This window comes from Halictus rubicundus, unplaced genomic scaffold (assembly GCF_050948215.1).
Source record: "Halictus rubicundus isolate RS-2024b unplaced genomic scaffold, iyHalRubi1_principal scaffold0286, whole genome shotgun sequence".
NCBI lineage: Eukaryota > Metazoa > Arthropoda > Insecta > Hymenoptera > Halictidae > Halictus > Halictus rubicundus.
This window is the reverse complement of record NW_027488827.1, coordinates 15,789-304,146: the sequence shown is the minus strand read 5'-3', so window position 1 is coordinate 304,146 and position 288,358 is coordinate 15,789. Positions and strand designations below refer to the sequence as shown.

Here is a 288,358-nt window from a genome sequence, read left to right as displayed (position 1 = left end):
GGTCACTCGCGACTCCTATTTAATCTGTGACTCATTGGTAGGATGATAGAAAACATGATGATGGGAGAGAAATAGTTAACGCATTGGTTACCAGCGGTTGTATTGGCAATAGACTTCATCATATGATATTGTTTAAGATGTCCTTTTTTAAAATGTGGTGTCATATACGGTCGGTAAAATATCGATAGAAAGAGAAATAATTACAGTAGAACCTCGCTTCGTCGACCGTCATTTATTGCTAGAACTCCTCGTCCCTTTCATACTCACAAGGGAACATAATCAGATGCGAAAATCCGATTTTGATGAAACTTGTGGGAGCTTATAGTTCTTTGAAAAATATTTCACACTTGTTTTTTTTTTATCGGCAACCATCCACTTTGAAGGAGTAACCAGAGGTCGAAAAAATTTGAATTTTTTTTTAAATTGTGTGTTTTTCAATAGGAAATGTAGTCGCGCAAGAAAATTTTAACAAAAGTTTGTTGTTTAAACAATATATTAAAAATTTGATTTTTTTGCGGCGCGCCGTAATTATAATTAGCACCGCGTCACGCTGCTACCTGCGCCACCTTCTTTCGCTACTAATAAAATAATAAACGACACATAACCCAGTGGTATTGTTTAAAATACTATACAGGTTTATACTAAATGCTTACATTTCGATAAAACCTGCCAGAATTCCTTCCTACGCACGCCAGGCGCAAGAATATCTTCCATTATGCATAATTATTGTTAAATGGCAAAAAAAAATCCTGAAACATGTACCCCCTATTTTGGATCAAAGATCACACACCCAAGTTTACATTAAAATGAACTAACAATAAATAAGGGAAACTGAAAAAAAATCAAATTTTTAATATATTGTTTAAACAAAAAGCTTTTGTTAAAATTTTCTTGCGCGACTACATTTCCCATTGAAAAACACACAATTTAAAAAAAAATTCAAATTTTTTCGACGTCTGGTTTCCGAGATATCCCAAAAAATATGGTTTTAACGCCCGAGTGGATGGTTGCTGATAAAAAAGCACGTGTCAAATTTCTTTCAAAGAACTATAAGCTCCCATAAGTCTCATCAAAATGGGATTTTCGCATCTGAATATGATCCCTTGTCAGTATCGCCAGATAAGGTGAGGCAGCACAAATTGACGGGAAAAAGTTACCCTCTGTCTGCACACAGCTTTATACACAAGCGAGAGAGAGAGAGAGAGAGAGAGAGAGAGATATCTTGTCGACCTTCCATAAAATAGGATAAAAGTAACAATATAAAAATAAAATAACCAACGCCAGAAATACAATAACTTAACCTACAATAAGTTACATTATGCAACTTATCACAGAAAAAATAATAATACACAGCATACCTGTCTTTTCTCTCTCTCTCACACACTCACACACACCTCCGCCCCCTTCCCTAACCTCATCGATCGACTCTTCCAGTCATATTCTCCCACCATTCGCCCACCTTCCTCAACCATTCCTCCCCTTCCCCCTCGACCCGAGCACTGCCCAAACCATCCCCTGCCATCCTCTTCCGTCATCCCCTCCCATACGTGTTCAATAACATAATTAGTTTATTTTATAATTGTTTGAGGTAATTGTGAAGTTATTTTTCAAAATTATATCTGGTGCCCAGATTGTCGCGTTTGAGTATACTTTATACCGACCCTCTTTTGACATATTTGAAATAAAGAAATATAAATATTGAAATAATATAATACTTGAAATTGCTAATGTATCAAATGAATCAATACTATTTTTATCTGCAAACAGGAATATGGAAATAAAGGTGGGAAATAAATTATTTCGAATAGCTATTTCTTCTTTTAACTAAAATTTTTCAAGGTCTGCCTAAGGGTCAGTATAGTGAGCTCATAGTTTCGGGACGAATAACAGTGAAAAGAAAAATCATTAGCTTATGGCAGATGTGGAAAAATGGAAGTGTCTTGATTCGAGAATTTCTGTTTCCCAAGGGCTTTAGTACAGTGATCCCAAAATTTGGGAATGAGTGATAACCAATGGTAAAATCATTAGCTTACGAAAACTGTGTTATTTTATATTTACGGACACTAGGTTGTTCGAATTGGGCAGGAAACGGCAGTAATCGGACACTTTCGAAAAGACGATAACACTCATTGGGCTTCAATTTTTTCGAGACATTAAATTAGTTTCTTAGCTGATGTAAACAATTTTTTTGAAAAATTTATGTCAACCGCGGAGAAAATTTGTTGTCACATTTTTTAATTTTGCACATCATGGGTGAAGCTGAACCCAAAGAAGGTACTCTGGCCCTCAATGTCAGCCGAAGGGTGGCTTTCCGAGGCACATGTCGGCCTACCAGCTACCGCTCCGACCGCTTTGTCTTCCCGTTTGTCGCGACCAACTCGCGTCGGAATTCGATTCCACGAAGGGGTTAGGGTGACCCGACCAACGAACGAACACTGTTGAAGTTATTATTGGCAAATCGATATTTACTGAGGGCTCTTTCCGCAATAAGGCCGTGTCAGAATTAAACCGCGGTTGTAATTACATAAATATCGGTTGTAAACGCCACAGCCGAGTAATCGAATTCAGGCTCAATTAAAAGCACCGCGCATGGACGACAACACACCAACGTCAACGCGTTTGCATTATGGGATTTTACGCATTTATAACGAAAATGAATCGATCGAATAGATAACTTTTTGAAAATTATTTTCAGCTTCTCATTGTTACGGAGTGTTTTGGATCTTCGTTGGGTTCCGTAACGAGGAACCTTTAACTTACGATCCGAATGATTTGAGAAATAAAATGTGATTTGTGGGAGAGCTAACTGAATTATTATTGTTACCACTGCGATTCTCGGAAAAGAGAGCGAGGGCTCGACGGATTGCCGTGTATATTGACGCGGCTCTCTCCCCTCGCCACGCACCCCAAACTACCCTTGCCACCCGAAGTGTGCGTGGTGAGAGGGAGACGAACCGCGACGACGGCCGAGTCCTCAATACAAACAAAGTTCGGCAGTCGCTAATTTGCTGTGTGTGCGTGCCGACGCACAGCGGCACCGAACAGCTGATTGCTCGAACACTGAGAAAAGAAATAAATTTCAATGTAGCTTCCAAGGCTTGAAAATTTTTATTTTGCATAAAAATCACTGAGCAACAGTTCCTTTAATTTTTCTAAATCGACGATGTCAAAAGATGTGTGCATAAACGTTCGGAAGAATATATGTAATATTAACAATCCCAGAATTATAAAAATTAAAATAAGAAAATTGGATTTACACTGAACGACTTTCGAGCCCTTCACGCGTCGTTCAAATTGTGAATGCGTGCACCTACGTATCTGCAACAGCACTGATAATAATAATTCGATAATTTTCTTCTTCGTTTCTCCTCTTTTTGATGGGAACGAATCGGTGTATTGGTCCGGTGCAGTTAGGTGGACTTTAGGTTAGGTTAGGTGGTCTTTGTTCGCTGAAAATACGTCGACGGAAATTGCCGTATTTCCCGCGTCTTCTTCCCGAAGCGCGTAGTTCGGCGAATATTTATAGTGCTCGGGCGCATCAGGATGGCTGAATTATTTGTTGCAGTCGGGCTTTTTCCTTCCGTTCGACCGTTCTGTTAATTGCGCTGGTGACGCTTGAGCAGCGTCCGGAGAACATTTTTTAATTAAACTTGCTAATGGGGACCAGCACTAATGGCTGAGGAAAACGCATTAACTAAAATCCATTAACGACCCCCAGTACGAGGTAACCGATGCATCAAGCACAATACCTGTCGCGCATCCTTGCAACGAAGCCCTTGACAACCACCATTTTGCGGGTCACTGGTCGAACCAGACTGGAACGCTTTTTGAGGTTTTTTAAGATGGTATTGGCAGAAAATATTGCAGGGTCAACTGCTCGTATGGAAAACTTGAATATATACGAATCTCTCTTTTTGGGATGTTATAAACAAATTTGCAGAGCTCCTTTCGCATCAATCTGCAATTCCAGACTGGTAAAGTTGACTAGACTAACTTCAGCTTCGACAAAATGATGGATTCAGTACAGTTCACAACTGGGTTACGAATTACCGCGAATTAAATTGTAATTAAGAGCCGAGGGTAGTCACGTGACTTTTTCAGAGTCATCAGATCGGTGACTGTTGTATAATTTCTGTTCACAGCCTTCAGGCACTGACTTCAGATCCGTCTTGGTATTGATCCGACGGATCTCAAGTCTGTGACTAAACTGGTCACATTTTTTGCTCTGTATTATCGATATCATGAATTCTGACGGCGGAAACGTGCTTCAAGTTTTTCGCTTTATTTCGCAGAGAATCAGGACAAAATATAGCTCAATTTGTAGCAGGTGATATTATCTAGCGCGCGCTACTCTCGACTTTTTGGCCTACTACTAATGCTTATATTAATATTACCAAATATCTGCATAATCTCGTCAGCTCACGATCAGCGCGCGCTAGACTGAACCTTCCTCTTTCAAAGAAGCGCTTTCCCAGCGAAAAATATTCTCATATAAGGACGAAAAGTTGAGGCACGTAAAACCATTTTTCGCCTATTTTTGTCGGTAATGTGGTCACTGTACCTTATCGCGAATCTGCGGAGTCTTGGCTCTTAAATGCAATGTAGTTTGGCGAGCAAGCAGAGGTAATTGAATTCCCTTAACGAAGGAGAGAGGAAGAAAGAGAGAAAGAGAAAGAGTAATTCGAATAAAACACAAGGAAAGGGAGAAATGTCATTCCACTATTTCAATTACGAGATGGTAAGACCAAATTGGCGTATCTGTTACAATTTATCTTTGATTCATTATACTGGCGACGGTCTGCGCGCACAGAGGAAATCGAAGGTACATTTCCGGGACAAAGGGCATCGGCTATTTCGTTGAAGGGTTCGAGAACGAGGTCGTTGCGTTAAGAACGGAAAAACTGCATAGAACAAAGCGAAATGGCACTCGTCGCAACAACTCAATTTTCACGGGACATTATGCAACACGCGTCAAAGGAAAAGTCGGGTAAGCGGTTGACAAAGGGACGAATAAATCCGCCTTGATCTTGGAGGCGTTTATGCGTGACTTTAGATAGCCGTGTTAGGGAGCATAAGAACGTGGTTAGGATCTTTTCCAGCTGAACGAGCCGCAATCACGCTCTTAGGATCTCTCGTGTCCGAGCACGTGTCCTGTGCGAACTTCTCGCCTCTTCGATGTCGAAAGTTTTCCATTTCCCGAGGGTTCGCGGGGATATAATTTAACTGCGATTGCTTGACAGTGTGGTTACATAGCTGGTTGTGGAAGAGAAAGTTGTTACCTCGGGATAACGAAAATGGCGATATTCCTAGTAGGCAAATAATAAAATAAAATTTATTAAAATTTAGAACCAGCGAGGTTCTCAGGCAGTCGTTATTACATTTTTTGTCCATCGATTTTAAATAGAACACGCGCCATTTTGTTCCAACGCGAACTCCTTTTGGAAGATTTTTACTGCAACAGGAATTTAATCCCGTTAAATTAATGCGAATCGTCAATCCATAGCCTACGGCTTATCTGGAATATCAGTATAACGAGCAACGACGTGAGCGCATATTTCGTTCTAGCTAATTGTATTTGCCAATATACATCGACGGTATATTAATTACATGTTCGTCGTGCATTCGAACGATTTGTTAGCATTTCTCCATATGAAAGTTTGGGATGATCAATAGCAGAGCCCGCTCCAGCGGTTACGAAGCGTCGGGCAAAAAAACAAATTGCAAACTTACAGCCAAAATTGCGCCCCTAAATATTGGCGCCCCGGGCAAGTGCCCGGGTTGTCCCGCCCCCCCCCCCCTAAAGCGGGACCAGGCAGTAGTCATTACGAGGTTACAATCGGTTTGTAGAAATGGAAATTATGAAACGAAATGAAGTGCGTTCAGCATCCCTGGTATGTGGAAAATTCGATCCTCGGAAATTGAAGCGCGTTTCCGGTTGGATTACCGTTCCCAATGCCCCTTTCTCTGTAATCGTGACTGATTAAATAAACTTTATTAAACGTTGATGGCCTGCCGGCTAATTACACTCGCAGTCTATCCGTGCAGAGCCAGACAGAGGGTCTTGCTGATCGATTCGCGGATATTAAAATGCGAGACCATGAACGATGCTTTTCATCCCTCAGCAGCCAGTACTTACAAGCTTGTGTACGAGCGCAATTAAGAGATTGCTGTTCCTTGGGACCGTATTGAATTTACTGTAATTAAATTGTGAACCTTTACACATTTATAGTGTGAGAAGATCTTCGAAAATTTCTAAAATTCAGAGTAAATTGATTGGACCTTGCAACATGAAGTTGGCATCATGACTTTGTCAGCGCTTGCGGCCATTTTGTTGTACGTTTGATGAATTAGTCTGCGCTGACCTGCCGAGCGGTATTGACGCGTCGTTAGCGGAAATGAAATAATTATGTAATTATGTAATTTGTCACAGACTTATCCACTAACGACACGTTAATACCTAACAGGTCATCACAGCAACCACTGACATAGTCATGTTGCCAAATTTAGAAAAGTAATAAGACATTCAAAATATCGGTATGTTCGCGTTAATTCGCACACTGCTGTATTTTAGTCATCTACAAGTCTAGTTGCAAGTCAGCGAAAAAATTGGACAACAAATGACCAGAGTGTTGTAAAATCACGATTTTATATACTTGAATAAAACTAAAATGTCCGTTTATTGACAAGTCGCATCGATAGAATGCAGATAGAATTTTTTTTGTGCAGCGTTCTCGCCGGTCCGCAAACTTACAAATCAATTAATCCGATCTCGGTGGAATCGACTAATTGTCTCATCAGCCTCTGTTGCTTGTATAAAGTGCATAACGAGCGATCATTCAATTTCCCAGTGAACGAGACTCGCCCCTCTCGGTTTCGCAGTTTCATAACTATTGTTTCCCGGGCGGGCTTTGTCAATTTCGCGCGCCGCTGGGTGAACCCATGTCTTTTAACTTTGAATGAACATCATTTTATCTCTGTTCATCTTCCCTTTTCTCTTTCTAGTATTTTGTAATACAAAGTGATTTCTCTATATATGTCGCCAAGGCCTGCATGATACTTGACGCTGGCAAGACCTGTCACATATATCGAGAATTCACTGTATTACGATTTTATCTCTGTCGTTAACTTGGACTAACACGTCGGTCACATGCTAGTGACGTGATATTTCTTTATCGAACTTCAAAATCAATATTTATTACCACCTACAATTTTCTTTCGATGTAAGACGATTGGTCGGGACGTTTGCTTTTACTGTGGTTATTATTGCATTTTATTTTGACGGCGAAAATGTGACCGGGTCCGAATGGCTCTCGAGTGGCTTTCAAGAGAATGCAGTGACGCACGAACGAACACGAAATTGTCATTCCACGCTGGAACATTTCTACAGAGAGAAAATCGTGTTATTCCCGTCAACACCGCGTAGCTGCTGAGTGAGAGAAATCAATTCCGTGTTTTGTCAGCAGGTTCTTCAGCAACTCAATTGCTTTATTTTATATCGTTATTTAAGTACCAAACGCATGAATACCCATTCGAGTGTTTTGTTTTGATAAACGTATCGTAAACATATTGAAATATATTTATTGAACGATCTTCCGTGAATGCGTTTGCGCAGTCTGTCGACGCTCGTGAATTATACAATTTTTAATCTTTAGGCCTCTAGTTCCAGTGTCTATTCACGCGCTTTTTAGACAAATGAAGATTTGAGAACATTGTTTAGACTCGTTTCAACGGGTCCCGCCGTTTTAGTGTTATTTTACGTAATTTTTAAACAGATCGATATTTGGGAACGTTTAAGGGATTAAATTGTCCATTAAAAAATATTCTTCTTGACAATTTTCGTGTAGAACGAATTGCTTCCGCTAACTCTTGAAATGACGTAGCACACGGGAGCCCAGGTTCCAATTTCAAGAATGCAAAAATTTTGCAGGAAGTTAAAATTGCCTGTCGATCCATCTCGATCACGATTTCTGGGTCACAGATTACAATTATTCGATGTGTCCGTTCCCCGTTTCTTCGAAATAGTCAGGATTCCTTAATCCAACCCACCCCCGTTGGTGATCGCGCGAGCAGCGTGTATGTACGTTGCTTCTTTCTTCTCGTCGTGCATACACCCGAGGGCTGTCTTCTATTCATTTTCGCCACTATCTTGTTCGTTCGATTGTTGTTAATTTTGCCCGGCTTGTTTCCGGACGACTACACGGTGCATCAAATTGAGAATTTAATTCGCGTCGGAAGATACAGGGGTGCGGACCCCTTTGTTTGTCCTCTCCCTATTGATCGCATCCATTCAGCCTTCGAGGACACGTGTCGCCCTTCGGTTTTCGACCAGCGCCCGCTGGCACGTTTTTGCCTATCATTTGTCGGCGTACTTCGTGTCTCATCTTTTTAATCCGGCCCTTGATTCAGAGTAGACGTTTATTAACTGGACAAAATCGATTCCTGACCGTTTTGTTGTAAAAAATTATTTCGATAATACCTTATTGTTAGATCGGTATAAGACATTTGCCGGTGTAGTTGCGATTCCCGACGCTACTGGCGCTGCATTTGCCATTCGGGTTCTGCCGGCATCGATCGGCTCTCTCTGTCGATCTCGAGTCACGCGGTCTCCCGACACATAACCGCATTAGGGTCTCTTTATACTTGCCGGAGCCGGCGTTAGTATGAATACTACCGCGTTTTCCTGCTTCATGTTAGCCGGGACCGTCGCTGGCAACCTGAGAAGGCGCTCGAGATGCTCGCAACAAAAGCTAAGACCCGCACACAGCGGGGGTTCGCTACCTAACTCCCGAACAGTTTACTCCCCTCTACACCCCGGGGATGCCTATGCATCCGCTGAGAGCTGGGCAAGCCGTTGGGCATCCGTTTTCGGCCGCCCGACACGGGTCGCCGGCACCGGCGGCCGCCAACTGGCAGAGGCCGCGTGGCATCGGCCGCCGGTGCCACCACAGCATCCGCACACAATCCATGTTCGAAGTAGAGAAAAGAATATTGTTCATCTGAGTTGTAATGTTAAGAAGTAATGGTTCAAACTATAATCTAATTTAACGATGGAACGATGAAAATCAGCTTCACAAATCAATTTTAGCATAGTTAAATTATATCTTATATCTTATAAGTGATTATATAAGTCAAAACTCCGGAGAACAAGTTTAAAATGATTAGAATTCATTGGTTTGCAAGGTGTGTTCGAAAGCTGGTGGAAATAGTGGAAAATTGGAAAAGTGGAAATATACGTATAACATTTGGTTCGCAAGCATCTACGGTTGTAAATCTTAGTACGCTAACGGTGTACAAGGTTCCGCATGTGCTGCATTCGGCTGGCTTAAAAATTACGAAAGTGCTGGGTACAATCGGAAGGATTTTTGATTTATGACGTCCATGGTCGGTAGGTCGTCGACAGGGATTTTCATACCTGGCCTTGGTCGCGTGCTTGTCGCGTCGTACGTAAGGTCTTACGACGCAACCCAAAAAAAACCATTTTAATGTCGCCATTCTTTCAGTGCCACCATTTTTGGGGAGTCTATCGTTAGATCTGCCTATGCTCATCTCCGCCGCGCCCGCAGACCCAGTAGCTTGGCTTCGACGTCACACGCTACATAGTATATATGACCGCTGTAGCCAATATCTCGACTATAGCCGAAAGTACGTGTGAAACGAGGCCTGTCCCTTGCACTCTGATCCAATCGGCCGCGCATTCGTACCTATGCTCTGACCAACGAGACCGAGGCAATGAAGCACCCAGCGTGCGTCCTTTGCTAATTGTCTTGCAAGGGTAACTTCAACTCTGTCGCACTCGAGCGCTTATGTTTACGTCTACTGTCTCGTCTCATTGGACAAGATATAGATACGCCATCGCATTCCTGCCCGGGAACCTTGCATCTAATCATCTTTAAGTCATTATGGACAAGAATTCAGAAGTTTTCCATGTGTACATTTTTTCGTGTCGTAAGACAAAACGATGCAATTTATGTGGAATTAATTCTTCTTATTCTACAAATTATCATGTGATTGAGTCCTGAGGATTTCTTCCACTTTCACTTGGACCACAACATATTTCAATGTCATCAAAATTCGAGACATAGTCCCCCAAAAATGATCGAATTCACAAGGCATGATCCCCTTCCTAACGTGGATACTTCCTTAAAAGAAAACAACTATTCTCGTTTTTACAATATATGTACAATTTAGGTTAATATATAAGGATGTGTGATGCTGTTTCACGAAGAGGCAGGTACGGTTCCTATTTCCATAATGTTGTAGAGGAGGGATACCGATAGTTTACCTAAGGAGCTGTAGAGCCCCGAGAAACCTTTTTTTTTTTGTGCCACGCACAGCAGGGAACTGTCAACGCGGTCTCGAAAGGCCATCTGGTAATGATCAGCCGCTTGCTCGGCCGACGGGCAACGGCGGCCGGTGGGATCGCTCTAACGCCGGGACGGCGGCGCCCGTTTTACGACAGATAATCGGTAACACGGCATTTGGACCTATAGTCCTTACGTAAAACCCTCCGGTCCCGGCAAGTATAAAGAGACCCTTTTATCTAGACACTATTTTTTCATAATAAAACTATTCTAAGTGTGTGCAATAAAAGCTCTGCGTACAGTTAATTTCAACCACGATCCTAACCTCCTTTAACAGGTTATGGGCCCAGAGCAGAAAGAAGGAAATTAACGAAATACGCAACTTGACCTATACGGCTACGCGACGCGCAAAAATTGCGAAAAGTGACGCCAGAGATCGATCGAAGATCTGTTCTCGCGTACAGTTCCGTGAATCGATAAGTGAATGCAAATCGTCGCGAACGCGTATACACGTGCCAACGAAAAACAAAGTGACGCCGTGCCGCCAGTGAACGATCGAATAAGAAAAATGGTATTTTCGAACACCGTGAGGTTAGAAGTGCTAACACGTGAAAACTACGACACTTGGAAAATTCAAGCACGAGCTGTCTTGACGCAAAGTGACCTTTGGGAATATGTGTGTGGCGAAAGCGAGCCCCCCGTCGTAGGTGGAGAAGGCGATGCCCTCCGAGCATCGCAGCAAGCGCACAAAGCATGTTACGTCCTCCGACTCCCTTTGGGATTGATCAGAAGCCGTTAGAGCCGAAAACGGACGAGCGGTAACCCGTTCTCGAGGCGGGGATCGCTTGGTATCGCTTATGGAGAAGGGTTGAAAACCCGTGTCGTAAGGAGAGGGAAGGTGCTGCAGGTTCTAGGTTATTTCGCTAAATAAATTGATTTTGAAACGATTTTGTAGCAGGAGTAACGAAAACAACGTATATATATTCTTTGGAATAATGAAAGTTTTACAAAAATAATAAATATAACGGAGAGTGAGAATATAAACAATAATAGGAAACGAGATATAAATGTAACTGTAGCTATGGATAAATATTAACGCTTGCTAGGGGGCTGGGGGAACAATTTGTTCGCGTAAAAGGTGAAGCGGGGATCTGTCTCGGTGATTTTGAAAAACTCTGGAAAACTCGGATAGCAAGGGGTGAGAGGGATGAGTTTCCAGTGCGGGGAGGGGAGTGGGTTGGGCGATGATCCGGTTTCCAGCTGCTGGGCTCGTCTCTGGATTTTGAAGCGGCGGTTCTCCTGAACCTTCCGTCCTGCCCTCCGAATCTTCTTGGTTCTCGTGGGTGGTCCTGGTGGTCCGGTATCCTTCTTCGCGGAGGTGGTTTTCATTGGTGGGGGTTTAGGCGGAAATGAGGAAACTCGTGCTAAACGTTCTTGCACTGAGTAGGAAGGTGTGGGCAGACAGTGCTAAGCGTTCTTGCACGGTGTCTGGGGTTTCACTTTTAAGCCAAGTACTTGTTGGAGTGAATTCCGATTTTCCTGTTTTTTTCCGGGGGAGGTATATCCGTCAGAGCATACTTTTGACTTCGAGAAAGTCTTCGTCTCAAGTAGCATCTGACGGATATTTCCGGAACTGTTGTACGGGGTGTTTATTGAGGGTGGGTTTTTTGCAGGCTAATTGATGTGCGGGCGCATCGCCTTGGGTTTTCCCTGTGCGTGAGAGAGAGAGGGGGAGCGCTAGGCTTATGCTGGCCGTCCGTGCGAGGGAGAGAGAGCGCGCCGCTGCAGGATCTACCTGTGCGTGCGGCGGAGATAGGGGGAAAGCGTACGATTCTGCAAAGGGATCGGGCACGTGCACATGTGTTAATGCATGGGAACGTGACAAGCATGGCTGAGACAGGATGGAAGAGCTATGTCGGATCTGATACTTTCGATAAATCCATCCGAATTAAAACAGATTCGCGGCTGCAACACATCAAGAGAAGTGTGGGAAAAATTGGAATCCGTCTACGCTTCGAAGGGACCTGCACGTAAAGCGACATTACTCAAAAAATTAACCCTGCACAAAATGCAGGAAGGCGGGGATATTCGAGAACATACGACTGTATTCTTTGACGTAGTCGATAAATTGGAAGCAATGGGCATAAACATCAATGGTGAGTTGCTATCAATGATGCTATTATATAGTTTGCCCGACAGCTTCGACAACTTCCGGTGCGCGATCGAGACGCGCGACGATGTACCAGATGCTGAATCGCTACGGGTAAAAATCATCGAGGAAAGCGACGCACGAAAGCAGAAAACGACCGGAAACGAATCCAACGCCGTGTTTGTCAAGAATTACCGATGCAGAGGAAAACCATCGAAAAATGCAGAGGAAATCCATCGAAAAACCAGCGGAAAACCGAACGAAGGTAAATCATCCCCTGAAGATAGAATATATTCCAACAGAGGACATGGTCGCCGACGTACTTACAATAGCTCTCTCAGGACCAAAGCACCATGAGCAGTGCATGAGCGAACTCGGCGTAATGCCTCTCAAAAATGCAATGTCATGCACTCCCTTCAGGAATCATAACATCGAGGGAGAGTGTTAGCACAGCCGAGGTATAGGAGTAGACCAATCACCCAATGTATTTTTCTGTCTCACGCTCGGGGGGCTCTAGAGCCCCCGTACCATTCGGTGTCACATCCTACCGTATTATCCAGAACTAATATTGTCGAACCGATATTCTACAATGGCCCTGATGCTGATATAATTTTAAATCTCATGTCGAGGATTCATATGATGAATGAAACAAAAGAATGTTGTTTCCTCTTAATTCCATTACGGCTGACACGCGAGTGCATCGAAGGAGACGTAATGTAATAATAATAATAATAACGTAACGTTTCCGGCTGACAATATTTTGGTCCCGGATCGAATCCCGCATGGAATGATTTTTTTTTTTTTTGTTAAACACTTTTTTCTTGTTCTTTCTACTACGTCAGTCTTCTTTCCTGTGCAATTACAACTACAACAGTGTAATAACATAATTATAAGAAACTAAATTAGTTCAATATTAGCCAAAAGTAAGAACGTAGTTTAAATTTAATTTTAAAAAATACGACGTTGATATCACTAATTTCATTTGACTATTTAATAGCTACCTATTCAATCTACTTCTGATATTGCTTTTCATTTGCAGCATATATATTCTAATAAATTTAATTATTTGGGATTGATAAAAGATTGAACAACAATATTTATAATAACTAGTTTTGAACATTTTTTAAGGGTAATTAAATTTAAAAAACAAAAAGAATGATTTAAAAATACAAAATATATTTCAGTGCATACCATTAAATCCGATTCTTTTTAATTTTTTCAGTTTAAATTTCACTTTGATATCTTTTTTAGTTCAAAAGTTATAGCAAAATATGCGCCTCGCCGAACCGGGAATCGATTGCGGCTCAGGCGCTCGAAACTTCGGTAACGTGAATTCGGCGGAACGCGTCGAACAGTCGAGCTGGCATCTCACACGGACAGAATAGAGGTACGCTTGTGTGTAGCGCGTGCGTAGTAGGAGCAACATAAAGCTGCGTACAGACCTGAACATTTCGACGAACATCGCGCCGAACAGCGTCCGAAACGCAAAATCGCGCCGAAATGAATGTCGACTTTGCGTTTCGTTCGCTGTTCGGCGCGCTGTACGGCGCAATGTTCGTCGAAATGTTCAGGTCTGTACGCAGCTTAAGGAGACGTACTGTTGCCTTCGTCGTTTATTTTCTCACTACAAACGTGAAAGAAAATAATGCAACTACGTTCTCAGTCAGTAGTGAAATAGATTGACATCTTGCAAAAAAGATCAACTACATAATTATTGATTTATTAATTCTTAACTCTTTCGAATTTTACAACTAATATTAATTGATATTTTGGATGATTCTTTAAAGCTAAAGTTTATGTTTTTTAAATGAAATATACATGAAAGTATATAGTAAATTTCAATTTGTAGCCATGCGTAAGGATTTAATCAGGATATGCTGGATAAAAGAATTTATTTTTGGGTTAGGAACAGGGGTACAGGAAAGTGAGGTATATGTATAAATTCATTCAATTGCTCGCATTATAAATCACAATCATGCAAACTTTCTCTCATCACACGTATACTCTAGCTAGGTTCCGTGGTATTTTCGCAACCGATCCGAAGATGCTCTGTCCTCTCTCGCTCGACAAGGCGTCCAGGTATTATCGCCGTACTCTCCTTGTCGAGACGAGCGGCCAGGAACACTCTTCCGTTCCCTCTCGGCAGGCGTCCAGGTATTGTCGCCGTACTCTCCTGCCGAGCCCTGGGCGGCCAGGAGTTGACCCGTTCTCTCTCGTTCGACAGGCGTCCAGGTATTATCGCCGTACTCTCCATGTCGAACGAGCGACCAGGAACAGACTCCCGTCCTCTCCCGTTCTCCCGACAGGCGTCCAGGTATTATCGCCGTACTCTCCTGCCGGCGTGCTAATGCTAACCAAGAGCGGCCGTGGTCCTTACCTCGTCCTCTCTCTCGGAATAGCAAATAGGCCGAGTCCCTCCGTGATCCCTCTATTTATATAAATTCGTTGCTATCCGCGGACGTGAAATCAACACCCGGTCGTTAAGCGTGATTCGACTTTTCGAGCGCTCCCCTCGCGTCGCTTCCCCGCGTGATTGCCAACAAACTCCCTTCGCGAAACTTCTAGAAGCTTGTCGTTCCGCGTTTTGTTTTACTTTTCCGTCTCGAATTTTCTATACATGCTACAAATTTAATTTCTTTTTCAAGTTCAGTTACAAAATATATTCAAAATGGTTGCGTATTAATAGTGTTAAAAAATTGTAGAAATGCGAATAATAATTATACGTATGGAGAATTGTTATTTACGTTCAAGGTTTATGAAAATTGTATTTCTATATGTCAGAGAGGTCTATCGAAACCCGTATCGTCCAGCGGTTCTGGGGTAAGTGCTGAGCGGTCTCCCACAGTCCTCTTACCGGAAGGCATGCTTGCCTTCCCCACTCCGTGGCCAGATCCGCCCCGAAATCATCTCGATTGTTTCTTCATCCGACACGTCACCGATGACGTCGCGTCAACGGTAGCGTCGGCAATCGGCAATTAGGGATCGGTGTCTCTGTCACCTATTTCAAAGCGTCGGCCGACTCTCAGAGGTCGCCGCTCAAGGCATCAGCCGACTGTCAGAGGTCGCCGGACAAAGCATCGGCCGACTCTCAGAGGTCGCCGCTCAAAGCATCGGCAGCCGTCCCTGATTGGGCCCGAAACATATTGGCGCTAACATATAATTTGGAAACGTAGTATCTATATTTATTAATATTGTATTGATAAAGATAATTGTAGATATATAACATAATGACATCAAATAAAAAAATATAATTTGAACCTATAGTCAGAACATCAGATATCGAGAATAGAATTACGAATATTTTCATGTAACATGTTAATAAACAGACGACAATGTCGCAGTAATCAACTATTTGAAATACTATTTTACACACTCCTCAACCCTTATAGTGCCGGAGGCCGATATATCGGCCCGGGCCTTATAGCGCTTTACTATTGGCATTGCGGGAGAAATCTAACTCAAAATAAATTTATAATACGTTATAAATGGTCTAATTTCATTACGAGAGAATTAAAAAAAAAATAGTTTTTCGTTTTAACTCTTTGTGGACGACGACTTTTTCCTATCGCTTGGAGCTAACGAAATCTAACATAAACATCGATGGTCGCCGCTCAGGCTACATACGGCATACGGCGTGAATCGCCGTGGTGTTGGGCCCTTGTCGGAATATGTCCACAGCGTTTTATAAACAACTGTTTGAAGACTCTCACGAAATAAGATCGCATTGCCGCAGTGAGACGTAGGATCAGTTAGTTTTTCTTCGATCGTTGGCGTGAGCAGTATATTTCGTTTTGTCCCAGTGACAGTCTGAAAGCGTCATTTTTGTTATCGCCGTTGTTTTCCACTTGTGTCAAACATTTTTGTTTTTGACAAACCAACAATTAGCAAGACAGGATTTCTAAAATTTTGCCACCAACCTATAACAATTACGTATTTCGGAAGAGATAATCCGTCCGGCGCTTACCATGTACCTTCGAGTTATTTTTTATGTTTGTTATGTAATATTCTTTATCTTGTTACAAAATATATCGGAAATGCAAAGTATATACTTTGTAATAAATGGTCTATATAAAATGATGATGAAAAGATGACTTTTTGTATGTGCAAATACGTTTTGTAAGAGAGAACTGGACTTTTACTTTCTTTATGATCTTTTATACCTTTGTTATTTATATAATTTTCAATGAATATAGAAAAACTAGTGTCATTGTTTTGTTCTCTATTTCGTCCTTAATATACTGCTTTTTGAATCATGTAAATATTGTTTCTTGTTTGGTTTTTATGAGCATTTTCCCAAACCCTAGTAAAACCGTGAAATTCGACCGGTTATTCTCGCGTAGGCACCTCTTTTTCGCCCGGCACTAAAAGGGTTAAAATAAGTCTCACTTTTTCAATATGTTCCAAATAAAATACTATTTTTCAATAGTACTTCAAAAACTTCTTCTTATAAATAAAATAATTTATTTGCATGATTATACGCGTGAAAAAGGTCGGCGAATGGAAAGGAGAGAGAAGCAGAGAGCTGAAGTCCCTTCTTCTCTTTGAATTACTATCCTTCTCTGGGTTCAGGATATTACAAAGAATGTAGCAGCTCTGCTAGAACTGTCGGGTTGCAGACCAGACGACAGGCCTGTTACGCAGCCATCGCTGTAGTTTACACAAATTGAAGTCGTTTCCTTATCGATCTCCGGCAACGTTCAGCCCGCGATTCCACTCAGCGGGCTCGGTGTGTAAAGTGCTCTGCGCCGCAACAAGTATCTAGCGATACATGACACGCGACTGGGGTTTCAAGCATTCCAACAAGCTGCAGCACAATCAAGGGAAAGCCGACACGACGCGGCGCACAGTGGTGCCAAATGGCCAAAAAGCGGCAAAAAATCTGTAAAAACGAAACTATCCAACGAATTTGTTTGAAAATTTGTGGAGAGATTGCCACAGGTAGAACGCTTATTAGGCAAAAAAAAAATTTGTGTAAAATGTTATTAACATTAAGTAGTATGGGCTAATCGAAAATCTCCGTTTTCTGCCCATTTTTTATTTATGGAAGCATACAACAAATACTTTAATAGATTTTGGTCTGGAACTAATCGTTTTGGCAAGGTGTAATATTGATCTAACTTTGTGCAAAAAATCATGAGACCCTTTCGTCACAATGTAAGTTTAAATATCAACTTTCAGAATTTCCAAGAGTGAATCGTGCGGAAGTTACGATTATTTGATTTTCCAGGTGAAATTTTTTAGGAATATTTCTAATTAATAAAGAAAAATGTGAAGTGCATATGATTTATTAATTTTTTATGTATAAAAAAATATTTAATAATGTTAGTTATACTGCTAGTGAAAATTGTAGCAGCGTGCAGGGGCAGGTGATTATTGCGTGAAAGAAGTAAATAGACGCGATGGCGTTCTAATGGCTTGAACAGAATATATATTTATAACACGATACAATATACATGCGGACCATACGGTGGTTTCCGAACGACTGTCAAATCTCGACTCGCCGGTAGGGCACACAGTCCAAAACATCTGAACCGCGCCACGTGCGCCGTCACCAGTTCGGTATCGCTCAAAGAGAAGATCTCAAGAAGCCGCGCTTACATTGTTTACGACAAATAACAATTTTTTTTATCTTACATAAATTATTTTTATAGCGTTCATTGGAGCACTACCAAAAAATACCTGTTGCATTTTTACGACAGTGGTCCAGTGAACGAAAACTTTGTTTATTTAACATACCAAATTGTTATTAAATATTTTTTTATATGTATGAATGTCATTTTTTTTTTAATTATCTGATATGTATCCCTTAAAAAATTCACCCGAAACATCAAATAATCGTGACTTCCGCGCGATTCATTCTTGGAAATTCCGAAAGTTGATATTTGAACTTAAATTGCGACGAAAGCATCTCGAAGTATCTCGTGATTTTTTGCACAAAGCTAGATCAATCTTATATCTTGCCAAAACGATTAGTTTCAGGTCGAAGCTTTTCAAAGGATTTTTTGTATTCCTCCATAAATAAAAAATGAGCGTAACGCAAAGGGGCTTCAGGTTAGTCCATATTACTTAATGTTAAACAATTTGTTTTGGAAAATTTTTTTTGCCAGTCAATAGTTGAAGTCATTTGCAATAACCCATATGATTTGTAGACCCCTAAGTATTCAATTATAGGCGGAGTAAGTACATAACTATCGCACTGAAAACTGATGAACTCCCAGGAGCGAGGAAATGGTTATTTACCATGCGTATATCTTCGTAAAAATTTTTTTTTCAAAAATCTGACTTTGGCACATCATGCACGCACTATTAGGCTATACAAAAATAATTTTTTTTTAAATAAAAATCGAAAATTTATAAAATGGATTTTTGTCGCCCTGGCACCACTGTGCGCCGTACGTGTACCTGTACATAATACGCAATCTAAAGAGTTCTTTATAAAATTGTCTTAATAACTTAACATCCAGCAGAGTACCAATGGTGAAACCCAATGACATTTCCTTTTATTATAAAGACTTTTACTCACTGCAAAACGTGACGTAAATTGTTTAAGTAATGAAAATGTGTTTGTTTAAACAATCCTTTAAGTAATAAAAATGTACTGGTTTAAACATTTGTTTCAATAATACAAATGTACTGGTTCAAACATTTGTTTTAATAATAAATATTTATTTGTTTAAACAATTGTCTGTTTAAATATCTCGTTAAGCACCCCCCAAAATAGAAGGACACGGCAGTTAAGATCAAACGTCTCTCGTCGTTCTCATAAGTTCATCGAAGTTGAGATGAGTCACAAGCGATCGAGGGCTGGTTTGTCGATCGCCGGACATTTTCCGAATTACCGAAATTTGGAAGTACAGTGAATTTTCGATATGTGTCAACAACACGGGTCTTGCCAGTGTCATGAATCGTTCAGGAGACATACCCGAGTCGTTTATGTTCACACTCCTTGGCGTCCGAGGCCTCTCCAGGTTCGTGGATAATTCCGCGGTAGTGGGGATAATTCCGCGACGATTATTATCCAGGCCTCGGCGACATATATAGACAAATCACTGTTTTCCCTTCCTGTAAACAATTAACGTCCACAGTGAAACGTCATTCATCGTTATAAATCCATCGATGTCCGAGGCGGGTCACCTGCATCCCCTAGGGAAAATAAACGAAGCTCCAAAGATTGAGGGGTGGCTTCTCGTCTGGTGGACAAGATATTTCAAGATCGTAAAGATCGTCAGAAATGATAATTGAAATTTGTAGGAAGTAGTACCTTCCGAATAAACAACGTAAACAATTAACGTTATCAGTAAAAGGTCACGCATCGTCATAAATCCATCGAGGGCGGAGGCAGGTCACCTGCATGACCTGGTTTCGGCTCGAACGATCCCGGGGAAGTTCCCCGTTCGATGAAGAACATCATGGCGGCCAAAATCTCGAATAGCCCCTCGCCTCGCTCCGAACATTCACCATCGAAGAATCGGGTCACTCGTTGACCCAAATTAAATGAAAATATATTTTCGTTTTTAATCACCTGAAAGTGTCGAACATGACGTAAAAATTCTTCTGATGTCTTTATGGTTTTGTGTTTGACCTATTTTTGACCTACTTTTGCCATAAACGCCTAAAATCCGCAGCCTAATTCTATGAAATTGTCGCCGCTTTTGTACCATTTATTCAGAAATTCTGAAACCTTGGTCCTCGGTTTAAAAAGGAACCATTGAAATTATTATTCTTTTTTTTTTAAGCGAAATACAGTCTGGAATATTAAGGCCGTTGCACACTAGACCGCACCGCCGCCTGACCAGCACCGCACCAAATCTATTGCCAAAACTATTGTAGAATTATTTTAAGGCTCACAATGCTCCCTTTACAATGCTCACTTGTGGTCAAAATTCAAAATGTCATCGAAATTTTCTAAAAATTGATAATCAAAGGTTCTTAATGTCACTGATAATGAACGTGATATTATACGGTCTGGAAACCGCGTTTCTAAACGCTCGAATATCTCGTGTTTTAGATATCTCTCTATTGTATAGGATAGTTCTGTCACGCAAAAACTCCGAGTGACGAAGTCGCGGGGTTGATGAGCGAAGCGAGTAGGGGGCGAAGCGAATTTGTTGACGTATCTAGTAGCTCAGATCGTAGCATCTACGTACATGATGACCGATGGCCCACTTGCATAAAAAGGCGACATTTTTAATGGTTGGCCAACCAATATCGCAATCAATGCCCAACAAAATGACAACTATAAATGCTACTAGGGAATCGTAAAGTCAAGCATATGTAGGGAAGCCGCCTTTTAGCGCCAAAAGTCGATTTTTCCAGATTGAGATATTAAAAAATTTTTTTTGCAACAGACTAAGAACTCTTCCAAGCTACTAAATCCAAATTATTATTCATTTCAGATTATTTTGTCCTAGGATATATCATTCTGAAGACAAAATCGTGAAATTCAGATTAAGCAAAACGCTGAAACAGGATCGCACATCCTTATATGTATTTTATCATATGTAAATTATACATATAAAATACTTCTTAAATAATTCATCATGTTATCGCAAATGTAATTTCTTAATGAAAATATATTGGAAACATCTTTGTTCTGCAAATTCTACCACCGGTTAAAGTGTAAAAATATTTTTAAAAATACGGTCGTATTCTACGATTCTTCCTGTTTGAAATTCAGTTTTTTAATTCGCGGAGCATCAAAAATTGCAAATATTGAGTACTTGAAACTGTTATAAAAATATATTAGATTGGAGGGAAAGTTCTGCCGTATTTCAAAGAAAACATTTGAATCAATTTATAAAAATACATGTTTCATATTATTCAATGATATAATTTCCTTTATTTGTAAGGACTTGTTGCCATCTTTCAGGTGACCTGTGCATTCTTGTTTCCCAATGACTCAATAGATACTATTTTTACTAAGAAATTCCCGTGTGATTAACTCCATGATATAGGACGTAAGCTGTGAGTTATAGGAGTGGGCTACGATATTAAACTGTTACCGCCCACTACTACACGATTGTTGGGGGTGGCAAGACGCCATTTCGTATGGGTTCGAAGTGGTGACATTGTATTGATGCGAAGCTTAGAAGAAGGTTCCCCGGCAGGACTGCGGTGACGTATCTAGATACGAATGCGCGGCCGATTGGTTCAGAGTGGAAGAGGCAGGCCTTGTTTCACACGCATTTTCGACTGAATTCGAAATATTGGTTGCAGCGGTCACACATATTGTGTAACGCGACGACCTTCGGCCTCAAAAATTGGGCCAACAGCCGCGGCAGAGATGGGGATAGGCATACCTACGATAGACTCGGTTTGTTTAGGTACCGTCCCCCGGCGCTGCTCTGTATGGAGCGGTTTATGACAGATCATTACTATTGAGCTGGAAGTCGGCAGAGTCGAACAACATCTGTTTACTGTAAAGTAATTTGTAGACCCCAACCTCTTCGACGAATGTACAAATGCTACACCCGAGAAATTTAAAAAACGGTGACCACGAGTAACTCTGAAATGTTCTAGTCAACAGCTTTTTAAATAAATAATGACGAATTGTTTCACCGCACAGATTTTTATAAAAAATAGGGATCACCTCGATTTTTAAAATATTACTATATATTTCTGACTTCATAATATTATAGTTGGTGTCGAAACAAATAACCTTAATAATCTTGAAATAACGCTAAAATACTTTTGGCTACAAAAAGCGAGTTTCCAGACCATAGTGCGGCGCACTAGATCGACCAAATCTAGTTTTGACTTTTTCGGACATTCTCGCCGAGAATGTCCTTCTGTCGAGGCGATAGAGAGGCGATCCCATGCTGTGCTGTTGCCGGTAGGTGTGCGCACTCCCAAGGAGGCCTATGAAGAAAGTCAAAACGGCGGCGGCGGTGCGGTGCTGGTCAGGCGGCGGTGCGGTCTAGTGTGCAAAGGCCTTAATTCCGCGACGATTATTATCCAGGCCTCGGCGACATATATAGACAAATCACTGTTTTCCCTTCCTGTAAACAATTAACGTTAACAGTGAAACGTCATTCATCGTTATAAATCCATCGATGTCCGAGGCGGGTCACCTGCATCCCCTAGGGAAAATAAACGAAGCTCCAAAGATTGAGGGGTGGCTTCTCGTCTGGTGGACAAGATATTTCAAGATCGTAAAGATCGTCAGAAATGATAATTGAAATTTGTAGGAAGTAGTACCTTCCGAATAAACAACGTAAACAATTAACGTTATCAGTAAAAGGTCACGCATCGTCATAAATCCATCGAGGGCGGAGGCAGGTCACCTGCATGACCTGGTTTCGGCTCGAACGATCCCGGGGAAGTTCCCCGTTCGATGAAGAACATCATGGCGGCCAAAATCTCGAATAGCCCCTCGCCTCGCTCCGAACATTCACCATCGAAGAATCGGGTCACTCGTTGACCCAAATTAAATGAAAATATATTTTCGTTTTTAATCACCTGAAAGTGTCGAACATGACGTAAAAATTCTTCTGATGTCTTTATGGTTTTGTGTTTGACCTATTTTTGACCTACTTTTGCCATAAACGCCTAAAATCCGCAGCCTAATTCTATGAAATTGTCGCCGCTTTTGTACCATTTATTCAGAAATTCTGAAACCTTGGTCCTCGGTTTAAAAAGGAACCATTGAAATTATTATTCTTTTTTTTTTTAAGCGAAATACAGTCTGGAATATTAAATAATATTTGTAACATATATCTCGTCGAATATCGATCAACCCCAGGCGAGATTGAATGGTTCCCAGGCGAACCCGGGACTAGGCGTGGTTATCTTTTTATTGTTTTCAGGGCCGCGCATCGTCATTGGAGAACGCAGCGCTTCGCGGGACGTCTCCACGCCTCACGCCGACGTGGTTCCGGTTGACTGGTCCAACAGTCAGTCGATGTATAACATTGTATTAACTATTGCCGCGTCACGGGCTTCCCTTTTCGCGATCGATGTTGTCGGAACAGAGTTTCAAAATGGCGAAGTCACGACTCACTCCGAGACCAAAATGTCGGACGAAATTGCAAGGGGAAAGCTCCGTTGAGGACATTGTTCGACACCATTGTTGCATTTCGATAAGAAACTTTTGATTCTTGTATCGAAAACCTTTATAGAAAATAAAATTGTTCTAAATAAATAAGTTGATCGTAAAAAATAAAAACTAGATGAAAATGTGCCTGTTCTTACAACAACTTTCATAAATTGAACATAATATTCTCCAATTTTTCTAACACCTTCACAATTTAGATTTCCAGTTTCCATTTTTCTATAAATGCATAAAATCCACAGCGAACAAAAATTAGCACTTAACGATGTTTGTTTATTGCCCGTTGTTCAATTCCATTTTTGACAATCCACTCTCGACAATCGCGTTCGATACGGTGTTCCACGGATTCCACGTCGCAATTAACACGGGCCGGAAGTCACCGCGCATAAATTTGCGTAAGGAGAGTTAGACACTGTCAAATGGCGGAAGACGAACACTGCGGGCTTAATTGTGACCCTTATTGGACCCACCGTGAAATATGGAACAAGAAGCGGATCGCGTGTTATTGTATGCGCCTCGTATTCGGGCGCACACGATCCCGGCCGACGGGATATAATACCCTGCGGGAATAATGATTCCCCTCTGTGACGCAAATTTTTCGAGCGGAGACTGAAATTCGAATTTTTACGGATAATCAAGAAAGCCCGTCACGTACGCGATTTCAACGAGAATATCTACATATGTCGGATATGCAAACAAGAACTTTTTCATCCCATTCTTCCGTTTTTTTCAAACGCCAATGCAACTCGATGAATAAATATGAACTTCCCGGAACATGCGAAAAATCCCTCGGCGAAATAGTCAATCGAAGTGTTCTTGTGAGGTTTAAAGCAAACGCGAAGTATTCGTCAAACAATTTGATTATTTATTAAATTATTTCTTAATCTATTTAATAATCAGAATAATTATTGTTAGAATACGATAGAATTTCGTGGCTTGATTTCGAGAAATATTGTAATCGAATACCGTTGTCTGGCCCTCCGGAATTTTAATTAAAAATTCCGTAAAATTAACAGAGCTATGGCACGCGATCAGTTCATGCTCCTACGATACTCAGCACGACACGTAGAAAATCTCTATTAACAGTTAGAATTTCTAAAAACGATGATACTATTAAAATAAATTGTTTCATGGGATTTTCCGTAAAAATTGCTTTCTGTCGGAACGTTCACGATTCACAAGCTCAATTCACTGTTACAAAGGAAATCATGAAAAATATCAGGTCACTTTGAATTGTCACTTTTAGATAGACACAAGACGTCAGAAATGACGCTTTTATATCGACAGTAACTAGCGTCCTAAGCCAGCGTCCTGCTCAGGGTTTTTAGGTGGTTTTCCCCTGAGACAGAGGACAAATGTCGGGACGTTTACTGTCTGATTGAGGCCACCGGGTTAAAGAAAATTTCTTTTCTTTCACCGACTTTTCAGACAGAGGTTAACATGTCAAGGAGCCGTCTTTCGATTACGAGGCGTGAAGGTTGGGACGTTACCGCAGACGAATTTAGCCGCGGTCGGGACGCCCGTTTTTTCGAGAGGGGCAGCAGTGTTACGATGGAAGCTGTCGATTGCGGCGATCGAGAGAAGTTGGCCGTCGTATCGATATTGTGGTATCCGGCCAACGGGGTTGTTGTTAAGAAGAAGACAGACGACAGAATCTCTCGAGTCGTCGAAGCGAGAGCACGCACCTGTATCGCATCTTTTAACATTGTCCGTTGACAGCCAATAAACAGTTATTTAGTTGTTGGTAGTGTTCGGTCTGTTGTTTGGTTGAGGGATGTGTTTGCCGGCGAGGCGGGGCCGAAGCCTCCGCAACAATATTTTCCTGTCAAAGCAATTTATATTTACGTGTATTTTCGTTACGTCAACGGTATGACGAATCGCCCTAAAAGTTTCAATAGAATCGGACGCACGGTCTCCGGGAAAGCAATTCCGAAAGTTCAGTAAATTTCACAGTGTCCAACAATATCTTCTCCTGTCCCTTGCGGCACTATTTAAATTGATTCATCAAACGCTACGTCTGTATCACCTGTAACAGCTTTTTCACGATATGCCCAAAGGGAGACGGTTCACTCTATGACGTAGGTAGATTTTGCCTGCAACCCTTAATTTTTAACGTTAAAATGATGATTTCACATCACTTTATAGAAATATCGAGAACACGTTCAGTCAGATTTTCAACGATTTCGAGCGTATGTCCGAAGAAACAAAAAAATTAATTTATCCTCCAAAAATCTTCAGAAAATCTAATATTATATTATTCTATTAATTTTATACAAAAATGTTATACAATAAATACGCCATTCAACTCGGGCGAGTCCAAAGAATCGTCGCGTGTGAAAAGAGTTCGCGTATCTTTTGCGGTTAAAGCAGGACAAATGGTTAAAATTATAGATTGTCGTCACTAAATAAAAATCAAAAATACAAGATATAGATCCACAGTCTAGTTATTACATTATTCTCTGTTCATTAGAATTGTTGAAAGAAGGAATACATTTTTAGTTAACTTCTGTTCTCTGCAATTTTCAATGAAAAAAAAAATTGCAGAGAACAAAAGTCGATGTGTAGTCATTGCAGAATATACGTTTTATAATAACCTTTATCATAACAATAAATTTTATATAACTTTTTCATCCGTGAAAATGTTCTGCTCGGCTTCGTTAAGGAGTTATTAACGAAAACGCGGGTCATTGAACAGTACATTGAAAATTTAAAAACATATTTATTTCAATTCTTCCGTAAATGACCATGGGATTTCGCGAGATTGGAAATAAAATAAAAATCACGTTCGCAACAAATGACGCGTTTATTTTATCGCGTTTTGTGTATAATCGCGTGGGTGGTCTATTTGCCCGTTGGCCGGACATGTCCGCGCTTATTAAAATCGAAAATTAAAGGATTACATGTTTACGGAGAGAGAAGAGCCATCGAGTCGTTCGGGCGAAATATTATTCAATATATTGCGAATTTTAATGCGAAATAAATATCGCCTGCGTTCGTTGAAAAATACAGAGACCAAATTTATTTCCCTTTTAAATCGTTTATGCGTTTCTAGATTTTCTAAATGCTTCTATAGTTTTGCGTTTGATCCATCCATTTTTAACACGAATCTATAAAATCCTCGGTCTTGTTAATCATTGTTCGTTTAGCCTGGGATGAATAATCCTTCAAAATATAATTTTTTAAATTCGATGCTCTCAATGGGCTGATACAAAAACCTTTTAAATTCCACGAATTTGAATGTGAAGATATTTAATCTCCCAAATCTAAAATAATGAGATGTAGGAAGGGCGGGGGGAGATGGAAAAAGATGAAGTGGAGGTGGAAGCACAGGGAAATTGAGGAAGTAAGGGAGTACAAGTACCTGGGATACGTGATAGCAAGGAATGGTGGACAGGAAGCGCAAGTGGAGGAAAGAGTGAGGAAAGGAGCAGCAATAATGGGGAAGGTGTGGGGGATAGGAAAAAGGAGGTTCGGCAAAGATTGGGGTAGGAGAGTATGGCTTTTTGACAAATTGGTATGGTCGGTAATAAGTTATGGGGTGGAAATCTGGGGATGGAAAGAGAGGGAAGGCATGGAAAGGCTACAGGAGAGATATTTAAGGTGGGTCCTGGGAGTGGAAAGGACAACGCCGGGATACATGGTGAGGGAGGAAATGCAAAGGGAATTATTGAGGGGAAAGGCAGGACTGAGGGCATGGGGATACGAGAAAAAATTAGCGGAAGGGAAAGGGGGAAAGCTGGCACGATTATGTTGGGAAGAAATAAGAAGAAGGGATAGGGTGGGAGGGGTAAGAGATGGGTGGGAAAAGGAGAGGTGGGAGTTCTTTAAGGAGAGGGGATGGTCGGGAGAGATAATGAATGAAATGATTGAGGAAGGAAGGGAGAAAATGAGCGAGGAAATAATTAAAAAGGAAAAGGAAAGACAAACAAAGGAAAGAAGGGGTAAGATAGAGGAGTCAAAGTCAAACAAGTGGTATGGGATGGTGAAAGGGGAGGGACTGCCGGGGTACCTTAAGAAAGGATGGGGGGAAAGTAGATGGAAAAGAGTGGCGAGATTTAGGTTAGGATGCGAGATGAGAGGAGAGTGGTACTGGATGAATGAAGAGTGGAAAGCGTGTAGAGTGTGCGGATGGGAGAATGAGACGTGGGAGCATGTGTGGGAAGTATGCATGAGGTTGGATGAGGAAAAAGGGTGGCAGGAGAGAATGTGGGAGGTGTTGGAAGATGAGGGAGGAGGTGAGGAATGGATGAGAAGAGTGGAAGAGTGGAGAGAGGGGAGAAAGGAAAAGAGAGGAGTGGGAGATGAGCGAACGGAAGGGGAGGTCCAAAGGGGGAAGGGGGGTAAATATAAGATTAGCAAATAAGGTCTTTTGTATATACAATTTTCTCTCTCTGTCTCTCTACATAGCATTATATAGGTCATAAGCATAGATAAGTTATGTATAAGCTAGGTTAAGATATAAATATAAGGTCTATTGTAAATAAACTCTCTTTTCTAGCTATATAGTATATAAGTTTAGGTTATGCTAAGTATAAGTATAAGTTAGGTTAAGTTAGATTAAGATAGATAAGGATAAGTTAGGATAAGCGAAGATGGAAGGGCGGCGATAGAAGGAGATGGTGTAAAGGAAAAAGAATTGTAACCCTTAGGGGAGGCAAAATAAAAGTATATATATATTTAATCTCCCGATCAAGAGCTTTCGACAGAACGTAACGAATCCGATTTTACCGTTTCCATTCGCGGGATTGGCCAGCAGGGACACGGTAGGAATCAGTGTTAGGTGTGGCCAATAATTTCATTGTTACGTTTTCAGCGCCGTAAGGAAAAAATCGGATTGATACTCCGCGTTTTCCAGCTACACTGAAATTTTATCTTCGACTTTTCCTCGTTTTTCATTCTACATTACCCCCGGTTCTGCTTGGTAGCGTTCACGTTCGTGTCGGCCCCACCGCGTCAGCCCTTCGCCGTTGCGTCAGAGTAATAAGTTTCGGGAGCCACTGCTCGATCGCTGGTCGTTCAATCGGCTGCGAAATATCAGAAATTGTTACATGCTTCTCGTATGCTGATTTATTTTATTTCTGCCCCCATCGATTGGCTGCCTCGATTTTACAATCACTAAATAATATAAATCCGTTTCGAAGAGGATACGTTGAGCAACGGTATCCGCTTCGTATTTTCCGCATTTCGTCACAGGCGAGGAGAGGTGTTCTCACTTTTATTAGGTTCGCTGCTGATATTTTTCCAGCCACGCGGATCAGGGACAAACGATTTCTCGGGAAATAAAACGCCGCCCGTGGAAAGGGGAGAATTCTTTCGCGCGACAGGGGTGCGCACGGTTTTCAAGAGTCTCTTGCACAAAATCCGTGTTGCGGTGTGCACCACCAACCTGCTGTCAGTAAATACCACCCTTCTCTTCAATCGGAACAGGAGAACCCCCGGTGGTAAGAATATCTTCGCCAACCTGTGGTGTACCTTTCCAAAACTCGCTGGAGACCACGTATCGTCCCTTTGACAGCGAAACCGTATGCACGCGACGCCCTTTCTATCCCACCCCCGCGAACGTCAGAGATGAGGAAAGAGACCCGGGAATCAGATGCCGCAATCGAAATCCCACTGTGAAACGTAGACAAAGATCGATCCTGCTCAAATCCGGGAACCGAACCGTTGGTTTTCCCTGTCTGTTAACGCTGTACGTTTGATCGTTCGTGTATTTACACTTTTCTAATTACGATTTATCCCTCGACCGTCGCTCGTCACTCCGATTTAATATCTGACCAACTGCTACGACGATAGAACGCACGACCACGGAGAGAGAAATAATTTCGGCAATAGCCTTTTTCAGCTGTACCATTTTATCGAACGTGAAACGTCCTCGTACGAAATGTGAAAAACAAATGGTGACAAAAACGCGAAGAGTTTCTCTCGCATCGTATGTAATATCGAATGTCTACGCGGGGGATATTAATTTGATTTTTCTTGCACGAATGAAATCGCGATTGCCATACACGCGCGACAATTTCCGCGACCGACTCTGTGAATTCATTTGCGGAAAATCAAATAAGACAAACGAAAAGCAGATAAAACAAGATTATTTGCAGCGTTCGGAACGCGATCGTTGTTACACAGTTCGAATGAAATGGTATTTTGAAGGAGAAGCGACTTTTCGCGAGGAAGAACTTAATGAAATAATAAAAGAATGTCACTGTAGTCGAACGCGTTATTCCCGAAGTGTGCAAACGATTGGAATAAAATGAACAATTTACTGAAATAATATTTTCCTCTGCTTTTAGGGCGGAGCCTGTTATGAGGAATGCTCAGCGGTGCATTATGAAATACAAGGGGGCGTAAACAATTACCCTGAACAGTGAAGAATATTTTTATAATAGTATACTTTGCACGCTATGTAGAAAATGGTGAAAAATGTCAGGAGGAGTATTCGCTCGAGTGCAAACGGATGCTTCCAGGAAGATTCTAGTTAAAGGGACACTTTCTCGTCAGTATATTTATTTTCTTCGTTTCGCGTATGCTTTGGGTCGGAGTTTTCTTGCTAGGATAATGTAAGGGAATTGTGAGGAGTTTCTAACGGGTTCTTTATTGAAAGAAATTGCTTTTCTGTTTTAAGTTGCACCCCTTCTCGGCAGGGTCGTGGCTACTTTCACCGCGGCAGCACCTCCACTTCGATTTTTTTTCGTTATCGCATGTCGACCGGCCACGGTCGATAAATACCTAAGGCTGCCTCGCAACGTGCTGTATAGTATACATCGTCAATCTTGTGCTCATTTTTCCAGCAACATTGTCGAGCGACATTCTTTTTCATTCAGCCGTGACACGAACGGTGGGATGAAATATACTGGGGTTGCAATGCTACTTGGTTATTCCGTTTGCCCCCCCCCCCCCGCCACGCCCTATTTGATTATAGTTTCGTACCAATATTACAGCGTCGTGTAATGTCCATAATTATAGTGTCTGAAGACATACGGTCTGTCACAGTTCTATTCGGACACTTCTAAAATGGCAACTTTATAAAAATTGTACGAAACGACTTTGCCCTCTTCGAAATGTTAGAAGAATGAATATTCTGAAATAAAAGAATCTTTTATAAAAAAATTGCAATTGGTCGGAACCGAATTTTTAAAATTTTGCTATGCAAGTAATTTTCATTTTCTGTGTGTTTTCTCTCGTACAAAAGAACTTTTAGTATTTTCCCCGCAATTCTTTCGAAATTTCTTTTTCCCTTCGCGTAGTAAACTAATTCATCCAGAAAAATCTTACGGTTCGGTATGACGAACTGACTCTTTAGTAATTGAAAGAGCGTCTAAAAGAGTAATTTAATTATAATTTATCAACGCGTAATTCGGTTCGCGATAATATCGGAAATACTCGAAAACTTTCGATAGCCAAAAAGATTATTCCTAATCGTGGGATGTTTTCCCGATATCGGAGCCCGGACTATGCCCCGAAAGAAATTCCGATAGTTATTATTCAATCAAACTTGCCGCAGATTTTTTCATTACAGGACATTGGAATGCCTCTGGCGATGGTGGATTTTTTTTTCCGTCTAACCGTTCAATCTATTTCGGTGCATAGTGTAATGGAATGCCCACTGCGTAGGAATTGCAAAATAAAAATTCGCCGAGATAAATTACAGCGGTTTTGCAACGGCCTGGTAGCTATATTATATTTTACGGGGAACACAGTTTTTAATTGAAGCAATTATATTCATCCTTAGACAGCTACATGTTATATAACTCCTCCATTTTGCAATTTTACGTAAAAACAAAAATATGAGAATAAAGCTAAAATGTTGCTTAATATTCTCTAAAAGAATGTCTTTTGTTTACAGTATCTTTGTACGCGAGAGAAAAATGTTAGATTCACTCGATTTTATGAGGTCTACGAGGTTGCATATACCCTTAAGTTAAAGAGAACTATTTTAGTGAGATTGATGGCAACAGTAATAGAGAACCAACACTTTGCATACACACACCCGCGGTGAATAGGTCAGTGCTGATTACTGGCTGCAACTTTGTTAACCGTTGAGTGACTTAAACGCAGGTGCTCTGTCATCGAATCAACTCAAGTGCAACCTACATTGCCGATGGTCAACTAAAAATCGTTAGAATTGCTGCACAGAATACAAGACTGTTTGTAAATATTATATCAAGGACAAGTTGTAAGTAGTTTGCAGCAAAAGACAAACACCTCGAGGGCCTGTCTCCATCTTTTACAACTGATAATCAGAAGCTACGGCAGCCGCGCGGCCTAGATGCATTTGTTATTCCGTCTTCGCTACACTGTACGGACTTGTTGCTCACCTATAACACGCGCTAATAACCATAATTTAAACTTTACCTACTCATTTTTTCCATAAACGGATAAAACCCGGAGTGTGGTGGTTGCTTTAGAAGTGACATCATTTGAAACATTATTTCAAATAAAATATTAGTTTATTTTATAATTATTTCAGATAATTGCTAACTTAACAATTACCTTACCACGCAAAACCGCACACAGCTTTATACACAAGCGAGAGAGAGAGAGAGAGAGAGAGAGAGAGATATCTTGTCGACTTTCCATAAAATAGGATAAAAGTAACAATATAAAAATAAAATAACCAACGCCAGAAATACAATAACTTAACCTACAATAAGTTACATTATGCAACTTATCACAGAAAAAATAATAATACACAGCAAACCTGTCTTTTCTCTCTCTCTCACACACTCACACACACCTCCGCCCCCTTCCCTAACCTCATCGATCGACTCTTCCAATCATATTCTCCCACCATTCGCCCACCTTCCTCAACCATTCCTCCCCTTCCCCCTCGACCCGAGCACTGCCCAAACCATCCCCTGCCATCCTCTTCCGTCATCCCCTCCCATACACATTTCCCATACGTGTTCAATAACATAATTAGTTTATTTTATAATTGTTTGAGATAATTGTGAAGTTATTTTTCAAAATTATATCTGGTGCCCAGATTGTCGCGTTTGAGTATACTTTATGCCGACCCTCTTTTGACATATTTGAAATAAAGAAATATAAATATTGAAATAATATAATACTTGAAATTGCTAATGTATCAAATGAATCAATACTATTTTTATCTGCAAACAGGAATATGGAAATAAAGGTGGGAAATAAATTATTTCGAATAGCTATTTCTTCTTTTAACTAAAATTTTTCAAGGTCTGCCTAAGGGTCAGTATAGTGAGCTCAAAGTTTCGGGACGAATAACAGTGAAAAGAAAAATCATTAGCTTATGGCAGATGTGGAAAAATGGAAGTGTCTTGATTCGAGAATTTCTGTTTCCCAAGGGCTTTAGTACAGTGATCCCAAAATTTGGGAATGAGTGATAACCAATGGTAAAATCATTAGCTTACGAAAACTGTGTTATTTTATATTTACGGACACTAGGTTGTTCGAATTGGGCAGGAAACGGCAGTAATCGGACACTTTCGAAAAGACGATAACACTCATTGGGCTTCAATTTTTTCGAGACATTAAATTAGTTTCTTAGCTGATGTAAACAATTTTTTTGAAAAATTTATGTCAACCGCGGAGAAAATTTGTTGTCACATTTTTTAATTTTGCACATCATGGGTGAAGCTGAACCCAAAGAGGGTACTCTGGCCCTCAATGTCAGCCGAAGGGTGGCTTTCCGAGGCACATGTCGGCCTACCAGCTACCGCTCCGACCGCTTTGTCTTCCCGTTTGTCGCGACCAACTCGCGTCGGAATTCGATTCCACGAAGGGGTTAGGGTGACCCGACCAACGAACGAACACTGTTGAAGTTATTATTGGCAAATCGATATTTACTGAGGGCTCTTTCCGCAATAAGGCCGTGTCAGAATTAAACCGCGGTTGTAATTACATAAATATCGGTTGTAAACGCCACAGCCGAGTAATCGAATTCAGGCTCAATTAAAAGCACCGCGCATGGACGACACCACACCAACGTCAACGCGTTTGCATTATGGGATTTTACGCATTTATAACGAAAATGAATCGATCGAATAGATAACTTTTTGAAAATTATTTTCAGCTTCTCATTGTTACGGAGTGTTTTGGATCTTCGTTGGGTTCCGTAACGAGGAACCTTTAACTTACGATCCGAATGATTTGAGAAATAGAATGTGATTTGTGGGAGAGCTAACTGATTTATTATTGTTACCACTGCGATTCTCGGAAAAGAGAGCGAGGGCTCGACGGATTGCCGTGTATATTGACGCGGCTCTCTCCCCTCGCCACGCACCCCAAACTACCCTTGCCACCCGAAGTGTGCGTGGTGAGAGGGAGACGAACCGCGACGACGGCCGAGTCCTCAATACAAACAAAGTTCGGCAGTCGCTAATTTGCTGTGTGTGCGTGCCGACGCACAGCGGCACCGAACAGCTGATTGCTCGAACACTGAGAAAAGAAATAAATTTCAATGTAGCTTCCAAGGCTTGAAAATTTTTATTTTGCATAAAAATCACTGAGCAACAGTTCCTTTAATTTTTCTAAATCGACGATGTCAAAAGAAGTGTGCATAAACGTTCGGAAGAATATATGTAATATTAACAATCCCAGAATTATAAAAATTAAAATAAGAAAATTGGATTTACACTGAACGACTTTCGAGCCCTTCACGCGTCGTTCAAATTGTGAATGCGTGCACCTACGTATCTGCAACAGCACTGATAATAATAATTCGATAATTTTCTTCTTCGTTTCTCCTCTTTTTGATGGGAACGAATCGGTGTATTGGTCCGGTGCAGTTAGGTGGACTTTAGGTTAGGTTAGGTGGTCTTTGTTCGCTGAAAATACGTCGACGGAAATTGCCGTATTTCCCGCGTCTTCTTCCCGAAGCGCGTAGTTCGGCGAATATTTATAGTGCTCGGGCGCATCAGGATGGCTGAATTATTTGTTGCAGTCGGGCTTTTTCCTTCCGTTCGACCGTTCTGTTAATTGCGCTGGTGACGCTTGAGCAGCGTCCGGAGAACATTTTTTAATTAAACCTGCTAATGGGGACCAGCACATGGCTGAGGAAGACACGTTATTTAAAATCCATTAACGACCCCCAGTACGAGGTAACCGATGCGTCAAGCACAATACCCGTCGCGCATCCTTGCAACGAAGCCCTTGAGAACCACCATTTTGCGGGTCACTGGTCAAACCAGACTGGAACGCTTTTTGAGGTTTTTGTCACATTTTTTGCTCTGTATTATCGATATCATGAATTCTGACGGCGGAAACGTGCTTCAAGTTTTTCGCTTTATTTCGCAGAGAATCAGGACAAAATATAGCTCAATTTGTAGCAGGTGATATTATCTAGCGCGCGCTACTCTCGACTTTTTGGCCTACTACTAATGCTTATATTAATATTACCAAATATCTGCATAATCTCGTCAGCTCACGATCAGCGCGCGCTAGACTGAACCTTCCTCTTTCAAAGAAGCGCTTTCCCAGCGAAAAATATTCTCATATAAGGACGAAAAGTTGAGGCACGTAAAACCATTTTTCGCCTATTTTTGTCGGTAATGTGGTCACTGTACCTTATCGCGAATCTGCGGAGTCTTGGCTCTTAAATGCAATGTAGTTTGGCGAGCAAGCAGAGGTAATTGAATTCCCTTAACGAAGGAGAGAGGAAGAAAGAGAGAAAGAGAAAGAGTAATTCGAATAAAACACAAGGAAAGGGAGAAATGTCATTCCACTATTTCAATTACGAGATGGTAAGACCAAATTGGCGTATCTGTTACAATTTATCTTTGATTCATTATACTGGCGACGGTCTGCGCGCACAGAGGAAATCGAAGGTACATTTCCGGGACAAAGGGCATCGGCTATTTCGTTGAAGGGTTCGAGAACGAGGTCGTTGCGTTAAGAACGGAAAAACTGCATAGAACAAAGCGAAATGGCACTCGTCGCAACAACTCAATTTTCACGGGACATTATGCAACACGCGTCAAAGGAAAAGTCGGGTAAGCGGTTGACAAAGGGACGAATAAATCCGCCTTGATCTTGGAGGCGTTTATGCGTGACTTTAGATAGCCGTGTTAGGGAGCATAAGAACGTGGTTAGGATCTTTTCCAGCTGAACGAGCCGCAATCACGCTCTTAGGATCTCTCGTGTCCGAGCACGTGTCCTGTGCGAACTTCTCGCCTCTTCGATGTCGAAAGTTTTCCATTTCCCGAGGGTTCGCGGGGATATAATTTAACTGCGATTGCTTGACAGTGTGGTTACATAGCTGGTTGTGGAAGAGAAAGTTGTTACCTCGGGATAACGAAAATGGCGATACTCCTAGTAGGCAAATAATAAAATAAAATTTATTAAAATTTAGAACCAGCGAGGTTCTCAGGCAGTCGTTATTACATTTTTTGTCCATCGATTTTAAATAGAACACGCGCCATTTTGTTCCAACGCGAACTCCTTTTGGAAGATTTTTACTGCAACAGGAATTTAATCCCGTTAAATTATTGAGAATCGTCAATCCATAGCCTACGGCTTATCTGGAATATCAGTATAACGAGCAACGACGTGAGCGCATATTTCGTTCTAGCTAATTGTATTTGCCAATAAACATCGACGGTATATTAATTACATGTTCGTCATGCATTCGAACGATTTGTTAGCATTTCTCCATATGAAAGTTTGGGATGATCAAAAGGAGGGCCCGCTCCAGCGGTTACGAAGCCTCGGGCAAAAAAACAAATTGCAAACTTACAGCCAAAATTGCGCCCCTAAATTTTGGCGCCCCGGGCAAGTGCCCGGGTTGTCCCGCGCACCCCCCACCCCCCCTAAAGCGGGCACAGGCAATAGTCATTACGAGGTTACAATCGGTTTGTAGAAATGGAAATTAAGAAACGGAATGAAGTGCGTTCAGCATCCCTGATATGTGGAAAATTCGATCCGCGGATATTGAAGCGCGTTTCCGGTTCGACTACCGTTCGCAATGCCTCTTTCTCTGTAATCGTGACTGATTAAACAAACTTTATTACACGTTGATGGCCTGCTGGCTAATTTCACTCGCAGTCTATCCGCGCAGAGCCGGACAGAGGGTCTTGCTGATCGATTCGCGGATATTAAAATGCGAGACCATGAACGATGCTTTTCATCCCTCAGCAGCCAGTACTTACAAGCTTGTGTACGAGCGCAATTAAGAGATTGCTGTTCCTTGGGACCGTATTGAATTTACTGTAATTAAATTGTGAACCTTTACACATTTATAGTGTGAGAAGATCTTCGAAAATTTCTAAAATTCAGAGTAAATTGATTGGACCTTGCAACATGAAATTGGCATCATGACTTTGTCAGCGCTTGCGGCCATTTTGTTGTACGTTTGATGAATTAGTCTGCGCTGACCTGCCGAGCGGTATTGACGCGTCGTTAGCGGAAATGAAATAATTATGTAATTATGTAATTTGTCACAGACTTATCCACTAACGACACGTCAATACCTAACAGGTCATCACAGCAACCACTGACATAGTCATGTTGCCAAATTTAGAAAACTAATAAGACATTCAAAATATCGGTATGTTCGCGTTAATTCGCACACTGCTGTATTTTAGTCATCTACAAGTCTAGTTACAAGTCAGCGAAAAAATTGGACAACAAATGACCAGAGTGTTGTAAAATCACGATTTTATATACTTGAATAAAACTAAAATGTCCGTTTATTGACAAGTCGCATCGATAGAATGCAGATAGAATTTTTTTTGTGCAGAGTTCTCGCCGGTCCGCAAACTTACAAATCAATTAATCCGATCTCGGTGGAATCGACTAATTGTCTCATCAGCCTCTGTTGCTTGTATAAAGTGCATAACGAGCGATCATTCAATTTCCCAGTGAACGAGACTCGCCCCTCTCGGTTTCGCAGTTTCATAACTATTGTTTCCCGGGCGGGCTTTGTCAATTTCGCGCGCCGCTGGGTGAACCCATGTCTGTTAACTTTGAATGAACATCATTTTATCTCTGTTCATCTTCCCTTTTCTCTTTCTAGTATTTTGTAATACAAAGTGATTTCTCTATATATGTCGCCAAGGCCTGCATGATACTTGACGCTGGCAAGACCTGTCACATATATCGAGAATTCACTGTATTACGATTTTATCTCTGTCGTTAACTTGGACTAACACGTCGGTCACATGCTAGTGACGTGATATTTCTTTATCGAACTTCAAAATCAATATTTATTACCACCTACAATTTTCTTTCGATGTAAGACGATTGGTCGGGACTTTCGAAATTTTTAGGTGCATCGCCTGAAACGTTTGCTTTTACTGTGGTTATTATTGCATTTTATTTTGACGGCGAAAATGTGACCGGGTCCGAATGGCTCTCGAGTGGCTTTCAAGAGGATGCAGTGACGCACGAACGAACACGAAATTGTCATTCCACGCTGGAACATTTCTACAGAGAGAAAATCGTGTTATTCCCGTCAACACCGCGTAGCTGCTGAGTGAGAGAAATCAATTCCGTGTTTTGACAGCAGGTTCTTCAGCAACTCAATTGCTTTATTTTATATCGTTATTTAAGTACCAGACGCATGAATACCCATTCGAGTGTTTTGTTTTGATAAACGTATCGTAAACATATTGAAATATATTTATTGAACGATCTTCCGTGAATGCGTTTGCGCAGTCTGTCGACGCTCGTGAATTATACAATTTTTAATCTTTAGGCCTCTAGTTCCAGTGTCTATTCACGCGCTTTTTAGACAAATGAAGATTTGAGAACATTGTTTAGACTCGTTTCAACGGGTCCCGCCGTTTTAGTGTTATTTTACGTAATTTTTAAACAGATCGATATTTGGGAACGTTTAAGGGATTAAATTGTCCATTAAAAAATATTCTTCTTGACAATTTTCGTGTAGAACGAATTGCTTCCGCTAACTCTTGAAATGACGTAGCACACGGGAGCCCAGGTTCCAATTTCAAGAATGCAAAAATTTTGCAGGAAGTTAAAATTGCCTGTCGATCCATCTCGATCACGATTTCTGGGTCACAGATTACAATTATTCGATGTGTCCGTTCCCCGTTTCTTCGAAATAGTCAGGATTCCTTAATCCAACCCACCCCCGTTGGTGATCGCGCGAGCAGCGTGTATGTACGTTGCTTCTTTCTTCTCGTCGTTCATACACCCGAGGGCTGTCTTCTATTCATTTTCGCCACTATCTTGTTCGTTCGATTGTTGTTAATTTTGCCCGGCTTGTTTCCGGACGACTGCACGGTGCATCAAATTGAGAATTTAATTCGCGTCGGAAGATACAGGGGTGCGGACCCCTTTGTTTGTCCTCTCCCTATTGATCGCATCCATTCAGCCTTCGAGGACACGTGTCGCCCTTCGGTTTTCGACCAGCGCCCGCTGGCATGTTTTTGCCTATCATTTGTCGGCGTACTTCGTGTCTCATCTTTTTAATCCGGCCCTTGATTCAGAGTAGACGTTTATTAACTGGACAAAATCGATTCCTGACCGTTTTGTTGTAAAAAATTATTTCGATAATATCTTATTAAATATATTAGATTTAGAACATATGAAAGTAGTATCTAGACACTATTTTTTCATAATAAAACTATTCTAAGTGTGTGCAATAAAAGCTCTGCGTACAGTTAATTTCAACCACGATCCTAACCTCCTTTAACAGGTTATGGGCCCAGAGCAGAAAGAAGGAAATTAACGAAATACGCAACTTGACCTATACGGCTACGCGACGCGCAAAAATTGCGAAAAGTGACGCCAGAGATCGATCGAAGATCTGTTCTCGCGTACAGTTCCGTGAATCGATAAGTGAATGCAAATCGTCGCGAACGCGTATACACGTGCCAACGAAAAACAAAGTGACGCCGTGCCGCCAGTGAACGATCGAATAAGAAAAATGGCATTTTCGAACACCGTGAGGTTAGAAGTGCTAACACGTGAAAACTACGACACTTGGAAAATTCAAGCACGAGCTGTCTTGACGCAAAGTGACCTTTGGGAATATGTGTGTGGCGAAAGCGAGCCCCCCGTCGTAGGTGGAGAAGGCGATGCCCTCCGAGCATCGCAGCAAGCGCACAAAGCATGTTACGTCCTCCGACTCCCTTTGGGATTGATCAGAAGCCGTTAGAGCCGAAAACGGACGAGCGGTAACCCGGTCTCGAGGCGGGGATCGCTTGGTATCGCTTATGGAGAAGGGTTGAAAACCCGTGTCGTAAGGAGAGGGAAGGTGCTGCAGGTTCTAGGTTATTTCGCTAAATAAATTGATTTTGAAACGATTTTGTAGCAGGAGTAACGAAAACAACGTATATATATTCTTTGGAATAATGAAAGTTTTACAAAAATAATAAATATAACGGAGAGTGAGAATATAAACAATAATAGGAAACGAGATATAAATGTAACTGTAGCTATGGATAAATATTAACGCTTGCTAGGGGGCTGGGGGAACAATTTGTTCGCGTAAAAGGTGAAGCGGGGATCTGTCTCGGTGATTTTGAAAAACTCTGGAAAACTCGGATAGCAAGGGGTGAGAGGGATGAGTTTCCAGTGCGGGGAGGGGAGTGGGTTGGGCGATGATCCGGTTTCCAGCTGCTGGGCTCGTCTCTGGATTTTGAAGCGGCGGTTCTCCTGAACCTTCCGTCCTGCCCTCCGAATCTTCTTGGTTCTCGTGGGTGGTCCTGGTGGTCCGGTATCCTTCTTCGCGGAGGTGGTTTTCATTGGTGGGGGTTTAGGCGGAAATGAGGAAACTCGTGCTAAACGTTCTTGCACTGAGTAGGAAGGTGTGGGCAGACAGTGCTAAGCGTTCTTGCACGGTGTCTGGGGTTTCACTTTTAAGCCAAGTACTTGTTGGAGTGAATTCCGATTTTCCTGTTTTTTTCCGGGGGAGGTATATCCGTCAGAGCATACTTTTGACTTCGAGAAAGTCTTCGTCTCAAGTAGCATCTGACGGATATTTCCGGAACTGTTGTACGGGGTGTTTATTGAGGGTGGGTTTTTTGCAGGCTAATTGATGTGCGGGCGCATCGCCTTGGGTTTTCCCTGTGCGTGAGAGAGAGAGGGGGAGCGCTAGGCTTATGCTGGCCGTCCGTGCGAGGGAGAGAGAGCGCGCCGCTGCAGGATCTACCTGTGCGTGCGGCGGAGATAGGGGGAAAGCGTACGATTCTGCAAAGGGAGCGGGCACGTGCACATGTGTTAATGCATGGGAACGTGACAAGCATGGCTGAGACAGGATGGAAGAGCTATGTCGGATCTGATACTTTCGATAAATCCATCCGAATTAAAACAGATTCGCGGCTGCAACACATCAAGAGAAGTGTGGGAAAAATTGGAATCCGTCTACGCTTCGAAGGGACCTGCACGTAAAGCGACATTACTCAAAAAATTAACCCTGCACAAAATGCAGGAAGGCGGGGATATTCGAGAACATACGACTGTATTCTTTGACGTAGTCGATAAATTGCAAGCAATGGGCATAAACATCAATGGTGAGTTGCTATCAATGATGCTATTATATAGTTTGCCCGACAGCTTCGACAACTTCCGGTGCGCGATCGAGACGCGCGACGATGTACCAGATGCTGAATCGCTACGGGTAAAAATCATCGAGGAAAGCGACGCACGAAAGCAGAAAACGACCGGAAACGAATCCAACGCCGTGTTTGTCAAGAATTACCGATGCAGAGGAAAACCATCGAAAAATGCAGAGGAAATCCATCGAAAAACCAGCGGAAAACCGAACGAAGGTAAATCATCCCCTGAAGATAGAATATATTCCAACAGAGGACATGGTCGCCGACGTACTTACAATAGCTCTCTCAGGACCAAAGCACCATAAGTGCATGAGCGAACTCGGCGTAATGCCTCTCAAAAATGCAATGTCATGCACTCCCTTCAGGAATCATAACATCGAGGGAGAGTGTTAGCACAGCCGAGGTATAGGAGTAGACCAATCACCCAATGTATTTTTCTGTCTCACGCTCGGGGGGCTCTAGAGCCCCCGTACCATTCGGTGTCACATCCTACCGTATTATCCAGAATTAATATTGTCGAACCGATATTCTACAATGGCCCTGATGCTGATATAATTTTAAATCTCATGTCGAGGATTCATATGATGAATGAAACAAAAGAATGTTGTTTCCTCTTAATTCCATTACGGCTGACACGCGAGTGCATCGAAGGAGACGTAATGTAATAATAATAATAATAACGTAACGTTTCCGGCTGACAATATTTTGGTCCCGGATCGAATCCCGCATGGAATGATTTTTTTTTTTTTTGTTAAACACTTTTTTCTTGTTCTTTCTACTACGTCAGTCTTCTTTCCTGTGCAATTACAACTACAACAGTGTAATAACATAATTATAAGAAACTAAATTAGTTCAATATTAGCCAAAAGTAAGAACGTAGTTTAAATTTAATTTTAAAAAATACGACGTTGATATCACTAATTTCATTTGACTATTTAATAGCTACCTATTCAATCTACTTCTGATATTGCTTTTCATTTGCAGCATATATATTCTAATAAATTTAATTATTTGGGATTGATAAAAGATTGAACAACAATATTTATAATAACTAGTTTTGAACATTTTTTAAGGGTAATTAAATTTAAAAAACAAAAAGAATGATTTAAAAATACAAAATATATTTCAGTGCATACCATTAAATCCGATTCTTTTTAATTTTTTCAGTTTAAATTTCACTTTGATATCTTTTTTAGTTCAAAAGTTATAGCAAAATATGCGCCTCGCCGAACCGGGAATCGATTGCGGCTCAGGCGCTCGAAACTTCGGTAACGTGAATTCGGCGGAACGCGTCGAACAGTCGAGCTGGCATCTCACACGGACAGAATAGAGGTACGCTTGCGTGTAGCGCGTGCGTAGTAGGAGCAACATAAAGCTGCGTACAGATCTGAACATTTCGACGAACATTGCGCCGAACAGCGAACGAAACGCAAAGTCGACATTCATTTCGGCGCGATTTTGCGTTTCGGACGCTGTTCGGCGCGCCGTTTGGCGCGATGTTCGGCGCAATGTTCGTCGAAACGTTCAGGTTTGTACGAGGCCTTTGATGTATGTCGAAAAACCGACAAGCGATGGATCGACCGCGCGCACGAACGCAAACGGGTGAGCCTCGCACAAACCTGAACATTTCAACGAACATCGCGCCGAAATGAATGTCGACTTTGCGTTTCGTTCGCTGTTCGGCGCGCTGTACGGCGCAATGTTCGTCGTAATGTTCAGGTCTGTACGCAGCTTAAGGAGACGTACTGTTGCCTTCGTCGTTTATTTTCTCACTACAAACGTGAAAGAAAATAATGCAACTACGTTCTCAGTCAGTAGTGAAATAGATTGACATCTTGCAAAAAAGATCAACTACATAATTATTGATTTATTAATTCTTAACTCTTTCGAATTTTACAACTAATATTAATTGATATTTTGGATGATTCTTTAAAGCTAAAGTTTATGTTTTTTAAATGAAATATACATGAAAGTATATAGTAAATTTCAATTTGTAGCCATGCGTAAGGATTTAATCAGGATATGCTGGATAAAAGAATTTATTTTTGGGTTAGGAACAGGGGTACAGGAAAGTGAGGTATATGTATAAATTCATTCAATTGCTCGCATTATAAATCACAATCATGCAAACTTTCTCTCATCACACGTATACTCTAGCTAGGTTCCGTGGTATTTTCGCAACCGATCCGAAGATGCTCTGTCCTCTCTCGCTCGACAAGGCGTCCAGGTATTATCGCCGTACTCTCCTTGTCGAGACGAGCGGCCAGGAACACTCTTCCGTTCCCTCTCGGCAGGCGTCCAGGTATTGTCGCCGTACTCTCCTGCCGAGCCCTGGGCGGCCAGGAGTTGACCCGTTCTCTCTCGTTCGACAGGCGTCCAGGTATTATCGCCGTACTCTCCATGTCGAACGAGCGACCAGGAACAGACTCCCGTCCTCTCCCGTTCTCCCGACAGGCGTCCAGGTATTATCGCCGTACTCTCCTGCCGGCGTGCTAATGCTAACCAAGAGCGGCCGTGGTCCTTACCTCGTCCTCTCTCTCGGAATAGCAAATAGGCCGAGTCCCTCCGTGATCCCTCTATTTATATAAATTCGTTGCTATCCGCGGACGTGAAATCAACACCCGGTCGTTAAGCGTGATTCGACTTTTCGAGCGCTCCCCTCGCGTCGCTTCCCCGCGTGATTGCCAACAAACTCCCTTCGCGAAACTTCTAGAAGCTTGTCGTTCCGCGTTTTGTTTTACTTTTCCGTCTCGAATTTTCTATACATGCTACAAATTTAATTTCTTTTTCAAGTTCAGTTACAAAATATATTCAAAATGGTTGCGTATTAATAGTGTTAAAAAATTGTAGAAATGCGAATAATAATTATACGTATGGAGAATTGTTATTTACGTTCAAGGTTTATGAAAATTGTATTTCTATATGTCAGAGAGGTCTATCGAAACCCGTATCGTCCAGCGGTTCTGGGGTAAGTGCTGAGCGGTCTCCCACAGTCCTCTTACCGGAAGGCATGCTTGCCTTCCCCACTCCGTGGCCAGATCCGCCCCGAAATCATCTCGATTGTTTCTTCATCCGACACGTCACCGATGACGTCGCGTCAACGGTAGCGTCGGCAATCGGCAATTAGGGATCGGTGTCTCTGTCACCTATTTCAAAGCGTCGGCCGACTCTCAGAGGTCGCCGCTCAAGGCATCAGCCGACTGTCAGAGGTCGCCGGACAAAGCATCGGCCGACTCTCAGAGGTCGCCGCTCAAAGCATCGGCAGCCGTCCCTGATTGGGCCCGAAACATATTGGCGCTAACATATAATTTGGAAACGTAGTATCTATATTTATTAATATTGTATTGATAAAGATAATTGTAGATATATAACATAATGACATCAAATAAAAAAATATAATTTGAACCTATAGTCAGAACATCAGATATCGAGAATAGAATTACGAATATTTTCATGTAACATGTTAATAAACAGACGACAATGTCGCAGTAATCAACTATTTGAAATACTATTTTACACACTCCTCAACCCTTATAGTGCCGGAGGCCGATATATCGGCCCGGGCCTTATAGCGCTTTACTATTGGCATTGCGGGAGAAATCTAACTCAAAATAAATTTATAATACGTTATAAATGGTCTAATTTCATTACGAGAGAATTAAAAAAAAAATAGTTTTTCGTTTTAACTCTTTGTGGACGACGACTTTTTCCTATCGCTTGGAGCTAACGAAATCTAACATAAACATCGATGGTCGCCGCTCAGGCTACATACGGCATACGGCGTGAATCGCCGTGGTGTTGGGCCCTTGTCGGAATATGTCCACAGCGTTTTATAAACAACTGTTTGAAGACTCTCACGAAATAAGATCGCATTGCCGCAGTGAGACGTAGGATCAGTTAGTTTTTCTTCGATCGTTGGCGTGAGCAGTATATTTCGTTTTGTCCCAGTGACAGTCTGAAAGCGTCATTTTTGTTATCGCCGTTGTTTTCCACTTGTGTCAAACATTTTTGTTTTTGACAAACCAACAATTAGCAAGACAGGATTTCTAAAATTTTGCCACCAACCTATAACAATTACGTATTTCGGAAGAGATAATCCGTCCGGCGCTTACCATGTACCTTCGAGTTATTTTTTATGTTTGTTATGTAATATTCTTTATCTTGTTACAAAATATATCGGAAATGCAAAGTATATACTTTGTAATAAATGGTCTATATAAAATGATGATGAAAAGATGACTTTTTGTATGTGCAAATACGTTTTGTAAGAGAGAACTGGACTTTTACTTTCTTTATGATCTTTTATACCTTTGTTATTTATATAATTTTCAATGAATATAGAAAAACTAGTGTCATTGTTTTGTTCTCTATTTCGTCCTTAATATACTGCTTTTTGAATCATGTAAATATTGTTTCTTGTTTGGTTTTTATGAGCATTTTCCCAAACCCTAGTAAAACCGTGAAATTCGACCGGTTATTCTCGCGTAGGCACCTCTTTTTCGCCCGGCACTAAAAGGGTTAAAATAAGTCTCACTTTTTCAATATGTTCCAAATAAAATACTATTTTTCAATAGTACTTCAAAAACTTCTTCTTATAAATAAAATAATTTATTTGCATGATTATACGCGTGAAAAAGGTCGGCGAATGGAAAGGAGAGAGAAGCAGAGAGCTGAAGTCCCTTCTTCTCTTTGAATTACTATCCTTCTCTGGGTTCAGGATATTACAAAGAATGTAGCAGCTCTGCTAGAACTGTCGGGTTGCAGACCAGACGACAGGCCTGTTACGCAGCCATCGCTGTAGTTTACACAAATTGAAGTCGTTTCCTTATCGATCTCCGGCAACGTTCAGCCCGCGATTCCACTCAGCGGGCTCGGTGTGTAAAGTGCTCTGCGCCGCAACAAGTATCTAGCGATACATGACACGCGACTGGGGTTTCAAGCATTCCAACAAGCTGCAGCACAATCAAGGGAAAGCCGACACGACGCGGCGCACAGTGGTGCCAAATGGCCAAAAAGCGGCAAAAAATCTGTAAAAACGAAACTATCCAACGAATTTGTTTGAAAATTTGTGGAGAGATTGCCACAGGTAGAACGCTTATTAGGCAAAAAAAAAATTTGTGTAAAATGTTATTAACATTAAGTAGTATGGGCTAATCGAAAATCTCCGTTTTCTGCCCATTTTTTATTTATGGAAGCATACAACAAATACTTTAATAGATTTTGGTCTGGAACTAATCGTTTTGGCAAGGTGTAATATTGATCTAACTTTGTGCAAAAAATCATGAGACCCTTTCGTCACAATGTAAGTTTAAATATCAACTTTCAGAATTTCCAAGAGTGAATCGTGCGGAAGTTACGATTATTTGATTTTCCAGGTGAAATTTTTTAGGAATATTTCTAATTAATAAAGAAAAATGTGAAGTGCATATGATTTATTAATTTTTTATGTATAAAAAAATATTTAATAATGTTAGTTATACTGCTAGTGAAAATTGTAGCAGCGTGCAGGGGCAGGTGATTATTGCGTGAAAGAAGTAAATAGACGCGATGGCGTTCTAATGGCTTGAACAGAATATATATTTATAACACGATACAATATACATGCGGACCATACGGTGGTTTCCGAACGACTGTCAAATCTCGACTCGCCGGTAGGGCACACAGTCCAAAACATCTGAACCGCGCCACGTGCGCCGTCACCAGTTCGGTATCGCTCAAAGAGAAGATCTCAAGAAGCCGCGCTTACATTGTTTACGACAAATAACAATTTTTTTTATCTTACATAAATTATTTTTATAGCGTTCATTGGAGCACTACCAAAAAATACCTGTTGCATTTTTACGACAGTGGTCCAGTGAACGAAAACTTTGTTTATTTAACATACCAAATTGTTATTAAATATTTTTTTATATGTATGAATGTCATTTTTTTTTTAATTATCTGATATGTATCCCTTAAAAAATTCACCCGAAACATCAAATAATCGTGACTTCCGCGCGATTCATTCTTGGAAATTCCGAAAGTTGATATTTGAACTTAAATTGCGACGAAAGCATCTCGAAGTATCTCGTGATTTTTTGCACAAAGCTAGATCAATCTTATATCTTGCCAAAACGATTAGTTTCAGGTCGAAGCTTTTCAAAGGATTTTTTGTATTCCTCCATAAATAAAAAATGAGCGTAACGCAAAGGGGCTTCAGGTTAGTCCATATTACTTAATGTTAAACAATTTGTTTTGGAAAATTTTTTTTGCCAGTCAATAGTTGAAGTCATTTGCAATAACCCATATGATTTGTAGACCCCTAAGTATTCAATTATAGGCGGAGTAAGTACATAACTATCGCACTGAAAACTGATGAACTCCCAGGAGCGAGGAAATGGTTATTTACCATGCGTATATCTTCGTAAAAATTTTTTTTTCAAAAATCTGACTTTGGCACATCATGCACGCACTATTAGGCTATACAAAAATAATTTTTTTTTAAATAAAAATCGAAAATTTATAAAATGGATTTTTGTCGCCCTGGCACCACTGTGCGCCGTACGTGTACCTGTACATAATACGCAATCTAAAGAGTTCTTTATAAAATTGTCTTAATAACTTAACATCCAGCAGAGTACCAATGGTGAAACCCAATGACATTTCCTTTTATTATAAAGACTTTTACTCACTGCAAAACGTGACGTAAATTGTTTAAGTAATGAAAATGTGTTTGTTTAAACAATCCTTTAAGTAATAAAAATGTACTGGTTTAAACATTTGTTTCAATAATACAAATGTACTGGTTCAAACATTTGTTTTAATAATAAATATTTATTTGTTTAAACAATTGTCTGTTTAAATATCTCGTTAAGCACCCCCCAAAATAGAAGGACACGGCAGTTAAGATCAAACGTCTCTCGTCGTTCTCATAAGTTCATCGAAGTTGAGATGAGTCACAAGCGATCGAGGGCTGGTTTGTCGATCGCCGGACATTTTCCGAATTACCGAAATTTGGAAGTACAGTGAATTTTCGATATGTGTCAACAACACGGGTCTTGCCAGTGTCATGAATCGTTCAGGAGACATACCCGAGTCGTTTATGTTCACACTCCTTGGCGTCCGAGGCCTCTCCAGGTTCGTGGATAATTCCGCGGTAGTGGGGATAATTCCGCGACGATTATTATCCAGGCCTCGGCGACATATATAGACAAATCACTGTTTTCCCTTCCTGTAAACAATTAACGTCCACAGTGAAACGTCATTCATCGTTATAAATCCATCGATGTCCGAGGCGGGTCACCTGCATCCCCTAGGGAAAATAAACGAAGCTCCAAAGATTGAGGGGTGGCTTCTCGTCTGGTGGACAAGATATTTCAAGATCGTAAAGATCGTCAGAAATGATAATTGAAATTTGTAGGAAGTAGTACCTTCCGAATAAACAACGTAAACAATTAACGTTATCAGTAAAAGGTCACGCATCGTCATAAATCCATCGAGGGCGGAGGCAGGTCACCTGCATGACCTGGTTTCGGCTCGAACGATCCCGGGGAAGTTCCCCGTTCGATGAAGAACATCATGGCGGCCAAAATCTCGAATAGCCCCTCGCCTCGCTCCGAACATTCACCATCGAAGAATCGGGTCACTCGTTGACCCAAATTAAATGAAAATATATTTTCGTTTTTAATCACCTGAAAGTGTCGAACATGACGTAAAAATTCTTCTGATGTCTTTATGGTTTTGTGTTTGACCTATTTTTGACCTACTTTTGCCATAAACGCCTAAAATCCGCAGCCTAATTCTATGAAATTGTCGCCGCTTTTGTACCATTTATTCAGAAATTCTGAAACCTTGGTCCTCGGTTTAAAAAGGAACCATTGAAATTATTATTCTTTTTTTTTTAAGCGAAATACAGTCTGGAATATTAAGGCCGTTGCACACTAGACCGCACCGCCGCCTGACCAGCACCGCACCAAATCTATTGCCAAAACTATTGTAGAATTATTTTAAGGCTCACAATGCTCCCTTTACAATGCTCACTTGTGGTCAAAATTCAAAATGTCATCGAAATTTTCTAAAAATTGATAATCAAAGGTTCTTAATGTCACTGATAATGAACGTGATATTATACGGTCTGGAAACCGCGTTTCTAAACGCTCGAATATCTCGTGTTTTAGATATCTCTCTATTGTATAGGATAGTTCTGTCACGCAAAAACTCCGAGTGACGAAGTCGCGGGGTTGATGAGCGAAGCGAGTAGGGGGCGAAGCGAATTTGTTGACGTATCTAGTAGCTCAGATCGTAGCATCTACGTACATGATGACCGATGGCCCACTTGCATAAAAAGGCGACATTTTTAATGGTTGGCCAACCAATATCGCAATCAATGCCCAACAAAATGACAACTATAAATGCTACTAGGGAATCGTAAAGTCAAGCATATGTAGGGAAGCCGCCTTTTAGCGCCAAAAGTCGATTTTTCCAGATTGAGATATTAAAAAATTTTTTTTGCAACAGACTAAGAACTCTTCCAAGCTACTAAATCCAAATTATTATTCATTTCAGATTATTTTGTCCTAGGATATATCATTCTGAAGACAAAATCGTGAAATTCAGATTAAGCAAAACGCTGAAACAGGATCGCACATCCTTATATGTATTTTATCATATGTAAATTATACATATAAAATACTTCTTAAATAATTCATCATGTTATCGCAAATGTAATTTCTTAATGAAAATATATTGGAAACATCTTTGTTCTGCAAATTCTACCACCGGTTAAAGTGTAAAAATATTTTTAAAAATACGGTCGTATTCTACGATTCTTCCTGTTTGAAATTCAGTTTTTTAATTCGCGGAGCATCAAAAATTGCAAATATTGAGTACTTGAAACTGTTATAAAAATATATTAGATTGGAGGGAAAGTTCTGCCGTATTTCAAAGAAAACATTTGAATCAATTTATAAAAATACATGTTTCATATTATTCAATGATATAATTTCCTTTATTTGTAAGGACTTGTTGCCATCTTTCAGGTGACCTGTGCATTCTTGTTTCCCAATGACTCAATAGATACTATTTTTACTAAGAAATTCCCGTGTGATTAACTCCATGATATAGGACGTAAGCTGTGAGTTATAGGAGTGGGCTACGATATTAAACTGTTACCGCCCACTACTACACGATTGTTGGGGGTGGCAAGACGCCATTTCGTATGGGTTCGAAGTGGTGACATTGTATTGATGCGAAGCTTAGAAGAAGGTTCCCCGGCAGGACTGCGGTGACGTATCTAGATACGAATGCGCGGCCGATTGGTTCAGAGTGGAAGAGGCAGGCCTTGTTTCACACGCATTTTCGACTGAATTCGAAATATTGGTTGCAGCGGTCACACATATTGTGTAACGCGACGACCTTCGGCCTCAAAAATTGGGCCAACAGCCGCGGCAGAGATGGGGATAGGCATACCTACGATAGACTCGGTTTGTTTAGGTACCGTCCCCCGGCGCTGCTCTGTATGGAGCGGTTTATGACAGATCATTACTATTGAGCTGGAAGTCGGCAGAGTCGAACAACATCTGTTTACTGTAAAGTAATTTGTAGACCCCAACCTCTTCGACGAATGTACAAATGCTACACCCGAGAAATTTAAAAAACGGTGACCACGAGTAACTCTGAAATGTTCTAGTCAACAGCTTTTTAAATAAATAATGACGAATTGTTTCACCGCACAGATTTTTATAAAAAATAGGGATCACCTCGATTTTTAAAATATTACTATATATTTCTGACTTCATAATATTATAGTTGGTGTCGAAACAAATAACCTTAATAATCTTGAAATAACGCTAAAATACTTTTGGCTACAAAAAGCGAGTTTCCAGACCATAGTGCGGCGCACTAGATCGACCAAATCTAGTTTTGACTTTTTCGGACATTCTCGCCGAGAATGTCCTTCTGTCGAGGCGATAGAGAGGCGATCCCATGCTGTGCTGTTGCCGGTAGGTGTGCGCACTCCCAAGGAGGCCTATGAAGAAAGTCAAAACGGCGGCGGCGGTGCGGTGCTGGTCAGGCGGCGGTGCGGTCTAGTGTGCAAAGGCCTTAATTCCGCGACGATTATTATCCAGGCCTCGGCGACATATATAGACAAATCACTGTTTTCCCTTCCTGTAAACAATTAACGTTAACAGTGAAACGTCATTCATCGTTATAAATCCATCGATGTCCGAGGCGGGTCACCTGCATCCCCTAGGGAAAATAAACGAAGCTCCAAAGATTGAGGGGTGGCTTCTCGTCTGGTGGACAAGATATTTCAAGATCGTAAAGATCGTCAGAAATGATAATTGAAATTTGTAGGAAGTAGTACCTTCCGAATAAACAACGTAAACAATTAACGTTATCAGTAAAAGGTCACGCATCGTCATAAATCCATCGAGGGCGGAGGCAGGTCACCTGCATGACCTGGTTTCGGCTCGAACGATCCCGGGGAAGTTCCCCGTTCGATGAAGAACATCATGGCGGCCAAAATCTCGAATAGCCCCTCGCCTCGCTCCGAACATTCACCATCGAAGAATCGGGTCACTCGTTGACCCAAATTAAATGAAAATATATTTTCGTTTTTAATCACCTGAAAGTGTCGAACATGACGTAAAAATTCTTCTGATGTCTTTATGGTTTTGTGTTTGACCTATTTTTGACCTACTTTTGCCATAAACGCCTAAAATCCGCAGCCTAATTCTATGAAATTGTCGCCGCTTTTGTACCATTTATTCAGAAATTCTGAAACCTTGGTCCTCGGTTTAAAAAGGAACCATTGAAATTATTATTCTTTTTTTTTTTAAGCGAAATACAGTCTGGAATATTAAATAATATTTGTAACATATATCTCGTCGAATATCGATCAACCCCAGGCGAGATTGAATGGTTCCCAGGCGAACCCGGGACTAGGCGTGGTTATCTTTTTATTGTTTTCAGGGCCGCGCATCGTCATTGGAGAACGCAGCGCTTCGCGGGACGTCTCCACGCCTCACGCCGACGTGGTTCCGGTTGACTGGTCCAACAGTCAGTCGATGTATAACATTGTATTAACTATTGCCGCGTCACGGGCTTCCCTTTTCGCGATCGATGTTGTCGGAACAGAGTTTCAAAATGGCGAAGTCACGACTCACTCCGAGACCAAAATGTCGGACGAAATTGCAAGGGGAAAGCTCCGTTGAGGACATTGTTCGACACCATTGTTGCATTTCGATAAGAAACTTTTGATTCTTGTATCGAAAACCTTTATAGAAAATAAAATTGTTCTAAATAAATAAGTTGATCGTAAAAAATAAAAACTAGATGAAAATGTGCCTGTTCTTACAACAACTTTCATAAATTGAACATAATATTCTCCAATTTTTCTAACACCTTCACAATTTAGATTTCCAGTTTCCATTTTTCTATAAATGCATAAAATCCACAGCGAACAAAAATTAGCACTTAACGATGTTTGTTTATTGCCCGTTGTTCAATTCCATTTTTGACAATCCACTCTCGACAATCGCGTTCGATACGGTGTTCCACGGATTCCACGTCGCAATTAACACGGGCCGGAAGTCACCGCGCATAAATTTGCGTAAGGAGAGTTAGACACTGTCAAATGGCGGAAGACGAACACTGCGGGCTTAATTGTGACCCTTATTGGACCCACCGTGAAATATGGAACAAGAAGCGGATCGCGTGTTATTGTATGCGCCTCGTATTCGGGCGCACACGATCCCGGCCGACGGGATATAATACCCTGCGGGAATAATGATTCCCCTCTGTGACGCAAATTTTTCGAGCGGAGACTGAAATTCGAATTTTTACGGATAATCAAGAAAGCCCGTCACGTACGCGATTTCAACGAGAATATCTACATATGTCGGATATGCAAACAAGAACTTTTTCATCCCATTCTTCCGTTTTTTTCAAACGCCAATGCAACTCGATGAATAAATATGAACTTCCCGGAACATGCGAAAAATCCCTCGGCGAAATAGTCAATCGAAGTGTTCTTGTGAGGTTTAAAGCAAACGCGAAGTATTCGTCAAACAATTTGATTATTTATTAAATTATTTCTTAATCTATTTAATAATCAGAATAATTATTGTTAGAATACGATAGAATTTCGTGGCTTGATTTCGAGAAATATTGTAATCGAATACCGTTGTCTGGCCCTCCGGAATTTTAATTAAAAATTCCGTAAAATTAACAGAGCTATGGCACGCGATCAGTTCATGCTCCTACGATACTCAGCACGACACGTAGAAAATCTCTATTAACAGTTAGAATTTCTAAAAACGATGATACTATTAAAATAAATTGTTTCATGGGATTTTCCGTAAAAATTGCTTTCTGTCGGAACGTTCACGATTCACAAGCTCAATTCACTGTTACAAAGGAAATCATGAAAAATATCAGGTCACTTTGAATTGTCACTTTTAGATAGACACAAGACGTCAGAAATGACGCTTTTATATCGACAGTAACTAGCGTCCTAAGCCAGCGTCCTGCTCAGGGTTTTTAGGTGGTTTTCCCCTGAGACAGAGGACAAATGTCGGGACGTTTACTGTCTGATTGAGGCCACCGGGTTAAAGAAAATTTCTTTTCTTTCACCGACTTTTCAGACAGAGGTTAACATGTCAAGGAGCCGTCTTTCGATTACGAGGCGTGAAGGTTGGGACGTTACCGCAGACGAATTTAGCCGCGGTCGGGACGCCCGTTTTTTCGAGAGGGGCAGCAGTGTTACGATGGAAGCTGTCGATTGCGGCGATCGAGAGAAGTTGGCCGTCGTATCGATATTGTGGTATCCGGCCAACGGGGTTGTTGTTAAGAAGAAGACAGACGACAGAATCTCTCGAGTCGTCGAAGCGAGAGCACGCACCTGTATCGCATCTTTTAACATTGTCCGTTGACAGCCAATAAACAGTTATTTAGTTGTTGGTAGTGTTCGGTCTGTTGTTTGGTTGAGGGATGTGTTTGCCGGCGAGGCGGGGCCGAAGCCTCCGCAACAATATTTTCCTGTCAAAGCAATTTATATTTACGTGTATTTTCGTTACGTCAACGGTATGACGAATCGCCCTAAAAGTTTCAATAGAATCGGACGCACGGTCTCCGGGAAAGCAATTCCGAAAGTTCAGTAAATTTCACAGTGTCCAACAATATCTTCTCCTGTCCCTTGCGGCACTATTTAAATTGATTCATCAAACGCTACGTCTGTATCACCTGTAACAGCTTTTTCACGATATGCCCAAAGGGAGACGGTTCACTCTATGACGTAGGTAGATTTTGCCTGCAACCCTTAATTTTTAACGTTAAAATGATGATTTCACATCACTTTATAGAAATATCGAGAACACGTTCAGTCAGATTTTCAACGATTTCGAGCGTATGTCCGAAGAAACAAAAAAATTAATTTATCCTCCAAAAATCTTCAGAAAATCTAATATTATATTATTCTATTAATTTTATACAAAAATGTTATACAATAAATACGCCATTCAACTCGGGCGAGTCCAAAGAATCGTCGCGTGTGAAAAGAGTTCGCGTATCTTTTGCGGTTAAAGCAGGACAAATGGTTAAAGTTATAGATTGTCGTCACTAAATAAAAATCAAAAATACAAGATATAGGTCCACAGTCTAGTTATTACATTATTCTCTGTTCATTAGAATTGTTGAAAGAAGGAATACATTTTTAGTTAACTTCTGTTCTCTGCAGTTTTCAATGAAAAAAAAAAAATTGCAGAGAACAAAAGTCGATGTGTAGTCATTGCAGAATATACTTTTTATAATAACCTTTATCATTACAATAAATTTTAAGTTTACTTAAGTTTTTAAAAGTTTAAAACAGACTAGGGTTAAGTTTTTGTTTTACTTTTTTAAAAGTTATCTTTTTCCTCCGCGAAAATGTTCTGCTCGGCTTCGTTTAGAAAAGTCCTCTTCACCCAAAATCAAATTTTTGAGCGCGTCATAAATTTTGCTTGAACAATCGGGGTCTGCCGATGAAAATTTCAAGACGTCAGAATTATTTTCGGGAGGGTCTTACAATTAGGAAAAATTGGCTTTATAAAATCTCCCCCAAATGTGAATCTGCATTTCCATTTGACTTCTCGGCGCTAGTTGCAGCTTAATAAGTTACAACCCCCGATTGCTACACATAGTTTCGCTGTTTGTTGCTGCACCGAACGCACCATCCTGGTGGCCTTTAATTATCTAACTTCGAACTCTCTGGATTCGCTCCGCACATTGCAGCCCGCCCTTTGATTCCCCTACACCCACTGCGGCTTGCTCCTGCAACAGTCCGCGGTCTACATTCAGCATAGTTTCGTCTTTTGACAACAATCGCGTAGTTTTCTCTCTGCGGTCCTTTATGTGATTACGCGTTCCCCGGACCGACGCGCGTCTGTCTATCAACAGACTAACAACAGTACTATCAACAGACAATGCTTTCGCGATTGGCGCGTTTCGGATTGTAACTGGAATTCGCTTGTCTGCCTCTGTATCAAAGTTCGGTATTGGTCAAACAATTCGAAACTAATTTAAAATAATTTAAAAATAAACTTGAATTACTAAAGTTTATTCGCAATAACGAAGAATAAATAAAATTTTAGTTGTTTCCCCGTTATTCGTGTCAAATTCGTCATTAATTCGTTTCCCGTTCGTCGAATGCCGTATTCTCTCCGTAACTGTCGAAAAGATCTCTACCGTAATTGTCCAAAATTTATCCGCACCGTGGGAACCTTATAAACATTTAATCATGTGTATGAAATATTCGAAGACAGTTAGATTTTCAGAGTGGAGCTGTTAACGCTTCCGTTGCAACATTTTTTAACGTATTTTTGAAAATTAAGAGAAATTCAGAAAAATAAAATTAGCTTACCCAAGTAATTATTTACTCGAGTGAGTGTACAAGTTTTTGATGTGCAACGAAATAGCAGTGATTCGTTTATCAAAAATTGGTCAAATAAATAATATTGTTTATTTGTCACCGACAAAGATTTTGAGACAGTAGGGATTTTTGAAGGACTTTTAGGGCCACTTCGAATGTATCAACCAGTATCCTGTGACCTGCCAACCTCTCTTGTTTGTTAGATATTGAAGCAAGTAGAACAGAGTACGATTAATCCGGCGTCTGCAAAACAAGTCTTCTGGCTTCTTAAATTAATTTACGCTCGAAACTTGAGACAAACGAAGTCAGAAGGAAGTATCGTTTCCTTTACAACGTTACAGTAGTTGAAGACGAGTACCCCAAGAAGTTGTTATGCGAGAATTTCCTATCTCCCGTAATTTATTTTCGGTTCATTATTAATTCGGGATACGTCCGTCACAAATCATTAAATACATTATATCATTTTCTATGATTACAAACAATATTATTAATACCTTAAAAGAAATTATAAATTTACAGTTATAGATTAGTTGTTTCAACTGTTAGATAATCGCGACAGAGATAAATAAAACTTTTAAAAACATGAAACATTGACTGCAGAATAACTAAGAGTATAACGCGAGCCAAAATGGCGGGCACTTCGCGCCGAAGTTTGCCGATTATTTTTCGAGAATTTTCGGGGTTTCCTCGGCGCTATGTTGCGTAGTACACAATTCCGAGTTCACACGAGCAAAAATACATGGTATGTCAATTTATGTGACGATAATATGTCAATATGTGATAGTGTGTCCTTGGAGCGCTGGGAAACATTTCGTGTCGGTAGAATAATGGCGGTTTCCTGTTGCGCGGTTCGTGCGTTTTCCTTCGCGAATCTGTTCCACGTTTAATCATTTTGAGGGTTTTTCTCTCTCTCTGTTTGGTTACCAGCCACTGTCGTGCTGCACTTTTCGCGGAAATAGATTTTCAAACAATCAACAAGTGGTAGGTACGCCGCGTCTGACGAAACAGGTATTGATTGGAAAGAAATAGGCGAAACGGCGGCGGATGTAGGTCGGAAATATTTTATGGACCTTGTTTCTTTATACACAATTGCGACAATGTTGTAAAAATAATCAACAAGGTGTGTACCAATTAAAATCAATTTTTTAAGAGCTCACAATAAAGGGGAAGGATGAGCCTGTGTAATACGGAAATCAGTTTTTCGGCCATATTTGTATTTATACAATTGCAAGGATTTTTTTAAATGTACAATAAAGTGTACTCTTTGCAATAATACCAGAATTAAATCGATTAATTTATCAGCCATATTTATTTCCGTAGAATATCGAGAATTTTTCTAATCAGTCACCACAAGGTAGTCCGTTTCTACTAGTACAACCCTTAATCTCTTAACTTAAAAGCCCGAGAATACTCGTGTATTATACACACTATTACAAAATAATTGTTAAGTTAATGTTCGAGTACTTAATGTTCGAAACTGAATTATAACTATTCAGAGACTATATCAATATTTTCCCCTATCGTTTGCCTGTAGGAAGTTCCGAAATAAAAGAGAGGAAATGATTGAGAAATTATTTTGTTTAATTAGAAAATTTTAGAGAAACCAGAAGATTCGAGAGACGGGTCTGGCGAGCTCGCGAGTTGTAATTTGAGTTTTCGCTATCGATACAGGTACTTTAAACCGTTCAGAAGGTACAAGCCGCCAGGTAGACTATTCCAAGGGTGCCAAGGTCATATGGGAGAATCTACCAAGGGTTCCCGGCGCGTCGCGTAGATTTCTTCGATTAGTAATAGCCACGGTTCGTATCGGGATACAGCTAAGTGTTTAGAAGGAGGCGCACGCACCGTTTAGGTTAAGGCGCGACGATGCGAGAAGCGGGGACCGAACGACTTTTGGGACGGGAGGACAGTCTCGTCGAAGCCACGACCAAATAAAGACCGTTTTCCTCGATAGGCCATCTGTTATTTGAACTCCTGACACCTTTCTTAAATCTTACACCCTCCGTCTCTCTCCCTCGCTCTCTCTCTCTCCCTCGCTCCCTCTCTCTCTCTCCCTCTCTCCCTCCCCCTCTCTCTCTCTCTCTCTCTCTCTCTCTCTCTCTCTCTCTCCCTCTCTCTCGCTCTCGCCGGAATTTATGGAATCCCCGACCGTAGTCCACCAGAATGTTTGAATTTACCGGAACACGATCGCCGACAGTCGAATGGCTTCCAATTGCTCCAAAGACTCCTCCGTCCGGGATTAATTATCTCGACAAACTGTTGCCCTCCAGCCCCTATTTAGCTGCGGTATTATTCATCGGCGAGCTTGTCTTCTGTTTCGACGTCCGAGCCACTTGTTTAGCCCCCGTGTAGAATGAAGGGTATGAAATCACCTTCCTGGACGGCCATTAATCTAACAAATTCATTCGTTGATGTCCGGTTCTCGGAAAATTAGCCGGATTAACAATTGCGAAGCTTGTTGGGACCGTTTATCATTATATAAATTGAAATATCTGCTAAACTAATCATTTTTCACATGCTCAACACTTTTTTGAAGTATACAAACACGGATAGATTCGAGTGGGTTGGCACGAAAATATCCTGTTGTACAATGGCGATACACGATTTTTCCGTTGCAACAGTTTTGATAAAGTCGATGATCTTCGCAGCTCGTGGAGAGTTATATAACGATCGTTAAAGAGATCGTTAAGGGATGTGGTTTGCACATACGATTTACGAGGTTAAAAATAGTATGTGTATGTATACCGCGGGTTTGTATGCGTTCATAGTATTTATACATTTCAATTCGATGCAAAGATAATCGCAGAAAAGGGTTGTTTCTTGAATATGGCATTCGCTTCCAGCATTGAGTTTCAAGACCGATTAATTTTTGAGTATAGTACCGCGTTGCTTTAAGATTCGTTCCCGGGGTAGCTGTTAAACTGATTGACTGACTTCGTTACGTTTTAGTTCATTTTACATTTTACATTTTACATTTTACATTTTACATTTTACATTTTACATTTTACATTTTACATTTCGAGGAACATCAATAATCGTGCCGCCGAAGCACCCTGTCATTGAGAGTGGCACAATGCTCGAGCAGTTACGAATTTCCATGTAATTCACGTACAGCGTTATACTCGTCGGTACTTTTTACCCACCTGCTCGTTAAGTCGCATAATTGTTTGGTATTGGAATAATTTCATTGTTACGTTTTCAGCGCCGTAAGGAGAAAATCGGCTAAATACTCCGCGTTTTCCAGCTACACTGAAATTTTATCTTCGACTTTTCCTCGTTTTTCATTCTACATTACCCCCGGTTCTGCTTGGTAGCGTTCACGTTCGTGTCGGCCCCACCCCGTCTGCCCTTCGCCGTTGCGTCAGAGTACTAAGTTTCAGGAGCCACTGCTCGATCGCTGGTTGTTCAATCGGCTGCGAAATATCAGAAATTGTTACATGCTTCTCGTATGCTGATTTATTTTATTTCTGCCCCCATCGATTGGCTGCCTCGATTTTACAATCACTAAATAATATAAATCCGTTTCGAAGAGGATACGTTGAGCAACGGTATCCGCTTCGTATTTTCCGCATTTCGTCACAGGCGAGGAGAGGTGTTCTCACTTTTATTAGGTTCGCTGCTGATATTTTTCCAGCCACGCGGATCAGGGACAAACGATTTCTCGGGAAATAAAACGCCGCCCGTGGAAAGGGGAGAATTCTTTCGCGCGACAGGGGTGCGCACGGTTTTCAAGAGTCTCTTGCACAAAATCCGTGTTGCGGTGTGCACCACCAACCTGCTGTCAGCAAATACCACCCTTCTCTTCAATCGGAACAGGAGAACCCCCGGTGGTAACAATATCTTCGCCAACCTGTGGTGTACCTTTCCAAAACTCGCTGGAGACCACGTATCGTCCCTTTGACAGCGAAACCGTATGCACGCGACGCCCTTTCTATCCCACCCCCGCGAACGTCAGAGATGAGGAAAGAGACCCGGGAATCAGATGCCGCAATCGAAATCCCACTGTGAAACGTAGACAAAGATCGATCCTGCTCAAATGACCGAACCGAACCGTTGGTTTACCCTGTCTGTTAACGCTGTACGTTTGATCGTTCGTGTATTTACACTTTTCTGATTACGATTTATCCCTCGACCGTCGCTCGTCACTCCGATTTAATATCTGACCAACTGCTACGACGATAGAACGCACGACCACGGAGAGAGAAATAATTTCGGCAATAGCCTTTTTCAGCTGTACCATTTTATCGAACGTGAAACGTCCTCGTACGAAATGTGAAAAACAAATGGTGACAAAAACGCGAAGAGTTTCTCTCGCATCGTATGTAATATCGAATGTCTACGCGGGGGATATTAATTTGATTTTTCTTGCACGAATGAAATCGCGATTGCCATACACGCGCGACAATTTCCGCGACCGACTCTGTGAATTCATTTGCGGAAAATCAAATAAGACAAACGAAAAGCAGATAAAACAAGATTATTTGCAGCGTTCGGAACGCGATCGTTGTTACACAGTTCGAATGAAATGGTATTTTGAAGGAGAAGCGACTTTTCGCGAGGAAGAACTTAATGAAATAATAAAAGAATGTCACTGTAGTCGAACGCGTTATTCCCGAAGTGTGCAAACGATTTGGAATAAAATGAACCATTTACTGAAATAATATTTTCCTCTGCTTTTAGGGCGGAGCCTGTTATGAGGAATGCTCAGCGGTGCATTATGAAATACAAGGGGGCGTAAACAATTACCCTGAACAGTGAAGAATATTTTTATAATAGTATACTTTGCACGCTATGTAGAAAACGGTGAAAAATGTCAGGAGGAGTATTCGCTCGAGTGCAAACGGATGCTTCCAGGAAGATTCTAGTTAAAGGGACACTTTCTCGTCAGTATATTTATTTTCTTCGTTTCGCGTATGCTTTGGGTCGGAGTTTTCTTGCTAGGATAATGTAAGGGAATTGTGAGGAGTTTCTAACGGGTTCTTTATGGAAAGAAATTGCTTTTCTGTTTTAAGTTGCACCCCTTCTCGGCAGGGTCGTGGCTACTTTCACCGCGGCAGCACCTCCACTTCGATTTTTTTTCGTTATCGGATGTCGACCGGCCACGGTCGATAAATACCTAAGGCTGCCTCGCAACGTGCTGTATAGTATACATCGTCAATCTTGTGCTCATTTTTCCAGCAACATTGTCGAGCGACATTCTTTTTCATTCAGCCGTGACACGAACGGTGGGATGAAATATACTGGGGTTGCAATGCTACTTGGTTATTCCGTTTGCCCCCCCCCCCGCCACGCCCTATTTGATTATAGTTTCGTACCAATATTACAGCGTCGTGTAATGTCCATAATTATAGTGTCTGAAGACATACGGTCTGTCACAGTTCTATTCGGACACTTCTAAAATGGCAACTTTATAAAAATTGTACGAAACGACTTTGCCCTCTTCGAAATGTTAGAAGAATGAATATTCTGAAATAAAAGAATCTTTTATAAAAAAATTGCAATTGGTCGGAACCGAATTTTTAAAATTTTGCTATGCAAGTAATTTTCATTTTCTGTGTGTTTTCTCTCGTACAAAAGAACTTTTAGTATTTTCCCCGCAATTCTTTCGAAATTTCTTTTTCCCTTCGCGTAGTAAACTAATTCATCCAGAAAAATCTTACGGTTCGGTATGACGAACTGACTCTTTAGTAATTGAAAGAGCGTCTAAAAGAGTAATTTAATTATAATTTATCAAAGCGTAAATCGGTTCGCGATAATATCGGAAATACTCAAAAACTTTCGATAGCCAAAAAGATTATTCCTAATCGTGGGATGGTTTCCCGATATCGGAGCCCGGACTATGCCCCGAAAGAAATTCCGATAATTATTATTCAATCAAACTTGCCGCAGATTTTTTCTTTACAGGACATTGGAATGCCTCTGGCGAGGGTGGATTTTTTTTCCGTCTAACCGTTCAATCTATTTCGGTGCATAGTGTAATGGAATGCCCACTGCGTAGGAATTGCAAAATAAAAATTCGCCGAGATAAATTACAGCGGTTTTGCAACGGCCTGGTAGCTATATTATATTTTACGGGGAACACAGTTTTTAATTGAAGCAATTATATTCATCCTTAGACAGCTACATGTTATATAACTCCTCCATTTTGCAATTTTACGTAAAAACAAAAATATGAGAATAAAGCTAAAATGTTGCTTAATATTCTCTAAAAGAATGTCTTTTGTTTACAGTATCTTTGTACGCGAGAGAAAAATGTTAGATTCACTCGATTTTATGAGGTCTACGAGGTTGCATATACCCTTAAGTTAAAGAGAACTATTTTAGTGAGATTGATGGCAACAGTAATAGAGAACCAACACTTTGCATACACACACCCGCGGTGAATAGGTCAGTGCTGATTACTGGCTGCAACTTTGTTAACCGTTGAGTGACTTAAACGCAGGTGCTCTGTCATCGAATCAACTCAAGTGCAACCTACATTGCCGATGGTCAACTAAAAATCGTTAGAATTGCTGCACAGAATACAAGACTGTTTGTAAATATTATATCAAGGACAAGTTGTAAGTAGTTTGCAGCAAAAGACAAACACCTCGAGGGCCTGTCTCCATCTTTTACAACTGATAATCAGAAGCTACGGCAGCCGCGCGGCCTAGATGCATTTGTTATTCCGTCTTCGCTACACTGTACGGACTTGTTGCTCACCTATAACACGCGCTAATAACCATAATTTAAACTTTACCTACTCATTTTTTCCATAAACGGATAAAACCCGGAGTGTGGTGGTTGCTTTAGAAGTGACATCATTTGAAACATTATTTCAAATAAAATATTAGTTTATTTTATAATTATTTCAGATAATTGCTAACTTAACAATTACCTTACCACGCAAAACCGCACACAGCTTTATACACAAGCGAGAGAGAGAGAGAGAGAGAGAGAGAGAGAGAGAGAGAGATATCTTGTCGACTTTCCATAAAATAGGATAAAAGTAACAATATAAAAATAAAATAACCAACGCCAGAAATACAATAACTTAACCTACAATAAGTTACATTATGCAACTTATCACAGAAAAAATAATAATACACAGCATACCTGTCTTTTCTCTCTCTCTCACACACTCACACACACCTCCGCCCCCTTCCCTAACCTCATCGATCGACTCTTCCAATCATATTCTCCCACCATTCGCCCACCTTCCTCAACCATTCCTCCCCTTCCCCCTCGACCCGAGCACTGCCCAAACCATCCCCTGCCATCCTCTTCCGTCATCCCCTCCCATACACATTTCCCATACGTGTTCAATAACATAATTAGTTTATTTTATAATTGTTTGAGATAATTGTGAAGTTATTTTTCAAAATTATATCTGGTGCCGAGATTGTCGCGTTTGAGTATACTTTATACCGACCCTCTTTTGACATATTTGAAATAAAGAAATATAAATATTGAAATAATATAATACTTGAAATTGCTAATGTATCAAATGAATCAATACTATTTTTATCTGCAAACAGGAATATGGAAATAAAGGTGGGAAATAAATTATTTCGAATAGCTATTTCTTCTTTTAACTAAAATTTTTCAAGGTCTGCCTAAGGGTCAGTATAGTGAGCTCAAAGTTTCGGGACGAATAACAGTGAAAAGAAAAATCATTAGCTTATGGCAGATGTGGAAAAATGGAAGTGTCTTGATTCGAGAATTTCTGTTTCCCAAGGGCTTTCGTACAGTGATCCCAAAATTTGGGAATGAGTGATAACCAATGGTAAAATCATTAGCTTACGAAAACTGTGTTATTTTATATTTACGGACACTAGGTTGTTCGAATTGGGCAGGAAACGGCAGTAATCGGACACTTTCGAAAAGACGATAACACTCATTGGGCTTCAATTTTTTCGAGACATTAAATTAGTTTCTTAGCTGATGTAAACAATTTTTTTGAAAAATTTATGTCAACCGCGGAGAAAATTTGTTGTCACATTTTTTAATTTTGCACATCATGGGTGAAGCTGAACCCAAAGAAGGTACTCTGGCCCTCAATGTCAGCCGAAGGGTGGCTTTCCGAGGCACATGTCGGCCTACCAGCTACCGCTCCGACCGCTTTGTCTTCCCGTTTGTCGCGACCAACTCGCGTCGGAATTCGATTCCACGAAGGGGTTAGGGTGACCCGACCAACGAACGAACACTGTTGAAGTTATTATTGGCAAATCGATATTTACTGAGGGCTCTTTCCGCAATAAGGCCGTGTCAGAATTAAACCGCGGTTGTAATTACATAAATATCGGTTGTAAACGCCACAGCCGAGTAATCGAATTCAGGCTCAATTAAAAGCACCGCGCATGGACGACACCACACCAACGTCAACGCGTTTGCATTATGGGATTTTACGCATTTATAACGAAAATGAATCGATCGAATAGATAACTTTTTGAAAATTATTTTCAGCTTCTCATTGTTACGGAGTGTTTTGGATCTTCGTTGGGTTCCGTAACGAGGAACCTTTAACTTACGATCCGAATGATTTGAGAAATAAAATGTGATTTGTGGGAGAGCTAACTGATTTATTATTGTTACCACTGCGATTCTCGGAAAAGAGAGCGAGGGCTCGACGGATTGCCGTGTATATTGACGCGGCTCTCTCCCCTCGCCACGCACCCCAAACTACCCTTGCCACCCGAAGTGTGCGTGGTGAGAGGGAGACGAACCGCGACGACGGCCGAGTCCTCAATACAAACAAAGTTCGGCAGTCGCTAATTTGCTGTGTGTGCGTGCCGACGCACAGCGGCACCGAACAGCTGATTGCTCGAACACTGAGAAAAGAAATAAATTTCAATGTAGCTTCCAAGGCTTGAAAATTTTTATTTTGCATAAAAATCACTGAGCAACAGTTCCTTTAATTTTTCTAAATCGACGATGTCAAAAGATGTGTGCATAAACGTTCGGAAGAATATATGTAATATTAACAATCCCAGAATTATAAAAATTAAAATAAGAAAATTGGATTTACACTGAACGACTTTCGAGCCCTTCACGCGTCGTTCAAATTGTGAATGCATGCACCTACGTATCTGCAACAGCACTGATAATAATAATTCGATAATTTTCTTCTTCGTTTCTCCTCTTTTTGATGGGAACGAATCGGTGTATTGGTCCGGTGCAGTTAGGTGGACTTTAGGTTAGGTTAGGTGGTCTTTGTTCGCTGAAAATACGTCGACGGAAATTGCCGTATTTCCCGCGTCTTCTTCCCGAAGCGCGTAGTTCGGCGAATATTTATAGTGCTCGGGCGCATCAGGATGGCTGAATTATTTGTTGCAGTCGGGCTTTTTCCTTCCGTTCGACCGTTCTGTTAATTGCGTTGGTGACGCTTGAGCGGCGTCCGGAGAACATTTTTTAATTAAACTTGCTAATGGGGACCAGCACTAATGGCTGAGGAAAACGCATTAACTAAAATCCATTAACGACCCCCAGTACGAGGTAACCGATGCATCAAGCACAATACCTGTCGCGCATCCTTGCAACGAAGCCCTTGACAACCACCATTTTGCGGGTCACTGGTCGAACCAGACTGGAACGCTTTTTGAGGTTTTTTAAGATGGTAATGGCAGAAAATATTGCAGGGTCAACTGCTCGTATGGAAAACTTGAATATATACGAATCTCTCTTTTTGGGATGTTATAAACAAATTTGCAGAGCTCCTTTCGCATCAATCTGCAATTCCAGACTGGTAAAGTTGACTAGACTAACTTCAGCTTCGACAAAATGATGGATTCAGTACAGTTCACAACTGGGTTACGAATTACCGCGAATTAAATTGTAATTAAGAGCCGAGGGTAGTCACGTGACTTTTTCAGAGTCAGCAGATCGGTAACTGTTGTATAATTTCTGTTCACAGCCTTCAGGCACTGACTTCAGATCCGTCTTGGTATTGATCCGACGGATCTCAAGTCTGTGACTAAACTGGTCACATTTTTTGCTCTGTATTATCGATATCATGAATTCTGACGGCGGAAACGTGCTTCAAGTTTTTCGCTTTATTTCGCAGAGAATCAGGACAAAATATAGCTCAATTTGTAGCAGGTGATATTATCTAGCGCGCGCTACTCTCGACTTTTTGGCCTACTACTAATGCTTATATTAATATTACCAAATATCTGCATAATCTCGTCAGCTCACGATCAGCGCGCGCTAGACTGAACCTTCCTCTTTCAAAGAAGCGCTTTCCCAGCGAAAAATATTCTCATATAAGGACGAAAAGTTGAGGCACGTAAAACCATTTTTCGCCTATTTTTGTCGGTAATGTGGTCACTGTACCTTATCGCGAATCTGCGGAGTCTTGGCTCTTAAATGCAATGTAGTTTGGCGAGCAAGCAGAGGTAATTGAATTCCCTTAACGAAGGAGAGAGGAAGAAAGAGAGAAAGAGAAAGAGTAATTCGAATAAAACACAAGGAAAGGGAGAAATGTCATTCCACTATTTCAATTACGAGATGGTAAGACCAAATTGGCGTATCTGTTACAATTTATCTTTGATTCATTATACTGGCGACGGTCTGCGCGCACAGAGGAAATCGAAGGTACATTTCCGGGACAAAGGGCATCGGCTATTTCGTTGAAGGGTTCGAGAACGAGGTCGTTGCGTTAAGAACGGAAAAACTGCATAGAACAAAGCGAAATGGCACTCGTCGCAACAACTCAATTTTCACGGGACATTATGCAACACGCGTCAAAGGAAAAGTCGGGTAAGCGGTTGACAAAGGGACAAATAAATCCGCCTTGATCTTGGAGGCGTTTATGCGTGACTTTAGATAGCCGTGTTAGGGAGCATAAGAACGTGGTTAGGATCTTTTCCAGCTGAACGAGCCGCAATCACGCTCTTAGGATCTCTCGTGTCCGAGCACGTGTCCTGTGCGAACTTCTCGCCTCTTCGATGTCGAAAGTTTTCCATTTCCCGAGGGTTCGCGGGGATATAATTTAACTGCGATTGCTTGACAGTGTGGTTACATAGCTGGTTGTGGAAGAGAAAGTTGTTACCTCGGGATAACGAAAATGGCGATATTCCTAGTAGGCAAATAATAAAATAAAATTTATTAAAATTTAGAACCAGCGAGGTTCTCAGGCAGTCGTTATTACATTTTTTGTCCATCGATTTTAAATAGAACACGCGCCATTTTGTTCCAACGCGAACTCCTTTTGGAAGATTTTTACTGCAACAGGAATTTGATCCCGTTAAATTAATGAGAATCGTCAATCCATAGCCTACGGCTTATCTGGAATATCAGTATAACGAGCAACGACGTGAGCGCATATTTCGTTCTAGCTAATTGTATTTGCCAATAAACATCGACGGTATATTAATTACATGTTCGTCATGCATTCGAACGATTTGTTAGCATTTCTCCATATGAAAGTTTGGGATGATCAAAAGCAGGGCCCGCTCCAGCGGTTACGAAGCCTCGGGCAAAAAAACAAATTGCAAACTTACAGCCAAAATTGCGCCCCTAAATTTTGGCGCCCCGGGCAAGTGCCCGGGTTGTCCCGCCCACCCCCCACCCCCCCTAAAGCGGGCACAGGCAATAGTCATTACGAGGTTACAATCGGTTTGTAGAAATGGAAATTAAGAAACGGAATGAAGTGCGTTCAGCATCCCTGATATGTGGAAAATTCGATCCGCGGATATTGAAGCGCGTTTCCGGTTCGACTACCGTTCGCAATGCCTCTTTCTCTGTAATCGTGACTGATTAAACAAACTTTATTACACGTTGATGGCCTGCTGGCTAATTTCACTCGCAGTCTATCCGCGCAGAGCCGGACAGAGGGTCTTGCTGATCGATTCGCGGATATTAAAATGCGAGACCATGAACGATGCTTTTCATCCCTCAGCAGCCAGTACTTACAAGCTTGTGTACGAGCGCAATTAAGAGATTGCTGTTCCTTGGGACCGTATTGAATTTACTGTAATTAAATTGTGAACCTTTACACATTTATAGTGTGAGAAGATCTTCGAAAATTTCTAAAATTCAGAGTAAATTGATTGGACCTTGCAACATGAAATTGGCATCATGACTTTGTCAGCGCTTGCGGCCATTTTGTTGTACGTTTGATGAATTAGTCTGCGCTGACCTGCCGAGCGGTATTGACGCGTCGTTAGCGGAAATGAAATAATTATGTAATTATGTAATTTGTCACAGACTTATCCACTAACGACACGTCAATACCTAACAGGTCATCACAGCAACCACTGACATAGTCATGTTGCCAAATTTAGAAAACTAATAAGACATTCAAAATATCGGTATGTTCGCGTTAATTCGCACACTGCTGTATTTTAGTCATCTACAAGTCTAGTTACAAGTCAGCGAAAAAATTGGACAACAAATGACCAGAGTGTTGTAAAATCACGATTTTATATACTTGAATAAAACTAAAATGTCCGTTTATTGACAAGTCGCATCGATAGAATGCAGATAGAATTTTTTTTGTGCAGAGTTCTCGCCGGTCCGCAAACTTACAAATCAATTAATCCGATCTCGGTGGAATCGACTAATTGTCTCATCAGCCTCTGTTGCTTGTATAAAGTGCATAACGAGCGATCATTCAATTTCCCAGTGAACGAGACTCGCCCCTCTCGGTTTCGCAGTTTCATAACTATTGTTTCCCGGGCGGGCTTTGTCAATTTCGCGCGCCGCTGGGTGAACCCATGTCTGTTAACTTTGAATGAACATCATTTTATCTCTGTTCATCTTCCCTTTTCTCTTTCTAGTATTTTGTAATACAAAGTGATTTCTCTATATATGTCGCCAAGGCCTGCATGATACTTGACGCTGGCAAGACCTGTCACATATATCGAGAATTCACTGTATTACGATTTTATCTCTGTCGTTAACTTGGACTAACACGTCGGTCACATGCTAGTGACGTGATATTTCTTTATCGAACTTCAAAATCAATATTTATTACATACCACCTACAATTTTCTTTCGATGTAAGACGATTGGTCGGGACTTTCGAAATTTTTAGGTGCATCGCCTGAAACGTTTGCTTTTACTGTGGTTATTATTGCATTTTATTTTGACGGCGAAAATGTGACCGGGTCTGAATGGCTCTCGAGTGGCTTTCAAGAGGATGCAGTGACGCACGAACGAACACGAAATTGTCATTCCACGCTGGAACATTTCTACAGAGGGAAAATCGTGTTATTCCCGTCAACACCGCGTAGCTGCTGAGTGAGAGAAATCAATTCCGTGTTTTGACAGCAGGTTCTTCAGCAACTCAATTGCTTTATTTTATATCGTTATTTAAGTACCAGACGCATGAATACCCATTCGAGTGTTTTGTTTTGATAAACGTATCGTAAACATATTGAAATATATTTATTGAACGATCTTCCGTGAATGCGTTTGCGCAGTCTGTCGACGCTCGTGAATTATACAATTTTTAATCTTTAGGCCTCTAGTTCCAGTGTCTATTCACGCGCTTTTTAGACAAATGAAGATTTGAGAACATTGTTTAGACTCGTTTCAACGGGTCCCGCCGTTTTAGTGTTATTTTACGTAATTTTTAAACAGATCGATATTTGGGAACGTTTAAAGGATTAAATTGTCCATTAAAAAATATTCTTCTTGACAATTTTCGTGTAGAACGAATTGCTTCCGCTAACTCTTGAAATGACGTAGCACACGGGAGCCCAGGTTCCAATTTCAAGAATGCAAAAATTTTGCAGGAAGTTAAAATTGCCTGTCGATCCATCTCGATCACGATTTCTGGGTCACAGATTACAATTATTCGATGTGTCCGTTCCCCGTTTCTTCGAAATAGTCAGGATTCCTTAATCCAACCCACCCCCGTTGGTGATCGCGCGAGCAGCGTGTATGTACGTTGCTTCTTTCTTCTCGTCGTTCATACACCCGAGGGCTGTCTTCTATTCATTTTCGCCACTATCTTGTTCGTTCGATTGTTGTTAATTTTGCCCGGCTTGTTTCCGGACGACTACACGGTGCATCAAATTGAGAATTTAATTCGCGTCGGAAGATACAGGGGTGCGGACCCCTTTGTTTGTCCTCTCCCTATTGATCGCATCCATTCAGCCTTCGAGGACACGTGTCGCCCTTCGGTTTTCGACCAGCGCCCGCTGGCATGTTTTTGCCTATCATTTGTCGGCGTACTTCGTGTCTCATCTTTTTAATCCGGCCCTTGATTCAGAGTAGACGTTTATTAACTGGACAAAATCGATTCCTGACCGTTTTGTTGTAAAAAATTATTTCGATAATATCTTATTAAATATATTAGATTTAGAACATATGAAAGTCTGGTTTAGGTAATCTGCATATTTTCTGTTCTTTTTTGAGGATTTTGATTTCTTACAATAGAATGTTCTACCTAAAAATCTGAATTAATTACAGTATATGTATCTAGGTTTTCTAGATACAAATACTAATACTAATAAAAGAAATTAGAAATGAAGAAATTAAGAAATACTAATCTTTTCCGTTTTATGGCTGTTAACCACAGGTTAGTTGGTGGTATGCGACCTGCGACTGTATCGTTTCTGTTACATCCTTCTTTGTTTTCCGATGTGTAATGTATATGTATTGTAATTGATAAGTTTCAGATTGTTGATGTTTGTTGCGATCGCGAGAATTATAATATTAAGGAATTTAAAGATATGTAAGGCTGTTTCGGGCATGGCGAGAGACAAATTGATTATTTCCGTCTATGCTATTTGGTGAGTGCCAACGTTCAATGGTATAGCCCAACGTGCGCAAACAACAACAGGTGTTGTTTGTGGCCGTCAAGCCATACACATGCTAGTGTCGACACAGGGTCGACTTGAGGCCGTTGTAGACCATTCAGGAGATAGGCTCCTGAGATTAATAAGGTCAAAAAACGTGTGCAGGAAGAAAAGGTCTTCCCGGGACGCGTAGGCTACCGGCAATAAACCAGCAGCGTTGGCCTTACAAAGCAAATACGAGGGCCCCTCCCTTTTCGGAGGGGATCGGATCCTGGAGAGGGGAGCGACTAAATTTGGCAAAATACACGATTTCGAGCAGTCTGGTCTGAGCGCCTTTTCCCGAGCAGTCCCGTATAGAACAATTACTAAATAAAGAGTTCCTGCGTTTCTCAGGAGTTTTCTTTCGACCCCTCTCTTGTTTTGATAACTTTACAATGGCATAACTACCCTCCCGGTTAAGATATACGATTAAAATTTTGTACATGGTTTTTCTTGACGCACTATCCAGCGGCCCATTACCTTTTGAATCAGACCTGGGAGAAATTTCAAGAAAAAATATTTAAAATGCTATTTTAAATAGTATAATTTAATGTGGTTCAAATAAAATACTACCTTTAATAGAACGAAAAATTTCGGCAAATAAAATATTTTTTTTTGATAACCAGATACACAGAATAATTTACTGTTGTACTTCAAATATACTTTTATTTTGCCTCCCCTAAGGGTTACAATTCCTTTTCCCTTACACCACCTCCTTCTATCGCCGTCTTTCCATCTTCGCTTACCCTAACTTATACCTTATCTATCTTAATCTAACTTAACCTAACTTATACTTATACTTAGCTTAAACTAGACTTATATACTATATAGCGAGAAAAGAGAGAGTTTATTTACAATAGACCTTATATTTATGACTTAACCTAGCTTATACATAACTTATCTATGCTTATGAACTATGTAGAGCTATGTAGAGAGACAGAGAGAGAATTGTATATACAAAAGACCTTATATTGCTAGTCTTACATTTACCCCCCTACCCTTTGGACCCCCCTTCCGTTCGCTCATCTCCCACTCCTCTCTTTTCCTTTCTCCCCTCTCTCCACTCTTCCGCTCTTCTCATCCATTCCTCACCTCCTCCCACAACTTCCAATACCTCCCACATTCTCTCCTGCCACCCTTTTTCCTCATCCATTCTCATGCATACTTCCCACACATGCTCCCACGTCTCATTCTCCCATCCTTGTACTTCAAATATGTATTCCAAATATTTCCTTACAATGAAAATAAGTTGAGCAAATAGATAATATTATAAATTATAATTTTTAACATAAGATACTATAATAGTTAACATAGTATTTGTTGTAGGTGAATTACGAATATTTTCATGTAACATGTTAATAAACAGACGACAATGTCGCAGTAATCAACTATTTGAAATACTATTTTACACACTCCTTAAAATAAGTCTCACTTTTTCAATATGTTCCAAATAAAATACTATTTTTAAATAGTACTTCAAAAACTTCTTCTTATAAATAAAATAATTTATTTGCATGATTATACGCGTGAAAAAGGTCGGCGAATGAAAAGGAGAGAGAAGCAGAGAGCTGAAGTCCCTTCTTCTCTTTGAATTACTATCCTCTCTGCGTTCGGGATATTACAAAGAATGTAGCAGCTGTGCTAGAACTGTCGGGTTGCAGACCAGACGACAGGCCTTATCGATCTCCGGCAACGTTCAGCCCGCGATTCCACTCAGCGGGCTCTGTATCTAACGATACATGACACGCGACTGGGATTTCAAGCATTCCAACAAGCTGCAGCACAATCAAGGGAAAGCCGACACGACGCGGCGCACAGTGGTGCCAAATTGCCAAAAAGCGGCAAAAAATCTGTAAAAACGAAACTATCCAACGAATTTGTTTGAAAATTTGTGGAGAGATTGCCACAGGTCTAACGCTTAATTGAGAAAATGATTTTTGGAAACAGTTGTTGAACTGATTCTTTAATACAGGCCAATCGGAAATCTTTGTTTTCTGCTCATTTTTTATTTATGGAAGCAAAAAATAAATCCTTTAATAGATTTTGGTCTGGAACTAATCGTTTTGGCAAGGTGTAATATTGATCTAACTTTGTGCAAAAAATCATGAGACCCTTCGAGACCCTTTCGCCACAATTTAAGTTTAAATATCAACTTTCAGAATTTCCAAGAGTGAATTTTCCGGACGTTACGATTATTTGATGTTCCAGGTGAAATTTTTTAGGAATATGTTGGAATTTATTTCATAAACAGAACAAAATGAATCTGTTATTTCTTTAGAAGGAAGGATCGTTTGAATCGGCTTTTGATGTACATTGTATCTGCAGTTAATATACATTGTATGTTGTCCCCGGCATGGGACCCTCGATCCTCTGATGTTCATATTGAACTGTTGCTCCTCTGTTTCGTTTTCTTGTTTCATTCGCGACGTTTCTCTCAAATAATTTTTTTTTATAAAAATCGAAAATTTATAAAATGGACTTTTTGCCGCCTTGGCACCACTGTGCGCCGTTTGTCCCGGGTGGACCACGTTTCGCGCGGCCGAACGTGGCCCGGCTTCGCGGTCTGTAAAAACCCGCCGTTGCCCGGGTTTTTCTCCCGTCGGACGGGCCGAAAATCAGGGCAACGTGACACCGTATAAATTCGTTATTTAATACTAAGATAAAGCTACGAATGACGTGTTTCAGCAAGAGACTCGAAGATGGCCGCTTCTTTTGTTGACGTGCCCATCCTGCTGTGCTCCCTCCTGGGTCTGCTCGTCAATGGGTTCAACCAGCTCGTGATCCTGTACATACATAAAGAGGTAAATATTTAAAAAATAGAAAACTCCCTACAGATAATATATACCTATTACTATAAGGACTGCCTATTACAGTGAAATCTCGTTGTTTGTCAGTCCGCCGTTTTTACTGACAAGTTACGAAATCGGAGGTTCTCGCCGAGCGTCCCATTTGAACTACACAGGGAACGCTGGAAACCGTCGTACCCTCTTCAAGTCATAAGAAACCTATAACTTGAAAACGCTACTGACGTGAAAACGGCGAAAACAGCAAAGGTCAAGAGCCGTCGTCGCCGAGAAGTGTGCCACACATTGTCGGCTATATCGGTGTGAGACCAGAAGACTAATCGAATCCAGTTACAAAACTTCTTTATTTGTCATTATTTTGTTTATGAAACTTTTACCAACATATTTACCAACATGTTTCTGATTAAAACTAAACCAAATATGATATAATTCCGATGATATATACTTGTGTAATGGACGATGAAATATGTAGAACATGTGTCTTGACATGTTCTATGCCTTTAGTATAATTTCGTGGTTAGATCGTGCATAAATCACAGACAATAATCGTCCGTTCACTGCACCAGATATCTGGTGGGACATATCAAACGCCCTGGTTGGAAATTATGGAGGTTGTGTCTGACATGTAATTGCTTCGACAGCACATATACTAAATTTGGAACGATACAGAGAAGATTAGCATGGCCCCTGCGCAAGGATAACACGCAAAATCGTGAAGCGTTCTGTGCTGTTGAGTACTCGCGTGATCCAGGCACACACCCTTTAGACAAAAAGTGGAAAAATTGCCATTTTTCACGATTTTCGTCTTAAAATCGCATTTTTAATCGTTTATAACTCGTAAACGAATAAGTCAATACCGGTGAAATTTCCAGCATGGACATAATTTATTCGAGCGAATCAAATACATTCTTTAAATTTTCAATACAGGCTCAGATAAAAGAGCCTGAAAAAACCAACTTTTACTATTTCTTTTGCGATTCCGACCAATTCAAATTTTTTCAAAAATGTTTTACACCTCGTCTAATAAACTAATCCTTCTAACTTCTCAATAAAATTCAAGTCATTTGATCTAATTTTTAGAAAGGTATGTTGCTTGAAATAGTGTTGACTCAGTTTTGCTTGTTACTGTAAGTAAGAAGTGGCCGCACAATGCACAGATAGATGGATAGATAGATTATAATAGATAGATACGTTATAATAGATAGATACATTATAATAGATAGATAGATTATTACTGTTTTTTTTTCCCCCGCGGGGAACAGAATTGCAGTCAATCACAGTCCCAGCAGACAGAGGCAGTGAACGTCCGGTGGTTCGACCGCCAACGAATAAACCCTCAGATGAAGAATTATTATGAATTATCATGGACAACCGGTGATGTCGCACGAGGAGAAGTAAAAATAGGATTAGGATATATGTTAAAAATTCTACGCAATAAGGTAGCACGAGAAACGACTCCAACTTTTCTTCCTGCAAGACACGCAGATGAAGTTCTCAGTTTACACGCTGAGAACAAACAGGAAAGGTGTCCAATTATGCCAAATTATAAGAAAAGACGCCGACTTCACGGTAAAAAGATCCTGTCGGCATACAGCTGACTAGTCAGGAGACATCAAGAAGATAAAAAGATGCAAGGTAGAGACTCCTGTGCCAGCATCTTTGAAAAACAAAGGATTGTGCATCTTATAAAAAGGGGGACCAACTCCTAAAATTCAGTTATAAACAGTCAGTCAGTCAGTCAGGCAATCGTGAACAATCAGTTATTCAGTCATAGTCAATAGTACAGTAGTCTCTTGTGAAGTTAAAATAGTTCGTTCAGTTGTTTCGCGACAAACCGTTTCAAAGACCAGTGTCAGCAGTCGAAGTATATTGTAACCGAATCCGAACCCGTGATCACGGTAATATTAATATTATTATTATTATTATAATCAAACTATTTGTAAGCACTCCAGTATATGCGCTATATACACCATATTTGTAAAATCAAATTTGTAATCTCTGATTCAGAACCACACTTTGAATAAATCAATAATTTTGTTGTTTTCAAAATAAGGGTACAAAGTTACTTAAACGATCCTCAATTTCCCGAACCATAGCCGGTGTATGCAGGTAGGTTCGAAACTGCGTCCTATCCTCTTAAGATCGTAATTCATACCACTTCGGACGTAACACTATCAAAGCTTGCAAAGGAGTATCTTTGTGTTATGACAACATCTGTTCCTTCCGAAAGAGTATCTCAAAGACTGGCGAAATAATTAGTAAAAAAAAGAAATAGATTAAAAGACAATATAGTGAATAAAATATTGCTTCTTAATATGTACAAAATAAATCCTTTATTATGTCTATTTCGTATATATTCGCTTTATCTACGTTTTTTTCTTGCCGAAATGTTCCAGTATTTCCACTCGCGGCATTTCTATACTCATGTCAGGTCCGAAATCACAGTCAAATTTAAAGCATCGAGATATTTGAAGGAATCATTTGGCAATCGATACATATAGTATAGAAACAGCTTATAGTGATCATGAATAGATTACTTCTGCGAATTTGATTGCAAAGTGGAAGAACATTAACCCCTTCGACACGATAATTTCATAGGGTGGATAATAAAAATGCCCTCGTGGATTTTAACGAAAGAACCCTCCCCTGCCCTAAACAACAAATTCGGTAATTCAAAATAGGCAGAATTTTTCATCAAAATAGACAGTTTTTTGCGAATATCTCGGAAAATAAACAGATCGCCGCACAGTGCGGACAAATGGCCTGTTTTCGTGCACTTCTCGCAATTATTTATATACAGTGAGTGTAAAAAGTATTCGTACACCTCTTATAGATTTAGAAAACCATATATTTCTTTATGTAATTGTACATTCTTTTATAAAACAAAAACACAATTACGATTATTATATGTTTCAACTACAAAATGTGACATAAATAAATTAGCGAAAAGTTAACGTTAATGAGATATATTAAAAACAGTCTGAAGTCTCTAAAAATTAGCATGCAAAAAGTATTCGTACACGTAACAAATTTAGCAATAAACGTGTTATAATTTGCGAAAATAAATTAAATTAATATTTCGTTGGATAGCCTTTCGACTGTATAATTGCGTCCAGTCTTCTTGGCATTGAATCCACTAAATTGGATGGGATTTCGTCTGTAATAATGCACCATTCCTCTTGAACAGAAAGTTTTAATTGTTCTTTACTTGAAATATGCCGGGTTCGGAGTTTTTTTATCACGCAGATCCCATAAATTTTCGATCGGATTAATATCCGGTGATTGTGGAGGTGTTTTCAAATATTGCGGTGTGTTATAAAGCAACCACTTTCTTGTGTTGCGTGCTGTATGTTTGAGGTCATTGCCTTGAGTGAAGATAAAGTTGTCTTTTATACCCATTTTTTCTGCACTACTTACAATATGGGTTTTTAGTATGTTTAGGTATATTTTGTGGTCCATGATTCCCTCGATGAAGTGTAATGACCCCATTCCAGCAGCACTCATACAATCCCAAACCATAAACCGAACCTCCGCCGTGTTTTACTGTGGGACGTAGATTTTCTTTTTGTAGCTCTGTATTTTTCTTCCTCCAGACCGTACACTTGCCATCAGACCTAAAAACATTAAATTTACTTTCATCAGTAAATATGACTCTTCGCCAAAACTCGATAGGCTTATTAATATTATTTTTCGCGAAATCAAGTCTCTTCTTTCTATTTGCGGCATTTACGAAATAATTCTCGCGAGCAACTCGGCCGTGGTATTCATTATTTCGTAAACAATTACGAATAGTGCTGACACATACACTTACTCCAGCGTTGTTTGCAAGCTCAGCAGCGATCTTAGGGGCACTAATTGTAGGATTTGTTTTTATTTCACGCACTATAAAACGTTCATCGCGTAAACTAAGTTTTCGAGGGCGACCAGATTTCGCTTTATTTTTATTGGTTTTTCGTTCGCCATATCGATCTATAATTCCTTGTATAGTGCTGTGTGGCCTATTCATTGTTTTTGCTATTTCTCGCAATGTTTTGCACTGATTATGCAGTTGTATAATAATTTTTCTTTCAGTCTCACTTGTTTCCTTATCTTTATGACCCATTTTACCGAATGTTACAAAAATTGACTGGTTTTGCAGAAGGTTGCCACTAGACTGTTCATCAAAGACCCTGTCTGATTATTTGTCGGGTCTCGCTAAACCATAATATAAACAATCGGACGCCTTTCGAGTACATTCTAGTACCTGTACGAATACTTTTTGCGCGCCAATTTAGAGACACGTCTCATAGTTTCTAATTTTTCTCGTTAACGTTAAACCTTTTCAAGTGTATTTATGTGACAGTATGTAGTTAAAATATATAAAAATTACAATTATGTTTCGTTTTATAAACATGTGTGCAATTACATAGAGAAATACATGGTTTTTTTAAGCCTACAAGAGGTGTACGAATACTTTTTACACTCACTGTATATACAGGGTGATCCACGCAATTGTTTTAAGTCATAACTCCGTTATTATTGCATTTACAAAAAATGATAAAGGAGAAAGATAAATGGTTCGAAGAGCACTACATCTGTGGCCCTTTAAATTTTTTTTAGATGCAGCAGTGCATGTGCAATTAACAATTGCATCATTTCTTTAAATAGAAATGCATATTTTTTTTGCACATATCGATTCTTCCGTTCATTCTACGTAAAAAATGATTAGGGTACCATGGCAAAAAAATTATTAGATCTCGAGATATTTTCAAAAAAGACACGCAGAATTCGAATCAGGCCACACAATCTCCAAAAAACCTCATTAAACTCGATTAATATTCCTTCGAAAGTATTGTTATCGACCGCGTTGATTAAGATTGCGGATAATCAGGGAACATATTGGCCAACGAATCCATAAAATGGCACGTCATCCCACCGCGATCCCCGCATTTCGGCGGACTTTGGGAAGCTGCCGTAAAATCACTAAAGTTTCATTTAACACGAGTAATAGGCGACACCTTGTTATCATACCAAGCGTTATTAACATATATCAATCAAATTGAAGCGATTCTCAACTCATGGCCGTTAACACCTCTGTCCTCCGACCCAAACGATTTATCCGTTTTGACACCAGCACACTTCTTGATTGGTGATACGTTAAATGGCATACCCGATTACGAAATATCAAACATTCCATCCGGTCGATTGTCGTCCTGGCAGCATGTGCAAAAAATGCGACATCATTTCTGGCAACGATGGAGGAAGGAATACCTCCACGAGTTGACCACACGTAAAAAATGGCATAAACATAAACCCGAAAAAATAGAAATAGGCAGTATCGTAAGAGTGCGGGACGACAATTTACCTGCAATGCAATGGACCCTCGCACGGGTAACCAAACTTCATCCCGGACAAGACGACATAGTTAGGGTAGTCACAATAAGAACCGCGAAAGGCGAATACAAACGGTCGGTAAAATGTCTCGCGCCGCTACCGATATAAAGAACAACATTGTAAAATACGGACGCTGTATATAGTTAACAATCAGATCAAGGAACTAGGTAAATAGGCGAATAATATTAAGACCAATGTAAATAGCATGTATACAGGGTGAGTCACCAAACGTTAGCACCTCAAATATCTTTGTTGTTTCTAAAGATACGTAAAATATGGTAAGGACAAAGTTGAATGGTACAATGGGGGTGACACGATGCAAAAAATTTTGTTTTTATGTCATTTTTTTGGAGATATCAAGGTCACCTTGACTTTTTTTAAATGGAACCACCCTTTTTTAAACACCTACAATGATAGTCCCTTTCATTAGTAATTCAGTGACTATAATTAGTCCAAGGTCATTCAAGGTCAAGGACAGAAAAACGTATAAAACTAAAATATGGAAGCAGAATACGTTTATCGGGTTACCCTGAGATCGTCGACAACTCATTTCACCGACACTGTTTTCATCGACACGATTTGACCGACATTAACTTTCGTGGACAGTATGTTTTCATCGACATGGTCAGATAGCCGACAAATATTTTCATCTACACGGTTTGACCGACACTATGTTTTCATTGACACGGTCAAATCGTCAACAAATGTTTTCATTGACTGTCCGTATTTACCAACGGGTTTGAGTTCATTCGTTTCCACGAACTGATAGCTACTTAAGAAATTGTTATTATACTTCCCAATTTGTACCTTTGCTATATCATGTGTACTTTATCGACAGCCACAATTTCAAATCTGACCCAGACCTATTCTTATTATTTTTTCGATTCCATATTCTAGATCTAGATAATGGCCTAAAAAATATACAAAAATATGACCATCCCCTTTTCCATGGCAGACTACCGAGCGTAGACAGTATTTTTCAAGTTGAACCCTTACTTTCCCGGTAGTGAAGGCGCGTCGCCCCCAAGCCCACACCCTGTATGAGGATTATAAGTCAAACATTTTTTGAGCCAAGACTTATGTAATTTGAAATGCAGCGGATTATATCAGAGGAACGAATGAACTTAATTCTGTCGCTAAATATAGACTATCGATGAAAACATTTGTTGACGATTTGACCGTGTCAATGAAAACATAGTGTCGGTCAAACCGTGTAGATGAAAATATTTGTCGGCTATCTGACCATGTCGATGAAAACATACTGTCCACGAAAGTTAATGTCGGTCAAATCGTGTCGATGAAAACAGTGTCGGTGAAATGAGTTGTCGACGATCTCAGGGTAACCCCGTTTATCACGGTTGAGACTTGTAGGAAATAGTAAACATACTATGGTCGTAGTTAAAGTAAACATACATACTAAGGTCCTTCAATGTTATTCAGCATTCTTATTTACTATCAGTATGTTTCCAAACGCGATTCCGCTGTTATATTCGATGACTGAAAAGTGTGATATGATCACGATTTACTGTGAATGTAGAAAAAATGCAGTGCAGGCCCGACGACTTTATGAAGAAAGGTACCCCGAGCGAAACACTCCTTCTAGACATACTTTCACTAATACGTACAGGTTGTTTCGAAGTACTGGAAGTGTACATGCAAGACAGTACAAACGGAAGAATCCCACGACTAATGAAGACAATAAAATTAATATTTTAGCAGCTATAGCTGTCAATCCTCACGTGAGTACGAGAAAAATTGCCCGGGAAGCAGGCATAAGTCAAAGTAGCGTAATACGAATTCTGGCCCGACATAAATTTCATCCGTTCCACATATCGCTCCATCAAGAATTGCACGGGAATGATTTTCAAAATAGAATTAACTTTTGTCAATGGGGATTGCTTCAAAATCATTCATTTTTTTCTAATGTCTTGTTTACGGACGAAGCAACATTTACTAATCATGGCTCAATTAATCTACGGAACGCCCATTATTGGTCTGTGGATAATCCGCACTGGCTGCGAGAAATTGATCATCAAAGACAACGGAGCGTAAACGTGAGGTGTGGTATTTTGAACGACAAAGTAATTGGACCATATTTCGTTAACGGAATGATGACGGGAGAGAAATACGCTCAATTTTTGCAAGATCTGCCAATTTTGTTAGAAGATGTCCCTTTACAAAATCGCTACGATATGTGGTACCAACATGACGCTTGTCCTGCTCATTATGCACGAGTAGCAAGAGAAACGTTGTATTCTCGATATCCAAACCGATGGATTGGACGAGGCGGAACAGTTTCATGGCCAGCACGTTCGCCTGATTTAAATCCACTGGATTTCTTGTTATGGGGTCTGCTAAAAGATACCGTGTACACGGATGCTCCAACAACAGTTGAAGATATGCGTCAGCGTATCATCACAGCATGTACGAATATCACGTCGGATACACTTATCAGAGTTCAACATTCCTTCAGAGCTCGTTTACAACAATGTATCGACGCAGGCGGCCATCATTTCGAACATTTATAAAATACAGGTATTCTGCTTCCATATTTTAGTTTTATACGTTTTTTCTGTCCTTGACCTTGAATGACCTTGGACTAATTATAGTCACTGAATTCCTAATGAAAGGGACTATCATTGTAGGTGTTTAAAAAAGGGTGGTTCCATTTAAAAAAGTCAAGGTGACCTTGATATCTCCAAAAAAATGACATAAAAACAAAATTTTTTTTGTATCGAGTCAGCCCCATTGTACCATTCAACTTGTCCTTACCATATTTTACGTATCTTTAGAAACAACAAAGATATTTGAGGTGCTAACGTTTGGTGACTCACCCTGTATATATATATATACATATAAGAGGCAAGGTAGATTCATTGTAAATTTCATTACCATATAGACGAATTGATATAGACCATCGAAGCAGTTGAACAGAGTCATTCAAGGGGGCCGGCATGTTGCGACGGCAACACCGAAGGTCGTACCGTACCGTTCCTCCAGGCGACAAAGGGACATACCTGAAAGGGATGTCTCATTAAAAACGTGCCAAATAGCTATAAACGACCAAGAAAATTAGTTTACGACCACCGCAATTCGACAATCCCGACCCCGACAGACGAACAGCACATGCGACCAAACTAACGAAACGACGAACGAAAAACAGTAATAAATCACGCCATTGACGAACGAAGACAAAACCAGGAATCCCTGACAGTCTCCCACTCCCATCAACTCAAAACTCCTCCCAATGCACCCACGTCCAATTACAAAACACTATATTTTCCCACCTAAATCCAAAATCATCCAATCACGATAAAACCGAACTGACGACAGACAGGACACGACAAGACAGATCAGAAAACAAATCGAACAGGCAGACGGACGAGACGAACTCTCCGAAATAAACATATATCGCGAACCACCAAGTACCATTTAAGAAATCTCGAACCGAACAGTTATAACGCGTCTTCTATAACTCGCTTCATATATTAATGTATATATATATATATATAAGGCGCTAAAACTCAAGGAACGTAAAGAATATATTTCACAGAAGTCATAAGGAAATACCCATCCCTAAGACCTATATCCCATAAATTCCAAATTCAAGAGAACAAGATCTATTCAAATTAAAACATTGATAAAGAAATAATGAGAAAATACCTGCAAAATTACTTCTTAACCGTTGAAAACGAAACTCGAGGCCCTGGGGTGGCCGAGGAACCAGTCCGTGACGTAAAGAGCGAACCAGCACTGCATCCGTTGGCGAACCTCACCCATTTGAAAACACTGAAAATAAATAATAACATGTATCCAACGGCAGAAGGTGAAGTTTTCAAGCTACTCCACGAGGTAAGGAAAATAAATTGTAGGGACAAATTGAGAATAAATGAAGGGATCGTTTGCGGCGCAATTAAAAATTGTCTGTACCTGAAATACTTGCACTTGTGAAGACTTCATTCAACGTTGATGAACTCAATGGATACATATACAATAGTATATCATGAATAAATTACTTTCGTGAATTTGACTGCAAAGTTAAAGAACATTGACCACTTCGACTCGATGATTTCATACCTCGCTTCATATATTAATGTATATATATAAGGCGCTAAACTCAAGGAACGTAAAGAATATATTTCACAGAAGTCAGAAAGAAATACCAATCATTAAGACCCATATCACATAAATTCCAAATTCAAGAGAACAAGATCTATTCAAATAAAACATTGATAAAGAAATAATGAGAAAATACCTGCAAAATTACTTCTTAACCGTTGAAAACGAAACTCGAGGCCCTGGGGTGGCCGAGGAACCAGTCCGTGACGTAAAGAGCGAACCAGCACTGCATCCGTTGGCGAACCTCACCCATTTGAAAACACTGAAAATAAATAATAACATGTATCCAACGGTAGAAGGTGAAGTCTTCAAGCTACTACACGCGGTAAGGAAAATAAATTTTAGGGACAAATTGAGAATAAATGAAGGGATCGTTTGCGGTGCAATTAAAAATTGTCTGTACCTGAAATACTTGCACTTGTGAAGACTTCATTCAACGTTGATGAACTCAATGGATACATATACAATAGTATATCATGAATAAATTACTTTCGTGAATTTGACTGCAAAGTTAAAGAACATTGACCACTTCGACTCGATGATTTCATACCTCGCTTCATATATTAATGTATATATATAAGGCGCTAAACTCAAGGAACGTAAAGAATATATTTCACAGAAGTCAGAAAGAAATACCAATCATTAAGACCCATATCACATAAATTCCAAATTCAAGAGAACAAGATCTATTCAAATAAAACATTGATAAAGAAATAATGAGAAAATACCTGCAAAATTACTTCTTAACCGTTGAAAACGAAACTCGAGGCCCTGGGGTGGCCGAGGAACCAGTCCGTGACGTAAAGAGCGAACCAGCACTGCATCCGTTGGCGAACCTCACCCATTTGAAAGCACTGAAAATAAATAATAACATGTATCCAATGGTAGAAGGTGAAGTCTTCAAGCTACTACACGCGGTAAGGAAAATAAATTTTAGGGACAAATTGAGAATAAATGAAGGGATCGTTTGCGGTGCAATTAAAAATTGTCTGTACCTAAAATACTTGCACATGTGATGACTTCATTCAACGTTGATGAACCACCGTTGAATTACTTCCGTGAATTTGATTGCAAAGTTCAAGAACATTGACCCCTTCGACTCAATAATTTCATAGGGTGGATAATAAAAATGCCCTTGTAGATTTTAACGAAAGAACTCTCCTCCATCCTAAAGAACAAATTCGGTCATTCAAAATAGGCAGAATTTCACATCAAAATAGACAGTTATTTGCAAATATCTCGGAAAATAAAGAGACTGTCGTACAGTGCGGACAAACGACCTGTCTTTGGGCACTTGTCGTAATTTGATTATTAATGTATATATTAATGTACACTAACGAGCAAAACTGAGTCTACACTATTTGAAGCAACATAACTTTTTAAAAATTAGATCAAATGACTTGAATTTTATTGAGAAGTTAGAAGGATTAGTTTATTAGAGGAGGTGTAGGAAGGAATGGGAAGGGGCGGAAAGGTTGCAGGAGAGGTTTCTGAGGTGGGTCCTAAGAGTAGAGCGGTGCACACCGGGGTAATATGGTGAGGGAAGAGCTGCAGAGGGAGTTGTTGTGAGGGAGGACGGGGTTAAGGGCATGGTTGGTACCAGAAGAAGTTGAGGGCGGGAGAAGGGGGGAGCTAGCTAGGTTGTGCTGGGAGCAGGTATGAGAAGGTTTAGAAGGGGAGGGGAGGTAGTAGGTTGGGAGAAGGTGAGACAGCGTTTTTGGGAAGAGAGGGGCTGGGCAGCGGAGGAGGCGGCTGAGATGATGGAGGAGAGGATAGAGGCAGTGAGTGAGGAGATAGTGAAAAGGGAAAAGAAGAAGCAACAGGGGGAGAGATGGGAAAAGATAGGAAGAGCAAGGTACAACATGTGGTTTGGGAGGGTGAAGGGAGAGGGGATACCAGTGTATCTGAAGAAAGGGTTGGGAGAGAGCAGGTGGCCAGGTACAGGTTGGGAAACGAGATGAGAGGTGGAAAGTATTGGTTGGCGGAGAAGAAAGTATGAAGGGTCTGTGGGTGCGAGGAGGAAACGTGGGAGCATGTGTGGGAAATGTGTATGGGTGATGATGAGGGGGAGGTTGGCATGGGATGGTGGGGGAAGTATTAGGGGATGAAGGAGAAGGAGAGGAATGGATGAGGAAGGTGGATGAATGGAGGAAGAGCAGGAATGGAAGAGGTATGGGAGAGGAAGTAAATGGAGAGAATGCATAGGAATGGAGTGAAGGAGAGAGCAGCGGGAAGAGGAGGTCCAGGAGGCGCGGGAAGGATGGGTGAGGTGCAGGTAGGAGGGAGAGCAGAGAAGCATGTGTGTGTGGGAGAGAGAAAAATAAGAACGCGGCGGATATTAGTGTAAGATCGCTCTCTCTCTCCTCTCCCTCTATGGCGTGTTTTTAGGATAAGTTTAATTAAGTTGGGGTAAGTTAGGATAAGTTTAAGGTTAAGATTAGGGTAAGAGCGAGCGAAAGCTGGAGATGTAATTAACCCTTATAGTGCCGAAGGCCGATATATCAGCTCTTGCTGCACTGGCGAGAAGTGCCAGAGTCGATATATCGGCCCGCGCCTTATAGCGCTTTACTATTCGCATTGCGGGATAACTCTATCTCTAAATAAATTTATAAGACGTTATAAATGGTCTAATTTCATTACGAGAGAATTTTAAAAAATAGTTTTTCGTTTTAACTCTTTGTGGACGACGACTTTTTCCTATTGCTTGGAGCTAACGAAATCTAACATAAATATCGATGGTCGCCGCTAAGGCAAGATCCAACCTACGGCGTGAATCGCCGTGGCGTTGGGCCCTTATCGGAACATGTCGACAGCGTTTTATAAACGACTGTTTAAAGACTCTCACGAAATAAGATCGCATTGCCGCAGCGAGACGTAGGATCAGTTCGTTTTTCTTCGATCGTTGTCGTGAGCAGTATATTTCGTTTTGCCCCAGTGACAGTCTGAAAGCGTCATTTTTGTTATCGCCGTTGTTTTCCGCTTGTGTCAAACATTTTTGTTTTTGACAAACCAACAATTAGCAAGACAGGATTTCTAAAATTTTGCCACCAACCTATAACAATTACGTATTTCGGAAGAGATAATCCGTCCGGCGCTTACCATATACCTTCGAGTTATTTTTTATGTTTGTTATGTAATATTCTTTATCTTGTTACAAAATATATCGGAAATGGAAAGTATATACTTTGTAATAAATGGTCTATATAAAATTATGATGAAAAGATGACTTTTTGTATGTGCAAATACATTTTGTAAGAGAGAACTGGACTTTTACTTTTTTTATGATCTTTTATACCTTTGTTATTTATATAATTTTCAATGAATATGGAAAAACTAGTGTCATTGTTTTGTTCTCTATATCGTCCTTAATATACTGCTTTTTGAATCATGAATATTGAACATTGAATATTGAATATTGAATATTGAATTTTGAATATTGAATATTGAATTTTGAACATTGTTTCTTGTTTGGTTTTTATGAGCATTTTCCCAAACCCTAGTAAAACCGTGAAATTCGGCCGGTTATTCTCGCATAGGCACCTCTTTTTCGCCCGGCACTAAAAGGGTCAAAATTGTAACCCGAGGGGAATCAATAAATGATATATATGTCGGGGCGTGATGGCAGCGATGCACCCCGTCGGCAACAACGCGTAACGCCTATAGGACTTAGTTTAATTGTAAAATAACGATTTACCGTACCCTGATAATTGCCCTGCGAAGGGGCAATAAAACAGTCCCTGCGTACCTGCGCTACCCCTCTTCGCGCGCGGGGCAAAGGGAGATGCGAGACAGGGTACCTGGAATGATGGGCTGGGACCCTGTTGAACGTGACCACGGGCGACAGAATAGTTTCCGGGACGGTAGAGCGAAGACTAGCTTTGAGGAAAGCGACTTCTCGAGAGTAAAAGAACAGAAAGACGTACGCGAACATTCTGTGCGGCCCGTGTGCTCGTTGACGTGTCTCTCGTTGTGCTACGCGATGCGGCATCGCGTGTACGAGTAGAGTCCATACGACGTTCGCGTAAGCGCGAAAGGAGCGAAACGATGGAGAACGACGACGGACAATCTCCGACGGGTCCGAGGACGGAAGAGTCCGCCCAGCCTCCGACATATATATATTAGACGAGGTGTAAAAAATTTTTGAAAAAAATTTGAATTGGTCGGAATCGCAAAAGAAATAGTAAAAGATGATTTTTTCAGCTTTTTTATCTGAGCCTGTATTGAAAATTTAAAGAATGTATTTGATTCGCTCGAATAAATTATATCCATGCTGAAAATTTCACCGATATTGGTTAATTCGTTTACGAGTTATAAACGATTAAAAGAGTGATTTTAAGTCGAAAATCGTGAAAGACGGCAATTTTTCCACTTCTAACCCATTTGCATCCAAGCGCGGAATAATCCGCGACCCTACGACTGTCAGCTGTCACCGAGCGCGGAATAATCCGCGAGCCTGCGACTGTTTTTTTTTCCAATTGCAAAATATTCTTTGGTTGCGACAGACCACGTTTAACCACTTGTGGAAGCGTTTCGTTTTAATTTATTTAATTTTTCATTTTAATTTAAATAGTTTTATTTTATGTATAAAAAAATATTTGTTTTTCCTTTTTTGTAAAAAAAAAATGTAAAATGCGATATTTGCGATATAAAACTGCGTAACAATCGTTTTAAACAGTACATTGTTAATAAACTCCATGAATAATTTGGATGTCCGTTACTGCACATACGATCGACCGCACGCGGTGATACGACTCATTCGTCAGTAAAACGTCGCTGATGTTTCAACGCGGCAGCTTAAGTAGAGCGATGATGCAAATGGGTTAAGCGTTTATAACTCGTAAACGAATTAACCAATATCGGTGAAATTTTCAGCATGGATATAATTTATTCAAGCGAATCAAACACATTTTTTAAATCAAACATTTTGCATCCGTTAAATAATTTACTGAAGGGATCAAAGAGAAGTTCGGAAACTATAGCCTGGTCTAGCGAAAGTGAAAAAGCATTTGCATTAGCTAAGACGACTCTTGCTGATGCAACTTTGTTAGTGCATCCTGCTCCAGGGGCACCGATTAGCATCGTGGTAGATGCATCGGATGTTGCTGTTGGAGCAGTGATTCAGCAGAAGGTTGACAAAATTTGGCAACCATTGGCATTCAGCGCAAAATCCCTTACGGAAGCACAGAAAAAGTACAGTGCATATGATCGAGAATTGCTGGCAGCTTACATAGCGGTAAAAAGATTTAAGCATTTTATAGAAGGCCGAAATTTCGTTTTGTTTACCGATCACAAGCCTCTTACGTTCGCCTTTCAACAGAATTTGGATAAATGTTCACCTCGACAATTTAGATATTTAGACTTTATTGGACAATTCACTACGCGGATATTACATATTAAAGGTATAGACAACAGTGTTGCAGATGCATTGTCGAGGATAGAGGCAATTACAGCAATTCCCGATCATAGTGTTTTAGCAAAAGAGCAAGAGAGCGATCTTGAATTAACAGAAATGCTTAATACAAATTCAACATCCCTTCAGTTGAACAAAATATATTTTCCGGACCAAAATGTTTATTTAGTATGCGACGTTGCTAACGGATGGGTCAGACCGTACGTTCCTAATTGTTTGAGACGCAGCATTTTTGATGCGCTGCACGGGATGTCGCATCCCGGGATTAGGACGACGCAGAAATTAGTTTCGCGACGGTTCGTTTGGCCATCGGTTAACGTCGACTGCAGAAAATGGGCGCGTTGTTGTATCCAGTGCCAACGCGCGAAAGTATCAAGACATGTGTCCGCTCCGGTTGGAAAATTCGACACCACCGGCAGCAGATTCGAACATGTACATATAGATTTAGTTGGTCCATTACCCTATTGTCGCGGTTTTAGGTATATTTTTACTATGATCGATCGTTTTTCGCGGTGGCCGGAAGCCGTACCGATTGCAGAAATCGACGCGAAAACCGTTGCGAGCGTTTTTATTAGCACATGGATTGCACGTTTTGGGGTACCTTTGAGAATTACAACAGATCAGGGACGCCAATTCGAGTCGCACCTGTTTAAAGAGCTCGCACAGATAATAGGAACAGACCACCTTAGAACGACCGCCTACCATCCGCAAGCAAATGGTATGGTGGAAAGGTTTCATTGTCAGCTTAAGACAGCAATAAAATGCCACGCGACCGATGACTGGGTAGAGACCTTACCTGTGGCCCTGCTCGGTGTGCGGTCAAGTGTTAAAGAGGATTTGGGAGCAACCGCCGCAGAAATGGTTTATGGGACAGGTATCAGGTTACCTGGCGAATTTTTCGTTTCGTCCAGGATTGAAGCATCGTCGGTATGGGTTGAAGAGTTTCGGAGACGAATGTCGAAAGTGAGACCTTCCCCAGTGATTCGACACGGCGAGCGCAAAACATTCATTTTTAAAGAATTGGATACTGTCCCATATGTGTTCCTGCGGCACGATGCGTTAAAAAGCTCATTATATCCAACATATGATGGCCCATATAAAGTACTGCAACGTGGCGACAAAACTTTCGTAATAGATATCGGTGGAAAACGAGTAACGGTTTCCATCGACAGGATTAAACCTGCGTTTGTATTGGCTGACGATGACAATAATAGCAATATTGAGCAAAGCCCCCATAGTCAGGTACCTCACAGCGAAATTATTGTTTATACCGAAAATAGAAGTAGAGTCAACAATCGAGATCAAGCGCCAACGGATGCGCGATTTACAACTCGCAGCGGTAGGCGCGTTCGATTTCCGGATAGGTACCAGGCCGCTTTTTAGAAATAAGAGTTTCTGTATATACTCTATTCATTATTCTGTATTTAGGTAGTTACCCAACAGTAGTCGCTAAGTTTGTATTATTGTAGGTTAGGGTTAGTACTTTGATTTATATTCACGGTAGAATACAGCAATAGTGTAGAATATAGGTATATATATTATCTCGTTTATTAGGGTCGTTGGCACTGGTAGGGGGGTGATGTGGCGGACCCCTTGGAGAAGGGTTCATCGGACCCAGGTAGGAGCGTCGTTTGCAGGCTGGGACCTTGGACGCACTTGGTCGCCAGGCCCAAGCTTTTCCCGAGCGCACACTTAGTCGCCGGAAGTCTGTTCCTACCTGGGGTGCACATTTGGCGACCAGGTTCCGGGTTTTTCCTTGGCGTGCACATTTGGCCGCCAACCCTTGACTTTCGCCAGGACACGGATGTTCGGTGCAAGGACACGAACTTTCTCCAAGGGGCACGTACAGGAAGCGACATCCCCACTCCAGAAGTTTCCTTGTTCGAAGGAAATTTCTGGAGGCGCGGGGGACTAGATATAAGCACGGATTCTGACGGATGAAGAAGTCAGTCTGTAAGGTCAGTTAGTTCAAGTCAGTCTGTAAGGTCAGTTAGTTCAAGTCAGTCTGTAAGGTCAGTTAGTTCAAGTCAGTCTGTAAGGTCAGTTAGTTCAAGTCAGTCTGTAAGGTCAGTTAGTTCAAGTCAGTCTGTAAAGTCAGTTTGTCAAGTCAGTCAGTCAGTTCATTCGCCGTCAGTTGTTTCATTGTTATTTCATTTGTTGTTCCTTGTTACGTCGTTAAGTTTTTGTTGTTTATTTAATAAACGGTTATTGTTATATTGGGTGAATCATTTACTGAACACCCAAACCACAACACATACCAAACCGACCAATTCAAACTTTTTTCAAAAATTTGTACACCTCGTCTAATAAAGTAATCCTCCCAACTTCTTAATAAAATTCAAGTCATTTGATCTGATTTTTAAAAAGTTATGTTGCTTCAAATAGTGTAGACTCAGTTTTGCTCGTTAGTGTATGTACATAAGGCGCTAAAACTCAAGGAACGTAAAGAATATATTGCGCAGAAGTTATAAGGGAATAGCAATCCCTAAGACCCATATCCTATAAATTCCAAAATCTATTCAAATTAAAACATTGATAAAGAAATAATGAGAAAATACTTGCGAAATTACTTCCTAACTGTTGAAAACAAAACACGAGGCCCTGGGGTGACTGATGTACCGGTCAGTGAGGTGAACAGCGAATCCACATTGCATCCGATGGCGAGCCTCACACACTTGAAAACACTGAAAATAAATAATAACATGTATTCAAGGGCAGAAGGTAAAGTTTTCAAGCTACTGCACGCGGTAAGGAAAATAAATTTTAGGGACAAATTGAGAATAAATGAAGGGATCGTTTGCGTTGCAATTAGAAATTGTCTGTACCTGAAATACTTGCATTTGTGACGACTTCATTCAACGTTTATGAAATCAATGAATACATATATAGAAACAACTTATAGCGATCATGAATAAATTACTTCTGTGAATCTGATTGCAAGGTGAAAAAACATACCTCGCTTCATATATTAATGTATATATATAAAAGGCGCTAAAACTCAAGGAAAGTAAAGAATATATTTCACAGAAATCATAAGGAAATACCAATCCCTAAGACCCATAACCCATAAATTCCAAATTCAAGAGAATAATATCTATTCAAATAAAAACATTGATAAAGAAATAATGAGAAAATACCTGCAAAATTACTTCTTAACCGTTGAAAACGAAACATGAAGCCCTGGGGTGACCTAGGAACCAGTCCGTGAGGTAAAGAGCAAACCAGCACTGCATCCGTTGGCGAACCACACCCATTAGAAAACACTGAAAATAAATAATAACATGTATCACTCAATGAATACATATATAGAAACAACTTACAGTGATCATGAATAAATAACTTCTGTGAATTTGATTGCAAAGTAAAAAAACATTGACCACTTTGACTCAATAATTTCATACCTTGCTTCATATATTAATGTATATATATATAAGGCGCTAAAACTCAAGGAAGGTAAAGAATATATTTCACAGAAGTCATAAGTAAACACCAATCCCTACGACCCATATCCCATAAATTCCAAATTAAAAAAACAAGATCTATTCAAATTAAAACATTGATAAAGAAATAATGAGAAAATAACTGCGAAATTTCTTCTTAACTGTTGAAAACAAAACAGAAGGTCCTGGGGTGACCGAGGAACCAGTCCGTGAGGTAAAGAGTGAACCAGCACCGCATCAGTTGGCGAACCAGCACCGCATCAGTTGGCGAACCAGCACCGCATCAGTTGGCGAACCAGCACCGCATCAGTTGGCGAACCAGCACGGCATCAGTTGGCGAACCAGCACTGCATCAGTTGGCGAACCAGCACTGCATCAGTTGGCGAACCTCACCCATTAGAAAACACTGAAAATAAATAATAACATGTATCACTCAATGAATACATATATAGAAACAACTTATAGTGATCATGAATAAATAACTTCTGTGAATTTGATTGCAAAATGGGAGAACATCAACTCGATAATTTCATAGGGTGGATAATAAAAATCTCCTTGTACATTTTAACCAAAGAACCCTCCCCCCCCACCTAAAGAACAAATTCGGTCATTCAAAATAGGCAGAATTTGCGAATATCTCGGAAAATAAAAAGACCGCCGTACTGTGCGGACAAATGGCCTGTTTTCGAGAAAACTAATCAAAATGTATACTTCAAACCTAATCGCCATAATACGTACTCACAACACACGGCACTGACACGAATGTCTGCTCTGAGGTTACTACTGGCCGACGCTCGCGAGCGAATGTTCGATGGCATTCCTTCCATTGTCCCATTGTTTCTGTCGCCAGTCGATTGGTTAACAGACGGCGACCGCCCTCGTTACCGATCTCCGCGTGTTTCTCTGCAGCTTCCCGAGGAGGATCGCCGCCGCGTATACAATATGTGTTGGCGGTTAGTCGGCGCGCTCCTTGCTGCTCGATGCCCAGGCCGCCACATGTGCATTCTCAACTGTCTTTATTCGGCGGTTTATTCGACTTCGAATAATTTTCGGAGGCGCGTTCGAATGCTGTAACGAGGACACAGAGTTGGGCAAAATATTTATCTAAATAAAAATTTCGAATTACGAATAAAAGATAAAAAAATTTTTATTCGTTATTCGAAGGTTCGAATAAAAAAATTATCTTTATTCGACGAGTATCGAATAAATAATTTTATTCGACGAGAATTTATCCGACGAATAAAGATAATTTTTTTTATTCGAAGCGGATTTATTCGAACTTCGAATAATTTTTTCATCTTTTATCTTTATTTTCTTTTCGAAGGCTTCTAATAAATCTTCGAATTACTTTTACCGAGCGCCGAGCTTCAAAGACCCAGCGACGACAGACGACATACAATGTAAGCGGATGGAGAATCGCGCACGTATGAAAGTTTAAACTTTTAGATTTTTCAATATATCCTCATGAAATTGTGACGAGCGAATGGAGGGGATTTTCCTGATGAAAATAAGTTCAAATTCGAGTGTAATCGAACAAGTTTCATTGATACGTAATGTTACGATAAAAATTACAATCTCATTAAAGACAGTCCAAATGATGTCGTGTTTGGACTCATTTTCATCGGGATAAGCTCTACAATTCATTCGTATAAACAATATTGTTCTGATTAAAAATGTAAAAGCATAAATTGCCAATAATGCTCGATTCTCCATCTGCTTACATTGTAGGCCGTTGGTCGGTCGCTGGTCTTTGAAGTCCCGAGCTCGAAGAGTCGCGAGATATCGGTGTGAAACAACTACCAAAACTTGCAAAACTTGTTTATTTTTCATTATTTTTTTTATGGGACTTGCGCCAACTAATTCGTGGCATTCTTCTGATTAAAATGACACTAAACGCGGTACAAATTGGACTGTGTTTAATATTTTTAATTGTAGATATATTCGAAAGCTTCGAATAAATCTTCGGCTAACTTTTGCCAGCTCGACGAATAAACCGGTCGGACCGGAGGGCCGACGAGCGCCGAACGTCGAAGACCCAGCGACTGCCAAACAGCCTACAATGTAAGCAGATTGAGAATCGAGCATTATTGGCAATTTATGCTTTTACATTTTTAATCAGAACAATATTGTTTATACGAATGAGTTGTAGAGCTTGTTCCGATCAAAATGAGTGCAAACACGACATCATTTGGACTGTCTTTAATTAGATTGTAATTTTTATTGTAACATTACGTATCAATGAAACTTGTTCGATTACACTCGAATTTGAACTTATTTTCATCAGGAAAATCCCCTCCATTCGCTCGTCACAATTTCATGAGGATATATTGAAAAATCTAAAAGTTTAAACTTTCATATGTGCGCGATTCTCCATCCGCTTACATTGTATGTCGTCTGTCGTCGCTGGGTCTTTGAAGCTCGGCGCTCGGTAAAAGTAATTTGAAGATTTATTAGAAGCCTTCGAATAGAAAATACAGATAAAAGATGAAAAAATTATTCGAAGTTTGAATAAATCCGCTTCGAATAAAAAAATTATCTTTTTTCGTCGAATAAAATTATTCGATACACATCGAATAAAGATATGAAGGAACAGGGTTATATAAGGCGGGTGCCTTAGAATAAGTGTTCAAATCAGGAGTACGTGACTGAGTCGTTTATTTATAAATAGAGTGATGTCGCGAGAGCGTCCGGGGTGGTTCAGCTAAAACCGGCGATTCACTTCGACTCGCGGCTGAACTGTTATTGCGACTTAGCAACGACCGGACTAGACTCTAAGTGACTCGGCGGAGAATCAGCTGTGACTTCTTCGTGACTCTCTCCTCGTCGGTAGTCTCTGCCTTATATTATCGAAAATGCTTGTCGGCTGATTGGTGGAAGTCCTTGCGAGGAACTTCCACCAATCCGTGCATTTTGCATAACACGCCCACGTTCCACGCCTCTCGTGCGTGAGAAAGGTGAGCGTGTCGTGCTGTTAAAAATCTAATTTTGGTGATGCAGCGGGGTGTCTTCCGGGCCCCGTGCTAAGTGCGGTACGTGACTGCTGGCTTACGTGAACGGGCCCAGCTTTCCCGGGTGATAGAAACCAGGCACGCGTCGCTGGGACACTCTAGGCTGGAGACCCTTAGACTACCCAAAATTTATGGCGTCCACTTGCGCTATTGAGTTCGTCGCTAGGAACAACAAGGACACATCTGTCCGCTAAGTGGCCAAAAACGTTAAAGACGTTTTCTCACAAATAGCGTCTTATGCTGTGCAAACCATAAATCTTTCTTGGTGCTGGTGCGCTGAAGATTTCTCTTCCGGCGCCCCGCTAGCCGCTACATCACGCCCTTACCAGTGCTAATGCTAGCTTAACTTAATCCTAATTACCGGATAATCTATACCTATTCTTATTGTAGCTGGCTATTTACAAAATGTACAATATATACAACGTGGCAAGGTTGTCTCACGTTCCGACCTGCAGGTAGTCGGGAAATCTGACGCGTCTACCTGCGCGCGTGTGGACAGGTACCTGCGCGGGGGCCGGCTCGGTCGTCGGTTGCGAGTCTTTGTATCGTACGGTCTCGTCACCGTTTACCGTGTACGCGGGTTTAAGGGCCCGGACTGCCAAAAGTAGAGTGACTACTTTACCGACAAAATATGGTTTTACGGGGATCAAGTTTTCGTCCTTAAAAAGGAATATTTTGTCGCTGGTAAAGGGCTCATTCGAAAGAGGAAGGTTCAATCTAATGCGGGCTGGTCATGAGCTGACGAGATTATGGAGATATTTAGAAATATGAGCGTTAGAAGTAGGCCAAACATTGACGATGCACGTGCCGTGGAATTCAAGCATTTTTATGCCATTAGATGAGTTTTCTGGATGATGTCGAGACCAGCCCGCATTAGAAAATATCTCCAGCTACAAATTGAGCTATAATTTGTCTTGATTCTGTTGCGAAATAAAGGCGAAAACTTGTTTTCCGTTTCGGCATGGCTTTCTAGCGTCAGAATTCATGATATCTATAATATAGAGCAAAAAATGTGACAAGTTTAGTTGAGCTGGAGCTCATCAGGTGGCGCCTAAGTAGAAGGACTGTCGAAGTGGGATTGGAGGAAACTGCAAGCGTAGATTGTGGTTATGTTCGACGCCTATTCGCTCATCGGCAACGTGCGTCTGTTTATGTGTGTATATGTATATAATTTTCCTATACATGCAAATACTCCGCTAGTTTGATGTTTCGGACTCATGCAAGCAATGTGCAGTTGTCCATATACGCATATAGCATAGTCGTAGCTGTAGCTTCATGTATCATATGAAATTGCGATCACATTTGTATACCGATGAGCTTACATAAAGTACCACATTATACAAAAGAGAAAAAGAAATTGTTAACCCTTTGCACTCGAGTGGTGACTCTGAACCACCACTAGAAATTGTTGTGGCATTATTTCAAAGAAATTACAACAAATATTACAATGTATTTGTTACATTATAAAATTTGAATTGAACAGATTACTAAACATTTAAATATTATATGTGGAAATCGGATCAGTTTCGTATGAATAAAATGAAAATATTCTAAGACAGTAGAGAAAAATTTAGTTTTAGAATGAAAATAGCGCCGAGTGCAAAGGGTTACTTTTACAGGTCTTGAAAATAAAGTGTCAACCTTTTTCATTAAATTATAACAATTGAACTACCAAGTCTATGAAAATAATCTTTTAGGTGCATACAGTAGGCACACGAGAGTAGAATAATGATAAAAATAATTTTAATTGAAAAAGGAATATATTGGATTTTAGGAATTTAAAGGAATAACGCAAAGGCAAGATGGAGAATATAACAAAAAAGATTAAACATATCAGTTTTTGTCCTATATATTTAAAATTAATTTATAAATATATAATAATTTTTTTTTCCACTCTTATTGGCGCCTCTGCCATTCATGCCACCGCTGCCTCCTCTGCCACCCTTGCCTCTTCTGCTGCCCCAGCCGCCACTGCCACCCCTGCCGCCACTTCCTCCTCGTCTCATTGACTTTAGTTGTTTTTGTATTTGCTGCAGCTGTAACGTTAAAAACAAACATTATTAAACGGACAATTTTTTAAATGTTCTCATTCATATACAGTAACGAGCAAAACTGAGTCTACACTATTTGAAGCAACATAACTTTTTAAAAATTAGATCAAATGACTCGAATGTTATTGAGAAGTTAGAAGGATTAGTTTATTAGACGAGGTGTAAAAAATTTTTGAAAAAAATTTGAATTGGTCGGAATCGCAAAAGACATAGTAAAAGTTGTTTTTTTCAGCTTTTTTATCTGAGCCTGTATTGAAAATTTAAAGAATGTATTTGATTCGGTCGAATAAATTATATCCATGCTGGAAATTTCACCGATATTGGTCAATTCGTTTACGAGTTATAAACGCAAGTGGAAAAATTGCCATTTTTCACGATTTTCGGCCGCACTTTTAATCGTTTATAACTCGTAAACGAATTAACCAATATAGATGAAATATTCAGCATGGATATAATTTATTCAAGAAAATCAAACACATTTTTTAAATTTTCCATACAGGCTCAGATAAAAAAGCTAAAAAAAACCAACTTTTACTATTTCTTTTGCGATTCCGACCAATTGAAACTTTTTTCAAAAATTTGTTACACCTCGTCTAATAAACTAATCCTTCTAACTTCTCAATAACATTCAAGTCATTTGATCTAATCACAAAACTATTGTACGTACCTTCTTTGCGAACAAAAGACTCTCGTCCGAATATTGGTTTCGAGACGCGTGCGACCGCCATGTCGGCGACCGCGACCGCGATCCGCGCCGCGAGCATCGCGATCGCGACCTGCGTCTCGGAGAACGCGATCGCGACCTGCGTCTCGGAGAACGCGACCTGCGTCTCGGAGAACGCGATCGCGACCTGCGTCTCGAAGAACGCGACTCGTTCCGCGAGCATCGCGATCGCGACCCGCGTCTCGGCGATCGCGACTCGGGCCGCGAGCATCGCGATCGCGACCTGCGTCTCGGAGAACGCGACCTGCGTCTTGGAGAACGCGATCGCGACCTGCGTCTCGGAGAACGCGACTCGTTCCGCGAGCATCGCGATCGCGACCCGCGTCTCGGCGATCGCGACTCGGGCCGCGACCATCGCGATCGCGACCTGCGTCTCGGAGAACGCGACTCGTTCCGCGAGCATCGCGATCGCGAGCTCCAGCGCGAATATGCCGGCGAGCAGCGCGACGTCAGCCTCCTTTCCGTTTGTGTCGCTACGGTTGGCATCTGAAAAAAATTACAAAAATTATTGTAGCAGACTCTACAAAACTCTACATATCTATATCTTGAAATATGTTTGCTAAATGAAATATTTTGATTGAATGAATTTTTATATTTTAAATTGGTTTTTGTAGAGTTTGCCTTGGTTTGACACAACTTTCCTACTTTTCTGTACATCTGTTTGCACACAGTTTATTCTGCGTGCATTGTTCCTGTTTCTGCACAAATATCTTTATTTTTATTCTACTTCTAGTTTTGCGCTTCACTGTATGCTCAGTGAAGGTTACAAAATCAGATACACGTCGGTGTCATTTTACACGGTGGATACGTACCGTATAAAAAGACCGTGCAAAATAAGGAAACAGAATGGAATAAAAATACAAAACTTGTGTAAAAAAGGAACCATGTACGCAGAATATACATACCGCGTGAAAACAGATTTGCAAATAAATAGGAAACTTGTATTAAACCAAAGCAAACTGTACAAAAACCAATTTAAAATATGAAGATGCTTTCGATCAAAATATTTGATTTCATAGAAAAGCCGCGTTAAAATTAGTGACACGAAAAAAAGAATAAGAGATTTCCTGCAAGAGACAGGCGTAGCAAGAGTGAAGGGTACTTACGATGTTTCCAGCTGGACGACAACTCTCTTTCTGACGATCGCACCCTTGCTAGTTCCTATCGCCAAGGCCCAGGGCGCCAGTTGCATTCATTTGTCTTTGAGTGGGGGGTGAGAGTGAGAGAGCGGTGGTGACAGTGAGAGAGAAAGGGAGAGGAAGCGGGGGTGAGAAAGAAAGAGAGAGAAAGCGGGAGTGAGAGCGAGAGAGAAAAAGAGAGAAAGCGGGGGTGAGAGCGAGAGAGAGAAAGAAAGAGAAATACTTCAATCATATGTTTGCACTATCTTTTGCTCTCTCACCGATTTGTAACCGATGTGTGACAAAATTGGTTGACCAGTTCACCGTCGCGCGCTTTACAGTACGAAAGTACGAAGCGATTCGTTATTACAACGCGGTTTGTTAATAATTTTGTAAAGTGTAAAGTGTAATTGCGTGAATATAGTGTAAAGTGTAAAGTGTAAATGTGAATATAGTGTAAAGTGTCATTGTGTGGGTGTTACAATCATGGAAGGAAGAATACAAGGTGATGAAGCGCAAAGCAACGTGGGGCGTAAAAGAAAAAACCATTATACACCATTTGGGACCCGCGCATCTAAAAATAAAAAGTGGCGAGAAAGGTAAGTTACGTTTTATACTATGAATTTGCTGTTAGTAATATTTATTTATGTATGTATGATATATGTCGAATGTAATAGAGAGAAAGACATGGTAACTTGGTAACGTGGTAATATGGTCTCCCAATTATATATATATATATGTCGGAGGCTGGGCGGACTCTTCCGTCCTCGGACCCGTCGGAGATTGTCCGTCGTCGTTCTCCATCGTTTCGCTCCTTTCGCGCTTACGCGAACGTCGTATGGACTCTACACGTACACGCGATGCCGGATCGCGTAGCGCAACGAGAGACACGTCAACGAGCACACGGGCCGCACAGAATGTTCGCGTACGTCTTTTTGTTCTTTTACTCTCGAGAAGTCGCTTTCCTCAAAGCTAGTCTTCTCTCTACCGTCCCGGAAACTATTCTGTCGCCCGTGGTCACGTTCAACAGGGTCCCAGCCCATCATTCCAGGTACCCTGTCTCGCATCTCCCCAGGGACTGTTTTATTGCCCCTTCGCAGGGCAATTATCAGGGTACGGTAAATCGTTATTTTACAATTAAACTAAGTCAAACGCTGCCATCACGCCCCGACACGGCCCTCCTGACTGTCACACGTCCTCGTGTGGAATTGCAACGACTTTATACATCGTCTGGAAAAGAAATACCATCTATGTTTCCCGTTCGTCCATTCTGACAAAATATCGATTGAGCTCTGAATGCCATGTTTGCCATGTACTCTATGTCGAAGCACTATACACGCGTTCGATGTCATGCGGGCAATCTTAACCAATTCTGGATAAAAACATATTCAGATAATTCGGTGCCACGGAATAAACAGTTCGGCCAAGCGGTTCTGACACACCGTGAGCTCAAGACAACAACACGAACTTTTAGTCCACTACTGGACACAGCAGAACAAAGCCACCCATGTGGCACCCGACCAACCACGTGGTCACACCTTTTTCAGTCGACTCATACGACTCCTGACCAATCACGTGGTCACACATTTCGCAGTCATCAACACGACCCAATACATCCATCGTCTGCCGTCACATCGCCCCGCCTCCTTTACCAGCTAAACTGGGTTTGGGAATAATGGCTTACGACTAAAGGTCGCCCCAAACAAGACGGGCAAGATGCCGAAGTTGTTTGGGCGGCCAGATTCAAGAACACGGGCTAGAAATTTGCCGGTCAGGAATTGGTCTTCGTGCTCGAAATCTTTCCGGGGTCGCCCCGACGTCGTTGGGGCCATAACTTTGAACGTCCAGATGGCCTTTCGAGAGCACGTTGACACGTTCCCTGCTGTGCATGGCACAAAAAAAATGTTTTTAGGGGCCTTTAGGCGAAAATGTACGGGGACTATGGGTAATTGTTGACTGCGATTTTTACGTTGTATTTTTCTATGCAAAACTCCTGATTTCAACGAATATGTTTTGGCGGTATCAGGATCCATTTCATTGTTTTCCAATTGGGAAATGATCTTGTTCAGTTCATCATCTCGTAGTTGCTCAGTTTGTAACCAGTTCTCCGATATCTCGGCCAAATTAACCCGTTTCTGTTCAATCCGTTTAAGACTGTCTTTGATCGGTAAAGGGTTTCGCGAGAAGAAATCCGCGTGGCTCATGCGTTTTCCTTCTCGGTATACAATGTCAAAATCGTATGCCTGTAGGAATGCCCACCATCTGTGTACTCGCGGGGTAAGGTCCATTTTTGTACGCGAGGCTTTAAGCGAGTTGCAATCAGTGACGACTAGGAATTGTCTTCCTTGCAAGAAGTGGCGGAAATGTTTTATGGCATTGACTACCGCTAACGTCTCCAACTCGTATGAGTGATATCGCGATTCGGCGTCAGTGGTTCTCTTACTATAATACGCGACCGCGTGAGATTTACTATCTACTTTTTGTATTAGGACAGCACCGTAACCATCCGAGCTGGCGTCAGTATGTAATTCGATTGGGTATGACGGATTGAATAGCATTAGTGTGGGCTCGTTTATTAAATTTGCAATAATGTCTTGTCGGATCTTTTCGTGTTGCTGTTTCCATTCTATCTTTCCTTTTCCCGTAGTCAATTTGTATAGTGGGGAAGTGATCTGAGAAAACTTAGGTATAAACTGTCTGAAATAGGAAGCAAGGCCTATGAATTGCCTAAGCTGATGGAGGAGAAGATTCGGTTAATGCTTTTACTTTCCGTGGGTTTGGCCTGATTTCCCCCGCGGTCACTTCAAAGCCCAAATAATCTACACTTGATTTTAGAAACGCACATTTATTCAAATTGAGTGAGAATCCCGCTGACTTTAATTTTTCTAGTACTATTTGTAGCCTCTCTAAGGACTCTTGTATAGAGTTGGCCGGAATCATAACGTCGTCTAGGTAACAAACTACAAATGTGTTTACGAGTCCAGAAAGGGCTTGGTTTATGGCCCTCTGAAATACCGAAGGTGCATTACGAAGCCCGAACGGCATGGACAAATACTCGTATTGACCAGTCTTTATATATATCTCGTCGGTGACGAGGTATAAGGATAGTATAAGGTATAAGGGGTCACGTAACCCCATTACCATTTTCGTGTCACATCCTGTATTACCAACTGGAACTAAAATCTGCTGACAGCGTCGTTAGTGGTAGGAATTAAAATTAAAAATAGCTATATATATAGTCACTGCAGTCTCGCGAATACAATAGAATATTGTTTTCTGAAACGCTATAACGATTTCAAATACTAATTTCGGTTATGATTAGTTAAACTTTATGTTGGGTATAAATAACAAATGAATGAAACTGTACGTACAATAAAGAATATGTTTAACTGCAAAATTCGAAATGTTGTAAACAGCCAAATATTAATATGTACTTTATAAATGTAACGTATACGCGAATAAATTCATTGTTCAGAACTGTATTGTTATTGTTAGAGGATGATATCATTTTGTTCCTATTATTAATTAACTACATTGCTTTGAACAGTAATTATTATATAAATATTTTTTAAATGGTTTTTATGAAAATTTTCATGAACATTACAAGACAAATGTTTTAATAACTTACTAAAAACTACAAAGCCAAGCTTTGAACGTAACTTGGTTATATATAAATAACCTTTTGTAATTTTGAAATTTGAACACCAATTATTACTATATTTGTTAACAATAAATAAAAGATTCGTCTTAACATCAGCTACAACAATATGTAATAAAAAATACTTAGTTTTATATTTACTTAAAAAATTAAGATGACCATCATTTTTTATCAAAAAAATTTTTGTCTATTGGGATTTATAGATAACTGAGTATCGATTAACTTTTGTTGGAAACATTATTCTGCCAGATTATCCGAAATGTTTAAAACATCCCCAGATGGCTTCTTTTGGGTCACTGAGATCTTGGTTGGTGGCCCGTCGAGAAATTTTCCGAGTGTGGTACTCGCGAAATTATCGTAATTCCTTATGCGTTGCTTCCTGGGTATCTTCTGAAAGATTTCCGATGGATAATAGGATGCTTTCTACCACATCATCACCTTGTATGAGCACTTTGTGGACAGTTACCGATATATAATACCATGGATATAAATTCATTCCCCGATGCTCTGTGTGCAACTCGTGCTATGTACTCCAACTCGTCCGGGGTGTACTGCGTCAACAGGCTTTCTATTTGCCTGCGATTTATCATGTCACTTGCCTCAGAAAACCCTTTTTTTGGTCGTCCACCTTCACTGCGTCCTTCAAATTCAAACAGTGGTAGTTCAAACCAATCGGGACATATTAAAAGAAATCTATCAACATCGCCTTTGTTGTTCTTCCATCTTTTTACTAAATTGATAGAAAATTGTTTAATTATTTTTCTAACAAAATCTTCTGACGTCTATCAAAATTTTCAAAATTACATGTCTGAGCCACATATTCATAAATTGAATTTCGGACACCAACACTACTAGACGCACAGATGTTATTTCTATCTCGAAGAAATTGAAAGACGTCCCTCCCTACAAACAATCAATATTAATGTAGAATACTTTGCACAAGTGTTCATTAGATTTATCTAAGAATTTCGCAGTATTTTGTTCGTAAACAAATTTATTTGAAGAGAGAAGTCAACCTTTTGTCCGAACTGACCGTTCTATGTAAGTGCTTATGAATCAACGGCTATCGCCATTGTATATAGTTTTGAAAGAAGTCAAAGGGCAGTTAGGACCTCGTGTACGAAGAAGTGTGTTCACGGCACCTAATGTCCACATTGAAGCTTCCACATCGGGTAAACTAACGAAAGAATTATTTAGAACGTGGTTGACTGAAGTATTTCTCGCATCTGCTCCAGAAAATTCTATTTTACTTCTTGATTCATGGAATGGATATAACGACGAGATCATACGTAACGCCCTGCCAGAGGGCCGATCTTCCGATCTTGCAATATAATTAAATATTGATATCAATCTATACGCAAGAGATAATATTATTAAACTACACTCATTAATCCACAACCAATTATCAGCTGCGCGTTATAAACGGCTGTTTCAATATGCTTGGTTCCGCAGTGGATATATAGAAGAGCGGCCAGGAGAATTTGAAAATCCCGTAGAGTTCTGCTTTACAAAATTAGATGGTCTAACGTGTTTCCATTGCTCAAATGTAGTTGTACTTAAATGTTCTTGGTGCAAAGAACATTTATGTTTTTCTCATTTTATCCTTGAGTATCATTATTGCCAGAATTATGTAGAATAATCTTTGCGGATAGCTCTTCTTTCAAAATCAGCTCTTTTCAGAGCTACCACAAACGACGAGGGAAACTCTAGCTTCGATTACTTGAAGGATCCACAGTTTAGAAAGGTTGCAGATATATTTTGACCGAAGGCCCAACAACCGCAGAATATCAATATTGCCAGAATTATGTAGAATAATCTTTGCGGACAGCTCTTCTTTCGAAATCAGCTCTTTTCAGAGCTACCATAAACGACGAGGGAAACTCCAGCTTCGAGGATTCACAGTTTAAAAAGGCTGCAGGTATATTTTGACCGAAGGCCCAACGATTGCGGAATTTCACAGGCGAATTGGCTATAAAAGTCGGTACCCTTACCCCGCCGCACAGTGGTCTGAGAGCGGCTAAAACTCCATATTTTCAAGTGTCTTATAAAATGAAATTTGTTATATTTTTTACTAGTAGGTGATTAAATTAAAACGTTTCAAGGATGAATCAAATTCGGCAATTCCATAAAAATGAATTAAATTCGGCCATGCTAAGCATACCTAGGTTTCAGAATGAACTCAAGCGCATGTTTGAAGAAACCGTATGCGCCTGTAAAAATAGAAATACGAAAAATATTTTTTTTTCCTGGCTTACTTCGAGTACTAAGACTCGGAAACAATCGTGGAAACTATTTATTTTTAATTTCTTCGAGTAGTTTTACATGTAATGCCATTAAACGTGGAAAAGAGTGTTAATGAAGTTTAAAAAGTGATATCTCTCTTGCGCCAACGTGTGCCAACGTGCGCATGCTAAAAACACGTTTGTAGATGTCTAAGTAAATAATAAATCCAAAATTATACTGCGGTAACCTGCAGCTTCGCGTTTTATCTCATGAAATGTCGGTGAATGGAAAAACGTTACAAAGGAAAAGACTTATGTGCGGATGCTTGCTGATTACTGCTGGACACTTATTATTGAAAATCGGGATACCAGGAACAAACGTCAAGCAAGGCGGAAACATTTTAAATTTGTTAAATCAGAAATAGGTAAGTTTTTGTATTCAATTTTCTTTATTAAGCATTTCCACAATGAAATGTGAATATAACTCGTATTTTTATAATCTTTTGTAATGATTGGCACCCAAAAAGACAAAAAAAAATGTATTTAATTAAGCATAGTAAGCAAAGACATACTTGAGTGGTACCAGCGTCGACTACGCATAGCGACGGCCCTGGCGAGTCGCGAAAAGGCTGCAACGGCCGTCTGGCGCGAACGCGTCGCGCACACGCTGTCAATTAACATTTTCTGATCCTTCTCGTACATTAAGGGAACCAAATACTTTTCGTGAATGGTTTCTTTACCAGAAATGTCTGTAGAATGCATTCCTGTATAGTAAATTCCTGCTAGATAAAGGATTTTTCACATAAATACAAAAATAGAGCGTACAAAGCACATTTTCAAACTTTAACAACCAGTTACAACTATTAGGAGGTCCATCAAAATATAATTGACTATATGAATATGTAGAGGAGAGTCCCCTCTATCTCTTGACTCAAATTTGAACTTTCTCGCGTGTTTAGTATTTGCGTAACACGTCGTTTCGTATCAAAATCGGGCATTTTTACAAAAACCAAAATTTTTCGAAAACGTTGCGTGATGGAGCAATTCTACTTTCAGATTCGGTTTTAGGATGACAAAGTGTATAAGAATCACCCAACAGGTATTGCAAAACTCGAAAAAAGTTTAATTTTGTTGGACAGTGTAATCTATATGGTTCCGTGATGATTCACCTTCTTACCGACGAGAATTTCCTTAGTAAACTAGCGTTTAACTAGTAAAAATGTACTGGTGCAAACATTTGTTTCAATAAAAATTGATTTGTTTAAACAATTGTTTAAATAATAAAAATTTATTTGTGTAAACTAGCGTTTAACTAGTAAAAATGTACTGGTGTAAACATTTGTTTCAATAACAAAAATTTATTTGTTTAAACAATTGTTTAAATAATAAAATTTATTTGTGTAAACTAGCGTTTAACTAGTAAAAATGTACTGGTGTAAACATTTGTTTCAATAACAAAAATTTATTTGTTTAAACAATTGTTTAAATAATAAAAATTTATTTATGTAAACAAGCGTTTAAAGTTTAAACGATAAAAAGTGTTCGATTATTAATGGCAGTCACTGTACCGTGGTACGTATTCACGTATTATGGCTTGGCAAACGTCGGATAAAAAAGTCGGCCATCCGAACTTCGAATACAATTTCGAATAAAAGATACATTTCATTTTCATCTCTGCCAAATACTCGTCACGAATAAATCCTCAAATAAATCGTCTGGCCAAATCGAGCTTCGAATATCGAATAAAAGTTACGAATTTTCGCCGCGACATCTGCCTTCGAATACATTCTGAAAGGGTCTAGGTGGATAAGACAGGTCTAGCGGCCCCGGCGGGAATTTTATTGGTATTGTGTGGAAAACCATCATTTTAGGTTGAAAAACAATCCCCTATAATTTTAAGTCGCTAACCCTTCATTTAAGGGTGATATGAGGGTAAACACCCTCAACTTTAACATTTTCAATCAATCTTTTATTTCAAAAAGTTTCCTTGGTGCGTACGCTGTTTCATTTAAAATGAGATCGGCTCTGGATTTTGCATTTATTCCGAAGTGATTTCCCAAAACATCCTTTTCAAATGCGTTAATTATTTGATGGAAATATCCTGACACTTGTTGTTCATGTTGCAGACCGAATATATTTTTAATAATTACTTTAGAACTGCCACTTCTAAGTTTAAATAAAAATATAATTAATGCTTGTTTCACAGTCGAGCGCGATGCAGCGGGTGTTTGTGATTTTGGGTTCAAGACCGAGCGAGTGTTGGGGACTTTTAAAATATATGAAAAAAATATATGATATGAAGGAAGTAAGTTCGAATATTTTCGATTTTATTTCATCTCAATATCTTAATTAACAACCGAGAAAAAAAATGTTAAAGTTGAGGGTGTTTACCCTCATATCACCCTTAAATGAAGGGTTAGCGACTTAAAATTTTAGGGGATTGTTTTTCAACCTAAAATGATGGTTTTCCACACAATACCAATAAAATTCCCGCCGGGGCCGCTAGACCTGTCTTATCCACCTAGACCCTTTATTTTTATTCGACGCCTAAAATCGTTCGGATAGTCGGCGACGCCGAGTATCTACAAGTAAATCCGTCGAATAAATGGTGGCGTTGTATCCGACCATCCGAATAAATCCTGAAGATAGCCAGAAAATCATCCGGAGGCACGTCGAATACAAATCTCGAAACCAGACGCTCGACGAATAAAGATACAAATAACTTCTCGCGATTCATCAGACTTCAAATAGAAACAAAAGAACAAAGAATTTGTATCCGAAAGCCGTTCAAATAATTATTTCATCGGATACTGCCCAACTCTGCCCTGCTCTGTCAATACACGATTCGTCTAATATTCGCTACGCATTCCATGAGAAAATGGAATGTATAAAATTGCTGGATAGTTTGGACGTCCTGGGCGAAGCTGGTATTTGCGTGGGAACCGAGCATTCCCAGTTGTTGCGTAATTCTCTAACGATACTGCAGAAAGAGAATCATTTCCGAAGATGTTATTACTGGGGAAAAATCTACGGGACTCGAAACGATTATCACATCGCTTACGGCTTCGAGAGGGATTGCATGGACGGGCAAGTTTATTATTACAGGTGAGAAAATGTCGCAGCGGTTTTCAGTCCGCTTCCATCTTGTAACAACGAGTTCCATTCGTAACGACGAATACCTCTTCAGCCATCTTAACTCATACCTCACAAGTCAGGCCGGCGGACAAAATATTACAATCCTGATTTTGTGTCTAGCGGACAAGCCGTCCGCTCCTAAATGCTAGATACAAAACCAGGTTTGTAATACTTTGTCCGGCGGCCTGGCCTGTGAGGTATGCATCGACCCTAATTCAGCACCGATTGTTTCGACTGGTTCCTTCTGCCGAACGCGGACAAATGCGCCCAATTTTTAACGCCGCTCGCGATCAATACATTCGAGGGCGATCCGTCGGTAGTTACGAACGTTTACAACACGAACCCTCCGTTCCCGCCGAACGAGGATCCCAAGAAGTATTACGAGGTAAGATGGCACCACAGAGTAAATAAACGTGTTTTCAAACTCGAAGAAAAAGGGGGTACGGTAATGTCTCTTGTAAAGTGGCATTTCGTTCCGGTGACGTTACCGTATCGCCGAGAAAGTCAAACGTAGTTTGATGAGCGTATACCAGGGCCCTATACCGAGGGAATTAAAAGAAGAAGACAGGCTCGCCGCTACGGTGTATTTCATTCGAGAAGACGCCGCGCTGATCCCGCGTGGTGCATGGTTCAAATGTCCGAGCGGCGACGTAATTGAAAATCCCGGTTTCGAAGGACTCGGTACCGCGGACTGCGTCCTCTTCAAGTCCTTTATGCACGCGCGTCCTCCGCAACAAAAATGGAACACCAATTTGTTGACCAGGCCTGATTACAATTACGCCACCGATTTTCTAGACACGATCGATCTGGACGTGCCGCAAGGTATTGTACAACCTATATAAGATCAATTAGTTTATAAACAATCGCTGTTCGCTATCGCACATTTGCGCAGGTGGTTGGAGCCTGCAAGTACTGCACGAAAAGAACTTGGTATTGTTGCACAGCTTGTATTGGCCTGGTATGACTTTCTATCATAAAATGAACAGCCCGCATCACGGCTACCTGTATTTCGGCCACGGGAAAAAGAACTTGGACGTCGTGTTCATGGTTTGAGAGGAGGAAGGATCAGGCTTTTCAAGATAACATCGATCCTGCTCCGTGTCAATTGTATCATGTTCGATTAAACGACTTGAGAGTGTTAGAAAGTGTTTTCCTATCGTAGGTCGAAGGACTGGCGTTTCAGCGACCGTGACGTCGGACTGTTTATTGTTTATTCCCCGGTACAGTCGTTGACTGTGACGAAGAAAGTATCCTGCGTGCATGCATTAGACTGGTATGCGTCTGTTTTGAATCGACCCGATAAGTGCGTCGAGTGTTTGAAAAAGAATAATCATTGTCGCCTGTATTTTCGACAACCGTTTCCTGACTACTGTTTTCCGAAATAATCGCGGTTTCTATTAGATTTTTAAGGTTAATATTGAATCTACCATCGTCGAGTTTTTATTTGACTACGCTGGAATTAAAGGTTGCATTCATGGGGGATGATTGCAACAATCCTTTGTGACCCACGCCGATATTTTATTACAGTTTCTTTTTTTCCATTTAAAACGGTGGCTCGGGACCGGCTTTCGTTGTATTCCGGATGAAAAAGAAGGGATGGGGTAGCGGTTTTCTTGTTTTTCTTGTTGCGCTTCGGTATTTTCCCAAAATTGTCCTACCCTGGATTTTACCGATCGGTGCTACTCGCCCACACCACCCCCCGCCGCCAGTAAATCCACCATTGGCTAACAAGGCCACATTCGTTTGACCTTTTCGCTAGGTTTATCATTATTCGCGCTGGTTCTCCCCGGATCTCTGAAGTGACGTTATTTTTCGATTTTCAATTGGCCTGCGTAGGATGTAGGAGGCCCTTGGCAAAAATTGCGTCATTGGACACCGACTAGGAGGCGTGATCGGTTGCCGCGCAATCGCACGAGATAGCGGCATCGTTGAGTCGTAGGACGACCACTTTGAACGCAGACGCTCAGTGACAGCGGCACAGTGAACTGGTGACTGAGAGGACGTGGTATATCCTGATATCGCCAACCATCCAAACCAACCAACCAAAACCATATCGCTAACGGTCAGTAAAACCCATTGTTTCTACCGTTTTTCACTCGCCGGGAGAGCGGTTTTACGCGGTCAATTCGATAGTTTCGTAACATGCATTTCTCTATGTGCAAACGCGATTATTTTTTCGGCGTTTTTTCCGTGAAAAACTAAGTTATGAATATCGTAAAAATATATTATGTAATATTAAACATCTCTAAGTTCAGAGAAACATCGTCCAGACTTTAAAAATTGCGTAATACAAAAAACAACAATTATACTACGCAGGATATTTTTTTTTTTCTTTAATCAGATGTTTTTTCGATTTCTAACCGTATGATTGTTGTTACGCTGTTGTGAAAACTTTTTTTAACTATGTTTAAACTATTTTTTAATAATTTTCCGGAAAAATATTTTTGGAGTACTTTCGGCCTTTAGTCATCTACGGGCTGTATTACTTATCTACTTAACATTTTTTTGGCCCCCAAAACCGGCTATAGCCTCTAGTAGCGGACATAAATTTAAGACGATGATACGCGATTTCGATAAGCGAGGTTCAATTTGTTGAACACGTCGCTTTGTGAATGATAATTGTATTTTCGCAACAATTTGACGTGCAACTAATCTATTTTTTGTAGCTTCATAGAAAATAATATTCTTCACCAATTCGGCGTCTTACATATTGTAACCCATCAGAAGCAACACGATTAAATTTTGATTCGTCTGAAAATAGTATTTTTTGCCAATCTTGACTCGTCCAATGTTCGTGAGCTTTAGCAAACGCAAATCGCATTTTCCGATTTTTGGAACTGAGCATTGGTTTCTTCCGGGGTCTTCGTCCTCTTAAATCGAAGTTTTCCAAACGTCTTCTAACAGTTCTAGCACTAATGTTTGTGTCACTGTTCGCGTTTATTTCAACTGCAATATCACTTGCAGAACGAAAGCGGTCCTTTTCGCATAAGCGGTGAATCCGACGATCCCGTTTCGCAGTTGATATCCTAGGTCTTCCGCTTCTTGATCGATCAGAATATTGACCAGTCTTTAAAAATGTGTACCACCCTTGCTTACAAGCCGTTTCTGATTTATTTACAAGACTTGCTATTTTGGAAAATATCATTTTTTCTTTTCGTAGTCTTACAATTTGCTCTCTTTCGTTTGGTAGCAAACTCCGAGTTTTACCCATACTTTTCTCCCCTGTATATAAACTTCAACCAACAAAAGATATGCCAGACTCCGATTTCAAAATTTATATAGCAAATTATAGAAAGAACGTAATAGATGTTGCTTGTTAGACAGATCGTCTTAAACTAATGTCCGCTGCGCACAAACGTTCAGAGGAAACAAACGACTGAAACTTCTACATTGTGTACATTTGACGATCACAACATTGAGATGAAGGAGGTGAAACATATACCTGTCTTACTTTGAAATATCAAACAGAATAGAAAGACAGTACTTGTGTATTACGCGTATAATCGAAAACGCGTTTCGCGACACGATCGATCTGGACGTGCCGCAAGGTATTGTACAACCTATATAAGATCAATTAGTTTATAAACAATCGCTGTTCGCTATCGCACATTTGCGCAAGTACTGCACGAAAAGAACTTGGTATTGTTGCACAGCTTGTATTGGCCTGGTATGACTTTCTATCATAAAATGAACAGCCCGCATCACGGCTACCTGTATTTCGGCCACGGGAAAAAGAACTTGGACGTCGTGTTCATGGTTTGAGAGGAGGAAGGATCAGGCTTTTCAAGATAACATTGATCCTGCTCCGTGTCAATTGTATCATGTTCGATTAAACGACTTGAGAGTGTTAGAAAGTGTTTTCCTATCGTAGGTCGAAGGACTGGCGTTTCAGCGACTGTGACGTCGGACTGTTTATTGTTTATTCCCCGGTACAGTCGTTGACTGTGGCGAAGAAAGTATCCTGCGTGCATGCATTAGACTGGTATGCGTCTGTTTTGAATCGACCCGATAAGTGCGTCGAGTGTTTGAAAAAGAATAATCATTGTCGCCTGTATTTTCGACAACCGTTTCCTGACTACTGTTTTCCGAAATAATCGCGGTTTCTATTAGATTTTTAAGGTTAATATTGAATCTACCATCGTCGAGTTTTTATTTGACTACGCTGGAATTAAAGGTTGCATTCATGGGGGATGATTGCAACAATCCTTTGTGACCCACGCCGATATTTTATTACAGTTTCTTTTTTTCCATTTAAAACGGTGGCTCGAGACCGGCTTTCGTTGTATTCCGGATGAAAAAGAAGGGATGGGGTAGCGGTTTTCTTGTTTTTCTTGTTGCGCTTCGGTATTTTCCCAAAATTGTCCTACCCTGGATTTTACCGATCGGTGCTACTCGCCCACACCACCCCCCGCCGCCAGTAAATCCACCATTGGCTAACAAGGCCACATTCGTTTGACCTTTTCGCTAGGTTTATCATTATTCGCGCTGGTTCTCCCCGGATCTCTGAAGTGACGTTATTTTTCGATTTTCAATTGGCCTGCGCAGAGTGTACGAGGCCCTGGACAATAGTTGCGTCATTGGACACCGACTAGGAGGCGTGATCGGTTGCCGCGCAATCGCACGACATAGCGGCATCGTTGAGTCGTAGGACGGCCAATTTGAACGCAGACGCTCAGTGACAGCGGAACAGTGAACTGGTGCCTTCGAGAGTGCGTGGTATATCGTGATATCGCCAACCATCCAAACCAACCAACCAAAACAATATCGCTGACGGTCAGTGAAACCCATTATTTCTACCGTTTTTCACTCGCCGGGAGAGCGGTTTTACGCGGTCAATTCGATAGTTTCGTAACATGCATTTCTCTATGTGCAAACGCGATTATTTTTTCGGCGTTTTTTCCGTGAAAAACTAAGTTATGAATATCGTAAAAATATATTATGTAATATTAAACATCTCTAAGTTCAGAGAAACATCGTCCAGACTTTAAAAATTGCGTAATACAAAAAACAACAATTATACTACGCAGGATATTTTTTTTTTTCTTTAATCAGATGTTTTTTCGATTTCTAACCGTATGATTGTTGTTACGCTGTTGTGAAAACTTTTTTTAACTATGTTTAAACTATTTTTTAATAATTTTCCGGAAAAATATTTTTGGAGTACTTTCGGCCTTTAGTCATCTACGGGCTGTATTACTTATCTACTTAACATTTTTTTGGCCCCCAAAACCGGCTATAGCCTCTATTGAGTAATTGCACGTATTGGGTTGTCCGGAAAATTCGTGCCGATTTTTAAGGGAAACTCAAACGCAGTACATTTAAAGGGCCTAGCAGGATAAGACTGGTCCAGCGGCCCCAGTACGATTTTTATCGGTATTGTAAACAATGGTATTGGACAACAATGGTTTTAGGTTGAAAGATAATCCCCCAAAATTTTAAGACGCTAACCCTTCATTTAAGGATAATATGAGGGTAAATACCCTTAACTGTATCATTTTTTTTCTCGGTTGTTAATTAAGATATTCGGATGGAACAAAAACGAAAATATTCGAACTTACCTCCTTCATATCATATATTTTTTTCACAATTGTGATCAAATTATTAAGGGTAGAAAAAAATTATTTAATTTTTTAGGGGTGCGGTTTGCAAGCAAGCCTTCGAGTGACCACTTCCAAAAAATTCAAGAACAATCTTCTGTTACCTATTTAATATATACAAAAGTTTCAAGATCCTTAGATTGGTGGAACATAGTTAAATATTGAAAAACAAATGAAATTACGGTATTATAATGTAGGGATAATACTATTGGTAGTAGATTTGATTAATGATAATATGTATTTATTATTAATTCTAAGATAGTGTGGCTACGATTCTCAGTGTGGCGCTCTTAGACTCGTTCGGTTTCTCTGCGACTCGCTCTTAAGACTTGCACTTAAAAGTCCCCAACACTCGCTCGGTCTTGAACCCAAAATCACAAACACCCGCTGCATCGCGCTCGACTGTGAAACAAGCATTAATTATATTTTTATTTAAACTTAGAAGTGGCAGTTCTAAAGTAATGATTAAAAATATATTCGGTCTGCAACATGAACAACAAGTGTCAGGATATTTCCATCAAATAATTAACGCATTTGAAAAGGATATTTTGGGAAATCACTTCGGAATAAATGCAAAATCCAGAGCCGATCTCATTTTAAATGAAACAGCGTACGCACCAAGAAAACTTTTTGAAATAAAAGATTTTGAATTAGTAGTCATTTTTGATGAAACATATGTTAGACACGAGAAAAGTAAAAATAATGTATAGTAGCGGACATAAATTTAAGACGATGATACGCGATTTCGATAAGCGAGGTTCAATTTGTTGAACACGTCGCTTTGTGAATGATAATTGTATTTTCGCAACAATTTGACGTGCAACTAATCTATTTTTTGTAGCTTCATAGAAAATAATATTCTTCACCAATTCGGCGTCTTACATATTGTAACCCATCAGAAGCAACACGATTAAATTTTGATTCGTCTGAAAATAGTATTTTTTGCCAATCTTGACTCGTCCAATGTTCGTGAGCTTTAGCAAACGCAAATCGCATTTTCCGATTTTTGGAACTGAGCATTGGTTTCTTCCGGGGTCTTCGTCCTCTTAAATCGAAGTTTTCCAAACGTCTTCTAACAGTTCTAGCACTAATGTTTGTGTCACTGTTCGCGTTTATTTCAACTGCAATATCACTTGCAGAACGAAAGCGGTCCTTTTCGCATAAGCGGTGAATCCGACGATCCCGTTTCGCAGTTGATATCCTAGGTCTTCCGCTTCTTGATCGATCAGAATATTGACCAGTCTTTAAAAATGTGTACCACCCTTGCTTACAAGCCGTTTCTGATTTATTTACAAGACTTGCTATTTTGGAAAATATCATTTTTTCTTTTCGTAGTCTTACAATTTGCTCTCTTTCGTTTGGTAGCAAACTCCGAGTTTTACCCATACTTTTCTCCCCTGTATATAAACTTCAACCAACGAAAGATATGCCAGACTCCGATTTCAAAATTTATATAGCAAATTATAGAAAGAACGTAATAGATGTTGCTTGTTAGACAGATCGTCTTAAACTAATGTCCGCTGCGCACAAACGTTCAGAGGAAACAAACGACTGAAACTTCTACATTGTGTACATTTGACGATCACAACATTGAGATGAAGGAGGTGAAACATATACCTGTCTTACTTTGAAATATCAAACAGAATAGAAAGACAGTACTTGTGTATTACGCGTATAATCGAAAACGCGAAACGCGAAACGCGAAACGCGTTTTCGATTATACGCGTAATACACAAGTACTGTCTTTCTATTCTGTTTGATATTTCAAAGTAAGACAGGTATATGTTTCACCTCCTTCATCTCAATGTTGTGATCGTCAAATGTACACAATGTAGAAGTTTCAGTCGTTTGTTTCCTCTGAACGTTTGTGCGCAGCGGACATTAGTTTAAGACGATCTGTCTAACAAGCAACATCTATTACGTTCTTTCTATAATTTGCTATATAAATTTTGAAATCGGAGTCTGGCATATCTTTCGTTGGTTGAAGTTTATATACAGGGGAGAAAAGTATGGGTAAAACTCGGAGTTTGCTACCAAACGAAAGAGAGCAAATTGTAAGACTACGAAAAGAAAAAATGATATTTTCCAAAATAGCAAGTCTTGTAAATAAATCAGAAACGGCTTGTAAGCAAGGGTGGTACACATTTTTAAAGACTGGTCAATATTCTGATCGATCAAGAAGCGGAAGACCTAGGATATCAACTGCGAAACGGGATCGTCGGATTCACCGCTTATGCGAAAAGGACCGCTTTCGTTCTGCAAGTGATATTGCAGTTGAAATAAACGCGAACAGTGACACAAACATTAGTGCTAGAACTGTTAGAAGACGTTTGGAAAACTTCGATTTAAGAGGACGAAGACCCCGGAAGAAACCAATGCTCAGTTCCAAAAATCGGAAAATGCGATTTGCGTTTGCTAAAGCTCACGAACATTGGACGAGTCAAGATTGGCAAAAAATACTATTTTCAGACGAATCAAAATTTAATCGTGTTGCTTCTGATGGGTTACAATATGTAAGACGCCGAATTGGTGAAGAATATTATTTTCTATGAAGCTACAAAAAATAGATTAGTTGCACGTCAAATTGTTGCGAAAATACAATTATCATTCACAAAGCGACGTGTTCAACAAATTGAACCTCGCTTATCGAAATCGCGTATCATCGTCTTAAATTTATGTCCGCTACTATACATTATTTTTACTTTTCTCGTGTCTAACATATGTTTCATCAAAAATGACTACTAATTCAAAATCTTTTATTTCAAAAAGTTTTCTTGGTGCGTACGCTGTTTCATTTAAAATGAGATCGGCTCTGGATTTTGCATTTATTCCGAAGTGATTTCCCAAAATATCCTTTTCAAATGCGTTAATTATTTGATGGAAATATCCTGACACTTGTTGTTCATGTTGCAGACCGAATATATTTTTAATCATTACTTTAGAACTGCCACTTCTAAGTTTAAATAAAAATATAATTAATGCTTGTTTCACAGTCGAGCGCGATGCAGCGGGTGTTTGTGATTTTGGGTTCAAGACCGAGCGAGTGTTGGGGACTTTTAAGTGCAAGTCTTAAGAGCGAGTCGCAGAGAAACCGAACGAGTCTAAGAGCGCCACACTGAGAATCGTAGCCACACTATCTTAGAATTAATAATAAATACATATTATCATTAATCAAATCTACTACCAATAGTATTATCCCTACATTATAATACCGTAATTTCATTTGTTTTTCAATATTTAACTATGTTCCACCAATCTAAGGATCTTGAAACTTTTGTATATATTAAATAGGTAACAGAAGATTGTTCTTGAATTTTTTGGAAGTGGTCACTCGAAGGCTTGCTTGCAAACCGCACCCCTAAAAAATTAAATAATTTTTTTCTACCCTTAATAATTTGATCACAATTGTGAAAAAAATATATGATATGAAGGAGGTAAGTTCGAATATTTTCGTTTTTGTTCCATCCGAATATCTTAATTAACAACCGAGAAAAAAAATGATACAGTTAAGGGTATTTACCCTCATATTATCCTTAAATGAAGGGTTAGCGTCTTAAAATTTTGGGGGATTATCTTTCAACCTAAAACCATTGTTGTCCAATACCATTGTTTACAATACCGATAAAAATCGTACTGGGGCCGCTGGACCAGTCTTATCCTGCTAGGCCCTTTCGATATACATTTATTGAATGGTTATAAGTGCCATTTTGTTCCATAATCTCTCTCCGTCTTTCACGCAACTTGCCTTTTTCGGCGAAAAACTTTTAAATATGATTTTTTTTATGTCGACCAAACAGTTAAAGATTTTGTCATCATGAGAATTTTGTATTGACCTAAAGAGATGAAAATCTGAGGGTGAATGGGATAGCACATCCCAACCAAGCTCCAACAGCTTTTAAATGCCTATAATTCACTCTGTTTCCTTCCATATTTAAGAGCGTACAAAACTAACAAAAATTAATGTATCCTAATCAAACTTTTTTCTAAAAATGCCTGAAAGATCACATTTTTGGACTATGTACATTTGTTTTCAATCATTCTGACATATTCAGACCTATTCTAGTGCCACCTAGAGAAAAACAGAACTTTCCGGACAACCCCGGACAATCTCAATAACCGTAAATTAAAAATATTAGAACCCGTGAACCTGGTGTTAGTAAAACATTTTAACACTGAAGGCAAGCAGCGAGATAAACAATTTGTTCGTTCGGGGGACCACGTACCCGGTGCTCGCCGGGTATTCTTGCCGTACCATTTTCGAGGCGTCCCTGTGGTTTTGAAAGCGCCCGCGCCGGTGCCCGTTTTCTTTCCTTTCCTCCTCGATACACGCCGAGATTTATTTCCAGTGCGACGAAGAAATCAATGACGGGGGCACCGATAACTTTCTTTCTCTCTCTCTCTCTCTCTCTCTCTCTCTCTCTCTCTCTCGCTCATTCTCTCAGTCGCTCTCGGCGAGCGCGCGGATAGAAAAGCCTCCGGCTCTCTTTTATCTGATTCATATGCACGGGCGTACATGTGCAATCGTGTAGTCAATTCCGAGCACGGACCGTGAGTTCCGGTTCCTATTCAAGCGGTGTATCCTCTCTCTCTCTCTCGCTCTCTTTCTGTGTCCCTCTGTTCCACGTCGCGTCTACCGTCTTTCTCCTATTCGTCTTCATCGGCGATCACTCGAACCACCGTCCCAAGATATACATACTTACCGTTCCGTGGCCCGATAGCTTCCTAGGAGGCCATTTGGCCGGCCTATTCCTCGAAAGGACCGTTTCCGCCGAGCATTAACAGGTTTCCATCCACGGGACAGTCATCTCGTCGACAAATCGCCGCGAGATGTCTCGAATGCCAAAATCGCGTGATCTGGCCGACCCACAGTGTATTATAAAATAGGCTAGTCAATTTTCAGTTTGAGAAAATAATTTCGGAATATGCAGAAGAGGGTGTGAAGCAACTGATAATAATTTGATAACAATTTCCAATTTTTTTATCACTAACTTTTGTTCGAAGTACCTTCGTTTTGGAATTTTACGTCGTTATCTATTTAAAATTGATTTCCCATCGAAAGATCTTCGGAACGTTACTGATTGTACTGAATTTACTAATTGTTTTGAATTTATTAATTGTATTGAATTTACTAATTGCGGTAAAATAGAAAACCTAATTAATGCCGAATTGTTGCTTAGCGCTTTGGAAGAACAAGATTGCATTTATCTGGATGTTTCGCTATTTCTCTTACGATATATGCTTGCATCAATTTATTCGATTATTTCCTATGGAACGAGTCTCCATAATTCCAACAATGTTTAAAGAAAAAGTCGGAGACCGGTGACCTGACCGGCGCACAGTGGTCTGAGAACGCGATTTTACTGGCCAAAAATCAAAATGTCATTGGAACTTTCTAAAAGTTGGTAATCACGTGTTTTTGAGGTCACTGATAACGAATCTGATATCAAAAATTCAAAATTCAAAATGGCGGATTCAATACTGCGCACATGTAGTCTGGAAATTCGCCTTTCGCGGTCTCAAAATTAAAGACACACACACATATCTACATTTTTTAACATTTTTTTCAATATATTTCAGTTATTGAGTGTAACTAATATAACTAACATGTATAATATAATTATATGATTTATTTTATAATTATATTTATGTAATCATAAATAAATATTAATGGGATATGGGTATATATATAATGAAAGCACACTCTTTTGCAGCACACGGAATAGAGATTCTATTTCAATAAATTCTCTAATAGCACGTCGTCAGACACGTCTTTACGGTTTGAGAGAAACGTCGCGAAAAGAAAACGAAACAGAGGAGCAACAGTTCAATATGAACATCAGAGGATCGAGGGTTCCATGCCGGGGACAACATACAATTAATAAACACAATAATTACACTTACACAATAAAACACAATAATACAATTACAAAAAATAATTAATAATAAAGAAGTTACATTTTTCATTTAAAGGCCTGCGCTCACGCGAGCTTTGATCTTTTCCGAACGCTTCGACTCGTCGCGTCTCTTTCTTCCTCATACGCTGTCCTTCTCTGTGTTCGAAACTTTTAATGCTTGTTACACAAGTAAATATCATCGGAATTATATCATATTTGGTGTCATTTTAATCGGAAAAATGCCACGAATATGTTGGTAAAAGTTTCATAAAAAAATAATGAAAAATAAAGAAGTTTTGTAATTGGATTAGTAGTGGTCTTCTAGCCTCACACCGATATACGCGACAATGTGTGGCCGCGTCGCGCCGGTTCTCGAGTGGTGTGAGGTGTCCGGGTGACAATAGCTGGGAACGTCGGGAGTGACAAAACTCGAATCTTCACTGTACTTTTATAACGTCCAGTTCGTTCAGTAGTGCCCGAATTCTTAATTTCCAAATGCTGTATCGGTCACCATCAAAAGGTTTGATGTTCCTTTTCATTCTCAAGTTTTCCATTTTTCAAATGCACTCAACACAATATGTATTTACACGAAGAATTTTAAATTGTTAATTAAACGTCACTAAGTTAAATGTCACTGATTAAATATCACTTAGTTAAACGTCGCTAGTCCTATATATGCTTATACGTATTAATAAAAAAAAAATAACTTAGGTGTAATTTATAAACACAGTTCACTAAATTAAAATATTTAAATGTTAACTGGGCCCATAACCTATTGGGATATGGGTGTTTATAATGAAATCACACTCTTTATCTGTATACGAAATAATTCTTATATTTCAATCAATTCTCTAAAAGCACGTCGTCAGACACGTCTTCACAGTTTGAGAGAAACGTCGCGAATGAAACAAGGAAATGAAACAGAGGAGCAACAGTCTAATATGAACAACTGAGGACGGAGGGTCCCATGCCCGGGACAACATACAATGTATATTAACTGCAGATACAATGCATATCAAAAGCCGATTTAAACGATCCTTGCTTCTAAAGAAATAACAGATTCATTTTGTTCTATTTATGAAGTAAAATCCAAAAGAAATTGAAATTGAAATTGAAGTTGAAGTTGAAGTTGAAATTGATATTGATATTGATATTGATATTGATATTGATATTGAAATTGAAATTGAAATTGAAATTGAAATTGAAATTGAAATTGAAATTGAAATTGAAATTGAAATTGAAATTGAAATTGAAATTGAAGTTGAAGTTGCAGTTGAAGTTGAAGTGGAAGTGGAAGTGGAAGTGGAAGTGGAAGTGGAAGTGGAAGTTGAAATTGAAATTGACATTGAAATTGATATTGAAATTGATATTGAAATTGATATTGAAATTGATATTGAAATTGATATTGAAATTGAAATTGAAATTGAAATTGAAATGGAAATTGAAATTAGAATGGCAATTGAAACTAAAATTAAAATTGCAATTAAAATTAAAATCAAAATCAGAATGAAAATTACAGTTACAACTAATATTAAAATTAAACTTAAAATAGCTTCTTAGTAACGTTTATGCGGTCGGACGCGGTCAGAAACGACACGCTGCGTGATCCTCCTGCGTTATTGATTTGTGTTGTCTCCTTCAGTGCTCGCACCTCTGCTATTACTTTTGTGAGCAGAACTCTCGTCAAATGGTTCTGCTCTATTAGTGTTTTTAACATTCCATCTCTTTTTTGGCACCCCTTGCTGCATTTATTTTCCGTTTGCAAGTTTTTCAAAATCTTGAACTTCGAAAATTGATTTTTCGCCAGTAAAATCGCGTTCTCAGTCCACTGTGCGGCGTTGGCATGTCCAGCGTTACACCGATCAATGAACGAGCGTTAACGAGAGCTACATTTTCGATATCGCGTGCAGTATGAATTTTAAAAGGCCTGCACAGTTAACCCTTTTAGTGCCGGGCGAAATGGAGGTGCCTATGCGAGAAAAACCGGCCGAATTTCACAGTTTTACAAGGGTTCGGGAAAATGCTTATAAAAACCAAACGAGAAACGATATTTACATGATTCAAAAAGCTGCGTATTATAGATGAAATACAGAACGAAACAATGACACTAGTTTTTTTGTACTCATTTGAGAATTATAGAAAAAACAAAGGTATATATGTTTATAAATGAAGTTAAAGTTGAGTTCTCTCGTACAAAACGTGTTTGCGCATACAAACAGCCATCTTTTCACCACAATTTTATATGGGTCAATTATAATGAAGCATATACTTTGTATTTCCAATATATTTTGTAACAAGATAAACAATATTACATAACAAAAATAAAACATAACTTGAAGGTACACGGTAGGCGCCAGGCGGATTATCTCTTTCGAAATATGTAATTGTTATCGGTAATATAACATTGCTGAAACAAAATTATGTTGTCATAAATATTTATATATATATTGCAAATCTGTAAAATTTTGTTATTGCAACTCACACAAATAATTTATTTAGCATTCGTGGCTACTAATGCACACTCCATGCAATCCTTTGTTGCACTTATTTATTGTCTGCGGCAATGCGATGTTATTTTGTGTTATATAAAACACTGTCGACAAGTACCGATAAGGGTCCAAATCCACAGCGATTTACGCCGCAGATCGAATATCGCCTGAGTGGCGACCATCGGTGTTTATGTTAGACTTCGGTACCTCCAAGCGATAGGAAAAGGTCGTCGTCCACAAAGAGTTAAAACGAAAAACTATTTTTTTTAATTCTCTCATAGTGAAATTAGATCATTTATAACGTATTACAAATTTATTTTGAGATAGAGTTCTCCCGCAATGCGAATAGTAAAGCGCTACGAGGCGCGGGCCGATATATCGTCTCTGGCACTTCTCGCGAGTGTAGCAGGAGCCGATATATCGGCTCCCGGCACTCAAAGGGTTAAAGACGTCGTTGGAAATATTTGCACCGTATACGTGCACGGAATGCGTGTTCCGAGTGCGGGAACGCGAAGTTAACAAGACTTCTCTGTTACATTCGGAAGTTGATTCAGCTCTGTGTAAAACGAGTCTTTACAATGTAACCAATATTGAATGGAAAGTCCGAGACCGGTGATTCGAGTGGTGCTGGTAAGCAATGTCGCCAAATGAGGGGAGGGAGCACGAATCGAGGGGAAAGAGGTTTCCATCTCTCTACTGGTACTGTAGATTAACCCTTAACGGTCCGGAAGTATTTCAAGTTTACTTCCTACCAGGTCGAAGGTATTTTTACTGAACATTTTTATATCAAGTATAGAAAGGAAAATATTTATATTATAAATTTACATATTTATATTATTAATTAATTTGATTTTTGCCGGCATATACGCGGCATTGGTCCGTTAAGGGTTAACTGCGAGAAGTACCTTCAAAACTATGTTTCAAAAAATTGACGAATGAAGCGTTGAGTGGTTCTAAACGTCCTCAAATTTTTATTATTTATATGATAAAAACTTATACGATGAAACAATTTTTTATCAGGGTGTACCACACGACTGGCACAGGCTTCACCTCCTAAACGGTTGGGAATAAATGTTATAACACTACACCTACCATCCCCGGGTCAAAATGACCGGTTCCAGATTTTTTGTTTGACAATTATCTAAATAAACAAAATCGTTTCATAAGAAATGATTGTATAGATATCTTTAGTGGAGCATGTATCACAGTAGGAGCCGCACAAAGTCTAAATAAAAAATCAATCTTGTCATTTTTACACGGAAACGTGTACGTTTAAGGCTCGGCAGGTTTAGTGATAAGTAAAAGTTGAATGGTGTCAGACGGTGCATAATGCGCAACTAATTTTCTGCATTTTTGTGCATCGTTGCATCAGAAAAATGCAACGGCACTTTTTTTTTTAATGAAAAAAATTCTTCATAAAAGTACTAACATAACTTATGCCCTAGACTTATGCGTTAGGAATTTATCGAAGCTGAAACTTACACCTGTAACGTTGGTACTTCGGGACACTTGCCGAGAGACCGAAATAATTCAGAAAACTTTTAGTTTCGATAACTTCCTAACGAATAAGTTTAGGGCATAAGTATGTCAGTACTTTTATCTAGAGCACAAGAAACTGCATCGATTGGTGCATTCAAAGACATAGGTTTCCATTACAAAAAAGAAGGCGCAGTTGCATTTTTCTGATAGAACGATATGCACAAAAGGGCACAAAATTAGTTGCATATTATGCACCATTCAAATTTTACCGATAACATCTTCCATTCCCAACTATTTAAAAGACACAACCTGTTGCGTGGGACACCCTGTATAAAAGTGGTACTCCGGACGAGCGTGAAAACAATTTCCTCAGGAAGCTAACAGTTATTTGTCGTTGATTTTTGAAAGATCATTGAGTGATTGTATTGTGAATTTTCTCGAGTTCCTCGAGGATCGACAGTGGCGTGCAACGATCGAGAGTAATTTTTCGCTGGCGCGCGGCCGGGAAATTCGCTCTAAGCCGATCGCGAGCAAGCAATTAGGAACCAGATACGTGTCAAACACGGCCTCTCGAATGACTCATTAACGCTCGAATCGGGCCGAGTGCGCCGCCTTCCTTCCTTCGGGCCGTTACGATCGCATTATCGATCACTCGACCCGATCCTATCGCCACTCAGCAATTCTCAACCAGCGTTACGCGTACTTTTCTTCCGCCTAAATGCGAGCCTCGATTCCGCGAAATTCCTTCTCCATTATCCCGAAAATTTTGAAACAGCTCTGGCTAGATCTTACTTTACATGGAGTGGCCGGAATTCGTAACTCTTTACGGTATAATAATAGTGGATCCAAAATTTGAGCATAAAAATTCTCATTCGAGAAATTGGCGATACTTAATTTGTTGCGATTTCGTGAAAAAGGATCGTACAGCAATAAGTTTCGACTCGTTTTTAAGCTTAACGATTCTACCTTTTTTTTTTTTAAGAAATTATAACGATTGTGATCGAGAATTTTCCAAAAGTTGCAAATTTAGTGTCCCCACGCTTCCACTTGTTATATAATGCAAAACATTTTGTGTGGACTAATTAGTGAGAGTTTGTGGATGTAGAGGCCCCAAGCTTTAAAATAAGCCTAAGTTTATTACCGCATGATGTTTTTCACGAAATCAGAACAGTTCGAATGTCATAGACAAGTTTCTAAAAATTGGAAAAATTTCGTGTATTCATTTCCCCGACCTGTTACAACGTGCATACATTTTTTATGAACTAATTATTGATAGTTTATGGAAGTAGGGGCTCCAAGCTATAAAATAAGCCTAAGTTTATCACCGCACGATTTTTTTTACGAAATCACTACAGTTCTAACGTCATAGACAATTTTCTAAAAAGTGCAAATATTTAGTGTATTCCTTTCCCCAGCTGTTACAATGTGCATATATTTTTTATGGACAAATTATTGATACTTTATGGAAGTAGGGGCCCTAAGCTTAAAAATAAGCCTGAATTTATCACTACATGTTTTTTTTTTTACGAAATCACAACAGTTCAAATGTCATAGACAATTTTCTAAAAATTGTAAAAATTTAGTGTCTTCATTTCCCCACCTGTTACAACGTGCATACATTTTTTACGGGACAAATTATTGATAGTTTATGGATGTAGAGGCCTCAAGCTTTAAAATAACCCTAAATTTATCACCACATGGTTTTTTTCACGAAATCACAACAGTTCAAATGTCATAGACAATTTTCTAAAAATTGCAAAAATTTAGTGTCTTCATTTCCCCACCTGTGCAACAATTCCCCAACTTCATTTCCCCAACGTGCATAATTCTTTCATGTGGCAAATTAGTGATGGTGTGCAAAAGTATCGGCTTGAAGCTTTAAAGTAAACCTAAGTTTATATTCCTACGATTTTTTCCACCATATGACTGTTCAAACATCATCAAACATCTTCCTTAGGAAATTTAATATTCCAATATTTTTCGGATCTGCTGTATATAAAATCGTGTAAAAAAGAGGATTGGATGTATACTTCGTTATCCAAGTACATACCGTAGCGGACAAAAGTTTAAGACGAAAAGAAAAGAAGGAAGTAATAATTCAATTGACATGAAAAACATAAATACAGTGGTTTTGTTTTGGTGGTAACAGATGAATAGTTTGTTCACATATTGACAACAAAAATTTTTATTATGTTTCTGAGCATAATAGTAATAATATGCAAAAGAAAAACAAATCTATATTATATTTTCATGGTCAAAAGTTTAAGACTATGTATAAAAGAAACATTTTATTCGAAAAATGTGTGAAATATTTGTTTTATTTTAACAATTTGTCCAAAATCCATTATTTTTTATCACCTCGGTACATCTTTTCGGCATCGAATCTACTAATTTTTGACATTTTTCAACAGGAATGTTATTCCAAGCCGTTTGTATTATAGAGTAAAGTTCATTAAGATTTTTTGGTTTATAATTTGCCACACTTTTCTTTACTATACCCCATAAGTTTTCTATTGGATTTAAGTCTGGTGACTGCGAAGGCCACGGGGTAGTACGTTAATATTTTCTTCACGAAAAAAATTTTTCACAGCTCGGGCTGTGTGTTTTGGATCATTATCCTGTTGGAATGTGAAACTATGAGTCATATAATATTGTGTGCATATGGTAACATGGTATTCTTCAACACGTCTATATACTGGAAACGGTCCATAATTCCATCTATACGACGTATTGGTCCAGGCCCGTTGCGAGAGAAACACGCCCACACAATAACGCTACCACCCCCGTGTTTAATTGTGGGTAAAACGCATTGTGGTTTCAAATCTTCACCAATTCGGCGTCTTACATATTGTAACCCATCAGAAGCAACACGATTAAATTTTGATTCGTCTGAAAATAGTATTTTTTGCCAATCTTGACTCGTCCAATGTTCGTGAGCTTTAGCAAACGCAAGTCGCATTTTCCGATTTTTGGAACTGAGCATTGGTTTCTTCCGGGGTCTTCGTCCTCTTAAATCGAAGTTTTCCAAACGTCTTCTAACAGTTCTAGCACTAATGTTTGTGTCACTGTTCGCATTTATTTCAACTGCAATATCACTTGCAGAACGAAAGCGGTCCTTTTCGCATAAGCGGTGAATCCGACGATCCAGTTTCGCAGTTGATATCCTAGGTCTTCCGCTTCTTGATCGATCAGAATATTGACCAGTCTTTAAAAATGTGTACCACCCTTGCTTACAAGCCGTTTCTGATTTATTTACAAGACTTGCTATTTTGGAAAATATCATTTTTTCTTTTCGTAGTCTTACAATTTGCTCTCTTTCGTTTGGTAGCAAACTCCGAGTTTTACCCATACTTTTCTCCCCTGTATATAAACTTCAACCAACGAAAGATATGCCAGACTCCGATTTCAAAATTTATATAGCAAATTATAGAAAGAACGTAATATATGTTGCTTGTTAGACAGATCGTCTTAAACTAATGTCCGCTGCGCACAAACGTTCAGAGGAAACAAACGACTGAAACTTCTACATTGTGTACATTTGACGATCACAACATTGAGATGAAGGAGGTGAAACATATACCTGTCTTACTTTGAAATATCAAACAGAATAGAAAGACAGTACTTGTGTATTACGCGTATAATCGAAATCGCGTATCATCGTCTTAAATTTATGTCCGCTACTGTACATACACAATCTCAGTGTCGATAGGCCTCTCCTACGGCGAAGGAGGTCGAACACCGCGCGAATTATCCGCGCGGTTGCGTCGGCGGTTTTTCCGCGTAGTAATCGCGTCGGGTATTCTAATTTGCCGGAAAACTGTCTGATCCGCGGGAAAAGTTCGAGCGGATAGTCGTCAGTGGTTCTCCGAGGGGCATGGTCGGTGGCTTCTACCGGCAATTAGGTCGCCCGGAGAGGATGACGAAGGGCCGGTACGCGTGAGAACCGTCCGTTTAAGGCGCGAGAACTGGTTCTGGGCTGATCGCGGGCATCTTCTTCCCAAGGCCCGCTCCTCTCGACGATGTTAAACACGGCAGAGATGTTACGAGCTCCTTTCGACTGGCTGAAATTAAACGTCGGGGACAAGGAGCCGAGGAGACCGCCCTTTCTCGGCCCTTCCTTCGGTCCTTCCTTCGAAACGTGCCCTTCCTCCCCTCCTCTCCCTCGGCGCTGCTCGCTCTCTCGGCCACCCTCGATTCTTTTCCTCGATTTGCTTTGTTTCTTCTCCGTCTTCTTCCTCTTCTCGTTCCACGGTTGCCTACCTGGTCCCCCGAACGTTACGAAACGTTTGCCCCGATCGTTTTAGATCCGAGCTGGAATTTCATCGACGAAACAGAGAGAGAGAGAGAGAGAGAGAGAGAGAGAGAGAGAGAGAGAGAGAGAGAGAGAGAGAGAGAGAGAGTGAGTGGAAGTGGAGGGGCAACAAAATCGGAAATTCGAAAAAGAAGAACAGGAGGCAAGCCCGCCGAAACAATCGATCGATGTTGCCGACCCGATCCGATTCGCTCCTCTTTTTCTTTCGTCCCGGTTTCACGGTCGCCGGCTCGCGAGAATTTTCATAGAAATTAGAATGCGACCACGGCCTCTCTCTCTCTCTCTCTCTCTCTCTCTCTCTCTCTCTCTCTCTCTAGCTTCAGCTCAATCTCTCTTCGAGCACAATCTCGGAAACTAATATAGGAAATAGTTTACCGAGCGATATTAGTCCGTTTTCCACCGTCTGCTGTACGGGGGTGGAAACAACCCCGTGGGAAGCGTATTTTTTAAAAATATCTCCGGGACTGGGGGCGTAGGTCAAGCTGGATTATCGACACGCCGAGAGAATCCAAAAAAGGAATTTAATGATTTAACTGCGGAGTTTAATTTAAAAAATCCCCCACAGGCGCGGAATTAAAATCAAGCAGTGAGTATACACGTCGAACGCGGGCCAAATGTCGCTATTATAAATTTTACGAAAAAAGTGAAGCAAAGTGAGAAAGAATTACATTTTTATTCGATCAGAAATGAAGAATTCATTAACCCATTTGCATCGTTGCCGTATATAAACGCTCGATTTTCCGGATTACTTTTTCCTGCTCACAATTTTGTTGGCTGTTGTTGGGGATGAAAGTAGTAATTCTGATTTTTTCTTATAATGCTGAACTATGAAGTTCTTTTACTTCTAGTCATTTTTGTACTTCAATATAATAAATGAAAAGTTTGGTGATAAAGGCTGATGCAAAGGATGATGCAAATGGGTTAACTTCAACCGTACCGCAATTGAGTTTCGAATTGACGAACGCAGTTAACTGGTTAAATACTAAATGAATTTTAAAGGAATATTAACCCTTAGCACTCGAATGGCGACTGCAAGGCGCCATTAAAAATTGCTGTATTCAAAATATTTTTTACACTATTAAATTTGTTTGTATTCAATAAATTACTAAACACTTCAGTATTGTACGAGTAAATTGCACCATTTTCGTATGTGTAACAATGGAAAAAATATATGGTAGGGAAATATTCTAGGTCGGAAGAAATGTATCGTTTCGGAGTTAACACTAAACCTACCACGGTAAAATAACCGGTTTTATATTTTACAATTATTGAAATTATAGAAATTCATTTATGGAAAATAATGGAATAACTTTCCTTGTCCAAGCATTTATTACATGGGAAATTACGGACAATCTCAATCAATTTATTGTTGCCATTTTAATAAGGCAAGATTTACCAGATACTCTTAATGCTTAATAGGTTTAGTTTTTAAAATAGCTTCGACCGCAAAAGGTTAAAGGAGTCTGAATCATTTCTCCGATTTGAATAAAAATTTCGTAAAAATTCATGTCCCCAGCTCGAGGAACAGGTGGTGTCCCAAGCTGGTTGTTAAGGTCGATGCGGGGAAATTTCTTTGAAAGATTGCGGAGGAGTCACAGCCGCAACATCTCACGGGAAAAAGTGCAGTAAAACGGCGAATTTTTCATTTTGGTTGGCGCCGTTTTTAATTCGACGCGGGGCGAGCATGAGCGCGCTTGTTCTCGAGCATTTCCTACGAGCCTGGAACGAGTATCGGTCGGACGGGCATCACGTGCAACGCGAGTGATTCTCCCCCATGCCGTGGCTCCGTTGTCAAGTGGACAATATCTTCTCGTGTTACAACAATGTTACCTTTCCCGAACAAAACGACCCGCTCCGATGTTTACGTGTACTGCCCCTCGACGGTATGTCGCGTTTCAGTTTATTCTGGCTGGTTACCGTCGAAAATTCGATCCTCGGCTATGCACGCCCCTAAACGGCAACATCTCTCGCGCATTTCTTCGCCGGAAGCTTCCATGTCGATACCAATTTTCTAACACAGCATCTATTAGGTTTACAACCTAATTCGCAACCCCTTCTTCGTTTACTTGCAAATAGAATACATCTTCATCTTAGTCCATGCGTTTGCTACATCTTACAAGTAACTGATACAGTAGTCGAACGATTCGAATTCAAAAGAAAATTAATTAAGCTTCCATGTCGCTGCCAATTTTCTGACACCGCATCTATTAGGTTTACAACCTAATTCGCAACCCCTTCTTCGTTTACTTGCAAATAGAATACATCTTCATCTTAGTCCATGCGTTTGCTACATCTTACAAGTAACTGATACAGTAGTCGAACGATTCGAATTCAAAAGAAAATTAATTAAGCTTCCATGTCGCTGCCAATTTTCTGACACCGCATCTATTAGGTTTACAACCTAATTCGCAACCCCTTCTTCGTTTACTTGCAAATAGAATACATCTTCATCTTAGTCCATGCGTTTGCTACATCTTACAAGTAACTGATACAGTAGTCGAACGATTCGAATTCAAAAGAAAATTAATTAAGCTTCCATGTCGCTGCCAATTTTCTGACACCGCATCTATTAGGTTTACAACCTAATTCGCAACCCCTTCTTCGTTTACTTGCAAATAGAATACATCTTCATCTTAGTCCATGCGTTTGCTATATCTTACAAGAAACTGATACAGTAGTCGAACGATTCGAATTCAAAATGAAATTAATTAAGCTTCCATGTCGCTGCCAATTTTCTGACACCGCATCTATTAGGTTTACAACCTAATTCGCAGCCCCTTCTTCGTTTACTTGTAAACAAAATACATGTCCTTCGTAGTCCATGCGTTTACTACATCTTACAAGTAACTGGTACAGTAGTGGAACGATTCGAATTCAAAATAAAATTATAATTGGCCATTTCTGAGAATCACTAATTAATTTGTATATCTTGTGATAATTAGATGACCAACTTACAACATACATCACATTTTTCCTAGTGCAACAACTATTAAATTCAAGACCATTTTCGGCGAGTAGGGGGAGTTCCCCTAGTACCGGACACTTAAGGTTTTTCTTAAATAAATGAAAGAATAAAATATTTCATGTCTTCTATACCATTTTATTTATAACTTAACAGCATTGTCAATCAGTAGAAACCAAGAAAAGAAATAATTTTCTTCTAACAATTAATTAAAACTTTGATTGAAGTTTGGTATAGAATTTGCACAGTTCGTAAAGTGTCCCCTAGTACCGGACATTACATACATTGAGAGTGTAGCTTAAAAATAGTTTCAAAATAATGTACAGCGATCACAAACATAGTTATCTGCACATTCCGGGATATCGGCACAAGCTTCATGTGCCCATTTTCTGCAGCTGAAACACAGAATCCAATCTTCTTCATTGTTTTCTAAACAAACCACGCAACTGGTTTTCAAGTTTGACTCTCGTAGTTTTAATGTTCTGGTTGTCTTACGCTTATTTCCCGAATTTTTGATTTGTTCTGTCATCCTCTTTTTGTTTTCTTTCTCCTCGGTCATTTATTTATTTTTTATTTAATTATTTAAAAAAAAATTGTTAAGTGATTTTTAACCACTGAAAACAAAATAATAATAATTACTTCCCGAATAATAATTAGTAATACGTATATGAATAAGTAAAATTCAGATTTGTATTGTCCGGTGATAGGGGACAATGATCTGTCCGGAACCAGGGGACACCGAAGCCATAAAAAAAAATTATTTTTTGTATCAACCGGTGCACTGTATATACAAAATACAGAGGTAATTAAAAAAACCACTTACCAAAAGTCATAATAATGCCACTCATAAGTTTTTCTACTAACCAAAATTGATAGATGTAACACTTTATAATTTGTATGATATACTAGCTTGTACTTAAACGCAACAATGGACTGATATTCCCAGCTATGCACATGCGACTGGAACGTGTCGAAACCTGATTGTGCTTGCATCTATCCCCACTACTGCTCGCGTGAAATGACGATCGCATTGCATTTCAAATCTTAAAGATATCGCTACTGTCCGGTTCTAGGTGCCGTCCGGTTTTAGGGGAACTCCCCCTACTACGGGGAACTCCGGGGTCCGGGTCCCCTTTGACCCAGTATTTCACCGAAACTGCTCGAGGAACACTGAGAAGACGGCCTCTGGTGTTTTATGCACCTTTCTTCAGACTCTAAACCAATCCCGTTTAGTAAGGCTTGCGGTAAGCAAGAGTGCCCGCCGATGCCCGCGGGCATAGTCGAGGGCAATTTAACGTCAGCGGGGAAAATATTGTCATAGGCTTAAGCATCGAAAGGAGCCATGGTTCCTTACCCTCAAAAGTAGCTTATGCTCAAGGAACCAAATTCTCTGTCCGTACGGGACTGGTCTAGAAACAGTCCCGTTCAGCAAGTTTTACGATGCCCGCGGGTATAACTGAGGGCAGTGTTACTTCAGTGGGAAAAACATTGTAATAGGCTAAAGCATCGAAAGGAGTCGTTGCCCGTCAAATCTCTTATGTCCGGGGAGCCAAATTCTCTGCCCGCACGGGCAATAACTGAACGGCACTGCTCTAAACCAATCCCGTTCAGCAAGCTAACGTCAGCGGGAAAAATATTGTCATAGGCTTAAGCATCGAAAGGAGCCATGGTTCCTTGCCCGCCAATTCTCTCGTGCCAAATTGTCTGCCCGCACGGGCGACAGCTGAACGGGAGAGCACCAACCGGAGCTAAAACTCGACGTAGTCGTTGAAACCGACTGTTTCTTCGGGATCGATGGACTACCACGAACTGGGTATATTTAATTTGGTCCCGGGCCGCGACAAGCGCTCGTTCGCGGATCGTATCGTTTGATCGAGCGAGGTCGTTCAGCGGGGAACGTCTAGTCGATCGGATCGCAGGCGGTCGCCTTAATGGAAAAGAGGGTTGAAGAGAAGCGAGTGCATTGATTTACCGTTACGGAACCGGTGTGCGTTCTCTCTCTCTCTCTCTCTCTCTCTCTCTCTCTCTCTCTCTCTCGTTCCCACTCTTCGGGCTCTGTCTTTCTCCAGTAACACGCGCCCTCGTCTCCGTTCTGTCGCCACTCGGTATCTCGACGAGGAGACACGCAGGAGACCGGATCGCGTCGATTACCCGGCGTTGATTGCTTTTTCATAGATCGCCGAGCACATCAGTGGAACGGCCCACGAATTTTCCACGGTTTTATGACGCCCATTGTCGACCCTGACGACACCAAGTCGCGTCTCGTGACACAGTCTTTCTACGGGACGTTTACTAACGATCCCGCACAATTCTCCCGAATAGGACGGTTTTATTCAACGCTAAACCTGCCGAGTCGAAAAAAAGTAACAGGCACGCGTTGCGCCTCGCAAAAATTACGAGATTGAAGTTACTCGGATTTTCTACTTTTCTTCTGAAAGCATCTGTATAATTTTCACACGGTAACTGCCTCGTCAGTCACGTATGACTGACAGTGATTTTCGACTAGGTTTTGAAACTCATTTTTATTGTGACAACCGAGTTTTATTAGGATCTTTAGAATTCAGAAGGGTTAAGACAGCATCCCCCTGCCCAGATAGCACACAGACGTCTTAAAGACGCCTTGAATATCCTACGAACGGCTTCCGAACGTCTGTGGAACGTTTCTGGAACCTCTCTGGAACGTCTTTGTTACAAAACTGTACGTCTTTAAGACGTCTCGAAACAGACGCCTTTAAGACGTCTTTAAGACGTTCATAAATGTTAATTAAAATGCAAACAAATATAGATATGACATAAGTCATGCAAAAAGGAATTGGGAGGGAAAAAAACAAATTTCGTGAAGAACGAGTTCAAAATAATGATTTTATTCATTATAATGAATAGTTTTATATATAAAACTTGAACTTAGAATTAAAATTAAAATTAAACAAACAATCTTAAACTTGAAATTAGACCTAAACTTAAAATTAAAAGTAAAATTAAACTTGAAATTAAACCTAAACCTAAACCTAAACTTAAAATTGAAGTTGACATTGACATTGACATTGACATTGACATTGACATTGACATTGACATTGACATTGACATTGACATTGACATTGACATTGACATTGACATTGACATTGACATTGACATTGAAATTGAAATTGAAATTGAAATTGAAATTGAAATTGAAATTGAAATTGAAATTGAAATTGAAATTGAAATTGAAATTGAAATTGATATTGAAATTGATATTGAAATTGATATTGAAATTGATATTGAAATTGATATTGAAATTGATATTGAAATTGATATTGAAATTGATATTGAAATTGATATTGAAATTGATAGTGAAATTGATATTGAAATTGATATTGAAATTGAAATTGAAATTGAAATTGAAATTGAAATTGAAATTAGAATGGCAATTGAAACTAAAATTAAAATTACAATTAAAATTAAAATCAAAATCAGAATGAAAATTACAGTTACAACTAATATTAAAATTAAACTTAAAATAGCTTCTTAGTAACGTTTATGCGGTCGGACGCCCTCTTCAGCCATAATTGTATGGACGTTTCTGAATCTCTTTTACTGCCGTGGATATTGGCCCTTTCTGCAGCACCTTGAATAAGAATTTCTTTTTTTAGTGATTTGCATACGAATCATCGTTATTATGGTAACACCAAATTAAGGGTAACAATTACACATTACGAGCTCCGCGATCTTGGAGCAGTGGAAGGGTTTCTTCCCTTACCTCCTCATCGAACTGTACTGCAGAGCAACATCATTGGTTAGGAGGGTCGTCAGTACTCTCTTCACGAAGGAATACATTTTGTCTCCTCCTATTTTAGACATTTCCGTAACCTAAAATAAAATTTTACAGAAAATAGTGGGGATGCAAGGGAATGGTATTAAAACAGTATGCTAGAAAAACATAAACAGAAGCCGCCGGGAACATTTTCGCAAAGGAAAAAGTTGCCGCAAGGGAGCCCAATAACAATAATCGCACCTCGGTAGAACCTCATTGCTTACGACATCGCCACTGCGCAAAGCTTGTCCCAAGGGACCCCACTAGCAATAATAATCGCACCTAGATAGAACCTCATTGCTTACGACATAGCCACTGCGCAAAGCTTGCCGTAAGGGACCCCAGGAATCATCCTTTTCAAGGAAGTTCAACATTTTTGGGACACCCTGTAGAATAAACTGTTAAAGATCGGTTTCAGCGAGGAGCATGAACCGCCCGAAGTTTCTGATCTTTCACACCTGGTTTTCGCGTTTCTTTTGTTCTCGCCTCGCGACTGCACTGTGTAGCTTAAAAATAGTTTCAAAATAATGTACAGCGATCACAAACATAGTTATCTGCACATTCCGGGATATCGGCACAAGCTTCATGTGCCCATTTTTTGCAGCTGAAACACAGAATCCAATCTTCTTCATTGTTTTCTAAACAAACCACGCAACTGGTTTTCAAGTTTGACTCACGTAGTTTTAATGTTCTGGTTGTCTTACGCTTATTTCCCGAATTTTTGATTTGTTCTGTCATTCTCTTTTTGTTTTCTTTCTCCTCGGTCATTTATTTATTTTTTTTTTTAATTATTTAAAAAAAAAATTTTTAAGTGATTTTTAACCACTGAAAACAAAATAATAATAATTACTTCCCGAATAATTATTATTAATACGTATATGAATAAGTAAAATTCAGATTTGTATTGTCCGGTGATAGGGGACAATGATCTGTCCGGAACCAGGGGACACCGAAGCCATAAAAAAAAATTATTTTTCGTATCAACCAGTGCACTGTATATACAAAATACAGAGGTAATTAAAAAAACTGCTTCCCAAAAGACATAATAATGCCACTCATAAGTTTTTCTACTAAACAAAATTGATAGATGTAACACTTTATAATTTGTATGATACACTAGCTTGTACTTAAACGCAACAATGGACTGATATTCCCAGCTATGCACATGCGACTGGAACGTGTCGAAACCTGATTGTGCTTGCATCTATCCCCACTACTGCTCGCGTGAAATGACGATCGCATTGCATTTCAAATCTTGAAGATATCGCTACTGTCCGGTTCTAGGTGCCGTCCGGTTTTAGGGGAACCCCCCCTACACTTACCGTCACCAAAAACACATACTTCTTTCTATAAACAATTTCGTCGACTGTGTTACACGCGAGTCCGCTGTAGTCAATAAAAGAGCTCTTCAGTATATTCTTCGAGTTGCCATAACTCCGCTACAAAGAATCGTACGACGATCGTTCTGGGCTCGTTTCGAAGCGTGAAGCTTCTACTTTCGCACCCCGTTGTTACGGTTTTTTCTCCAAGCGTACTCGCACCGCTTGGACTGACGGGAAAGAGGACTGCTTTCGAGGATCTTTGGCAGCGGCGGTTGTGAGCTCTGGAATACCTTTCGAAACGGAATCGATTTCGATTCGGATGAATGGTGTCTCGCGGTGGAGCCACGGTGAGCTATTTTGTCTGTGTGACCGGAACGTCTGGAGCACGAGAAAAAGGGGAGAAAGATTGGAAGACGCAACCCCGTCGAAAGCCCGGGAATATCCGTCTGGAAAGCGTCCTAGGGAGGAGAAAGAGGCAGAGAGGAAGAGAGGGAGAGGAAAATAGAGAGAGAGAGAGGCTGCGGAGAACATCGAGGAGCACAGAAGCCACGAACTTTTGAACGATCAGCATCGAGAGGAGGAAGGGCGAGGCTAAGCCGAGCTAAGAATGCGGGGGAGAGAGCGTACAGCAAGCAGCGTGGAGAGTAGGGCACGGATGGTGAACAGCTGCCAGTGCCTATGGTGGCCGTTTTGTGTGAACGTGCCCCCATAACCCCCATACTCCCCCTTACGGCCGTTCCCTCTCGTTCCCGTTCGCTCCCGCAGCAGTGGCGACCGGTAAGCCCTCGTGTATACAGTCATCCATCTATCCCCGGCTGTGAGCTCTCCTCGGCTGCAAAGAATAAAGGCGCGCTCGCGACCCGCCCCTGCGACTCTACCAGCTTGTTCTCTCCCTTGCTAATCTGCGTGTCCGATCGAGCCGAAAATTCTCTCCCCGAGGAGTACGTTTCCTCCTCCGGGAACACGTTTTCCTCCGAGCGCGTACCACGCTCGGCCATCGGCATTGTACTCGAGAACGTCTAAAATACATCACGAGAACAACGCCGGGAACAAATACTCGGTACAACAGTTTTCACGGTTTTAAACAGGGAATGTTATTGTTCATTTCGTCAGGCGTCCTTAAGTTTATTTGACGTGGGTAGGTTGCACTCTTTAGAAATACCGATCTCTTGTCGCCGCCGATTGTCTCCGGTCAAGGTGCGGGTGGCGACTGTTACCGGAAAAATGTCGTCGAGACGTTTATCGTCTCGGGGATCCGTGTCCATTCAGGCGACGCAGAGCGATTCACGTAGTCGGGATACAGGGGTGGTCACGTTTATTACGCAACCTGAACACGTGGTCGGAATATAGCCGAAGAGAGCTGTGCTCGTATTTGCCCGAGCGAACATAAATCTTGCCCGAGGTCCTCGAGCCTTGACGAGGCGGACTCGCGACAGGACTCTTTCCTGGGTCGTGTCCCGAGGATTCCGATGATCGACCGACCCGCCTCTCGCTCGCCTAGGCATCGAAATTCCTGCTCGAATACCTCGAATTTCCCTTCTACCTCCCACCCTCCCTGCCCCTCTCTCTCGCAAATTCATCCATGGAAAAGACAATCTCCCTTACCCCTAGCGCACTGTGTTGAACAGCCTCTGATTTGTATATTAGTGGAGTACTGTCTTGGAAATCCGGTGGATTATTAATAGAAATTATCATTAGTGCAAGAAAATGTGCAGTTATGATATGAAATCTCAAAATTATATGCGACAGGAGGCTCGGGAAGAGGCAGGGATTGCCGTTTAGTCGGTGATTAAAATGATCTATTCCTCGATCTATGAAATTATCGAACAATTTCTTCGTGAAACCTTCAGCATCGTGTCCGTGACGCTTTCCCGATTGAAACGACACCAAACACGACATACTTCGGATTCGTATTTACTCGTTTAATGCACGATTGCGTAGAACCTTGACGGTAGGCGTGGCCCGGGCCGAGTAGGCGTGGCCTCGTGGCCCTTCGCCGAGCCAGATCGGTTTTCCGGAGCAGTTCGAGAAAAATTGTCTTCTCGGTTCTTCTCGGAATTTATTAGGCCAGTCGTAACGAGCGACGACACACGCTGACACGAGAGACGGGGAATGCGACGCGGTGTAGTCGTGCGATCGCATTAGCCGGGACCAATTACTGTAATTAACTGTAATTAATTAGAAGCGGTTGGACACTGGTCACTCGATTCAAAGGTCTACCGCTTGTGGAAGGGTCTCCGCGTCTCCTTACTTCGAAGCCGAAAAACGACACCGAGTAACACCCGGTTTTATGGTTTTCATATTTTATTATAATTGGACTGCGGATTTCGATGGAAAATCAAACTTTTCCATATCGATTAGAAGAAATTGGCACAGACATTGGAGAATTTCAGTGAGTTACAAATAATATAAGATCTTCCAATCTCTTAAGTTTTGTATTTTTCTCATAAATAAAATCCACAGTCCAGTAATAATAGTGCAGAAAATAGCGGGGATGCAAGGGAATGGTATTAAAACAGTATGCTAGAAAAACATAAACAGAAGCCACGGGGGAACATTTTCGCAAAGGAAAAAGTTGCCGCAAGGGAGCCCAATAACAATAATCGCACCTCGGTAGAACCTCATTGCTTACGACATGGCCACTGCGCAAAGCTTGTCCCAAGGGACCCCACTAGCAATAATAATCGCACCTCGATAGAACCTCATTGCTTACGACATAGCCACTGCGCAAAGCTTGCCGTAAGGGACCCCAGGAATCATCCTTTTCAAGGAAGTACAACATTTTTGGGACACCCTGTAGAATAAACTGTTAAAGATCGGTTTCAGCGAGGAGCATGAACCGCCCGAAGTTTCTGATCTTTCACACCTGGTTTTTTATCTGTATTATTTTTTTAGGAATGGAGGTGACCTTCAATTTTTTAAATAGATGTGCAGTTTTTTTTATATCATATCAAACCGAGTGCCAAATGAATTTTTAGATAATACCGTGGTTGAATAATGTAACTAGGTGACATTTTTGCAGACAAATTTTTTTAGTGGGGATTTTTTATTGGCGACATATAAAGAGAAATCACTGTATTAGGTTTCCACTGCAGTCAAATGAATTTGGGTAATACCGTGGTTGAATAATGCAACTGGGTGACATTTTAGCAGACAAGTTTTTTGTCAAGTTCTTTTAGTGGGGATAATCCCACGACGCTTACCGTCCATGCCGTGGCGACATATAAAGAGAAATCACTGTATTAGGTTTCCACTGCAGTCAAATGAAATTGGATAATACCGTGGTTGAATAATGCAACTGGGTGACATTTTAGCAGACAAGTTTTTTGTCAAGTTCTTTTAGCGGGGATAATCCCGCGACGTTTATGATCCATGCCGTGGCGACATATAAAGAGAAATCACTGTATTAGGTTTCCACTGCAGTCAAATGAAATTGGATAATACCGTGGTTGAATAATGTAACTGGGTGACATTTTAGCAGACAAGTTTTTTGTCAAGTTCTTTTAGTGGGGATAATCCCGCGACGCTTACCGTCCAGGCCGTGGCGACATATAAAGAGAAATCACTGTATTAGGTTTCCGCTGCAGTCAAATGAATTTGGGTAATACCGTGGTTGAATAATGCAACTGGGTGACATTTTAGCAGACAAGTTTTTTGTCAAGTTCTTTTAGTGGGGATAATCCCGCGACGCTTACCGTCCAGGCCGTGGCGACATATAAAGAGAAATCACTGTATTAGGTTTCCACTGCAGTCAAATGAAATTGGATATTACCGTGGTTGAATAATGCAACTGGGTGACATTTTTGCAAACAAGTTTTTTGTCAAGTTTTTTTAGTGGGGATTTTTTATTGGCGACATATAAAGAGAAATCACTGTATTAGGTTTCCACTGCAGTCAAATGAAATTGGATATTACCGTGGTTGAATAATGCAACTGGGTGACATTTTTGCAAACAAGTTTTTTGTCAAGTTTTTTTAGTGGGGATTTTTTATTGGCGACATATAAAGAGAAATCACTGTATTAGGTTTCCACTGCAGTCAAATGAAATTGGATAATACCGTGGTTGAATAATGCAACTAGGTGACATTTTGGCGGACAAGTTTTTTCTTGAGAACATGATAGTTTTCGCGGAATCGTAGTGCATAGTGAAATTGCTACTTTCGACCCGAGCGGCGACCGTGGGACGGCTCGTTGGCTCGTTTCCTTCTATCTTCCTTTTCCCTCAATTTCCAACGTTCTCGCGAATGAATAAATGACTGGTGGACAGCGACGATTCAACTCGAGCACAATGCCGCGATTACGGTGCGATGCGGTCGCGCCTTTGTGGCCGTTTTAACTGGATCAACTCGACGAGGCGAGCCGAGGCGAGCCGAGGCGAAACGTGTGTGTTAAGATTAGACATTAGACCCTCGACCACGTCTGCCTCGGCTACGGCCGTGAACGTCTTTTCAGGGTGATCCACGTCACCCTAAAATAGTTGTCGCGCACGCAGCCCGTGCTCTCAAGGTGAAGGTTGGAGTTCTGGAGGGTGACGCGCCGACAGATTGAAGTCCCCGTCGAAGGGGTGACTCGCGTCGAAAAATCGATCCCGCACTCTGCCACCGTGAACCCGATACACACACGCATACACAAGATCCTTCGATATCAATTCTTGAGTCAGAAATCCCCACCAGTTGCAATTTTCACAAAATTTCTTTTCCATCTCACTCGATAAATTAATTGACATCAGAGAAATCAGAGTCCTTTAGTCCAATATTGATAAAGTTATCGTCTTTTTAAGGGGGGAACCTTGTGTCAATGGCCTGTTCTTTAAGAATTTTTTTTTTTTTTTTGAGAAATGTGATGCGTAGATTGATTTAAAATTTGAGGTATCATTTATTAACACTTTAAGGGGGCCGGCAGGCATTTGGCCTTGACTGTCACGCCAATCCTCGAACGGTCCTCGAACGGTCAGTAGGGAAAACTGATTGTGGAATGATTAAAATTTTTTTTGTGGAACTACATCGCGTCTACGACATATCGGTAAAAAAGAATATATGAAATGCCGACTTGAGAAGTAGTGGAAAAGAGAAACGAAAATTGAGAGAGAAAGCTAGCGACTAGACATGGTTGCCACATATTATCTTCGCCTCACTGTTGCCATGTCATCAAACCCGTAAATTTACAAGCGTTTCGTGAAACTGATTTCTGCACGAGCCCGATTCAGCCGACCAACACATGCTAACACGTACATTGCCACGGGCGCATAGATATACACAGGACTCGTTGTCACATTACCTTTGCAGTTTTTTGCTACTATCTCTGAAATCAAACTCACGTGTATGCAAAAGCTAAGGAAATCATTTGATTTATATTAAATTGAATCAGTTTATTCTTAACATTATAATAATTTTATACATATATTAACAGGACTTCTTTTAAAAAGAAAATGAGTCGGAATTTACTTCCTGTCAGAAAGAAAATTATATTCAAAATGAAATTAAAGCAGCTTTTTTTATGCCACAAAGCGCATAAAAAATTAAACAAAATTTGTCATATTTTTTTACTTTAGATGTCAAATCTGAAGTTAAGAAACAAACAAATACAAATTTACAACTAAAGACTAAACGTAAAATAAACTTGAATAATATCATATATATATAAAAGTTTATAGCATTATCCAAAGTTTTATATATGTTTACAATATATAAAACCGAGAAGTTAGCCGCGTTGCCTTAGTGACGACGATACAACGAAGACCATTCGGCGCGATGTCTCGATATCGTAACATATCGATACTCGTAACACTATATTTGACAAAGTGACGAAGTTTCTGTCAAAATCAAAGAACTTTCGATAGAAATGAGATAGAGCTATGATTTTTTTTTAGAAGTTAAAATATTGCAAAAGAAGGGAAAAATAGAGAGACTATGGTACAAACATGTTTTAACTTTGAAAATAAACTTGGAATATTTAAACAAAATTGTGATTTATCCAATGCCATGCACGGTTAGATTTTTCTTGACATTCTGTACATCTGTTCTCGTAGATTTTATCACGCTGACATCAAATCCGATCACAAAATTTGTCTGTCACCTCAGGATTTTGGAAAAAATCGATTTCTGCGAAAAGAAACTAATGAAATCACAATTTTTCCGTTGAAATGATTTGATAACCCTCTGGTTATTCTGGTTCAGAGGCCAAAATGTGAATTTCGCGAGGCGTTCGAAACAAGCGTGGCGTCACGAGATGCTAAGGCGAAGCCACGACCTTCGGCCTGCTATATTTTATCAAAATTAAATCGGTACTTTGAAGTGAAATTGATATTATATATATACAATGATAAAACATAATGAAATTAAAAAAAATACGTTAGTAGACAGGATTTGAACACTGGTCGTCCGGTTGAAAACTTGGTACGCTGCAGTCACGCCAAACCGAATCTTGTTGTACCGTAGAAAAAAATACGGCATTACACAGGAAATAATGAAACTTTAATCGTTAATATCGCGAAAATTATTGAGTATCTGCCCCTATAATGGTGTATATTTGTGAACAGGACAACGAGATCTATAAGTATGCAAAGTTTCAACAGAATCGATGACCCGAAGGTCGTGGCCTCTTTCGAAACGTGCAAGGGTCAGAAAATTTTCAAATTGCCGCTTCAATATTGCAATGAGCAGTTTCTAAATGGTCAATTGTCTTTCCTAAAGGTTCAATCTAGGTCTGTCCAGAGGCCAAAATGCGAATTTCTGCCTCATCGTCGATTAATTAGCAATATTCGGCAACATACCGCCAGTCGCGAGGCGTTCGAGGCAAGCGTGACGTCACGAGATGCGTAGCGAAACGTGCAAGGGTCGAAATCTTGACAAATTGCCGCTTCAATATTGCAATGAGCAGTTTCTAAATGGTCAATTGTCTTTCCTAAAGGTTCAATCTAGGTCTGTCCAGAGCCCAAACTGCGAATTTATACCTCATCGTCGAGTAATTTGCAATATTCGGCAGCATACATATCGTACATATGTAAACCTGTAATATCGACCTGCATTATCGACCGTATTCTATCGCAAGGTACAGTGTTTGCCGCGGGGAGACCGGGGCGCTAGTAAGCGGAACCGCGAAATGGTGCGTTTTTTTGTAGACATTTTACGCCTTAAATAAGTAAGTAATCAATTAAAAATGCATACCACCGTGTTCGTACATGTCTTTGCTATGTCTGTCCAGAGCGTTTTTTTCGATACGAACACTAAATCTCTCGAAATTAAGAGAATCTCTCTGCGGCAGCCATCTTGTGACGTCATCCTTGCTTCAGAAAGCGAGATTTCTGCCGAATATTACAAATTACTCCACGATGAGGTAGAAATTCGCAATTTGGGCTCTGGACAGACCTAGATTGGACTTTTAGGAAACCCAAGTGACCACTTTTAAACTGCTCATTGCGATATTGAAGCGTCAATTTGTCAACATTTTGACCCTTGCAAGTTCATATACGTATATGGATTTCATGTATGTGTGTGGTTACACAGAGTCGACCTGCCGGCCCGACGTGTGTGATTAATAGTTATCACACAAAGGAAAAATATTAAATTTGTTGTTAAATTGTCGATGTTTTGTGTGTATGTTCGCACATGTTGAATTATTTCGTGAATGTAATAAAGTGTTTTTAAATTAATTCTTGAAAAATATTGCCGGTCCCCGGCGACGTTTGGCTGCGTAGACGCGCGGCCATTAAAGTGTTAACGTTGTAATGTAAACAAAAATATTTTCTATAAATTTTAATCGTTAATATCAGTGGTGCAATGGCGGCTCGGAAATGGCATCCTGTGAATGCACCGTGCAGCTTAACAATGCACAAAAATGATCCGAAACATAAAAATCAAAATGGAATGGTTAGTTAATGCAAACACGCACAAAACGACATTCTCCTTTTATTAAAATTTGCAAACTTGCAAAAATGGCAAGATTTCGAAAAAAGAAACGGATTTTCTGTTATGATTTTCGAAAATAACGTACAAGAACATCACTTCCGATCACTTTCCAACTTCTTTATCGTATTCCTGAGGGAACTTATCGATTGAAACAAAAACAAAAATTCTCAAAAATTTAATTTTACACGAGGTTCCCCCTTTAAGAGGTGGTCGGCCCGCGGCGACCCACCGGGCCCGGAAGATGATCTAGAAACACTAATTCCATCGTCGGGACTCGGCAGTTTGCGAGTCCGGAAGCCGGACCGTGTAAATTACGAGAGTATCCACTAAAGTATCCGGACTATACAGAGAAAAATAGAAACAGCCAACAATAAAATGGTAAAAAAAAAAGAAGAAGAACCGCTCTCGAGCAGCAAGCAGCAGAAGTTTGAAATGTTGCGCGTTTACGAGCACACAGAGGATACACATTAGGCGTGTCCCCCCTGAACCCCATAGTCAACCGAGCATAGCGAAACCGGAACCTGAATATATCAGGCTCGGTGCCATTTAACTTCCATCCCGGTGTAGAAGCCAGTCGAACGTAGCCGCCGTGAAATGGAAATCCGTCCGCAGACCTCGGGGCGCGCCGGACAATTTTTACCGACGGCCATTTTGACCCTTAACTATGCCGATCCGTGCACAACTTCAGAATTTTCCCATTTTCATCCCCTTTTTGTCCCATTGACCAGAGAGAACTCCGCTCGGAACGGTGTTTCCAATTTGGTGCCATTTCTCGAGCGATCCAGCGATCGCGATCGAATTAACCCTCCCTGGGCTGAATTTTGTCACGTTGGTTACGTAGGTTTACGACATAGAGACAGTGACATTTGCGTTTCCAGAGTGCACTGTGTATTTCGAATGCGACGCTCGGCGAGAGCCTCAGATTTCGTCTAACAAGGGAACATATTCAGATGCGAAAATCCGATTTTGATGAAACTTATGGGAGCTTCTAGTTCTTTGAAAAATATTTGACACGTATTTTTTTTTATCGGCAGACATCCACTTTGAAGGGGTGAAAACAGCCCTCAAAGTTGGGGTTCAAAACCACATTTTTTGAGATATCTCGGAAACCAGAGATCGAAAAAATTTGAATTATTTTTTTTAAATTGTGTGTTTTTCAATGGGAAATGTAGTCGCGCAAGAAAATTTTAACAAAAGTTTTTTGTTTAAACAATATATTAAAATTTTGATTTTTTTTTGCAGTTTCTTTTATTTATTGTTAGTTCATTTTAATGTAAACTTGGGTGTGTGATCTTTGATCCAAAATAGGGGATACATGTTTCAGAATTTTCTTTTTTTTTGCCATTTAACAATAGTTATGCATAATGGAAGATAGTCTTGCACCTGGCGTGCGTAGGAAGGAACTCTGGCTTTTGTTAAAATTTTCTTGCGCGACTACATTTCCCATTGAAAAGCACACAATTTAAAAAAAAATTCAAATTTTTTCGATCTCTGGTTTCCGAGATATCTCAAAAAATGTGGTTTTGAACCCCAACTTTGAGGGCTGTTTTCACCCCTTCAAAGTGGATGTCTGCCGATAAAAAAAATACGTGTCAAATATTTTTCAAAGAACTAGAAGCTCCCATAAGTTTCATAAAAATCGGATTTTCGCATCTGAATATGTTCCCTTGTAAGTGTCTCTCGCCAGAACCACGCAACTGACTTATAGCGGGTAGTCACGTGACTTTTGCAGGCAGGTCGGTAACTGCTGTATAATTTCCGTCCACAACCTGCAGCCACTGACCCTCGGCCTCCTTCAACCTTCAACCTTCAACCTTCATTCCACATAAGCGGAATGGCACTTTTACTTACTGGGTCCATGCCGCCGTGTGAGCGGCGAAAATCAAATTAATTAATAATATAAATATTTCAATTTATAATATAAACATTTTCCTTATTATACTTGACATAAAAATGGTGAGTCCACAGCTTCCTGGTGGAAAGTAAGCTTGAAATACTTCCGGACCGTTAAGGGTTAAGACGTCAGCTTCTGAAAAAACTAAAATTATTTGGTAAAATGTCGATATATTGGCACGTGACCTGAAAGTGACACTGACCCATAGAGGGTCAAGAGTGCTCCTCGTCGTCTTCAGCGTCTCGCAGTCCCTGAAATTTCCGAATTTATCGATTCTCGTTCCATTTTTTTCCCCATTTAACAGCTCCGTTCGCAGTTTTCGATTTTACGGCTGCGCACGAGCGATCCCCCCCCCCCCTCTTTACCGATCGCGTTCGAGTCTGGGGTGGTCCCAGGCTCGATCCACTTCTGCATCGAGTGCTCCTCGTTCGTCTTCGGCTTCGACCTTGCAGTCGCTGCACCGCCGCGTTCGCAACCTTAACCTTAACCTCGAGCGACGACTGCGCACGGTGGCACGCGCTCGCGCTCGCGCTCGCGCGCGCCTACACTATTTTAAGGCCGCGTTTCTGCGAGCCGACTCCGAGAAACCTCGTATCCTCCCAACGGGATCGCGGTATACCGTTTCGCGTAACGTTCCGTTCAAAATTCGCGACTTGCCAATTTCGACCTCGGCTCGCACGAGCTCGCTTTCCTCGTTTCGATCCGGAGACCTCGAACAGTGGACTCTCGCTGACAGCTGCAACAAAATTCATGTCTCTGTTAGCCCTTTGCACTCGGCGCTATGTTCATTCTAAAACTAAATTTTTCTTCCGTCTTAGAATATTTTCATGTTATTCATACGAAACTGATCCGATTTCCACATATGATATTCGAAGGTTTAGTAATCTATTGAATACAAATTTTGTACTGTAACAAACATTTCGTAAAGTTTCTCGTGATTTCTTTGAAATGATGCCACAATAATTTCTAGTGGTGCTTCAGAGTCACCACTCGAGTGCAAAGGGTTAACACGTTGACTGCCATGTCACCCACATGTGGCTGGCGGAATTATTTGTCATTGTACCAAATTCGATTAGGATCTGCAAAATGCAAGAAAGCTGGAGGACTACACAATATCAATTATTTCATTAAATAACTTGCTTTGATTTTATGGAATTTTTGAGGTTTCTAGGTTGGCAGTCAAAGTGTTAGTCGTACGCTATTAACCCTTTGCGCTCGAAGTGATTTTAACTCGAAAACGAAACATTTCTTCCGACCTAGAATATTTCCCTTCTATGTATTTTTTTTTTTCATGTTATACATATGAAAACGGTGCAATTTACTCGTACAATACCGAAGTGTGTAATTTATTAAATACAAACAAATTTAATAATGTATTAATAATAATACAGAAATTCTTAGTGGCGCCTTAGAGTCGCCCTTCCATTGCTAAGGGTCAACACTAGGCTTACGGAGCAGAAAAAATTACTATTCTAAATTACTTTATGCAAATGACATGAATGTGTTACTCACAGTTTTGGCAATATTTTAAAAATAATATATATTCAAAGAAATCAATTTGTTAAATAATTCCTCGTGGATGCATCTTTAGAATCTCAATATTCGTAAATTAAAAATAGTAGAATCCGTCATTGTGACGGGTCCCGTAAATCTAGTGTTAATTACAGAACATGATTAACCCTTCGCCTGCAACATAATTTCATCGACGCCGGCTGCGTACTGGCTAGTTCACCTTCACGGCTAATTTATGTTACTGTTCTAGGTTTTAAGAAAGTTTAGAAAAGTCCTGGAATAGATATTCAAGTCCTTTTTTAAATGTAATAATCGTTGCAATGTGAACAGTTTAAACTTTAAAGGGGTGAGCAACCGGCGGCCCGCGGGCCACACTTGGCCTTGTAGCACAGTGCTCCGCAAACCTTTTATCTTCCACGGCACACCAACATTTTTTCGACAGTTTCGCGGCAAACCACAAGTAAAAGCTTGCAAATACATAAATTCCAATAATACGTATATGTTTTTACTAAATAACACAATGAAATAGCTCTATGTATGTAGATCAGTGCCCCGCAACCACTGTAGCATAACGCTTGCGGCCCGCGGTCGTTCGGGACAAAAATCATAACTTGCAAACTAATCAATTTTCGACATAAGTACCTTAATACATTTTTCAAACAGAATACAAAGATGCATTGATTTGCATAAAAAAGATTATACGATTTCATAACAAAAATTGTAGTCACAAAATTAAAATTGTAGTGTTCATTTTTGATTGAATTTTAACGTTCATGCAAATTGTCATTAACATAATTCTTTTGTTAGCTGAATATTGTGCTACTATTTTTTATTGAGGAAATCTCGTAAGAGATTTATTACAACATTAGGAACAAACAAAATCGTGGTGCACAGAGCGAAAGACACACACACACACACTTAAACTAAGGCTATACGACATTTCTTTTCCGTTTTTGCATTTAAACGCGCAGGTTACAATTTTTTAAGAAAGACAGTACAATAAATTCTCGATATAATATATGTACTGTTTTTAGCAAGCAATGTAATGGTGTCTGTAATGTTTTTTTTATCTGTATTATTTTTCTGGGACTGGTGGTGACCTTCAATTTTTCAAATGGACATGTAGTATTTTATGTCATATGAAAGCCTGTGCCAAATGAATTTTGATAATACCGTGGTTGAGTAATGTAACCAGGTGATGTTTTGGCAGACAAGTTTTTTGTCAAGTATTTTTAGTGGGGATAATCCCGTGACGCTAACCGTCCAGGCCGTGGCGACATAAATAGAGAAGTGCAAAGGGTTAAAGCATAAATGGGAACAAATGAATACTGGAAAGAAGGACCCGAGGAGGGTTAACCCTTACCGGACCAGTGCCGCCATATAAGCGTCATGGCAATTCTAGTGACTGGATCCAATGCCGCGTATATAGCGGCAAAAATTAACCCTTTGCACTCGAAGCTATTTTAACTTCAAAACGAAACATTTCTTCCTACCTAAAATTTTGCCTTTGCATATATTTTTTTCATGTTATACATACGAAAATGGTGCAATTTACTAGTACAATACCGAAATGTTTAGTAATTTACCCAATACAAACAAATTTAATAGTGTAAAAAATATTTTGAATAATGATATAGCAATTTTTAGTGGTGCCTTACAGTCGCCACTCGAGCGCTAAGGGTTAAAAAAAAAATAATTAAAAAATATATAAAATGAAATGTAAATATTTTCCTTTCTGTACTTGATATAAAAATGTCGAGTCCACAGTTTCTCTTCGTGTGAAAAATAGCTTGTTGGGAAATAAACTTGAAATACTTCCGGACCGTTAAGGGTTAAGAGCTCAGCTGAAACGACGCTGCGAGAAAGTTTCGTGGAAAGCGTTAACACGTTATCCACCTGTTAATAGGCTTTGCAATAACTGTACTGTACCGCGCAGAGGCTTATACCTCTTCTACATAGTAATCTCAAACCTGTGATTAGATTGCGTTATCGAGAGTTTTGTTCGTTTCAAGTTTCTGTTGGTGTCGGAGGGTCTATTAAAAAAATCCTCAGCCATGGGTCTTCAAAAAATTCTGGAATAATCGCCGACGAAGTAAGCTAGCGTTCGCGACCAGGAAGCGGCTCGAGATTTCGAGTAGGCTCGAGGAAACACGAGCCAAGAAGGCCCCTTCCCGGCCCTTTTCCTTCTTTTCCTACCTGTGCCAGCGGGATTACGCATATTCGTGGCTCAAAGGACCGTCAGGGCCAGCGAATCGAGCAGCAACCTTGCGAGCCACCTCCCGGCAGGTATACGGCGAGAGAGAGAGAGAGAGAGAGAGAGAGAGAGAGAGAGAGAGAACGAAACAAGTCGATACCGATGCCGATGCCGATGCTGGGATAACCGGTTCCCCGCGATGTACGTTTGTCGAAACGCCTTAATTACCAGGACCTCTGCACGTCCTTTCGCCTCTCTTTCTCGATCCTTCGAGCCTCGCAGGACCGTACCGATGGATCCCCAAGGCCTGTCCACCGAGAGAGTAAGGAGAGATCGTTGGCCCTGCACGATTTTTGCTTCTTGCCCTTCCGGTCAAGCACCCGAGCCAACAAGAACAATGGCCGTGCGCGCCAATCATTTCACGGGGAAAATCGTTTCGAAGCCGTGTTGTTTCAAGTAAAATTTCCTCTCAGAAACAGTACTCTAAACTTCATTAGCGCGCTTCATCCGGCGACGTGTAGGCAGGAAAGGACCCAGGGCCGTACGAATCGAGCCCCCTAGGTGGAATCGCATCGAATGTCTGGTTTGCCGTCGCGATGAAAGAAGCGAGCTCGGTAGTTTTCGATAAGTGCGATAACGCAGTCGATGTTTCGCGAATTTCCCGCGTTCTCGAAGGCTTCGATCGGTGGATTCGGCTCGGGGCTCATCCTCGAGTGCAACGAGCGATGCAATCGCTGACATTATGCTCGGGGAGAGCCGGGATACTGCGATCGAACGTCGAACGGGTTCCACCGACCAGCGGTTTACCGTTTTCTCGCGAACCGATCTACTCTACTCGACGCTACAATACTACCGTGCTCGCCGATCCCCTTCTCTTCAGGGTTTCCTCTCGCTCGATCGACCGTGTACGTGTCATAGAAAACGGTACGTTGCTGTCCCTCTCTCTATATATACAGGGTGGCCCACATAACACTGAACAGCTAAATATCTCGAAAACTATGCCATCGATTTTAAAGTTCTTAGTCTTAAATTGCATGGAACTGAAGGGCCTTTCTAACTACATAAACGTGAAGTGGCCTCCCTTCCCCTTTAACGGGGGAGGGGAGGTACCTTTATAATTTTTAATGGAACCCCCTATAAAATGTTACATATTTAGATTCTACCGGAAAAAACAAGTCAATTTTGTCTGAAACATTTTTTTGTCAGATACTTCCATGATGAGATATAACAGTTTGAAGTTTCGAGTTGTAGGTACTTGAACCGCTCGGAAATAGCGTTATGGAATTATACGCGCTTGAGTCCTTTGCTTATTCGTGAAGAAATAAAATGTACTTTAAATTAAATGTTCAAAATGTCCACCACGGGCTTGTAAACATTTATTTACTCGAAACATCAAAGTTGTTCTAACATTTTTTAACATTTCGGGAGTCACTGAAGCGCAAGCGTCACGTATTCTTTGTTTCATATCCTCTTTTGTCGTCGGTGGTTCAAACATAACTTTGTCCTTTACATATCCCCATACGAAAAAATCTAATCTTGTTAGATCGGGGGATCGAGGAGGCCATTGACGAGGTCCCCCACGACCTATCCATTTGTTCCCAAATTTTTCGTTCAAAATTTGCCTGGTGATGATTGCAAAATGTGGAGGAGCGCCGTCTTGTTGGAACCACATTTCTCTTCTAACGTGCAGTGGCACATCTTCCAAAAGCGCAGGCAAATGATTTTTTAAGAAATCACAATAACTTGCAGATGTTACAGTTTCTTGAAAAAAATAAGGTCCAATCACAAAATCTCCTATTAGGCCACACCAAACATTTAAAGACCATCGATGTTGAAAGGGAACACATCGCATCCAATTTGGGTTTTCCACGGGCCAATAATGCAGATTATGTCTATTTACATGCCCTGAATTCATAAAAGTGGCCTCATCGGAAAAAAGTATTTTGCAGAAAAAGTCATTTTCCACAACACCCTGCAGCCACTCACAAAATCTTACGCGGTGATCGTAATCTGCTATCGAAAGCTCTTGTGATAAAACCATGTGATATGGATGATACTTTTGCCGTTTCAAAATTCGTTGAATTGATGAACGACTAATATGTGATGTTTGTGCAAGTGTACGTTGATTAATATGAGGATTTAATGTAATTGCAGCAAGAATACTGGCACTATTATTTTCATTAGTGACAGCTTTAGGTTTATTGCGAGTTTTTTTTCACAATTCACCGTGCTCGCGAAGCCGCTTTTCTAAATTATGAAATGTTGCATGACATTTCTTGATCCCATAACGTTCAAGAAACACCTAACGTTACTAACATATTCACTTCTGTGTCAAAATTAGCCATAATCACAATGTTACTGCTTGAATAACAGCTCTAAACTGAAAACGTTTTCATAGATAAGTGAGTCAAACTCAAGAATTGTAAATATTATTGTTTGTGTTTCTTCATGAATAAGCAAAGGACTCAAGCGCGTATAATTCCATAACGCTATTTCCGAGCGCTTCATGTACCTACAACTCGAAACTTCAAACTGTTATATCTCATCATGGAAGTATCTGACAAAAAAATGTTTCAGACAAAATTGACTTGTTTTTTCCGGTAGAATCTAAATATGTAACATTTTATAGGGGGTTCCATTTAAAATTACAAAGGTACCTCCCCTCCCCCGTTAAAGGGGAAGGGAGGCCACTTCACGTTTATGTAGTTAGAAAGGCCCTTCAGTTCCATGCAATTTAAGACTAAGAACTTTAAAATTGATGGCATAGTTTTCGAGATATTGAGCTGTTCAGAGTTATGTGGGCCACCCTGTATATCTCTCTTTCTCTCTCTTTCTCTCTCTCTCTCTCTCTCTCTCTCTCTTTCTCTCTCGTTCTCGAACAGCGACCGGTCTATTCACGTGGAGAGACCGGCAAAGATTATCGGTCGTCAGTCGTATGACTCACTCGAATTGCGGCCAGCTATAGAATCGGCTAGCGGAACGAGCTGCCGCGATAATCCGCTCGTCCATCAGCCAGCGAAATATTCGGTTTTTACGCGAATAACGCGCGGCTGGTTTCTTATCCCGGCTAAGCACCCGTTGCTCCGAACAACGGGCAGACCGCGAACGAAATCGACTTCCATTCGCTTCAACAAGATTCCTGCGAACGTGTTCCTCGATCGCGTTTGCCCCCTTCGATCTTTCGCAACGCGAACCGTTGCCACGATCGTTCCGGAAATACGGAAGAATTTGTGCGGTTGTCACAAATGTTCGTGATTTCAGCTTTTTACCTTTTGTATTGTACTCACTTTTTAATCGGTGGAGGCCTCGAGGAGATATGAAGGTCAACTGTTATTTTTTTTTTTTAATGGAACGCGGTACGACCCTCATAATAGATCGTTGTATTCGTCTTGGGACAGGCTATCAGAATGTAAATATGGAACGTTCCATTAAAAGAGAAAAACAGAGTTGACCTTCATATCTCCTTGACGCCTGCACGTATAGAAAGATCAATAATGTCAGATTATGAGCCCCTCGATAGCGAGTAGGTTTGGTCTGATGCATTTTCTTCTCCCTTCAAAGACAAGTGAGTTGCAGTGAATTCGCGATACAAGTCCCTACAAACCTAGCGTTTAAAGGTCCCTGGAACTACCCACACCATCGTGGGCTATACATAACACAACACAGCATAACCATATGTACCATAACATAACACGGTCGGTTATGTCGGTGTGAGCCAGGAGACCACTACTAATCCAATAACAAAACTTCTTTATTTTTCCTTATTTTTTAATGGGACTTCCATCAACATATTCGTGGCATTTTTCTAATGAAAATGATACCAAATTTTAATAATAACTCCGATGATGTTTGCTTGCGTAACGAGTGATTAAAGTTTCTGACTCAAAAAAGAAAAGCGTCCCACACCCGGGACATATAGACGAGTAGGGTCATTTAAGTTTCCAGGGTGCACAGTGTATTTTAAATGCAACGTTCGGCGAGAACCACGGATTTCGCCTAAATGTCCCTAGCCCGAATCGCGCAAGGGACTTAAAACACCAGAATACAGTGAATTCCCGATATAAGTCCCTTGCGCGGTCCTGGCTAGGGACATTTAGACGAAATCCGTGGTTCTCGCAGAACGTTGCATTTGAAATACACAGTGCACGCTGGAAACGTAAATGACCCTGTACTGTCGCACCCTGTGCACAGGGTGTTAAAAAAAAGTCCTGTATACAGGGTGTTCAAAAGTTGATCACACCGCTAACAAACAAAAATGTTCGTATCTCCGCAACGGTTGACCTTTCGACCTATCTCCACTAAAACTTTTTTACCCAGCACAGTGCGTTCTATATACCGTATAAATATTGAATGCTTTTTTAAACACCCTGTATACCATGCACACGAGTTGTTATAATTCGAGAGCACCGAAAATCGCCCAGAAAGAAATTAGCAATGGAATTCAGAGGGCGAGCATGGGAAAATCGCCTAACCCCAGGGAAAGGAGGGTTCGCAGGAATAATTAATGATCCTAGACCCTAGCCTCTCACGGGGTCAAGCCGATTTTTCAGGGTCACGGGTACCGTGACCGATGGACGGAGCGTGACGTCGCTCTCCGGTCTCTCGTGCTTTCGCGAAAAATCCGTTCGCGAATTCCGGGGCCGTTTGTCGCAAACTCAAACCCAGACCTGTCTCATTGTAGATCACCAAGGCCAGAGAAAAAGACGAACCGTTCAACCTCCGGCGAACGGCGTTACCTGTGGATCGAGCGCTTCTTCTTTACACCGCCCCAACCAAGACAAGTAAGAAATTGTTATTAACAATCATAATAATCATTTCTATGCATAAACAATTTTGCAATAATAATATGTCAATCATTTTTATTTACTCTCAATTTGCTTTTACTATATGTTTCATACCTATCCGAACCTGTACGAATATTTTCTACGTCGGCCGCATATTACCGAAATAATCCTATTTCTTAGGTCTTGAATCTACACTTCCTTTATACTCTGTTTCGTCGTTTCCCAATGAAACGAATCCTCCTCTACTTTCTCGCGATGTCCATAGAGCAATGACGGTTAATGTTTCCAACAATTTATATTTTATTAATTCGTAACGGTGTTAAATCCAGCGGCGGTCGCGCATCTGTGTGCACGGTATAAAGACGCGGTGTAAACTCGTCGGCCGTCCGAGAATAATTTTCATTTCGCCATTTTTTCAAGTGTCACCATTTTTCGGGAGTCTATCGTTAGGTCTGTCTGTGCCCATCTCAGCCGCGCCCGCAGTCCCAGTGTTTTTGGTTTCGACGTCACACGCTACATAGTATGTGTGACGGCTGTAGCCAATATTTCGACCGTAGCCAGAAATGCGTGCGAAACAAGGACTGCCTCTTCCACTCTGATCCAATCAGCCACGCATTTGTACCTGTACTTTGTCCATCGAGACGAGGCAGTAAGGTACGAATTCTGTCGCACTCGAGTGGCTATGTTTACGTCTACTGTCTCGTCTCGTTGGACAAGGTATAGACACGTCACCGCATTCCGTCCAGGGAACCTTCATCGCAGCCTCATTACTCGCATCATTACTGTGTCACCGCCTTGCACCCATACAAAATGGTGCCTTGCCATCCCCTACAATCGTATAGGAGTGGGCGGTAATTGTTGAACAGCTTGGCCCACAGTATTCGAGTACTCCGAGCATAAACAAATCGGCGGGCAAGACTGTGACAGCGATCGACAGCAGATAATATCGGGATTGGTTAAATAACGCATTGCACAATATGTACAGTCGAGAAATACTATACTATCTGCTTCTCGATATTCCTCGCGACAATTGCAAGGAAAGAAATAAATCCCGGAAATTACTTACAGAGAAATTGCTAAGATTCGGTGGCATTGCCTGCGTTATTGCCGTCCGTACCATACTTTGCCGAGTGGAAAGGCCTACGAAAATAAAAATACGGAGGACGTAAATCATTTTTAAGTAATTATGGATAAGAATTCTGAACTCTCGTCGGCTCTCAGTTTTCTGGCGTCGTTACGCTTTACTCTCCGCCTTGTACCCGGTCAGTTCTTCTTTTTAAATAGCATAGTTTGCCCTGTGGAGCACTGGCGTGATGATCCGAGCGATCAGGCCACGCCTACTTCACACGCAGAGAGACAAAGAGCGACGGGATCAGTCTCTCTCTGTCTATTCTCGACGCGAATTCCTACGAACGATTGCTTCCGGTGTTTTATCGAGAGGTGCAGAGTGTAAGAGAGAGGTTGCCCTGCGGGCCACTGCCCTGCCCCCCGTCGAAATCGAAGCCACGCCCATTTTACAAAGAGAAACGCGGAGGGAGTAACGCAAATGGTTCTGTCTGATTTTTCTGGAGCAAGTTGCTATCAAGCATTGCTCTCAGAGTTACTTCTAGAGTGTAAAAGTTGCCCTCCGGAGCACTAGCCTTGCTCCGTTGAAATCGGAGCCACGCCCACTTCGCAGAAAACGCGAGGTAATCGCGGAGAGTTTTACAGTCCTCTTTTGAAGGAAGTTGCAATAAAAGATTACTGCTGCAGCTTGATCGAGTTTAGAACAGAGATTGCCCCGTGGGGCATCGGTCTTGGAATCGGAGCAGCAAAGCCACGCCCATTCGGATTACTCGAAAACCACGTCGAATTTGAAAAGTTTTAACGAACGAAAGGGTGTCGTTTCGATTCTAATCGACCCTGGCCCATCCTCGCATGACTGGGCAGCCTCTCTCTCTCTCTCTCTCTCTCTCCCCCCCCCCCCCCTAGCGCCCTCCTTCCAAGAAAACTTTCTTGCCAGAGCGATTAGGTAACCACGAATGAATCGGTCTTCGCTGGTTCTCTCGGTTCGTGTCTATGGGATTGAACGTGTAATTTTGTTGCGGGGCTTTGTTCGGTCTGACAGCTCGACGATCTCTCGCCTCGGAGGATCGACGATTCTCCGATCTCTCTTTACGATTATCGGCGCCTAAATGGCCCCTGGAAATCACGGGGCCACGCCCGAGAGCAGCCTCGTTATCGTCGCTTATCGGCGCCGATTAAAAATTGATCGCGGATCGTTTTCTGCTCCGGTGCATCCAGTATCGCGTGCCAGGATTTGCGGAAAAATCATTCTCGTTGTTTAGTTAAGGTTTGAAAACGATGCTTCTCCCACGGCCCGCGCGGATAACAGTAATCGTTATCAAATGCTATCGAGTCGCAACTTCTTCTGCTGCAGCGACGGTTACGTAACGCTCGCTCCGTGTTACTCATGCGTGAGCAATATGTATTTGTTTATCCGTACACTTCAGCCTGCTTCGGACTGCCGTGTGTCATCCGTATCTCGGTGACGGAGCAATTTCCACTTGGAAATTCATTTTTACGCAGATAAGTCGACCGTTACTAATTTCTATACGCTGTATATTAACGTCGCGAAGTAATTCTAGCCACCATTTCGCAGAATACCATGGTCCCCTGCGATTCGTTGCGATTTTTCTTGCAAACGATAGCACCGACCGAAATCTTTCCCTTCGAATTTTTACTGTCCTGGTGAGATTGAGCGAACAACTCGTGTGAGCAACACTCGTACGTTGAATTAGAGACTTCAAAGAGTGTCTCGGAATTTTTGCAGATTTTCGTCAAGTCTGGAACAATGAAGATTTAGGCCCCTTTCTAGCATCTTCGCCGCGGCGTCCGAGGAGAGCCGATGGCACGGAAAAACTTGTAGACACAGTGTTTACTCGATACATGTCCAGAACACGGGTCTAGTCAGGGACATATATCGGCCAGGAGATACTATTCTTTGATACACTGCTTTCATGTTGGCGAAAGTCCCATTAAAAAAAAATAATGACAATTAAAGAAGTTTTGTTACAAGATTAGTAGTTCTGGGCACAAATTGAGGGGAAATAGTTAGAGCGGGCCGCGGAGAAGGAGTGGGGGAATAGCGTGTTAGAAGGGGAAGTTAGAGTGGGGGCACAAGTCTTGATCTGGCGACCAGTGTCGCCAGATGAGGAGAGGGAGCACAAATTGAGGGGAAATGGTTAGAGCGGGCCGCGGAGAAAGAGTGGGGGAATAGCGTGTTAGAAGGGGAAGTTAGAGTGGGGGCACAAGTCTTGATCTGGCGGCCAATGTTGCTAGACGAGGGGAGGGAGCACAAATTGAGGGGAAATGGTTAGAGCGGGCCGCGAGGGAAGAGTGGGGGAATAGCGTGTTAAAAGGGGAAGTTAGAGTGGGGGCACAAGTCTTGATCTGGCGACCAGTGTCGCCAGATGAGGAGAGGGAGCACAAATTGAGGGGAAATGGTTAGAGCGGGCCGCGGAGAAAGAGTGGGGGAATAGCGTGTTAGAAGGGGAAGTTAGAGTGGGGGCATAAGTCTTGATCTGGCGCCCAGTGTCGCCAGATGAGGGGAGGGAGCACAAATTGAGGGGAAATGGTTAGAGCGGGCCGCGACGGAAGAGTGGGGGAATAGCGTGTTAGAAGGGGAAGTTAGAGTGGGGGCATAAGTCTTGATCTGGCGACCAATGTCGCCAGATGAGGGGAGGGAGCACAAATTGAGGGGAAATAGTTAGAGCGGGCCGCGGAGAAAGAGTGGGGGAATAGCGTGTTAGAAGGGGAAGTTAGAGTGGGGGCATAAGTCTTGATCTGGCGCCCAGTGTCGCCAGATGAGGGGAGGGAGCACAAATTGAGGGGAAATGGTTAGAGCGGGCCGCGGAGAAAGAGTGGGGGAATAGCGTGTTAGAAGGGGAAGTTAGAGTGGGGGCATAAGTCTTGATCAGTGTCCGCCCAGTGTCGCCAGATAAGGGGAGGGAGCAGAAATTGAGGGGAAATAGTTAGAGCGGGCCGCGACGGAAGAGTGGGGGAATAGCGTGTTAGAAGGGGAAGTTAGAGTGGGGGCATAAGTCTTGATCTGGCGACCAATGTCGCCAGATGAGGGGAGGGAGCACAAATTGAGGGGAAATAGTTAGAGCGGGCCGCGGAGAAAGAGTGGGGGAATAGCGTGTTAGAAGGGGAAGTTAGAGTGGGGGCATAAGTCTTGATCAGTGTCCGCCCAGTGTCGCCAGATAAGGGGAGGGAGCAGAAATTGAGGGGAAATAGTTAGAGCGGGCCGCGAGGGAAGAGTGGGGGAATAGCGTGTTAGAAGGGGAAGTTAGAGTGGGGGCACAAGTCTTGATCTGGCGACACTGTTCCCACTGCCCCTCTCGAACTCTAGTTCCCTACTACGCTAGCATTAATAGTGAGGCGTCGTATTTCCCCTATTTCCCCTCACCCGAAATTTGTGCCGTCTTCTCGCGCACGAAGAACACAAGAAATTGTTTGGTGCCATTTTATGATCGTATACGATAGCTGTCCGGTCTGGAAATGCTCGGAGGGAGTGTTCTGAAGGAGAGTTCGCGTTCCAGAGATTCGGGAGTCGACGTTTCCAGTTTCCAGGCGGTGGAATTTCGGACATTCCGTCTGTGGATTTTCCTCGTGGAAGAAACGTGATTTCAGGGTCGCGGGACGCTGCGCGTGGGTGTTGCGTCGTCTCCGTTTCGGACGGTCGAATCTTTCGCCGGTTGTCGACGGTCTCTCGGCAGTTTGTCAAATCGGTCTCGAGGTTTTTTGGATACCGGTGCAACAGGTTTTTGGATCGAATCGCGCGCGGTGGATATACGGACACGCGCGGCTCGTGTACGCACAAGCGTGTACAGGCGGCGTGTACAGGCTCGGCCCCTCGTAGCGCATCTGGCCGCGCAGATTCAAGGCCGGACAATCAACTTCGCGTGGAAGAGGGACCTCTCCTCTCCGACGTGTGCACCCGGTTGCATACGTACACGATCCTCTCGTATGATACCCAAGGACAAACTGTTCCCCCGATGGCGTTATTTATAATTCTTATATCTCGCTGGAAACCCGAAGACACCTCGTCTTCGAGGCACCGAGGAGATCCTGCCGCGCAGAATTCTCGAATCTAACCCCTGGCTGCCGGTGTCCCATGCCTCAATCATGGTCTCTCTTTAGGATGTACAGAAAGAGTATAGTCGATTGAGGTGGTGAAATGCCAAACGAATATTTACACGTGAACTTGTTAACTTTTTCCAGTCTTCGCAACTTTTGCCATTTCGTTCCAGTCAGTCCGGGTTTAACGTTCGACAATTTTTTGATCATTCTAACAGATAAAATAACATGCTTACACTCGTACATGTACTCCTATTAACCCTTTGCACTCGAAGCTATTTTGACTCCAAGACGAAACATTTCTTCCTACCTAGAATATTGCCCTAGTATATATATTTTTCTATAGTAATTTATTAAATACGAAAAAATTTAATAATGTAAAAAATATTTTGAATAATGATACAGCAATTTTTAGTGGCGCCTTACAGTCACCATTCGAGTGCTAAGGGTTAATGTGGTAAGGACTGTTTTATTATTGCAGTTTTTTATATCATGTGGCAGCGTGTGCCAAATGAATTTGGATAATACCGTGGTTGAATAATGTAACTAGGCGATTGTTTTGGCAGACAAGTTTTTGTCAAGTTTATTTAGTGGGGATAATCCCGCGACGTTTATCGTGGAAGGTCTTGGCGACATATATAGAGAAATCACTGTATTAGGTTTCCGCTTTTGGCCCACCACTGTTGCTCATTACTGGTTTAAAAGCGTAAATAGAAAAAAATTAATGTTGGAAAGAAAGATCCGAGGAAGGTTAAGAGCACAGCTGTTGAAATGTCAAACGAATATTTACACGTGGTGAACTTGTTAACTTTTTGCAGTCTTAGCAACTTATGCCATTTCGTTCCAGTCAGTCCGGGTTTAAAGTTGGACAATATTTGAAAAATTCTAACAAATAAAATAACATACTCGTACATGTACTCCTATTAATGTGTTAAGAACTGTTTTATTATTGTAGTATGAAAAATATACTCGTAATCGTGAACACCGATTAAAAATTAGTAAATAATCGAGTTACGCAATATCGAATCGAATTTCGTTAATGTAAGACATTGTTCGCCCTTGTACGAGAACGAAGGTTCTGTAAATTGACTTGCGCCGATTTTCCATATCGAACAGCTCGGATAAACATTGCTGCTCGGGGATTAGATTTTGTCGGGTAAATTTTCGTTCCGGGCCTCGTCTTTCGGGAGAGGAGTGTCCGTCTTGTTCGCAGTTGCGCGTCTCCTCGCGAGCAGACTTTACGACGACCATTCATCCCGTCGCTGCTACTTAAAATGTAAATATGCACGGGAGCGAGTGTTGTCTGAGGATGATAATGCGAGCCGAGCAAACCTTGCCCCTCCGTCCCCTCCGCGTGCGTCGTGCCACTCGACCATGTCCCACAGTTTTCATAGTCCACGCAAATAGCGCGGAACAAGAGACCGCAAAAGCTGGTCGATCGGCGAAATCTTCCGAAGTTTCGACTCGATGCACACCGCGTGTTCCGGCACACTCTGGCTTCGGTATCGCGTTACCACAAAGATGGCAAGCGTGTCTCGACAAAAACCTTTTTTTCTTCGGCCCGTCGGACGACCCAATTTTTCGGACTGATTCGAAACAATTGGTAGTTCTTTGTCAGATATTGTTAGCTTAAAGAAAAACGCGCGGTAGAAGGGGAAATTCGAGTGGAGGGACAAGTCTTGATCTGGCGACTCTGCATCGATTAGATTCAGATTTATTTGTGCCCCATTCCTATTCCATACATTCCGAATTGTATAAATTTATAACAATTGATTAAATAAGCAAAAAGTAGGATAACGTAATTTGCCGGAAACACCGACAATAAAAAGATCCCAATTTTTCGGACTGATTCGAAACGATTGCTAGTTCTTTGTCAGATATTGTTAGCTTAAAGAAAAACGCGCGGTAGAAGGGGAAATTCGAGTGGAGGGACAAGTCTTGATCTGGCGACTCTGGATCGATTAGATTCAGATTTATTTGTGCCCCATTCCTATTCCATACATTCCGAATTGTATAAAATTATAACAATTAACTAAATAAGCAAAAACTAGGATAACGTAATTTGCCGAAAACACCGACAATAAAAAGATCCCAATTTTTCGGACTGATTCGAAACGATTGCTAGTTCTTTGTCAGATATTGTTAGCTTAAAGAAAAACGCGCGGTAGAAGGGGAAATTCGAGTGGAGGGACAAGTCTTGATCTGGCGACTCTGCATCGATTAGATTCAGATTTATTTGTGCCCCATTCCTATTCCATACATTCCGAATTGTATAAAATTATAACAATTAACTAAATAAGCAAAAACTAGGATAACGTAATTTGCCGAAAACACCGACAATAAAAAGATCCCAATTTTTCGGACTGATTCGAAACGATTGCTAGTTCTTTGTCAGATATTGTTAGCTTAAAGAAAAACGCGCGGTAGAAGGGGAAATTCGAGTGGAGGAACAAGTCTTGATCTGGCGACTCTGGATCGATTAGATTCAGATTTATTTGTGCCCCATTCCTATTCCATACATTCCGAATTGTATAAATTTATAACAATTGATTAAATAAGCAAAAAGTAGGATAACGTAATTTGCCGGAAACACCGACAATAAAAAGATCCCAATTTTTCGGACTGATTCGAAACGATTGCTAGTTCTTTGTCAGATATTGTTAGCTTAAAGAAAAACGCGCGGTAGAAGGGGAAATTCGAGTGGAGGGACAAGTCTTGATCTGGCGACTCTGCATCGATTAGATTCAGATTTATTTGTGCCCCATTCCTATTCCATACATTCCGAATTGTATAAAATTATAACAATTAATTAAATAAGCAAAAACTAGGATAACGTAATTTGCCGAAAACACCGACAATAAAAAGATCCCAATTTTTCGGACTGATTCGAATCAATTGCTAGTTTTTTGGTAGATATTGTTACCCTAAAGAAAAACGAGAAAATATCTAGGTTGATTGGCCGGATGAGGGGAGGGAGCAGGAATTGAGGGGAGAAAGTTACCCCCTCTCTGCCTATACTGGGCTATGCACGACAGAGACGAAACGCGTCACGTGACTGGCAAGCATGGGAAATTAGAGTGGTGGATAAGTATTGATTTGGCGACTTTGGCTCGGATATTGTTTGTAACAAAAATTATTTTAGCTGTACTGCAAGGTTTAACACGTTCGCCTACTACAATTTATTTTGTTGCTTACGTTCACTTGTAAAATACAGTGTTTTCTTGATATATGTTAACAACACGGGTCTTGCCAGCGACATATGTATCGTGGCGGAAGCATGGGGAATAGGATGGTAGAAGGGGAAATTAGGGTGGGGGAACAAGTCTTAATCTGGCAACTAGTGTCGCCAGATGAGGGGAAAAAGTTACCCTCTCTCTCTGCCAGTACCGAAGCATGGGGAATAGGGCGGTAGAAGGGGAAATTAGAGTGGGGGAACAAGACTTGATCTGACAACACTGCTTCCAGTAGTGAATTCACGTCAGCGGCGATCAGGAATAGAATTTAAAATGACACGAATTCACGTCAGAGGTCGCGAATGTGTTAAAAGAATTTGAGGACGCCAATGCATTATGCTCAACTTGCCACGATTATTAACACTAGAACTATCGAGCCCTAAACGTGACTTAAGACTTATCCCTTTATAATAACAGCAAGATTGAATTTGCTCAGATTTCATACGATTTCTATGGTAACGTGTACTCCAAAGAAGAGATATGTTAAAAAATGGCCTAGCAGGATAAGACTGGTATTCCTAAAATTCCCTTTTACACCTACATAATGTCTATTTATAAATTCAGGAAGATAAAAATAGAATATAATACGACGCGTCGCATTTAAAAAGTAATAATTGATCAAGGAGTTAGGAATTAGAGTCGTAAGAAACACTGCACTATACATTATACTATTATAATGGCGTAATTTCATTTGTTTTTCAATATTTAACTATGTTCCACCAATCTAAGGATCTTGAAACTTTTGTATATATATTAAATAGGTAACAGAAGATTGTTCTTGAATTTTTTGGAAGTGGTCAATCGAAGGGTTGCTTGCAAACCGCACCCCTAAAAAATTAAATAATTTTTTTCCACCCTTAATAATTTGATCACAATTGTGAGAAAAATATATGATATGAAGGAGGTACGTTCGAATATTTTCGTTTTTGTTCCATCCGAATGTCTTAATTAACAACCGAGAAAAAAAAAATGATACAGTTAATGGTATTTACCCTCATATTATCCTTAAACGAAGGGTTAGCGACTTAAAATTTTGGGGGATTGTCTTTCAACCTAAAACCATTGTTTTCCAGTACCATTGTTTACAATATCGAGAGAAATCGTACTGGGGCCGCTGGACCAGTCTTATCCTGCTAGGCCCTTTCTCGTGAAAACGTTGTCATGGTTTCAGTAACCGTGAAAGAAGAAACCATATCCATCGGTCATTTTGACTGGTTCGGTAAGTGCTAGTGTTAAAGAAAAAGAGAATTTTCTCGCGATCGACGGGGACAATCTTCATTTTGCATTCTCCGTCTTAATTATATAACAGAACACTGGTCGGCCAGATCGAGGAAGTACCACACGCTCTGTTGCATCGATGCGTGGCCCCGAGATACAGATTTATGGAGCGTTCCCCCTGCTTTCGGCCGAGATTGGCCCGAACGAGGGTGAAGGGTTGCGAGATGCTGTTCTACAAAATGGGTCGATAAACGTCGGGTTCGAGCGGGAAGTAGGTTCGCGTAAAAGTTGCTTTATCGTCGATCGAAGATTTCCGGCTACGGTAACTGGAAAAATAGGTAAAGTTTCGAGGAGTCTGATGACTCCGGGCGTTAATGAGTCAGCCCGGTGGGTGATTGTTTGAGGAAGCCGCGGGAACCGGGGGTTCTAGCATGGGGGGCCATTCTGGCGTGGCCTTCGTCTTGCCTGTCTAGTATCTCCCCTTTTCAGGCAGCAACTGGTGCGCCCTCTCTCTCTCTCTCTCTCTCTCTCTCTCTCTCTCTCTCTCTCTCTCAGTCGTGTGTTCCTGCAGCACGTGTAGAAGCTTCGAGGCACGGAGGTTGTTCGTGTCTGTCGGCTTAGAATATTGCGGGGGGGGGGGGGCTCCCGTTGCAAACAGAGCCAGATCAAGAGAGATATAGGGGGAGAGAGAGAAAGAGAGAGAGAGAGAGAGAGAGAGGTAGAGGCAGAGACCCCCATGAATCATCCGACGGTGTACAATCAATACCAAAGCGGCGACGACCGACCCTCTCTTGTCGAGTGCCACCGTCGAAACGGTTGGAAGCTTAGTTCGCCTGCGAATCAGTGAATGCCGGGGTGGACGACCACGTCCTGCGCGGTGAACGGGGAACAGCGATGACTGACTGCTAGCCTGCCGGCTTTGCGTCCTTGCAAATTTTCGAGTTTCCTGGAACCGGATCGTTACTTCGATCGCAACCGCAGCCGGACGAAACGCGTCCCCCCTCGACACGACGAGAACATGTCACAATCGAACGCGCCACGAAATAATACTCGAAGAAACATCCTCTGTCGTTGGACGCGCGAGACAATGCGAATTCGTCAGAACCGATTTTTCTCGAGATTTTTACGTGATCGATAGGGGTGTGCGGGAACCCGATGGTCGGGACGAGTCGGGAAGAGGTCGGGTCGAGTTCCTGAAAATTGAGAGATTTTCGAAAGAATCGGGATTCCCGAAAATTGAGAGATTACCAGGAGGAATCGGGTTTCCCGGAAATTTCGAGATTTTCAAAGAATCGAGATTCCTGAAAATTTCGAGATATCCCGGAGGAATAGGGTTTCCTGAAAATTTCGAGATTCCTCGAAGGAATCGGGTTTCCCGAAAATATCGAGATTCCTAAAATTTTTGAGATTTCCGAAAGAATCGGGATTTCCGAAAATTCTCGAGATTCCTCGAAGGAATTGGGTTTCTCGAAAATATCGAGATTCCTAAAATTTTTGAGATTCCCGAAAGAATCAGGATTCCCGAAAATTTCGAGATTTTCAAAGAATCGAGATTCCTGAAAATTTCGAGATATCCCGGAGGGATAGGGTTTCCTGAAAATTTCGAGATTCCTCGAAGGAATCGGGTTTCCCGAAAATTTCGAGATTCCTAAAATTTTTGAGATTCCCGAAAGAATCGGGATTTTCGAAAATTCTCGAGATTCCTCGAAGGAATTGGGTTTCCCGAAAATTTCGAGATTCCTAAAATTTTTGAGATTCCCGAAAGAATCGGGATTTCCGAAAATTCTCGAGATTCCCCGAAGGAATCGGGATTTCCGAAAATTCTCGAGATTCCCCGAAGGAATCGGGATTCCCGAAAATTTCGAGATTCCCGAAAATTGCGAGATTTTCGAAATAATCGGGATTCCCGAAAATTTCGAAATTTCCCGGAGGAATAGGGTTTCCTGAAAATTTCGAGATTCCCGAAAATTCTCGAGATTCCCCGAAGGAATCGTGATTCCCGAAAATTCTCGAGATTCCCGAAAGAATCTGGATTTCCGAAAATTTCGAGATTCCCGAAAGAATCGGGATTCCCAAAAATTTCGAGAATACAACATATGACACTCTTGAAAATAATTCGTGATGGCCAGAATTCTTTCAATTTACAATAAATAATTATACCTACTATTTATTTGTGCCCCATTCTTATTCCATATATTCCGAATTGTATAAATTTACAATAATCAATTAAATGACTAAAAAGTACAATAACGTAATTTGCCGAAAACACCTACAATAAAAAGATCCAAAATCATGAATGTATTCATTAAAACGAATATAAATGGTTAGTGGGTTCTCGAAATTTTCGGAAATCACGATTCTTTAGGGAATCCCGATTATTTCGAAAATCACGATAAATACGAGAATCCCGACTTTTTCGGGAATCCCGAAATTTTCTGGTACCCGTCCCGAACCCGAAAAAATGTCGGGTTCTCGCACATCCCTACTATTCGAGTCCCTCGGTCTAGCGACTCTGGCGTTTTCAATGGCGCCGGCGCGTCGCAAGAGATCGACGAAAGATCGGCGGGCGCGATGCTCCGTAAATTTCGATCGATTAGTCAGAGGGTATTGCGTCGACGTTGGAGCGAACGAACACGCCTTAGTTTTCCGTTCTTTCTATAGATAAAAGCACACGAGGCTCGGCGCTGTCTGTCCGGTCGGTGGGTGGACGTCGTCCCGACGTGGCCACGGGCCGGATATCGCCGAACGATTTCGCGATAAACGCTCCGCTGTTTGAGTAAAAGGCCGCGTTCGTTTATTGCACTTCGAACGGCCCCCGCGGGCTAAAGTAAACCTACGGAAGGCGTCCTCGGCGAGTTCGTCGACTGCGGCTTCTATCGTTCACCCTCAGAAATAGACCGGGGGTCGTGCGCGAGGCTTCCGTTTCCCCGGACGGTGACGTCGAAATGATTTTTCGTGGCACTCTCGTTCGCGGTTGTTCTCCTCGTTTCTCCGATGATTCTATCTTCTAATCCCGTTTCAGTTTCTTGCCCGGCGTCTTATCGATATTCCGGGCTCGTCGGTGTGGACGAGCCCTAACGAGTCCACGCCGCGGGTAAAAGTGGTGAACGTTCGCGCGCTTACGCCTAGAGATCGAGTCATCCAGCTCTTCCATCGAGCACGGCGAGCTAATCGACCCGAGATTGACGTAGAATGGATTAAACGACCCGACAAAACGTAATTCCGACCGCCATTCAGTTTCACTTACGTGCCAAGACGCCGCGCCGGCCGGGGCCGTTGCGTGCTCCTCTTCAGAGAGGGCCGACACGATCTACCATGCTCGCAAACGTGATCTGTTAACACCGTGTGTCGATCTTCCACCGTTCTATCTCTCCCTCTCTCTCCTGGCCGCTAAACTTCCACGGCAACTTCTTTACTATCCGCTGAAACCTGCTTTCGCGGACCCGGAGAGCGCCTTCAACGAAACCGAGAGCCACGAAGCCACGCCCACCACCCTGCACGGTGCAAGAGTAAGACCGGTAGTCTTCTTCCTCTTTCGTCTGTCTACTCAATTTTACTCGAGTAGACGCGATCCTCGTTTCTGGAACGACATGCTGTCGTTCTGCAGACACCGAGAGCGACCAAGCCACGCCTATTCCGCGTGGAGGGGGTAAAATGGGCGGTCTTCGGGCCATTTCTCGAACGCTGTTTGCCCGGAACTTATGTTTCGCCTACTTAACCTTGCGTTCGTTTATCGCAAATCGTAGATTCGTGAGTCTTGAGTTACGTCGATTACGAAGCCACGCCTACTCTACGCAAGTCACGCCTATTCCGCGGGAAGTGGGTAAAATGGGCTCTTCCTCGGGCGCTGTTTGCCCCGAACTTCTATTCCGTCTAGGTAACCTTGCTTTCGTAGATCGCAAATCGTAGTACCGTGAGTCTTGAGCTACGTGGATTACGAAGCCACGCCTATTCTGCGGGAGGGGGTAAAATGGGCGGTCTTCAAGCAAATTCTATTCCGTCTACTTAACATTGCTTTTGTAGATCGCAAATTTGTCCGTGAGTCTTGAGTTACGTCTATTACGAAGCCACGCCCATTCTGCGGGAGGGGGTACAATGGGCGGTCTTCCGGCAATTTCTCGGGCGCTGTTTGCCCAGAACTTCTATTCCGTCTGCTTAACCTTGCGTTTGTAGATCGCAAATTTGTCCGTGAGTCTTGAGTTACGTCTATTACGAAGCCACGCCTATTCTGCGGGAGGGGGTAAAATGGGCGGTCTTCAGGCAATTCTATTCCGTCTACTTAACATTGCTTTTGTAGATCGCAAATTCGTCCGTGTGTCTTGAGTTACGTGGATTACGAAGCCACGCCTATTCCGCGGGAGGGGGTAAAATGGGCGGTCTCGAGGCTCTTTCTCGGGCTCTGTTTGCCCCGACAGCGTGGCCCCCGGGGCAGTACGGCGGGCCGCAAGAAGAGGAGGGAGAGGGAGGAGCGAATTTATCACGGGGAAAACGGACGATAGAGAGTCGAGGCCGAGCTCGTGGCGATAATTGCTGGCGACAGAGAGGGCGCGGGGTGAAAGTTATGTTTCCGGGCTTCCCGAAACTGTTCCCTTTCACGCGACCCACCTCCCTCCGAGGAAAATAATTGACCCGTCGCACGTGAACCCGTGCGCGCGCGCGATCACCGGTGGTGACTTTCGGCCACCGGTGTGTTTAGCGTAATTACGGAAACGACAGTTTTTCACCGGTGAAGAGTTACGGCCTCGTTAAAAGCGGGAGCCATCCGGCTTAGAACTCATATTTCCAGGTTTAACGAGCAATCAGCTTGGCCGGTGCGAGAGCCCACGGTCTCTCACGGTCTCTCGTCGGGTTCCGTTAAACGCTTCTTCACCTTCTTCTCGCGCCGGGCTCGGTTACCAGAAAACCTGTATGTACGTGTCCCGTGTCTTTTCGTCGCCATTTTGTATTTCCATTCGGCCCGGGTTTCAGTCGACCACTCGCTACCGCACCCCCCGTTCGACGAATCAAATCAGCGTCGAGGTGCCCGACCCGGCCCGACACGCCGCGATGTCTAATTAGAACTTAATTGCCGGGAGGTCGGTGATTTACCGACTTGCTGGAACAGCGACAACCACGGGGCCCACCGGGGCACAATGGCACAATGGCCGTATCATTAGCCTTTTAAGCGAGGCACATGCGAGTCGCCGCGCAAATTAGGCGCAACACCTGGACGGGAATCGGGATCGCGACAACACTCCAAGCCACGTTTCCGTTTTGATCGAGATGCTATCGTGTTTGGTCCTTCTCAAAGTTTCGAAGCTGCTAGATTTTCGAGGGCCATCTTAGGTTCGAGGGCCACGAGACCACGCCCCCTGGGATTTCCCTTTCGCATTTAGTCATTTAGGAAATTTCGGAACCAGATTGCTATGGATAGCCAGGATTCACGGGGCAGTATGCAAGCGCGGTTAGATTCGAGGGCCACAAGGCCACGCCTCCTGAGATTTCTCTTTTTCGCATTTAGTCGTTTAGAAAATTTCGACGCTAGATTGTTAGGAGTGGCCACAATTCACAGGGGACGATGCAGGGGCCACGATGCCACGCCCCCTGGGATTTCTCTTGCGTACTTGGTGATTTAGAAAATTTCGGAACTGGATTGCTAGGAGTGTCCACAATTCAGGGGGTACGATTCAAGCTCGGTTCGATTCGAGGGCCACGAGGCCACGCCCCCTAAGATTTCACTTTCCTGCTTAATCATTTCAAAAATTTTGAAACTAGATTGTTACGAGTGTCCACGATTCACGGGGCACGATACATGCTCGGTTGGCTCCAGGGGCCACGAGGCCACGCCCCCTGGACTTGTTCATGCGCGAATATTTGGATTTTCCGGCGGTTCCGAGCGGATTGCACGCGAAAATAATTTCGGGCGCCAGTCGTCCAGAGTTCCGACGGATGCGGGGGCTCTGCCGACAGCAGCCTCTCTTCCTTGATTCGGAAGTGGAGGTTTAACCGTATTGAAATGACGGGTCAGCCGGGTCCTGTTGGGTGGCACGATTCGTGGGTGCGTGGACCGTGATCGCGTTTAAGGCCGCCGGAACCGGCGACGAATAATATAATATTAGCGGTATGGTTGGTCGCTTTGAAGTCACGAAGGTCTCCTCCTCGGCCCAGGGACCGATCCGTAATTTACTCGGCCGGCTCAATGGAACGATTCTCCGGATCGTCCCGGATTGGGATATGGGTAATTACGCTGCGACCCGTTCCGTTTCCTCTTGCCCGATTCCCGATGCGCAACGAGCACCATCAAGAAGACATTCGTTCCTCGCCCCTGGAAAACGTCGACGACAGTTTCCACCGCGGCCAAAAACCATTCGGAAAATAACCTCTTCGAGGATACTTTCGCGTGTACAGCGGCCACAACCGACAGTAACCCTGTAAGAGCCACTCAATTTCCTCCGAGCTATTAGTCGGGAGCACAGCTCAAAATTAACTCGAAGCATCCTCTCAAAGTCGAGTCAATTTTGTCCGATCGGGATTTTTCAAAATTTTTCTAGCACTTTTCCTACGAATCTTAATGGAACTGCCAGAAAATGCAAGCTTTCAGCTTTCATTTAAGCTCTCGCATGCCCTAAAATTTCTTCGGCATTACATCTTAAAATTTATTTAAAGCCTCCCCTTAACACTAGGTTTTCGAGGTACTAAGAGTGACCGTTTTACATTAATTTATAAATATAACAAGAATGTGTCTGTCCAAATTATTACTCGTACTAGATTGCTAGGAGTGGCCAGGATTCACGGGGCACGATGCAAACGCGGTTAGATTCGAGGGCTACGAGGCCACGCCCCCTGGGATTTCCCTTTCGTACTTAATCGTTTCGAAAATTTCGGAACTAGATTGCTAGGAATAGCCAGGATTCACGGGGCACTATGCAAGCACGGTTAGATTCGAGGGCCACAAGGCCACGCCTCCCGAGATTTCCCTTTCGTGTTTGGTCATTTAGAAAATTTCGGAACTAGATTGCTAGGAATAGCCAGGATTCACGGGGCACTATGCAAGCACGGTTAAATTCGAGGGCCACAAGGCCACGCCTCCCGAGATTTCCCTTTCGTATTTGGTCATTTAGAAAATTTCGGAACTAGATTGCTAGGAATAGCCAGGATTCACGGGGCACTATGCAAGCACGGTTAAATTCGAGGGCCACAAGGCCACGCCTCCCGAGATTTCCCTTTCGTATTTGGTCATTTAGAAAATTTCGGAACTAGATTGCTAGGAATAGCCAGGATTCACGGGGCACTATGCAAGCACGGTTAAATTCGAGGGCCACAAGGCCACGCCTCCCGAGATTTCCCTTTCGTATTTGGTCATTTAGAAAATTTCGGAACTACATTGTTAGGTGTGTCCAAGATTCACGGGGCACGATGCATGCTCGGTTAGATTCAGGAGCCACGAGGCCACGCCCCCTGGGATTTCTCTTCCACCTTTGAAGAGTGTGATTGATCATTTGGAACATTTTAAAACTAGATTTTCTTAAAGTCGAGTCAATTTTGTCCGATCGGAATTTCTCAAAAATTTTTCGCATTTTTCCTACAAATCTACAAATTCAGCTCTAATTTATATTAGTTTGTGTATTGGTAACTAATGTTTTACATTAGTTTATAAATATAACAGGAACGTCTCTATCCAAATTATTACTCGCTTTCTAAATAATATATACCCGAAGAAATAAATTTGTTGAATACTTCCTCGCGGAGAAAATAAAAAATAATGAAATCCGTCATTTTGTCGGGTCCCGTAAACCTAGTTTTAACGAAGAACGTGAGAATTATGCAAATTTCGCAGACCTGCCGGCGCTTACCTCGGGACAGCGAGTTCCGGAATTCTTTCGCTCGACGATTAGAGCGTTCATGCTTGTCCGCCGATTTTCGCAAGGAACTGGCCGCGGAAGTTGCGAAATTCGCGGAAAAGGTTGCGCGAAGGCGCGGTGTCCGGGTTCGAAACGATAAAGCGCTGCGATAAAATAGCCCCGGACAAATAGTATCGCGCTCGGCTTACCGCGACACGAGTAAATATTTGCGGTCGGAATGGCCGATCGAGAGAGCTTTGCAGGAAATGCTCGGTGAATTTCTAGCAGGCCGTTTTACGCCGCCGCTCTACCGCCCGGCCCGTCCCGTCCCGGCCCGGCCCGGCCCGACCCGGGATATCTGTGTGTACAACGATTCGAAAGCCGCTCTTGACCGGTGCGCGTCGCTTTTCACGCTGCAACGAGCCGCTACGCTCGTTCCAGACCGGGAATTTAAAATAACAACAGTGATAATGACCACACGCTGTTTTATCGGACGACGCGTGTGGATCGATGAAAGCCCGAGATTGAACCCGCTGTTCTACAAATTTTACGTTTCTCGTACTTCCCACTTGGAAACCGAGTCGCGTGTGCCTATACTTTTACGGGAAATAGGGGAAAGCAAAGAAGGCATGGAGATTAATAAATAAAGAATGGGGAAGACTGTTTGAAGGATGGGCTGTCCCGAGCGTGTTCCTAAACTTCCATTGTGTCCCTGTACCAGAACTGTACTTCATTTTGCAACGTGGTGTCGCGAATTAAAAAGATGTAAATAAGATATTGTAAAAGATTCTAAAATTGCTAGCTGAAAGCTAAGAAAGTTTGGAAATCCATGGGGAATGTACTATGTAGACTCGGAGCCATTGTAGTGCCCCACGGGGCATTTCGAGAACCGTAGATCATTTTCCACCATAGTCTCGCAAATTAACTATAAAAGATTCCAAAATTCCAACCTGGAAGCTAAAATGTTTGGAAATCCATGGGAACCTTTCTATACAGATTTGGGGCCACTGTGGTGCCCCACGGGGCATTTTGAGAACCGTAGATCATTTTCCATAATAGCCTCGCAAATTAACTGTCAAAGATCCTAAAATTGCAACATGGAAGCTAAAATCGTTTGGAAGTCCATGGCAAACGTTCTATGTAGACTTGGGGCCACTGTGGTGCCCCACGGGGCATTTTGAGAACCGTAGATCATTTTCCACCATAGTCTCGCAAATTAACTGTAAAAGATTCTAAAATAGCAACCTCTGGACGCTAAGACTGTTTGGAAATCCATGGGACCCTTCTATACAGACTTGGGGCCATTGTGGTGCCCCACGGGGCATTTCGAGAACCGTAGATCATTTTCCAACGTGGTCTCGCAAACTGACTGTAAAAGATTCTAAAATTGCAACATGGAAGCAAAAATAGTTTGGAAATCCATGGGGAACGTTCTATGTAGACTCGGGGCCATTGCGGTGCCCCACGGGGCATTTCGAGAACCGTAGATCATTTTCCACCATAGTCTCGCAAATTAACTGTAAAAGATTCTAAAATAGCAACCTCTGGACGCTAAGACTGTTTGAAAATCCATGGGACCCTTCTATACAGACTTGGGGCCATTGTGGTGCCCCACGGGGCATTTCGAGAACCGTAGATCATTTTCCAACGTGGTCTCGCAAACTGACTGTAAAAGATTCTAAAATTGCAACATGGAAGCAAAAATAGTTTGGAAATCCATGGGGAACGTTCTATGTAGACTCGGGGCCATTGCGGTGCCCCACGGGGCATTTCGAGAACCGTAGATCATTTTCCACCATAGTCTCGCAAATTAACTGTAAAAGATTCTAAAATAGCAACCTCTGGACGCTAAGACTGTTTGGAAATCCATGGGAACCTTCTATACAGACTTGGGGCCATTGTGGTGCCCCACGGGGCATTTTGAGAACCGTAGATCATTTTCCAACGTGGTCTCGCAAATTAACTGTAAAAGATCCTAAAATTGCAACCTGGAAGCCAGAACCGTTTGGAAATCCATGGGGAACGTTCAAGACCCGTATGTACACTCGGGGCCATTGTGGTGCCCCACGGGGCATTTCGAGAACCGTAGATCATTTTCCAACGTGGTCTCGCAAACTGACTGTAAAAGATTCTAAAATTGCAACATGGAAGCAAAAATAGTTCGGAAATCCATGGGGAACGTTCTATGTAGACTCGGGGCAATTGCGGTACCCCACGGGGCATTTCGAGAACCGTAGATCATTTTCCACCATAGTCTCGCAAATTAACTGTAAAAGATTCTAAAATAGCAACCTCTGGACGCTAAGACTGTTTGAAAATCCATGGGACCCTTCTATACAGACTTGGGGCCATTGTGGTGCCCCACGGGGCATTTCGAGAACCGTAGATCATTTTCCAACGTGGTCTCGCAAACTGACTGTAAAAGATTCTAAAATTGCAACATGGAAGCAAAAATAGTTTGGAAATCCATGGGGAACGTTCTATGTAGACTCGGGGCCATTGCGGTGCCCCACGGGGCATTTCGAGAACCGTAGATCATTTTCCACCATAGTCTCGCAAATTAACTGTAAAAGATTCTAAAATAGCAACCTCTGGACGCTAAGACTGTTTGGAAATCCATGGGACCCTTCTATACAGACTTGGGGCCATCGTGGTGCCCCACGGGGCATTTCGAGAACCGTAGATCATTTTCCAACGTGGTCTCGCAAATTAACTGTAAAAGATCCTAAAATTGCAACCTGGAAGCCAGAACCGTTTGGAAATCCGTGGGGAACGTTCAAGACCCGTATGTACACTCGGGGCCATTGTGGTGCCCCACGGGGCATTTCGAGAACCGTAGATCATTTTCCAACGTGGTCTCGCAAACTGATTGTAAAAGATTCTAAAATTGCAACATGGAAGCAAAAATAGTTCGGAAATCCATGGGGAACGTTCTATGTAGACTCGGGGCAATTGCGGTGCCCCACGGGGCATTTCGAGAACCGTAGATCATTTTCCACCATAGTCTCGCAAATTAACTGTAAAAGATTCTAAAATAGCAACCTCTGGACGCTAAGACTGTTTGAAAGTCCATGGGACCCTTCTATACAGACTTGGGGCCATTGTGGTGCCCCACGGGGCATTTCGAGAACCGTAGATCATTTTCCAACGTGGTCTCGCAAACTGACTGTAAAAGATTCTAAAATTGCAACATGGAAGCAAAAATAGTTCGGAAATCCATGGGGAACGTTCTATGTAGACTCGGGGCAATTGCGGTACCCCACGGGGCATTTCGAGAACCGTAGATCATTTTCCACCATAGTCTCGCAAATTAACTGTAAAAGATTCTAAAATAGCAACCTCTGGACGCTAAGACTGTTTGAAAATCCATGGGACCCTTCTATACAGACTTGGGGCCATTGTGGTGCCCCACGGGGCATTTCGAGAACCGTAGATCATTTTCCAACGTGGTCTCGCAAACTGACTGTAAAAGATTCTAAAATTGCAACATGGAAGCAAAAATAGTTTGGAAATCCATGGGGAACGTTCTATGTAGACTCGGGGCCATTGCGGTGCCCCACGGGGCATTTCGAGAACCGTAGATCATTTTCCACCATAGTCTCGCAAATTAACTGTAAAAGATTCTAAAATAGCAACCTCTGGACGCTAAGACTGTTTGGAAATCCATGGGACCCTTCTATACAGACTTGGGGCCATCGTGGTGCCCCACGGGGCATTTCGAGAACCGTAGATCATTTTCCAACGTGGTCTCGCAAATTAACTGTAAAAGATCCTAAAATTGCAACCTGGAAGCCAGAACCGTTTGGAAATCCGTGGGGAACGTTCAAGACCCGTATGTACACTCGGGGCCATTGTGGTGCCCCACGGGGCATTTCGAGAACCGTAGATCATTTTCCAACGTGGTCTCGCAAACTGATTGTAAAAGATTCTAAAATTGCAACATGGAAGCAAAAATAGTTCGGAAATCCATGGGGAACGTTCTATGTAGACTCGGGGCAATTGCGGTGCCCCACGGGGCATTTCGAGAACCGTAGATCATTTTCCACCATAGTCTCGCAAATTAACTGTAAAAGATTCTAAAATAGCAACCTCTGGACGCTAAGACTGTTTGAAAGTCCATGGGACCCTTCTATACAGACTTGGGGCCATTGTGGTGCCCCACGGGGCATTTCGAGAACCGTAGATCATTTTCCAACGTGGTCTCGCAAACTGACTGTAAAAGATTCTAAAATTGCAACATGGAAGCAAAAATAGTTCGGAAATCCATGGGGAACGTTCTATGTAGACTCGGGGCAATTGCGGTGCCCCACGGGGCATTTCGAGAACCGTAGATCATTTTCCACCATAGTCTCGCAAATTAACTGTAAAAGATTCTAAAATAGCAACCTCTGGACGCTAAGACTGTTTGAAAGTCCATGGGACCCTTCTATACAGACTTGGGGCCATTGTGGTGCCCCACGGGGCATTTCGAGAACCGTAGATCATTTTCCAACGTGGTCTCGCAAACTGACTGTAAAAGATTCTAAAATTGCAACATGGAAGCAAAAATAGTTTGGAAATCCATGGGGAACGTTCTATGTAGACTCGGGGCCATTGCGGTGCCCCACGGGGCATTTCGAGAACCGTAGATCATTTTCCACCATAGTCTCGCAAATTAACTGTAAAAGATTCTAAAATAGCAACCTCTGGACGCTAAGATTGTTTGAAAATCCATGGGACCCTTCTATACAGACTTGGGGCCATCGTGGTGCCCCACGGGGCATTTCGAGAACCGTAGATCATTTTCCAACGTGGTCTCGCAAACTGACTGTAAAAGATTCTAAAATTGCAACGTGGAAGCAAAAATAGTTTGGAAATCCATGGGGAACGTTCTATGTAGACTCGGGGCCATTGCGGTGCCCCACGGGGCATTTCGAGAACCGTAGATCATTTTCCACCATAGTCTCGCAAATTAACTGTAAAAGATTCTAAAATAGCAACCTCTGGACGCTAAGACTGTTTGGAAATCCATGGGACCCTTCTATACAGACTTGGGGCCATCGTGGTGCCCCACGGGGCATTTCGAGAACCGTAGATCATTTTCCAACGTGGTCTCGCAAACTGACTGTAAAAGATTCTAAAATTGCTACATGGAAGCAAAAATAGTTTGGAAATCCACATGGGACCCTTCTATACAGACTTGGGGCCACTGTGGTGCCCCACGGGGCTTTCCCAGAGCCGTAGATCATTTTGCAACGTGTACGATCATTATTTTATGCACCATATTGCCGAGCTAACTCGGTGTTCAGTCGCGTGTCTAGGCTTGCACGGAGCCATTGTGGCGCGTTACCTGTCGAATCGCTTCTGTTCAGCGATGAATCGGATCGATTGTAGTCTAGTTTCCTATTAGTGCTTAATTGGCGCAAACTGCGGCGATTCATACGGCCGTTCACCGAGCAAACTGTTAGCACGCGCTCTCCTCTCTCTCTCTCTCTCTCTCTCTCTCTCTCTCTCTCTCCTTCCCTCTCCCTCTATCTTTATCATTCGCTAGACAGCCGATCGGATTCTCAAGTGCGCCGGTGTACGATCACGACATTCTTCGAGTACGTTCGCACACACGAACGTTGTCGTAGTCAGCGTCGAAGGTGGAGCTTCCGTTTCCGGCAACGGACGTGCCGTATACGAGAATCGGCACGTTCGAAAGCGTGTGTTCCTCGGACGTGTCCATTCGGAGGGACGTTCGTCGTTCCGTGGTATTTTCGGAGCCAAACGGCTCTTGGAAAATCTTCTGGAGAAGTACGCTCCGGGACAAGAAGATAGCGTCACATATTGTTGTCTCGTTTAACACCATAAACCGAAGAAAATAGATATCTTAACCCATTAACCGCCAAACTTTAGAATGAAAGAATTAACCCTTAACACTCTAAGGCGCCGCTAAAAATTGCTGTATCATTATTCAAAATATTTTTTACATTATTAAATTTGTTTGTATTCAATAAATTAGTAAACACTTTATTATTGTACGTGTAAATTGCACCATTTTCGTATGTATAACACGAAAAAGAAAATATATATTGAAGAGAAATATTCTAGGTCTGAAGAAATGTTTCGTTTTACAGTTAAAATAGCTTCGAGTGCAGAGGGTTAAACTAAACTGTCAGGCGTACCAAATATATTTCTGACGCCGAGTGGTGTACGTGAAATTCCAAAATTCCCAATTGGGGATCATGGCAGCCAATGGGTTAATATGTGAACATTCTTGGACATGTCTTTATGTATAACGTACCGAGTATCGTCCACAATATTTAGCAGATTTTCGATTCTCAGTTGCGTGTAAGATACTGAAGTGGATACATGCAATGTACAACCTAATTGATAAAGTGTGTACGTCGTTTGTTCGCGCTTATTTGATAAAAAGAACATGGTACAGTGTTGGGAATGGGTCGTGGAAAAAGATTAAATGAAGTTAAAGTTAAAGGACGAACAATATCCAGTTACAAAATTCTCAAACGTTGTAAACAGGAGCCGAAAAGAGATTATAAACTTATTAAACAGTCCTGAAAATTACGGAAAAAAGAACTTTCCAGACCCTCACGGGTAGCCCCGCGGCAGTGGGGATAATTCCGCGACGTTTATCATCCAGGCCTTGGCGACATATATAGAGGAATCACTGTATTGGATACACCGGGGTAAAACGGAAATCAAATTTATAAAAGAACGAATGAATAGTGAACGTCATATTGAAATGATAAATGAACAATTAAACACATGTGCTGGAAGATGCACACAGCAAAAGTAGTAAAGAAATACATTTCTTCGAAGAATATTCTTTTTTTTTCCACCGACCTCAACGTTATCGAAAATTGTTGTGGACATCTTGCCAGGGGCGTATACCAAAATGGCAAACAATTTCAAAATATTAACGATTTAAAACAATGTATTCTGGACGAGTGGGAATATGTTAGCCAAAAAAAAAAAAAAAAAAGAATTACAAAATTCTATAAATCTTTACCAAACGGAGTGATTGAAGTCATTAGATGTAAAAGAGGTTCTACAAAATATTGAGCTTTGATTTTTATCGATTGTTTTATACTACAAATTTTTCGTTAAACGTGCTGTCCCGCTATACTTCCTTAATAATTCTATTTCTTTAAGTAAAAATAAATAGGTTCATTTCTCCTCATATATGTCAGGAAGGACACTCTGAACATAGTATAAAAAAATTGAATTTGTAACGTTTAACCCTTAGCACTCGAAGGCACCACTAAAAGTTGCTGTATCATTATTCAAAATATTTTTCACATTATTAAACTTGTTTGTATTTAATAAATTACTAAACATTATTGTACGAGTAAATTGCACCATTTTCGTATGTACAACATGAAACAAAAATATATAGACGGGAAATATTCTAGGTCGGAAGAAATGCTTCGTTTTCAAGGTAAAATAGCTTCGAGTGCAATAAACAGAAATTACGTAAATCTGAAAGTGTGCTATCGTTTCGTCCTGTAGTGTAAACGATCGCAGAAAGGCGTCAGGACATTCTTGAATTCTGACTGGGAGCATGCGATGGTTTTTATGCCAATGAGTCGACGATGGTTCGACCGTGCTCGAGAGATTCCGCGGAGAGCGCGCGCGATCAGCGAAACGTGTTAATCGGTCACGAGTCGACCGCGTCGCTCGGTTTTCAGAGCGGAAACCGTTGCGGTAATAACGTCTGGTGCGAAGTATTACGGAGAAATGAAAAGGAATTATCCTCCTCCCCCTCCCCTGCCTTTCCTCTTCCCCTCTTTCTCTCTCTCTTTCGGACGGCGGGACCACCGCGAGAGCTTACATCGAAGAGTAACCGCCGCCGGTGGTAGTGTCGCGCGAACAAAGCTTTTGTGGTCCCACCGACCGGTACACATTGTTCCTTGATAACGATATCGTTCCGTGGAAACACCGATTCGTCGCTGTCCCGTCCCTAATTGGGTTAATGCGTTCCGCGGCGATTCGCTTTTCTGCGGCGCAGCTCCGAACGAATATCGCCGATTGTCGCGTCGATTGCAGCCAACAAAAAGCCGTGATTCGAACGATCCGAGATAATTGACGTTAAGTAGAGCATTCGCTCGAAAGACCTCCCAACCACCTACACCATACTTCTTCCATCTCCTCCTCCCTCGATATTCTTCTTCGATGACTTCTGTCTCTCGTTCCCTCCGATCGGGTTGTAAACGCTCGACGATTCAGTGAATTCTCGATATATGTCAACAACACGGGTCTTGTCAGCGACATATATCGTCCAGGAGACATACCCGAGCCGTGTTGTGTTTACACTCTTCCACGTCCGAGGCCTCTCGAGCTTTATTGTCCCGCGGTAGTGGGGATAATTCCGCGACGTTTATCGTCCAGGCCATAGCGACATATATAGAGAAATTATTGTACATGGACGCAGACCTTGACATTGGGGCCAGGCAGAAATATAGAAACGTCCAGAGGCAGGTATTGTCTACTGCTACAAAATAATAGATGAAATAAAGAAGGCGTTTTATTGTAAATCTATGTAAGAAGTAACAAATACATCCCACGAACTAATATTGTTCGATTAGTGCGTTTAAGTATTTAATATTGCTTTCGTTGCGGCCCGTTCGAAGTACAGTGAATTCTCGATATATGTCAACAGCAAGCTTCTTGCCAACGACATATATCGGCCCGTGTTATGTTTACACTCCTCGGCGTCTGAGGCCTCTCGAGCTTTATTGTCCCGCGGTAATGTGGACAATAGGAAAAGTCTCCAACTTGTTATTAACACTAAACCTACCGAGCCTTAAAAGCAACTGATTCATTTTGTCTTATAAAAATGACGACACTCAATTTATTTCGATTTTGTGCGGTTCGTATTATAATATATGCTCTACTAAATACATTTATTTAACACTAGATTTCCGGAGCGAGTCAATTTGACTAATTAACGATTTTATTGCTGTATACGGTGAATTCTCGATATATGTCAACAACGCGGGTCTTGCCAGCGACATATATCGTCCAGGAGACATACCCGAGCCGTGTTATGTTTACACTTCGAGGCCTCTCGAGCTTCCTGGCCCCCCACGTGGGTATGCAGTAGTGGGGATAATTCCGCGACATTCATCATCCAGGCCTTGGCGACATATATAGAGAAATCACTGAATTCTTTTTTCTAAGCTGCTACAATACTATAAGATTGCAATACCATACGAATCTGGATTATGCAGAAGAATTTGTCACTGCTATACAATTTTCATTGTTCATTTCGTTTATTTTGCACTATTCAACTCTTTCAATCGAAACTCTTCGGGACCGTTTCGGGACATTCGAAACAGAAAAGGTGCACACGGCGTGCTCGGTATGTCGAGATCGATTTCCATTATAATTCGAAGAAAACCATTACGTTCCGGTGGCCGGAAACACACGTACACATGCACGCTCTCCGTATCGTTCGTCGAGCGGTTTTCCGCGTGAAGCGTGCATATCGCGTCGGCGCGATTCCGTTGTCTGCCGCGCGATGAAGCGCGTCGCCTATTAGCTCTCGCGGGAACAGGAACAACGGTTGAAGCGCTGCGCGTCGTTACGGTTTCTTCGTCGTCGCGAGTGAGTAACTACGCTCCGAGAATTCTACGTCTCGTTTTACGATCGCGATTCAGACGTTCCCGCGAACTGCTCCACCTGTTTGATCGCGGGAATAGAACGGACATCGGTATAGCAAGAATCGTTTCCCTCTCGATCATCGAAACGCCGCACAGTGGTCCAAATCGAGAAATTCAGTGACTTTTGGCCCGAAAATGAACTTTCATGTATCGATACCTGATCAATGAACATTGCTTCCGAAATGTCCATAGACCTCGGAAATGGAGAAATTAGTACAATTTATTAAATATTATAGTTGTAATAAATATTGAAAGTTGGACATTTTAAGAAGAGTATTTTTCACGAGAAAAATTGCTTCACTTTGATGCGATGCCCTGACGTTCCTATTTAATATTTTCTCGCGCTTTTTTTTTTAATTAAAGAGCAGATTTTTGCGATAAGAAATCGTGTCTTACATTATTAATTAGTCTGCACAATGTATTAAAAGTTAATGCTGGACTGAATGGAGAAAATTAAAAAATTTTTTTATATTCGGTAAGAGATATCTTTAAAGTCCCAGGAAGTCCCAGGTTCTAACAAATTGGACTATTTTCAGTACACCTTCCTCTATATGATGGTATAAAAATTATTTCCGCACTCTTTCGCCTTTGCAAATTATAGCAGTTTAAAACTGACAATGTTACGATTATGATTGGTATCCCATGCCTGCTTCAGTCCATAAGTTATTAATGCATGGTGCAGATGTAATAAAACACACCAATCGGACAATTATCGGAGGAGGCTCAAGAAACACGTCACAAAGACTTTAAACAATTTAGATACAAACATACAAGAAAATCAGACAGAATATTAACAAATGAAGATGTATTTTATAGACTTTTATTGACATCGGACCCGCACATGTCAGCAATGCGAGTGAAATCATGTAAGAAAAGAATACAAAATTTAGAACCAGAAGCTGAATTATTAATAATTAAATAATAGAAAAGGCAGGCTTTGACATGGATGGACTATAAAAAATAATGCTAGACAAAGCCATTTGAGAATGAAGACTGACAAAGTATAAACAAATATTATTTTTTCATATTTCATGTTATTATTATTATATTATAAAACCATCATTGTTATCACATTTTTATCACAAAAGATTTACAAAAATGTTACTAAATTATTTTATATTATATACAATATTACAAATATTATCAATTATTATAAAAAATATCTTTTGACACAGTTATGTGACGTTTTTACCTTACCCGACTCCTCAAATTTACATTTTTCCCAATTCATTAAACATTGCATGTGTGAAACAAATATAAAATACACACTTAGAAAGAAAAAATGGTTTGGAAGATTGTATTTAAACAATTTTTGTTTTAGTGAAAAATATCAATGAAAATTAATAAGAAATTATTGTATAACAAATTTTAAAAACATTAATTTTTCTTTAGTTCAAATTGACTATTTTTTTAATGAATTTTAGTGCAAATTTCATCCCGATAACTCTTATGGTACAAAAGTTATAACAAAAAGTCACTGAATTTCTCGATTTGGACCACTGTGCGCCGGAGAAATCGATGTGAAGAAATTTACACGCGACGAATTATCGAATTGAAACAACTAAGAACATAAACAGCAACTTCCCCGAAGAGATCGGAGTAGTTTATCGTTTCGGCAAACATTCCTTCGTCGAGACTTCTTCGGTTTTCGCTCTCGCGATAGATAACGCTATCGCACGAGAATATAACGACGAAGAACCGAATTCTTCTCTGCAGCGAGCAGCATGGGAATGAGAGAGAGAGAGAGAGAGATAGAGAGAGAGAGATAGGAAGAGAGGCTTGCGACGCAGAAGGTCGAGGTCGACCAGTCCGGAAGCACGTAATCTGGTTTTGTTTCGCGGAAAATCCTTATCCGGGCATTGTTCGACGCGCACAAAAGCGTCCTCGGCACGGTATGCGACGTTGCAACCGGTCTCGAAATCGATAACCGATTTCCGGCGCGCGGTGCCCAGTATCGATCGACGACAACTGAGACGATCCCGAGAGCTGTGTACATTCCTGGCCGATTACCGATTCGTCGGCACGGTCTCGGGTTGCCTTCCGGAGAACCTAAGAATATTCGAGAAGTGATCGAACTTGCTCGAGCAGATACCGCGGTTTCGTTGAATTGAGAAATAGGAAAATTAAATGCGTAGTATTATTATACGTAGAATTACCTGGCTCCGGCGAGGCGGAGCGCAACGAAGCCACGCCCTCCCCGACGCAGACCACGCCTACTCTACGAAATTAAGAATCATCAACACAATTTTTCACGTGCATTATAAAATTGATCGTATGGAATCTAAATGACTTCAATCTTATCACCATTACATGACTGTAGACAACAGTTTCAAGCACAACATGAGTAAAGTATAATTCAAAATGGCACTCGACGTGTTCACTGCCCTGCTATTCGTTTTGAATCGCAGCATTTATTATCGTTTTAGCTGTGCGACGTCTTTGTGCGCGTAGAATAGGGGCGTGACATCGTGCGTCTGGCTTGGACGACTTAGCTCTCGTACAATAGGGGCGTGGCTTTGTGGCCCTGGCCCTGAAAAACTTCGTTTGCATCGAGTAGACCAGAAGTTCGTGTCCCTGGCTCAGACGACTTTGTTCTCGTTGAAGAGGGGCGTGACTTGGTGTCTATTTCTCAAGACGATTTTATATGCGTAGAATAGGGGCGTGGCTTCTTGGCCCTGGCCCCGAACAACCTTGTTGTCCGCCTTGAACCAGGGCCAGAAGTTCTTGCACCTGTCTTAGACGACTTTGTTCTCGAAGAAGAGGGGCGTGACTTGGTGTCCTTGTCTTAAGACGATTCTTTTCGCGTAAAATAGGGGCGTGGCTCCGTGGACCTGGTCCCGAACAACTTTGTTGTCCGCCTTGAGTAGAGCCAAAAGTTCGTGTCCCTCGCTCAGACAATGTGTTCTCGTGCAAGAGGGGCGTGACATCGTATCTCTGTCTCAAGACGATTCTTTTCGCGTAAAATAGGGGCGTGGCTTCGTGGCCCTGGCCCCGAACAACTTTGTTGTCCACCTTGAGTAGGGTCAGAAGTTCTTGCACCTGTCTTAGACGACTTTGTTCTCGTGAAAGAGGAGCGTGACTTGGTGTCTATGTCTCAAGACGATTTTATAAGCGTAGAATAGGGGCGTGGCTTCTTGGCCCTGGCCCCGAACAACCTTGTTGTCCGCCTTGAACCAGGGCCAGAAGTTCTTGCACCTGTCTTAGACGACTTTGTTCTCGAAGAAGAGGGGCGTGAATTGGTGCTTCTGTCTCAAGACGATTCTTTTCGCGTAAAATAGGGGCGTGGCTCCGTGGCCCTGGCCCTGGCCCCGAACAACTTTGTTGTCCGCCTTGAGTAGGCCCAGAAGTTGATGTCCCTGGCTCAAACGACTTTGTTCCCGTAGAAGAGGGGCGTGACTTCGTATTTCTGTCCCAAGGCAATTTTTTTTGCTTAGAATGGGGGCGTGGCGTGGTGGCCCCGGCTCAGACGACTTTGTTCGTTGAGAACAGATGCGTCTCTCGTTCAGACGACTCTGTCGGCACAGAACAGGAACGTGGCCCCGGAGCCGTAGGCAGTGGCCCGCGGGGCAATTCCGTGGCCGCAGCCGGCCGGTTCGAAGCACGGCGAAGTTGGGCGACACAGTTGGAAATCGATACGATGTATCGCCGAGTGAGCGGCTGGATGTTGCACGCCGACGAAAAGCGACGCGACGCGACTCGATGCATCGAAGTCTCCCGAGGACAGGAGAGGGAGAGCGGGAGCGAGAGAGGAGAGTTGAACGTGTGTAGTACGCCCGGTGGCCGGTCGAAATTCCGAAATTCCGGGCGTGCCGAGTTGTTATCTAACCCGACGTGTCTGCCTTGGCGGGCACGTAGAGCGGCGTCGTTCCTCTCTCGGCGTGCACCCGCCGCTTTTCGCATTAGTCATCCGGGGCCAGGACAAGACAGGGACACGGGAACGGAGACGGGAAAGGCGAAAGGCGATTGCTCCGCTCGCCTCGCGCATAGACCAGTTGTAGGCGAGAGCAACTCCGCGCCGCCTTCAGGTTTATACACGCGCGTATTTTGTTCCGCTCGAGCGGTCGCCGTCTTCGTCGTCGTTGCCCAAACAACCAACGATTTCCAGGTAGAACGCGCACCGGTCGCTCGGAGATCACTCGGCGACAACGGCCACCAGATAATCGTTTCGTGACTACGATGCACACTCGATACACGGTGTGCTATTTCTCTCTCTCTTTCTCTGCAGCTTCTTCTTCGGGGGAGGCCAGCTACTCTCGATACCCTCGGCGGCGAACGCCGGATGACTTTCGCGAATCGATTTGCTCCCCTCCCGCTCTCGAAGCGAGCACACCGTGTTACGGTAGGTCGTTCACCGAGCTCGCGAATCTCTCCGGTCCTGCGTACACCAATCCCGCGAATTATTATTATTATCAGCGTCACCGATACACATACGGCGACCCCCACTAATATTCGGACGCTTTTAATAAGCGTGTAACTTTGTTAACCCTTGGCACTCGAATGGCGACTTCAACACGTGCACGGACAGTCAAAATTTCAGTGAGCCTGCAAAAGACAGGCAATTTTTCTTGAAACTAGTTGTATTATACGATATCTGATTACACATGAACAATAATAATAAGTTAACTGTCGTTGGTAATGACTGTTGGTCGTGACTTTGAAATGTATATTAACCCCTTAACTTGTACGCTCGAGTTAATTCGAGCGCGCTATACAGGCCAAACTGTGCACACTCGAGATAATTCGAGCGACGTTGTATTTTATGCTGCTACAATTTTTCACACTCGAATGTAATCGAGAATTGAAAGTAACAATGTGAAAGCAAAGGAAAAAAATCGTTTTATTGACATTTATCATTTACATGGGATTGTAAGCTATAACACTTATTTATTCAAGAATAAAGTATAGCCTTTTTCCATGGAACAAAAGCGCAGTACATCAAAAATTGATTTTTTTGGCCGGTTTAAAAAAAAACTGTGCGTTAAGGCGTTAATTACAAGAACTTAAGGTTGTATAAAATTAAATGAACAAAAATTGGCTTTGAAATTTGATTGCTATAGCATTCGTGTCATTTTGCATCACTATGAAAATGAATGCTATGGCATTCACGTCCGCGAACGTGTTAAGGGGCCACTAGAGATTGATGTATTATTATTCAAAATATTTTTTACATTATTCAGTTTGTTTGTATTTAATAAATTACTGAACGCTTCAGTATTGTACGAGTAAATTGCACCATTTTCGTATGTGTAACATTGGAAAAAATATTCTAGGGAAAATATTCTAGGTCGGAAGAAATGTTTCGAGTTAAAATAGCTTCAAGTGCAAAGGGTTAATACATATTTATTAAACTCTGTTCAGAATCATTGTCACAAGTATGACTCGATATTGTAGGGTAGGGGGTTAATGTTAGAAATAGGAGCCAAGCAAGGAACTCTCTCTTTAATCATTTTACTATAAATTTTACTGTAAATTTTTCTCTATTTTAAATTGTAGCTACTTCCGCAAAAATCCGCAATCTACAGATCAGTTGCAATTGCATACGCATTGTTGTCCGAAGTCGTACTGCATAATTTCAATACTCTTCTGCTAGATTGTTTCAATAATTCGTGAAGGAGGTACGTCGCATTCGATAAAACGTTTCAACAAAGGAGACGAGCAACGCAACAACTGCTGCTAGCGAACGCGTTAATAGGATTTTCAGTAATCGTACTGTAACAAATGGGAAGCTCGGGAAGATCATGCTTTACATAATAATCCTAAAACGGAGTTACCGGATTTCGTTACTAGGTGTGAGGTCACGGTCAAAGTTGCTGTTGATGAATTAACCCTTAGGACTCGAATGGCGACTCTGAGACGCCACTAAAAAGTACTGTATCAAAATATTTTCTGCATCAGTTTCGTTTGCATAAAATGAAAAGAAATTATCTAGGTAGGCAGAAGAGTATAGTTTTCCAGTTAAAATAGTTCCGAGGTCAAAGGGTTAAGATTCAGTATAGTAAAGTAATCTGGCTTCTGAAAGGGGCTTTCACTTTTGAAAAAATAGTTCTGTTTTAACACGTGAAGTGCCAAATATCATTCCCAGAGATTCTTACGAAATCAGAGTAATTTAATTCATGAAAACGAAACTAGAAATTTTAAATGTATTATAAGGGATGCTGTTTTAACCCTTTTGAATTCTAAAGATCTTAATAAAATTCGGTTTATCTGGATATGTCACAATAAAAATGAATGTTTAAACCTAGTCAAAAATCACTGTCATATTGGACCATACGACTTGGGTATTTTTTAAGAAGTTAGCACAATTGGTTTGCTACATAAAGTGAAAAAAAAAAATGTTTACAAAAATTGCAATTGGTCGAAATTGCAGAGAAAATACACGCTATTGCATAGTTGTATTTTGCAACTTTTTCAAGACTGTCTAGCGTTGCTGGCTATACTTTTCGAACACCCTGTAGAACGGTCCGACTGATGACTTAGGCATCGTCTGTTGCAAAGTCCGAAGTGTCTGAGGATTTTCGGAATGCGGGCGTGAGAATTTCGAACACGACGCGACACGAGGGGACAATGGATGACGCGGAGGAAAACGCGAAAGTGTCTGGATGAGTGACGTGTCGATGGAGAAAGCTTAGGGTTGTTTGGGTTCGGTGACTCATTCGTTTCGCATCTCTTATCGACCAGGCGCTGCACGTCAGGAGTTCACGTTCAGATTAGTCAGATCGCGACTGATGTCTAACGACTCAAGGACACGGAGTACAGTGTGAATTCTCTATATATGTCGCCGAGACCTGGATGATAATCGTCGCGGAATTATCCCCCTTCCGCGAGGTATACCCCGTGAGTGTAAACATAAGACGGTTAGGGTATGTCACCTGGACGATACACGACGCTGGCAAGACCCGCGTTGGTGACATATATCGTGAATTCACTGTATTATGGTAAAACCTGCTGAAAATCTGGCTGAATATATTCTTGATATTTTTATAAAATAATCTAAACTGACCACTTTTAGTGTTTCGTAAACCTAGTGCTAAACACCAATTTCTTCTACAAATTAATTACTATTCTCGAAAAAGTATGATTCGATAAAAAAGCAAAAGGCGACAAAAAGTTGCTCGTTGTTGCTTCAGCGTGGTCATAGTTTCTCAGGGGTTCTGATATAAACGTTTTCTCTTGCGAGAATAAGGAACAAAAGACACATCGAAGAGCTAGAAAATAGACATTTTTAAAAAGTAGTATGTCAATATAACAAGTATGTGTGCTGTGGAACTGTCACAAAGTCGACGGTAACATAATTCGTCGTTACAAAACCCGTATACAGTGATTTCTTTATATTTGTCACCAAGGCCTGGACGATAAACGTCGCGGAATTATCACCCATTCAAGCAGACTATCATTTCTTTGCCTTCAAGGTCATCCGAAGGTCATGCTATACTAACTCGTTGAATTCGTCTCGATACGGGCTAGAATACTGTTAACTCGAAAATACAAAGTGCCATTTAAAAAAATGAAGGTGACCTTGACAATACTAAAAAATAATTCTTCTCGAACTTTTTTTTTTATTGCAATGTATAGCCAATCGAAAACTGATCAACTTTTGTTCAAAATATTTGTTTGTCAGATCATCACAAGTACTTGACAAATCCTGAAAGGTGTTATATGGGACATCCTGTATAAGTCGCCAAGGCATGGATGATAAACGTCGCGGTATTATCCCCACTACCGCGGGGTGTACCCTGTGAGGGGAAGCTCGAGAGGCCTTAGACATCGAAGAGTGTCTCCTGGACGATACATGACGCTGACAAGACTCGCGCTGTTGACATATATCGAGAATTCAGTGAATTCCCGTTATAAGTGTTCAGGATTCAAGCGTTGGAATTCGGCGGCTATTGTCTTGGCGGGCGACCGCTGTTTCATACGGTTTTTGTCTCGTATGTCAACACGCGGCAAGAACGCGTGTCGCTCTCATTGACCGGATTTCAACGCTTGAATCCTTCAAATCGAGACAAACAAGGATTATCCGATTCGGGAGCACCAATCACGGTGCTCCACATTCGATGGTCCTTGTTATTTAAGGCACCTGCGCGTGCCTTCTCGCTCTCTTCATGTTCGCCTCTCGCATCGCTCTGGTAACTTTCGTCAATCGTCACGGTGTATTCTAATCGTACGGTAATAGTTCTCGCGCCCGTTCGCTGATCTCTCGCGCTCTCAAAATACTCGTTTGTATTTTTCTCGCGCTCTTTCGCGCCGCGTTACGAGCCTTCTGCTTCGCGCCAAGATCTCCGTCGTTCGCGTCGAAGATTTCCGCCTCGCGACGGCACGTGTTTCGTGTCGTTCAAGATCTCCGCTTCGCGATCCGACGACAGAAGTTGGCTCGCTCAAGATCTCCGCTCGTCCGCCGGCTCGCGCCTCTCACGGCGCATTGTAAGTGCGAGTACTCTATTAAAAGTGCAGTTCCACCTTCAATCCTCGCTCTCTCACTCTCTCTCTGTCTCAACCTCTCATTGACCCATCCTGTGGATTCGTTTGCGCGCTCGAATCTGAGTGGTCCCGGCAGCAGGCTGCTCCGACGGTCGGTCGACGCCGAAACAATAAGTCAGTTGCGCGGTTCTGGCGGGAGACATTTCGACGAAATCCGAGGTTCTCGCCGAACGTTGCAAATGTCACTATCCGCAAATGTCTCTACGTCATAAACCTATAACATAGAAACGGACAGTGCCAATAAGGCTGAGAAAATTTCAATCTCTGATACACTGTTGCACGTAGAAATCGTAGTTCCAGTGACTCTCAACCGCGACGTGCAACGAGAATTCGTTTCAGCGATCGGTAAAGGAAACCGAGACAGTCCGGTTTCGTTTTCGATCGGGTCTTCCGTAGGAATACACGAATCTGCTCGAAACGCTTGTTCCGATCGATCAATATCCGATCGGATCGTCGGTTATCATGACGAGGGGGGTCGCGGGAGATGGGTCGGAAAAATAGCTGACCTTGAAAACGGGCATACTATACTTTCTCTGTTGGCGACGCGGTTTCACCGGTTCGAGGTAGGGAGATGGAGAGCCCTTGGTGTTCCTCGCTGCGAGACCCCGCCCTGGAGTCTTTCGAGGCTCTCGAGCCGCCCCTCTCTGTTCCGAGGGAGGGCCGCCGCCATGCGCAAGAAGTCCCGGGGCACCGGGCTCGGCCGATACGCTCCTGCCTGGCTCCCGAAGCTCATTCTTTCACCGATCGTCGAGCAGTGTAGAACGCAGACTGACCGCACAGAACCGCATCCCCGCGATCATTCTCGGCTCTCCTCTGGGATATACGCGGCGCAGAAAAAGATAAAAGAAAATCGGAGCTGAAGAGAGAAAGAGAAAATCAGGGGGTACGAAACGATCGTCGAATCGGTTTACAGTTTTCAACGGAGGGTAGAATTTTTCGGTGCACGACGATTTCTCTCGTCCGTTGCATCGACCGGCTCCCCGCACGTTCTCCGGACAAAGAGAGGAGTGACCGGGGCTCTACGCCCTGTGGAAACTCTCTCCTCGACGGCGGGAACAAAGGAACGAGAGACACGCACGCATACGTCGAAGAGATCCTCCTCCGGAGAGATAGAAAGAGAGAGGAGGAACGCGAAAACGATCGATCGGGTCCAGCCGGTATCTCTCGCTCTCTATCTAGATTCTCGCGCACGCATGGGAACCTCCTCGTCGACGAGCATCTTATCGGCTCGGTTCGGCCCGCGATAGTGTATCTCTTCGCCGATCGATCGATCGTGGTCTTCCCTGGTCGCGGGGGGTTTGAGTCTTCTCTCCTTGGATCGTCGCGATCCCGTCCGTCGGTTTCGTTCGACGGTGTGTGTGTGTGTCTGTGTTGCGCGGTTGCGAGTGTGTCCGTGCGTACACGAGGTTCCGAGGAGAAATCGAGTGAGAGAGAGAGAGAGAGAGAGAGAGAGAGAGAGAGAGAGAGAGAGAGAGAGAGAGAGAGAGAAGAGTGAGGCCGTGTGGCGCAGCTGCAGCAGCGTTGAAGAGGAAAAAGACGGACGGTCGAGAAAGAAAGAGAGGGAACAAGCGAGCGAAGAAAGAAAGAAAGAAAGGAAACCAGTGAGAGAGAGAGAGAGAGAGAGAGAGAGAGAGAGAGAGAGAGAGAGAGAGAGAGAGTGAGGCCGTGTGGCGCAGCTGCAGCAGCGTTGAAGAGGAAAAAGACGGACGGTCGAGAAAGAAAGAGAGGGAACAAGCGAGCGAAGAAAGAAAGAAAGAAAGGAAACCAGTGAGAGAGAGAGAGAGAGAGAGAGAGAGAGTGAGTGAGTGAGCGAGAAAGTGGGAAAGGTAAAGGAGAAGGAGCAATACCCGCTGGTGACAGACAGACGGACAGACGGGGCCGACAGACTGACGCCGCTTCCCCTCCGCTTCGCTCTGTTCAGTCCGTCGCGAGTTACCGAGCTTGGTGGATGTGTTCGCGATCGCGCTCGCTCCCGCTTCCAAGCCGCTATTGTGCCTCGAGCCCCCGAGATCCCACCGAGTTGTCCGCGATATCAGTCGTCTTCGACGCCCACGCGAAACGGAACCTCGTGTGTGCATGTGCCGGCCTGCCAGTTTACGCGGAGAAAACTCGAGTCACTCCTCTCGAGCCGATCATCGTCGCCATCACCGCTCTCTCTCGTGTCCGTCTAGACGCCATCGTTGCCGTCGTCGTCTGCGTCTACGTCTACGGCTACGTCTAAGTTCACGTTTACGTCCTCGTCTTCGTCGTCGTCTGCGTCGTCTTCTTTCGAGTCTGCTTCGTCTCGTTTCTCTTCTACGTGTTCGCCGCCGCGCGGTCTTCACGGCGATCGGAACAGCCTCGCGGAACAATAATAATAATAATACTGTTGCTACTGCTATACCCAGTGGTGTGTGTTTCTTGTGGCGAGCAGCGACGAGGGACGCTCTGCAAGGGAAAATTTCGCCACGACGACGCCCTCGACCATCGAAGTGAGTACCGCCGAGCCTAACCGGCATCGCTGCCCAAAAAGAAAGAACTCCTGGGACGCACCGGCCTGCTGCGCTTCAGAACTCTGTCGGATCCTTTTTCTTTTTTTCTTTTTGTTCTTCCCCCCGGGGGGTTTCCGTTTCCGCAAACGCGCAGGAAAGCGGAAAAGCAGTCGCCGCGTGGTCAGCCCTCTACCGACTCCCCTCGAACCGGTGTCTCTAGATCGTTACCCCGTACACACGCTCTTCGTCGTCTTTATCCGCGACGAGATCCGCCTAACCGCTCGTCCGGGGGCCGTGAGTTTTTTTCCTTCCTCCCTCTCGCTCGCTCGCTAGTCCTGAAAGAGAGAGAGAGAGAGAGAGAGAGAGAGAGGGAACGACGCGAGGACGCATAGTTCTCTCGACGGCGACGGGATTTCGAGCATGTATCCCCGCGCGCCATTTTGAAGATGGGCACACACCACCGTCAATCGATATAGTAGCCGGCGAGCTAGAGACCAGCCGGCTCTCTCGCTCACGGTCTTCTTCTTCTTCTTCTTCTCTCTCTCTCTCTCTCTCTCTCTCTCTCTCTCTCTCTCCCTCTCGGGTTCGCTGCTTGCTACGTTCCTGGGATCGGTTCGTCGGTAGCCGAATCGATCTTTTCACCTCGCCGTGCGTTTGTTCCCCGGTCTCGTTCGGCGCGCCGACGCGATCGCAGGATCGTTGTGAACGGCGGCCGGTTGCGCCATCTTGATTCCCCTTTTTCCCCCACCAGGTGTACCTTCCTCCCCTCCCGGTATTAACCACCGAACGATCGACCAGGTACGCACGATTTCGAGACCCGCGACCGGTGACCTTTCCTCGACAGAGAACCGAGAGAGCTCCGAAGGAATCTCGCGCGATCACCGACGATCCTCTCTCCAATAGGCTCTCCTCTTCGCTATCGATCGGGACTCGCACACAATCTCTTCGGGATCCTCCGGCCCTCGCGGAACCGTCGACAACGATTCCGAAAATCCACGGCGACCGATCTTCGGAAGACGGAGAGGGAGACTCGTTCTGTAGCGATACGGTGTTGAATATGTAGAATCTGGGAACAATACTAATTCTGTTCCCGTAATTGTACTAGGGAACCGCGAATTGTCCAGACGTAGGAACTACTCGAGCCGTGTTTTTGGAGTACTATAAATCGCGGTGCTCTTGTGCCGCGGAGCAAACATTGCGATTTGTGTCAAATTCAATTTAATTCGAACCGATTTGTACTAGTTTCGAGTTTGTTATCAAGTTCATAACAAACTAATAATATTATTATTTAACACGAAACCTACCACGGTCAAAATGACCGGCTTTCACAATTATTGAAGTTATAAGGAAGTTTTCATAGGAAATTACTGAACCGACTTCTGCATTTAAGTGTATATTATAATAAAAATCGTTCATAGTTTAAGCAAATTCAATCTATTCCCTTCTATAGGACGTTTCACGTTTACGTGTTTTGTGCTTGGTTGGTTTAGCGTTAATGAAATGAAAATTGAGCTCCAACTCTCTTGCATTTTACAGATCCTAATCAAATTTGGTGCCACAAATATGTTAACAGAAAAATTCATTTTAAACCCTGGACAAATAATTCCGTCACTCGCGTATGGCTGAGATGGCAGTCAACATGTTCAACCGAATTAAGATTCTTTTTTGTTGTGATTGATATATATATCCTTTGGAGAAAACATAGGCGTGCAATAGATATAAACTTATCTTTTTGTTTTCTATGAAATTCTGAATGATGAAGAATTTCTCTAATCATTATAAATAGATAGTAGTGCAAGGGGTTATCGCGGTGCGAATTAATTGCGTGACGAGGAGAGGCATATCCTGTTGTATCGGTATTAGATCGCGATTGGTTTTCGACGGTGTCTACGTACGACAAATTTAATTAGGAGTACCGGAGTTAGGGGATCGAATGCTTTCAGAACGCGGCTTTGTCCGCTCGCAGATTTACCGGCGTTCCCTTGTTACCATGGCAAAAGGAGAGGAGAGACGAATAGAAAGGAGATACGTTCTTGCCTGCCCGGGTGCCTTAAACAGAGGCGACGTTTCTGCCTGCTTGGCCTGCCTACAGTTTCTCTCTCTCTCTCTCTCTCTCTCTCTCTCTCTCTCTCTCTCTCTCTCGCTCTGTCCGTCTTCTTCCCTCTTTCTCGCTCCCTTGTGCCGATTTTGCATAGCAGGCCTCTACCTGCCGCGCATTTAAAACGCAGTCAAGGCTTCCACGGAAGCGATTGTTGTCGGTCGGGGAATGGCAACCGGTGGAGAAAGGCCAAGAAAATGCTGGCCTGACTGGCTGACTGGCTGACTGGCTCGCAGGCCACTCTCCGCGTGCACCTTGGCCCGTTCTTTCACTCGTCTGCTCTTTGCTTAGGTTCGTTCCCAGCTCCTTTTCCCTGCTTCTCTCAGGTAGATCGCACAATTTCTCCAGGGACGGTGTCCTCGAGGTGGATCCTATCCGATCGCGCTGGTCGATCTTTGAAGGTTCAACAGAACGTAGGACCCAAAGGCTTTCACAGTTTCGAAATTTTGGCTAAAGAGCCCTGCAATTCGCCTTTTTGCGAATCCAAGAACAAGGAGTACCCCGAGCGCAAAGAGTTGGGTCATAGATGTGTTCTCCTACGATTTTGTTAGACATTTCTATTTGATTGTTATCATTTTCATATTCATTAATTTTCGAGCTTGAGCTGTGCTTGATCGGTGAGGAAGAAGCACACTTCTTTATTTCGAAAGAAGCACACTTCTTTATTTGGAAAGAAGCACACTTCTTTATCTAGAGGGAAGCAGCACACTTCTCTATTTCGAAAGAAGCACACTTCTCTATCTCGAGGGAAACAGCACACTTCTCTATTTCGAAAGAAACCCACTTCTTTATTTCGAAAGAAACCCACTTCTTTATTTTGAAAGAAGCACACTTCTTTATTTCGAAAGAAGCACACTTCTTTATTTGGAAAGAAGCACACTTCTTTATCTAGAGGGAAGCAGCACACTTCTCTATTTCGAAAGAAGCACACTTCTCTATCTCGAAAGAAGCACACTACTTTATTTTGAAAGAAGCACACTTCTTTATTTCGAAAGAAACCCACTTCTTTATTTCGGAAGAAGCACACTTCTTCATCTAGAGGGAAGCAGCACAGTTCTCTATTTCGAAAGAAACACACTTCTCTATTTCGAAAGAAGCACACTTCTCTACCACGAAAGAAGCAGCATACTTCTTTATTTCGAAAGAAACACACTTCTTTATCTATAGGGAAGCAACACACTTCTCTATTTCGAAATAAGCACACTTCTCTATCTCGAAAGAAGCACAGTACTTTATTTTGAAAGAAGCAGACTTCTTTATTTCGAAAGAAACCCACTTCTTTATTTCGAAAGAAGTACACTTCTCTATCTCGAAAGAAGCAGCATACTTCTTTATTTCGAAAGAAGCACACTTCTTTATCTAGAGGGAAGCAGCACACTTCTCTATTTCGAAAGAAGCACACTTCTCTATTTCGAAAGAAGCACACTTCTCTATCTCGAAAGAAGCACACTACTTTATTTTGAAAGAAGCACACTTCTTTATTTCGAAAGAAACCCACTTCTTTATTTCGAAAGAAACCCACTTCTTTATTTCGAAAGAAGCACACTTCTTTATTTCGAAAGAAACCCACTTCTTTATTTCGGAAGAAGCACACTTCTTCATCTAGAGGGAAGCAGCACAGTTCTCTATTTCGAAAGAAACACACTTCTTTATCTATAGGGAAGCAACACACTTCTCTATTTCGAAATAAGCACACTTCTCTATCTCGAAAGAAGCACAGTACTTTATTTTGAAAGAAGCAGACTTCTTTATTTCGAAAGAAACCCACTTCTTTATTTCGAAAGAAGTACACTTCTCTATCTCGAAAGAAGCAGCATACTTCTTTATTTCGAAAGAAGCACACTTCTTTATCTAGAGGGAAGCAGCACACTTCTCTATTTCGAAAGAAGCACACTTCTCTATCTCGAAAGAAGCACACTACTTTATTTTGAAAGAAGCACACTTCTTTATTTCGAAAGAAACCCACTTCTTTATTTCGGAAGAAGCACACTTCTTCATCTAGAGGGAAGCAGCACAGTTCTCTATTTCGAAAGAAACACACTTCTCTATTTCGAAAGAAGCACACTTCTCTACCACGAAAGAAGCAGCATACTTCTTTATTTCGAAAGAAACACACTTCTTTATCTATAGGGAAGCAACACACTTCTCTATTTCGAAATAAGCACACTTCTCTATCTCGAAAGAAGCACAGTACTTTATTTTGAAAGAAGCAGACTTCTTTATTTCGAAAGAAACCCACTTCTTTATTTCGAAAGAAACCCACTTCTTTATTTCGAAAGAAGCACACTTCTTCATCTAGAGGGAAGCAGCACACTTCTCTATTTCGAAAGAAACACACTTCTCTATCTCGAAAGAAGCACACTACTTTATTTTGAAAGAAGCACACTTCTTTATTTCGAAAGAAACCCACTTCTTTATTTCGAAAGAAGCACACTTCTTAATCTAGAGGGAAGCAGCACACTTCTCTATTTCGAAAGAAGCACACTTCTCTATCTCGAAAGAAGCACACTACTTTATTTTGAAAGAAGCACACTTCTTTATTTCGAAAGAAACCCACTTCTTTATTTCGAAAGGAGCACACTTCTTAATCTAGAGGGAAGCAGCACACTTCTCTATTTCGAAAGAAGCACACTTCTCTATCTCGAAAGAAGCACACTACTTTATTTTGAAAGAAGCACACTTCTTTATTTCGAAAGAAACCCACTTCTTTATTTCGGAAGAAGCACACTTCTTCATCTAGAGGGAAGCAGCACAGTTCTCTATTTCGAAAGAAACACACTTCTCTATTTCGAAAGAAGCACACTTCTCTACCACGAAAGAAGCAGCATACTTCTTTATTTCGAAAGAAACACACTTCTTTATCTATAGGGAAGCAACACACTTCTCTATTTCGAAATAAGCACACTTCTCTATCTCGAAAGAAGCACAGTACTTTATTTTGAAAGAAGCAGACTTCTTTATTTCGAAAGAAACCCACTTCTTTATTTCGAAAGAAGTACACTTCTCTATCTCGAAAGAAGCAGCATACTTCTTTATTTCGAAAGAAGCACACTTCTTTATCTAGAGGGAAGCAGCACACTTCTCTATTTCGAAAGAAGCACACTTCTCTATTTCGAAAGAAGCACACTTCTCTATCTCGAAAGAAGCACACTACTTTATTTTGAAAGAAGCACACTTCTTTATTTCGAAAGAAACCCACTTCTTTATTTCGAAAGAAACCCACTTCTTTATTTCGAAAGAAGCACACTTCTTTATTTCGAAAGAAACCCACTTCTTTATTTCGGAAGAAGCACACTTCTTCATCTAGAGGGAAGCAGCACAGTTCTCTATTTCGAAAGAAACACACTTCTCTATTTCGAAAGAAGCACACTTCTCTACCACGAAAGAAGCAGCATACTTCTTTATTTCGAAAGAAACACACTTCTTTATCTATAGGGAAGCAACACACTTCTCTATTTCGAAATAAGCACACTTCTCTATCTCGAAAGAAGCACAGTACTTTATTTTGAAAGAAGCAGACTTCTTTATTTCGAAAGAAACCCACTTCTTTATTTCGAAAGAAGTACACTTCTCTATCTCGAAAGAAGCAGCATACTTCTTTATTTCGAAAGAAGCACACTTCTTTATCTAGAGGGAAGCAGCACACTTCTCTATTTCGAAAGAAGCACACTTCTCTATTTCGAAAGAAGCACACTTCTCTATCTCGAAAGAAGCACACTACTTTATTTTGAAAGAAGCACACTTCTTTATTTCGAAAGAAACCCACTTCTTTATTTCGAAAGAAGCACACTTCTTCATCTAGAGGGAAGCAGCACAGTTCTCTATTTCGAAAGAAGCACACTTCTCTATCTCGAAAGAAGCACACTACTTTATTTTGAAAGAAGCACACTTCTTTATTTCGAAAGAAACACACTTCTCTATTTCGGGGGAAGCAGCACACTTCTTTATTTTCGAAAGAAGCACACTTCTTTATTTTCGAAAGAAGCACACTTCTCAATCTCGAAAGAAGCAGCACACTTCTCTATCCTGAAGGAAGCAGCACACTTCTCTATCCTGAAAGAAGCAGCACATTTCTCTATATCGAAAGAAGCAGCATACTTCTGTATTTCGAAAGAAGCAGCATACTTCTCTATTTCGAAAGAAGCACACTTCTTTATTTTCAAAGAAGCACACTTCTGTATCCCGAAAGACGCACACTTCTCTATCTCGAAGGAAGCCCACGACGAACATAAATATTATCCCGGACTGGAAACCGCGAACGCGTGTTTCCTCGCCAGGGGAATATGGTAGCGGGACACGGGGAATAAGCCTGGCAGCTGCGTTCTCGCGAGCAGAATTCGAGTTTCTCCGGCTCGTGGGAGGGGAAAGAGGACTTCTGGAGCCTGGTCTCGGCGTTTTCGCAGCCTCGTGCACCTGCGTTCGCATATTGGTCAACGTTTCGCGATTCGCCGTGCCTCGCCGCCGCCTCTCTTTTTCCCTCTTTTTCCCCGGTTGCTGCAATATCGGCGGCAACCAGTTTCAGGAACGGCGAGTACGCGCCGTCCACGCGATAACGGGTCGTTAACTTGCCCACATCTGCCTTTCTCACGTTTACGGGAACGAAGAAAAGAGGAGCCGTTTCGTTTCGTTTCGTTTCGTTTCGTTTCGTTTCGTTCCGTTCCGTTCCGTTCCGTTCCGTGCGAAGCAGACGCGCGCCTTCGAAACGCTTCGAGGCTCGACCGGTTTTTCACGAGGAAACTGCCCCTCTCTCTCCTCTCCCGTGCCCTCTGCCTCGATCCTGCCGGTCCTTTGCTCTTGGAAAACGTTTCGTCTTCCTTTACGCGAACCATCACAGTAGTGTCTCGATACATGCTGTTCCTCGATTATTTATCGCGCGAAAACATCCTCGTGCGAACGAAACGTCGACATTTTTGTACGAAACATATTCGGCGACGTATCTGCGACATTTTTCTGATTGAAACGACTCCAAACACGACGCATTTCGGGTCTTGCTTGCTCTTTTAATCCACGATATAGCGGAACCTCGATTATCCGAACGGTGGAACGTTCCAACGAATCGTGGACGGAACAGGCACATGCGCTGCGAACGATATCGTGTTTGGACTCGTTCCGATCGGAATGGTATCGCCAACATGTTGACAAAGGTTTTATAAATATTATGAACAACTGTCATGAACTCGATCTAAAGCGATCCGCATGCAATACATGGTTCGCGGTCAGCGCAAGATTCAATCCAACGCTGTACCTAGGTAGCCGTTCTGTTATCCGAATAAATCATGTTCGACCGATTAATTCGGATAATCGAGGTGTTCCATCGTGAATGAAACAAGCAAACGTGACCCGTACTGTGTATCGTGCTTGGGCTCGTTTTAATCGGGGAAACATGGCGAGTACTTTGTTGAAAGTTTCATTAAAAAATCATGAGAGTTGTGCACGTTATGTCGAGAGACGTAGGCGATGAGAATGACGTTCGCCTGTAACATGGCTACCGAGCGTACACGAGCTTCGTGCAACATATTTCTCTTATTGCGGAGAAACAAACGTCCAGAGAAAGATGACAGAACCCGGAGCACACGCAGGCATCCGCAGCGCATGATCTATTCTTGGACGGCGGGTGCAGCACGCGTGCACCCTTCGACCCCGTGTAAACACATGGGGAACGGACCTTGCCCGCCTAAAGATTCGTGTAAACACCGCGAGATAGGGAACGAGAACCATGGCAAACGCTGGATAAAGTGGAACAAACTTCCGCGTGCGACTCGCAACCAGGAACGGGAACCCCCGAATGTCCCGCGGCCCCGATCACGATCGAGCGCGATCATTGTTAGGTTCGCTCCGCCCCTATTATGCGATCTAGTCAGTTTCCCTGCGAATTCGATTGCTTTGCTTTGGTCGTTTCTACCTTGCGAGTATTCGCATGATTTTTCACTTTATAGTTTCAACGTAGTTTTATTAGAGGTGTTGCGAGATCCCAAAATTTCGACCGGGTCGGGCTGGATGATTTTCGGGTCGGATCGGGTCGGGCTCGATCCCGAAACTTTGGCCGACCTATAAATATCTTCCAACATCCGACGATTTTGGGATCCGAGATTCAATTGGGTTCCGAAAGTCAGTTGGGATCTGAAACTCATTTGGGACCCGAGCCTCAATTGGGACCCGAGGCTCAATTGAGATCCCAAAATTCAATTGGGACCCGAGACTCAATTGGGATCCGAAATTCAATTGGGACCCGAGACTCAATTGGGACTCGAGACTCAATTGGGACTCGAGACTCAATTGGGACTCGAGATTCAATTGGGACCAGATATTCAATTGGAACTGGAGGCACAATTGGGATCCGAAACTCAATTGGAACCCGAAGCTCAATTGGGATCCGAAAATCAATTGGGACCTCATATTTAATTGGAACTCGGGGCACAATTGGGATCCGAAACTCAATTGGAACCCGAGGCTCAATTGGGATCCGAAACTCAATTGGGACCTCATATTTAATTGGAACTCAAGGCACAATTGGGATCCGAAACTCAATTGGGACCTCATATTTAATTGGAACTCAAGGCACAATTGGGATCCGAAACTCAATTGGGACCTGATATTCAATTGGAGCTCAAGGCACAATTGGGATCCGAAACTCAATTGGGACTTCATATTTAATTGGAATTCGAGGCACAATTGGGATCCGAAACTCAATTGGAACCCGAGGCTCAATTGGAACCCGTGTCTCAATTGGGATTCGTAACTCAATTGGAACCCAATATTCAATTGGAACCCGAGACTCAATTGGGACTTCCCCATTGAGAAAAATCTATCGCCACCTAAACTTTGCGACGTTGTAGATTTTTTTCCGCCGAGACAGAAACAGCTATCGATACGCAGTTTCTTGCATTCGATTAGACACTGCTTGCGCTTGCTTTGAGATTTTTTTCGTGCAAAGGTTTTCAAAATTTTTCGAAGTTTTTTGAAACTCAATTGAGATCCGAGACTCAATTGGGACCCTCGAAACTCAATCGAGACCAGAATCTCAATTGGGTCCCTCGAAACTCAATTGAGACCAGAAACTCAATTGGGACCCTAAACTCAATCGGGACCCTAATCCCAATTGGGATCGGAAACTGAATTGGGACCCGAAACTCGCTCGAGCCCCTATATTTAATTTTCACATGTATTAAAATGTGAAAATATCCCACCCCTGTTTCTCCCAAAAATCTCTGTGTATTCCTCGAGGCTCTAACAATTCGACGAATAGAATATATAACGAGTGGAGGGGAAAAAATGGGGGATGCACGTGGCGCGGCTCACGGTGGCCACGAGCTTCGGGAAGTTAGTATGCGGGACACGCGGCCCCGTCAGAATGCTCGTAACTCTCAATTTGGAGAACAGTGGCCCGCCAGGAGCAGATGTCCTTTTTTCGAGGACCAACGATTGGCCTAGGCCTCGAATTCGGCCGCGTTTGTCGACTGACTCGTCCCGTGAAAATAATGGACGCGATCGGTTCTCTGTGTACATTGTGTCGCGTGGGAATCGAACGGCACACGTCCTTTCTCCACCATAAGGCACCACCATAAGGGAAAAGCGAATCTGATCCCGTTTTCATTGAGCTGCACCGAACAATATCTGCGCACGAATTTTTGAAAAATGGTCAACTCTATGAACAGCCAGCCCCCCCCCCCCCAAATCCTATCAATAGGATTTTCAGAGGTTGTACTGTACAGAGAAAGGGAGCTTAGAAATTTTCTTGCACATTATAATCTGAAACGAAATTCTTAGATGACGTTACTGGACGTAAATTGTTAGTTAACAATTGAAATTGTGGTCGAAGGATCCAGAACGGGTGCGTGTGTGTGCGTGCTTATGCGAGCTTGTGTGACCCAGTGCCAGCGGTGGACGGCGTTCATGCTCGTTTCTGACACCGGAGCGATAACGCGGGACGGCCTTGATTTCACGCTACAGCTGAACCGAGCGCTAAAAGCGACCGGTTCTCCGAGGCTTCTGCTAGAAAAATACCGGTCGGCTGCGTTTCCACGGATCTTGCGAAATTTCGATCGTTACGCTCCCGAGCGAGTAAGCGTCTCGTTCCGGCTCGTTCTCGATCGCCGATCGACAGGAGTCCGTGGAATTTTCTGACTCACGCGATAATCGCCGCGGAAATCGCGTTACGCGCGTTATCGTTCTACGCTCGAGAATGTCTGCTGTTTTCGTCCGTGCCGCGATCGCGTCCGGTCTCGTCGTTGCGACGTCGTTAAAGTCGCATAAAAACGTCCGCGACACGCTCGCCTCCGGAACCCATTATTATTTCGGCCGACTTTCCGTTTCGACGAATCGCCAAGAATTTTCGATGATTCATCCGCGTGTCGTTCGTCGCTGGGATTCGCTTCACCCGTTCTGCCTAGCGAGCGCCGTTCGCTGAAGTTTCCATAAATTCCCACGTTCCTCGGGAATCGTTAACGGGATTTTTCGAACGCTCGAGGGCTCAAATTGATGCTCGCGCGATAGCTGTGTCTAGGTTTGCAGGAGAATTTTAAAACATGTGGAAAAATTACGATCGATAGTTCCGACGAAATAGACTCGATTTTTAGGGGCAGCTTCGAGTCAATTTTAAAGTGTGTTCCCGTAGGAATTTTTGAATCTTCGAGGGCTGAAATTTAAGCTGGAAGCTCGCACTTGACGATGGGACCATTTAGGTTTGCGGGAAAATTCGAGATCACGTCGAAAAATTGAAAAATACCGAGGTCCTTGCGGTAGGGCGGAGTTTCGTTGCAAGTATCGTGCGCATCTCTGACGCTTATATCGAGGTCTTGCTGTACTTTGTGATCGTGGCAGCGGGCGTTGTCGCTGGAATTCAAAATTTTTGAATCTTCAAGGGCTGAAATTAAATCTGGAAGCTCGCACTTAATGATTGGTCCATTGGGGTTTGCAAGAAAATTCGAAATCATGCCGAAAAATTGAAAAATATCCTCGAGGACTTTGCGGTAGGGCGGAGTTTCGGAGAATTCTAAAATATGTGGAAAAATTAAGATCAATAGTTCGGACGAAATAGACTCGATTTTTCGGGGTTGCTTCGAGTCAATTTTAAATTGTGTTCCCGTAGGAATTTTTGAATCTTCGAGAGCTGAAATTTAAGCTCGAAGCTCGCACTTGACGATGGGTCCATTTAGGTTTGCGGGAAAATTCGAGATCACGTCGAAAAATTGAAAAATACCGAGGGCCTTGCGGTAGGGCGGAGTTTCGGAGAATTCTAAAACATGTGGAAAAATTAAGATCGATAGTTCGGACGAAATAGACTCGATTTTTAGGGGCAGCTTCGAGTCAATTTTAAAGTGTGTTCCTGTAGGAATTTTTGAATCTTCGAGGGCTGAAATTAAAGCTGGAAGCTCGCATTTAACGATAGGTCCTTTTAGGTTTGCGGGAAAATTCGAGATCACGTCGAAAAACTGAAAAATACCGAGGTCCTTGCGGTAGGGCGGAGTTTCGTTGCAAGTATCGTGCGCATCTCTGACGCTTATATCGAGGTCTTGCTGTACTTTGTGATCGTGGCAGCGGGCGTTGTCGCCGAAATTCAGAATTTTTTATCTTCGATGGCTGAAATTAAAGCTGGAAGCTCGCACTTAACGACAGATCCATTTAGGTTTGCAGAAAAATTCGAGATCATGCCGAAAAATTGAAAAATGTCCTCGAGGTCCTTGCGGTAGGGCGGAGTTTCGGAGAATTCTAAAACATGTGGAAAAATTAAGATCGATAGTTCCGACGAAATTGACTCGATTTTTAGGGGCAGCTTCGAGTCAATTTTAAAGTGTGTTCCCGTAGGAATTTTTGAATCTTCGAGGGCGGAAATTAAAGCTGGAAGCTCGCACTTAACGATGGGTCCATTTAGGTTTGCGGGAAAATTCGAGATCACGTCGAAAAATTGAAAAACACCGACCCTCGAGGTTCTTGCGGTAGGACGGAGTTTCGTTGCAAGTATCGTGGGCATCTCTGACGCTTATATCGAGGTCTTGCTGTACCTTGTGATCGTGGCCAGCGGGCGTTGTCGCCGGAATTCAGTTCCCATAGACTGGCAGCGAGCGATCTTGCCGCGACACTGTCGTTAAACCCTTAATAGTCTTCGACGGCAGTGACCCCTGAATGCGCTTATTAATCTATTGAGCGGATCTGCAGAAAGAAATGTGGCGCGCCGGCTGTGGGCTGTTAGCTGTTGGGCCGTTGGCTGGCAGCGTCTCGTTTGTACGGCTGCGATGAATAGATAATTAGTCGGTGGCTCGCTATGCTCTCGGGATTGAGATCGCAGAGGTTTGCACGGTTAGCCAACACGGCCGCTCGTCGAAGATAATTTGCTTTCTTTCCGCGACTCGAGTCGCCGCACGTTTTGCGCGAAAGTGGTCGCGTTTCGCAACAGATACCTTTTTTTCGCAATCCGGTTAATCGCTGATTGTTCCCGGCCACCGATTGCCGGCTAATCTAATCGGGCTGCCGATCGTTCTGTGAATCACCGTCGACGCGATTCCGGTCCGGTTTCCTGGAAATCGCACGCCCCTGAAAGCAGCTCGACCGGAATTCGCGAAACGGCGAGCTTCCGTGAGCCTAGTCATTTTTAATTACGAACGCATCCATTATCCGTCTATATTCTTTAATTTACAATTATTTTGATGGTAAAACTGCTTTTAGAGGAAATTTATTTAACACATTTATTCCTTGGAACGTATACAGCGATTTCTCTGTATATGTCGCAAGGTTTGGATGATAAATGTCGCGGGATTATCCCCACTACCGCTGGCTATACACCGCGAGTGTAAACATAACATGGCTCGGGTAGGTCTCCTGGATGATACATCGGGATATACATATCGAGAATTCACTGTATTATAGTAAAAGCTGCTAAAAATCTGGCTGAATATATTCTTGATATTTTTATAAAATAATTTAAACTGACCATTTTCCTCCGTAAACCTGGTGTTCAACTAGAATTTCTTCTACGAGTTCATTACTATTCCCCGAATCACTTCGATTCGGTAAAAAAGCAGGGGACAAAAAGTTGCTGATTGTTGCTTCAGCGTTATCATTAGACTGCGGATGTTTATGCAATTTTCAATATTTCTAGGCAAATTTTAGGTAATCGGAATCAAATAAAATCTAATTTTCAGTGGTAGTGATATTTGTAGATCTGAAATAAATAAAAATCGTACTAAACTCTGTGGAATTTTAAATTACAGTATTTTTTGAAAATTTTCAGAAGCCATAAATCCCTAAAGATCCGCAGTCTAGTGATCATAGTTCCACGGGTTTATATTGTAAAGAACAAAAGACACATCGAATTTGGAATGCTCGTGGCCCCGAGTAGGCGTGGCTTGGCGCCCCGGTGGGCGTGGCTACGTCGATCCGCAGTCTAGTGGTCATAGTTTCACGGGTTATATCATACAGAACAAAAGACACATCGAATTTGGAATGCTCGTAGCCCCGAGTAGGCGTGGCTTGGCGCCCGGTGGGCGTGGCCAAGTCGCTCCCGGGGGAACGGCCGTCTCGGAAGAAAACGGAATTTTCGCCACGGTGCACAGTGCGGACAAGTCGGCACATCTCACTACATTTTTATTTGACGATACACAAAAATTTCCTTTGGCAGAACTCTTTATTTAGCAGGAAATGCATATTATTATTCGTTTAAAAATCATTTAACAATTTTTTTTATGCATAAAAATAATTTCTTTTTTTTCAACTTATTAATTTTATTGTTAAATTTAATTTTTGTGACTAATTACCATTGCATATGCATTAGTAACCAAATTTAGATTTTTGTAAAAAAATTTGGCAATGGAGGCACTCTCTAAAGTGCCAAAAATCGAAAAACGTTATATTAACTGTAAATGAGTGTGCAATAATAATTCTGTGTAATGGAAGTTCTTACCAAGGAATATGCATTCTTTATACATTTAATAAAGTAGATTTATTTTTTGTACAAATTTTCAACGGTGGTTTTATTTGTTAATTACATATAAAACTTCAAATTAACATAAAAACGGCAAAATATATCCTGAGATTCATGCATATTCTTATACATTACTTATTATAGTTTAAGAATTTCATAGTTTTGTCTGCGACTTTTTGCGACTCTCAATTTTATAAACTTTTTAAGAAGTGTCCATACCTTTCCTTTCCTTTCCTTATCGTGGAAAATTTGTTATTTTCTTTTTAAATGTATTAGTTGTATTGTTAAATTTCATTTTCTGTGAATAATTAACAATAAGTATACATTTGTAAACAAATTTGGTTGTAAAAAATTTTGCCATTTGTTCGCCACAGTTACAGTGGGGAATTTACTGGGAAAGTTCAATATTCGTGTATATCACGATATGAAATACATTTCTTTTGCAAAACATGCCTATTAGGATGGAAATTGTTAATAATAATCATATAATAACCATTTTTATGCATAATACAATTTTGCAATAATTATATATCAATCATTTTTATGTCTTTTTAATTTGTTTTTAATATATGTTTTATAACTATTGAAAAAGTAATAAGAATGTAAGGATAGATCGAAATGTGCAAGATCACGATAGTCAATGACTTTGAGTCGCAATCAAAGTACTGAGAATGACTCGGATAGCGAAGCAGCAGCAGCATGCTCGGATAGCATTTTGTTGAGTTTATTCATTTTATTCACTAATATTATAATTTGTTTAAGTTTATTATTGTTAACTTTACATATGGTTCATTTATTATTAATTTTATTCTAAACTTGTTAGTTTTTAAAAATAAATTTGTTAATTTTTAATAATAAATTTTTTTTTTGTTAAAATTATAAACTATATTGGTAAATATAATTGTCTGTAAACAATTTCCTCTATATATGCATTAATAACCGAACTACGAGAAGTGCCGAAAACAGGCGATTTGTCCGCACGGTGCGGTGGCGCGTTATTAGTGTGCAAAGAAAAAGGCTGACCGTCGCGGTTCCGGGGGTTGGCAACCGTGACTTTGAGAGAGATTCTATCGATTCAGAGCCTCTGACTCTCGATCCTCGGATCATCGAACCGACCGGAAGAAGCGGTTTCATCGCGCGTTTGTCTCACGATGCGCGATCGACACCGGCGTTGCACGTTGATACGCTAAATATAGGAACTACGGCGACGAGATAAATCGTAGGTGCGAGTGAGTTACGACAGGAAGGGCCACTTTTTTTCCGCGGGATGATGCGCTCACACGCTTCCCACGAGACTCACGGCGCTTCGACACGTGTGTCCCGGCTACTCCTCCTCGCCACTTTGTGCGCTCCGTTCGACACGCTAAATCTATTTTTTACCGGCGTGTGTGTCTGTCTGCTTCACCCTCTCCTGGGGTTGCACGCTCTCGATGAACGTGCACTAACATAAATATTTGTCGAGGCCCTTGGAAGCCTGTCTAATCTTTCTCGGGGCTTGGAAAAACTATTGCAATATCGATCTCGGTTGTCGAAACGGATCCGCTGAGACACCCTCCCTCCGGATAATTACTAATTTAATCCTCAGCGCTCGTTTGGCGACCGTAAGGCGCCGCTGAAAATTGCTGCATCGTTGTTCTAAATATTTTTGACGTTATCAAATTTGTTTGTAGTTAATAAATTACTGAACATTTCAGTATTGTACGAGTCAATTGCACCGTTTTCATATGTATAACACGAAAAATATATACAGGGTGGCCCACATAACTCTGAACAGCTCAATATCTCGAAAACTATGCCATCGATTTTAAAGTTCTTAGTCTTAAATTGCATGGAACTGAAGGGCCTTTCTGACTACATAAACGTGAAGTGGCCTCCCTTCCCCTTTAACGGGGGAGGGGAGGTACCTTTGTAATTTTAAATGGAACCCCCTATAAAATGTTACATATTTAGATTCTACAGGAAAAAACAAGTCAATTTTGTCTGAAACATTTTTTTGTCAGATACTTCCATGATGAGATATAACAGTTTGAAGTTTCGAGTTGTAGGTACTTGAACCGCTCGGAAATAGCGTTATGGAATTATACGCGCTTGAGTCCTTTGCTTATTCGTGAAGAAATAAAATGTACTTTAAATTAAATGTTCAAAATGTCCACCACGGGCTTGTAAACATTTATTTACTCGAAACATCAAAGTTGTTCTAACATTTTTTAACATTTCGGGAGTCACTGAAGCGCAAGCGTCACGTATTCTTTGTTTCATATCCTCTTTTGTCGTCGGTGGTTCAAACATTACTTTGTCCTTTACATATCCCCATAAGAAAAAATCTAATGGTGTTAGATCGGGGGATCGAGGAGGCCATTGACGAGGTCCCCCACGACCTATCCATTTGTTCCCAAATTTTTCGTTCAAAAATTGCCTGGTGATGATTGCAAAATGTGGAGGAGCGCCGTCTTGTTGGAACCACATTTCTCTTCTAACGTGCAGTGGCACATCTTCCAAAAGCGCAGGCAAATGATTTTTTAAGAAATCACAATAACTTGCAGATGTTACAGTTTCTTGAAAAAAATAAGGTCCAATCACAAAATCTCCTATTAGGCCACACCAAACATTTAAAGACCATCGATGTTGAAAGGGAACACATCGCATCCAATTTGGGTTTTCCACGGCCCAATAATGCAGATTATGTCTATTTACATGCCCTGAATTCATAAAAGTGGCCTCATCGGAAAAAAGTATTTTGCACAAAAAGTCATTTTCCGCAACACCCTGCAGCCACTCACAAAATCTTACGCGGTGATCGTAATCTGCTATCGAAAGCTCTTGTGATAAAACCATGTGATATGGATGATACTTTTGCCGTTTCAAAATTCGTTGAATTGATGAACGACTAATATGTGATGTTTGTGCAAGTGTACGTTGACTAATATGAGGATTTAATGTAATTGCAGCAAGAATACTGGCACTATTATTTTCATTAGTGACAGCTTTACTAATGTAAGCCGCTTTTCTAAATTATGAAATGTTTCTAAATTATGAAGCGCGTATAATTCCATAACGCTATTTCCGAGCGCTTCAAGTACCTACAACTCGAAACTTCAAACTGTTATATCTCATCATGGAAGTATCTGACAAAAAAATGTTTCAGACAAAATTGACTTGTTTTTTCCTGTAGAATCTAAATATGTAACATTTTATAGGGGGTTCCATTTTAAATTACAAAGGTACCTTCCCTCCCCCGTTAAAGGGGAAGGGAGGCCACTTCACGTTTATTTAGTCAGAAAGGCCCTTCAGTTCCATGCAATTTAAGACTAAGAACTTTAAAATCGATGGCATAGTTTTCGAGATATGAGCTGTTCAGAGTTACGTGGGCCACCCTGTATATGTATAGAAGGGAAATATTCTAGGTGGGAAGAAATGTTTCGAGTTCAAATAGCTTCGAGGGCAAAGGGTTAACCCTTAGCGCTCGATTGGCGACCGTAAGGCGCCGCTGAAAATTGCTGCATCGTTGTTCTAAACATTTTTGACGTTATCAAATTTGTTTGTATTTCAAAAATTACTGAACATTTAAAAAAAATATATGTATATGGAAGAAATACTTTAGGAAATATTTTAGAAATATTGAGAATATTTTAGGTCGGAAGAAATGTTTCGTTCTGGAGTTGTGAAATCGCTTCGAGTGCAAAGGGTTTATAATTGTAAATTAAAAATATTAGAATCCGTCATGTCCCTACGTCTACTTCTCTAAAAAAATTTCTTATTCGGCACAAAAAAATTCAGCGCGTTTCATCTGCGACAAAAGAACGAGCAGCTGTATGTTCGAAAATTGTCCGGGAACGGAATCGAACGCAAAATAGGAGAAGCATTTAAAGAATTTGAAAACGCGGTTGTATTATTTTCTTTGAAGATTAGATTAGATTATTCGTTCCCATCGGGGTTACAATCCTTATAATAACAACATCCTTCCCTCCTGGCACCGCTTTTACCCTTATTTCTAACATAAAGTATTATTTATTTTCATTTGATTTCAATGATGCAAAGAAACGAATGCCCATATATTTTCTGTGTCTTGTAGTCTAATCACAGTCTCGTTTATAGTCTTTCGGCAGCGATTTTGAAGAAATTGACTGCCGGGGGTAGGAGATTAGGCCACCTCTCACCTCTCGATAATGCTCTCGTCTTAATTCGGCGAACCCGAGGGGTACGAAACGAAGCGAAACCATTTTACTGGCGGGGATCCTTTGTCCGGGCACAGCATTTGCTCCAATTTGTTCGGGAAATTCGGTTGGATGTTGCGGGGGTTGTTTCCGAGTGCGTCCGCGTCCCGTTCTATTACGTCACGTAAGAATAATGGCGTCGGAGGAGACGTTCCCATTGTGTTTGGTTCGTAGCCGCCGATACGGATAATGGACGCCGGAGTGGATACAGTACGTGTTCCAGTGTCTCCGGGCGGTGTCCTCTCGCTGTGAAAACTCTCTCTCTCTCTCTCTCTCTCTCTCTCTCTCTCTCTCTCTCTCTCTCTCTCCCTCCCCACCCCCGTGGAAAATCAGGAAATTGTCTGCGGCCGTTCGGCAAATGAAACGCGCGCGCGAGTCCTCGTGTATCGATTCGACGGATACCCGAGCACACCCGGTACGTGGAACGCGGACCGCGTCGAACGCATTAACGCGAGCGTAGCAAAGCTGTTGCGCACCGCCGACACGAAAGTGCAATGCACCGTGAATAGGCTGCCAGAGACGAACGCTATTATTCGGTGACAGTGATACGCGCGGCCGACCGCGTGAACTTCTCTTTCGGAAAACAGGCAACTCCCATCGTCGGACACACACGATTGTGTTGGCTGCCTTCCTCGCGCAACTCGCGTCCTTAGGCTGACCGTCAACGCCGACGGAAAACGGCAGTCAACATGATTGTCAACATGATCGTCTGGAGACTAGAGAAACCGGCGCACTTCCCCATTGAGAAATCGCTACACCTAAACTTTGTGACATTTCAGATTTTTTCCCGCCGAAACAGGAAAAGCTATCCATATGCAATTTTCTGCATTCGATTAGACATTATTTCGGCTTGCTTTGAGATTTTTTTCGTACATATACTTTGAAAATTGTCGGTGATACCTGGCTTTGAAGTCGGTGTCGGTTTTCGACCGAGAAAAATCTATCGCCACCTGAACTCTGAGACGTTTCGGATTGTTTTCGCCGAGACGATTCGACATATTCTTCGAGCATTCGACGATTCTGGGACCCGATATTCAATTGGAAACCGAGACTCAATTGGGACCCGATACTCGATTGGGATCCGGTACTCAATTGAGATCCGAAACTCAATTGGGACCTGATGTTCAAATGGAACCCGAGGCTCAATTGGGATCCAAAACTCAATTGGGACCCGAGGCTCAATTGGGATCCGAGGCTCAATTGGGATCCGAAACTCAATTGGGACCCAATATTCAATTGGAAACCGAGACACAATTGGGACCCGATACTCGATTGGGATCCGGTACTCAATTGAGATCCGAAACTCAATTGAGATCCGAAACTCAATTGGGACCTGATGTTGAAATGGAACCCGAGGCTCAATTGGGATCCAAAACTCAATTGGGACCCGAGGCTCAATTGGGACCCGAGGCTCAATTGGGATCCGAGGCTCAATTGGGATCCGAGGCTCAATTGGGATCCGAAACTCAATTGGGACCCAATATTCAATTGGAAACCGAGACACAATTGGGACCCGATACTCGATTGGGATCCGGTACTCAATTGAGATCCGAAACTCAATTGGGACCTGATGTTGAAATGGAACCCGAGGCTCAATTGGGATCCAAAACTCAATTGGGACCCGAGGCTCAATTGGGATCCGAGGCTCAATTGGGATCCGAAACTCAATTGGGACCCAATATTCAATTGGAAACCGAGACTCAATTGGGACCTGATATTCAAATGGAACCCGAGGCTCAATTGGGACCCGATACTGAATTAGGACTCGGTACTCAATTGGGATCCGAAACTCAATTGGGACCTGATATTCAATTGGAGCTCGAGGCACAATTGGGATCCGAATCTCAATTGGGATTCGTAACTCAATTAGAACCCGATATTCAATTGGAATCCGAATCTCAATTGGGATTCGTAACTCAATTAGAACCCGATATTCAATTGGAATCCGAGGCACAATTGGGATCCGAAACTCAATTGGGACCTGATATTCAAATGGAACCCGAGGCTCAATTGGGACCCGATACTGAATTGGGACTCGGTACTCAATTGGGATCCGAAACTCAATTGGGACCTGATATTCAATTGGAGCTCGAGGCACAATTGGGATCCGAATCTCAATTGGGATTCGTAACTCAATTAGAACCCGATATTCAATTGGAATCCGAGGCTCAATTGGAACGCGAGGCTCAATTAGGACTTGAGAAAAATCTATTGCCACCTAAACTTTGCGACGTTTCAAATTTTTTTTCGCCGAGACAGAAACAGCTATCGATACGCAGTTTCTTGCATTCGATTAGACACTATTTGGGCTTTTTTAAAGATTTTTTTCGTGCAAAGATTTTGAAAATTCTCAGAAGTATCTGGTTTTGAAGTCGGTTCTGGTTTTCTACCGAGAAAAATCTATCCCCACCTGATCCTCGTGACGTTGAGATTTTTTCCGCCGAAACAGACAGAAGTATTGACACGCAGTTTACTGCATTCGATTAGGCACTATTTGCGCTTGCTTTGAGTTTTTTCTCGTGCAAAGATTTCGAAAATTCTCGAAAATATCTGGCTTCGAAGTCGGTCCTGGTTTTCTACCGAGAAAAATCTATCTCCACCTGATCTTCGTAACGTTGAGATTTTTTCCGCCGAGACAGTAATAGCTATCGATACGCAGTTTCCTGCATTCGATTAGACACTATTTGGGCTTGCTTTGAGATTTTTTTCGTGCAAAGATTTCGAAAATTGTCGGGAATATGTGGCTTCGAAGTCGGTATCGTTTTCCGAAACTCAATTGGGACCAGAAATTCAGTTTGGACTCGAAACTCAATTGGGACCCAATATTTCATTTTCACATTTATACAGTTTTCCTCGTTCGATTGCTCATTGTTCACCCCTATTTCTACAACTTTTACCTCCTAAAAATTTCGGTAGTTTCTCAAGCTAAAAATGTCCTAAGTAATCCTCACAAATCAAGAATGATCAGTCACCGACACCAGGGTTCCCGAGATTTTTCTCTGCGGGGAAAGAGAAAGCTGTCGCGCGGTTTTTCGCATTCGATTGTCAGTGGTTTTGAACGCAGGTCGACCCCCTCCGTGTTCCGGTTTTTTTTTTCGCAACCCGCACGAACAACGGGTCGTTTCCTCTTCTCGCCGTGAGAATAGCATGGGGGACCGACCTCGGAACCGTTAGCCATCGGTTCGCGTCCGCTAAACGGTCCGCGGACCATTTTCCTCGGCGATAATTGGAGAGTCCAGGCCTGCATGAAGGCAGCTCTTTATCTGATTTTTCCTCCGCTACGACGTTTCTTTTGTCCTTTCTTCGAACGATTTCTCTCCTCGGGAGTGACGTAACCCGGGGACGAGCAACCGCGACTTCCGTTCGGAACGTGCACGCGACCGGATAGGAAAATTTCTGACGTGGAACGAACGTGGTGGATGCATCGACTGCTTTGCCGAGTTCAGCTGTGCTTTGACAACATTTTCCTTCTACTGTCATTTAAAAGCCGCGTCTGATCCCCGCCGCTAATGGCCGGCCATCAGCCATCACTATTGCAGCATTCTTAGACCCGACAAGCCTCAACCCCTTGCACTACGATTTATTTTACGGTCACAGTGATTAGCACCTTTTTGTAACTCGTAATTTCCTTTAAAAAAGGAGAAAATTTGTATCTATTGTAGCAGTACATGAACGCGTTAAATGCCAGAAATCAGTCCCAGAGATTCTTACGAAATCAGTGTAATTTAATTAATGAAAACGAAACTAGAAATTTAAAATGGGACTACTTTATTACAGGGGAGGCTGTCTTTTAACCCTTTTGAATTCTAAAGATCCTAACAAATTTCGGTTTATATATGTCACAATAAAAATGAATTTCTAGACCTAGTCAAAAATCACTGTCAGTCATATGTGACCGACGTGGCAGTTAACGTGTTAACAACGGCAAAATAGAATTTTATTTCGATTTAAAGGAAATTAGTAACGTACATACCGTCTTTTCTCGATATATGTCGCAAATACCTGGCTGATAAAAGTCGCAGAACTATCGTGAGGTCGAGTACGACGTTCATGTGGGTCGAAGAACAATAGTATCTCCTGGACGATATATGTCGCTGGCAAACCCGTCTTGGTGACAAATATCGAGAAAACACTGTATTCATTAGACTCTGTTCAGAATCTTCGTCACGAGCATGACTTGATATTGTAGGGCAAGGGATTAACACTAGATTTAAATGACAGTTTCTACATTCCTTAGTTTACAATTACAGTGAATTCTCGATATTTGTCAACAACGCGGGTCTTGTCAGCGTCGTGTATCGTGCAGGAGACATACCCGAGCCGTGTTATGTTTACTTCTTCGGGGACCGTCACTGGGTACACCTCGCGGTAGTGGGGATAAATCCGCGACGTTTATCATGCAGACCTTGACGACATATATCGAGAAATCGCTGTATTGTGACTGTAAAAATGCATTTATAAGAAATTTATTTAACACATTTATTCCTTGGAACATATATTACTTGCAAAAAATCTGGCTGAATATATTCTTGATATTTTTATAAAATAATCCAATCTGGCCAGTTTTAGTGTTCGGTAAACCTAGTTTTAATGATTCTCGGTTTACGTTACGTATCGCGATGCACATTCTGGAGAATTCTTCCACGTCTGCGTATCATTGACACGAGGTACTCGACGTATGTGTTCACGACGAATAAGTTTTCAAAGCGCGACGGTATCAACGGCGACTGGAAGATCCGATAAGAGGCTCCGTAAAAGTCTCGCGGCCGCTTATCAGCGATCGTAAACAGTTTTTTTACGGTGCCACCGTGGATGGTGTAGAATCGTTGAAATCGATCCCCATGCGCTGCCATTTCGGGTCAAGGAAAGAGCGGTGCCCGGGCGTGCTCCAGTTCTAACTTGGAGAACGCGTCGGTCGCACATGCAACTGAAATCAGGCACAAAATTTCACGAAATTTCTTTTTTTATTAATATACCTTAACACTAAACCTACCACCGCCGGTCGAAATGACCGGTTCCAGAGTTTTTATCTTACAAATTACTGAAATTATAAATATACATTTCGTGGGAAACGATTAAACAAGTATATTTAGTAGAGCATGTATTGCAATACATAAAGATACCTAAAGCCAAATAAATTCAATCTCGTCATTTTTATAACAAATATGCACTAAAAATGTCTATTTCACATTACTTTATAAAAATAACATGAACGTATCTATCAAAATTTGTAGCCATTTTTAAAATAATATGTACCCAAAGAAATTAATTTGTTAAATATTTACAATCTCAACGTTCGTAAATTGAAAATATTAGGATACCTAAAGCCAAATAAATTCAATCTCGTCATTTTTATAACAAATATGCACTAAAAATGTCTATTTCACATTACTTTATAAAAATAACATGAACGTATCTATCAAAATTTGTAGCCATTTTTAAAATAATATGTACCCAAAGAAATTAATTTGTTAAATATTTACAATCTCAACGTTCGTAAATTGAAAATATTAGATTCCGTCAGTTTGACAGGTCCCGAAAAGTCTAGTGTTAATATTGTTATTTTATCATATTACGTTCTCAAATTGCTTCCCCCGCGGTGGGGCAAGTTGGTACGTTTTGGGTCCATGGAGTAAACTAACTATAACTTGAACGTATTTTCTCGAGGCATACTTTTTTGTTACGTGATTACAGAAATAATGGGATCCAAAACGAGCAAGAAGTCTGTCGATATTACCGTGCCGGAAAATCAACCAGGGCCTCAAAGAATGCCGAATAATGCAACAAATGGACGATCCAGGCAAAGGGACGAACCCAATTGCTCGGATCATAGACCCAGAGAACCTATAAAGGTAAGACACGATCAACTTATACACACCGGTAGTACCTCGGTACATGCACATTTGAGCAGCTCATTTGTCAAATCGATTAAGGGCCCGGTCTTCGTAGATTCGCGATAAGGTAGAGTGACTACGTTACCGTCAAAACATGGTTTCACGTGCCTCGAGTATTCGTCCTTATAGAAGAATATTTTTGGCTGGGAAAGGGCTCGTTCGAAAGAGGAAGATTCGATCTAGTGCGCGCTGGTCATGAGCTTACAGGATTATGCAGATATTTGGTAATACACTCGCCGAAATTTCTATACAGTCACTGTGTTTTGTAATGAATTCTTATAATTATACCATTACCGATGAAAAATTTGTATTTGGTAGCATTTCGGGATTACATAAAGAAAGCATACACGCCGATTTCAAAACATAAGTATAACATTTATTGATAAAAGAAAACAAAAATATAATTTTACACACAGAACAGACTGCGAAATTTCTATAATGTCAGTTTCGTTTTATACGGATAAAGTTGAAATTAACAATTGTTTTTTTATTATATCTATTTTAATATTTAGTGTAACCTACATTTTTTTGAATTACATTAAAAATGCGATTGGGCATTGACGAAACTAACTTTTGTAGCGTTTCTGTTTTAACAGACGCCCATGCTTCAGTCACCGCATCCCTTAGTTCGCTAATGGAGTTGTATTGTTTGCAGTTTTTATAAACTTGTCGCGCAATGATACCCCAAACATGTTCAATAGGATTTATGTCCGGAGAACAAGCAGGCCATGGCAAAACATTGATATTTCTTTCAAGAAGCCACTGCTTTGTGTGCTTCGACGCGTGCACTGCAGCATTATCATGCTGATAAATAAAATTCGCATCTTCAATATTTTCTGTAAAGGGTATTAGAACCATGTCTAACAAATCCGTATAATTTCTAGAATTCATTTTGTGTTTTATGAAACACACTGGAGTCCTTTTGTCAGCTTTGAACGCAGCCCATATCATTAGGGAACCACCGCCAAAGTTACGACTCGTTGTCACACTTTTCTCATTTCTCAGATCATGCCAATAATATTTACAGCCATCAGGCCCATCCAAATTGAATTTTTTCTCATCTGAAAAAATGACAGACTCCCACTCTTTCGTCCAGGACATGTGTGCCCGTGCGAAATCAAGACGGGCCTGTTTATGTGTTTCTTTAAGGCCTGGTTTACGTTGCATTTTTGTCCACACAAATTGCCCAGAATAATTTAAAAGTTGTTGCACACGTCTTCTTGTTACTGGGAGCTCCAATTCAGCTCGCAATTGTGCTGCATTTTTCGTTTCCTTAGCCGCAGACCTCATTAATAATGAATGTTGTTTCTTTGACAATTTTTTATTACCACCTTTAAAATGATAATAATAACATTGCTTTATTCAGCCTCACGGCCAAGAATTGGACTCGGTTTACAATAACCTATGATTACAAAAAATAACTATCTTATCCACACATTAATTCTCTCTCTCTCTCTCTCTCTCTCTCTCTCTCTCTCTCCTTCTCTCTTCGACTCACCCATCCCTACCCTGACTACTCTACCTATATTCTGCCTGTTCCTATTCTTATTCCGATTTTTGCACCATTTCCTACTCTGTTATCTTTGGTTTACGCTTCCTTATATTACCTTTATATTTCTGCTCGCTTATCTCTCTTCTTTCTGAGCTTTTGAAGCCACGCTTCAACATTTGTATCTATCCTCCCACTCACTATGTCCTCCATCCTGATCCTTCCCTCCATTTCCCTGCATTCTCTTGTTAGATGCTCCAGATTGCCATACCTGTCCCCACACAGGTCGCATCCTCTTGCTTCGTCTCCCAGCCAGTATTTGTTCCAGTTTTCTGCATTTCCGCATCTTACTTGGGCTACTAACTTTTGACTTTCCCCTCTTCCCTCCTTACTTAGGTATTCTGGTAACTCTGCCACTCTTATAAACTTGTACCTTTTCTTATATTTTGACTGCTCTATCCTTGTATATTGTTCTTACCGTTGTACCTCAATGTCTCTCTCCTTTAGCTTCTCCGCTACCTCCATCTCTAGCCTTATCATCTCTTCCACCCCTGCTTGGCTCCATCCGTTTCTCTTTAAGTATTCCTCCCTTTCTTTCCCGCTTTCGCCCTGAACTTTCCCTGATTCCTTTTCCTTCAGACATTCCTTGACTATCTTCCTCCCTGCTCTGTTTCTTACTCCTTCCGTGTATTTCCATGCCCTAATTCCTGCCTTTACTCTAAGCCTCGCCCTTTTTGTTTCTTCCAGTACCAAGTATCCTGGGGTACGCACGTCCAAACCAAGTGTCCACTTTATATATTTCAGCTGAATCCTTTCTACTTCTGTTCTCTCCTTAAAGCCCCATAGCTCTACCCCGTATAGGAGTACCCCCAGTACCAACGTATCAAAGAGAAACATTCTCATTTTAAAATCATTTTTAAGTTTCCTTTCGCCGATTCCCCATACTTGATTTAGGACCACGTTCGCTCTCTTTATCCTTTCCTTTACGCGACCTGCTATCTTTCCGTTGCTTTCAAACTTTATTCCTAAATAACAGAATTCCTTGACTTCCTCTACCGTTTCCCTCTTCCAGTTCCGTGCAGTTTTCTTCTTTTTTTCTCTCCCTCTCTTAAAAATCATTATTTTAGTCTTCTCCGTGTTTAGCGTCAATTCCTTTTTGTCCAAGTACCTTTCCAGCCTCTTCATCATGCATTTCAAATCTCCCTCTTTACTTGCTACCGCCACCACATCGTCTGCATAGGCTAGGGACCAGAATCTTTCTTCACCCACTCTTATTCCTCCCACCAGTCCTTTCCTGAATTCTTCCTCCATTTCGGCTATACCTTTAAAATGATTTTTTCTGTAATTTTCACGATGCTTTTTCTTCAATTGTTAGTACTTTTCCTCTCGGCATTGCACTACACGCGAATCAAATTATAAAAAACAGGATTTCTATAAGTTCTAAAACTAATACTTTTAGAATGTTTGCAATTTCCCGTAGTTCTCTGCTCAGAATCCAGAGAAACACTAAGTGACTTTATAGAAACTTCGCACTTGCGTTCTGCACCACGCAGAAATAATTTAAAAACAACGTAAATAGTAAACAATGCGGTCTTGAGTGTGCGGTCCTTCTATCCGAGTGTCAACAAAGCACAAGGCCAGATACGATAAAGCAACAGAAATTGTAATATTTTAAAAATATCTATGAAAATGACGATGACTTTATAGAAATTTCGGCGAGTGTATAAGCGTTAGAAGTATGCCAAAAATTGACTCTGCTAAGTAAAGCGAAAAATATCGATAATACAGAGCAAAATGTGTGACAAGTTTAGTCACAGACTTAAGACCCGTCGGATAGAGACCAAGACGGATGTTAAGTCTGTGTCTGAAGGGTGTGAATGGAAATTATTAATTAAAAAGTCACGTGACTAACCCGGGTCCTTAACTCCATAAAACCGAAAATGTTGAAGCGTGACGAAATGATATACAGTGACTCCCACTAATATTCGGACGCTTTTAAAAATCGCATAACTTTGTCAATATTGGGCGCTACTACTTGAATTTTTTTGAGAAGTTAGAACAATTGAATCGCTACATAAAAATTTTAAAGTGTACGTTTCAATTATACATGCTCTGAATGTTTCATCTAAATCGGTCAACGTTGCAATGAGCTACAAACGTTTAACGATGAAAGCTTAAGGGTCAGGGGATTTCGCCCTTATGTGATCATTTTGAAACATCCGTAGCTCATTGCAACGTTGACCGATTTTGATGAAATATTCAGAATACGTATAATTCATACAGACTACAAATCGTACTTTCTAAATTTTCAATGTACGTCCACGGAAAAAAGTTGGAAAATACAACTATTAGTATTTTCTCTGCAATTTCGGCCAATTGCAATTTTTGTAACAAATTTTTTTCACTTTATGTAGCAAACCAATTGTGCTAACTTCTTTAAAGAAATCCAAGACGTATGGTCAAATATTAACAAGGTTATACGATTTTCAAAAACGTCCGAATATTAGTGGGAGTCACTGTATACACAGGCTCACAAAAGTATTATCCTTTAAAACAGTACAACTTTTTTTAAATTAGCTCAAACGACCTGATTTTTTTGTAGCAATTAGAAGAATTGGTTTTCTAAAGAATGTGCGAGAAAGATTTTGAAAAAATTGCAATTGGTGAGAATTACATGAGAAAATAAAAATGGCACTTTTTACAACTTTTTGACACATGCTGAAAATTTCGTCGAAATCGGTTAATATACACACGAGTTGTAAATAATTAAAAGCGCTGAAAATCGTAGTTTTTCATTCCGATGTGTGCCATTCTTATCTGCGTCAACCGATTTCGATGAAAGTTGAGGTACCTGTATAACCAACATAGATCTACAACACGCACATTTAAAATTTTCATTACAGGCTCAAATAAAAAAAGTTGTAGAAAGTGCCATATTTATTTTCTCGTGTAATTCTCACCAGTTGCAATTTTTTCAAAATCTTTTTTGCACATCATAAACCAATTCTTCTAATTGCTCGAAAAAAGACAGGACTTTTACTCTTTATACTGTTTTAAAGGGCGTTTGAATACTTCCATTGACTTTGATCGAAGGCTTCGCAATTTTGCGCTACAACATAACTCATAGCTGTGTTCGCCAATGTTGCGCTACAACATAACTCATAGCTGTGTTCGCCAATGTTGCGCTACAACATAACTCATAGCTGTGTCCGCCAATGTTGCGCTACAACATAACTCATAGCTGTGTTCGCCAATGTTGCGCTACAGCATAACTCATAGCTGTGTTCGCCAAACGTTATCGTTTCAATATTCACTCGCTACTATTATTACGGGACAGAGGCTGTAATATTGTCACAATAAGATATCAAAATATAGATTTTTGCCATCTCCGACCACCGCTCCGGTACAAGGAGCGCAGAAAGAGCATGAGGCCCGCGCGTCTAGCTTAGCGTTACACAATCGGCTGGCCGTGCACGTGCGCGTACTATTCTGAGCCTGACCTAGGAGATATGCTACGTGTTTGACGCGTTTAGGATGGTCGAAAAAAATGAAACTTAAAGATAGTGCACGATAACGCAGCCGTTTGAACCAGCCTTTGGCCCGTACAACAATTTACATTTTCGAATCAGTATTGTCTCACGGATACGCTCTCGAGAAACGGTTTCCGGTTTCCCAAATTTTTCACTTGAATCAAGACATCGTTGTCTTCCATAAACAGTACATTCTCGATATATGTCGCCAAGAGTTGCATGATAACAGTCGCGTATATATCCCCACTACCGCGGGGTATACCCCGTGAAGGGCCACGAAGCTCGAGGGGCCTCGGACGCCGAAGAGTAGAAACATAACTCAGGTATGTCTCCTGGACGATACACGTCACTGGCAAGACCCCTGTTGTTGACATATATCGAGAATTCACTGTACTTTGCTCCAGTTTATTACAATTGACATAAAATCCGCAGCTTAGTACCGTCGAAGTTAACTGGATCACAATATAAGGCGAGAAATTCGCTAACTAACAATTGTCCTTAATAACGCTGATCGTTTCTACGAAGGAAATCAATGAACCTCGCGTGTTAAAAATGTTATCGTCTCTTTAAGAGTGCTTGAATATTATGTGACCGTCTACCGGACTTGAAAAATTCAATTTTGTCCAGGAGAAACGGGTTTCCATATATGTCGCGGGCAAGACCCCCGTGTTGTTGACATAAATCGAGAGTTCGGTATTGTCGGAGGTTGAACGACTCTGTTTACCCGGATGATCCGGCGTGTCGTTGGCCAAGTTCTCGCGGCTCACGTGGTCGGTCGCGCGCAGGCTTGTCTCGAGCATCGAAAGTTCGAACTGTCGCTCTCGACGAGTCGCGTAATCGTGTCAGCGTATTATCGTGAAATGCTGCGAGCTAGACGAAACTTGATATTTCCTCGATTGAGCAACCCCGGCAGCTGTCATGCACCAGATACGCCGCGCCGGCACAGTAGCACGCGAACGGGAGAAAACAGTCGACTGGAGAGAAAGAGAACGCCGACCGGAGCTCGGTGGCTAGGTCTTGCTCGCGAGAGCCTCTTCCTTTCGTTTCCGTTCGACGGAAGCGGCCGGAAAGAGGAAAAGAAACCGAGAGAAGCTCTGCCACGCTTCTTTCAACGGTTGCGTCGCGTTTCGATCCGATACTCGTCCCATGTACAGCGTTTTTCTCGATACATGTCAACAACACGAGTCTTGACAGCGACATACATCGTCCAGGAGATACTTTGATCCACGCTAACTGTCGTACCTGACCCGTATTATACGTGTACACCGTGTATACCTTGCCCCGTCCGTGTATAATATATAATAGAATAGAGAAATATAAAATAGAGATGTCACTGTATATGGAAGACAACGAATGCCTTGATGCAAGTGAAAAATTCGGGAAATTGGAGGTGTACCCCGCGGTAGTGGTGATAGTTCTGGGACTTTTATCAGCCAGGTATTTGCGACATATTCTCAGTCTTCCTGTCATTCTCGCAGTGTTCATGTCATTGTCGTTCATTAGTCATACGTTCATTATGAATTTTATGACTTAATGACATGACTCTTAGTTTTCCAGCTAGGGCTGTGTATTTCGAATGGGACGCTCGGCGACAACCTCGAGTTCGTCTAAGAGACAGTCACCAGAACAACGCAACTGACTCGTAACGAGAATTCACTGTACAACGCTCGTAACACATGAACGACAGGGAACACGGCAAAACGATGAATTAAACCCCCCCTAATTTGGCCCACACTACGCGATAAGAATCATCGAGTGGTCAGCATTGTTCGTAGAAATCCGAGAATCACTCTAATTAACGAGCGCGGCCCGCTTTCATGATGGTTGGGGAACACTGCAGAATTGCACTCGAAGGCTCGTGCTTCGCGAACATAGAGATACTCAGCGAAACTATGAAGCAAAGTCCCCCTAATTTCGCCCACACTACGCGATAAAAAACGATACAGGGATTAACAATACGAGTGTATCGGAGTTAATAAGCGCTTTCAGAAAATATATGCTCGGTGACTCACGGTGTCTGCACGGTACGCGATCCGCGAACTTGTTCGCGCCTACATAGCCAAGCCTTATCGATCCCCGTTGCGTTTCTAGAGCGGGAAAACGCGGCGTGCACTTTGTTTCCTGGAAAGAGGCTATTTTTACACGCGCATTACGCCCGTTGTACCACTTTGCTCGCCGCGCGATAACGATCTTCGCCGAAACCACTGCGCGGACCCTCGGCTGCAACGATTCACACCGGATCGATCAAATCTTCTTCCAACTTCCAGCTGCACTCTACCATACATACAGTACTGGACAAAATAAAGTACGCACCTCGAATATTTTTACAATTACGTTTATAACTTCGTAGTTTTTACAGGTATAATAATTATGTATTTGCACAAAAAGAAGGTTTCTTAGTCTACTTTTAGGTTTTAACAAAAATAATTTCAAAAACATTTAACATTTTTCAATAGACAGGTCCGTTACATTTATAAGGATATTTTCTTTGGACAAAATAAAGTACGCGTGTGATAATAACAGTCAAAATTAAGTTCTAATTGAGAACTAGTATTTTGTATGGCCGCCCTTTGCTCGTATGACCTCTTGCAAACGCCGAGGAATGCTCTCGACGAGATTCCGGATGTGCTGTTCGTCGATGTTTCCCCACGCCTTCTCCAAAGCTTCGAATAACTTCAATTTATTGGTTGCGTCACTGTGGTCAACTTTCTGGTCCAAAATGGACCACAGATTTTCGATTGGATTTAAATCCGGCGATTGTGCTGGCCAATCTAGCACTTTGATCCTCGAAGCACGAAAGAAAGCAGCAGTTTTATGCGCGGTATGTTTAGGATCGTTATCTTGTTGGAAGATAAAGTCATCTTCCAGACCAATCTTTAGCAGAGATTCCTCTAAATTCTCGTTGAGGATGTCAATGTATTTGTCTGCTGTCATAATACCATCGATTTTGACGAGATTTCCCACACCCGACCACGCAAAACACCCCCACACCATAATACTGCCTCCTCCATGCTTGACAGTTGTTTGGACATTTTTATCCAGAAGCTTCTCGCCGGGCTTCAGCCAAACCCGTGTTCGTTGTTTATGACCAAACAAGTCATACTTACTCTCATCACTCCAAATAATCTTTTTCCAGAAGTCCACTGGCTTATCGACGTATTTTTTTGCAAATTGGAGACGTTTCAATTGATTAACTTTTCGAATTAAAGGGCGACGCTGTGCAAAACTGCTCCGCAGCCCAGCTTCCCGAAGTCTCCTGCGCACGGTTCGTTCAGAAATGTTGAGTTGCACATAGGGATTGCAATACCGGACCAAAAATGCAATACCGGTATTCGGTATTTTTTTAAACGTTGTACCGGTATACCGGTATTAATACCGGTACTAGGAATTTTCATGAAGGTACAAAAACTCAGTTGTTTAATAGGAAAAAAAAATAACTAATTTATTGATTCGATATTTTTGAAATGTGATTGTAAAAAACATAATGCATCTATTGAACTGTCATTAAGCCTTGAACGTATTTTTCTGCACAAATTACCTGCAGTTGAAAATGCTCTTTCCGCATCCACGCTGGTTGGTGGTACTGTTAATAATGAGCGATATACTTGCTCTAAATATTTGCCTCGATGTCCTTCATCCTCTAACAACTCGGTCTCTCGTCTGATGGTTTTGGATAAATCTATTTTTTGTATTATTTTTGTATTATTGTTCGTAGCAATTTTTTTATCTATAGCTAATTGTAATTTCTTCTCGAGAGATAATTCTTTTTCGATATCAACATCAACATCATCTTCAACGAATTCTTCTGGATAGGTTTGTGTTTGGTTTTCATAAATGTTTTTGTGGAAATTGACGACGAACTTAATTAAATTTGACCTTGTTAGTTTCTTTTCTTCCTTTCCGTTTTCTTTTTTAAAGTCGTTATAATTATGTAAATACCTTAAAATATTTTCTAGGTCACTATGCCTTTCCTGTATACGAATTTTCAATGCACTGTATAATTCCTCAGACAGTGGCGTGTCCTGATCTTTAAGTGATTGCAACATAAAATTTATTGCTGCATTCGCTGTTAATAAGTTGGAATCCTTCCGACATAATGCTTCCACAGTCAGTTTTATTGGATGCAGAGCTGATACAGTTTTTGATATTAAATCGAATTCATTATCGGGAAAATTAATTTGTAAATTTAAGTCAATTAATGCTTTCTGAATTGGATTTTTTAATTTCAAAAATCGTTCCATCATCAATAACAAACTGTTCCAGCGTGTTTTAGAATCTAATATTAGCATAAGTTCTTTTTTTATTTCAGTAAGTACATATTTTTGTAAAACAGCACTTTTAGTAGGGGAACGTTTAAATATTTTAACAACTTTTCGAATTTTCTTAATTATGGGAAGCAATTCTTGGTAGGTTAATATTTCGTCCTCGTTACTATTATCTTCGTCATATTCAAATGAGGTACTTTCAACAATTGTAGTACTATTTTCTTCATTGTCACTCTCTTCGAAATCAGAATCAGAAGTTTCTAAATCCAGAGTATTTTGCTTCTTCTGCTCTTGATTTTGTTGATATAGCACACTGATTACTCCAAGTTGAATTCCATGAGCATAGCACAATTGCTGATTTGCATCAATCAACTTCCCAACTTTTTTCATCACCGTTGCTCCATCAGTAGTTATGCAGACAATATCTTCTTTTAGAGATAATCCATGTTCCTCCAATTTGCAGTTGACTACTTCTACACATTTTGTAGCTGGCATACTTCCTGAGACATGTGTGAGTCCTATATTCCAAATTTTCTTTTCTGAATGAATATTTATATTTAAATAACGTCTATTTCGTACACTTGTCCATTCATCAAATGTGAGACTAAATTTTGTACCATTTAATTTTAATTCTGTTAATTCTTTTTTCAGAGAATTGCGAACACTGTTACTATAGTTTATAACAGTTCTTCTTATAGTATTAATAGATCTTGGAATATTTTTGAAACCTCTTGCAATCAGTGACTTTCTCAATTCAATTGAAGTACAAAACACTCTGAACGGCAAACCATCTAATGCTGTCATTCTAGACAGAACTTCATCGAAACAGTCGGTTTTTCTATTGAAAAAATCTGTAATTTGCGATGTCTTTGGTTTCGTAATATCATTTTTAGGTGAGTTAGAATTTGTCTCGGATTCTTTTCTTTTCAATAAATTAATATTATGTAGTGTTTTTAAATGTGTATGTAGTCCGCTTGTACTTCCTCCAAAAACTTTAATTATCCTCGAACATGTTTTGCATCTCGCCAGCATACTTTTTTCATCATATAAATAGTAAAACCAAGCCGAAGTATTATCGGCAGATTTTCTATGTTCTTTGAAGTCATTCGTATTATTCATTACGGATAAATGAAACTAAAAACATATACATACGTTACACGTGTAAATATTTTGAACAATGAAGCATAATATATAATGTGTCCTTACCTATGAAAAAGAAACTCACCAATTTAAAAAATATCTAAATGTATAATATAAATATTTAAAACACTGCGCACAATTTCACTAGGACAAACGGAAGAGACAATTCGTTCGCAGTCGAGCGACAACTGAACTGTGTTCATCGAGATACGCGCCTTTACAGGCAGAAAAATGCCTCAAACGTTGTCGTTCATCGCCACAATGTTGCAAAGAATACAGCGGCATCGATACCACGCCGAAAAGAGCGCAGCGGCATCGGTACCACACCGAAAAGAGCGCAGTGGCTTCAGCAGTCACCGCGGCAATGTGCTTTGATCGGCAAGCACAGATACACACATCATGAGCGGCGAACGTATTTCAAATAAGAGCAAATGCCCCAAAAAAATATTTATTATTTATAGCTAATACCGAAAATACCGGTATTTTAGCTTAGCAAATACCGGTTTCACGAAATTGCAAAATAGCACGAAATACCGGTATTCGGTATACCGGTATACCGGCATTGCAATCCCTAGTTGCACATTTTCCCTGATTACACGACTAGTAACAGTCGGATTTTTCTTCGTTTCCCGGATAATTCTACGATCCTCGACTGAATTTGTCTTCCTCTTCCGTCCGCGACCGATCTTATCGGCTACTGTGCCAAGCTCTACAAATTTTTTGTAGATCTTTCTGACCGCTGCTTCACTAACATTGCACTTTTCACCGATTTTCCTATTCGAGAGACCCTTTTTCCGGTCGTTAACTATTAATTTTCGAATTTGTACGGAAATTTGTTTCATTTCTATGTTATTCGCAATTGAATGATACAATCTTGCCTCTAAGAGCACTGATGGGTAACTGAAACTGTATTAATACGTTTATTTGTAAACATTCTTGTATCTCCAACGGCAAGAAAAGGTATCCTACATGCCATTATTGCTGAAAGTAAATAAACACTCCAGTGCGTACTTTATTTTGTCCGAGGAAAATATGACAACAGACGTAACGGGCTTGAATAATGTACGATGTTTCATGTTTTTCGAATTATTTCTCATTGAGTTTAAAAGTAGACTAAGAAACCTTCTTTTTGTGCAAATACATAATTATTATATCTGTAAAAACTACGAAGTTATAAACGTAATTGTAAAAATATTCGAGGTGCGTACTTTATTTTGTCCAGTACTGTATAACGGCGTATCAGGAACATGGAATTAGGGTACTCTTTATGGTATAGAAATTGCAAAAATTGCAGTTCATCGATCGCGTCGAAGCCGGTCTCGTTTCTCCAGCGGAGGAAAATCTTTTGCCACTCGAAGTTCGCGATATCTGCGATTTTTCTCTCAGAACGGCGAACAAGCTATCATCATGTAGTTTTTCGCATTCGATTTGATAACGTTTGCTGTAATTTCAGTAATTTTTTCATACAATAATTGCAAAAATTATCGGAGATTGGTGGCACCGAAGCCCGGAGGATTTCTTTCTCGTTTCTTGAACGTATTGAGGCAGAGGGAAACATTTGGGAACGGTGGTGTCTCTCCGGTGGGAAAGAACGAGTGTACCGTTCGCCGGCGAGTTTGCACAGGTGAGAGAACCGCGTACCGGTCACTCGTTGCCGTGGCTAACTGTAGTCGCGTCCGTCTTGCGCTTCGCTCATACCTAACTGTCCCAGACGGACGATTTCGTTTGTCTGAGTCGAGAGATCGAATCCAGACAACAGAGACAGCGAATGACGAAGATCTCTCTCTCTCTCTCTCTCTCTCTCTCTCTCTCTCTCGGCTGCGATCTTGCAAAATCTCTAGACGGCAGGTGCGCGAGCCACTTGCAAGTCTTCTCGCTCCTCGCGGCGAACACCTGCCTCTCGATGGTTCTCCTCTTGGTCCGTGATCTTTTATTTTCTCGCGGGTCCGGTCAGGTTGCTCGCAGATACCAAAGAATTCTCTAGCAAGAGCCCCGTGAAAAATCCACGTTGAAAAAATCTGTAAAAATAGAAAATCGTAGAAAAAAATTCTGTAAAAATCTCCTCGGATACTTCCAGGTGTGTAGCTCGAAGCTTCGGAGTCTGCTTTTCGGTAAAAATCGACATAGCAATTTTTTCGCGAAAGACGAAATTAACACTAAACCTACGAAGCATTAAAATTATTTGGTGAACGTCAACTTGTCAAAATGGCAACACTAAATTTATTGTGAATGTCCGTAATATACAATATAAACAGATGCTTGGACAAAAGTAACCACTCCATTAATTTCCATAAATGAATTTTTACGATTCCATTTACGATTTTTCCGATTCCAAGGACATTTAATTTTTGCATTGTTCCTCGCTAGAATTGCACTGTGCGCAGGCGCCAGAAAAATCAGGCTACGCAGTGGCGAGGCTAAATACAGGTGGAACATAGATATCTCGATCAGTTATCGGGGCTTGTGATTTTCGTACGATGAAGAGAGAGTCGGACCTCACCTCGGCAGCCTTGACCGTGTGATTTAACGACGCCGATGCACGCGCGCAACACGATGCGATGCACAAGCTCGCGCGTGCATCGCGTGCACTCTTGCGGGCCGCCTGCAATTAAAACCCCATTCCCTCGGTCGTAAAACGCCGGTCGGTTTCTTTTCCTCCGCTTTTCCCGCGGCGAAATTTCGAAAAATTATGCGCGATAAACGCACGGTCGCGACAGCACGCCGATTTTATGCATATAAAAATGAGCGGACCGAATGCGAAACATTTGAAGAATCTAAAAATATTGCTCCTCTGTTATCAAGTGTACAAAGTCGCCGAGAGAGGAAATGAACGTCTACCTTGCGATTTATACGGATAATTAGACAGCGGATGTTTATGCGAAATAAAACTTTTCTACCTGAGTTCCAACAAACTGCAGCGAAATAAATAGTTATTCTCTACCGAATAATAAATACAACCGATGTATTCTGCTTTGCAATAATGACAAGACCACATCTATTCTTCCACATCTACTCATACTATTTTTATTCTAACATGCGCCTTGGTAAAGAAGTTCATTCAAAAATTTCTGATGAAAGCATTTTTATAATTTCAGTAATTGTGAAATAAATAATCAGGAACCAGTCATTTCGGTAGTTCTACTGTTGATAATGTGTTCAACAGGCTGAAAATAACGCGACAATAGTTTTAAATCGCTGGCAGTTCTAGTGTTAATATATTCAACAGACTGAAAATAATGCGATAAAATTGCTCTAATCTCTTCGCTGTTCTAAATCACACCAGCTCGCATTTTGTCCTAAATGCATAAAATCCGCAGTCTACTGATACTATTCAATTTGCATAAGAAATTTCAGTCTACAGATCAATTATTCCTACACACGCAAGAAACGTGAATTTTCACGGAACGCATGCGTTGTTTTCATCCGGCTACGATGATTAAGAAAAGTAACGAATGTCTGCGTAGCTGCTGTGTCGCGCAATTAATGTAAACTATGCTGATTTTGCATGAAGAGATCCCCGGTTTAGTGCATTCTTGCTACCACGTTGAAAAATTCGCGTGTGACGTGGTCGCGGCGACACAATGAAAACCTCGGAGGACTCTCTCTCTCTCTCTCCCCCACTCTCTCTCTCTCTCCCACTAACTCTTGCGTGTATATATGTATATATCGCTGTTAAAACGAGCTTACACGCGTAGACAAAGGATATTCGCGAACGACCTACGTCGCCGGTCAAAGTGTTAGACATGGCTTTGCAGCGTGAGCCGGTCATGCGAGGAGAGAGAGAGAGAGAGAGAGAGAGAGAGAGAGAGAGAGAGAACAAGAGTTAGTGGGAGAGAGAGAGAGAGATAACAAGAGTTAGTGGCGGAGAGAGAGAGAGAGAGATAACAAGAGTTAGTGGGTGGGGAGAGAGATAACAAGAGTTAGTATGAGAGAGAGAGAGAGAGAGAGAGAGAGAGAGAGAGAGATATGGAGAAAGAAAAGACGAGTTGTTTCCGCATGAATCATCGCGCGCGACGAATGGGAGGGACGCGAGGGACGCGATCGAGTCGGTTTATTAATTAATCCGAGGCACGAGTCATCTGTTTGCCTCCGCTAATTACAGCTGGCAGCCGCTCGAATTCCATCGGCGAGGCTTTCCCGACCGAAAGAATCTCTTTTTCCCGGCGAGAGATCGATTCGGCTTGGAGGATCCTCTCTTTCTCTTTCTTTCACTTCATCGCGATCTGGCGGGGAAACGAAAGCAACGCGAGTAGAATGCCTGTTAATGGTTCTCGAAAGGCCGGTCTCGGACGCGGAGGAAACGAAGGCTATCCGCTCGCGGGAACGGAATCGATCACGGAACGTTCCGCCGCGATTATCCGCACGAAACCGCACGATCCCGCGTCCTTGTTCCCGTCCCGTTTCGTCAGTTTTGTTCCGTCCTTCTCGCTCCACGTCGAGAAGCGTCTTTTGTCAGAGATCTCTGCCTCGGCCTCCGACTTCCATCCGATTCCACGCGAGCACACGACAGCGTCTCCCTAGACATTTTTTCTGGAAATATCGAAGGATCTGTCGTTTCAACGAGCGGGTTACTCAAAATTACAAATATTCTACTACCCGTAGGAATTTTTTCACTGGAAAATCTAGAAAGTTGCCCCAGTTATAGTATTTTTAGCAGACTCTGCTTTCGTCGATGCGTCTCTGCCTCATTGAGCGCGATTAAGAATTTTTTTTCCGGAGAAATCGATGGAGCTTTCGTTTCAACGAGCAGGTTGCTCAAAATTACGCATATTGTACTACCTGTAGGAATTTTTTCACAAGAAAATGTGAAAAATTACCGAAGCTATAGTCTATTTCCCAGACGCTGCTTTTCTGGATGCGCCTTGCCATCAGTGAGAGCGATTAAGAATTTTTTCCGGTGACATCGATGGAGCTTTCGTTTCAACGAGCGGGTTACTCAAAAATTACGTATATTGTACTACCACCAGGAATTTTTTGACAAGAAAATCTGGAAAATTGCTCTAGTTGTAGTGTTTCTTCCATATACTGCTCTCATAGATGCGTCTCTGCCTCGTTGAGCGCGAGTAAGAATTTTTTTCCGGAGAAATCGATGGAGGTTTCGTTTCAACAAGCAGGTTGCTCAAAATTGCATACATTCTACTACCCCTAGGAATTTTTTCACTGGAAAATCTGGAAAATCGCCCAAGCTATAGTCTTTTTCCCAGACGCTGCTCCCGCAGATGCTCCTCTTTTCCAGTGAGCATTTCTTAGCGTTCCGTTAATCCGGGCACCAGGGGTGCATTCAGCAAATAAAATTGCGTGACACATACCTGGCTTTGCTCCACAACTTTCGAACCGTCCTTATTTCCGGGTTGGGGATTCGCACTCCCGCGAAATTCGAGGGAAACACTGTCCGATCGAGCGGGTGATTCAAGCCTCGGGAATTCGGTGTCGCAGCTGCACCTGCGAGAGCTCGTCCTTCGAGTCGCGAATTTCTTGGTATTCCGATATCGTGCGATAGGCGAGCGCAGATTTTTCATCGGGGTCCGCCGACGCATATCAAACCCGGGATAAATCATTGGTCGATCGACGCTGCACCGTGGATTCCGATGTTCAGCGATTTTCAAGGAAAGATTCTATCGTAACCAACGAACGCTGGACCTACCGAGGATCGATAGCGATTAACAGACTCGGAGATTTTTATGCAAAATACAAATTATACAAATCACGAGACGCAGGGGCTGCCGTAAACGTTTCGTTTTCCAATAATTTCAGTGAGCAGAAACTAATACAGTAAGATTTCTAGATTTTTTAAAATATTTTCTGCATTTCAGTCGTTTTTTAGCATAAAATCCGCAGTATAGTGATTAAAACTGGTCAGCGTTGGCTTCGAAAAATAGCAACATTGAATTAATTTCGATAGACAATTTGTATAAGCTTGACAATCGGTAATGTCCTAGGAGCGCATCTTTAACACTAGAACTGTCGAACCAGTCAAAATGACTGGTTCCTAATTTTTTCTTTCACAATTACTGAAATTATAAAAATGTTTTCATCCGAATTTTTTGAATGAACTTCTTCATTGAAGCACGTGTTAGAATAAAAATGGTATTAGGTTCGAATAGATGTAGTCTCGTCATGATTACAAAGCAATGTTCATCAGTTGTACTTCTTACTCGGTAGTTCTAGTATTAAAATATCAGTGATCCCTCGTCTCGTTTTTCACGGGTCGGGAGTGACCCAGTGCTCGCCTGCAGACTCGCCGCGATCGATTTGGAATTGCAAACAAGTAATCCGATTGAACGGCTTCCCCGAAGCGGTCTGAACGATCCTGTTCTCTTCATTTCGCCACGGCCGAGCGTGTCTCTCCCGCGCTCTCTCTTCTCTCTCCTCTTTGTTTCTGCACGGTATCGGTCGCGATACCGCGATATCCAAGACGAACGGACGAGCGGACGTCTCGTCTGGCCGGGCAGAACGAAAATAACCGGATATTTACATAATATAATGCGCGTTCTCGGCCACTCGACACTCTCGCGTGTCCAGACGAAAAAGAAAGGCGTGTGTCGCAGCTGCGACACACCAGCCGGCTTTGTCTTGACAGCGATCGAGCCGAGAAATCGATGGATTTTGCCGCGACGATTGCATAAACGATTACGAAGAGAGCGAAACCGCGGTTTCAGCATCGAAGTAATTCGGTCTCCGATATATATACAGTGACTCCCAAAAATATTCGGACACTAGCTATAACTAACTTTACAACTTGATAATTCCTTTGTTAATAAAGCAATCGTCCCGGGAATTGTTTCTAGCAATAAAAGATCTATTAATGTTGATAAACATAAATAATTTATTTGAAAAATGTTCATAAATTCCATAATAAAAATTAGTAAAAGAAATAATGTACCATTTTTGGCTCACAAAAATATTCGGACAATATTAATTTTTCAATTTAGATAATGTAATTTAGCATTACAAAATTAGTTTAATACTTCGTGGCATAACCATTTTGTTTAAGAACATGTCTTAACCTGTTTGGCATATTGTTTGTAATTTTTTAAAAATATTCAACAGTTATATTCGACCACTCAGTTGCAAGTCTTTGTTTTAATTCAGCTATCGATGTAATTGGGGTTTTTCGAATTTTTCTATCCAATTCATCCCATAAATTCTTGATAGGATTAAGGTCCGGTGATTGGGGCGGCGAATGAAGAATTTTGGGGCAGCGGTATAATAAAAATTCTTGCACAATACGTGACTTGTGCTTGGGGTCGTTGGCTTGGTAAAACTTAAAAGTATTATTAAGCCCCATTTTTTCAGCACTTTGAATTAAATTATTTTTGAGTATATTTAAATAATGATTTTTGTCCATGATACCGTCAATAAACACTAGGTTATTACCGACTCCATATGACGAAATGCAACCCCAGACCATTACGCTGCCTCCGCCGTGTTTCACTTTACCTCTTGTATTTTCAAAATTAAACTCTTTATTCGCTTCCCGCCACGCCATTGTTCTTCCGTCGGAATTGTACAGATTGAATTTGCTTTCATCAGCAAATATGACATCCTTCCACCATGCCTCATCCTTAGAAATTAGCTCTCTTGCAAGGGTTTTTCGTTTATCAATATTCTTTTCGTTGATAAATGGTTTCTTTCTAGCTAATCTCCCATTGTAACCAGCTTGCCTCAGCACTCTCCGAACTGTTTCGGCTGAAACATTTTTGGAGCTTTCTCCTAATAGTTCACTAACTAGTTTTGGAGCACTTAAGCGCGGATTTTTTTTTCACTTTCCGAATAATTTTGCTTTTCTCCCTCGTACATAAGAGACTTGGTATTCCAGTTTGCGGAATAGAATCAATGCGATTCTCAATATAAAATCGTCGACAGATATCTGCAGCAGTACTCTTACTTATACGAAGCATTGCACTAATTTCGCGATAGGTTTTTCCTTTTTCTCGATGAAAAATTACAAGCTGTCGCACATCGAAACTCGTATTCTTTCCTTTGCGACCCATTTTGAACGAATTCACGTTTACTACTGACAGCAGTGAGGTGGCATGGACATCAACGAGATTCTGTTTATAAACAAACGTTTTCCCGATCTTCGAATATCGCGTCCCCGGAAGGCGATTGCCAGAGAAATATAATACGTGTCCGAATATTTTTGTGAGCCACAAATGGTCCATTATTTCGTTTAATAATTTTTATTACGAAACGTATGTATATTTTTCAAATAAATTATACATGTTTATCATCCTTAATAAATGTTTTATTGCTAAAAACAATTTCCAGGGCTATTGCTTTATCAACAAACGAATTATTAAATCATAAAGTTAGTTGTACCTAGTGTCCGAATATTTATGGGAGTCACTGTATATATATATACACTGGTGGACAAAATGATAAGGCACCTCAACATTTTTGGGAACGAACATCTATTTGTACATATACGTGGAAAATGAATACACAGTAAAATAAGGTACTAGTTTTGACATAATATGTGAAAAAATTAAATAAATCGTTCAATCCATATATTATTTATACAAAGAAAATGAAATTGAGTGTGGACAAAATGATAAGGCACTTTGAATATAAAAGAACAAAAGTATTAAAATGAGATAAGATTACATAGTTTTTTTACGTTTTAGTAATGTGTCGACTGCCCTTGACGTTGTACCACTTCAATCATTCTTCTTGGTAAACTTCTGTACAGATCCTTTATATAATTTTGATCCAAGCTTTCCCAAGCTTCTGAAATTGCAGATTTTAATTCGAACGCTGTATTATACTGCTTTACACCTTCATATAATGTTCGGCTGAGTTTTCCCCAAACATTCTCGATAATACTTAGGTCAGGAGACCTTGCTGGCCAATTTAAAACCTTTACATTTTCCGTTTCAAAATAATTTTTTACTATGCGAGCGGTATGCACAGCTGCATCATCTTGCTGAAATATATATTTTGTCCCAGCAATTCTGCGAGCCTAAGTCTCTATGTGTCTCTTAATTAAATTTAAGTAATCAGTACTATTCATACGGCCTTGAATAAATTCTATTTTCGTTTTTGCTCTATAGCCGATACCTGCCCATATCATTACTCCACCACCACCACATTGTCGCCGACTTAATACCCTTTGCTCCTTTCTTAAATCGTGGAAATAGTATTTATATCCATCTGGACCATCCAAATTCAGTTTTTTTTTCATCCGTGAATATAATTCGTTTCCACTGGTTTTTCCATTCAATATGCTCTATTGCAAAACTTAATCGGACATTCTTATGTTTGTCTGTTAACGGCGGCTTTATAGCAAATTTCTTCCGTTTTAAGTAGCTTGTTTTTTGAATTACTCTTTTTACTGTTTCAATGGATACGTTAACTCCACAATCCACTGCAATTTGTCGAGGCGCAAGTCCAGAATTCGATGCTTTTCTCAAAATTAATCTTTTTTCCCTTGAAGAAAGGGCTGTAGGTCTTCCCTTCGACTTCTGTTTCCCATATTTTTCGGGGTTTTGTAAAAAATTCTGTATAACACACCGACTTCTTTTTAGTTTTTTTGCAATCTGTACTTGATTTTCTCCATTGGACTTTAACTGGAGTATTTTAATCTTCTCATCTTCGCTTAACGTTTTTCCTCGTCCCATAATGTAATTTTGGGTTAAAAAGTATTTAAACACTTATAAACTAACTATTAATAAGTAATTTCTATCGGATAAACTTGCACAGAACTGCACACTTCAACGTTTTCCAACAGACTGCTTCAAGTGCCTTAACATTTTGTCCACTTGAAATTTCGAAACAATGAAGCTTAAGGCCACAGTGCTCCGTGCTTCGTTTGTTTACACTGGTACGTGGCCTTGGAAGGAAGTTTCTCACTTATAACGTAGTTTACTGCTAATAACTTTAAGATATTACTGAATACGTATGAAATTTCTTATGTGTACAACGGTGCCTTATTATTTTGTCCATCAGTGTATATGTTTTATTAGCTGGAATCTCTGTTTGGCCGACGCGACGCGACGACGCGAGTATGACGATCGCTGTCGCCGCATAATCCGATGATAACGCGTTCGCCGATTGTTTGCTCACGACTCTGACGAACGCCTCTCGGAATTACTAACCGATCGAGCGAGTGACGCGAGCTTTCGCTCCTTATTCTCGCTAACGTTGACCCGATGACAGTGTGCGCCCGAACGATGATAACGCGTTCCTTTCGCACGCCGGGAATCGTTTAATAATTCGCCGGACAGGGAAGAATCGCTCTGCGAGCCGCTCCGAGAGGACCGAGGGCCACGAGGCCACGCCCACTCGGCTCGCGCCACGCCTACCTCGCGCGCACGGTGGTCCGCGACAAGCAACTCAAATCTTTTAACGGTAGCTTCACCGGAACGCGTTCTAATACTTCTCATTTACTGAGATTGAAAATTTAATAAATTTATTTTTCTATTTATTTAGTTTAACACTTTTAATGCTCCGTATAGCTAGCTTTAGAAAATTATCTTCGTCGTTCCTTGAAAATTGATTCTCTCTTTAATCGTTTGAATAAATTGAAAATATATTGCGCTCAAAATCTTCTGTAATCTCCCGGCAATTTTATATTTTATCTAATCAATTCTCTCATGAATGCACAAAATTCGCATTAAATAATTATTAATCGAAAAAAGTAGACGTTGTTCATCGACTTCGTTGTGGCTCCCTTGCAGAAACCGCGGAGCAAAGACAGGTCCCCGTCGGAGAACCACTGTTCGTCCTCTGTAATCCGAGAGTTTCGCGGTTTCCTCTCGTACGTGGTTGTCCGATTCGCATAAGTCTCTCGACCGTTATCGCCGGCGAGCGGTTCTCCGTTGGTTTTTCGTTCTGCTCGATATCAGCTCGAAAGGCGATCCATCCGCCGCGAAACGTAGACGATCTTTTCTTTGGAAAGGAGACGCGGAAGGGCCGCGAGCGTTTTCTCACCCGGAAAATTGTCGAGCAGTTCTCTCTGCCCCCGGCTTTGAAAACAACGGTGAAGTCGTTTCCAACGGTGGACGCTCATCTCCTCGAACAACAGAAACGCTTCCTGCGAGAGGAAAGAGGGCGGTGCCGCGCGTCGAACAATAAAAGAACAATAAAAAGAACAAACGCTCCGTTCGGAGAAGAAGCTTTCCCAACCGTCGATCCGCGGTTTACGAGTGACGCGGAGCGAATCGAAGCCGATGCGAAAGCGGTCACCAGTCTCGACGCTGTTCCGCAACTTGACACCGCAGTTATGTCCCGATATACGCGAAAACTTTTCGCCACCGAAATGTCACTCGTGTCGCGTGTAGACACGCCACGAGTAAACGAACAATGCTGATTCAGTGGAAATTTTTTTCCGTTTTTTTCTACGAAACCTTCACTAGCACATTTGTCGCGTTTTTCTGTTTAAAACGATACCAAACACGACACAATTCCGATCATTTTTACCCGCTTAATCCCCAATATAGTGGAATCTCGATTATCCGAACCAACAGACGAGCGTTCAATCGTGGATCAACCGTTCATTCACTGAATGTCTTAAAAGATTTTAAAATGTCTGCGAACTTTCTTAAATACTTAATGTGGGCGCAACTAAACACCCTGTAGCACAATTTTCATTGTAAGTCGTCCCCAAGGTTATTAATTACAGTGAATTCTCGGTATACGTCAATAACACAGGTCTTGCCAGCAGGAGGCCCCTCGAGCTTTGGGGCCCCTCACGGTGTATATGCTGCAGTAGAAGGAATAATTCTGTGACGTTTATCATCCAGGCCTTGGCGACATGAAAGACATGAAAGACGTGGAAAGCGATAGCGAACAGTTCGGTTTCAAAAGTCCAAGTAGTTAATAGATTAGGAATCGGAGTGTAGGGAAAATAAATTCAGAACAGAACAGAACAGTTCGAACAGTTAGTTTTCAATTCAGTTTATTTCAATCAATCGATTAAGTTCAACAATAGTACACAGTTTAGCTCAATTGAAGTCAGTACAATTCAATTCAATTCAATAATACAATTTCGATATTCAATAGTAATAATTAATTCTATAAACAGTTTGCAATTTTGGTTTCATTTTTTACTTTCATTCTTATAAATTTCAACAATTAATCAGTTAGAGTCCGGGTGAACAATAGAGTGAATTAGTGAAAAAGTGCTGGTGCAGAGGCGAAGGCTGAGAAAAAAGAAAAAAGATTAAGACAAGGAGTTGGTTGGATTTGGAAAAGGAAAAAAAGGACGAAAAAGGAAAAGAAGAGGAAAGAAAGGAATACCCATATACCCCGATCGAGGTGAAAATTGGTAGGGTTATATTTCAGAGGGTGGCGAGTGTACAGGGGCAGATTGGGAGAAGTATTCTCCCCCCTAAAAAAATTTATATATATTTATATATATAAGAAATTTTTGATCAGTTTTTAGGAATTTCGACAAAGTGTTTAGAGGAAAGTCTGGTGCTCGGTAAGAGCTTTGCAACTAGCTGCCGCACGATACATTCGGATAACTTTCAGATTTGACATCTAACGGGTGACCCATAAGTAACCCAGGGAAAAAATTTTTTCTGAGTACGTGGGTAGGTTCAGTGGGGTAGTGTAAGAAGTTACTTGGTATTGGGGAACGGAGTTCCCCCAGGTAAAAAAATCTTTCCCTAGCCCCCCCCCCCCCTTTTTCGAGATAGCGGCAGCCACTTCGAGAAGGAGTGGAGTCTCGAAAAAACTCAACAAGGGACGATTGCTGGGTAGCCCCAGGGCTATCCAGAGCCACCAAAATAAGGGGGGGGGGTAGTAATACAAAAACCCCCACTTCCCTCTTGAGATCACCCAATAAACTGGAAAATTCTCGGATTTTTAACACTTAGATGGTAGATAAGTCAATTAAAGCGTTTAGAAGATAGGATTAATTAGCGTACTACACAATAACAAGAAAGTTAGGTAGCTGGTTAGCATAAATAGATGTAAAATAAATAAAATTAGATGTATTATGTGAATTGTGTTTCGATGATCCGAATGGATTAGGTGTGAGAGATATGGGAAAGAGGTCTGGAAAGTGAACTGTTTTTATATTGCCCTTTCAATGGGCTTGCTCACGGAGGTCTCGCAGTGGTGTCCGATGACACTCCAAATCCTGGGATCAAGTCCAGCCGACCGTGTTTATGATAACTCACGTTCGGTCTGTGTGGGACCGAACAGGCCCGAATTAAAACTAAAATAAGAGAACCAGAGAAAACTTAGGAGTAAGAGAAAGGGAGAGAGAGAAGAAGAAGATAATAAATAGGAGGAAAGAAATAGACTAAGCAAATAATTTAGTAATAACTTGTGGGCATATTTCCTACGAGGGTACATTTTATTGCGCCGGGATCGTAAACCGGAGACCTTCGGCGGGCCCAATTCATGGAGCGGGACTCCCGGGAATCTGCAACCCAAATGTGGATGGGTCCAAGCCATGTGGCGAGCAGTGCCCGGGGCCCCCGAAGTTTACAACCCTTGGGTTTTTCCAGCACCCCGGCAGGCAGCCGGGGCAAGCTAGGATTCACCCCTCCATAGCCTCTAGGAAAATTAAGGAGAACCGTAGACTCGACAGATTCCGAGCAACCTCCGTTTCGAGCACTTCGACGAGTAAAGATATTTTTTGGGAAGTTTCGCAGTTCGTTATTTCGCCCCGTGACACCCATCCTCGGCAAAAATCCAATCCACAAACTATAGAAGATAATTTAAATGTCAATAGTATAGATTAAGATGCGAAGTTAGATATAAGCGAAACGTTTTAGATTAAATTTAGATTAATTAATAAGGATAGACAGCCACTAATAAATTTAAGCATCGTATAGAGAAAGTTTAAAATATAGGAAATACATTTACTAAAAAAAAAAAAAAAAAAAAGCCTTGGCAACATATATAGAGAATTTTACATGTATGTATAAAATTTTACGTTACATGTAAATGATAGTAATAACTAAAAACAATAAATTACCAGAATGCAAAACGAATGAGTATTTTATACAGTGGGTGTGGAAAGTATTCGTACACCAATAAATTTGACACAAAAGTTCGTAAAACTGTTGTTTACTAATTATTTTTTTATGAACAATCGGTATTAACATATTGTAGAATATCTATAGGATAGATGCAGTGCAGAAAAAAAGGATTTACTTGTATAACTTACAAAATTAACAAGAAAAAACACAAAATCGACAGAAATACACAAGCAATAACTATTCGTACAGTTCTCAATTTGAACTGCTCACAGGAGTATTTATAATGTAAACATACAATATCGATGATCGTGGACCGTCGATCATGGTCCTTCGTGGATCGTCAGTATGTTTGTCAACATTGGTGATATCAGTAGCATTGAAAATTTCGTAGTATTGTCAGTTACAGTTTAGAAATGGGACGAAAGCGTGCGGAAACTACAATAGCAGGAAGAAAAATTATTGTTAATTTGCATAATCAATGTAAAAATTTGGCAGAGATTTCACGCATTGCAAGTAGACCTCGATCTACGATACAAAGCATAGTTGATAGGTACGGACTTCGAGAAACACTGAAAAATAACGCAAGAAGTGGACGTCCAAGGAAATTTAATGATCATACTGGCCGAGTTATTATTCAAACGGTAAAACAAAATCCAAAAATAAGTGCAATAAAAATAGTTGAACACCTTAAAAATAATTTAAATACGGATATATCTGTCAGTACTGTGCGTAGTTTTTTACGAAATCAAGAATATCATGGTCGGGTAGCCCGTATAAAATATTTCGTAAGTGAAACGAACAGAAAGAAGAGATTACTATTCGCAAATAATAATGTCACCACGCCAATGGAGTACTGGAATAGAGTGATTTTCACAGATGAAAGAAAATTCAACATTTTTGGATCAGATGGATACTGTACTGTTTGGAGAAAAAAAAAATACAGAATTGAATCCAGAAAACTTACGGCCTACAGTGAAACACGGTGGAAGTTCCGTAACTGTTTGGGGCTGCATGAGTGCAGCTGGTGTTGGCACATTGCAATTTATCGACGGAATAATGAACCACAGGGTTTATGTTGACATTTTAAAGTGCAATCTTCTTTTCAGTGCAGAAAAAATGGGCATTAAAGATAATTTTGTTTTCATGCAAGATAATGATCCCAAGCACACTGCGTACAATACCAGAATGTGGATACTACATAATACTCCCGCGTGCTGGAAACTCCTCCGCAATCTCCCGACATCAACCCCATAGAACACTTGTGGGATTACTTGGATCGTCAGATCAAAAAACATGAAATTTCCGCAAAAGAAGACCTAAAAAATGCTCTCATAGAGGAGTGGAACAAAATCCCGCCACACGTAACATCGAATTTAGTTAATTCGATGCTTAAAAGGATTGCAGCAATTATAAACTCAAAAGGATATCCTACAAAGTATTAATTAATTCTTTTCTATAATTTTCTAATGTTAAATTAATTTAAATTGCATTTGTTTCGTCAATTTCTGGGAACTTAAGAACTGTACGAATAGTTATTGCTTGTGTATTTCCGTCGATTTTGTGTTTTTTCTTGTTAATTTTGTAAGTTATACAAGTAAATCATTTTTCTCAGCACTGCATCTATTCTATAGATATTTTAGAATATGTTAATACTCATTGTTCATAACAAAATAATTAGTAAATAACAGTTTTACGAACTTTTGTGTCAAATTTATTGGTGTACGAATACTTTCTACACTCACTGTATATGCAAACACGTGGACCATTTTCAATTTTCCAGACTCCAGCGTCGCATCCATGTTGGAAGCTTTGCATTATCTTATATACTTGTCTCTAGTAAGCTTCCAAAGACAAATAAGCTTTAGCTACCATTCAACAATTGAAAAACAAACTTCATAGAAGTAGACTTCTAAGTCCTAACCGGTCTCAAGGGACTTATAAGTCGCCTCAGTAAATAAAGGGTTAAACAAGCAATTATGCTCCGAACGATGCGATGTTTGGACTCATTTTGACCGGAAAAATGTGGCGAACGTGTTAGTAAAGGTTACATACAGAATGATTATCCTTAGTGTTATTGTGATTATTATTATTCATCTTAACCTCTCAAGCACGGCGCGCTCGTCCACAACGTAGTGGCGTACCGTTCAAACTAATGCTTTCCACGGAAAGCCACTATAGTGGCGTACAGTGCTTAAGAGGTTAAAATGGTCATGCAGAGGAAAAAGTTTCTGAAAATCTTGAGATTTATAGTGGATCCAAAAATCATTGGAGGTAGGTTCCCTATAACTCCCTCTGAAATGACCTGGTGCGCTTGACAACCGACTAAATTGACCTCGCATTGTTTCAGCCGGAAGAGGTGAAAGTCGAGGAGACCAAGCAAGAGTCTGCTGAAGACTCGCCCGCGGAATCGGCTGAGGCCGCGACAGCCACAAATGCCACCAGCCCCACCAGTTCGGACGCTGTCACCTCCCCAGACAGCAAGGAGACCAAACAGAAGGAAAAGGTGAGGTTCTCGTTTAACCCTAATGTTACCACGTCCGTGGACTCCAGAGCGCACAATGTCCTGGAACCCCGTTTTCATCGGGCCAAAATTATTTCAACATTATTTGGGGGGTTTACAGTAGGTCGTTGAACTCGTCTCGACACCCGCACGAACTCAAAAATATTGCAAAAAATCCGGGTGACCTTCCAAAGTCAAAAATATTTTTCGAATCTATAAAAAAGTGTAATGACTGAAACTAGGGTAAGGAACCCAATTACTGTGCGTATATTAATTAACTATACTTCCTTTTGAAGCATAATGAATATTAAAAAAGAAATATTTTTGGTATGTGTTGTGGTTTGGGTGTTAAGTAAGGATTCACCCAATACAACGATAACCATTTATTAACAAAACGAAACTCAACAACGTAACAAGAACAAAGAAAACGGAATAACAATGAAACAAAAACTTCGGATAGACGACTACGAACAACTGACGATAACTGACAACGACTGACTGACTACAACTCACTGACTTGAACTGACTGACTGACTGACTTGAACTGACCCTGTCATTCGTCAGAATCCGCGCTTATATCTATTCCCCGCGCCTCCAGGAATTTCCTTCGAACAAGGAAACTTCTGGAGTGGGGATGTCGCTTCCTGTACGTGCCCCCTTGGAGAAAGTTCGTATCCTTGCACCGAACATCCGTGTCCTGGGGAAAGTCAAGGGTTGGCGGCCAAATGCGCACGCAAAGGAAAAACCCCGAACCTGGTCGCCAAATGTGCACCCCAGGTAGGAACAGACTTCCGGCGACTAAAGGTCGCCCCAAACAAGACGGGCAAGATGCCGAAGTTGTTTGGGCGGCCAGATTCAAGAACACGGGCTAGAAATTTGCCGGTCGGGAATTGGTCTTCGTGCTCGAAATCTTTCCGGCGTCGCCCCGACGTCGTTGGGACCATAACTTTGAACGTATAGATGGCCTTTCGAGAGCACGTTGACACGTTCCCTGCTCTGCATGGCACAAAAAAAATGTTTTTAGGGGCTCCACAGCTCCTTAGGTAAACTATCGGTATCTCTCTCCTCTACAACATCATGGGGATAGGAATCGTCCCTGTCGCTTGGGGAAACAGCATCACACATCCTTATGTTATACAGTGACTCCCAAAAATATTCGGACACTAGCTGTAACTAACTTTACGACTTAATAATTCCTTTGTTAATAAAGCAATCGTCCCGGGAATTGTTTCTAGCAATAAAAGATCTATTAATGTTGATAAACATAAATAATTTATTTGAAAAATATACATAAATTCCATAATAAAAATTAGTAAAAGAAATAATGTACCATTTTTGGCTCACAAAAATATTCGGACAATATTAATTTTTCAATTTAGATAATGTAATTTAGCATTACAACATTTGTTTAATACTTCGTGGCATAACCATTTTGTTTAAGAACATGTCTTAACCTGTTTGGCATATTGTTTGTAATTTTTTTTAAATATTCAACAGTTATATTCGACCACTCAGTTGCAAGTCTTTGTTTTAATTCAGCTATCGATGTAATTGGGGTTTTTCGAATTTTTCTATCCAATTCATCCCATAAATTCTCGATAGGATTAAGGTCCAGTGATTGGGGCGGCGAATGAAGAATTTTGGGGCAGCGGTATAATAAAAATTCTTGCACAATACGTGACTTGTGCTTGGGGTCGTTGTCTTGGTAAAACTTAGAAGTATTATTAAGCCCCATCTTTTTAGCACTTTGAATTAAATTATTTTTAAGTATATTTAAATAATGATTTTTGTCCATGATACCGTCAATAAACACTAGGTTACCGACTCCATATGACGAAATGCAACCCCAGACCATTACGCTGCCTCCGCCGTGTTTCACTGTACCTCTTGTATTTTCAAAATTAAACTCTTTATTCGCTTTCCGCCACGCCATAGTTCTTCCGTCGGAATTGTACAGATTGAATTTGCTTTCATCAGCAAATATGACATCCTTCCACCATGCCTCATCCTTAGAAATTAGCTCTCTTGCAAGGGTTTTTCGTTTATCAATATTCTTTTCGTTGATAAATGGTTTCTTTCTAGCTACTCTCCCATTGTAACCAGCTTGCCTCAGCACTTTCCGAACTGTTTCGGCTGAAACATTTTTGGAGCTTTCTCCTAATAGTTCACTAACTAGTTTTGGAGCACTTAAGCGCGGATTTTTTTTTCACTTTCCGAATAATTTTGCTCTTCTCCCTCGTACATAAGAGACTTGGTATTCCAGTTTGCGGAATAGAATCAATGCGATTCTCAATATAAAATCGTCGACAGATATCTGCAGCAGTACTCTTACTTATACGAAGCATTGCACTAATTTCGCGATAGGTTTTTCCTTTTTCTCGATGAAAAATTACAAGCTGTCGCACATCGAAACTCGTATTCTTTCCTTTGCGACCCATTTTGAACGAATTCGCGTTTACTACTGACAGCAGTGAGGTGGCATGGACATCAACGAGATTCTGTTTATAAACAAACGTTTTCCCGATCTTCGAATATCGCGTCCCCGGAAGGCGATTGCCAGAGAAATATAATACGTGTCCGAATATTTTTGTGAGCCACAAATGGTCCATTATTTCGTTTAATAATTTTTATTACGAAACGTATGTATATTTTTCAAATAAATCATACATGTTTATCATCCTTAATAAATGTTTTATTGCTAAAAACAATTTCCAGGGCGATTGCTTTAACAACAAACGAATTATTAAATCATAAAGTTAGTTGTACCTAGTGTCCGAATATTTATGGGAGTCACTGTACGTAAATTACACATTTTTTTAAAGGAAATATCCAAATTAGGAAGGGGATCATTCCATGTGAATTCAATCTTTTTTTTTTTTGGGACCATGTTTCGAATTTGGATGAAACTGAAAGATTGAGCCATCATTTTGTAATCTTCGAAATTGTTTAAAGGATACGGACCATCAAAGTTTGCTATTTGGGATGAGTTTTACGAAAACTGCCTACACAACACATTTTATACCACAGTTATTATTAAAGATAAAAAACATTTTCTTTTTTTAATCACCATCGCAAAAGACTGTTCTTTTTAAATAATTTATCATTTCATATTCGAATGTGATTTCTTAATGCAAAAATATTACTAATATCTTTGTTTTGCAAATTTTGCCATCGGTTCAAGTGTTAAAAAATTTGAAAAAATATGGCCACATTTTACGATTCTTCCTGTTTGAAATTCCGTTTTTTTCCGAACTATTTATTGTTTTGTGTCCATTAAGTTGCTGGATATTCTTTAGACATTTTGAAGTGAGGGTTGACAGCGTCTGTCCTAAAATAAAAATTTTCACGTAGTGACATGAAGAGCACGGGGAAGGTCATTTACATATTTTACCTAAACTGTTGTTAGGGTGTTGTACACTCCGAGTGTACAGAAAAGGTTAATGCCATCCATAGTACAAAGGACATTGGTTTTTCCAAGCCTGCCGGTGAATAGCGGTCGATCAGTCGGTGCACTTGCAATTAGCTACCTGAATCGCCGAACGCCGCGTCCTTCGCCGGTCTTACCTGGCCGCAATTTTTTAATTTTTGCCTTGCAAAATTGTTTATGCATAGAAATTATTATTATATGATTTTACGTAGATACACGTAGATTTACGTAGATGATATTACGTAGGTGGCTTATAACTAGGATTGAAACAATAGTATGAACGTTTTCGAATACAATAATAACACTAAGGATATAAACAGTGAGACTAAAGAAATGAATGTATGAGAAAGATCGAATTTTTTGTTACTATTAAGCATAGTTTCCACGCCAATAAACATGTCAACATCCTCTAAATATTTTTGGAGTTTAACATTGCAAGTAGAAATGCCTCTGCAATTCCAAAGACAGCTTTGAGGTTAGTGTTAATGCGATAGCTCGAAATATTAATATTCATGAATAGTGTAGATAAGCTTAAGTTTTCTGTGGAGTGTGAGCAAGATCTTCGAGAGAGAGGGTCACATCGGAGTCGGTTCCAAGGTCTAGAGATGTGTTGGAGATATCTTTTTCCTTATCTTCGGACCAGCTGTTGTTAAGTTCCAATTTCTTGATAATTCTAGAGGTTCTATTTTTAATAGATCTACTAGAGAGACTAGAGTAAGTTTCCCGATGCATCTTCACAAGTTGAGATAGGTCGTCAGTGAAGGAGTGGGCCAGTTGAACGATGTTTGAATTACCCTTGGCTTTTGATAGAAATTCTTTGTATTGATCGTATCGTAAGATATATGTATCAGGATGTTGACTAAGAATATGCCTAATTGGATCCAAAGCTTGGTACAATTCATCCATTGTCTTAGAGCTAACCATTTCACTAGAGTTCTCAATTTTTTTCTTTTTCTTAACTGGAACGACTGAACTTTTAGCTGAGATAGGATTTGAGAAGTTTGCATCAGCTAAGTCATTACCTGAAGTAATGTTCAAAAAAACAGTAGAGTGTACTTTTTTAGGTTTCTCCGAGATGCCGTGTAAAGTATTTGACATGGTAGAGGAGAGAGGTCTTTTACTAAAACCTTTGGTTAACCCAAGATTTTTAGCTTCACCAGGATCAGGAAAGGTTTCTTGCAAGTCTTTTTGGCTGATTAATTGAGGACAGTTCATCGTGTCCACGTCAGGATCCTCTACACGAGTCAATAAGGAAGGAGCGTTATACCGTTGAATTGGATTATAGATAGAGGTCGGGCAGTGTTTAGCCACATGACCTTCCTTCTTACACAGGAAACAAGTTAGACTATCCGTTGAGATGAAAATCCAGTATGAAGTATCCTCGAAGTTAACTTGTATTTTCTCTGTAAGTTTGCTTACATCATCTGGATGGATGTAGATTTGTCGACGAAAACTGAGAATATGTGAGAATCCTGGTTCGGAGAATCCCCACTCTGATGAAGGACATGGGTGAAACTGTTCTAATTCCCATTTGTTTAAAAGAGTCCAATATCACAGAATGTGGGATGCCAGGGCACACATTAGAAAGAGTAATGCGTTTAGATTTCATGATACAAGGTCTAACAGATACTAGACGGCCTTTAATATTTATACAGTCATTTTTTGACGTGATCTCGGCTACTAAGGATTTCTCAGATAAGTATATACATACTCTATTATTAGAGATTCTTGAGCCAAACCTTATACTGATAGGATCGGTGACCTTTGCCACTGCAATTATGTATTCTTTGATGGTGATGTCATCATGTGCGTCTAGAACTATGGCATATTCTTTCGAAGGAAAACAAACTTTTTGCATTACACTGGCGTATGTAGCTACTGTGGCGTTCTTAACTTGCAGTACATTTTCTGTGATCATGATTTCTGTGGGAGAGATTCCTGTACACAGGAATATATCTCTCGACAATTAGAATTTAGGAATACAAACTCGCGATTCCAATCGCGACGAGCATCGGTACAAGGAAACACAACACTCACTGTAACCAATAGCAGATCATAACACGCGTACCTCGTGGAACAAGACGGACGTCTTGACTCTTCGAACGTCAACACGCGACTGTACGCTCGGTCCTTATGGACAGCGACTTCGGCCGTTCGAACAACTTCGGCATCTTGCCCGTCTTGTTTGGGGCGACCTTAAGTGTGCGCTCGGGAAGAGCTTGGGCCTGGCGACCAAGTGCGTCCAAGGTCCCAGCCCGCAGACGACGCTCCTACCTGGGTCCGATCAACCCTTCTCCAAGGGGTCCGCCACATATTAAATGTTTTCATTAAAATCAGTTAATATAGATGTTATATATCTCTTTTTCAATATTCATTATGCTTAAAAAATAATTAATATACGCACAGTAATTGGGACCACCCTTACCCTATAACGAATTAGAGTAATTAATTTCCCTTTGAATTTGAATTGACTGAAATGGCTAATACAGTGAATTCTCGATATATGTCAACAATGCGGGTCTTGTCAGCGTCATGTATCGTCCTCTGTGGCGACCGAGGCCTCTCGAGCCTGGAGGCCCCTCACGGGGTGTACCCTGCGGTAGTGGGGATAATTTCGCGACGTTTATCGTCAAGGCCTTGGCGACATATATAAAGAAATCACTGTATTTTGGATTTCGTGTCGTGGAAGAGTTGTCGATGGATGTATAGAAAAATTCGTTGGTAATATGCAAGTTGAAAAATTCGGTTTTGGCCCTGAAGAACGGGTTTCCAGACTGCAATGGGGCGCAAGGAGACAAGTGAACCACACGACCTGTTGACGGGTGAATCGCGCGTGTAACCCCCTTAGGAGAGGAAGACGCGAGTAGCACCTCGTAACGAGAGTCCTTACGATCATTATTGATACCGTTTCCTCGTTCATAGATGAAGAAGAAATGGTCCTTCAGGTCTATCAGTTTTAGCAAGAAGGACAAGAATAAACCAACGCGCGAAGAAGCGCCGAATCCTGAAGATGTCACCAAGGAGGATACCCTCGCAGAGGTGAGTCAGGAGTGTCTTACCTTATCGGGAGCCGTGTCGCGCCCTGAATAAAACCGACGATATTCCGTTAATTGACCAGGTCGTTGTTGTGTTGTTTTGTTTCTTGCGTTATTTTTTCCCCACGGTGGATTCTCCCCGGTGTCGTGATAAAGACGATCGCGACGGTCGGCCCTGTTCCCCAGACTCTCCGGCGACTTCGTAGTCGGTCCTGGCCGCTTGAACGCGGTCCGTTTTTTAATTACGGAGCCGTCTCGTTGATTAATCGTCGACAACGGGCACACCCGGGTGTGAGAGAAAAAGCTCTCCGCGAGACCGCGATTATCTGCGGACAACACGCCGATCGCGCGTGCTCAAGCTTTTATCGCTTATGCTTGTCCGGAACTGTAATTCCCAGCTCGTTCGCTGGAATCTCGGTGATTGAGTATTTACTATTGCTTCCGTGGAAGTAATGACTAGACTGCGTATCTGTACGCATTTATGGCTCATGGAAATTTGTTAAAAATGCTGGAGTATCAAATTCGATAGAATTTATTGCGATTTTTAATTATTTTGGATCTGCAAATACTACTGCCAATGAAAATAGGATTTTATTTATGTCTCTTCAAATTTGTCGACAGAAATTGAAAATTGCATTGACACTAGAATTACTAGTCAAAACGACTGATCCATGAAAATTTGAAAACTTGAAATTTTTACATGTAGGATATGTGATAGGATAGGATTTTTACATATCCACAAGAAATTTTTTAACCCTTTGCACTCGAGGCCTTTTTCGCTTGCGCGAACCAGCAACTCGAGACGATTTCGGCCAAATTCGGCAAACACTTTACAAGTACTTTAAAAACATTTATAAACAAACAAACGTATACAAATAATAAAATTTCACCAGTTTATTCATTTATAAGTCGAAAACAACAAACTTTGATAAATATTACACTCTGTAATTAGTTTTGGTGTGATATTTTGTAAAACAAGTTCCAAGATGCATCCTTGGTTTGTCAGGACACGTATCACAGTAATACGAAATTTCCCGCCTACCTCCAGGCGTGTTACGGTCAGAACAAACCTTGCAGTCCCTTTTTGGCCCTATTGAAAATAACGCGTTTATATTTTAATAATATGGTTTATTTTCCGCTTTACAAAAAAGGTGTTAAATATGGTAGCAACACGTCGTGTCGGTTGCCCGGTCAGAGTTTCAACTGAGCATCGGTGGCATCGCAAAACGAACATCGGTTGCCTCGTAAAAACAAAAAAGCAACGAAGAGAGCACACCGATTAGACAAATCGGTGGGCGCCTTCTCGTTGGCTATTGTCACGGCACAGAGTATGAAAAGCTCACATTCCAACAGCCTCTCCGCTTGAATACTCTGCGCGCGTAATCATACCAAGACTCTGTCGTAGGAAAGAAAAACGCTGCTTCGCAAAAGGCTTAGTGAATATATCCGCTCTTTGTTCATTCGAGCACACGTACTTGACGATCAAATCCCCCTGATCGACCTTTTCCCGGATGAAATGGTACTTTATGTCGATATGTTTTGTTCTCTTATGGAACTCCGGGTTTTTGACTAATCTAATCGCGCTCTGATTATCCAAAAACAAAACAATAGGATCGTCTCCCATCCGCCCCAAATCTTTTAACAACTTTCGCAGCCAAACGGCCTCTTTAGCTGCCGTGGCCGCCGCAACATACTCTGCCTCAGTCGTACTGAGAGTTACAGTACTGGACAAAATAAAGTACGCACCTCGAATATTTTTACAATTACGTTTATAACTTCGTAGTTTTGACAGGTATAATAATTATGTATTTGCACAAAAAGAAGGTTTCTTAGTCTACTTTTAGGTTTTAACAAAAATAATTTCAAAAACATTTAACATTTTTCAATAGACAGGTCCGTTACATTTATAAGGATATTTTCTTTGGACAAAATACAGTACGCGTGTGATAATAACAGTCAAAATTAAGTTCTACTTGAGAACTAGTATTTTGTATGGCCGCCCTTTGCTCGTATGACCTCTTGCAAACGCCGAGGAATGCTCTCGACGAGATTCCGGATGTGCTGTTCGTCGATGTTTCCCCACGCCTTTTCCAAAGCTTCGAATAACTTTAATTTATTGGTTGCGTCACTGTGGTCAACTTTCTGGTCCAAAATGGACCACAGATTTTCGATTGGATTTAAATCCGGCGATTGTGCTGGCCAATCTAGCACTTTGATCCTCGAAGCACGGAAGAAAGCAGCAGTTTTATGCGCGGTATGTTTAGGATCGTTATCTTGTTGGAAGATAAAGTCATCTTCCAGACCAATCTTTAGCAGAGGTTCCTCTAAATTCTCGTTGAGGATGTCAATGTATTTGTCTGCTGTCATAATACCATCGATTTTGACGAGATTTCCCACACCCGACCACGCAAAACACCCCCACACCATAATACTGCCTCCTCCATGCTTGACAGTTGTTTGGATATTTTTATCCAGAAGCTTCTCGCCGGGCTTCAGCCAAACCCGTGTTCGTTGTTTATGACCAAACAAGTCATACTTACTCTCATCACTCCAAATAATCTTTTTCCAGAAGTCCACTGGCTTATCGGCGTATTTTTTTTGCAAATTGGAGACGTTTCAATTGATTAACTTTTCGAATTAAAGGGCGACGCTGTGCAAAACTGCTCCGCAGCCCAGCTTCCCGAAGTCTCCTGCGCACGGTTCGTTCAGAAATGTTGAGTTGCACATTTTCCCTGATTACACGACTAGTAACAGTCGGATTTTTCTTCGTTTCCCGGATAATTCTACGATCCTCGACTGAATTTGTCTTCCTCTTCCGTCCGCGACCGATCTTATCGGCTACTGTGCCAAGCTCTACAAATTTTTTGTAGATCTTTCTGACCGCTGCTTCACTAACATTGTACTTTTCACCGATTTTCCTATTCGAGAGACCCTTTTTCCGGTCGTTAACTATTAATTTTCGAATTTGTACGGAAATTTGTTTCATTTCTATGTTATTCGCAATTGAATGATACAATCTTGCCTCTAAGAGCACTGATGGGTAACTGAAACTGTATTAATACGTTTATTTGTAAACATTCTTGTATCTCCAACGGCAAGAAAAGGTATCCTACATGCCATTATTGCTGAAAGTAAATAAACACTCCAGTGCGTACTTTATTTTGTCCGAGGAAAATATGACAACAGACGTAACGGGCTTGAATAATGTACGATGTTTCATGTTTTTCGAATTATTTCTCATTGAGTTTAAAAGTAGACTAAGAAACCTTCTTTTTGTGCAAATACATAATTATTATATCTGTAAAAACTACGAAGTTATAAACGTAATTGTAAAAATATTCGAGGTGCGTACTTTATTTTGTCCAGTACAAAGGGTTAAAAAACCTTCGTACCATAATCTCCTTATTTTTGCCATATTCTACAAAGTTTCAGCTTTAATTTAAACAAAATTTCATCACTCTATCTCATTTTTATCGAAAGTTCTTTGATTTTTAATCCGATTCAAATCTGGCGGGCGCCGTATCGGCGCCGCTCGAGTGCAAAGGGTTAATATATCTCTTCTTTGGAGTACCTGGTACCATAAAAATCGTATGTAGCCTAAACAAATTCAATCTTGTTGTTCTCGTAAGGGGATAGGTTAACATCCACAGTCCAGTAATAACCAGACCGTGAATTTTAACGCAAAATAAAAATCTTCTGCAGCGTTTGCAAAAGACAGGAGTCAGATCTCTGCAGAAATCTGCAAGACACATAACTTAAGAACAGAGAAAAACGGTTCACGAGAACAATGACGACGGCGAGAGCCGACAACACCCGATAATACCCGACATCGACGATTCGTCTATAAAAACGCGCGACATTTGAAAAGCGACCTGTAACGCAGCAACGTCCCTGTTGGTGGGGAACAGAATTCACCAACAGTATCCCCTGCTTGTCGTAAGAGGCGACTAAAAGGGGTAGGTTCATTCCATCGCGGGTGTTTTTCACACCTTAAAGATTGTGCTGAAGTGCCTTTTCTACCGAACTGGTGGAGTCAAAAATTTATTATCTTCTATCCTTTATTTTATGTTTCTATCTACATTATTAAACATCACGTTATTATTCAGTTATACTGATAATTTATGTATCCTGCTATCCCACTGAATACGTGGGAAACATAACCTTCGTCACAATAGGTAATAGTCATACAATACTCAACATACTTCTTTTACTATTTTATTTTGTTATTCTTGATAAAATATATATCTTTATTTTACGTTATCTTCTTTTCTCACTATCATAACTTTTATGTATATACATCTAGGTGTTATTCATCCTAGAATTAAATATTATAGTCCGTGTGGTTACGCTCCACGTTCTTCCAAAACTATTTTGGTATTACTTTACCATATTTCATATTATTGTCATTATATTAATTTGTAATATTGTTCATTTAAATTAATCTCCTACCAATGCACGGCGAACAAAATCCATGCTCTGTGCTCGTAGCTCAACTATCACTGCATGCCCCCCCCCCCCTTTTTATGGGTGCTATCCACATAATGTCACCAATATTCCGGTGCTTCTTAAAAAAGGTCAATTATATTATCCTATCTTATAGATAGATGCACTCCCGACTTCTTCCCTGGGCTTGTACCACGAGCCCTCCCGGAACCAAGGGCAAAAAGTTCCTTTTACAGCCCTACGGGGCTATACTCCATGGCTTTTGCCACGGATGTCTCATCCTACCTTGCGATTTTAGCAAGGAAAAAAAAGCGACCTGCAACGAATGTAACCTCTCACAATAAATATATAAAATCCACAGTTGTTGTTATTAACATTCAAGAGAAATCACTAGTAGAGCAGACTTCGTTCTATTCTCCTCGTGCAACACCGTTGATTATCGTAGAAAATATTGTTAAGGGTTAAATAAGTAATAAGCTCGCTGACCTTGGATCGATTGTAAGATAATGAAACTAGTTGGTCGAGGAGCTATGGATTCCCTCGTTTATTTAGGACTCCTGACAGCCAAGTTTCAATCTCGAAGCACGAAACACACAGAAATGGACCGTCCACCTGTTGCTTCGAGCAGCGTCCCGTTGATTCATCGCGTGACCCGTGTGGGGTCGATTCACCCTTGCACTACGGACTCTTGGGTAGTGGAATTTTACTTGGTCCCGACTCGACCGACGATTTTTTCGCCCGGTGCATTGACAACGATAAGGATCGGCCGGCTATTTTTGTCTAGAGTGTATTCTGCGGTTCTTTGTCTCGGATTTTTTCGAAAGCAATCCGAAGTCCGTTTCGCCTTGACTTTTGCACACATGTTTACTGCTGCTCGAAGACGTATGTCATTCCAACCAAAATACTTCTAATTGTACGATCTTCCCTTTGTCAGAATTTTACTTTGCTGCGACCCATCAAACTGGGGTGTAGGCCTTTGAAATTTTTTTAAGGGAAATTAGAAAACTGATTCGACTAGGCTTTTGCACACATTTGTACTATTGCTTGGAGTAGAAAACTAATTTTTTCCAAAACAAAATACTCAAAATTGTACGAGTTAAAATTTCCTGTACCAACATTTTCTTTTCGCTGCAAACCATAAAACGGTTTACTCGGGTGTAAGCTTCCCAGTTTGCAATTTTTTTAAAGGGAAATTGGGAAACTGGTTCTCCTAGGATTTTGCACACATGTGTAATGTTGCTTGGAGCATAAAACCTATTTTTTCCACGTCAAAATACTTAAAATTGTACAAGTTAAAATTTTGTGTTTGAGAATTTCTTGTAGAATTTCCTACTAGGATGTAGGCCTTAGTCTGGAATTTTTTAAAAGGGAAATTAGAAAAATGGTTGGCCTAGGCTTTTGCACACATTTGTACTATGGCTTGGAGCATAAAACTTATTTTTTCCAAGTCAAAATACTTAAAACTGTACGAGTTAAATTTTTCTGTATCAGAATTTTACTTCCCTGCGACCTATAAAATGATTTACTCGGGTGTAGGCCTCAGTCTGGAATTTTTTTAAAGGGTAATTAGGAGACTGGTTTGTCCAGCCTTTTGCACACATATGTACTATTGGAGCATATTTTCCTAAAAAAATTGAGGATTGCATAAGCTGCTTTTCTTAGGTACTTGAACCACTGAAATGTGAAGTGTGTTAATTTTCGAAATGTCTCTGTTGAAATACGAGACAGAAACGATCGGTGATAAGGGGACTCTTCTCCATTCTTCCTGGCGATGCTACGCGTCGAGCAGAACAGACTAGCATCATCGAGGAATAATGGAAGTAGTCCAAGAGGGCGACGAAGGCAGCTGCGCCGTGATTTGTGCTCTCCTCGATCCGAGGTATAGCAATCTGCCTATAGCAGTATAATCGAGAACGGCCGCGCGATAACCGTCACGGATCGAGAGCCGCGCGCCCGTGTTTAATTGGCCTCGAGACGTCCAATAAATTCTCCGCGGCCTCCGCTGGTTATCAGAGATTTATTCGAGAAAAATGATAAGCGAACACCGGAGCGAATCCGTGCGAGGACCGAGTCAATTACAACTTACACCGTTCAACTGCTTCCTAGTTTTCAATTTTTCTCGGCCCTCTCCTTGTCGATCGTTCTTCCTCTGTCAGTTCTCTGTGAGAAATTTTTTTGTCTTGAATTATTTCTCAAAGTAACTTTTTCCACAGTATTTGCAACTCTTTCCCGATTAAAATGACTCCAATAACGACACGCTTTGGAGATTTCAGAATTTTGGAGATTCAGACTCTGTTTTTGATTTAGATATAATTTGATTTAGTTCGGATAATCGAGGTCCCACCGTACAACCCAAAGTGCTCCGAATTGTGCCGTGTTTGGATTCGTTTTGATCAGAAAAATGGACCGTTTATTTTGACAGTGGTGTCAGTCCATTAAAAGAAATGAGATATCACATAATTTCTATATTTGTATTTTTTTTTTGTCAACAAAAAATGTGGACTCGCACCTCTTTCGAAATAAACTGTCCAAATGTCGAGTTTAGATGTTAAAAAATGACAGAGTCCCAGTTATTTTTCCGTCACAGCTCGTACGAGTAGCAGAGTCGGGCCGGGTCGGGTCGGGCCGAGACTGTTTCTCGTTACTCCGGCTGTCGAGCTTAGGCTGCGCGTGTAGGCGATCCGCAGCCTCGGTACTAATCCTCCTCGTTTCCTCGCCACCTTCTTCATCTTCCTCCTCGTCTCTGTTCGTCGCGTTCTGCTGGCCGCAGACTCCCTTTCTTTTTTAGCGAGTTCGCCGCGCGACCAGCCTCCTCATCCTCAGCCTCTTCTTGGAGAGTGGGAAGAGAGCAGTGACTCATCCTTCTGGTTCGTCGTACCTCGCGAGTTTCGTGATAGGCCGCCATGGAAAACCGGCTTCGGCTCACTGAATTATCCTGTTGTATTCCGTTAACTAGTCCTTTATTACTCCCGACCGGGGAGGAGCCCGATGCTGCGCGCAGTGGGCCAGAATCGCAGAAAACTTGACAAAATTCACCGGTCCCTGTTCATTGTTAACAGACGGCGGATTCGAATTTCTTCAATATTTCCTACCTGAATTGCAGTAAGACTGACATAGGAATTTATTAACCTCTTGCATAATTTCCTAGAAGGAGAGGAAAGTTTATATTTATTGTAATGCTCCCCGGTGGCTATGTACGTCGGCAGAATAGAATCTAGTTTCAGTTCGAAGGAAATTAACACGTTCGCTGCCTACCTCCATTATTGAAATGTTTGATTGATTGCCTATTTCATTTGCACAAAAATACTTCAAATTGTACGAGCTTCCTTTTGTCAAAATTTTATTTAGCTGCGACCTATCAAACTAGGGTCTACGCCTCACTCTGAAATTTTTTTAAGAGGAATTAGAAGACTAATTTTTTTAAGAGAAATTAGAAGACTAATTTTTTTAGGATTTTGCACACATCTGTACTATTGCTTGGAGTATAAAACTTATTTTTGTTTTCAAATCAAAATACTTAAAATTGTACGAGTTAAATTTTGCTGTAACAGAGTTTTACTTACCTGCGACCCATCAAACAATTTACTAGGATGATGGCCTCAGTCTGGAATTTTTTTAAAGGAAATTAGAAAACTGATTTGTCTAGGATTTTGCACATATTTGTACTATTGCTTGGAGCATAAAACTTATTTTTTCCAAGTAAAAATACTTAAAATTGTAGGAGTTAAATTTTCCTATATCAGAATTTTTCTTCCCTGCGACCCATCAAACAATTTACTAGGATGATGGCCTCAGTCTGGAATTTTTTTAAAGGAAATTAAAAGATTGATTTGTCTAGAATTTTGGACACATGTGTACCACTGCTTGGAGCACAAAACTTATTTTTTCCGAGTCAAAATACTTAAAATTGTACGAGTTGAATTTCCTTGTATCAGAATTGTACTTACCTGGAACCTATGAAACGATTTACTAGGATGTAGGCTTCAGTTTGCAATTTTTTTAAAGGGAAATTAGGCGACTGGTTTTCCTAGGATTTTGCAGACATGTGTACTACTGCTTGGAGCACAAAACTTATTTTTTCAAAGACAAAATACTTAAAATTGTACGAGTTAAAATTTCCTGTAACAGAATGTTTCTTACCTGCGACCTATCAAACGATTTACTTGTGTATAGGCCTCAATCTGGAATTTTTTTAAAAGAAATTAGAAGGCTAGTTTTCCTAGGATTTTGCACACATCTGTACTATTGCTTGGAGCATGAAACTTATTTTTTCCAAGTAAAAATACTTAAAATTGCAGGAGGTAAATTTTCCTATATCAGATTTTTTCTTCCCTGAGACCCATCAAACGATTTACTAGGATGTAGGCCTCAGTTTGCAATTTTTTTCAAGGAAATTGGAAGATTGATTTGTCTAGGATTTTGCACACATCTGTACTATTGCTTGGAGCATAAAACTTATTTTTTCCAAGACAAAATACTTAAAATTGTACGAGTTAAATTTGCCTGTATCAGAATTTTACTTTGCTGTGATCTATCAAACTAGGTTGTAGGCCTCAGTCTGCAATTTTTTTAAAGGAAATTAGAAGATTGATTTGTCTAGGATTTTGCACACATGTGTACCACTGCTTGGAGCATAAAACTTATTTTTTCCACGTAAAAATACTTAAAATTGCAGGAGGTAAATTTTCCTATATCAGATTTTTTCTTCCCTGAGACCCATCAAACGATTTACTAGGATGATGGCCTCAGTCTGGAATTTTTTTAAAGGAAATTAGAAAACTGATTTGTCTAGGATTTTGCACACATCTGTACTATTGCTTGGAGCATGAAACTTATTTTTTCCAAGTAAAAATACTTAAAATTGCAGGAGGTAAATTTTCCTATATCAGATTTTTTCATCCCTGCGACCCATCAAACGATTTACTAGGATGTAGGCCTCAGTTTGCAATTTTTTTAAAGGGAAATTAGGCGACTGGTTTTCCTAGGATTTTGCACACATGTGTACTACTGCTTGGAGCACAAAACTTATTTTTTCCAAGACAAAATACTTAAAATGGTACGAGTTAAAATTTCCTGTAACAGAATGTTTCTTACCTGCGACCTATCAAACGATTTACTTGTGTATAGGCCTCAATCTGGAATTTTTTTAAAAGAAATTAGAAGGCTAGTTTTCCTAGGATTTTGCACACATCTGTACTATTGCTTGGAGCATGAAACTTATTTTTTCCAAGTAAAAATACTTAAAATTGCAGGAGGTAAATTTTCCTATATCAGATTTTTTCTTCCCTGAGACCCATCAAACGATTTACTAGGATGTAGGCCTCAGTTTGCAATTTTTTTCAAGGAAATTGGAAGATTGATTTGTCTAGGATTTTGCACACATGTGTACTATTGCTTGGAGCATAAAACTTATTTTTTCCGAGACAAAATACTTAAAATTGTACGAGTTGAATTTCCTTGTATCAGAATTGTACTTACCTGGAACCTATGAAACGATTTACTAGGATGTAGGCTTCAGTTTGCAATTTTTTTAAAGAGAAATTAGGCGACTGGTTTTCCTAGGATTTTGCAGACATGTGTACTACTGCTTGGAGCACAAAATTAATTTTTTCCATGACAAAATACTTAAAATTGTACGAGTTAAAATTTCCTGTAACAGAATTTTACTTACCTGCGACCTATCAAACGATTTACTTTTGTATAGGCCTCAATCTGGAATTTTTTTAAAAGAAATTAGAAGGCTAGTTTTCCTAAGATTTTGCACACATCTGTACTATTGCTTGGAGCATGAAACTTATTTTTTCCAAGTAAAAATACTTAAAATTGCAGGAGGTAAATTTTCCTATATCAGATTTTTTCTTCCCTGCGACCCATCAAACGATTTACTAGGATGTAGGCCTCAGTTTGCAATTTTTTTAAAGGGAAATTAGGCGACTGGTTTTCCTAGGATTTTGCACACATGTGTACTACTGCTTGGAGCACAAAACTTATTTTTTCCAATTCAAAATACTTAAAATTGTACGAGTTGAATTTCCCTCTATAAGGATTTTACTTATCTGCGACCCAACAATCGATTTACTCAGGTGTAGGCCTCAGTCTCGAATAAGACAGAAATAGAAATTTATTCTCTCAACCTGTTGCATACGTTCCTAGAAGAAGAGGAAAATTTATATTCATTCTAAGGCTCTCCAGTGGCTATATACGCAGATACAACAGAATTTAATTTCAGTTCGAAGGAAATTAACATCTGCCAGCATTTATTTCGCTGCCTACCTCCACTATTGAAATATTTTATTAAATGCAGCTCACCAGCTTTGCGAATTACAGTGAATTCTCGATATATATCAACAACGCGGGTCTTTCCAGCGACATACATCGTCCAGGAGACATACCCGAGCCGTGTTATGTTTACATTTCTCAACGTCCGAGGCCTCTCGAGCTTCATGGCGTCTCACGAGGTATACGGTAGTGGGGATAATTCCGCGACGTTTATCATGCAGGCCTTGTTGACATATATAGAGAAACCACTGTATCGAAACAATTTTCGTACTATGATTTCCAATTGCGTTTCCAATTTTTCCCTGACATCGGTTTTCTCGGGGAGATGATCGAGCAGAGGACGTTCGATTCCCGGGGCCAGGCCGCGGCTCCGTGGGGCAAAATCGTCCTCGAAGCGGAGCCGCTATCGCTATGGCGGCGACTTTTACTCTCTCCCCAGAGTCGGCATTCCGAGTCATTAAAGAGAGCCCGTTCCCGATGATCGGTGCTCGCAACAACAGCGAGATGCGATTGTGTTATGCGCCCGGTGTTATGACACCGACAAGAGGAATGAGTTATTGCTCTCCGGCTCGTTATCCCGCGCTTCGCACGGGCTCCTCTCTCCTCCATTCTTTCTCTCTTTCTCTTTTTCTCTCTTTCTCAGCTCCTCCGAGTTCCGTTAAAACGTCCGAGATCGTTGAACGCGCATTATCGTGGCTCGCTCGCCTGTCGCGACGTGTCCCACATCGCTTTCGAACGTGCGATTCTAGTCAAGCGAAAGCAAGAAAAAAAAAAAAAACGAGACACTCCTCCGATGATGAGTCGATCAAACGAAACCAGCAATCGAAGTAAAAATAATTTTGGCCGCGAAGTCGGTTCGCCTAACGCTTCTCGGAGAAGGGAAGTGGGCAATTAAATGGCCGTGTCGGTGTTCCCACCGGTCGCGAGCATCGACTCGATTTCCTACGGGAAATGAGACGTATCTGGCCGAGAAATCGGCACCGGGTATACTACTCGATATACACATTGTACTCGACGCTTCTGCCAGGGCTCATTGTGCCAACTGGCGAACGCGGTTCAATAGCCCAAACTTCCCGGATACACTTACCTAGAACGCGCCGTGTTATTCGCCGCTGATACAATATATCACATACGTGTATTAGTTTAACTTAAACCAACTTGAATTTGAAGTTCACAATTTTTTGGAGAAATTAACCCTTAACGAACCGATGCCGCCATATAAGCGGCATATGACACTTTCACTTACTGGATCCAATGCCGCGTATATGACGGCAAAAATTAAAAAAAAAAGTACAATATAAATTTTATGTAAAATAAAACATTAATGTTTTGGATCGGTCAACTAATGGTAACTTGGTACACTTAACCCTCTATGGACCCGTGTAACTTTCGAAATATGCAAGAAGAAGCTCTAGCTCTGTTTCGACGGGCTGCTATATACAGTGGCGTGCAAAAGTTCCCGGCCAGGTGGTTTTTGCTATTTTTCTTCAAAAAAAAAAAAAAAAAAAGCGTTAAGAAATTTTTATTAGAATCATAAATAAGGTGGTATTACATGAAAGGATATTACAAAAAATATCAACACTAATTATTTTTCTTACTTGTTTATTTAAAGAATAAGTAAACTTGCGTGTTCAAAAGTTCCCGGCCAGTATGTTTAACGAAAAAATTATGCTTGTTTTTCATTTTGTAACAATTTTGCAGTACATTATTTAATATGTTACATGTAATTAATATTTCGTTGTCATGCCTTTTGCAGCAATAACTGCAGCACAGCGACGAGGCATCGACTCAATTAACCGAGTAATGTAGTCGTGTGGTATGTTGTTCCACTCTTCTATTAAATTTTGAAAAAATTGTGTTTTATTGGAACTTCTATGATTTTTCATTCGACGTTTCATCTCTCCCCAAAGATGCTCTATTGGATTTAATGTTAAAGGATTGGTTTGAATAGAAAGAGACGCGTGGAGATGTGTAACAGAAAAAGATTGAATGGATATATTTAGAAAAAGAATTACAGTATTCGGTCTGCTTAAACCATGTCCGCACGGTTCAGTTCCTTTGCTGAGACTGACTGCCTTGGTGTCCTAGCGTTTTGACCAGTCTAGGCTTTTTACCTGCTTGTCATAAAAACCTTGTCCTTGGGTATTTCCCAAGTCCTGCCATCCTGACCATTTGGACATAGCAAAAACTTTCCTTTTTGCCAGATGGCGAGTTTTCTTAAAAAGTAAGAATTACTTTAACATTTAAGTCCGCAGATTGAGAAGGCCAGTCTAAAACCTGTACTTTATTTGTAGACAACCACCCTTTTACGATTTTCGATGCATGTTTGGGGTCGTTGTCATGTTGGAAAAACCAATTTTCTGGCATTTCTTTTTCACCATATGGTAGCATATGAGTTTCTAAAATTTTTTTATACGTGGCACCAGTCATGATACCCTCAATTTTTATAAGAGGACCAATTCCTTGAGCGGAGAAAGCTCCCCATACCATAATGCTCCCTCCACCATGTTTAACAGTTGGTATTTGGTACCTGGGATCATTTCTTGTGCCAACTAAACGTCATACATATTGTCTTCCATCGCTGCCGAATAGATTAAATTTAGATTCATCCGAAAAAAGAACAGCTTTCCAATTTTCAACAGTCCAGTCACAATATTTTTTGGCGAACTTTAATCGGGCTACTTTATTTTTCTTATTGATTAGTGGTTTTTTAACACCAACTCTGCCGAACAGTCCTACATCATGTAATCTTCTTGTTACCGTACATCGACTAATATTAGCAACGTTTTCCTGTTGTAGTTCTGCTGCAATATTGCTCTAGCTGTCTTCTTTGGGTCCGCAATTGATTTACGTTTTATAATTCTATCAATTCTTTTAGTGGTCTTTCGGGGTCTTCCACTCCGTGGTCGATCTTTCACGCCATGCCCTGCACGATATCTGTTAATTGTATCGTTCACTGTACTTTTCCCGATAGACAATACTGATGCAATTTCGCGAGATGACTTTCCCTTTAACGACAATTCCATCACAATTTTGCGTACTTCGACAGATGTCTTTCGAACAATGTTTACGTTTCAGCGACTGACTACCAACTGAAGACTAACAACACGTAATATTATTTGAATGTAAACACTTACTGACCTTTTACAGACTGAAATACAATCCCGGCTTAAACTGGCCGGGAACTTTTGAACACGCAAGTTTACTTATTCTTTAAATAAACATGTATGAAGAATCAGCAGCATTGATTTTTTCTATAATATTCTTTCACGTAATATGCCCTTATATATGATTCTAATAAAAATTTCTTAACGCCCCTGTAATTAGTTTTGGTGTGATATTTTGTAAAACAAGTTCCAGATGCATCCTTGGTTTGTCAGGACACGTATCACAGTACAGTAAAGATTCGAGTTTTGTCACTTTTTCGGTTCTTCAGAGTGACAAATCCGGGGAACGTCGGACATTTCTCGCCGGCGTCCCAGGTGGTGACGGCGAAACTCGAGAACCGTCGCGGCCACAACATTGTCGCGTATATCGGTGTGAGGCTAGAAGACCACTACTAATCCAATTACAAAACTTCTTTATTTTTCATTATTTTTTTATGAAACTTTTACCAACATATTCGTGGCATTTTTCCGATTAAAATGACACCAAATATGATATAATTCCGATGATATTTACCTGTATAATGAACGATGAAAGTTACTTCCCATAACAATTACATTAACGAAAAATTAGTGTAAATGTGATCCGAATTATAACGCGTTTGGTATCATTTTAATCAGAATAATGCCACGAATACATTGGTGAAAGTCTCATAAAAAAATAATTAATAATAAAGAAGTTACATTTTTCATTTAAAGGCCTGCGCTCACGCGAGCTTTGATCTTTTCCGAACGCTTCGACTCGTCGCGTCTCTTTCTTCCTCATACGCTGTCCTTCTCTGTGTTCGAAACTTTTAATGCTTGTTACACAAGTAAATATCATCGGAATTATATCATATTTGGTGTCATTTTAATCGGAAAAATGCCACGAATATGTTGGTAAAAGTTTCATAAAAAAATAATGAAAAATAAAGAAGTTTTGTAATTGGATTAGTAGTGGTCTTCTAGCCTCACACCGATATACGCGACAATGTTGTGGCCGCGTCGCGCCGGTTCTCGAGTGGTGTGAGGTGTCCGGGTGACAATAGCTGGGAACGTCGGGAGTGACAAAACTCGAATCTTCACTGTAATACGAAATTTCCCGCCTACCTCCAGGCGTGTTACGGTCAGAACAAACCTTGCAGTCCCTTTTTGGCCCTATTGAAAATAACGCGTTTATATTTTAATAATATGGTTTATTTTCCGCTTTACAAAAAAGGTGTTAAATATGGTAGCAACACGTCGTGTCGGTTGCCCGGTCAGAGTTTCAACTGAGCATCGGTGGCATCGCAAAACGAACATCGGTTGCCTCGTAAAAACAAAAAAGCAACGAAGAGAGCACACCGATTAGACAAATCGGTGGGCGCCTTCTCGTTGGCTATTGTCACGGCACAGAGTATGAAAAGCTCACATTCCAACAGCCTCTCCGCTTGAATACTCTGCGCGCGTAATCATACCAAGACTCTGTCGTAGGAAAGAAAAACGCTGCTTCGCAAAAGGCTTAGTGAATATATCCGCTCTTTGTTCATTCGAGCACACGTACTTGACGATCAAATCCCCCTGATCGACCTTTTCCCGGATGAAATGGTACTTTATGTCGATATGTTTTGTTCTCTTATGGAACTCCGGGTTTTTGACTAATCTAATCGCGCTCTGATTATCCAAAAACAAAACAATAGGATCGTCTCCCATCCGCCCCAAATCTTTTAACAACTTTCGCAGCCAAACGGCCTCTTTAGCTGCCGTGGCCGCCGCAACATACTCTGCCTCAGTCGTACTGAGAGTTACAGTACTGGACAAAATAAAGTACGCACCTCGAATATTTTTACAATTACGTTTATAACTTCGTAGTTTTTACAGGTATAATAATTATGTATTTGCACAAAAAGAAGGTTTCTTAGTCTACTTTCAGGTTTTAACAAAAATAATTTCAAAAACATTTAACATTTTTCAATAGACAGGTCCGTTACATTTATAAGGATATTTTCTTTGGACAAAATACAGTACGCATGTGATAATAACAGTCAAAATTAAGTTCTACTTGAGAACTAGTATTTTGTATGGCCGCCCTTTGCTCGTATGACCTCTTGCAAACGCCGAGGAATGCTCTCGACGAGATTCCGGATGTGCTGTTCGTCGATGTTTCCCCACGCCTTTTCCAAAGCTTCGAATAACTTTAATTTATTGGTTGCGTCACTGTGGTCAACTTTCTGGTCCAAAATGGACCACAGATTTTCGATTGGATTTAAATCCGGCGATTGTGCTGGCCAATCTAGCACTTTGATCCTCGAAGCACGGAAGAAAGCAGCAGTTTTATGCGCGGTATGTTTAGGATCGTTATCTTGTTGGAAGATAAAGTCATCTTCCAGACCAATCTTTAGCAGAGATTCCTCTAAATTCTCGTTGAGGATGTCATTTGTCTGCTGTCATAATACCATCGATTTTGACGAGATTTCCCACACCCGACCACGCAAAACACCCCCACACCATAATACTGCCTCCTCCATGCTTGACAGTTGTTTGGATATTTTTATCCAGAAGCTTCTCGCCGGGCTTCAGCCAAACCCGTGTTCGTTGTTTATGACCAAACAAGTCATACTTACTCTCATCACTCCAAATAATCTTTTTCCAGAAGTCCACTGGCTTATCGACGTATTTTTTTTTGCAAATTGGAGACGTTTCAATTTATTAACTTTTCGAATTAAAGGGCGACGCTGTGCAAAACTGCTCCGCAGCCCAGCTTCCCGAAGTCTCCTGGGCACGGTTCGTTCAGAAATGTTGAGTTGCACATTTTCCCTGATTACACGACTAGTAACAGTCGGATTTTTCTTCGTTTCCCGGATAATTCTACGATCCTCGACTGAATTTGTCTTCCTCTTCCGTCCGCGACCGATCTTATCGGCTACTGTGCCAAGCTCTACAAATTTTTTGTAGATCTTTCTGACCGCTGCTTCACTAACATTGCACTTTTCACCGATTTTCCTATTCGAGAGACCCTTTTTCCGGTCGTTAACTATTAATTTTCGAATTTGTACGGAAATTTGTTTCATTTCTATGTTATTCGCAATTGAATGATACAATCTTGCCTCTAAGAGCACTGATGGGTAACTGAAACTGTATTAATACGTTTATTTGTAAACATTCTTGTATCTCCAACGGCAAGAAAAGGTATCCTACATGCCATTATTGCTGAAAGTAAATAAACACTCCAGTGCGTACTTTATTTTGTCCGAGGAAAATATGACAACAGACGTAACGGGCTTGAATAATGTACGATGTTTCATGTTTTTCGAATTATTTCTCATTGAGTTTAAAAGTAGACTAAGAAACCTTCTTTTTGTGCAAATACATAATTATTATATCTGTAAAAACTACGAAGTTATAAACGTAATTGTAAAAATATTCGAGGTGCGTACTTTATTTTGTCCAGTACTGTAGATCTCGGCTTTCGAGGTAGTTCCTCAACAGAACGAAACCTCCGGAACGCAACCGCGCGTTCCAAGGGTTGCTTTTTTTCGCGCGGATTCACCCCGTGTTCGGTCCCGCACAGACCGAACGTGAGTTACGATAAACACGGTCGGCTGCAATAGCCACAACATTTTAGACTGACGACACTTTCGGACGCCTAATTTTTTGGTCGTCCGAGCCGGATTCAGTGTCACTGTGGTACGCCTCAGTTTTGGTCTTTTAACCGGATTTAGACTGTGGAAACGTCTCATTTTTGGTCCTTTAAACCGGGCCCAGACTGTGGTACCTGAGTCCATCATCACACGGAATTCGACGTCTGGAAGCAGCACCTCCGAACAACACTTTTCTACAACTGGAAGATTCGGTTGCACAGCAAGTGCAACATCTTCTGGCATCGACCATCGGCACAGTGGAGTCGGTAGCGCCTGGAGCTCTAGCTCTGCAGCATCCGCAAAATACATGACAGTCGGTTGTGCGAGGACACAACATTCGTCGGGCGACTCGGCCATCGTTGCCAACAAGGCGCAACGTCAACCATTACACCAGGGGTGTACCTCCACGGGCTGTTTATTGTCGAACTACCTGTCACTCCCTGCGCTCAGGGAGCATCAGCTACCTGCCACGGAAGCGCCAGGGGTCACAACAGCAACGCAAGGAGTCACCACCTGTGAGGACAACTGATCGTCCACATCTGCAACGCATTTGTGCTTCGTGCACATCACACCTACACCGAGCTGACAAACCAGTGGACGATCGAAGCAGGAGCAGCGCAAACCAGGTGCCATCCCAGGTGTCATGGCGTACCTTGCAACGGTGCGGTAAGTCACACTGTTAAATTCACCATTCCTTCGCATCCGTTTTCTTTCTCTTCTCCCCTCCGTGCCATTCCGAACGTAACCATGGCAAGCGGAGGCAACGCACACACTGAAAACGAACTAGTCAGAAAACGTGGGTCAATAAAATCGAGATTGACGTGGTTTATCAAATTTTTGAACGAATTCGGTGAATCAGGCCCAGGTGACATTCTCCAATTACAGATACGTTTGGCAAAATTAGAACGCGATTTCGAATCATTCGAATCGATTCAAGAAGCAATAGAGCTTATCACTTCCGATGAACAATATGAATCACGTTGTATCTGAACACAACTTTATTTTTCACCCGTTTAACAAATTCGGATTTTTCGTGGCGGTTCGATGACGAATGGACAACAACTGAACGTTCGCTCGCGCGCTTTACATACTGTTCCCCTACTTTTATCAACTAAACTGAGATTCGTGGAAAAGGCTAAAGCTGTCGCTTTGTACTGTTTATTTCAAACCGTCGTCCCAGGTATACAAATTCTGGGCTCATCCTTGCATGCCACATGCGCAATGACTTTCACCAGACGGCTAATCGCTTTAATTTACAATCATATTTCCTTTTACCCGAACCTCGCGACCCTCTGTAGCCTGGCGGCCCCGGATCCACCTTTCGGTTTTTCCGTGTTCGCTAGAAACCCTTCAGGTGAGAAAGTTCTCCAAATTGAGGTGTTTTTGCGGCCTAAGATAGACACATTGTGACTATCTTTACACGCTATTGGCTTGAGATGCAACAAACGCTATCGCGTAGTCGCCAAAGTCAACGAGATTCGGGTGTTTACTCTTTGTGGTATACACAATTTTCGCATCAAAATGACTAGCAGTAGCCATCCTCCACTAATCTCTTACAATATTCCCCATCTCATTCCGTGTCAATTTCGCATACATGAATTCTGCAGTTAGAAACAAAAATACGCATTTCCATCTGTAACACACGTCTTAGCGAGCGCACGGAATTTGAAGATTTATATTACGCGAACATTGGTGAGGCACATGAAATTCTAGAAGGAATCGATCAACCGCAATTGTTAAATGTTACTTTCAATCAAAACACGGTGAAGAATAACCAATCGCCAGTAACGTTAGAATCTATGCATCTTCCAAAATTTTGTGGCTCCTCCACGGATTGGCCAGGCATCGCCGACCAATTTCTTTTCACTGTACGCGATAAGCCGCGGTTAAATGATTTACAAGAGACAGAAATTGCTATGCGGGAATCTATTACAAACGATTTACCAGAGGCAGGAATGTCTGCTAAAGTTCCTAGTCATGAAAGTATAATGAAGGAATCTTTCGATGTTCGTACACGGTCACATGATTTTGAACTTGCAAATGAAAACGAAAATAATGTAACTAATACGATTGAAAAAAGTCACTCTTCTAATGTGGCGCATTCCTCGGTAGAAGCTATCAATAAAACATTGCAAAGGGTAGACGTAACTCAGAATACTTCTAAATTCGATATCTATTTGGCATCAGAGGAAAAATCTATAATTGATTCGAATTCGCGAAATAACGTAGCGAAGAATGAAATTCCTGAAACTGTTCAAAGGCAGGAAGAAAAAATGCAAGTCGACGAAAATCTTTCTGATGCACATATAGATGTAGACTTAGTTAAAGATGTGCCAGCTGATGAGTGGCAAGAAAGAAATTCTCAGAAGGCAGAGGTTGAAAAACGAGAGTGAAAATAAAAATGTTGAATTTGTTTTAGTTGACAAAGTCAAAAAATCATCTGAATCAGCAGAAAATATAAATATTGAAAGGGGAAAGAAAAGAATGCATATGTCGAAGTCTCAATGCGAAACAAATGAAAATCAATTGGTAAGGGTAAAGGATACACAGCAATCTATGCAACACGAACAAATTATCGAGGTAGAAACTCGGACAGAAAAATCACATAATGCAGAAAACGTATTAATGAGAACATCCATAACAAGCGATGTTTCTAAACAATCTCCGCTCGGGAGCGATATTTTTATTGAAAGGCCAGTAGATAAAAATTATTTAGTCATTTTCGTAGTTTTTTGTACCAAGGCGGTACACGTTGAAACAGTCGGTGATTTGACCGCAAATGCATTTCTGGCAACGCTACGGCGATACTTTGCACGGCGAAGTATTAGTTCCGATATTTATTCGGAGAAACGCAACGAATTTCGTAGGCGCGAATCGGGAATTCAAAGAACTACACGCATTTTTCAAAGCTAAAACGACAAACGACACAATCTCGACCACGTTGGCCAACGAAGGCATAAATTCGAAGTCTATTACACCACGATCACCGCATTTTGGGGGTTTGGGGGAGGCAGTAGTTCGCCGAACTACACATCATTCGTTAAGGACGATCGGTAATGCGTTGCCTTCGTATGAAAGGTTATTAACGTTCATAAACCGGTTAAAAGCCATTCTGAATTCCCATCACATCACTCCTGGTCACTTCATTGTTGGTGAAACTTTAACAAGTGTGCCAGATTACGATTTCAGCGAAACGCCGATCGGCAGATTATCACGTAATCGTACGAGAAGACGATGCGTCCCCGTGGCAGTGGCAACGTGTAATCAGCTGATTCACTGTATCCATCATCGGAAGGCAGCATACAAGTACTGCTGCTAACTTCCACCATCAACTCATCAAGGGGAAATCGGCAGACGGCATCAAACAACGTTGCAGCAGGGATTTCCACCTTGAACCACCAACCCAACGAGTTCGAGATTCATCGAGAGCGCCGGCATTCTGGATAACATCCAAATCGTCAACCAGGAGCGAGTCAACGTCCACTGGTTCATCATCAAAGGATTCGGCAACGACACGAGAACGAGTCCACCGCTCCTTCGAGACACCATCATCGTAATTCGTGAGTCAAGCACTCGTCATATTCGCTAATTTTCCTTTCTTTCCGTCCTCATCAATCCTATCGTAATGGCCTCCGAAGGAAACGCGTACAACGTAGATCGCGATCTTATACGCAAACGCGCCACGATAAAAACGAAGTTATCGATCTTTAAATTATTCGTATCGGCAATCCACGAGTCGGAAGAGATCCCAATGGATCAGCTAAAGTTACGCATCGCGCAAATCGAACACGACTTCGCGACCTTGAACTCGATCCAAGAAGCTCTAGAATTGAACGCAGACGACAACAGTTTCGCATTTTTCGGCATTACAACGATCCAAGCATCGTCATTAATCATCGAATTCAGGCCTTTTTCGAGCTACCGACGTGTTCGCGACTCAACTCCTCAGCGCTTTGCGAACTGACCGACGAAGCGATGAAACACTATAACGCGTTACAGGCTCTCAACAAGCCATTTTTAGAGGCATTCCCGATTTACGCGATAACGAGCAAACTGGATGAACAAACGCGGCTGCGGTGGAAGGAAAAGACACAAGGTTCCGGTCCTCCGACCATGGAACAACTGTTAGATTTCCTACATAACCGATGCAGAGTTCTGGAAACTGTCATGTGGTGCGCAACTTATTAGACGATCGGGGCTCAAAGTTCCGGGAGATCGAACAAGCACCGCAAGAAATCATTTTGTCTCACGAAGAACGTGCATGTGAGCCTCACGACACGCAAAATATAACTCGCGACCTTTCTACCAGGAACTGGCCTACCTCTAAACTCGATATCGTCAAAATTCCAGAACTCAGACCGGTCGTTTCATTATCAATGCATCTCCGTGATTTCGGGTTTATCGAACGTTTCTCATCCTTCCATCGTCTCAAGCGCGTCGTCACCTACATGCTCCGGTTCAAGCAAAGTAGCTCAAAACAGGCCTTGTTATCCGGACCATTAACAACAATCGAGCTCAATCAAACGTATCGAAGAGAAATAAGCGTAATCAAAGCGTCGAATCGATCCTCTAGCTCTAACTTACAGTGACTCCCATAAATATTCGGACACTAGGTATAACTAACTTTATGATTTAATAATTCGTTTGTTGATAAAGCAATCGCCCTGGAAATTGTTTCCAGCAATAAAACATTTATTAAGGATGATAAACATATATAATTTATTTGAAAAATATATATACGTTTCATAATAAAAATTATTAAACGAAATAATGGACCATTTGTGGCTCACAAAAATATTCGGACACGTATTATATTTCTCTGGCAATCGCCTTCTGGGGACGCGATATTCCAAGAACGGGAAAACGTTTGTTTAGAAACAGAATCTCGTGGACCATTAGATGTCCATGCCACCTCACTACTGTCAGTAGTAAACGTGAATTCGTTCAAAATGGGTCGCAAAGGAAAGAATACGAGTTTCGATGTGCGACAGCTTGTAATGTTTCATCGAGAAAAAGGAAAAACCTATCGCGAAATTAGTGCAATGCTTCGTATAAGTAAGAGTACTGCTGCAGATATCTGTCGACGATTTTATATTGAGAATCGCATTGATTCTATTCCGCAAACTGGAAGACCAAGTCTCTTATGTACGAGGGAGAAAAGCAAAATTATTCGGAAAGTGAAAAAAAATCCGCGCTTAAGTGCTCCAAAACTAGTTGGCGAGCTATTAGGAGAAAGCTCCAAAAATGTTTCAGCCGAAACAGTTCGGAGAGTGCTGAGGCAAGCTGGTTACAATGGAAGAGTAGCTAGAAAGAAACCATTTATCAACGAAAAGAATATTGATAAACGAAAAACCCTTGCAAGAGAGCTAATTTCTAAGGATGAGACATGGTGGAAGGATGTCATATTTGCTGATGAAAGCAAATTCAATCTGTACAATTCCGACGGAAGAACTATGGTGTGGCGGAAAGCGAATAAAGAGTTTAATTTTGAAAATACAAGAGCTACAGTGAAACACGGCGGAGGCAGCGTAATGGTCTGGGGTTGCATTTCGTCGTATGGAGTCGGTAACCTAGTTTTTATTGACGGTATCATGGACAAAAATCATTATTTAAATATACTCAAAAATAATTTAATTCAAAGTGCTGAAAAAATGGGGCTTAATAATACTTTTAAGTTTTACCAAGCCAACGACCCCAAGCACAAGTCACGTATTGTGCAAGAATTTTTATTATACCGCTGCCCCAAAATTCTTCATTCGCCGCCCCAATCACCGGACCTTAATCCTATCGAGAATTTATGGGATGAATTGGATAGAAAAATTCGAAAAACCCCAATTACATCGATAGCTGAATTAAAACAAAGACTTGCAACTGAGTGGTCGAATATAACTGTTGAATATTTAAAAAAAATTACAAACAGTATGCCAAACAGATTAAGACATGTTCTTAAACAAAATGGTTATGCCACGAAGTATTAAACTAATTTTGTAATGCTAAATTACATTATCCAAATTGAAAAATTAATATTGTCCGAATATTTTTGTGAGCCAAAAATGGTACATTATTTCTTTTACTAATTTTTATTATGGAATTTATGTACATTTTTCAAATAAATTATTTATGTTTATCAACATTAATAGATCTTTTATTGCTAGAAACAATTCCCGGGACGATTGCTTTATTAACAAAGGAATTATCAAGTCGTAAAGGTAGTTATAGCTAGCGTCCGAATATTTTTGGGAGTCACTGTATTATCATTATCTACGTTTCTGGACGCCGACGGAATGTTGAGAGTAGGCGGACGATTATCGAAGTCACAGATATTGTACGGAGAAAAGCATCCCGTACTATCACCCAAAAAACACCATTTAACACGCGTAATGGGTGACACGTTGCTATCCTTCGAAGGTCTCCTAACCCTTGCAGCGCCAGTAGAATCAATTCTAAACACGCGTCCCTTAACCTCGGTATCCACTGATCCAAACGATCCGAATCAATGACCAGCGTGCCTGACCATGACCATACGAGCTTGCCCGATGGTAGACTCTCGTCGTGGCAACATAGACAGAAAATTAAGGCCCACTTCTGGAAACGGTGGAGAAACGCATATTTGCAGGAGGAGCTGACAGTCCGCAAAAAATGCCACACCAACGAAACAGCCGACCTTCCGATTGGGACAATGGTTCCGGTCCAGGAAGACAACACACTACCCATGCAGTGGCCTTTGGGACGAGTCACCGCAATTCATCCTGGCGAAGACGGCGTCATTCGCGCAGCAACCGTACGGACATCGCGCGGTGAACACAAACGCTCCATGAAGCGTCTCGCGCCACTGCCAATGGATTAACTTAATCTTTCATCACTCACATTTCATTCGCCAATGTAAATCTTCATCATTCTTTGTATCATACCGTATCTTACTCATAATCTTATCGTAGTTATTTAGCATTGCATCAACGTTGAACATATCGTTCAAGGGGGGTGGCATAAAATCAACAACGCCCTCTATTCATTTCAATGAGTTCAGTTTTTCGTTAAATCGAAAACGAACGGGAGCGACGCGAGACGAAAGTCGCGGCAAAGGATTTGGAGTGTCGTCGGACACCACTGCGAGACCTCCGTGAGCAAGCCCATTGAAAGGGCAATATACAAACAGTTCACTTTCCAGACCTCTTTCGCATATCTCTCACACCTAATCCATTGAAATGGGTATTTATAATGTAAGAAAATAACGCACTAGAATGCAACGTGTATACAGAGAAAGTTTTAGGGGGAAGAAAAGAAACCTCTGTTGGGTCCACTCGGGAAAACAGATGTGGGAGGAGGACCCTTAATTTATTACTCAGGGCCTCTTTTAAGTGTAAGGTTGCAGGCCTTCCACTTCTGACCAGGGTCAATAAATAAAGAGGACTTTAAAAATAAATAAATACCCGAGGACCGTTAAAATATACCAGGACACTCTCAGTATCCTTCAACACTCGACTTACTTTTGTTGATGTTCCAACGTCATTCTCGCCCGAAAACTAACGCCTCCTCTGGTGTCTTCATTGTTTCTCTTCAATGATTTATTCATCAAGCTTTTACCAACGCATTCGTGACATTTTTTCCATTAAAACGAGCCCAAACACGACACACTTTCGATCATCTTTGCCTGACCCACGATAGAACCTCGATTATCCGAACGGTCGCGCCAGGTCGATGGATTCTACCAGAATCACCACATCAGGAGTACTGACGCGAATCGAGGGGAAAAAGGTAAGCTCTCTCTTTCTCTCTTTCTGCCAGTACCGGATCAGTCACGTGACATTACGACACAGTGACGAAACGCGTCACGTGACCGGACCGAGGGGTAACAGCGCCGTGAGAGGGGAAGTATGGAGTGGGGAGACAAGTCTTAATTTGGCGACTCCGGTTCGTGGCTGATTGTGATCGAAATTGGGTCCCGTTCGGTGTCTTTTCGATCAGGAAAATGTCGCGAATACAGTGAATTTCTCTGTATATGTCACCAAGGCCTCGATGATAAACGTCGCGGAATTATCCTCACTACCGCGGGGTATATCCCGTCAGGGGCCAAGAAGCTCGAGAGGCCTTGGACCCCAAGGAGTGTAAACACGGCTCGGGTATGTCTCCTGGACGATATATGTCGCTGGTAAGACCCGCGTTGTTGACATATATCGAGAATTCACTGTACCACGCGCGAGCCGCAACGAACGCAATGTTAAATACTTGAACATAGTTGTTAATTATCCTGTAGGTTATGAAAATAAGTTAACCCAGGTATAAGGGATAGAGGAGCCTTTTTTCATTCCTACATAGATGCATTCTAAATGTATACTTTAACAATAGTAATCAAACAATATCAGGTCGTGGGATGTATTTGTTATTTCTTACATAGATTTACAATGAACCGTTCTTTGTATTCGATCTATTATTCTTTTATCAGTAGACAACAGCTGCCTCTGGACATTTCTATGTTTCTGCGTGGCCCCAATATGAAAGCTTAATTTGTCTATATATGTCGCCAAGGCCTGGATGATAAACGTCACGGAATTATCTACACTGTACACTACCGCAGAGCCATGAAGCTCGAGAGAAACGTGACACTGCTCTGGTATGTCTCTTGGACGATATATGTCGCCGGCACCGCCCATGTTTTGGACAAATATCGAGAAGTGACTGTAAGTTGGTTGATGTTTGATTGAAAAAATGAATGCGTCCAGCACTTCGAGGGGGAGGGATTTTCCAATCGGGGCGACGACTTCTCGTTTCCTCGGCTGAGGGAAAATCAGGGGAGGATTGAGAGATAGATGGCGGGGTGGGGAGGAGGGGTACGGGCACGCAATCGCGCATAACGATACAGAGACGCGGGATGAATTTCATCGGGGCCATTAGGAATGAAATCGAAGCCAGTAGAAACTACGGAGAGAGGCGGCTTCCGCGACGAAACAAAACCGGTTTGCCAACCGGCTGGTCGTCCGGCCGATCTCTTGCCACTGTTGCGACGTACTCTTCTGCACATGCACGGGGCCACGGGTACCGTTGCATGTGCAAATCGCCGTCTGCGACATATTTTAAGAGCACCGAGTCCGCCGTATCTCGTCACGCGTCACATAAATTTGTAGCTTCCCGGCGGAGCCTCGGAACAAATCGTCCCCCCGCCAGTTTTCTTGTCCGATACCCGTCTCGAACCTGTTCGCGGACTATTTGCTATTAGGTCATCCCGCCGGAGTCTCGTGCCGGTCTTTTTGCACGCTCGAGACAGGCGTCACCTTTGACACTCCTCTTCCACGCGTATCGATCATTGTTCAAAGTCTATTCTCGTGGAAAATGTGGTTTCGTCTGGCACGACGACGTGTGTTTCGTTCGAGAGATTACACTGTCCAACACCAAAAAAATTTTGCAATACCTGTTGGGTGATTCTTATACACTTTGTCATCCTAAAACCGAATCTGAAAGTAGAATTGCTCCATCACGCAACGTTTTCGAAAAATTTTGGTTTTTGTAAAAATGCCCGATTTTGATACGAAACGACGTGTTACGCAAAAACTAAATACGCGAGAAAGTTCAAATTTGAGTCAAGAGATAGAGGGGACTCTCCTCTACATATTCATATAGTCAATTATATTTTTATGTACTTCCTAATAGTTGTAAATGGTTGTTAAAGTTTGAAAATGTGCCGACGCGGGTACTTTGTACGCTCTATTTTTGTATTTATGTGAAAAATCCTTTATCTAACAGGAATTTACTATACAGGAATGCATTCTACAGACATTTCTGGTAAAGAAACCATTCACGAAAAGTATTTGGTTCCCTTAATGTACGAGAAGGATCAGAAAATGTTAATTGACAGCGTGTGCGCGACGCGTTCGCGCCAGACGGCCATTGCAGCCTTTTCGCGACTCGCCAGGGCCGTCGCTGTGCGTAGTCGACGTTGGTACCACTCAAGTATGTCTTTGCTTACTATGCTTAATTAAATACATTTTTTTTTGCCTTTTTGGGTGCCAATCATTACAAAAGATTATAAAAATACGAGTTATATTCACATTTCATTGTGGAAATGCTTAATAAAGAAAATTGAATACAAAAACTTACCTATTTCTGATGTAAACAAATTAAAAATGTTTCCGCCTAGCTTGCCGTTTGTTCCTGGTATCCCGATTTTCAATAATAAGTATCCAGCAGTAATCAGCAAGCATCCGCACATAAGTCTTTTCCTTTGTAACGTTTTTCCATTGTTGAAATATCTTGATGAAAGATTAATGCTGGAACTGTATTCCTTGTTTTGATTTTAAAATAATTTCGTCATGAATATAACAAAAACAGTCCGGCTGATTTATACACTTCCGCGAGATTTTATCGATTTAATATAGAGCGATCTATGTCTTAATTATGTACTTCGATCAATAAAATCGATAAAAATAGTCCCATTTACATAGTGTTTGGACTTATTTTAATCGGAAGAATCTTGAATGTCCATTGGTATTACAATTATAAAGATAAGACAACAATTACTGAAAATAAAATTTTCCAGTCACCGCATTGCTGCGGTCAATTTTCTTTATTAAGCATTTCCACAATGAAATGTGAATATAACTCGTATTTTTATAATCTTTTGTAATGATTGGCACCCAAAAAGGCAAAAAAAAATGTATTTAATTAAGCATAGTAAGCAAAGACATACTTGAGTGGTACCAACGTCGACTACGCACAGCGACGGCCCTGGCGAGTCGCGAAAAGGCTGCAATGGCCGTCTGGCGCGAACGCGTCGCGCACACGCTGTCAATTAACATTTTCTGATCCTTCTCGTACATTAAGGGAACCAAATACTTTTCGTGAATGGTTTCTTTACCAGAAATGTCTGTAGAATGCATTCCTGTATAGTAAATTCCTGTTAGATAAAGGATTTTTCACATAAATACAAAAATAGAGCGTACAAAGTACCCGCGTCGGCACATTTTCAAACTTTAACAACCATTTACAACTATTAGGAAGTACATAAAAATATAATTGACTATATGAATATGTAGAGGAGAGTCCCCTCTATCTCTTGACTCAAATTTGAACTTTCTCGCGTATTTAGTTTTTGCGTAACACGTCGTTTCGTATCAAAATCGGGCATTTTTACAAAAACCAAAATTTTTCGAAAACGTTGCGTGATGGAGCAATTCTACTTTCAGATTCGGTTTTAGGATGACAAAGTGTATAAGAATCACCCAACAGGTATTGCGAAACTCGAAAAAAGTTTAATTTTGTTGGACAGTGTTATCGAGCTGCTTGATACGGGGCGAGCAACGCGTGCCAAAAAGAAAGGAGAACACGACGCGCGGCGCGGTTCGTGGCCGTGAAACGACGGGGACAAAGGAACCAGTGAAAGTCTTTCTCGCTCGTTGACTCGCGGTGGCTCGTCGACGCCGCCTTTAACTAACACTCGGAGTTTTTTCCCTTTGCGGCGCGGCCGACGGAGTGGAGTCACGCGAGACCAACCCTTTCGACTTCGATCTGCACTCCCGGGCGCCTCTCTCCAGTCGCGATTAATTACAGCGTTTTCTCGATATTTGTCGCAAACATCTAAAGGATAAATATCCCAGAACTATCCCCACTGCCGCGGGGTATACCCCGTGTGCGGCCGTGAATAGTGTCTCTTGACCGATATATGTCCCTGGCTGGACCGGTGCTGTAAACATATATATGTTACTTTTACCCCCCCAGGTGCCACTTGATCGTGTAGCACGTTATTATCCCAACAAACCCCGCCGATATTTGTCGAAAGAACGGGTTGAGGAGGTGCTGGAGCAGCTGAGGCAGGTGAGGGAGGAGGAGGAGTTGAGGAAAAAGGAACAGAACTAGTAATATTTATAGTTATAGATAAAGTATATTTGGTATATGTTCTTGTTTGGTTGTTCAATAAATGATTCACCCAATATAACAATAAACATTTATTTAATAAACAACAAAAACTTAACGACGTAACAAGGAACAACAAATGAAATAACAATGAAACAACTGACGGCGAATGAACTGACTGACTGACTTTACAGACTGACTTGAACTAACTGACCTTACAGACTGACTTCTTCATCCGTCAGAATCCGTGCTTATATCTAGTCCCCCGCGCCTCCAGAAATTTCCTTCGAACAAGGAAACTTCTGGAGTGGGGATGTCGCTTCCTGTACGTGCCCCTTGGAGAAAGTTCGTGTCCTTGCACCGAACATCCGTGTCCTGGCGAAAGTCAAGGGTTGGCGGCCAAATGTGCACGCCAAGGGAAAACCCCGAACCTGGTCGCCAAATGTGCACCCCAGGTAGGAACTGACTTCCGGCGACTAAGTGTGCGCTCGGGAAAAGCTTGGGCCTGGCGACCAAGTGCGTCCAAGGTCCCAGCCTGCAAACGACGCTCCTACCTGGGTCCGATGAACCCTTCTCCAAGGGGTCCGCCACATCACCCCCCTACCAGTGCCAACGACCCTAATAAACGAGATAATATATATACCTATATTCTACACTATTGCTGTATTCTACCGTGAATATAAATCAAAGTACTAACCCTAACCTACAATAATACAAACTTAGCGACTACTGTTGGGTAACTACCTAAATACAGAATAATGAATAGAGTATATACAGAAACTCTTATTTCTAAAAAGCGGCCTGGTACCTATCCGGAAATCGAACGCGCCTACCGCTGCGAGTTGTAAATCGCGCATCCGTTGGCGCTTGATCTCGATTGTTGACTCTACTTCTATTTTCGGTATAAACAATAATTTCGCTGTGAGGTACCTGACTATGGGGGCTTTGCTCGATATTGCTATTATTGTCATCGTCAGCCAATACAAATGCAGGTTTAATCCTGTCGATGGAAACCGTTACTCGTTTTCCACCGATATCTATTACGAAAGTTTTGTCGCCACGTTGCAGTACTTTATATGGGCCATCATATGTTGGATATAATGAGCTTTTTAACGCATCGTGCCGCAGGAACACATATGGGACAGTATCCAATTCTTTAAAAATGAATGTTTTGCGCTCGCCGTGTCGAATCACTGGGGAAGGTCTCACTTTCGACATTCGTCTCCGAAACTCTTCAACCCATACCGACGATGCTTCAATCCTGGACGAAACGAAAAATTCGCCAGGTAACCTGATACCTGTCCCATAAACCATTTCTGCGGCCGTTGCTCCCAAATCCTCTTTAACACTTGACCGTACACCGAGCAGGACCACAGGTAAGGTCTCTACCCAATCATCGGTCGCGTGGCATTTTATTGCTGTCTTAAGCTGACGATGAAACCTTTCCACCATACCATTTGCTTGCGGATGGTAGGCGGTCGTTCTAAAGTGGTCTGTCCCTATTATCTGTGCGAGCTCTTTAAACAGGTGCGATCGAATTGGCGTCCCTGATCTGTTGTAATTCTCAAAGGTACCCCAAAACGTGCAATCCATGTACTAATAAAAACGCTCGCAACGGTTTTCGCGTCGATTTCTGCAATCGGTACGGCTTCCGGCCACCGCGAAAAACGATCGATCATAGTAAAAATATACCTAAAACCGCGACAATAGGGTAATGGACCAACTAAATCTATATGTACATGTTCGAATCTGCTGCCGGTGGTGTCGAATTTTCCAACCGGAGCGGACACATGTCTTGATACTTTCGCGCGTTGGCACTGGATACAACAACGCGCCCATTTTCTGCAGTCGACGTTAACCGATGGCCAAACGAACCGTCGCGAAACTAATTTCTGCGTCGTCCTAATCCCGGGATGCGACATCCCGTGCAGCGCATCAAAAATGCTGCGTCTCAAACAATTAGGAACGTACGGTCTGACCCATCCGTTAGCAACGTCGCATACTAAATAAACATTTTGGTCCGGAAAATATATTTTGTTCAACTGAAGGGATGTTGAATTTGTATTAAGCATTTCTGTTAATTCAAGATCGCTCTCTTGCTCTTTTGCTAAAACACTATGATCGGGAATTGCTGTAATTGCCTCTATCCTCGACAATGCATCTGCAACGCTGTTGTCTATACCTTTAATATGTAATATCCGCGTAGTGAATTGTCCAATAAAGTCTAAATATCTAAATTGTCGAGGTGAACATTTATCCAAATTCCGTTGAAAGGCGAACGTAAGAGGCTTGTGATCGGTAAACAAAATGAAATTTCGGCCTTCTATAAAATGCTTAAATCTTTTTACCGCTATGTAAGCTGCCAGCAATTCTCGATCATATGCACTGTACTTTTTCTGTGCTTCCGTAAGGGATTTTGCGCTGAATGCCAATGGTTGCCAAATTTTGTCAACCTTCTGCTGAATCACTGCTCCAACAGCAACATCCGATGCATCTACCACGATGTTAATCGGTGCCCCTGGAGCAGGATGCACTAGCAAAGTTGCATCAGCAAGAGTCGTCTTAGCTAATGCAAATGCTTTTTCACTTTCGCTAGACCAGGCTGTAGTTTCCGAACTTCTCTTTGATCCCTTCAGTAAATTATTTAACGGATGCAAAATGTTTGCTACGTTTGGTATGAAACGGCGATAGAAATTAATCATACCCAGGAATCTACGTAGCTCTTTAATTGTTTGCGGACGCGGGAATTTGTTAATGCTATCGACCCGTTCAGCCATCGGTTTGACGCCTTCCTTATTCACCGAATACCCCAGGAATGATATTTCCTCGACCCCGAAAATGCATTTTCCCGGGTTAATAACGACACCGTATTCTAAAAACCGGTCAAATAAAATTCTCAAATGTTTTCCGTGTTCCTGGTCGTTATTCGATGCAATAAGGAAATCGTCGACATACGCGTAAACAAAATCTAAATCGCGTATGATTCCGTCTACGAAACGCTGACACGTTTGCGCCGCGTTTCTCAACCCGAATGGCGTAACTAGAAATTCAAATAACCCGAATGGCGTCGCGATTGCCGTTTTTTCCACGTCCTGCGTCGCGACAGGAATCTGATGATACGCCCGAACTAGATCGATTTTCGAAAAAACTGACTTCCCGTGAAGTCTCTGCCCGAAATCTTCGATGTGTGGAGGCGTATATCTATCAGGTACGGTTCTCGCGTTTAGTGCTCGGTAGTCGCCGCACGGACGCAATGTCCCGTCCTTTTTTAAAACTACGTGTAACGGCGAGGCCCATGGGCTTTTGGAGGGACGGATAATGCCTTGCCGAAGCATGAGGTCAAATTCCGCCCTCACCTCTTTCAAACGATCCGGTGCCAATCGTCGTGGCTTACAATAAACCGGCGGTCCCGACGTTGTCTCGATATAATGTTCCACGTTGTGTCTTACCGCTTTTCTCCTGAAGACCGGCGGGCGGGTCAACTCTGGATATTCCCTGAGTAGGCCGTGGTACCTCGAATCCCCGGTGATGGTCCTTATTGTCGGCTCGCTCCCTGGTGCTGGTGCTCCTGCCACGAACAATGACGTTGTCGCGTCGATCAAACGTTGATGTCGTGGATCCACCAGTAGGTTATAATGCGCCAGGAAGTCCATTCCTATGATCGGGGTTTCCACATCCGCGATCACGAAATCCCATAGGAACTCCCGACGTAGCGAGAAACTCAATCGCATGGCCATGGTACCATACGTCTTGATTCTCGACCCATTTGCGGCACAAAGTTCATACGTGTCTTCTTTCACGCGCCGGTCCACACCTGAACGCGGGAAAACACACAAATCCGCACCAGTGTCTATCAAGAAACGTGTCTTCGTAATGGAGTCCTTTACAAATATCCGGCCGCTCTTAGGACCACCGCACGCAGCCGCCTCAAATGACGACGGTCCCGTTAGTTTTCCTGCCAATTGCAGGGTTTGATGCAACGGTGTGCGTCCTTTCCAAACTTGAAATGGTACTTGCATAGCCATTTATCGGTTTTCATTTTCTCGCGGATGGAAGATCGTGAGGAACTCCTTTGTCTTCTTGGGAAAAATTTCTTTCGCTCCCTGTCCCGTCCACGGGACAATGCATTAATCTGCATTTGCATTTCCTGCATTTTTGCTAGGAGCATCTTCATATCCGCGTTGTTTCCCTCGTGCTCCGACACTGTTGCCACCTTGTTCCTTCCAGGTTGGATCTCGTGGACCTTGTCTGCTATGGCAGCCAACGCGTCACCTGACGTCCCCTTAGTTGCCGCCAATACTTGTTGTGTCCAGACAGGAAGACGATTCTTCCATATCTCGGTCAGGAATTCGTCATTGACCGAGGTGCCCGCCAACTTCTTGATGTGCCTCCAAAATTGTGTTGGAGTCCTGTCACCAATTTCTTCGGCTTCTAAAAGTTTACGAACTCTTGTGCCGTCTGAGTCGGACAACCTCTTTATCAATGCGGTTTTTATTTGTTCGTATTTGTCGTCGGCGGGAGGTTTGCAAATAATGTCTTCGACCTCTTCCGAGTATTTCAAGTCCAGTTGCGAAACCACGTAACCGAACTTCACCTCGTCCTTGGTTATTCCTCCGATCAAGAACTGGGATTCTAGGTGGTTGAACCAAAGTGCAACTTTTTCCGGCCAGAACGGCGGAATCCGCATCGTTGTGACGATCGCGGACGTCGTCTCACGACCCGTAGATCCCGAAGAGTTGTTCCGTGGATCCGTCATCGTTCGCTTGTTATACTAGCGTATAAATTTTCTTCCCTCCTACTTTTACCCCCCCCCCCCATCCGCCCCTCTCCAACTCTTCATCTACATCTGCCATTAATAATGTAAATAGTAGTGGGCTTAGTGGACACCCTTGCCTCACTCCCCTTACCGTCCAGAAGCAATTACTTTCTTCCTCCCCCACTCTGACTTTACTTTTCGTCTCCTTCATCAGCTCCTCGCACCTCTCCACTAGCCCCTCCCTTACCCCCCTCCTCCTCATTGCCCTCATTAGCACTTCTCTGTCTACCGAGTCGAAGGCCGCTTTTAAATCTATGAACATAATGATCAACTTTTTTGTTTTCCTTCTAATCTGTCTATTTATCAAATAATTTAACACATACACATTGTCTATACACCCCATCCCCTTCCTAAAACCTGCCTGACTGTCTGGTAGTAACCCTTTTCTCTCTATCTCCTCTCTCATCCTCTCCGCCAATACCGCAGCATATATTTTATACCCTGTCTGTGTGAGCGTTATACCTCTATAGTTCTCCACCTTACTATTGTCTCCCTTTTTGGCTATTGGCACCACTATCCCTTCCTTCCAGTCTTCCGGCCATCCCTCCTCCCTCCAAACCTTGTCACAGACTCTCCATAACCATTCTTCCATCTCATTCCCTCCATATTTCCATACTTCATTCGGTATACCGCCCCCCCCCCGGCAGCTTTCCCTTCCTTCAAACCCCTAATCACCCTACTAACCTCCGACTTATCTAGCTTCCTCTCCCCATCCCTCTCACTTCTACCCACCCCTTCCTTTCCTTCCCACCTATCTACTCCTCCTAATACTTTTTTAAAATATTCGTCCCACTGTTTCATCTTTATCCTTTCGTCTATCCTCGCTCCCCCCTTCCTTTCCATATTCACCACTTTCCATATCTGACTCTCATTTTTTAGTCCTTCCACCATCCTTTCCCATCTCTCTCTCTCTACCTTCTTCTTCTCTTCGCATAACTCCTTATATCTTCTCTTCTCTTCCTTAAATTTCTTACCCTCCCCTCCCTTCTTCCTCCATCCCCTTAGTTCCTCTCTCACTTTCCTTTTCCCTTCCCTACACTCCTCGTCCCACCATCCGCCCCTCTTTTTTCTCTCTTTCTTCCCCATCGTCTCCAACGCCTCTCCTACTCTTTTCTTCAATCTTTTCCACTCTTCCTCCACTCCTTCCTCTCCTCCCCTAAAGGCCCCAAATCTTTCTTTGAAGCCCTTTATTTCTTCCTCTGACCAGCGACCCCCCTTATTCCCCCTTCCTTTCCCTTTTTCCTCCTTTTTAAGATCCCCTCTATTCACTCCTTCTATCCAAACCGTCACTGGCATGTGATCCGAATCAATCTGTTCCCCTATTTCCATCCTTTCCACCTCTTCCCTTGTTTGCTCATTCCCTATAATATAATCTATTACTGAGTTCCCCTTCCCCCCTACATATGTCCACTCTCCCGCCTCGTCTCCTTTAGTGCTACCGTTTAATATCCCCCATCCTCTCTCTCCTAGATATCTGATCAGCCTCCTCCCTTCTACGTTTATTTTCTCATCCTTCGACTTTCTACTCCCTTCCCCTCTTTCCCCCTCTTCCTCCTCTCCCACTTCCTCCCCCCCTTCTCTTCCCGTCCTAGCATTGAAGTCCCCCCCTATAATTACTCTTTCCCGGATCCCTCTTTCTTCTGTCCATTGCCCCATTTTTTCCAACTTTCTTTCCAGATCTCCGTTTACGTAAACCCCTACCACCCTCCACCATTTCTCGCCTATCTTCACCCTTACCGTCATCATACCTTCTTCATCTCCTCCCTCCTCCCTTTCCCTCTCGATCTCTTTCCTTACTCCTATTATCATGCCCCCCATTGCCCTTCCTCTTTTTTCTACTCTTCTTGCCCACTGCGTTTCCCATATGTACCCCTTTGGTAGCCTTCTCCTTACCCCGCTCCACCCCCTTTCCTCGATCCACGTTTCCATTAATACTATTATGTCCCACCCCTCTAACCCTTTCCAGAATTCCGTGTCCTTATTCCTTAATCCTGCCACATTCCAGAAGGTTATTTTGTACCTTGCTTTCCCCCTCTTTCCCCCTCCTCTCCCTTCTCCCTCTTCCCGTTTCCCTGTTCTCCATACCACACTTCCTCTATCTCATTCCATCTCTTCATTCTTCCATTTACCCACATTCTCATGTACCCTACCTGTACATGCATTCCCCTCTCTCTTTCCTTCTCCGCTTCCCTTTCTATTTTCCATTTTGCTCTCCTTTCTTCCTCTGTTAAATCATCATCCAGCCATTCTTTCCTTCCCTTGAGTAACCTCCTTCTGTCCATTACTATCCTTTTCTGTTCTAAATTCGCCATTTTAACTAGCACCATCCCACACCCATCTTTTCCTTCTTTCCCTATCTTCCTTACTTCTTCTATCCCCTCTTCCTTCACCCCCACTAATTCCCACACCCTTTTTACTTCCTCCTTCACATCCTTTCCCTCTAACTGTATCTTTTTTATTATAATGTTCTTCCGCTTCTCTTCCCTTTCCTTCCTATCTTGTAATACCTCTATTCTCCTAATTCTTCTCTTATTTTCCTCTAACATTTCCCTCCCTATCCCTCCTTCTCCCCCTTTATTCCTCTCATCCTCTTCCTCTTCCCTTCTTTCTATCTCCTCTACCCTTCCTTCTATTCTTTCTAACCATTTTTCTATCCTTTCCCATCTTTTTTCCTCCTCCTTTCTCTCTTCGTTCCTTTCTTCCCTCCATCTCTCCCTTTCGTTCCTCCACTCCTCCATCCACCTTTCCCCTTCCTCCCTCAACCTTTCCTTCATCCTCTCGACTTCCCCTATTAGCCCTCTTATTACTTCCTCTATCTTCCTAACTTCTGTCCCCGCCTCCTCCTTTCCCTTCTCTGGCGATCTTTTTGTTTTGTCACTTCTTTTAAACATTCCTCTTTCGTCCCTCCCCTCTCCTAACAATTCCTCTCTGCTCCTCTTTTTCCCCACACTTTCCACATTCCCCAAATTATCTAGACTAAACCACCGTTCTAACCTCTCATCCTTCATCATCCTTCCTACTCTTCCTTTTCCCGCCCCCTCCTCTATTTTCCCCACCCCCTTTTCTTCATCCCCTCTCTCACTCATTTCTTCTGCCCTTTCCTACTTTGTAATTGCCTCTCTTTTCAAATTTTCCGCCTCCTTGAGTTATTCTTCTCCCGCTAGATCGCGCTAACCTCCACTCCTTCCAGATGTAATCCTGCGCACTCCCCTCTGCCGTCACCCGGACCTAACCTCTCTCTCACTCACTTTATCCTTCCACCAATGCTCTCTATCTCACTATCCCGCCCTTATCCCTTTCTCTAACACCTGACCCTAACCTCCAGACACCCTTCTCCGCACACTTTCTCCCCACACACCTCTTTCTCTCAACACTTTCACCCTAAGTTTCCGTACACTCTTTTTCGCACCTCAAATACTCATGCGACCGGAAACGGAAGTCCGTTATAGATAAAGTATATGCATATATTTCCCGTTGCTTTACTTATACATTCCTTGATCTTCCCAATAAATTCCAATTCCCACAAATATTTGACAAGAAAACTGTTAAACATTAATCAGTGCATACAGTGTCATAATTACTTCTTTTTTCTTTTATATTTCACTTTGTCGTCGAGACATGAAGAGTAAGTTTGAAGGAGTATCAAATACTGAGTGAAAAACTATTAAAGTATGTGGGGTGAGAAGTTAATAATGCTGCAGTTGCACCGTAGTGTTAACCCTTCGGCTACGGCAGACTTTGGCACGCACCGGCCGTACGGTACGGTACGAATTCACTCGCGACGTCCACTGGGTACGGCGAAGTTTATCGTTAGACATGCACCGATCGTACCATACGGCAGGAATTAAGTTACGATGTGCGCCGAGAACGGCGAACTCTTTTTGTTCATTTTGGTATTCGAATTTTTCATTCTAGGGATAAAACAAGAAAATAATTCTAAAATTTAAATTTAAATTGTGGGATCAGGCGGTATGGAATGATTCACTGAGCAGACCATAATTACCACAGTACGAAGTTATGCCTTCAAAATTCGCTTATTGTTTGCGTCTGAGGATACGAATAGCAGTGCGCATGCCTCCACTCCCTCTAACTTTCCTTTTTTGATTTTTATTTCATATTTAAATATTTAAGTAGCAGGTGACTACCGGAGTATGTACCAAAGAAATTAGCGTTAACTTAGATGACTTATGGGAATAAATACCGATATAATTTTGCGCGGCGCCTACAGGGGCTCTCCGTGTCAGAAAGCCAAACTACGTCGAGCGCCTATAGGCGCTCTCCGTATCACAAACGCAAAATTTCTGAGCGCCTATAGGCGCCCACAGTAGTCAAAGGGTTAATAAACCAGTGCGAAATTCGGCTACGTTGGAACGCACCGCGAGGGGGCGTGGTTTACGCTTAGTAGGCGTGGCTTGTGAGCGGGAGGCGTGGCTCCGACGCTCCCGCGGAGCAAGGACAAAGCTCGACGGGGCACGCCGTGCGCGCGCGCGAGTACGTCGAAATGGAAAGCGAGTTTCCCGCTCGAGTGGGACGCACGTAATCTTCTTATTTGGATTACGAGTCGTAGCGAACGTTGCTCTTTGTCCTCGGCGGAGGCGGAGGCCGTGAGAACAAGAGCAGCGCGCTCTCGCGGGCTAGAGGTTTTCGTCTGTCTCCGCCGGTGTCGGCGTCGGGTTCGAAACGCGGGAAAATAATCGATAGAAGCGTGCGTGAGCGTGCACGTGTCGGCCCCGCGGGTCTCGAGGGTGTCTCTCCTAACGAGTCGTGAAAGATGGAAAGTTAACGAGCCAGAGGGCCTCTCAACAATCGCCTTTCAGCCTTCGAGGAGAGAGAGAGAGAGAGAGAGAGAGAGAGAGAGAGAGAGAGCCCCGTCGTCTGTCGTCTTCGATTTAAATTCAGTTAAAGTCACCGCCGCCTCGAGAGACTCGCCCGAG

General features: G+C 41.5%; 2 protein-coding genes and 2 non-coding genes across 4 annotated transcripts; 3 read left to right on the top strand and 1 right to left on the bottom strand.

Moving 5' to 3' along the window:
- The first annotated feature begins 74,080 nt into the window (after positions 1–74,080).
- On the top strand, positions 74,081–74,183 carry LOC143364127 (U6 spliceosomal RNA). Its single transcript, XR_013083999.1, has one exon. It is a non-coding gene; the product is annotated as a U6 spliceosomal RNA (small nuclear RNA).
- Positions 74,184–107,452: 33,269 nt separating this feature from the next.
- LOC143364125 (radial spoke head protein 9 homolog) lies at positions 107,453–108,762 on the top strand. The gene is made up of 4 exons (XM_076804626.1): positions 107,453–107,679; positions 107,929–108,094; positions 108,243–108,531; positions 108,602–108,762. The coding sequence occupies exons 1-4, from the start codon at positions 107,453–107,455 to the stop codon at positions 108,760–108,762; spliced, it is 843 nt and encodes a 280-aa protein (XP_076660741.1).
- Positions 108,763–112,396: 3,634 nt separating this feature from the next.
- LOC143364124 (uncharacterized) lies at positions 112,397–249,349 on the top strand. The gene is made up of 5 exons (XM_076804624.1): positions 112,397–112,482; positions 153,746–153,845; positions 215,757–215,914; positions 242,665–242,820; positions 249,167–249,349. Exons 3-5 carry the CDS (start codon positions 215,762–215,764, stop codon positions 249,332–249,334), a joined length of 477 nt encoding a protein of 158 aa, XP_076660739.1. The 5' UTR covers positions 112,397–112,482; positions 153,746–153,845; positions 215,757–215,761; the 3' UTR covers positions 249,335–249,349.
- On the bottom strand, positions 134,418–134,481 carry LOC143364126 (U4 spliceosomal RNA). The gene has a single exon (XR_013083998.1). It is a non-coding gene; the product is annotated as a U4 spliceosomal RNA (small nuclear RNA).
- Positions 249,350–288,358: the final 39,009 nt, after the last annotated feature.

Excerpts from the sequence above, each read along its gene's own strand:
- LOC143364125 (XM_076804626.1), top strand. The coding sequence starts at position 107,453 with ATGGAATGTATAAAATTGCTGGATAGTTTGGACGTCCTGGGCGAAGCT. Across the intron at positions 107,680-107,928 it reads GGGCAAGTTTATTATTACAG|CACCGATTGTTTCGACTGGT; the intron begins GTGAGAAAATGT and ends ACCCTAATTCAG. Across the intron at positions 108,532-108,601 it reads CGATCTGGACGTGCCGCAAG|GTGGTTGGAGCCTGCAAGTA; the intron begins GTATTGTACAAC and ends ACATTTGCGCAG.
- LOC143364124 (XM_076804624.1), top strand. The coding sequence starts at position 215,762 with ATGGGATCCAAAACGAGCAAGAAGTCTGTCGATATTACCGTGCCGGAA. Across the intron at positions 215,915-242,664 it reads GACCCAGAGAACCTATAAAG|CCGGAAGAGGTGAAAGTCGA; the intron begins GTAAGACACGAT and ends GCATTGTTTCAG. Across the intron at positions 242,821-249,166 it reads AGACCAAACAGAAGGAAAAG|ATGAAGAAGAAATGGTCCTT; the intron begins GTGAGGTTCTCG and ends CCTCGTTCATAG.